General features: G+C 42.2%; 3 protein-coding genes and 1 long non-coding RNA gene across 17 annotated transcripts; 2 read left to right on the top strand and 2 right to left on the bottom strand.

Moving 5' to 3' along the window:
• Positions 1–16168: 16168 nt before the first annotated feature.
• LOC144683028 (ras-related protein Rap-2a) lies at positions 16169–20074 on the bottom strand. Its single transcript, XM_078546025.1, has 2 exons — positions 19516–20074; positions 16169–17086 (listed from the first exon to the last, which is right to left on the bottom strand). The coding sequence occupies exons 1-2, from the start codon at positions 19648–19650 to the stop codon at positions 16670–16672; spliced, it is 552 nt and encodes a 183-aa protein (XP_078402151.1). The 5' UTR covers positions 19651–20074; the 3' UTR covers positions 16169–16669.
• Positions 20075–33863: 13789 nt separating this feature from the next.
• mbnl2 (muscleblind-like splicing regulator 2) lies at positions 33864–143473 on the bottom strand. 13 transcript variants are annotated; one of them, XR_013577157.1, is made up of 11 exons: positions 142149–143473; positions 111758–112603; positions 81601–81765; positions 79373–79576; positions 75529–75792; positions 62585–62638; positions 61752–61902; positions 59223–59261; positions 57992–58086; positions 37697–37771; positions 33864–35118 (listed from the first exon to the last, which is right to left on the bottom strand). XR_013577157.1 is itself a non-coding variant. In XM_078546017.1 (10 exons), exons 2-10 carry the CDS (start codon positions 111929–111931, stop codon positions 37757–37759), a joined length of 1161 nt encoding a protein of 386 aa, XP_078402143.1. In that variant the 5' UTR covers positions 111932–112603; positions 142149–142465; the 3' UTR covers positions 33864–37756. The 13 variants fall into 13 exon arrangements, 12 of the variants coding, with proteins under 12 accessions (XP_078402143.1, XP_078402144.1, XP_078402140.1 ...); XM_078546017.1 differs by having other exon boundaries at positions 33864–37771; positions 142149–142465; XM_078546018.1 differs by lacking the exon at positions 57992–58086 and having other exon boundaries at positions 142149–142465.
• Positions 112903–187878, top strand: LOC144683027 (uncharacterized). 2 transcript variants are annotated; one of them, XR_013577159.1, is made up of 4 exons: positions 112911–112981; positions 113067–113227; positions 164952–165384; positions 185917–187878. It is a non-coding gene; the product is annotated as an uncharacterized LOC144683027 (long non-coding RNA). The 2 variants fall into 2 exon arrangements; XR_013577158.1 differs by having other exon boundaries at positions 112903–113227.
• A 13286-nt stretch (positions 187879–201164) lies between these two features.
• mettl18 (methyltransferase 18, RPL3 N3-histidine) lies at positions 201165–202869 on the top strand. The gene has a single exon (XM_078544899.1). The coding sequence runs from the start codon at positions 201246–201248 to the stop codon at positions 202218–202220; it is 975 nt and encodes a 324-aa protein (XP_078401025.1). The 5' UTR covers positions 201165–201245; the 3' UTR covers positions 202221–202869.
• The last annotated feature ends 54632 nt before the right edge of the window (positions 202870–257501 follow it).

Below are 257501 nucleotides of genomic sequence, written 5' to 3'. Positions count from 1 at the left end.
CCCTCTTTGCTCTCCTAATTGCTTTCTTAATCTCCACCCTGCACTGTCTGTACTCCACTAATGCCTCTGATTTGCTTCCTTTGTACCTGCTAAAAGCCTCTCTTTTCCTTCTCATTGTAACCTGAATATCTCTGGTCATCCATGGTTCTCTGGGCTTGTTGCTCCTTCCTATCACCCCAGAGGGAACATGTTGAGCCTGTACCCTCCCCATTTCCTTTTTGAACACCCCCGACTGTTCCTCTGTAGATTTCCCCACAAGTAACTGTTCCCAGTTTACCTTGGCCAGATCCTGCCTTATTTTACTAAAATCCACTCTCCCCCTTTGGCAGGAAGAATAGAGGAGCTGAATATTATTTAAATGGTGAAAGACTGCAGAAGGCTACATGAATTCATGAGCATAAATCCCAAAAAGCTAACATACAAGTTCAACAGATAATAGGGAAGGCAAATGGAATGCTGCCTTTATTTCAAAAGGAAATGGAGTATAAAAATAGGGAAGTCTTGCTAAAACTATACAAGGTCTTAGTTAGACCACACCTAGAATATGTGAACAGTTTTGGTCTCTTTATCTAAGGAAAGATATACTGGCATTGGAGGCAGTCCAGAGAAGGTTCACCAGGTTGATCCCAGGTATGGAGGGATTTTCTTATGAGGAGAGGTTGAGTAGGTTGGGCCTGTACTCATTGGAGTTTAGAAGAATGAGAGGTGACCTTACTGAAACATAAAAGATTCTTAGGGGGCTTGACAGCATAGATGCTGAGAGGTTGTTTCCCCTTGTGGGAGAGTCTAGGACCAGAGGGCATAATCACAAAGTAAGGGGACGCCCATTTAAGACAGATGAGGAGGAATTTCTTCTCTCAGAGGGTAGTGAATCTGTGGAATTCTTTACTGCAGAGGGCTGTAGAGGCTGGGTCGTTAAGTATATTCAAAGCTGAGATAGGCAGGTTTTTAATCAGTAAGGGAATCAAGGGTTACGGGGTAAAGGCAGGAAAGTGGAGCTGAAGATTATCAGATCAGCCATGATCTCATTGAATGGCGGAGCAGACTCAATGGGCCGAATGGACAACTTCTGCTCCTATGCCTTATGGTCTTGAGTGATGACAATGAAAACTCTCTACCACATGGAGTGGTTGAGGCAGATAGTATAGATACACTTAAGGGGAAGCTAGATAAACACATGAGGGAGAAAGGAGTAGAAGGATATGTTGATAGGGTGAAATGAAGAGGGGTGGGATGAGATTCCTGTAAAGCATAAACACCAGTTGGACTGAATGGCCTGTGTGTGCATAAATACCATGTAAAGAATGGTAACTGACCCGTTGCCAACAGCAGAAACACACAGAGTGAAATACCTTGCTTTAGAGTACAGGGGAGTGTCACCCATGCCCAAAACTCTAAAAAGTTGGTGAAACAAAATAAAGTCCATATTGATTTAATGTAGGAAATTTTGTGGAAGTGCTCCGAAGCGAGCCTTTGGCACATTTTCCAGACCCAAGTTAATTCCAGAAGTAATGAATAAAGTGTACTTTTTTTCCTCCCAATATTTTCTATCAGAGCAAAAGAGGTTTTTCCCAACCTGAATCTACCACGAGCTGTTCAATTAAAAATCGAGCCATTTGTTTATTAAAAAAACTCGTCTGCAGAAAAAAAAATATGGTATTTTACACCAGCAGCTTAATGAATGACTTTGAAAGAGGCAACACGAGGACAGAGGGGAAGTTAACGTCTAGTCCTTTGGAATGAAGCGAAGTGCAAAAATCATTTTAAAAGGATTTACAATTTGTTCAACCGCTAAATTAATCCAACAGTTTACAGAATTACAATTCAATCCAATCAAACTGAGCCCACACTCAATTAGGTGGCTAAATTACACATCAGCACATGAAACCATTCAATTAGGACTTCCAATGCCATATTTGAAATGAATATATGCATGTCTCCAGGACAAAGAAGCCCGCCTGATTGGAACCCCATCCAAAAACATTCACTCCCTCACGGTGCACAGTGGCAGCAGTGTGTACCATCTACAAGATGCACTGCAGGTACTCACCAAGTCTCCTTAGACAGCACCTTCCAAACCCACGACCACTGCCATCCAGGAAGACAAGGGCAGCAAACACATGGGAACACCACCAGCTCCAAGCCACTCATCATCCTGACTTGGAAATATATCAGCCGTTCCTTCAGTCAAAATCCTGGAACTCCCTCCCTAACAGCACTGTGGGTGTACCTACACCACATGGACTGCAGCGGTTCAAGAAGGCAACTCACCACCACCTTTCTAGGGGCAATTAGGGATGGGCAATAAATGCTAGCCTAGCCAGCGATGCCTACAACCAATGAATGAATTGAGAAGTTTTGGTGGTGATTTCAAGTTACTTGACATCTTCCAAAACTCTGCTTCCCTTAACTCCCACAAAGTTCTGTTAGCCCATCATCCCCACTGTGCTCATTGACCTACAAAGGTTCCCAGTCGAGCGACACCTTGATTTTTTTCAAATCCCATCATGGCCTCGCCCCTCCCGATCTTTGTAACCTCCTCCAGTCCAACAACCCTCAGAGATATCAACACACGTCCAATTCTGGTCTCTTGAGCATCTCTGATTTAATCATTCCACCATTGGCAACCGTGCCTTCAGCTACCCAGGCCCTACACCCTGGAATTCCCTCCCTAAAACTCTTTGACATTCTACCCCTCTCTCCCCCTTTCAGATGCTCCTCAAAACCTACCTGTTCGACCAAACTTTTGGCCATCTGCCCTAACATTGCCTCAGTGTCAATGTTTGCTTTATAATACCTGCTCAAAATGCCTTGGAACAGTTTATGTTATACTTGGGTATGTAAATACAAACTGCTATTATCGCATGCTCTAGTTACTGACCTTCCTGCTAGTAGAAACAGTTTCTCTCCATTTATTCAATCAAAACCCCTCCATTTTGAACATCTTTATTAAATCCCCCTTAATCTGTATTCCAAGAACAACCCCCGCTTCTCCAGTCTTCCCACAGAATAGAGTTCCTTATCCCCGGTACTGTTCTGGGGCACTCCTCAATACCCTCTCCACGGCCTTGACATCCTTCTTAAAATGTGTTGCCCAGAATTGAATGCAATCCTCTCATGGAGGTCAAAACTGCTTTATAAAACATTTATCACAACCACCTCACTTGAATGCATGAAATGGGAAAACTTGCAGGACCTGGGGAAGGGGGCAAATGGAGTGGGGCTAATTGGATTGTACTACCCAAGAGCTAGCAAAGGCACGATGGGCTGAATAGCCTCCTTCTGTGCTGTACCACTTATTTTGATTCTCCAAAGTTTTAAAATGGTTGAGGTTAGAAAATGCATGTCATGAATCTGCACTGTCCCACATCTTACCAAAACGGTTCACGATTTAATGCACTTTAAAATAGGTGTTTGCAGTTTGTTTCAATTAATTTGAAAGTTGACTGCATTTTTTCAGCTCAGTGGCTGCCTATTTAGAAAATGTCGGAGAACATCACGAGGTAGATGTAACTAATAAAGGCATAATAAATACAGAATAGTGGCCAGTTTTAATAAACTTCTGAAACTAACAGATTAAGGCATCTAAACAGGCATTTATAATTTTTCTTGAGGGTTAGAATGGTTGATATATATAATCAAAAGGCCATTTAGCATCTCAAAAATACAAAACAGAAGATTGCTTTCATCAACAGCAACCTGCATTCTTTAACATAGTAGAGCATCACAAGGTTTTTCCACAAGGAGGTGCTCAGGCAAAATCTGACACTGAACCACCTAAGATGATGTTAGGGAGAGGAGACCAAAAGCTTGATCAGAGGTAGGAATTGAAGGTCCTTCTTAGAGACAGGGCGCCCACGAGAGCCAGAGCGAGAGAGTGTGACAGATTGAGAAAGACACAGAGTTGGAAAGATTGAGGGAGGGAATTCCAGAAGTTAGGGCCTAGCTCACAGCCAGATGAATGAAAGAAATTGGGGAAGTACAGAGACCGGAGTTGGAGAAGTGTAGATCTTAGGGGTTAGAGATGACATAGCTCTATGCAGGGTGGTGGTCAGCCACTGCATTTGGGAAGGCAAAACAATAAACATGAGTATCAGATTTTTAAAGACAGTATATAAAGAATAGTGCCTCTCCTCCATAGATTCTTTATGAAAAATGAAATGCATTTTAAAGTAGAATTTTAAACCGATCCCAGAATCGGCACATCACCCTGCTTTTCACAGAAACGTAACAGTAAATTGAACCAAATAAACGGAAAGCCACAAGCCATTTCTAATTCCTCCACAAAAAAGTGTTTATTCTTTTCAGAATATATTGTATAATATCTAGGTTGATATAAATATAAAAGGCCCATGTCAAGTGTATGAAGTTATCGAACACGTTTTACAATACTTTGCAAACCATTTTGATGTTAGGCTCATGAGGAAAATTCAACACTGGGTAAGCTTCAGGAACATACCATCTTTTACAGCAGCTGCAGCAAACCTCAATTCCAGTGAAACATTCAAAAGGGAAATGGATGGATTCATAATTTAACAGGAAGTGGGTGGATCCAATCCTTATTTGGAAGATGAATGAGCTGTCAGATTAGGTCCTAAAAGTGTTGAGTCAATCAAGTGAACTGGGGCCAAAATGAGTTCTCTCAAACTTTCTGTACGTACTACTCTATTTAGCAACAAAATAAGAAAAACACTAAATGCTCTTACATGGCTCAGATTTTATGCAAATGTCCATCATCTAAACTTTGAACAAGCGAAAATGCAGTAGCCATTTAAGGATGAGGTGAGGAGAAATTTCTTCTCTCGGAGGGTCGTTAATCTTGGAATTCTCTCCCCCAGAGCAGTGGAGGCTGGATCATTGAATATATTCAAGGCCGAGTTAAGCAGATTTTTGATCGACAAGGTTTATGCGAGGCAGGCAGGAAAGTGGAGTTGAGACCATAATCAGATCAGCCATGATCTTTTGAATGGCAGAGCAGACTTGAGGGGCTGAATGGCCTACTCGTGCTCCTATTTCTAATGTTCCAAGTACATTTAACTGTCTTATAGCCCTGCCCAAATGTATGTTTGCTGGCATGCATGTTGAAAGTTTATCTAAGACTACTTTGTCCTTTGTAACCTTTTATCACTTCTTCCTACTACCTCGGTTTCCACACCCCCTCCACCACACCCCATTTCAGAATGTCACTCTCACTGACAGAAGGTGGTATTGACAGTAAAATTTTCAGTTCAATACTGAGGAAGTTTCACTGGAATTCAATCGAGCATCACTATCTGGAAGCAGTGCTGTATCTCAGCGTTGGAGCAACAATCGTTGTTTTCTTCCCTCCTTTCTGTGGTCCAATAAGCGTGACTGTTTACTGGGCGAGATGCCTATACACCTTTTGGCGTCACATGCAGGCTTAGCACGAATGTTCACAATCCCATTTGATGCCTCATAACAAAGTGTGCAATCTTTTTAAAAACAATACTGAAAAGAGGCTCATCCAAGCTTTTCGTCTTGCACCCATCAGGACACTCGAGAATACCAGTATAAGGGGAAAACAACAATTTATACCGTATGTGAGGAGAGTGCTGATTGGTTGGCAACACCACTTGGCAAGATGAAAAGTTTAGACACGTCTTTTTTTCAGCAATACTCAAGTTCTGTACTACCAAACAACTAAAACGATATTCCTTAAACTATTTCAGCAACAGTTTGCACCTTGAAATTTCTACACAAGATGGCTCCATTGTATCAGGTGACCTGGGAATCATTTGAACAATTTTAACTGAAGGGAGGGGGAAACAAAATTTTTTAAAAAATCATTGTCCCTCTCACGGAGAACCATGTCCATGGTTCTACCTTCACTCCATCCGAAAGCATGCTCCTTATTTCTGTCAAGTTTCAGCCATTGTCAGCAAAGCTTTATGAAATAGATGTCAAAGAATCTTGGCAAATGGATGCACTCTGAATTGGGAATTGAGTTGATCAAGTTATATTCCTGACCAACAAAAAAATGGCTTAAATCTTCGGAGCTACCCAACAACCCCCATCACAAGACCATCCACATAACCATAAATACTGTGGCTAAGAGAGATGAGAAGTGCAGTATTCTGCAATGGGTGACTCAGCTTCCGACTTTCCACCATCTACAAGGCATGTGTCAGGGAGTGACGTGTCAGGGAGTGTTTTTTTAATTCGTTCATGGGATGTCATGTCACTGGCTAAGCCAGCATTTATTGCCCATTCCTAACTGCCCTCTGAACAAGGACAGCTAAGAGTCAACCACATTGCTGTGGGTCTGGAGACACATGTAGGCTAGGCCAGATAATGAAGTCAGGTTTCCTTCGCTAAAAAAGGACCAGTTTGGTTTTTACAACAATCAGCAATGGCTTCATGGTCATCAGACTTTTCATCCCAGATTTTTATTGAATTCAAATTTCACCATCTGCCTTGGTGGGATTCAAACCCATTACCCTGGGTCTCTGGAATACTAGTCCAGTGATAATACCACTACGCCACCGCCTCCCCGTGTGTGATGGAATTCCCTCCACTAGCCCAGATGAGTGCAGCTCCAACAACACTCAAGAAGCTCGATAACATCGAGGTTAAAGCGACCCGCTTGATTAGCATCTGACCACCTTTAAACAGTTACTCCTTCCACCACAGGCACATTGTGAATGGTGTACACTGCAGTCACGAGATGCACTCACTAAAGCTTCTTTGACAGCACATTCCAAACCTGCAGCCTCTATCACCATGAAAGAAAAGGGCACCGGACCCATGGGAACAAACCACATTCAAATTCCCACTAAGTCACACTTCATTTGGACTTGGAAATATAATCACCATTTTTTTTCTGTTGCTGGGTCAAAATCCTGGAACTCCCTCCCTCCACACAAGACCACAGCAGCTCAAGGCAGCGGCTCACCACCATCTTCTCAAGGGCAACAAGGGATGGGGGAAAACAAATAAATGTTTCTGCCATTTTCCAATGCTTACATGCCTTGCAATGCCCAGAAATCCCCAGCCACAAGGCTGAAATTCTTAAAGAATTGTTCATCATGAAGGCACAAAAACAAGTTGGGTTTCATTAAATAAAATTTAATTTTGTTAAAATAATTTAAATCCAAATACAGTTGACATGTCTGCATCGAATTATATTTACACTTCTTGCTCGATTCAGAAACAGCAAGGCTACACCACAGTCAACACCTGGTAAAAACGGTGCTATTAAGTATTCAGTTGCGTTAGTGCTCGACAGCTAACTGCCAAAAGATTATGTTTTAATTCACCTCTGGGAAGCGCTGAAAATATACTGATGTTAAAACAAAGTTAACAAAAATAAAAATACAGTAAAACAGCATCTGAAAACCATTAAAGCCAAATACAATATAAAATAGGTTTTTTAAAAACACAATGTCCAAAGAATGGCGGTTCAGTCAACGAATCCTTGGTTTCAACGGGAATGCAAACAATTTTCCAACACATTACAGCTAAAACCAACAGAACTCAAACTAGTATGTGTTAAAGGCAACATTCTTTACTGAAGGGAAGTAAACAGGATTAACATTGCAGAGAAGCTTTGGTAGCCATTCGGGGTAGTTGGGAGATGTCGAGGAAATAGCTCAAACCGTTTTCAGCAGGGTCAATTCTTTGCAACGTTAAAAAACACAAATGCATTTGGTGAGCCAGCAACATCATCAGTACTCAAATGGGGTCACTTTGGGACAGTTCACAGGATATTTGCTTTTTCTTTGCACCAGGCAACATGTGGCATAGTGAAGTTTCAGATGAATAACTTCCCTCCCTGAACCCCAGGCTCTTACAGTGAGGCACTGCTGGAATGGATCAACATTAAAGTTTCAGAAGCCCAAGTGTAATTAAATACTGTCACGATACAGTCACATTCCCTTTGCCACGACATTTTGATGCATTAAACACATTTATAAACAGATTTTTACATCACCCCAGTACACCAATACATCAAAATTGACACTTACAATAGATCACCGACTGCTTTATATGTAGAAGTAGGCTAATGCCACTCCATTGCTTCTCTGCAGCAACATCACATTAAATGCCATATTACTTTACACTAGGTCTTAAGTGAGCACATTTCTCCATTACTGTCACAAGTTACATAACTCCAGAATACAGGCTGCACATTACAAAACTAATGCGGGGGTTGCTCCATCAACTTACTCTAGAAAGCTGGGATGCAATGTGAAAGCGACGTGGCATTTTCACATCGATAGCACGCAGTTACCAACAAGTGTGTACGGTGCAGAGTAAGCAGGCTGACTCCTGGTGATCCCAACTCAGGAACAAGAGGGGTTGAGAGCGTGTGTGTATCCTTTCCCCCCAGATATCCAAAAGGATCCGATATCACCACCCCACCACCCACCCCCACCAAAAAAAAAAGGTTGAGAAGTCACAGGTCTTCACCAGATCTAAAAACAAAGTGCTGGAAAAACTCAGCAGGCCTGACAGCATCTGTGGAGAGTGATAACGTTGAGTCCAATATAACTCTTCTTTGGATCACCTGCTTTGTGCTTTAAGTACCTTTAAAGCTGGGCTGCCACCGCTTCTGCACTTGTGGAAAATGCCAAAATTAAACATCCACAGCTTTTCTTGGTGGTTTTCAAAACTTTCACAAACACCATGCTAGCTATTAAAACAAACACCATTGGCAAAGTTGGAATGGTGTGTCAAAACCACAAAGCAAATGTTTAAAAAAAAATATGCAGCTACGCCTGTACGTTGGCAGTGATAGCACAAGAAAATATTGGACAGGATGTGAATGGTTTTCTACATTAGACTACTGAGGTCAGCAGATCTGAATAGACCTCACTTTCATTAGAAAATTCCTTCAGGTTTTGGCCAGGTGACTCATGTAATGGTTTAGATATCCACTCCCTATCTGAACACTGTTAACATACAAATGGCAAATTACCCACCTAAACCACAGGCTACAATTTTCCCCATATAGCACAAAATGGCTCAGGATTGAACTCCAGTCATTTAGAGCAAAAAGCATTACAACATTGATTTGCAGCTAGTTTTAGTGCTGGATGCAAGGCTTTTTTTTTTTTACTTTCAATTCTGGATTGGTGCAGTTAACTCAAATTATTTCCACTGCTCATATACAAAACAATGAAATTATTTCATGTGAAATTAGATGAGGGGGAGATATATTACATGCCAAAAAATGTTACATTGCACAATATCAATTACTGCCCTACATCTGGGAACTTCCAGACATCAATGTTTCGATGTTACTAAGGAACAGTACCAGCCTTACGGTCTGTTGTAAAGAATTGAACCAGCAATTTTTTTTGCTGTGAAATATCCAATGCTAAAATTGGTCATCCAATTTAAAAAAAAACTATTGTGGGGAGTCAAATCAAGATATTTACATTAATTCTTTCCGCACACCTGAAAATTGCCGCGCACACCTTTTTTTTAATGATGATGGAGGGAAGAAGATTAACCAATAATGTGAAGCTGATGAAATACACCCTTCACTCTTGCTAATAACCCAGTGTCAATAAAACACATTTTATTGTTTATAGAATTATTCCTGCTCAAGGTGCCAGCCACAGTTCCAGGCGTAACACACTCTCTTCAGATGATCATCAGTTCAAGTGCCATTCCAAAGACATGAGCATAAAAACTTTGGCTCACAGATCAGCGCATTACTGTGGGAATGCTGCATTGTCGGAGGTGCTGTTGCCCACACCCCCTGCGTCTTCCCTGAGGTGTATGTTAAAAAAAAAAAAATCCCTTGGCACTATCGGAAGAGCATGGGAGTTTTCCTGGTCAACATTTCTCCCTCAAATAACAGGCTTGTTTGGTCATTTGCTGGTTACAACTGCAAACACAATTTAAATACCTTCATTTGACTGAAGTGCTCTGGGACAGGGGTCATGAGAGGAATGACATATATGAAATGCTTTTGATCTGCAAACAGCATACAAGGAGGAAAACATCTTGAAAGCTTGTACCTGGGAGGGGTCTAGTTCCTTCTTGCAATGATGTGCATTCCACCAAGTCCCCATTACTTGGCTCTTGCTGCACCACAAATCCATTGTCAACCACAACAATTATAAATTTATCGCTATTCTGGTTGGCGGGGGGTGGTTTGAAGAATAAAATTGGACATTTTCTAAATGATCCTCACTGTGCTAAAAATTACACTGACAATCTATTCAAGATCGTCAGTCGGGGCTCGCAGTGTGGGGCATCTGCATGTACTGAAGATACATATATTGATACACAGGACCCAGTTCTTTGCACACAGAAAGAACATTAACACACATAGCACCTATTTCAGCTAAACAAAATAAGTGATAGCCATTCACTGGTTCATTCCTCAGGGCAATGCCTTGACCAGAGTCAAGCTGCCTGGTTTAAATTTCAAACAATGCTTGGCAGTTAACTATCAGTCACCATTAACTGGTGCATTCCCCATGGCAACACCTCTACCAGAGTCCACTTGCCAAACAATCAGCAGTGTCTTCTCATATAGTATGAAGTTGTCGCTTCCCCTGACAGTTATCCTTGAGACTGTCCTGATGAGTACAAGATGAAAAGCTCCGACAAATGTCTTATATCAGCAATACTCCAGTTCTGTAATACCAAACGACTATTCATAATAAAATGTAAAATATCTTGTTGGATCACATCCTTTCACTTCCATTTTCTCCTCATGGTTTCTCAAGCCAGGCATTTCACTGAAGGATAAGACCTTGCAGTCAATTCCTTTTAAGAGATAGCATGTTTCTTTCCTTTCCACTCTCCCATCAAACTAAATCCAAAATCCACCAAAACCCCCTATCCAAATTTCACCTTTCTGCCACTGCAAACTCATCCTAACTGTACATTTTGGGATGTTGGAGCCCGCTAGATAAACAAAGGTCAGGGGGGGGGCTTGGAAAATGGAGTGGTCTACATTTTGCAGCTTTAATTTAAAGGATTGCATTTCAATCTCTCATGACTTCATGCTAAGAGGGGACAATTGTAGCCTGTGGTAATTTGCTACTCAAAACTTTTAACGACACGGGGGAGTGGATACCCAAGTCTATTTATTGAACACTTTCTAATGGAAGCAGGGGCTAGTCAGTTCAGTAGATTCTGGTAGTTTAGCACAAGTTAGACATTCGCATTCTGTCCAATATTTTCATATAGGAACACTGCCAATATATAGGTGCCACTACACAAGTCCCTATTCAAATCCACTCTTGGCGGTTTTGACAGATGTCTAGCTTTGCCCTTAATGTTTATTCGCTAACTAAAGCAGCGTTTAAATATAGCAGTAGGCTGTATTGAAACTTGTGGGTTTCCAAACGCCTCACTTCATAAAACAAACAAAATAAAAAGAGAAAAAAAAATGAAATTAAACGTGCCTATGAATAGTTCCTTTTATGCAATCATAGAAGTTACACTGTCAAAACAGCATTTAAGCGTATACGTCACATAATGAACTAGTATATCAAACCGTACTTGTATACCAGCTGCACGCAAGAGAGCTTCTAGATCCAGGACAGAAGATTTTTGAGTACTCTATCGGAGAAGTAGATTGTTCTAAAGGTAGCTCTGCTTTGGAGCAATCAACTTCTCCGATACACCGCAAAAATACACAGGAAATATACTAGTAGTGCGGGCGACAGGAGTATAATTACTTCCATACATCCAGCATGACATTGGAAAAGCAGGTTTAAGGATTTGCAAACACAAATGAATTCTTAATTACTGTAACATCTACTTGCAGAACAATTACAAGAATATTGGTTCCATATTAGAGAATATGTGACAAAACCAGCCAGATTTCACCAGGAATAAAGAGATGGGAGCAATTTGATTTTGTAAGATGCCTCAAATATTTTGTTCCACATTTTACTTTAAAAATACAATGTTAAAAATTGCACACTATGCCAAAACAAACTTGGGGATACCAACTCGAGTGTGAATTCAGTTAAAATACTTGTGTAAAACTAGACAACTGATGTGTCAGCAAAGTGAACCAGAGTGCAGCAACAGCAAACATAATTCATATTACAAGACTTCTTTTGGGATATTGGAAATACATGATTAGGTGCTATATAAAAGTCAAGTTTCTTCTTTCACCAGAAAAAGAAAGACTTACTAGGGAAACACCTAGCTCTCCCAATCAGATTCTGAAAACTGAAAGTGCCTATTGTGCCAAGGTGTCTTTGTTTCTGCGGTTGTTAAGAATTAATAGATTAAGCTGTTTAATACTGTTAAAGCAATCAGTCTAAGGGCTTTTAAAAATATTAACCACTTAGCATAAACAATGCATGGCAAATGTTTCCAACTTTGAAGAGCCTCCTTTGGCTTAAAGGGCAGTTAGGCTCACTCACAGGCAGCAAGTGAATCAAATTCAAGAGGATTTGCGTGAGGTAATTTGCTATGTTAACCCTCCCAGTCAATGCAATGGGTGCATTGCAGATCAAACCAAAAGTAAAAGGAAATTCATTAGCTAGCCATTTTACTTGTGCAAACTGATTTAGCACCAGATAGGAGGAGATCCTCATTAGGAAACTCACATCTAAACAAGAGAGTTAACTCAAATTACCTTGCTGCAATTATCTAGAGTGAATACAAATCAATCAGTCCCTTTCCCCACACCCCCCACCCACATCTTCCACTAAACATATGTCATCGGAATGAAATCAACATCATTTCCTGGAACCAATCCCATGTAAAGAACAACTAGTTTTAAAAAAGGAAAATTTGTCTGCGTTCACAACAGCAATAAGGCAAGACTATGTAACTAAGTCTACTGTCCTGAAACACGTACTACTTCAGGTGAACATACATAGTACCTGTCTGCAAATCAACTTACATCATCAGAAGCTACAGCCCAGAACTTTGATTTATAGTTTAAAGAAAAACAGCAGCACCGAACGATTAAAAAAAAAAATCAGTCTAACTAGATTAACTTTTAATATCTAGTTAGTTTGCAAAGAATGTTGCCCACACATACAGATCAGTTTTTAAAGGGGTTGTTAAATATGAAATGAGGCATTGCTGTAAATATATCTGAATGTTCAGGTAAATAATAAAACAATGCAAGACACTGTTTGGAAATGTAAACTTAAGCTGAGATATAACAAGACAATAAAATACATCTTTGAATGCTTCAAAAAAAAAGTCTGCACATTATAAGCGAGGCTAAGGCTCCCATCATCCTGTACAAAAAAAAATCACACAAAGTGGATCCCATTTACTGCATCTTCAGTTTATTGTACTGTATTGGAAATGGAAAATAAACTAATCACAATTTGCAGAGGTGTCTTTTCGCCTTCTTGGTCTATAAAAAGAAACCTGCACCCGTAACTTGCAGTTTTGTTTTAAAATCTTTTTTTGCAACAGTTAAAAGTCACACAATCCACCACATACCATTGAAGATGCAGGATTTCATCTTGCGAAGGAATTGAACAGCTTGAGTGGAGGCAAACCTCGATCTGAAGAATCAAGTTGTTTTGCTTGCGTTGGGTACGTCCAGCGACACGTTCAGGTTTTCACTTGCACACACCATACTCAAAACCCAACATGTGATTTACTCCATTGGGAATCTAGCAGTTAGAAAAAAATCTGAATACGAGATACATCAGTTTTACCACACCAGGGCTCGCCTCCTCCAAGTGTGTGACAACTTTTACGGATCTGACAAGGTTCCCTCAGTAGGGATGAACTTTGGAGAAAACTGTCTCATTTCCACAATTCCAACTGCTGGTTCTACGCAGTGGCATTTAAAAAATAAACAAAAATGTTCCTGTAACACAATTGTCAGATATTCAAAAGCAAGCAAAATAAGACCGCAAGTGACTAAAACACTTTGCTACTGCGCTCATTTATTAAACCACTACAGAATGCTCCAATGTAAGACTTTAGTAATTATCTGGTGTTCAGCCATGCATTCATTATATTCTTAGTTCAAAGATATAAAATGAAAAAAAAAACCCACAATAAAGTATTTGAGCACCATTCATAAAATAAAATATATTTTTGCCACTTCTGCATCAGGAAAGAAGGAAATTGGAGGGATAATATCTACTAGTTTGTAAAATTTGATCAATTCAAAGGGTTTCCATTTTTTATAGACTCAAGCGATAAATGCAATAAACTTTTTTTCAACGTGCAATACAAGAATCTGAATCACATTTGTCCGGATTGACTGCAATGTGTGATTTGGTTTTCCTTTTTGAATGTGAAATTTTGAAAAATTTCCCAACGTGTTACAGGTGATCTTCGGGCATTCGCTTCCTTCGATCTCCGTGTACCATCATACCTGTTGAAAAACCTGCCCATTAGCAGACTGAGACACTCGTGGGAATGGGAGACGATATGCTCTTCCCCTCAGTAGAGTCTACGACAAGGACTTTTATGCAAAAAGTCTCTAAACTTGACTGAAGATTTTTCTCAACCTCACAGAGGCAACTTTCCCCAACTAATCCTCGTCCTCACCTGCAAGAATCAAGACTGGACAAGGAGTTTTCTTCCCCCTCTTCCCACTGAAGAAGCACTCAGCATCTTGGGTCAATTAAAATCACAACGGTGGAGTAAGCAGACATATAGTACGGGATTGCTTGTCCCTCCTTACGCTCTGTAGGCTTGTGATGGCTGCTGTGTTGATATTTCACAAATGCATCATGGCAGCAGAAGATCTGCCGTTTCCACCTTGATCACAGAGTGATTCTCAATTTCTTCATCTTGCAGGAATGGTAACATCTTTTCTTTCTCTGCACAGCAAGCAGTTTTTCTTTTAAAAATCGTGTCTCCCTTTCCAAATTAGCCTCAATTTTCTACACAAAAGAGCCTCACATTCCTCTTGATCCTCCCTAGGAAGTATTAAAAAAAAGAGAGAAAACTGGTGCCATTTTCTCTTACTAAATGCCAAAAGGAAAATGATTAAAATAATCACTTTGCAAAAGCGGAAAGGAGGAAAGAATTAGCCAAATCTTGTAGCTTTGTAAAGCTGCTTGCTTTTTGCAAGAGTTGAACAGCGTCGATCTTTCAATAAATTGTAGTTTGATAGTTTTAATGTTCTCCACTGCAAGTCAGAAAATAAAAGTCCTTTTGCTTTCTTCCTCCCCACCACATCTTGCTGCAAAGCAAGAAAACAGCACCACGAATGGCTTGTACCAAACGACAGAGCAGGGTAATGTCCCACCCAAGTTAGTCAATTCTCTTTTCTGTATGATACAAGGAACATCTTGGTCAGTCAACTGTATTACAGTTGATTTATTCACTGCCCTTTCCTTTAGAGACTAACAGAGGAATCATCAGCTTAAGCTTACCATCACTTTTGCACCATTCACAAAAGGATAGCACTGATCATTAACATTTACCATACCGCACTGAAAATAAACCCGATGGAATCCTGAAGAAAGGCCCTTGGTGTCACTACTCCTGGTTATACTCTGCACTAAAGGACTTAAAAGGTCCACTGCTTTTCCCTCCTGGTCTCTGAAGAACGGCACAGACTCTCCTGTTGTAATGTGTTGCCCATATACCCTGTAGACACAAACAGCTAAAGAATTTAGGCTCAGTTTCCCATTCACTACAGGAGACCATGAACTGAGAACTCTCTCCTCTCCCATTTTGGTTGCTTGCTCTCCCCTTTACAAGAAGCGTTTAAACTCCTCAATGACATCATGCAGGAAGAGTGCAGTCAGATTTATTAAGTGTGGACATCCTTCCTGTATCATATCAATTGCTTCTTTAAAAAAATTATTATTTTTTATAAAATCAGTGCATTTACACAGAGAGAACAGCCCTGGTCCTCAATCTTAAATCTTGGCTGTGCAGCTCGATTAAATAACCTGGCTCTTGTCTGTCGATGCTGCAATTCTCCCTTTTCACAACCAATTCGAGTCTCATCTTGCATTTAAAAAAATCATTACTTTTTACGGTTTGAAACAGGAAGAGCAGCACTGGTCATCAGTTATAAAGCTCCTCCTTTTAGGTATCACCCTCCCCCTTTATAACAGTAATATGAAACAATCTAGTTTCACTGGATTGGAAGAGGTGGAGATCTCCCAGATCGGAACTAACTCAAATTCCTGCCTTAACCCAACTTATTAGCTTTGTCTATAGGACCCTGGTCATCGATTTCACCTAGGTTATAAAGCTTTTGTTGCTCCCTCTTTTCTTTCTAAAAAAAAAACACTACAGCAACAATCTGGCAGGTCTCCTGGGTTGGAAGAGGCAGAGATCTTGCAGACAGGAAATAATTCAAGTCTTTGTTAACCCAAAGAGTTTGTTTCTTCTCCTTACTATAGAGCACAGGAAGAACAGCACTGGTCATCAATTATAAAGCTTCTCAGCGATACCCTCTGCTTTTTATAAAACAATGTGAAAGAATCTGGCGGGTCTCCTGGTTTAGAAGAGGTGGCGATCTCCCAGGTAGGAACCGACTGAATATCTCGTCTTAACCCAAAGCGTTTTTGTTTTGCTTTTTTTTTTGTGTGTTTATTCTAGGACACAGGATGAGCAGCACTGAGCATCAGTTATAAAGCTCCTCATCGATACTCTCTGCCTTTATACACAGCAATAAGGAATAATCTAGTTGCCTCCTGGGTCGGAAGAGGTGGAGATCTCCCCCAGATAGGAACTGACGCAAAGTCTTTCAGTGTTCTTTTGCTGTTCCGGGTGTGTTTTACTGCAGGACACAGGAAGAGCAGCACTGATCATCCTTGTCAGGTTGTGCAGCGTAGTTCATCTGCCTGACGATTTCAGCAAACAGCTCATCCACCATGGTCTTGCTCTTAGCCGAGGTCTCCATGAAGGGGCAGCCCCACTCCTCAGCTAGGGCCCGGCCCTCAGCGGCTGACACCTCCCGCTCGCTCTCCAGGTCCACCTTGTTGCCCACCAGGATGACGGGCACCTTCTCGTAGCGCTTCACGCGGATGATCTGGTCGCGCATGGGCCTGATGTCCTGGAAGGACTGCTGATTGACCAGGCTGTAGACCAGGATAAAACCCTGGCCATTCTTAATGTACAAATCCCGCATGGAGGCGAACTGCTCGGTGCCCGCTGTGTCCAGGATCTCCAGCACTGATGGTGATGAGTCCACCTGTAACAGAACCATAGAGTGGTTACAGCACACACAGAGGCTATTCAGCTCTTGCTGGCTTTCCCCAAGAGTAACCCCACTTGTCCCGCTCTCCCGCCTTTTCCCCATAACACTGCAAATTTTTCTCTTCAGATAATGATCCAATTCCCTTTTGAAAGCCTTGATTCTTGATTCAATCAAGAATCTGCCTCCACGACATCCAGTAAATGCATTCCAGATCTTAACCACTCGGTGCGTATAAAATGTTTTTTCCTCATGTCGCCATTACTTCTTTTACCAACTACCTTAAACCTGTGTCCTCTGATCCTTGACCTTTTCACCAATGGAAACAGTTTCTCTCCATCCACTCTGTCTAGACCATTCTATCAAATCTCCTCCTAGCTCTCTCTTGCATAAGGTTAACCCCAGCTTCTCCAATCTAACTACATAACTGTAGTCTCTCGTCCCTGGAACCATTCTTGTGAATCTTGTCTGCACTCTCTCTAATGCCTTTGTGTCCCTCCTAAAGCGCAGTGCCCAGAAATGGACACGGTCCTCCGGTTGAGGCTGAATCAAGTGTCTTCTCAAGTTTCACCATAAATTCCTTGTTTTTGTACTTTACGCTTCTGTTTATACCACATAACCTGACAGCCATGGCTCAGTGGCTTGCACTCACATCTCCAAGTCAGAACGTTGTGGGTTCAGGTTCCACTTGAGCATACAAATCAAGGCTGGCACTCGCAATGCAGTACTGATGGAGGGCTGCATTGCTGGAGGCGTCATCTTTCAGGTGAGACGTTCAACTGAGGCCCTAACTCTCCTCTCAGGTGGCACTATTTCGAAGAGCAGCATTGGTAGTTGTGACCAATGTTTATTCCTCAACCGATATCATTAAAAAAATCTAGTCATTATCACATTACTGTTTGTGGGAGCTTGCTGTACATAAATTGGTTGTCCTGTTTAGTGACTACACATAAGAGTTAGGAGTGGATCATTTGGCCCATTGACCCTGCTGCGTTGTTCAATAAAATCATGATTGATCTGACTGTGGCCTCCACTTTCCTATCTGCCCCCCATAACCCTGGACTCCCTTGTGGATCAAAAGTCTTTCAAATTCAGCCTTGAGTGTATTCAATAATCCAGCCCCCACTGCTCTCTGGGGGGGAGAATTCCACAGACCCTCAGAAGAAATTCCTCCTCAACTTAGTTTTAAATGGAAGAGCCCTCATTCTGAAACCATCCCCCCTAAATTCTAGATTCCCTCAAGGGGAAACATGCTCTCAGCATCTACCCTTCAAGTCCCCTCAGCATCTTACACATTTCAATCTGATCACCTCTCATTCTTCTAAACTCCAATGAGTCTAGACCCAACCTACTCAACCTTTCCTCATAAGACAACCAGGGTCACCAACCCTCCAGGAATGAAAAGTTAATCTCCTGGACACAAGCTGTGAGCAAAAACCCAAGAAGGAAAAAACAATTAAAGCAAATGGTGCACTTTCCTGTATTGGGTGTAAAACTATTGCAGATGGGGGTGGGGGAAGATGAGGAGGTAGGTGGTGAGAAGACATGTGATAAAACCTCCAGGAAAAAAATCCAATTAGTCCTGAAGAAGAATCACAATGGACTCAAAATTTAACTCTGTTTCTCTCACTGCATATACTGAGCTTTTCCATCTGTACTTATTTCAGATCTCCAGCAGCTGCAGTACGTTGTTTTCATATACATCCTAAAAAAGTGTGAAGCAGGGCATGAAATGGGTCGGGGGTGGTGGTGTTTGAAAGAGAGTACAACGAAAACAGAAAATGCTGGAAAAACTCAGCAGGCCTGGCAGCATCTGTGGAGCGAGGTATAGAGTTAACGTTTCGGGTCCAATATGACTTCTCCAAAACTCCTGTGAAAGCGAGTTTTGATAAATGCCTTATCAAACACCGGAAGGGAAATGGAAAGCAGCGAAGGGGGGGGGTAAGGTGAAAGAGACAAAGGGGAATCCCATCGGGGGAGGAGAGCAGTACTTCTTCAAGGTAGGCATTCCAGGAAGAGAAGCAGCAGTGAATTAAACATTGAAATGAAGGCGAAATACTGCAGGTCTGAAATAAAAACAGTAAGCGCTGGGAATACTCAGCCGGTCTGCGGAGAGGGAAACAGAGTTAACGCTTCGAGTCCAATACGACTGTCCTTAAAATGGAAAAGGCTGGAAAAACTCAACCTTAAAATGGAAAAGGCTGGAAAAACTCAACCGGTCTGGCAGCATCTATGGAGAGAGAAGCAGAGTTAATCTTGGGGAACTATGGGAATACTGGATTTGGGATTGGGATTGATTTCCAGACCCTACCCCCACCTCCATTGGCCGAAGCACTTTCTTGAACCTGTCCCACACCCAACACCCCCAAAAAAAATTACAATGTGAATAATAAGGGGAGGGGGTAGATATAAAATAAAAATACTACCTCTATCTCCTTGCGGTAAAAGTCCTCGATGGTCGGGTCATATTTCTCGATGAAGGTGCCAGTGACAAACTGCACGGTGAGGGCTGACTTGCCCACTCCCCCACTGCCCAGCACCACCACCTTGTACTCCCGCATGGCCGCTTCTGGCCACTGCCCCTTTAAGGGAGGAATAAGAGTCGGAGGGCAAAAAAAAAATAAAATCCGAGGGGGGGTGGGAATTAAAGGGGAAGTCAAACTTTCCCAAATGCCTTTAATTTTTTTTCCCCCCCCCTCTCTTGGAGGGGATAAATATATAAAAAATATCCACCCCCACCCCCCCCCGGCCGCCCCCTTAAGGGAGACAAAAGGCCGCTCCCGCCTCACAGGAAGGTAACGGCGCCTCCTTCCCGCCCCATCTTCTTTTTCCTCATCGAATGTAACGCGGGTCTCTTCTCATTTTTAAAAAATTTTATTTTATTATTCCCCTAAAGCCCGACTCCTCGGTCGTCGGCGCCGCCATACTCTATCGGGCGGGGACTCTCTCTCTCTCGCTGCTCGACTGCTCTCCGCTCGTTCGCCCGCCCGCGCCGCCTTCTCACGTGACGCCGCCCGGCCACCGTAGCCGGATGTCCCGCCCCCTTCCTCACTTGCTTGCTTGCTCTCTCACTCTCACCCCTCCTTGTCCATCAAGCGGCGCCCACCCAATCGCGGCGCCGGGAGGCCAGGAGGACCCGCCCATTTCCCCCCCCGCCTCCCGGCGCCGTCCCATTGTCCCAGCCGCTGTCGGTCAAACACCCTCCGCCCAATGTCGGCCGCCGTCATTTACATAGACTCCGCCCTCCCATCCATCTGCCGGCACTCGAGACGTCGTCCCCGCCCCGGCGGCTGCCCTTCTTTCCGAGCCGATCAATCGCCGCCTAGAACGCTTTGAGTGAGTCACGCCCACCCTCGCTCCGAGCCCACTGACCCCCTCCCACCCCACCCCCGGAGGCTGCCCATCAAGAACGAGTGACCAATCCCGGCGCCACGATTTACATAGACGCGCCCACAAACAACCCCGCCTCCTCGCGCCGCTCCCTGCCCGCCCACATTGTGCCGGGCCAGTTGCCCATCATTCCGAGCTAGCCAATCGCTGCTCACAACGCTGCCGGTCACGCCCACCCCCTACCGCCCCCGCTCCAGCCCCATTGTCCCCGGAGGCCGTCTCTCAAGAGCGAGACCGTCCAATCGCCGCGCCGGAGCCAGCCGCGCCCCGCCACCTCCGCGCGCGAGGCCTGCGGGCCAATCAGCGGCGCCTCCAGACCGGAAGGGGATGGCGGGTTCAGGGATATTCTGATTGGACAACGTGCTTCCAGGAGCCTGCCGGCCTCAGCCAATGGGCAGAGGGCGCCGGGGGAGCTGTCTCCAGGTGCGGAGATGTTGCGGATGCGGTTACCACGGGAACGCAGTGACAGCCCAAGGGGAATCCGGGAAAACTCACTCCTGCAACTTTATACATGGGAAAAACCGGCACCAAACTGGTCTTGTGGCTGGAAAAAGCAAAGCCAATGAATAATTGCATTGCTTAACTTCAATATCTGCCAATTACACGCAGTTAACAGCACAGAAACAGGCCATTCAGCCCATCTGCTCCATGCTGGTGTTTATGCTCCGCAGAGGAACATAGGAGCAAGCAAAGGCCATTTAGTCCCTCAAGCCTGCTCCAACATTCAACTAGATCATGGCTGATCTTCTACCTCAGTGCCATTTTCCACGCTCTATCCCATTTCCCTTGATATCTTTAATATCTATAATCTATTGACCTGTCTTGAACATACCCAATGACTGAGCCTCCACTGCCCTCTGGGGTAGAGAATTCCAAAGATTCACCACCCTCCGAGTGAAGAAATTCCTCCTCATCTCAGTCCTAAATGGCCTGCCTCTTACTCTGAGACTGTCTCCCCTGGATCTAGACCACACAGCCAGAGGAAGCTTTCTTCCTGCATCTTCCCTGTTTGGGCCCTGTAAGATTACTTCTCATTCTTCTAGACTTTGGAGAATAAAGGCCCAATTTCCTGAATCTCTCCTCATAGGACAATCCCATCAGAATTATTGAATCAGAATCACAGAACTGTTGCGGTGCAGAAGGTGGCCATTCAGCCGATTGTGTCAGCACCAGCTCTGAGCATTTTAACTTAGTGCCAATCTCCTGCCTTTTCCCCGTAACCCTGCACACTGTTTCTATTTAAATAATCATCAAATGCCCTCTTGAAAGCCTCAATTGAAACTGCCTCCACCACACTTCCAGGCAGTGCATTCCAAACCCTAACCACTCGCTGTGTGAAAAAGTTTTTTTCTCACCTTGCATTTGCTCCTTTTGCAAAACACTTTAAAACTGTGCCCTCTGGTTCTCGATCTGTTTATGAGCGGGAACAGTTTCTCCATCCCAGGGGTCAGTCTAGTGAACCTTCATTACACTCCCTCTATGGCAAGTATATCCTTCCTTAGGTAAGGAGACCCAAACTGTACACAACTGTGCACTTGAGTCTCCTCACACCCTACTTCGTCTCATCCTATCAACATATCCTTCTATTTATTTCTCTCTCATATGCTTGGCCTACTCCTTCTTAAATAGGTCCCTGTAATTCACCCAAACTGCTCCTTATTAGGGTTCCTGACTTTCCACGAATTGTTTTAATCTTGTTTGGTGGACCACTTGCATTTATTAATTATTAAAGCAAAAGCAAAATACTGGAAAACCTGAGCAGGTCTGTCAGCATCTGTGGAGAAAAAAAAGAGTCAAGTATTTACTATTCCCTGGCTGGGGGCTGGGGTCTAGAACCAGGGGTTACAGTCCCATGCTCTCTGCTGGTTGGAGTCATACTTAGCACAAAGGAAGATGGTTGTGGTTGTTGGAGGTCAATCATCTCAATTCCAGGACATCACTGCAGGAGTTCTTCAGGGTAGTGTCTTAGACCCAACCATCTTCAGCTGCTTCATCAATGACCCTCCTTCCATCATAAGGTCAAAAGTGGGGATATTTGCTGATGATTGCACAATGTTCAGCACCATTCTCGAATCCTCGGATACTGAAGCTGTCCATGTCCAAATGCAGCAAGACTTGAACAATATCCAGGCTTGGGCTGACAAGTGGCAAGTAACATTCGCACCACACAAGTGTCAGGCAATGACCATCTCCAACAAGAGAGAATCCAACCATCACCCCTTGATGTTCGATGGCACTACCATCACTGAATCCCCCACTATCAACATCCTGCGGGTTACCATTGACCAGAAACTGAACTGGACTAGCCATATAAATACTGTGGCTACAAGAGCATGTCAGAGGCTAGGAATCCTGCGGTGAGTAACTCTCCTCCTGACTCCCCAAAGCCTGTCCAACATCTACAAGGCACAAGTCAGGAGTGTGATGGAATAATCTCCACTTGCCTGGATGAGCGCAGCTCCAACAACACTCAAGAAGCTTGACACCATCCAGGACAAAGCAGCCCCGCTTGATTGGCACCCCATCCACAAACATTCACTTCCTCCACCACCGACGCACAGTAGCAGCAGTGTGTACCATCTACAAGATGCACTGCAGGAACTCACCAAGGCTCCTTAGATAGCACCTTCCAAACTCACGACCACTACCACCTAGGACAAGGGCAGCAGACACATGGGGGGAACAGCGCCACCTGGCTTGTAGAGTCCATATCGATGATGGCTTGTGAATTGAGCCTATATCTGTAAGGAGAATAATGAGACCTGGGCACTGTAAATCTTTCACCAAGCAGAATTTTTTTTGGATATGTTATGATCTGGATACACTGCCTAAAGGACAGTGGAACGGATTTGATGATAACTTTCAAAAGGAAATTAGATAAATACCTGAAGGAGAAAGATCCGCAGAGCTGTGGGGAAAGGAGAGGGCGAGTGGGTCTAATTGGATGGCTTTCAAAGAATCAGTATAGGCATGGTGGAGTGAATGGCTTCCTGTGTTGCAGCATTCTGTAGTTGTGTAACACCCTGTGTCCGACTCTGCAGAACTGAGTCCCTGGAGGAACAAGACCCACTTGCAACCCGTTATGATTGATTGAAGAAATGTAAAAAAAAAGGAAGATTTATGACACAGAAGAAGGCCTTTTGGCCCATCTTGTCCTTGTCAGCCATAAAAAAAGTCATCCAACCTAATCCCATCTTCCAACTCTTGGTCTGTAACCCTGTAGGTTACAGCAACTCAAGTACAAGTAATTTTTTTCGAATGTGATGAGGGTTTCTCTCTTTAATATCCTTTCAGGCAGTGATCTCCAGGCTCTCACCACCCTCTGGGTGAAAATATTACTCAACCTCCCTCTAATCCTTCTACCAATTACTTTTAATCTATGCCCCCTGGTTATTGACCTCTGTGCTAAAGGAAATAGATCCTTCTCCATTCTAACTGGGCTCCTCATAATTTTATACATCACAATTAAATCTCCCCTCACTCCCAATCACTGAAAAGCATGAATTGCAGCAGAATTGGGTTACAATGATCAAGTGATCACTCTAATCAACTGGTTGTCCCAGCCAGAAGACAGGAAGGAAAATATATATCTACATCAACCTGGCTACTTTAATAAAATTATTATTTTAAAAAATGGACAAGGCTTTACCCTGACTAGCTATGACTCATACCAGAGGAATTTCTAACCTCCAGAAACCAGCAGGGACCTCATTATCTTTAAAGAGATGCTTATGCCCTCTGTGACTGCCAATAATCAAATTCCAAAGAAATGCACCCACCCCTTGACATTTCTAAGGCAGAGCTTGGACCAATGGAGCTGGTATGTCTGCAAAGGACAAAAGGGACCTAACTCCTCTATTAAAACCTCAAGATTCCAGACCTGAGAAAATACATCCTTTGACTAAGACCTGGGAGAAGGAGTTGGAGGTATGCCACATGACCTCCCTGAAGCTGATAGAGGCTGTAATATTGCTGTGTGGAACTGAACCCAGTCAGTCTATTGTTTTATCATCCAACAGGCAGTAGCATGAAGAGCTCTGTCCAGGTGAAGCGCCTGGCCCTCATCTACACTGTGAACTACTGGAACATTGGAATGTCTGTATCTGTGCCTATAAGACTCATTCATCACTACGTTCCTTCTCCCATCGTGGAAGTCGGTTGACCCTGCACCAGTTTCAGCCTGCTAACCTCTGAAGGAATACGCCACTGGACTTTTGATTCTGGACTCTGGGCTCACGGGAAACCATCACTCTTATTTTTATCGTGGTCTTGCCCTGTACCCCTTTCTTTCCCTTATCCCTCTTTTATTGTACGAGTGCGAAAAGGGGCAGATGTTGTGAAACTCCTTTCCCATGTTTTGCCTGTGTGTAAAATAAACCAACCCTCTCATTTTACCTTATCTCAAGTTTGCTGTGGGGTTATCAATAGAGGATTGGATCACTTCAAACTGAAGGGTTGGGGAAAACACGCCATCACTTGTAAAGGGGGCAACTCAGGAATCAAAAACACCTTTCTGTTTACGGATGGGTGGTGAGAGGAGAAATCAGGGCTGTTTAAATTAATCTCCCCTCTGGTCCATAACATGGAGATTGGATAGGTTGGGGTTATTTTTCTTAGATCAAAGAAGGCTGAGAAGTGACTTGATTGAGGTGTTCAAAATTATGAGGGGAATAGATAGAGTGGACAGGATAAAATTGTTTCCCTTGGTGGAGAATTCTAGAACCAGGGGACATAGATTCAAGATAAGTAGCAGAAGGTGTAGGGGGGACATGGGGAAGAACTTTTTTACGCAGAGGGTAGCGGGTGTCTGGAATTCGCTGCCCAAGTTGGTGGTAGAGGCAGAAACTCTAAACTCTTTTAAAAAGTACCTGGATCTGCACCTTAAGTGCTGTAAGCTGCAGGGCTATGGGCCGGGTGCAGGAAGGTGGGATTAGAAAGGGCAGCTGGGTGTCCTCGGGCTAGCATGGCCATGATGGGCTGAATGGCCTCCTCCTGTGTTGTAACTTTTCTATGGCTCTATGGGTCATTACATACAACTCATTCCCCATATCTATCATTGCTCAGTGATGAGATAGGTTCAGCTGCTGGCAAATCAGCTGCTCACCTCCTCCTCCTCTCCTGTTAACATCAGCGCTTCAAGTACCTGTTGTCAGTGTCAGGTTAAAGCACAAAAACCTGTAAAATTCTCGATTTAGTTGTTATCCCAATCCCTGCATATTATCTCCAGAACAAAATGAACATGTCGGTGTAACTTTCTGGGCTGTGCCCACCGGCGATCAGTTTAGTACCCGGGCCAACCCAAGATGTGAAAATGTGTGCTTGTCTCTAGCAAAGCCCCATGACAGGAGCACAACCTGACAATGTCGCCCCCTGTATCCTATCAGCGTCTGAGCAGGGCTGTGCTCAATTTTGATTTATTTCAAGGGGCTGGGTATGATTGACAGATATTGGGAATCCACTGAGCAGTGCTGTTCCCTTGCATTAACCCTGATGCAGTGCTGCTCGTTGATATTGCAGCCAGCGCTCTGGGTTTGACATTCACCCCAGTTACCTTCAGAAATCGTCCTTTTTGGTTATCCTCTAGGTAAAACGATATGCCTGACTTGTCCTGTGCATGCAGGATCACTTTCAGAGTCGTACAGTAGAAGAGGAGCTCATGGAAGAGGTTAGCAGTGGCATTTACTTGGATATTTCCCATTGCGGTTGATACTACAGAAACTTCACGGACGTAGCTTTGATTTAAACATTACTTACCCATAAATCTACCTATTGTTTTGTTTTTTTTTTGATTTATAAATCACATTATTCATCTCGCTACAAAATAAAGTCAGATATTTTATTCAGGGCTCGATGATTCCGAGACACTGAACCGAATAAATGTATTAACCTTTGCAAACAGTGGGGAAATTCCTCATGATCAAAATTTTTCTTTATTTTTTTCAAGGGTTGTGTTGACATCGTTGGCAAGGCCAGCATTTGTTACCCAGCCATGATTGTCCTTGAACTGAGTAGCCTGTGGCACCATTTCAGGGGGCAGTTAAGAGTCAACCACATTGTTGTGGGTCTGGAGTCACATGTAGGCCAGACCAGGTGAGGACGGCAGATTTCCTTCCCTGAAGTGTTGTAAAGGTTGTTTGGTGTTTCACCAAGCGGTCTGGAGGCTTGTATGGTTAAACATAAACCGTTTACTGGTAATCCTTAACTATGTACATATCCAAGGTACTGCCATGCATGGGTGCTGCCTCCATTCCCAATCCTACCAGACTTTACTCTACAGTCTATCACGTGACTCTACGTCATACAGTTTGTACTGTTCTCTAGTCCCACATCAACCCTTACTCTGCCGAACACCCTCATCCTACATAAAGGACATTAGTGAACCAGATGAGCTTTTATGACAATCGCTGATAGTTGCCATGGACACCATTACTGAGGCTAGCTTTATATTCCAAGTTTATTAATTTAACTTAAACTCCAGCAGCTGCCGTGGTGAACCCGTGCTCCCAGGGCATTAACCTAGGCCTCTGGATTACTAGTCCAGTGACATCACCGCTACGCCAACATCTCCCTCGAATGTCAGTGATGAAACATTACATGAGCGACGTCAAGTGATCGGTTCACCAGGAATACATCAAACCAGTACTGACGCTTCAGCGATTCTGGGCTAAGACCTGAGTCACTGGATAATACCATGACACGACACCAGAGGGTGCAATTGGAGCTCTTCAGAAGCTGCAGTAATAGCTCTTGAAGCCACTTGCTGTTATTTTCACAGCTCCCACATGCCTTGGGGAATCTCTTGTTAAAATGTGTTCTTTCCCTCCTCTCTAATGAAGTATTTTTGATGTGTAGTCACCATTGTAATGTTGGAAACACAGCTGCCATCTTAAAAACACAAGTTGATTGTTATAGCATCTGGTCACACTTCAGTGTTTCTATAGCAATGCTGTATTCCACCCTACCCCCCACCTTTTATTTATTTATTTAACCTTCCAGTTTAATCTTTTGCAGATGTAACCACGCACCTCAGAAGAGGTGCACATGGTAAAAAAAACGAGCGATTCCTTTCTGCGGTAAAAGTAATTGAATTATAACTAGCTATGAAACAAATATTTTCCAGAAAAGCGCACCATGCCATTTCTTGAGGAGAGGTTTCAAAGCCTTGGACGGGGTGCGGAAGCGATTGACAAGAATGGTTCCTGGTATGAGGGACTTCAGTCAGAAGGGAGAGACGGGATGGCCTGGGGTTGTTCCCCTTAGGGCAGAGGAGGTTAGGAGGAGATTTGACTGAGGTGTTCAAAACCATGAAACCTCCCCCCCTCCCCCTCCAATAACCCTCGATCCCCTCGTCAATCAAAGATCTGTCTAACTCAGCCTTGAATATATTCACTGACCCGGCCTCCACCGCTCTCTGGCAGGGGGCGGGGGGGGGAGAGAATTCCACAGACTGACCACCCTCTGGGGGAAGAAATTCCTCCTCATCTCTGTCTTCAATGACACAGGTTTAAGGTGATCGGCAAAAAAAAAAGAAACATTTACAGGGCTTCGGGGAAGGATGGAGGAGATGGAATTAAATGGGATAGCTCTTGTACAGAGATAAAAACAAAAAACTACTGCGGATGCTGGAAATCCAAAACAAAAACAGAATTACCTGGGAAAAACTCAGCAGGTCTGGCAGCCTCGGCGGAGAAGAAAAGAGTCGACGTTTCGAGTCCTCACGACCCTTCAACAGTGAAGGGTCGTGAGGACTCGAAACGTCGACTCTTTTCTTCTCCGCCGAGGCTGCCAGACCTGCTGAGTTTTTCCCAGGTAATTCTGTTCTTGTTTTAGCTCTTGTACAGGGTTGGCACAGGGCTGAGTGGCCTCCCCGCGCTGTATCATTCATTTCAATGATTCTGGCACATTTTGTTGTAAAAAGGATGCGGTTGATGGTTTGGTTAATAGGCAGCAGTTGAAAATTCGTTATCTATAACCTATTTAGCTGGAAAACTTAAATAATTAAGACAAGGAGGAGGGGGGCGGGGGCAGCTATAGAAACACCGGCTGGGGATCTTGTCAGGCTGACAGGGAGGGATCTGGCCGCCCGCATCAGATCCGTGGGGCCTGGGCCTGGAGGAATCAGGTGCCCCCCTTCCTCCTCCTCCTCAGGTAACTTCAGTGGTGACCGTCGTCGTCGTCGTCGGGCCTTCCCAGCAACTGAGGACCCCGAAGCCCCGCCCCCCAGGTCAAAGGTGAGTGCGGCCCCCGTTGTAACCCCTGGGCCAGCCCTAACTTGCTGGGGTGGGGGGGGGGGGGGGAAGGGGGCGGGGTCACGGGCGTCAACAAAAATCCGCTCATCCGTCGATGAGGCCTAATCAGCATCTGGGGCATCGGCGGTCGGGGTCAGCCCCGGGTCAGCCCCGCCCCTCCACGCCCCGCCCTCTGACCTTTGCACCCGGCTGGGTGACTGACGCAGGGACTCATCCGCGAGTGAAAATGGGCCCACGGAGCGCGGCCCAGATCCGATAGTCACCCGGCTGATTGTTTTTTTTAAACATTGGGCAGCAGGGGCGACACATCAAAGGCACTTTTCCCTGGTTGCGAAGTGTGTATAAGGGGCGGGGGGAGAGGGAGGGGGGATGATGCTCTGAGGTGGTGGAAGGCGCTATACCAACGCAAGCCTTTCTTTCACTCGATGCTCGGCCTCCAAGGGATGGCTGGCGGGGCACACGGGTCACACCGCCGCCTTTGTGCGCCCTGCAGCTTCCATCAGCGGCCCGGGCCCCAAGCGCCCTGAGATCGCCTCCCCCTTAAACCGTCCAACCCGGCCTGACCCTCCTGTAGGTGGCACATGACGCCCCCCCCCCCCCCCCCGGGGAGCCCCTGTGGCCCGAGAGCCGCTTTATAACTGTCGGTGCAGAATGGGCCGAGTGTGCGGCAGCCTCCCCGCTGCTCCTCCTCCGTTGCCAGCACTGGCAGCTCAAGAGGGTATAAGGCCTCACTCTGTAACACCCACCTTGACTATTTTAAACATCCAGTAACGCACAGGTTGGTATACTTGTATTTTTTGGTTCCCTTTTTCAGGCTGCCAATGCTAAAACTAGGCAGCTGCTTCTTCCCTGGTGTCTTATTTGGGAATTAGTCCCACTTCACATTATTGGCATTTCTGCCCTTACAAACCCCAATAGGTGACACCACCATAATTCGCTGCTGATTTCCTAACAGCCAGGCTGACAGGCGTGGAATCTCTCTCTCAGCAATGTGAAAAAGGAGCCAAAATACAAGTATACAGATCTATGCATTACTGATGTTAAGACAGTTAAGGTGGGTGTTAGATAATATTAATTTACCAGCACAGGAACAGACCATTCAGCCCAACTGATCTGTGCTGGCTTTTATGCTTTACGTGAGCCTCCTCACACCTTAATTCATCTCGCCTGATCAACATATTCTTTCTCCCTCATACTCTTGTCCCGCTTCCCCTTTCAACTACTCCACAAGGCAGCAAGTTCCACATTCTCAACATTCTCTGGGTGAAGAAATTATAAATATTGGCCAAGCCACCAGGTACCGTAATCCTCTGCTCTTCAAAGAGTGGCCTTGGGATCTTTTACACCCACCCGAGGGGGGCAGGACAGGCCTCGGTTTAAAGTCTCACCCGAAAGACAGCACCTCTGACAGTGCAACATTCCCCAGGTACTGCACTGGGAGTGTCAGCTTGGATTATGTGCTCAAACGTTAGGAGTGGGACTTGGAACCATAATTATAGTCCAAGGCAAGCGAGTTACCTATCAATATGTCTGTAGAACAGTAATCCTTTGAGAAGACTGCGTATCACCTAGAAATCGTTTTAACTCACTTGGTGTATTGGTGCCAACTGATATAAAATGGCTTTAGCCAATGTGCAGTTAATAGCTGGATAATCAAGGAGCCAGTGCAGGTCCAGTAACGCTTATTCACTTCTCTGGGAGTTGTTACAATCATGATGCGTCTCCCTTACAGATCCTGATGTTTGGATTTTTGCTTAGTCCTTATGCAAAGGAGGGGAAAAAAGATAATCCTGTGAGGACTTGAGATGTACGCACGTACTCCAAAATCTTACAGCAAACAAAACTGTTTGCTCATGATGCAGCCTCCTCTACACTGGCAAGACCAGATGCCGATTGGGTGCCTTTGTGGAACACCTCCGTTCAGTCCGCAAGCATGGCCCCCGGCTTCTGGTCACTTGTCATTTTAATTCTCTGCTTTACTTCCACTCTTGTCCTCCTACACTGTTCGATTGAAGCTCAACGTAAGCTTGAGGAACAGCATCTCACCTTTCTACGATGCACTTTGCAGTCCTTCCAGACTCAAACATACAGATCGTAAGTGCCTCCTGTCATTTTTCACTGGGCAGCAGCTGGTGACGATTCCGCTTTTTCCTTGCAAACTCCGGTAGGCCAAACTTTTGTTTCGTGACCAGCCCGTTTTGTCTTTCGCCATCATCATTTTGTCACTTAATCTTGCCTGTCCCTCACTATCGCAAATCTGCCCTTATGATCTCCCCGTCCCCTCCCCCACCTCTGTAACTGTTCAAAACCTATCACATCTCCTAATTTTTCCCGTTCCGATGAAAGGTCACCCACCTCGGCTTCTCTCTCCCTAGTTGCTGTCTGACCCAGAGAGTATTTCCAGCATTTTCTGTTTTTATTACTGCTTGAAATGTTTCTTTATTAATCAAAGTGGGTAGGCCTGAGCAATCAGAGACACAAACTCAAAAGAACCTCTAACAAGCGTAATGTTTTTAAGGAAGTAGTAAACAATACAAGGCTACTTTAAAAAAGACAGCCGCTGCCATTTACGCCTAGTCTGGAGCTATCCCGATACAATGCTGCATAACAGACTTGTGAGCAAAGTTATAGCACATGGAATAAAAGGGATAGCAGCAACATGGACATGAAATTGGCTGAATGACAAAGTAGTGGTGAATAGATGTTTTTCAGGCTGGAAGGAGGTCAGTTGTGGAGTTCCCCAGAGGTTAGTCCTGGGATTGTTGCTTTTCCTGATATAAATTAATGACCTAGACTTTGCTGTGCAGGGCACAGTTTCAAAATTTGCAGGCAATACGAAATTTGGAAGCATTGTGAACTGAGAGGAGGATAGTGTAGAGCTTCAAAAAGACATACAAGTTGGTGAAATGGGCAGACAGGTGGCAGATGAAGCTCAATGCGGAGAAATGAGAAGTAATTCATTTTGGTCGGAAGAACATGGAGACAGAATATAAAGGGGTACAACTCTAAAGGGGACGGGGAACAGAGGGACCTGGGTGTGTATGTGCATAAGTCACTGAAGTTGGCAGGACAGGTTGAGAAAGTATACAGTATCCTAAAGCTTTACTAATAGCGGCATAGAGTACAAGAGCAAGGAGGTTACGTTCAACTTGTATAGGACACTAGTTCAGCCTTAGCTGCAGTATTACGTCCAGTTCTAGGCACACTTGAGGAATGTTGTGAAGGCATTAGCGAGAATGCAGAAAAGATCAACAAGAATTGTTCCAGGGAAGGGGAACTTCAGTTCTGAAAACAGGTTGGAGAAGTTAGGACTATTCTCCTTGGAGAAAACAAGGTGGAGAGGAGATTTGATAGAGGTATTCAAAATCGTGGGGGGTCTGGACAGAGTAGGTAGGGGGAAACTGTTCCCATTCGTGAAAGGATTGAAAACTAGAGGGCACAGATTGAAAGTAATTAGCAAAAGTGATATGAGAAAGAACATTTCCATGCAGTGAGTGGTTAAGGTCTGGAAATGCACTGAGTGTGTGGTGGAGGCAGGTTCAATCGAGACATTCGAAAGGGAATTAGACTGTTATCTGAAAAGGAAGAACGTGCAGAGTTATGGGGAGGAGGTGGGAGAATGAGACTAAGTGAATTGCTCATTGGGAGAGTTGGTGCAGACAGATGGACTGAATGGCCTCCTTCTGCACTGTAGCAATTCTGTGATTCACTTCCTTTACTTATCCCATTATCACGTTTTTACCATGCACCATCATCTCTTTCATCACTGAAACTTTCTTACCTTCTGCCCTATCACAGTCCTTTCCCTGGCTCTGTACTTGTTTAAAAAGCTGTTAAGTCTCTAAATTCCCCTTGTTCTGGTAAAAGGCCACCGTGAAATTTTAAAAGGCCCAACGTTTTTTAAAAATTTATTTATGGGATGTGGGCATCGCTGGCTGGGCCAGCATTTATTGCCCATCCCTAATTACCCTTGAGAAAGTGGTGGTGAGCTGCCTTCTTGAACCGCTGCGGCCCATGTGGTGTAGGTACACCCACAGTGCTGTTAGGGAGCGAGTTCCAGGATTTCGACCCAGCGACAGTGAAGGAACGGCGATATATTTCCAAGTCAGGATGGAGTGGTTTGGAGGGGAACTTCCAGATGGTGGTGTTCCCATGTGTCTGCTGCCCTTGTCCTTCTAGATGGTAGTGGTCGTGAGTTTGGAAGGTGCTGTTGAAGGAGCCTTGGTGAGTTCCTGCAGTGCATCTTGTAGATGGTACACACTGCTGCTCCTGTTCGTTGGTGGTGGAGGGAGTGAATGTTTGTGGATGTGGTGCCAATCAAGCGGGATGCTTTATTCTGGATGGTGTCAAGCTTCTTGAGTATTATTGGAGCTGCACTCATCCAGGCAAGTGGGGAGTATTCCATCACACTCCTGACCTGTGCCTTGTAGTGGTGGACAGGCTTTGGGTGTCAGGTGGTGAGTTACTTGCTGCAGAATTCCTAGCCTCTGACCTGCTCTTATAGACACAGTATTTATATGGCTAGTCCAGTTTCAGGTCAATGCTAATCCCCAGGATGTTGATAGTGTGGGATTCAGCAATGGTAATGCCATTGAATGTCAAGGGACGATGGTTAGATTCTCTTGTTGGAGATGGTCATTGCCTGGCACTTGTGTGGCACAGATGTTACTTACAACTTGTCAGCCGAAGCCTGGATATTGTCCAGGTCTTGCTGCATTTGGACATGGGCTGCTTCAGTATGAGGAGCCATGAATGGTGCTGAACATTGTGCAATCATCAGCGAACATCCCCACACCTGACCTTATGATGGAAGGAAGGTCATTGATGAAGCAGTTGAAGATGGTTGAGCCTAGGACTCTAATCCTATCTCTGTAATTGAGTTTAAGGATTTAAATTTGAGTCCTTTAACTGTTTCTTCCTTTCCACACCTGCTGTCTGACCCCGAGTATTTCCAGCATTTTCTGCTTTTAGTTTTTCCAAAGTTACCAGCTTGGAAAGTCTTTGGATTTCTTGTGCTAAATTCTATAGTTGGCTCGTGAAGCATGATGAAAAGTCTGATGTGTATTATTCTAGGATATGCGCAAGGATCGACATGTGTACAATTTGAATACCAACAAATCCGAAATAATACAACATTTTTTCCCAAATATTTCTTTATTTTCCCCTCAATGGTCATAAAACAAATAGTTGTATTTTCAGAAACATAAGTGAATCTCATTCATCATATGACATAACTGAAGCATAAACGGTATAATCTGGCAGTATTACAGAGAAATATCAGTCAGTACAGTATACCTGGGAAGTGGAGAAGCTGTATACAGACAAATCATTTCATTGCAAAGTGACGTATTACTAAGCCTATGGCACAAGAATCACTAACTGTGCTCCGTATATATGTGTGTGCGTGCCTGTATGTGTTTGTGGAGCTATTACATTCTTCAACTGCTAAAGATTCACCAAAATATCACGGCTAGAAAACTTATTTGGCTGCTGTCACTAGTAAAGTTCAAACCAGTTTTGTGAAATATCGATCTGAACACTTTCCAGGCGTATGTACGTTTGCCAAAACAGCTCGAGTAATTATTTCCAACCTAACGCACTAAATGTATCATTTTCTGACCAGAGAAATGAATATCAGACATCACATTAAAATTGACTATAAGCATTCCGTGACTCTTTAGTGTGGTGTTAGACAATTCTTGTTGTTACAATCCAGTAAATTGTAAATAAGGGAACACAAATTACTTTCAGTTTGGTTAAAATGTTCCGTTCTAGGGAGGGATGCTGTTTGACTGTCAGGCTTTTATGATATGGTTTGAATATTTCATCTTTGCTCAAAGCCAGAAGCATGAGAGATTAAGTATGGTTAGTACACCCCAATAGAGGCTTGAATGTTCATTTCTGAACAAAAAAATTGCAGCATACAATTTTCATATATAGCTTTTAAAAATACAGTTTAAGTGTTAACTGCTAAGTATTCCAATAGGAAATATATTATATTTCAGTAAACAGTTACAATTCACACACAACTGCCTCTCTCATGAGAACGCTTTGAACGGAGTATTTCGTTTTTATTTAAAAACCTCTGCTGCTCATTTTACAATATAAAGGCAGCTTTATTACATATTTACTATGTACATAAGTGCAACAAGATATGTTATCCATATTTGTACATCACCAGGATCAAATATTTCAGCGGCATGCCAACTCGAGACAGTCGTAACATTTCCGAAACAACAAACCCTTTTGTTTTTAAAGAGAACACAAAAACCAAAATGTTCCTTGGGTGCACCTTTTGAAAATATTCAAACAGTATCAATATTTTACCATCTGACAGTACACAAATGGCTAGAAGTCAATACCTGCAGGTCAAATGGCCCACGTTGTCAGCTAGAAAATGAATGTAAAAACATAAAAGTTCATCTATTCTTAAAACAAAAAAAAAAATCTATAATGTTACACATGTATCATGCTATTATTATGACATATAATCGTTTCACATTGAAGTTCTAATTCTTAGTAAAATTCTAATTAGGCAATAAAGATTGTTACGAGGTGGAGTATGAAGCCTTAAAAAAAAAACCTAAGTGCGCTGGATAAGTGCTGTGGTCACAAAGTGAGGCGTTTTTACTATAGTGCAAAAAGCTTTTAAGCTAAGTACACTATTTCATAGCAGAAATTATTGCTATTACATCATAAAATTGATGAAGAGTACTGTGCTGCTACACAAAAGAAAAAAAAACATAACTTTGCTGGATAATGAGTATACTTGGAATTTGGAAACAGAGCTTTAGAAAAGAAACACACACCCAAGAATTTATTATGACGTAATAGCTGTTAAACTAATCACAACGGGTAACTTGCATTGACATCTGAAAGTCACATTGTGATATAATTTCCGATATGTTAATGGTGTATCTTATATGTATAACCATTGGTTCAGTCGACTTGTAATTAATTGAGCCCCATATGTGTAGCATAACTGTAAGATTAAAAAAACATGACTACTAAACCCTCAATAAGAAAAAAAGTTTAAGAAAAAAAAATCAATATTACACATTATCTTTAGGATCAATTCTACTATAAAACCATAAACATTTCATATCAGAAAACCAATCTTATAAAAAGATAAACCTATTACGAAAATGGGATATACTTTCAACACAATAAAGATCTTAAACTACTAACTAATTTCTAATCATTACACTGGATGGATCTAGCTAAAATCTTTGCTAAGTCTTGAAACAATCAATCATTCTTTAAATACAGGCTATAATTAAAAAAAAACAAAAATAAAAGTTTTTTTTTATGTCTGCTGCATTCTGATTTTTTTTGTGGTTACTGATTGCTTTACTGGCACTAAAATCAAATGATGGTAGGGTTCAAAGGTAATACTACAGTACTGAGCCCGCCTTTGTGTATTTTCTGTATTTAATTTTTAGATTGAACACTGTTCAACAAAGTTATGTTGTAATATTATCTTCAAAGCCTCTTCTAAACCTTACATTAGAGTCACTATTGGATTATGTGACTTGCAAAATGGAGCAATAAATTTGGTACGGGTTTACAGTCTTAGGATATAATTTGGTTTAAAGAAAAATAAAAATCACCAGCCCCCATCTTTGCACTGTCGCTGGTAAAAAGGTCATTAGTGAAATTAGGGTGCAATTTTATTTGGGAAGAGCCTTTTTGTTAGAAAAAGAATAATCTTTTTTTTAAAAAGTTAATTTTTTCTCTCGTCATATACTTAACTAGGTTTTCGTCAAATTGCGCCAGTTAAATTCGTCTGCTTTGCTAACATGAGAAACCACACAAAATACAATTTTGGTACAACTTACGCTTTGCACATACTTGTGAATAATTGTCCCCCCCTCCCCTTTTTTTTTAGGCACTGTTACATATATCATGTTCTACATTATAAATGAATTTATAATATGGTACGCCTTTCAGAGTTGGAAGAATCTTTGATAACATAGTAAATATGTTGGGCAAACTGAACTGTAGCTGCAGTAAGACTGGCCAAATTTGGTCTTCCGCCAACTTTGTAGCCAGCCCTATCCTCTGCAGCCCCACATTGCTCACCCATTTTGCAATTATACGGACTGGTGCTGAGAACCTGATTTAAGATTTAGACACGATTCAATCAAACTTTGAAATAAGTTGCCTCAGAAAACTAAACCATCCTCCAACATCTGATGCCAATGTAGGATTACAGCTACCCAAAACTGACTGCACTGCATTGGAAAGGAAGATATCCTTTCATGCTTTGCTCACATTAGCTAACGGAGGCATCAAGAGCATCAAAAAATACAAAAAAGAAACTTTGAGAAGGCAAATTATTTCTGTGCAATATTTCAGATTAATATCAACTTTATACCCATTGTGTTTACTTAAAATATTATTGCAAGTTTCTTAAAGTCACTGCTCGTGTTTGTTTTTTTAAAAACTGATGATCAATGTTGATCGAACGCTTTTTCCACAGTGATTGATTGAGAAAGTATTGAAGATTTAAAAAACCCATTTTATTTTACACTGTAATTTTCAAAATGGGTGTTTGTTGTCTATGGAGTATAGTTTTGTCTATAAATGCCTGTAGGGATTCTTCCAACCCTGTGGGTGCTGCTTTTTCTTTTGTACACAATGATCTCATAACAGATTAACAATATAACCACATCACACTCTTTACAGAATGTAATGGTGAAACATCTCCACAAAATGAGACATCAGAAAGTAGATATACCAATTCTTTGATTGTAACATTTGTCATAGCGCTAGGGTTATTTACAGGATATATGAATATTAAATATGTGTCTGAACTCATCTATATCCTTAAATTTTATGATGTATTTCCCATCACGATTTTGTATTCTTGCTTAATCTAAATAGAATTTCTCTTAATTTGGTTAGCATGCTGGCTGTGGTAAGCCTAATATAGATGCAGGTGGGGAGGGAAGAGGATAGTATTTACAGTAAGCCTGTTCATGAGTTTCCATAGAGATGTCTTGGGGATTCATCTGCTTCTGGTTCATTATTTCAGTATGACCTGAGAGATATTTAAAAGAAAAAGGATTTAGCAAGGTTTAACATAACGCAGCTATGCAAATATTTGCAATGATGTGAAATGCCCTAAAAAAAAAATTTGTCCTGATCACTTCAAACAAAACATGCAGGTTGCTATGGAGACCATACAAGCAAGTATTGCATGGAAATATCTTCTGACCATTACCCTCACTAGAAATTTAGAAACTACAACTGAATATTAATTTTGCATGGAACTGCAATCTCTAACTCTCAAACTGGAGGACTGCAATAGCACCAATTCAGGTGTTCAACTGGGGACTGAACAACTTTGACAGGTCCACAAAGGAAGAGGTGTTGTGTTAAATCATAACACGGACTAATCTATTTATGCAGATTTAGCACAATACCAAGAAAACAAGGAACATTGTATGCCTTCACACCGTTTCAGCTAACTGATTCAAACTTGCAGTAATTGGATGCTGAAAAATTACTGCACTTGGCTTTGGTCAGGTGGTCTTAGTTGACGTGCATGGAAACCCATCAAGATGATTAGGACTCTTAAAATTAATGAGAAATTCACAAAAGCAGAGATTCTGCATGCCTGGCTAGAGCACGCTAACTTCCCTCTACTTCAGCTTGGAGAAAACAGCTGCCAATTGGGAGTGGCCAAGATTCACAAAGCCTCGAGTCCACTCAGGTACTGCAAGGGAAGCGATGGCGTAGTGGTATTGTCGGTGGGTTAATAATCCAGATACCCAGGGTAATGCTCTGGGGGCCTGTGTTCATTCCCACCACGGTAGATGGTGGAATTTGAATTTAATAAAAATCTGGAATTAAAAGATGACCATGAAACCATTGTCGATTGTTGTAAAAACCCATCTGGTTCACTAATGTCCTTTAGGGATGGAAATCTGCCGTCCTTACCTGGTCTGTGGCCGGCCTGGCCTACATGTGACTCCAGACCCACAGCAATGTGGTTGGCTCTTAAATGCCCCCTAAACAAGGGCAATTAGGGATGGGCAATAAATGCTGGCTTAGCCAGTGATGCCCACATCCCATGAATGACTTATATAAAAAAAGGAACTTAACCATCAAATACCATACAGCTCAGTGGGATTTGGTTAATTGTTTGTTCAGTTAGGACTACACTACTTGGGGACTGGTCTGTAGAGGCTTCTGCCTGTAAAGAATCCCATTATTGCAGTGATGGGTCTACCCCTGCAGGTTTTATTATTGAGCCAGACTGGCTAGTCAATAATTAACAATAGTGTAACTTGGTAAAAATCTCACCCAGCTCAAATATTGGATTGCCGAGTAACAGGCATGCTTACCTCCTTCCAAGTAGATAGTCATCAAATAAATAACTGGAAAACACAGGTTTGAGCCCTAGTTAGGTGGGCAGAGAGGGCAGGGATCAAACAGTTAAATTGAGAGGACAGGTTGAATAGTCCAGGTGAGAGTGAATGCCTTTGACATCAAGGCGTTTGACTGAGTGTGGCATAAAGGAGCTCTCGCAAAACTGGAGCCAATGGGAATCAGAGACAAAACTCTCCACTGGTTGGAGTCATACCTAGCACAAAGGAAGATGGTTGTGAAATCATTCATGTCTCTTCGGATACTGAATCAGTCCGTGCCCATATACAGCAAGGCCTGGACAACATTCAGGCTTGGGCTGCTGAGTGACAAGTAACATATGTGCCACATAAGTACCATCTCCAACAAGAGAGAGAATCTAACCATCCGTCCTTGACATTCAATGACATTACCATTGTTGAATCCCCTATCAATATTCTTGGGGGGGGGGGTTGGGGAGTTTTGAAGGTGGGAAACTGAACTGGGCCAGCAATATAAATACTGTGGCTACAAGTACAGGTCAAAGACCGGGAATTTTGCAGACAGTGACTCACCTCCTGACTCTCCAAAGCCTGTCCACCATCTACAAGGCATAAGTCGGGAGTGTGATGGAATACTCTTCACTTGCCTGAATGAGTGCAGCTCCTACAACACTAAAGAAGTCTGACACCATCCAGGACAAATCAGCCCACTTAATTGGCACCCCATCCACCCCCTCCACCACTGACGCACAATGGCAGCAGCATGTACCATCTACAAGATGCACTGCAGCAACTCACCAATGCTTCTTCGACTGACCTTCCAAGTCCACGATGCCTACCACCTAGAAGGACAAGGGCAGCAGATGCATGGGAACGCCACCTGTAAATTCCTCTCCAAGCCATACACCATCCTGACTTAAAACTATAGCACAGTTTCTTCACTGTCACTGGGTCAAAATCCTGGAACTCCCTCCCTAACAGCACTGTGGGTGTACCTACACCACATGGACTGCAGCGGTTCGACAAGGCAGCTCACCACCACCTTCTCAAGGACAATGAGCAATGAGGGGTGGGCAATAAATGCTGGCCTAGCCAGCGATCCCCACATTCCCGAATGAATAAAAAAGGTATCTGATTGAGGTTTCTGAGACTATGAGAAGATTTGACAGGGTTGATAGAGAGAAACTATTTCCTCAGGTGGAGGAAGTCCAAAGCAAAGTGTATGTGTGTGTGTGTGTGTGTGGGGGGCGGTGCTGGGGAGGACCTTAAAATGAGAGCGAGGCTGGTTCAGGGGTGATGTCAGGGAGCACTTCTTCACAGAGTTGAAATCTGGAACTTTCTCCCCCATAAAACTGTTGAGGCTGGGGTCAACTGAAAATCTTAAAGCTGTAACTGATAGAATTTTGTGGGTAAGGGTATTAATAGAATTTTGTTGGGTAAGGGTATTAAGGTGGGTAAATGGACTAGAGATACAGATCAGCCGCAATCTAACTGAATGGGGCTGAACAGCCTTCTACTGTTCCTATGTTGCTGTATTTCTTATTGTAATTTGTACTGCATTAAATTGTTGAGGTATATTTTCTGGTCAGTGCTGTTCCTGTGTGAATTCTTAATGACCTCGCACCATAGCACTTCATGGCACGTCTTTTGAACTTTGGGATTAACTTATTCAGTTACCTGTTGCACATGTGCTTTCAGCCTGGTGGAAGGACCCACACTGGAGAGTTTGCAAAAAGTCCAAAGTCATACATCCAAATTATTCATTACAAGCTGTTTAGTTCAGGCCACAATGAAAGCAAAAAGTTACGGTCACCATAAGGTTGATCATTTACCACAAATTCAGTCAGTTCTGAAACTTGCACACTGGCCAAAGACAATCCTGCTAGTGCATTCTTAACAGGTTTTAACCACAAATGGTGAAATGTTTAAGTTCACACCACAAGCGTACCAGGCACAGGACTTTGTTGCTGCTGCAGAGAAAGGTTAGTCCAATCTGTTCTTTGCCCTTGGATCAGCATGGTCCCAAAGAATTGTATATACACTAAAGGTGGGATGCAGGTGAACCCCGAGATATGGATTTGAATTAACAAATGGACAAGATGCTGCTTAATGGGCACAGTAGTGGTTATGCTACTGGACTAGTAACCCAGAAGCACAAGTTCAAAACCCACAAAGGCAGTTGAGGGGATTTCAATTCAGTTAATTAAATAAATCTGGAATAGAAAGCTGGCATCAGTAATGGAGACTACAAAAACGCTGGACAGTCATAAAAACCCAAATGGTTCACTTTAGGGAAGGATAATTGCTGTGCTTACCCTTACTCCAGGGCAATGCAGTTGACTCTTAACTGCCCTCCAAAATGGCTTAGCGAGCCACTCAGTTGTATCAAAACTTCTACGACAGACTTACAATCCAAACAGACTGCAATGGCTGAAGGGGGCAGCTCACCATCAAGGGCAAATAGGGAAGTGCAGTAAGTGACAGCAACATCCCATGAATAAATAAAACAAATCTTTCAAAGAATAGTTTTAAGATTGTCTCAGAGCTTGCAGAACCATACTACCATATATTCTGGGCATCCATCATCAATTTACTGTTCAAGATGGCAAATTAAAATCTAATTTTTCAGGTCAGTTTGGCACTGTAGTACAGATAGGATACCCCAGTTCTTCCAGAAATGTCCAGAGCAGATAATCAAACTTGGTTATGCTGCTAACATCTTATTAAAGGTTACAATGAATACAATGGGCTGCAGTGATCCTTTTAACTTTGAGAGAAATGCAAAACCCCAAATCCAGAGCGCACATTCCTGGGAAATTCTTTCCCTCTCTAGATCTGGCCATGCCTCTCATGATTCTAGCTTCTTCCTGATTTCCATATTATGTACCATATGAAAATCCCCATGAAAACTGATGAAAGCAACGTGTTATTGTCTACAATACTGGACAACCCCTAGCCTATACATTTCCTGGTTTGCATAAGGACGAGATCCAGTCCGCTTTTCATTACACCGTGGGCTTCCACCACAGTTGAGTTATGTGACATGAAAAGCTAAACAATCACTTAAAAAGCTGTTCAATTTTGTGAAACTGCGCAGTGCTTCTTGATCTCACAAGGATCGTCCTTGTAGATAGGACCCATTGTTATGCTCAGGAGCACCATGTACATGACCACCAACAAGATCCTATTCTTCACCCCAAACAGGGCATTGTGATGCCTGAAACAATTCTCCAAGGCTTGCTCTGAAGCAGCTTTTGAAAATGTAGCATGACCACTATCCAAGTTCCAAGTCACTGCCGTAGCCAGCTAGCAGATGTTACCTCCTCCAAGCAAACTGGCTCATCAGGTCCTTCTTTTCTATTAACTTTTATTTCTCTACAGAGGGACTGCACTCTAACCTGTTGGGTTGGACAGCAACTCAACATAAAAGAATTTGCACTGATGGAGTGCTGTTCCTGTCCTCAAAAAGTACTTTGTTGGCTATGGAACTTCTATGCTTAGTTACTGTTGTTAACTAGGCAAACATGGCAGCCAGTTTACACACAGCAAAGTAGCATAAACAACAATAAGATCAATGATCAGATAATTGGTTTCTCTTCGCGGTGTTGGTTAAGGGATATATTTAGGCCAGGATATTAGGAAAACACCACTGCTCTTTCCAGATTCTATGAATGCCCTTGTGGACCCATTGAAGAGAGTCAGAGTTTGTCTTTCATTGGCCCTGGCCTGCCTGGCCTGGAGGAACCCCTTCGATGACGACTGATGTCAACTCTTTTGACCATGATGGATGAGATGACAAAGCTAAAACCATTTTGGATAATTTCCAGGTACTTTGTAAGCCCTCACAAAGGAATGCACCCTTTGTTTGCTTCAACACAGACACCACATCCTTTTAACGTTAGGGATTTCAGGCTAGTGAAATCAGGCCTCCAGAGAGACTGTGAGCAAGGTGTATGTTTATTTCATAATTCTGATTTAATGTTTTCATTTTTGTCTCAATACAATTTCAGGCTAAATATCATCATGCTGCTTTTTGGGGGGAGATGGTGGCATAATGGTAATGCCACTGGACTAGTAATCCAGAGACCCAGGCGACTGTTCTGGGGGCATGGGTTCAAATCTCATCATGGCAGTTGGTGGAATTTAAATTCAATTAATCTGGAATATAAAGCTAGTCTCAGTAATGGTGACCATGACAACTATTATCAATTGTTGTAAACACCCATCTGGTTCACTAATGTCCTTTAACATCTGCCATCCTTATCCACTCTGGCTTACATGTGACTCCAGGCCCATTGCAATGTGGGTGACGCTTAACTGCCCTCTGAAATGGCCCAGCAAGCCAATCTGTCCAAGGGCAATTAGAGATGGGTAACATATGCTGGCCTTACCAGCGACACCCACATCCCATGAAAGAATAAAGAAAAAAATTGCACAATGTACATTTTTATGCAGAGAAAAACAAATGATATACCAATGCACAAAGCAACATTATCAAGATTTTTCATTCTTTTCTTTTTTTTTAACATAAGTATCAATTTCTGTGTCAGATAGTCACTGCACGCTAGAGCACTTTTACAACTGCATGTTTGTTAGTAGGTGGCAGTGGTACTGAAATGTGCAAATATAATTTCTATAATTAATTCTACAGCACTACATTAGGCTTTGTGCCAATAACTGAAGTTTTCACAGCATAAAATGTGCTTACTGAGAGCGCGAAGAGCTGATAAAATCTAGTTTGGACGTTAAATAGATTGTACCAGAGCCATGTGTACATGCAATTTCAATAGTTAAAAAGCACAATGCTACTGAATTGCAAGGGGAATGGAATATAAAAGTAGGAAAGTTTTGCTACAGTTGTACAGGGCATCGGTGAGACCATATCTGGGGTACTGTGTACAGTTTTAGTCTCCTTACTTGAGAAAAGATAGAATTGCATTAGCAGTTCAGAGAAGGTTCACTCGACTGATTCCTGGGATGAAAGGGTTATCTTATGAGGAAAGGTTGAACAGGTTGGGCTTATACCCGTTGGAATTTAGAAGAATGAGAGGTGATCTTACTGAAACATACAAGATCCTGAGGGGACTTGACAGGGTGGATGCTGAGAGGATGCTTCTCCTTGTGGGAGAGACTAGGACTAGGGGAACAGAGTTTAAAAATAAAGGATTTCCCATTTAAGACCGAGATGAGGACAAATTTCTTCTCTCAGAGGGTCGGTGATCTGTGCGATTCTCTTCCCAAGAGAGATGGAGGGAAGGCCATTGAATAATTATAAGGCCGAGTTAGATAGATCCTTGACTGACAAGGGAGTCAAAGGGTATGGGGGTAGACAGGAAAGTGGAGTCGAGACCACAATCAGATCAATCTTCTTCGGAATGTTCCAAAGAGGAGTCATATTGGAGTCGAAATGTTAACTGTTTCTCTTTCCACTGATGCTGTCAGGCCTGCTGAGTTTTTCCAGCACTTTCTGAAGCTATTAGGGATGTCAGGACAAATGATCAGAAGCATGGTCAAAGCACTAGATTAAGTAATCTATCCTAACCCTCTAACTATTAAATTGTGGAATTGCTCATCTTTGAATTTGGTCCATTCATCAAAATCTATTCCTCTCATTCTCAATATCAAATCTAAATATTAAATTAAAATGAATTTGTTGACCATCACCATGAACCTACTAACCAATGAAATAATTCTTCTTGTTACATATCAATTTATTTAACTTTCAACGTTCAATTCATCGTCTCACTCCATTGCTTCCCTCACTATTTCTCAATCTGCAAATCTACAATTAGGTTAAGTTCAAACACATTAACTGGTTGCTGGTAGTTTGTGTAGGTACAATAACTCTAAAAGAAGCTTTCTTGGTTTCCATCATAAATGTGGACACAAGAATTTATAATGGAAATATATAAACAAGGACAGAACGTCAGAGATGTCAACTGAGTTACACCTGTGCATCCTGGTCCAACTGCTCCCCTCTTTCTAACACTGTTTCATCTGAAGACTATCTTTGACCATGACTCCCTGTGGCTCAGGCATTGCCTAAACTCCTGCAGCCTGGCCGCCCTCTGAGATCTCTGCACTGTTCTAATTATGGAGTCCTGTGCATCCCCGATTTTAATCGCTCTCCCTGGGTGACCGTGCCTTCAGATGCTTTGGCCCTGAGTTCTGGGATTCGCTTCCTAAATCTCTCGTCACTCTCCGCCTTTAAAGTGCTCCTTAAAGCCTCTCTTGGACCAAGCATGTGGTCACCTTACTAATATCCCCTTAAATGGCTCAGTGTCAAAATTTAACTCATAACACTCCTGGGGAGTGTCTTGGGCTGTTTTACTACTTCAAAAAGGTGCTATATAAATGTAACTTAATGTTATATACTCAAGGTCCCATCCTTTCAAAGGACAGGTCCGTATTTTGCACGACCTCTCTTACAATCACTTTTGTTCCTGCAGGTCGGTAGGCCTCTTGACTCATCAAACCTGTTCCTTGCACAGGCCCACCCCAGAGATTCTGTCTCATCCATTTAATTGAATAGGGTTCTATGCAAATATTATCGATCTCCAAAGACAATTGGGTAAAATTGCAGAATACTTGCGCATGCTCACATTGCTATTACAGAACTCTTGCCTGCGTCCTTCTGCAGACACCGACTCTTGCCCTTTCACACTCCTTATCCTCACCCAACATTATAAAAACAAAAAATGCAAGAAAAACTCAGCAGGTCTGTTTCTCTCTCACAGATGCTGCCAGACCTGAGTTTTTCCAGCATTTTTTGTTTTTATTTCAGATTTCCAACATCTGCAGTATTTTGTTTTCACCCCAGTAACCAACATGTTCTGCAGAATATCAGATTCCTTTTAACCTTCAATTGCATCACCAACCAGATATTTATCCCGTTCCTTTTAAAGCCATTCATTGGCAAAGCATCTGATTTTGATGACAGTCTTTTAAGGAAACAAAGTACTATGTGATTATCGCAATTCGAAGTTGCTTAATTTAAGTTACATGATAATTAATTTATTTTAAGCACTGAATACCCACTTTGCTATTACTTACATAAACATCAGATAATTCAATCATTTTAAATGCAACAAGTGACTGTGGGTTACTAGGCCCATTTATTTAAGCCTGAAGAAAGTTGTTTTCAGTTCCAAGGAGGTTTTCCAGTTGGCGAAGTCATGGAGGATAAACACTCTAGAAATACAATCCAGAAATAGTCTGACATTGTAACATCGGAGACCCAGTTTCTGGGTATGGAAACCAAGGCAAATGCCACACAGTGTCGAGTTAAATAGGTATGTTTATTGCAATAGGGCACCAAAAAACATCAGATAGTTATGGATAAATAGTTGATTCTGGGGTTATTCAGTCAGTCTGCAACATTATATTCTCAGCATGTGGTAAAGCCAACCTTAACAATATTTATTCCATGACAATACACCAAGGTAATCACACTTATACTCTTGTTTTAATTACCAGTTAAAACTACTCTTAATTTATTTGGGTTTTCTAACCTACTACCAATACAACAACCCAACTTTTAACTGAAACCACTGGCAAAATAGATTAAAAACCATTGTTAAATTACTTTACTATTCTATGCCAATTACTGAATGATAACAAAGGATAACAAGTAAAGCACTTTATTACACAGGGGTAGGGGGGAGGAGAGGAGGGAGAGAGAGAGAGAGAGAGGAGGGGTACAGAGAGGGAGAGAAATACTATTCTGAAAAGGTAGTTAAGCATCCTCCAATTGTTCAGTGAACAAAATGTGCCAACTATTGATGGCCATAGTGACAAGAATGGTAACACTGAGTAAGGCACTGCAATGGACTTCTCTCCCAGGTAAGTAACAAAGGAAGAAACAAAAACAAAAATAAAAATACCTGGAAAAACTCAGCAGGTCTGATAGCATCTGCGGAGAGGAACACAGTTAACGTTTCGAGTCCGTATGACTCTTCAACAGAACTAAGGAAAAGTAGAAGAGAGGTGAAATATAAGCTAGTTTAAGGGGGGGTGGGACAAGTAGAGCTGGATAGAGGGCCAGTGATAGGTGGAGATTGCCAAAAGATGTCATAGACAAAAGGACAAAGAGGTGTTGACGATGGTGATATTAACCAAGGAATGTGCTAATGGTGACATTAAGGGCAGAAAGCAGGACGAGCAAGGTACAGATAGCCCTAGTGGGGGTGGGGTGGGGGAAGGGATCGAAATAGGCTAAAAGGTAGAGATAAAACAATGGATGGAAATACATTTAAAAATAATGGAAATAGGTGGGAAAAGAAAAATCTATATAAATTATTGGAAAAAAGGGGGATCAGAAAGGGGGTGGGGATGGAGGAGAGAGTTCATGATCTAAAGTTGTTGAACTCAATATTCAGTCCGGAAGGCTGTAAAGTGCCTAGCCTATTTCGATCCCTTCCCCCCACCCCACCCCCACTACGGCTATCTGTACCTTGCTCGTCCTGCTTTCTACCCTTAATGTCACCTATTAGTACATTTCTTAGCTAATAGCACCACCGTCAACACCTCTTTGTCCTTTTGTCTATGACATCTTTTGGTTATCTCCACCTATCACTGGCCCTCTATCCAGCTCTACTTGTCCCACCCCGCCCCCCCCTTAAACCAGCTTATATTTCACCTCTCTTCTATTTTTCCTTAGTTCTGTTGAAGAGTCATACGGACTCGAAACGTTAACTGTGTTCCTCTCCACAGATGCTGTCAGACCTGCTGAGTTTTTCCAGTTATTTTTATTCTTGTTTTTGTTTTGGATTTCCAGCATCCGCAGTTTTATGCTTTTAACAAAGGAAGAAACCCCATTCTCCCTGAACTGGGACCACCACATAGTATTCGGACAATACGCATAATAAGCTGAAACAGAATGTTTAAGACTCTCTCTCTGAATCCAGCTCTCCTACTGCACTGAAGCTGGTGCAGGAAAGATCATGTTGGCATGCTGTTACTAATCAGTGCCAGCTGCATGATCATATTTATGAAGTGCCTGGCATGCATATTGACTATGACAGTTTAACTGTCAATTATTTTTTATACATTTTGCCAGAAATGTTCAGAGTTAATGAAACACCAATGTGTACATTTCCATTTTACATTTGAAGAGTTTAAGTGTTTGCATATTAATGGGGAAAAACGTACATTATTTTGCTCATGTAATCAACATAATTAGACAAGAATATTCTTAGGTTACCTATTTAGCAGCAATATTGGAGTAAATTTATTCTCAAATTCCAGATGCTGATTGCCTAATTAAAAACATTTTGTCATATTACAAAGAATGTTAGGGTTCTACATCAAAACTTTGGCAGCTGTAACTTTTTTTTTGCTTTTAATCTCTCTATTATTTTCTCTAACCTAACTTTAACGTTAGTAATTTTGCTCTTTTGCGACTTCAGCTTCTACAGTACTTGATGCTGCCAAAGCACTTAGTTAACACACAAGGCAAACTTTACAATTTGATGCCCAGTTATCTGCAATATAAGATTTTGATGCACATAGAGAAGAGATCGGAACTTCTTTATATCAGTAGAATGCAGAGTAAGTTGAAGAAGCTGCAAAATGAGTTATGAATGGTGTAAGTATTACTGTGACCTTCTCAATTCATTATAAACCATGAATTATCTTCAGTGGAAATTTAGGGAGCAGGCACAAATACCTCTTGCTTGAAAAGAAACAGCCTGAACTAAGAATGAGTGCTGTATCAGGAGAATCACATCAGAGAGTCACAAAAGAAAAAAACATTATCACGGCTAAAAATGGAGTATTGTAAAAGCTGAAGTTACAAAGAGCAGAATTACTAACAATTTGCGCAACATTAAAATTAGATTAAAGAGAATAGTAGAGATAAATTTAAAGCATAAAAAGTTGCGGCTGCCAAAGTTGTGTAGGTCCTAACATTTTTTGTAATATGACAAAAGGTTTTCAATTAGGCAATCAGCACCTGGAATTTGAGAATAAATTTACTCCAATATTGCCGTTAAATAGGTAACCTCAGAATATTCTTGCCGAATTATGTTCATTACATGGGCAAAACAATTTACGTTTTTCTCCATTTTATTAACATTCAAATACTTGAAGACTCTTCAAATGTAAAATAGAAATGCACACATTTGGGTTTGCTTAATTCTGAACACTTCTAGCAAAATGTATAAAGAATAATTGACAGTTAAACTGTCAGTCAATATGCATGTCAGGCACTTCATAAACATGATGAACTTTGGATTTTTCCAGAGTTTTCTGTCTCTGGTACTTGGAAAACATTCCAGTGTTATGTGAAACTATAATAGCTGTTCGGTAGTACATAACTTGAGTATTGCTGAAAAAAGATACATGCTGTTGAAGCTTTTTGTCTTGTACTCATCAGGACAATTCGCAAGAATACCAAATGTAAAGGGAACAACAATTTATGCTGCATGAGAAGAGAGTGTTGATTGGTTGGCAAGTGGGCTCTGATTTTTTTTATTCGTTCAAGGGATATGGCCTTCGCTGGCTAGGTCAGTATTTATTGCTCATCCCTATTTGCCCTTGAGAAGGTCATGGTGAGCTGTTAGAACAACATTTAAAATGGTGTTCAAAAGAGTGTAGGAAAAATATATTCTGCTAAAAGGAAAGAACAAACTAAACAGACTCCATGAATGAATAAAGACATGAGAGAACAGCTGAGGGTAAGGAAAGGGGCATATGTTAAGTACATAGACAGCAGAGGACTGCAGGAGAAGAGAGAATACAAAGAGATTAGAAGAGAAGTTAAAAAAAAATTAGGAAGGAAAAGAGGAACTATGAAATTAAATTATCAAAGAACATAAAACAAAAGAGTAAAATATTTTACAGCACGGCAATAAAAAGAGGCAGACAGTGTTGGGAATAGGACCATTAAGGGACAGACAGAATAATGAAGACTAATATTAAACAATTATTTCATTGTGGTATTTATCAGGGAAATGGAACAGGGAGGCATGATGTTGAATGATGAGATGAGCATTGAGGTAATAGCATTTAAAATATAAAAAGGATGTATTGATTAAACTAAAGAAACACTGTAGAGGTGTTGCCATGGAGAATGCACCAGTTAACTGATAACTGACTGTTAATGGCCAAGCCATATTTAAGCAAATTTAAACAGCAATACTCAAGAAACTAAAATTATTCAATAATCATTTAAAGTAACAGCAAATGAAATATTATTCTCATAACCAGATTGCAAATACATACAGCTGTTGAAAGCTTTAAGTTCATGCAGGCAGTTATTAGGGATATGATGATTTGATTACATTGATCACTTCTTACTAGTTTCATTTTACAGCCAGCTACACTCAACATAATTACAGAATAAAATATTATGAACATGGCAAGCATAATAGCAGCAGCTCTCTCCCTTGTTTGAAAGTGAAAAAAAACACACATCTAGCCGAATCACTATAGCATACCTTTCCCATGTTTCAGAAAGCAGCAGTTTAGGCAAGAACAGTGGCCCGAATTGAAGTCACGACAGATGGGCAAAGCTTCCACTCACTTCGATAAAGGATAGGGTATTAGCAGGTTGAACAAAAGTTAGTTGAAAGACATACCACAGGGGAAGAGGGTAGGTCAGTATAACAAGCCAACAAACAGTGCTAGCATTAGTTTTGCATTGCAATGACAGAAACAGGCAGTCTTAAACACAAAACAAAGGAGACACTGAATATGTAGACAAGATTTTCATAGCTTTCAACTTAATCAGTATTGACCTTACATGATTACAATAGGTTAACTTTATGGTGGTTAAAGCACACCATTAAGCTTCTGGATTCAAGACTGAGTATTTATGCAAGTAAATTTAAATTATGCATATCTGTGAAAGTGTTCTGCATCAGAAACCCAGACTAATAACTTAGTCAGGAACTTTTTGCAATCCATGTGATGCATTTGATAAATATAAACACTAATTTTGTCCTTTTTTATAATTTAGAGTATCAAATTTATCAGGGAAATGGAACAGGGAGGCATGATGTGGAATGATGAGATGAGCAATGAGATAAGAGCATTTAAAATATAAAAAGGATGTATTGATTAAACTAAAGAAACACTGTAGAGGCGTTGCCATGGAGAATGCACCAGTTAACTGATAACTGACTGTTAACGGCCAAGCTTTATTTAAGCAAATTTAAACAGCAATACTCAAGAAACTGAAAGGTAAGCATAATGGGGGCATGGGTGGGATGGGAAGAGAGCTGTTTATAATGATGTACTTCGAGAAATAACTTTTGCAAATTTTGACAGGTACCCTGAGCAAATTTAAATGCTGGTGTCCCTAGTGAATCAAGAACAAGATCTGCAAACACTACACAGGTGCAAAAGCGATATAAAAGCTTTGATGAAAGCAGTAGAAAACAATGATCATTATGACTAAACGGTGGACACTGATGTGCATGGAACTGCTGAGCAAGTTCATCTCCACGTTTTTGAAACAGGTTACTGTGGCAATTCACGAAAAAGTGTCGAAATTTAAAATTAATTCTTTGGATATCTTTCAGTTCTTCCCCTATGGGGGACCTTTGAAATGTTGTTCTACTTCCATTACTGGACATTAATATAAGAGTAGCTTGTGATTAACGCAGCTTTCAAGATAAAAAAAATAATCCAGCAACAAGGGATATGATCTACTGTATTAGTATGCAACAAACAGGAACACTTTTTTGAAGAAAATACAAGTTGACTCTACTTATGATGCAACTGTTCAGTACCTGCTTTGTTGTATGTCTATAGTTCTGCTTTCAGATGCAGCAATAAAGCTACAGTGCATTCTATTAATATCCACTGAAACTTGCAGAGATCCAAGCAAATACAAATTTAAGAAATCTTATTGATAACCAATCACACATGATAAACAATGGTTTATGAAGAATGCACATTTGAGAAATGCTCTGGAACACCCTGTAGCTCAACATGGTCGATATTTTTTTGAGGACAGATTGTTCAATATCTCCTTACAGGTGGAATAGAACATCTTTTCCTTCCAGTGTACGGTTCTGAAAATGTCATTAGAATGGAATAGCGCTAGGAGTAACAAGTATGTTTAACCTTTCACATTGACAACATGATGTTCCAGTATAACTGCTCTGCCAGAATTGTAGGGGTATTTCCGAAAGCATAAATACACATTCGGCAATATTTTTAAAGAGATTTTTTAAAAAATTCCACGCTAGTGTAGCTATGGGAGAAAGGTTTTGCCTGACATAATTCAAATATTTCCACTCAATACAGGGAGTTTTATACCAGATATGGCAAACTCTGAATTTTATGCATCTAATTTCTGAGTAACTCCACTGGAAGTTAAATTCTGGTAATATGTAATCATTTCACAAATTTGAACTTTCAGTAAGGACGCCATCATGTTATCAACTAAACATCTGGAGATGGATGTTATCTGTTATGCTCAAACAATCTGAAGTACAATTTTGAAATTTGTGGATGACACAAAATTTGGAGACAAGGTCGGAGTGAGGAGGGGAGAGGCGGCATAGTTAATACTGAGGAAGCTTATGACAAAATACGACAATGCTAAAATTACAGAATGGGTATGTATTTGACAAATTAATTTCTATTAATATATAGTAAAAAGTGTGAGGCTGTGTGAGAGAAGGTCTGTTTTGACAGGAAGAATAAGGAAACCATATACACCTTGGAAAACGAGTGTCTAAACAAGGTAGTGAAGTGGAAGAATCTTGGGTACAGATATACAAAATCACGAAAAGTCAGGATACACGCTAATAAAGAACACAACAAAGCACAGAGGTTCATTTCCAGGGAGACAGAACTAAAAAGCAGAGACATTATGTACAATTTGTATTGAACATGGGTTAGACCACACTTGGGGCACTGTGTTACTGTCTAGTTCCCATATTTTGAAAAGAAGATAGAGGCACTAGAGGAGCTGCAAAAAAAAAAAAGATTTAAAAGGATGATATCAGAATTGAGAAGTTATAATCATCAGGAAAGATTGAACAGGCTGGAGCTCTTTTCTCTAGAAAAGAGAAGGCTGAGGAGTGACACGATAGATGTCTTTAAAGATTTTGAAAGGGGTTGATAGGGTAGATGAAGACGTGTATCTACATTGAGGAGGTCAAAATGAGGGGGCCATAAACACAAGATAGTCACTAATAAATCCAATATGGAATTCCGTAGAAATTCTGGTAATGCGCAATTATGTTATACATTTAAACTTTCAGTAAGGATGCCATCACGCTATCAACTAAATGACTGGAGATGGATGTTATCCATTATGCTCAAATGATTTTGACTTGTGAAATTGAAGAATAATTTCAAAATTTGTGGATGACACAAAATTTGGAGACAGTGAGGAGGGAGAGCCAAGAGAGTGATCAGAATGCGGAATTCACTACCACATGGAGTAGTTGAGGTGAATGACGGATTCATTTAAAGGGAAGCTAGATAAACGCATGAAGCAGAAAGGAATGGAACAGGATATGTTGGTAGGGTGAGATGAAGTAGGTGGAGAATGCTCATGTGGGACATAAACACTGACAGGGGCCAGTTGGGCCTGCTTCTGCAAATTCCATCTAATTGTTGGGAATTAAAATACTTTCTACAGCTATGCTTGTTACCTGCGGTTAAAAATAATGCTACTATAAAGGATATTTATATAGAAGAAAACCAGGAGCCCATAAGACAAGAAATTGCTAAGCTTTGCTTAAAATTGCGATCTGACCCTTTAAGATTATTTTCATTGTAGATTACCATGGGAAAGAAACTACATCCTATCACTATAGTGAGCAGCACATCACTGCATTAACGCATACTATTATCAGCAATGCATCTTGACCTTAGGGTTGAAATTAAAAACTAAATATGTCAATAATGAGGAATCAATTATCAGCTGCTTGGTCTCCAGAAAATGCATCAAAGGACACGGAGTGTCCTACAAAACGTGCAGGTCAGGAGTAGTGCTGCTAAACTCCACTCAAAAGACATAAGCAACGTTCCCAAAAATCACGAACGACATCCGATGTGACTGCGACCAAGATAAACCATTCCTTTATGACCTGCCTGCATCCTTGACATGGTTGACCGACCATGCATCTTTCTCTGATGTCTCTCCACTATGGGCTAGACAGGTGGGACTGCACTCGCCTGGTTTAATTCTTATTCACCCAGTCACAGCCAGAGAATCACCTGCACTCGCCTCTCTTCCTGCCCCATTTCTCTTGCAGGGATCTACCCTTGGCCCCCATATTTCTCATCTAATTTCTTCCCCTCAGCACAAGTTCTGGGTTACCAAACCACCACTACTCTCTTCTACTTTGGTAGCACTCACTACCATGCGACTTGGGCCTTCACATGGCTTCCGAAACAAACCAAAAATATGCAGAAACAAAACGAAAATCATTGCAATAATCTCAAACCAAGAGAGATACAAAAAGAAACACCACTAAAAAATGAAAATCAAACAGAATCACTTCAGTATCCAAAACAATGTGGGTGCAGTGAAACCAAGATCAAATCTTCATCCACGGAGACAGGGAGGCTTTGAAGATCTGTCTTGCCATGAGCCCCACAGGGAGCGCAAAATTGAGGCCAGGGGAAACAGCCATTCAATGTGATCATGGCTGATCCTCTATCTCAACGCCATACTCCCGCTCTCTCCCCAGACCCCTTTACTTCTTTAGTGTCTAGAAATCTATTTCCTTCTTAAATATATTCAGTGACTTGGCCTCCACAGCTTTCTGTGGTAAAGAATTAAACAGGTTCACCATCCTGAGTGAAGAAATTTCTCCTCATCTCAGTCCTAAGTGGCCTACCCCGTATCCTGAGATTGTGACCCCTTGTTCTAGGCTCCCCAGATGGGGGAACATCATCCCTGCATCCAGTCTGTCCAGCCTGGTAAGAACTTTATACGTTTTAATGAGACCCCCTCTCATTCTTCTAAACTCCAGTGAACAGATGCCCAGTCGACCCAATCTCTCCGCACACAACAATCCTGCCACCAGGAATCAGTCTGGTGAACCCCTGCTGCACTCCCTCTATGGCAAGTATATCCTTCCTTAGATAAGGAAACCAAAACTGCACCAAGGCCCTGTACAGCTGCAGCAAGACATCCTCGCGCCTGCACTCAAATCCTCTTGCAATGAAGGCCAACATACTATTTGCCTTCCTAACTGCTTGCTTCACCTGCATGCTTGCTTTCAGTGACTGGTGTACAAGGACACCCAGGTTCCATTGTACATCAACATTTCCCAATCTATCACCATTTAAATAATACTCTGTCATTCTGTATTTCCTTCCAAAGTGCATAACTTCACACTTATCCATGTTATACTGCATCTGCCATTGTACTACTTGCCCACTCACTCAACTTGTCTAAATCACCTTGAAGCCTCTTTACATTCTCCTCACCTCCCCACATTCCCAGCTAGTTTGGTGTCCTTAGCAAACATGTAAATATTACATTTGGTTCCCTCATCCAAATCACTGATATACATTGTAACTAGCCGGTGCCCAAGCACTGAACCCTGCGGTACCCCACTAGTCACCACCTGTCACTCTGAAAAAGACTCATTTATTCATAGTCTCCTTTTCCTGTCTGCTAACCAATTCTCAATCCATGCCAACATATTACACCCAATCCCATGTGCTTTAATTTTGCACACTAACCTCTTATGTGGGACTTTAGCAAAAGCTTTCTGAAAATCCAAATAAACCACATCCACTGGTTCTCCCTTATCTATTCTACTAGTTACGTCCTCAAAAAGGTCCAATAGGTTTGTCAAACATGATTTTCCTTTCATAAATCCATGTTGACTTGGTCTAATCCCGTTGATATTTTCTAAGTGTCCTGTTATGACATCCTTTATAACAGACTCTAGCATTTTCCCTACTCCTGATATTAGGCTAACCGGTCTGTAATTCCCTGTTTTCTCTCTCCATCCTTTTTTTAAATAGTGGGGTTACAATTGCCACCCTCCAACATGCCTGAACTATTCCAGAATCTATAGAATTTTGGAAAGTGACAACCAATGCATCCACTATTTCCATGGCCACCTCCTTTAGTACCCTGGAAAATCAGACTTGGACTGGAAAGATGAAATCTAAAAGTCTAAGTTGGGGAGGGGGGGAATGATGAGCACGAAGGGCTAGGCCAGTGAATTTAATGCAGCTTTGAAACCTACTGTACAGTCCTCAAGGCTTCACCTTTTGAAAAACTTACATGGTGCATGGAATATTGGCACAAGCAGCTTTGTATAATTGGGCAACCTAAAATAAATCTAAATCAACCCATCAACTATGATGACAAAAATGATTTTGTAGCAATATAAAAAGGGTTAATCTATTATCTATCTCTATTAAGAGAAAACAATAAATGTTTTGATATCATGCGCCATTTCTACTTTTCCAGCTGTTACTTGAAAGTTGGAAAGGTACAAAAGTCCTTATTCAAGATTTAGTTTTTCCTTCTTCCACTGAGCTGTAGGAATCAAACACCTGTGAGAGCATATGAGCCACTGTTTAAAATTAAGAATACTTTGCTCATCTTTCACTTTAAAAACTTAAGAATATTTTGGATATAAAGTCAACATTCTGCAAGACAGTTCTGCTGTGATCAAAACAGGTCTTTCGTCTACCTATTGGTGCAAATTAAAAGTTGGTAATAACCAGGGCTGTTTGACAATACAAGAATTGAAACAGAAGTACTTATAGGAAAACAAATGTGGTCCGAGGGTGGTGGGGTACAGGAAGAAAAAGTGTACACTAGACGCTATTGAGAGCATGTTTCTTTATAATGATGCACTGTCATTTTTAATAAAGGCCAAAGTTAAAGAAAAGCATTAATTCCAAATTTTAGTTCTTTTGGTAGGACTTATTTGAGGCTACAGCTACCAATTTTTATATTTAAAAAAAAAAATCTTTGTGTATACTCTGTAACATGTTGAGGGTAAATATAGTTATAAAGACAATAGAAAGACTTGGGGGGGGGGGGAATTGTGTTGCAAGGAGTACCAACGGACCCCAGAAATTAGCCATAACTGCCCTTTCTTCACCAGCAGAGAAAGTGTGACCAACATGGCAGTGGAATTCTTGCTGACTGCTAACAAGAGTTCTGCAAATATCCAGCAGGTTTGGTGAAAGCAATCTTCCATCTTTCCCCCTGGAGAAGGGTGCACATATTACATTTCTACACTCCATTCAAAAAGCCGTTTTAAGAATCGATGGAACCCATCCAATGGAGCCTGTGGACTTGAGATACAGCGAGCAAGCAACTTACAAACTATCCTTTTGACCAAGTAAACACTGCTCCTGCTTCCACTGAATAACCAATTTCTGCATTTCTAAAAGAAATTCTTGCAAAAAGACAAGGTTTTTGTCTGTACATATATCAATATAAACCAGTAATGACTCATCATGCTATTTGATTTAGCTACAAAAAATGTGAAAAAAGTTACGTTGAAAATTAAGAACACGGTACTTTAAAGGAAAAAAAAAGATTTTTTTTAAAATAGATGGCATGTTTAGGAATAAAGGAACTTATCCAGAAGTACTGAAGCATTTTCCAATGTTTGTGCTCACATCAAAATATTTACTTAATAAATTATGTTTTGCTGCATGGCGCAACAACATTGCAACTTTGTTTTAATGAACTTTAAACAAAAATGTGATTAGTACAGCGAGGTTGAAATTAATGAAAAATAATGCAGCACAGAACACACAAAAAACATACTGTTGTCTGGGATAAATGACAACTCTAAACAAGTGCCTGCTGCATCTATTCAATTTGGTTTTCCAACAATTAGGTGATTTATAATTTCGACAAGATTTCAGAAATGAACACTCGTTTAGAGTTGTGGGGTGGTGGTGGGGGGGGGGGGTGGGGTTTATGAAAGAAAGCTGTAAAAGGAGCAAACCTGATTGGCTGTAGCTGCTGCGGCGAAGGGAACGCTTGTGGCAGGTGTTGTTGCTGCAGAGACAGTGGCGGGCGTAGCACTGTGCATCAAGGGTACTTTCAGGAAGGGAACCATGGAAGCAATGAACAGAAGGGTGCGGCACATGGCAACCATGACATGTGTTGTATTTTTTGGGCATGGCAGATATCACATAGCAGAAAGCCATCGTGGAGGGAGGAGGAGGTTACACCAGCGGGTGACATGCAATCATAATGCAAAGCAAGGAAGCATGGGAGAAAATTAAAAAAAAGAGAAAGGAAAAAGCTTATTACAATCACAATTAAAAAGGACCAATGCCAACATAATCAGCGTTTCCCAGAGAACATACAATAGGAAGCTTGGGGCATGGGGAAAAAGTAACTGCAAATATTCCTCGACTCTCCTCCCTTCTTATAGCATTACTTTAAATGTTATGGGCATAAAATCTTTCAACAAAAGATGGGTCAAATAAAGTCAATGATGCCGGTGTTAGATTTTGTTTTTAAATGTTCATTAGTAAGAGAAGCTTTTAAAGTATGTACCTTCCTGAACTTCTCTGGGAGACTCTGATACATAATATATTAAGACTTGATTCTCTAACTTACTTAGAATAGATTTAATGGTATCAAGTAAAACCAAGATGCTTAATGAAGTATTTACATATCGAAGAATTTTACAACGGAAAATCAGATGTCACACTAATTTTACTATAAGTTTTCCATTTCCAACCACGGCCTCACAGACTATAGATTATGGGTGCAGATTATAAGCACCGTATGGGCTGCGAGAACAAAAAGTAAATTTCTCAGCCAGTCTTTGTTCCAAAAGGTCAGTCATAATAAATTCAAAGTTATTCAAGACAATAGGTAAATACATGCCGTGATTTGATACAGCAACTTGTGTTACTCAGGGTTGTAATTTGCTACCTTACCCTAACTCTTAACCATTGTATCAAAAATGCATCAAAAGGTGATTAAAATCTTAGTTCAAAATTGAGGTGTGAAACAGATAAACAAATTCTATTGTGTTCCAAATCAAAATTAACTTCTTCAGATTCAGGTTAACCCAAGATATAGCTTGAAGATTTAATTCTATATTTCATGGCATATATTTATTTTCATGGCAAATTAAAGCGTTTAGAATGAATAAAAAAAAAGAACTTCTCATTAAATATGATTACATTCAAGGTTAGGAAACAAAAGGTGAAACCTACCAACAGTTGTAGCTGGAGGAGTCATGCAAAACACCGACCCTGCCATCATGCAGTGGAACATTTAGAAAGGTGAATTTGGGAGGAAAAAAGTATTAAAAATGCATGGTTAGTGTTAGATCACAAAGCCAAGACCTTGAAAAACAAATACAAAAAAAACTTCCATGTCTCAGTTAGTTTTAACACTGCTAGGTTCAGTTCAAACCTCAAAATGCTCCTCTTTCCATTTCGAAATTCATTGTTTAATAAGGTACAAGAATTTATTTTTACACCAGGAGTTCTTCATCAGTAAGATGCTTTTTCTTTTTAAAAAAAATGTAAGTTCTTGTGATAATCCAGGGGACATACAGAACACTGATCTGATACACTATTGGAATAGAGCGTAGAACATGTGAAGTACAGTGAAAGTAGAGATGGAACTAGGGCCATTTTGAGTTTTGGTGTCCTTTGAGGCACCAGCAACTGGAAGCAAAAACTTGAGAGACTGAGCTGAAAAGCAGAAACCGCTGGGTGGTGATTTCACCCCAAGCATGTTTGGTTCCACGTTACTCTGAACTATGTTCGAGGACAAAGGAGCAAAATAGTAGCATCTCTTGAAATATTAAAGGGAATGGCACTGGCAATTAGCCATAGTCCATGAAGGACCATAGGCATCTCTCAATTGATTGTGTAGCTTGAGGGGCAGCAAGCCACACCAGGTGTGGAGCAAGACAAGGAGGGAGGCATCCATGAACTACCACAGCCAGAACAGGGATTGAACTTGTGCTGTTGGCATCATTCTGCAACACACTCTGGCTAACTGAGCTAACCGACACACACAAATATTAAAGGGTCTATTTTCAACATTATATAACAATAAATTTTATTAAATGAAGTATGAACAGATTCATAACAAAAGGATCTTATTGGATTTGGACGCTGCTGAGAGTGACTAATTGTTTACACAAATAACAAACCAAGGTTCATTTCTATGCAGTTTATCAGCAATATTATTTACTTTTAATTTACAGGCTAATTTGCTGTACAGTTTTTAAAAAGCATATACCAAATATAATTAGCAATTCTGAATGAATCATATTTAATAAATTTGCAGCACTGATGTTGACAGTGAAACACTCTGTGCATCTAATTCCATGTCAATGAAGTACTGATTGCCATTTAATCAACAGGTCAATATTTCTCAAGTTTTTAAATAAAAAGTTTACCTCCCATTAACATTTAGATGGTTCAAATGCTGCACGCAAAATACATATTTTTTTCATTGCAGCTGGGCATTCAAGGCAAATCACATTAATTAAATAATTTTGCCAGCCTAGTTTGAGTGTATATTTTTGCATTTTTCTCAAGAATAATAATGGTTAGAGAAAGGAGGTTCAAACATTAAAATGCAGATATCACGTATTCAGCTTTTGCTTCTATGATAGCATAGGTTTACAGAAAATTTTTCAACTTATTGCCGTGGCTTTTCTTTTTCCGATAAGAATTTATCACGGATCGACAGTTTAGCAGCAGAAGTGACTGATTACTTTTAAAGGTATTAAAAATGAGGAAAGAGCATTGTGGTGGGATTAATTGGATAGTTCTTTCAAAGAGCTGGCACAGGCACCATGGGCTGAATGGTTGTCTTCTGTGGGGTAGGATTCTAAAAGGCAATTAAGATGAAAAAAAAAACAGACTAATCCACCATTTAAAAATAGAAAAACCGTCAAAACTGAAAGTTGGTTTTATTCCTACATCTCTGTATATTATTTAAATAGATCCGGCTCAGAATATCACATTTGAATACTTTTAATTGATATTTAATAGCAGAAGCGATAGTTAGGGAGGTTCACCAGTGGAGGTAACCAGTTACTAGCAACAAAAAGGAGGCTTAAAAGCTGTACATCATCAACACTATGCACAGAAAAAAAAGCAAGAAAAACAGAAGCTTTAAAGATGCTGAAAGATAGCATATCTAAGGATTTACTACTAAACAATCCTTTGATGTCATGTGTTACTGGTTAACATGGTGTGATCTTTTACATCAAATATACAGGGATTTTGCATTCACTGCAAGTACTAATCTCATTAAAATTATTTGTTTTTAAACAGCGTCAGGTAAGTCTATCACAAAAGTAATAATTTGCAAAAATTCTTTTTGATGAAAAACACAGTGAAGCTGTCCCTAAAGACCATCTGCATAGAAATACAACCTGCCTCCAAGTCATTTAATGCAATTTCAAACAAATGAATGATTCACATAATTTGAACCGAGTTCAATGGAACCATTCAAAGGAAGGACAGGTTTCAATGTACATCAAAGGTGTTTTCTGTTGAGTCTTGCCCTTTCAGAATAAATTAAGCACAACATTTTAAAGCCATTTTTACTTCATGTAACACGCAGTTACAAGTGCTAGCAAGAAGCAAAATAAGGCAACCAAGCAGAAATATATTTTTGAACATTTAACTTGTGCGATAATGGCTACATTATCTTATTTGATCAAGTCAACAGTTCAATCTTATAATACTCTCAGTAAGGGGGAAAGGACGTACCTGTTGGAAAAAATGTTGGCTGCTGCATTTGTGCATTGGCTAGAGCCTGTTGGTAGTGCAAAACACTAGGATTAAAGATTGTGCTGGTGCCATTGCTTTTTTCAAGGGCTGGTCTCTTTGGTAAGTGGTGAAGGACACCAGGTGGGAAGGCCTGTGAATGAGGGATTTAGTAAGACAAGTGTGATAAATAGAGAAGACAGTATGAAATTCCTGTCATGCACTGCAAGTATTCGTATTAGTCAAAGTAGTACAAAAAAACAATTTTGTCTGAAGACAGATTTTCTGTAAAAGGTACAAGCGTAGTTTTTTTTTAAAAAACTAAACCCAAGTAATTAATGCTGTGATACCTGACATTATTACACTACAGAATAAAGATCTGCATTATTTTAAAGCAACACTTGTCCTTAACCAAAAAAATAATTAATTTAATGAAAATACTCTCACTATGTTGGAATTTGGAAATGCAGTTAAAGAATTTAATTAGAGCAGATCGGTACAAGATCCACACATTATAAGGCTATCAAAACACATCACATTAATTATCATGAATTTAAACTATAATATGTACACTCAATAGTGTGCAGTGAAGGCTATTTGCTGCTATACCTGAAATGCAAAAAGCAAACATCTGATATTCCAAAAAATAACTTTTACATTTAATATTGACTTTTTAAATGACCAGTACACTTAGTTAGTATGAACATAATATCCTTCCAACAAACATCTAATTAGAAGCATTTATAATAAAATTAAAAATAAAATCTATTAAGTTATCATACTATCTTACTATCACTACAGTGCATGCAAAGCAAGAAGGTGAAAGGTCAAAGTACCAGGTCAAAGGTTGCCTCGAGGGGTCGTTTCACAGATTTGGCAGCCGACTGAGTCTTAAATAGCAGGCAGCGAGCATATGATGGCAATGGACCAATGGGGTTCAAGCGTATTAACATACAGGTAAACAGCAAGCAGAAGTGCGTCATGGGAACAGCAGTACATTGCAGGTAGGTGAGGAGAAAAAAAAAACAAAAAAAACCCTGAATGCAGTATACAACATACATCACAGAGCATGCATAAAATGAGTTGTCAAAAGGTTGCAGTTACAAATACTGAATTAGTACTGTACAGCAAAATAAGCATTTACTGTACCTTTGTTAAAAACATAAAAGAGCAAAACACAAATATCCTTTAATTATTTTTAACACCAACTTGTGTAAAATGAGTGCGCACAATAATTATATAAGTTTATAATTATGTTATTGTACCTTTCAGGCTATAGTGAAATATGGAACCACACAAAGATGGCTAGATTCTGCATTGCTCATTTGTCAGTACCTTTAGGAGACAGTATAACATTAAAAGCTAACCCTCCCTAAACTGGCACAAAAGCAAACCACCCCACAGTTCTTGGAAGTTATCCACATTACCATACTTCCAATTAAAGTAACTGCCATATTAGTGATTTAATTTTTGAAAAAAATTGGTTATAGGGATCCCCAATGGATTGTCCTGGAGGAATCCAGAAATAAAGTTTACTCTCTGACCCACGAGAAAATCAGAAGAGGCATTCTGTTATTTCACTTTGTTATGGCAAGATTCTCAACAGCAGGGCTACAATGCACCCAAGGTACAATGTGACCCCAGCTTACATGCACTTATGGCAAAAGCACGTGAAAGATACAATGGTTTCTGGGACGTAGAATATTGTGGGCATTGCAGCTGCCATTAATGGCTGACTGGTGCGACCACGACCATTGACATGCTGGGAAACCAATGGCAGGGCTGTGGGGTGTTGGGTGGTCACATGACGAACCCTCCCAGGTTTAGCAATCCTTGGGTCTCAGCGGCGATGGGTGTTATATCACAGCTTGTTGGGTTGACGAGATGGCCTTAAATCCACACTGGACTGATGGTTATGAAAGTATCACCTTCGCACTGGCTGCGAGAGCTCCATGCAAAATTATCAAACTAAACCCTCGTCAGTGCGAGCCCACAGCAATTAATAAAAGACAATATAATTTGCAAATAAACTGACAGATTTTAACACGAGCCAGAAGACCCACCAATATGAAAAGCACATTTCATAGTAGGGGTGTTCATTTGAGGTTGAAATTAAAGGGTTGTTGGGGTAGGAAACTTTTATCTGCAACTGTTAACGCTAAATTTGTATGGCAGCATTCATTTCCCACACAGATGCTGAAAGTGAAGAAACATTCTGTTCCTAGCACCTACAAATCTCACCTTTGATGCTCACAAAAACCATGACTTATAAAACATGAGTCATATTCGTGTTGACATCAGGCAGCATGTTATGCCTTCAGCGACTGCCACAGCAAAAAAAAAAATGCATTTGAACCGCATTTCACGTTGTGAACAAACTCTGATGTGATGCAAATTAAACAAGTTAATTCTGCGCCTTTTATTCTGGTGTGGTACAATTCAAGAGACACGCGCAATTAGAGCACTATCCAGCTACCCAATAATTCTGCTGAAATCAAGGTAGCTGATTTGCGGGAGGGCTGATAGTGAAGTTCTGAAAAATATATATGACAGATAAAATAGATTTCACATTACCTCCCAAATCACATTTTCCCTATTCTCCCTTGTGGGGAGAAAACAGCCACCTGGAGAATCTATTTCCTTCTCCACAGCATTGTAGGATTCTAGTGCATTAGTTTCTTCTTCCTTTGACTCAATTCGAGACGCACACTAAATGACACCAATCAGTACAATAACACTAATAGGCAAGTCACTTAATTTTAAGGCAATCATTGACCAGAAATGCCAAAATGCTAATCATTTTGAGCAGATCAATAAAGTGCTATTTTTATGTCACTGCTTCATCTTGCTTTCTTGTAGAGAAAGACTCTTTCTATATTAACCCAAACAGCTGGATAGGGAAAGCAGAATGAGGCCCAGCCATATAAACCGTTAAGGTAAGGCAAATCATAATCTATGCCTTAATTAATTATACACTGCTTAGCAATCTGTCCTAGGCAGATGAATATCCTTGGTTCTTTTATTATCTTTTCTGTGTAAAGGATATTTGCCTTTAGAAAGGCCACATGCACTGCAGATAGATCTGACACATCTCTATCCTTTTAAAATTCCAATGTAAATTTAAGGCAACAATCTTGCTTTACACATGAAGACAGATAATTGCAAATGTCTTCAAAGAACAGAAGGTTATTATCACTAAAAATGTGAAGGTCAGACATGAACTGACCCCAAGAAATTTAGCTTGGATACCATATGTAACCTAATTTTCCATTAGGAACATAGAAACAGGCATAGGGAATTCAGCCTACTCGGGTTCCTTTTCAGGGTAGATGTTGATAGGCCGTTTCAACTGGCTGCTTAAGTAGCATAACCTCAGGATAAGGAATTGGCTTTTTCTGACTTAGGTGAGGAGAAATTTGTTCGCTTCAAGGGTTTTGAACCTACCCTAGGGGGCTGTGGATGGTCAGTCTTTTGAGTATAAATACACATGACTGAGATTGAAGTTTTGGACACCAAGGAAATCAACGGATATGGGGATGGGACAGGACGAGAAAATGTTGAGGCTGAAGATCAGCCATGATCTTATTGAATGGTGGAGCAGACTCCAGGGGCCTTATGATCTACTTCTGCTCCTATTTCTTACAACTTATACATCCCTTTAGCCTGTACTGCCATTCAATTAGATCACAGCTGTCTTGTACATTGACATAATTTACCCAACTTGGTTCTGCAACCTTGGGAAGGATATTCTGATGGATGGGTCAAAGCTCAGTAATCCCTCTGGACAGCTCTGGGCTAATCTTCACTTTGGGCATGGGTGGAATATCTGAGGGAGCCTACACCAGATCTAGAGTAAAGCACGAATGTGCCCCGGTCTCTAACTATGTTTTATCATGCAAGGAACTGGATCCTCAGCCACATTTCTGCAAATATTGGCATCACTCCCATTCAGGCATCAATTCTGATTATGAAGAGTGAGTGTGTGTGTGTGTCCATGATTAATTAATCTGGGGGAAGGTTAATAAGGGCAGCCTGACTGTGGGAACTGAGAAATGAAAGATAAGATAAAGGTGCTAGATGCATTCATTTGTAATACATGCATTTGTAATGAGGGGCTACGGTGAACTTGGAATTACAGGTAAATAAGTTGTGTTTTAAAATTTGCATTAGGTGATGATAGGTAAGGGCTTGACTTTTCAGCTGCTAAATTTCAAAGGGAGTTTAAGGGACTTTTACAACTTAAGAGGTTTCATAAGTAAACATGGGAAGGTTATTAAATTTTATTTGACCCGAAAGTGGAGGTAATGGAAGACATGAAAGATTTTTATATTTTGGAAAAGTTGAGTTGAAAGAGGTGCCTAGGATAATGGAGTCTAGGATGAAAGGGGAAAAAAATATATTTAAGGGAGATGTTTTGTTGAGTTGAGGTGACTATGTGGGGAAGATGTCCTGAGACCAGATCTGTATTGAGAAAAGTTGTGAATTTGAATCAGTCATCCAGTTTCAAGCCATAAAAGTCTGTTTTCAGAAAGCAGTCTGTTTCTGAACTTCCTACGGATTTCCAGAGCAGAGTGGAAGAGAGTGAGAAGTTGTGTGGTATACTTTATTAAGGTAGCAGTTTTTGCCTTGGGTAATATTACTGGATTTTTATGGTTAAAAATCTATAAGGGAGCTGTTGCCAAGTAGTTTACTTGTGTGTTCTGACTAAGAGGGTTTTTTTTGTGGAATGCTTTGCAAGGCTGTTTCAACTGTGCAATTTTAATCTTGTGCGCTTAAGCTTTTTGTTTCTTCTTGTCAATAAATCTTTTAATTTTAAAATCTTAAAAGTGTTACTGGGATTATGCACTTCTGGGATCAGTAGTTTTCCCCTCATTTTCAAAATGCAAAAATAGAGGTTATGATCAGTAAGACGAGCTTCCCTTTGAAATTTGGCTTGCTCAGCAAGTAACATCAGCTGCAGCCATAACAGTAGGGAGTTGGACATACACAGAATAACAACACAGGAACAAACCATTCAGCCCAACGGATCTATTTTGCTATTTATGCATTACATGAGCCTACCCCCGTCCTATTTCATTGTAGCCCATCTGCATAATACTAAATTTCTTTCTCCCTCGTGTGTTTATCTAGCTTCCCCTGAAGTGCATCTGTGCGATTCACCCTAGCCACATCTTGTGGGTAATGAGTTACAAATTCACTCCATGGGTGAAGAAGTTTCTCCTAAGTTCCTTATTGAATTTATTAGTGACTCTTATACTTATGACCTTGAGTTTTGGATTCCCCACCAAGCCTGTTCATAATTTTAAAGACCTCTACAGGGTCACCCCTAACATATAATAAAAAAACCAAGCGGCATAGAGTTAGCAGCTTCTGGATAGGGCCTGGAGTAAAAAGGTGAAAATCCTCATCAAATCATGGATTTATCAGAACTGTGCTTGTTCAATACCTTTGTTTTGATCTGAAACATCGAGGCTGGTTACTGGAACCACACGTGCTGTCTGTAATACAAGCTTGAGGGGCTGAATGGCCTAACCCTGTTCCTATGACTGCTGGGAATTGTATGCGTTGACTTTGTTGGGTCTATGCTGCAGGCAACAGGAACTGGACTGCAGAAGCTCAAAGTTATCATATCCATTGCCACTGGATACACTTTAGGTAGATGGGAATGTGGAATTCAAAAGAAAAACAGGTCACCCATGATCTTATTGAATGGCACAGCAGGCTCGAGGGGCCAAATGGCCTACTTCTGCTCCTATTTCATATATTTGGATGCACAGCCCTGTCTTGGAGATAAAGTTCATGTAAACCAGGTCAGGAAGAGACATTGACCTGATCCAGATTGGAAGCGCCATCAGGTCAGTGCACACTTGAAATTAAGATATACTATTCTCTAAGCAAACTTACCTGCTTGCTTGATGGCAAGGTTTCCTATGTGACACTTTATCAAACAACTTTTGAAAACCCACTACAACATTTCTTGCATTTCCTTTGTCAATACACTTTGTTATTATAGAATCATAGAATAGTTACAGTACAGGAGGCCATTTGACCCATGTCTATGCCAGCTCTCTGCAAGAACTCAGCTAGTCCCATTCCCCACCTTTTCCCCATAGCCTAGCAATTTATTTCCCTTCAGATGCTTCTCCAATTCCTGCTTGAAAGCCACGATTGAATCTCCCTCCACTGCACTCTCAGGCAGTGCATTCTGGTTCTAATCACCCAATGCAGAAAAACCATTTTGTCATCTCGCTGTTGGCTCTTATGCCAATTCTCTTAAATCAGTGTCTCTTCTCGACCCTTCCTTGAGAGGCATAACTCGCCTTTTAAAAATCTATGCTGGCTGACCTTAGTTAACATAAATCTTTAAATGGATATTCATTTTGTGTATTATGGTCTCTGGGAACCTACCCATTACCAACATTAGGTTGAAAGGTCTATAATTATTGGTTTAGCCCTTGCTCGTTTTTTTTTTTAAACAGAACTGTTACACTGATAACCCTCCAGTCCTCTGGGATAGCTTCCATATTTGATTATGTTTGAAGGCCTTCACAACTTTCTGTTCTCCGAATGCCTTCAAAGAAGGCGGAATGCCCAAAAGACATTCTATACTCTTTCCTCTTGCCTCAAGCATATGAAGCAGTTTGCCTATTGCAATTTGTCCTTCTGTCACCCAGTTCAACATCCAGGAATATAGTTCCCATGTACCCTCAATAAGATTCAAAATTTCTGACAGTTTCCAATTCCTTTTCAATAGCTCTAGGCTAGGCAATAGCTCTCAAAAAGCTTTGCAGAATTTGGTGATAAAACTGGGAGGAATTGGAAAAGTTAGAAGTATTTTTTTTTTAGATGCCTGGGGTGGGTGTCCAACAAGTTCTCTGACATGCAGAAATCCATCATCTTCTTTACATCTCAATTTCAAGATAGAGAAAATCTACAATCACTTGCAGGGTTTTTGCTTGCCTAACAGTGTGTGCACATGCACACACACAATAGAGATGCATCACATTTACTCAAGTCAGGTGCAGATCGGTAGAGTCAAGATTAAAGGACCTCCCAAGTGTCTGGCATGAAACTGCTGGAAGTTAAGAAGCTATAATATGGCGCAGTTTGACAGTGCAGAGCACTGGAAAGTGTTCCATAGTTTATCTAACTTGGATCACGCAACCAATTAGGGCTTTGATCTGCAGGGAGCCAAGTGAGATAAATTTTAAACAGTATCTGTGTGAAATGCTTGGCATGCAGTTCCATTTAACTGTTCCTCCCTCCTTTATTCACCGATCTCTTCCTCTCCTGAAGGTGTTGACTCCTTGGAATGCTGTTCCATAGGAAAGGTGCCTTGCCTGAATAATGGTTCTTTAAGTGTGAGCCAGCAAGTTATCTATACATATATTGTATCCCAGGCAAACCCATTCCTGCCCTCATTCAACATACACCCAAGCTGACTACCAGCAAGATCCACTGGGCCTTGAGAACGGAGACCAACTGCACTGAGCTGCATGCCTGCAATCAGCTAACTCAACACCCTAACAAGGAGTTAAAACAAGGACCTGAATTCTGAAGAGCTATACTGAGTGTTCATCGTCTTTATGCCTCTGAAAATTACAGTAATTTATGGAGTCCGCACGCCCTCAGTTAAATGTGGAAAACCAGAAATTGCTGTTGGTGAATCTATGCTTCTGCAGAAGGTGTTAACACCCTCCTGACTGTAATTAGAAATCACTGATCTGATGGGAACTTTGACTCTTATGCTGTTAGTCTTGTTGTTAAAAACCTTTGAAAATGTTACACCTTGCTGAATGAGGTGTAACTAGTTTTTAAACGGCGTACTAAACTCATGGTTGCTGCTAAACAGCCTTACTGGCCCGGAAAGAATTTTATATTTGTTGAAGGTCAAGTTTTTTCATTATGATAAAAAATTCCACTTATTTTATATTAATTTCTTCATTAACTTTATGAAAGCTTAGCTTCTACCTTAATCCCAATTGTGTACCCCAATCACTTGCTATCTTTAAAAGTTACAAATAAAAATGAAGGGATTTAGGGGTTTTTAAACTTTCTGGTTTGCTCTCAGAGAATACTTGTGTGTGATTGGCTGCTTATCCTGTTGCTGACCACTGCTGCTAGACACCTGGAGATCCCCTTGACTTAGCGCTAGATTCAAACTGACATTAGGAAAGGGAAAGTCGGTGTCACAGAGCTTGCTAGATCTTTATGGACAGCTTTCTTCGAGGTCAGCAGAGAGTGCTTTTATGGCTGATCAAAATATCCAGCCTTATAAGTCTGCCAGTCTGTGTATGCCATCTACTCATTATCTTAACTGGCTTAGTCAGCTGGGTGTCCATGAAAAATGGGCTATTTTCAACACAGATGACACCACTTCACTATAGGTTGCATTCAGGCAAGGTAGATAGGCATACTCTACAAAGGACCATAGACATTTCTCTTCATTAGAGAGCAAGACAATTGATTTTTTATATATATATATATATGTATATATATACAGCTTGTGGAGCAAGGTGAGGAGACAGGCCTCCATGAACTACCACAGCTGGTATGGGGGGTTTGAAACTGCGGCATTGGTATCATTCTGCATCACACTCTAGCTATCCAGCCAAATGAACTAACTGACCCCCTTAGGTTACATTCAACACCAGCATTAAGTCAGTGGAAATTACTAGCCAATAATAACTTGGCTTTTTAAGTTTGATGTGTCCCACCAATTCTTTTGCAAAATATATATCTTGAATTTATCTCTTTACTCAGAAAAATATTTACCTTCATTTTGACTGGCATGCCATGAATTTTCTGTAATAAAAAATTCAACACACTGTTGAAACCTATCTTGCTGCATGTGTTTTGATTGAGCCCTGGTGGATAGTTTGCAAGACGACAGATTATCCATCTGGTGGAGTCTTCATTTCATCCTCCACACACTGTGGGAGTATAACCTAGCTTGATAGGCTCTGGGAAACCACTTGCAGAGTATGCACCTGGAAATGCCTTCATGTTGTTGTTGAGAGGCGGTGCTTCAGGACATCTGACTCTTACATTGTAAATAACTCCAGAATTTGCATAATTGTCTCAGCCCTGTTGCCAGCTCGAGCTAATCTTTAACTAACTGCAAATTGTGACCAACCCACTTAACCGCCACCCGCCCCCCCGGCCTCAAAATATATGCCTGCAGGGCCTGGTGACGTTTGTAGGTTTCTGATCAAGGAATGAGGATGACATTACCAGATGGGTAATCGCCTTTTCTCATTTCACATCGTCCACATGCACTGTAGGAACACAGCAAGTAGTACGAGTGGAGGAAAGACACCTGCAGAAGAGCTACAACACCAACTGTCAGGGCTGATCTGCCAAAAGCATCATATGTCCCAGTTAAACCTTGAAAATATTTAGTAAATATATGGTGATAGTTACAATATATGGAAATCTGCTGGATAGAACAATCAGGGTTCTCTATGTTTTTAAATTTATTCGTTCATGGGGTGTGGGTGTCACTGGCAAGGCCAGCATTTGTTGCCCATCCCTAACTGCACTTGAGCTGAGCAGCTTGCTAGGCCATTTCAGAGGGCAGTTAAGCCAGCCACATTACTGTGGGTCTGAAGTCACATGTAGGTCAGACCAGGTAAGGATGGCAGATTTCCTTCCCTAAAGGGCATTACTGAACCAGACTACTTTTGACAACAATCGATGATAGTTTCATGGTCATCATTACTGAGATTGACTTTCAGTACCAGATTTTATTAATTGAATTTAAATTCCACCAGCTGCCCTGGTGGGATATGAACCCAACGCCCCAGGGTATTAGCCTGGGCCTCTGGATTACTAGTCCAGTGACATTACCACTATGCCACTGCCACCCTCTAAATTGCTCTATGGAAGTGAGCCTGGGAGTCGGGGGGAAGCGCGTGGAAAAACATTCCAGTTTTGACTTCTGTAGCAGTGAGGGGCTAATGGGGTAATTTCCTACCCAAATAAAGCTCGAGAACCAGCCTGTCAAATGCCAAATGAGATTTTTGGTTCAGTCAAATATTTAACAAAACAATTTTCCATTCAAGAAAATTAAACTCACATGTTTGAAAAAGTTCAAAACACAATTGTGAAAAAGGAAATTACCCATCCCATTTGGGAGCCAGAGAGACACGAACTGGGCACAATTTCTAAACTGTACACTAATGGGTGATGACTCAATGATAACAAGTAGTCATACAGGACTTAAACAGCCAGAATGTGAACCCGAATGGAAACATGGCTTAAACCAGTGTTGAAACGCTGGAAATAAATTCAAAGCATGCGCAGCATCACATGAAACTGGACTCACGTTTATGTGGTACTCCATATGAGCAAGCTGACGTCCCGAGTGTTTCAGAACAGGAAACAAAGATACTGTGAACAGTGAGCATCAGGAAATGCAAGTGGAGTGGGGAGGTTGGAATGGAAAACTGAAGGCCCAGTCAAACAATCGGTCAGAAACTGGATGAAGAACTTGAGAGGGTAGTGTCAGAGTGGCTGAATAAGCCATCATCAACAGTGGAGCAGAGCAAGAATTGAGTGAGAAGCGGTCGTCTGGAGTTAAACAAATGAAAGGCGTACGCAAGAGAAAATTAATAAGATAGGTTGGCGCAAAGCCATCCAGAGATTTGAAAACATTTTGAGCTTGAAAACTCAAGTGAAAAATTTGGGGATCTCCAATGATAACCATTTAAAGAATAAATGCAAGGGCATGGGGAAGAGGAGCCAGCTGTAATAAATCTGCACAGTTCAAATGCTGTAGGTTCAAACTTCATAAACAATAGAGTAAAGCATCATAAAATCTTCATCTGTGATAAAAGAGAAGTTAACCAATGTCTCGTTTTGAAATTATAGGATTTCAGGGATATCAGAGCTCTACGATAAAAGCAAATCACTGCGGATGCTGGAAATCTAAAATGAAAACAGAAAATGCTGGAAAAACTCAGCAGGTCTGACAGCAATCTTTGGAGAGAAAAACAGAGGCCAGAATTTTTACCTTGATGGGCAGGCGGACCCCACCGGCTCGGCGGCGGGCGGGCAGCTGAACTCCGCTGCCGAAATGGGGCCCGCCGCCATTTTGAGTGAACGGGCCAATTAAGGCCCGCCCAGCGGCCTGTCCGAGGGGAAGCGCTGTGCGCTTTCTGTGCAAGGGGGGGGGGGGGGGGGGAGAGTGGTGGAGGGATTCCCCATCTGTCAAAGAGCACACATCTCCCTGAGACTAAGTGCTGTCTCAGGGAGATTAATGACAGTATAAAAATCTTAAATAGAAAAATATTAAAATTATTAACATGTCCCCCTCATGTGACAATGTCACACGAGATGGGACATGTTAATAAGAAGCACAAACTTTATTGAAGTTTTTAAAAACGGACATGAAACTTCATCCCGCCAGTGGATGAGGTTTCATGTTTATCAGGAGCCCGCTGGGGCTCCTGGCCTGCCCGCCAACCTTAAGCTTGGACGGGCAGGGCATTCAACAAGCTTAATTATCCTGTCAAAACAAAAACAGAATTACCTGGAAAAACTCAGCAGGTCTGGCAGCATTGGCGGAGAAGAAAAGAGTTGACGTTTCGAGTCCTCATGACCCTTCAACAGAACTCAAATTCAGTTCTGTTGAAGGGTCACGAGGACTCGAAACGTCAACTCTTTTCTTCTCCGCCGATGCTGCCAGACCTGCTGAATTTTTCCAGGTAATTCTGTTTTTGTTTTGTTTTGGATTTCCAGCAGCCGCAGTAGTTTTTTGTTTTTATCTTTGTTGTTAATTATCCAGTCAATGGCCTTAATTGACTATTGACAGGTCAGCGGGCGGACAGCTGATTTCGCTGTCCACCCGCCTTCCTCAATATTTAAATGGACCGGGATGACGTCGGGGATTCCTCCCGACATCATTCCTCGTCATTTCCCCGTCAGTGAGCGGGCCCCACCCCCAAATCGCAGATGGGAAAATTCTGCCCAGAGTTAATGTTTCACGTCTGAAGAAGGGTCACATAGACTTGAAATGTTAACTCTGTTTCCTTCTCCACAGATGCTGTCAGACCTGAGTTTTTCCAGCATTTTCTGTTTTTATATCAGAGCTCTACACTGATTTGGACTATTCCCAATTTACTTCTATCACTTTAAATGCAGTAATATAGCACTCTCAATGGTTTAATTGATCTAGAGCCTACAAGAGTTTGATCCAGTGCTGCTCAAGACAAAAACTCAGGACATCAAAACTGAGGACTTGATTATTCAAAGACCCCTCAAAGTCCTGTCCACCATCTACAAGGCACAAGTCAGGAGTGTGATAGAATACTCCAAAAACACTCAAGAAGCTCGATACCATCCAGGACAAAGCAGCCAACTTGATTGGCACCCCATCCACAAACATTCCCTCCATTCACCACCGATGCACAGGAGCAGCCGCGTGTACCATCTAAAAGATGCACTGCAGGAACTCACCATGGCTCCTGAGGCAGCACCTTCCAAACCCACAACTGCTATCATCTAGAAGGACAAGGGCAGCAGGCACATGGGAACTGGCAGTTCCCCTCCAAACCACTCACCATCCTGACTTGGAAATATCTCGCCATTCCTTCACTGTCGCTGGGTCAAAATCCCGGAACACCCTCCCTAACAGCACTGTGGGTGTGCCTCACACCACATGCCTGCGGCGGTTCAAGAAGGCAGCTCACCCCCACCTTCTCAAGGGCAATGAGGGATGGGCAATAAATGCTGGCCTAGTCAGCGACGCCCAATACCGTGAACGAATAAAAAAAGACAATGTAACAAGACAGATAGGTATCACTCCCACCTCCAAAGCTGATTTTAAAATGAATGACAGGAAAAGCCAGCTAACATTTGCTTTGCCTTGCAGGAAGCAGAATCCTATAACATTGTGTTAAAATTCATTGTTTGTTCTCATCTTGGTCACATTACAGCCAGAAGCATATTCTAACTTTGTCTATGTGCACTGCTAACAGAAGATAAACTCTGCTCAGAGAAAAAAAAATGCATATATTGCAATAAAACAGAGTTTATAAGCAGAAACTGTAACTTCAAACCTGAAACAAAGCAGAAAAGAGGACCTTTAGGCATTGTGGAAAACACATTTTTCTTCATTACTCTAAATTGTAGTGCAACTACAAGAAATTAGCCCTAATGATGGTATCTTGTCTCAAAAGCTATGTCTTTTTTCTAAATTTCATGCTTACTGTCCTTTTTTTTAATTGGTTTCCATAACAAATCTGCATCAGAATCCAGCCATACAATGGTATATAAAATTATAGAAAAATACTGACTTATTTAAATAGAAATTTGATATTGGCTTGATTGAATTATCATGTTGCTGCCTCAAAGTTAACTGTGCCAAATAATCTTGCTTAAAGCAACTGTAAGCCAACAGTTCTGATCACTGTTAGTTTAACACCAGTAAGATTTATCACCCAACAGATGCCAAACAACAATTAATTGCTTTTCCCATCCAGTTGCTTCATTTCCCAAGAAAAATAAATTACTTTCTCCTCTACACTGCAAGGTTAGAAATTAAGGCTTAAATGTATCGCAGTATGATGCCGGTGGTACTCAATGGCAAACACCAATATGCTGTTTATTAACCCTAATATTTCTAATGTTCTGCTACAAACAAAAATACTACTAGGACAATTGCATCAGATGCAGCACATCGGTGGGTGACTTTCATCTAAAACATAATCTGACTTAACCATTTTATGAGTTGCAAAATAAATTGATTTGTGGTGTGTTACCTCGTTAAGTAACTTACCATTGCTGTCGCTGCTGCAGCAGCTGCCTGAGCTACTGCCACAGCCTGGTTGGCCTGGTGCTGCGCTGCTTTTATTTTGGCCTGTAAGTGAGCAGGAGGGTGGAAGTATTTGCACTTCTCTCTTGAGCATCGACCTTTGATATAATCCATACAGACAGTCACAGTGTTATCATTGGTGTCCACCATTGTGCTGTCCGCAGGGTGAGCAAAACGGCAGTCGGTCTCACCCCGTGTGCAGTTCCCTCGCTGAAACTCCCTGCACACCTGCCAAAAGAGACAGTGCTGTACTTAGATTTGGTGAAGCTGTTTAATTTGTAACCATTCTAAGGCTTAAAGCAAAGTTAAATGCAAACCTAAAAGTTAGTCCAGGACAACAATCATTCATCAGTAAAGGGTGCAATGATATCTCACCTAAATGAGCAAAATTTAAATTTGGTATGAGAAAATTTTGACTCTGTGAACATCACCCTCTTGAAGTATACATTGCTGAGTGATAACAACTCCAGGAAATCTAGGGGCACCTTTTATTACTGGGGCAAAATTAGAAGGTTCATGAGGATGTTAACTTGTCAATTTCACATTTGAAGACAGCAGTTTAGAGCAATTGTACAAGACACAAATAGAATTAAGCACAATCAACGTGATTCGTCCATTTCTGTATTCTGCTGATCTTACTGTGCTCTAAGAACATTCTAAACTTGTTTTTATTTCACCAGACCTGACAACAATGGGCTTTATTATGAAACAAAAAAGAAAATCAGGAATAATAATTGTATGAACAGTTTTAAAAGCATGGCAAAAAATAAAAGCAAAATATTTTAAGCCATTTTTTTTGTCCATAGTGTACAGAAATCATTTGCCAAGTTAACTGCTTACCGAACTGATCAAAAGTATGTTTCTCAATTAGTCCAAGATATGGAAATCAAATTACATTCAATTAAACACCGGTTTCTAAGCTCCTAATGGTTCAGTCAATAAATGTACTGCATATTATATAACTGAGCCATATAGGCCAGGGAGGCCTCAGATTTGTTTCTTGACCAGTGTCAAAGGTTGTACATCTCAGCCGGGACTGGCAGTGAGTGGATACAACCCGCCACAGCATTCTGGAGCCAAACAAATAATTATCAGCCAGAGTTTACTACCCTCGGCCTCTATGAAGTAACTGCTGTTGGAAGGTACATGTTTGTTCTGGGGAGGACAGAATTGGCTTTGACAACAGTGCACTCACCATCCTCATGGTCAAATTGTCCTCTGAGATTTACTGTTCCAACATTAAGAACTATCAGCCACTGCAGGGGTTTGAGTAGAGGCAGCTACCATTCAGCCAACTGTGCCAGCTCCTCTCTGAAATAGTGCCAACTTAGCCCCATTCTCTTACCCTTTCCAGATACCCTCTAAAATATTTCCAAATATCTAATTCTTTTTGAAAAGTTATTACTTCAGCTTCCACCAATGCATCTTGAAGAACCTTCCATGCCCTAATGATCCTGCGCAGAAAAAAATTCTCTTAATTCTTTCATCTTTTGCTCTCTAGTTACTTATTCACTGACTAATGAAAATATTTTTTTCATTTCTACCTCATCAAATCTAATCATAATTTTGAAGGACTCTATTAGATCTGCTCTTAACCATTTGTGTTCTATTGAGAAAATATAGTTTCCCTCATCTCTCTTCCCTGACAAACTAGTAAATCACCTCTGCATCCTGTCCATGACCTTGAGATCCTCTATAAAGTAGGTGCCCACAAGTGCACATAATATTCCAACTGTGGCATAACTTCTGAGCTTGTGTACTCTTAGGCTCATAGTTATAAAACTTAGGATCCTATTTTTTTTTATATAAAGCTTAGAGATCTCGTTCTCCTACTTTTCTTATGTTCTTATGTTTTCAAGTTTTATCTGGCTGAACTCCAAAAGTCTCTCAGCTTCTCTATTCCTTTTAATATTTTATCATTTGTCACCATTTTCATCTCGCTTTCTGCCAAAATATATTAACTCATTTCTCTGCATCAGCCTCCATCTGATAGCCAGCTATCCAATTTGTGGATGTCCTCCTGAAATCACTCATCGCCCTCTTCACAGTTAGCCACACCCCCTATTTCTGTGCTGCCTGCAAATGTTTGATATTGTATATAATCCAAATAATTTATTTATAGTTAAGAACAGTAGTCCTGATACGGATCCCTGGAGACACCACCGTTTAAATCCTCCAGTCCAAAAGACATCAATTAACAATATTCTGTTTCTTTTCTTTAATCAATTTTCAATCCAAATACTCTCCAAGTGGGACAGCATTTTACATGCACCTTCTTCAGTCTACTGCATGATGTAGTCTCCTATGTGCTTAGGAGTCCAAAAAGTAAGAATACTCTGAAATAATAAGTTGGAATGTCAAGTCATGTGTTACTTTACATTAGTTATTGCTGTATTAGTTTTTAATAAATCTGCATCTCCTGATCTTTTGAACCATATTGAGGAGACCAAATGCAGGTTAAGGCTATGTTTCATCTGACCCACGCACACCTGCTCATTTCAATTTCTGAGATTTCCATCTTTGGTCTCCTGAACTACTCCAACTGAGTTCCAAATAGCCTGGAATTTGTGGCAGCAACGTCGGCGAAACTGTCAGCATTCACCATCATTGGCTCTCTGAGATTGACAGCAACTTCTGCAGTTCACACATGCACGCAGATAAATGTGAAACTCCAGAGGTTGCGATCAGTGGTTCAGTGTATACTGAAGTTCCCCCCAGACAGCAATTAGAAATCACTGAGCTTACAAGAACTTGTCCTTTTACACAATTAGTGTCACTGCAAAAACCCTTAAAGTTACACCTTGTTGAATGAGGTGTTAATGGGTTTTTAATGCCCGAGTTCACAATTAATGCTGAAAAACCTCTTAGGCCCTGGAAAACTAATTTTATATTTGTGTGATGTCAAATTTCATGATGATTTAAAAAAACCACAATTTTGAAATGTAAGTTATGATATTTCAGCTTCGTCCTAACCCCAAGTGCATGTCCAAATCATTTATTTTGCTTTCTGTAAGATTTAATTGAAAGTGAAGGATAATTGGTGCATTTTATTTCTGGGTTTACGGTGTGAGAATACTTCAATATGATTGGCCGTTTATCCTGTTTGCTGACATCAATGCCGTTGGACACCTTTGACTTGTCGCCAGGTTCAAACTAACATTAGGAAAAAGGAAATCCATGTCATAAGGATTGCTAGGTCTTTGTGGTCAACTTTCTTCAAGATCAGTGGTGAGCAACGTTGCTTCACCGTTGATGGCGAAACTCAGCCAACAACTTAAACAGTTCCGCATCCTTCACCTGGGTGCTCTTCACTTCTCTGATTCAAGCATTAAATTCAACAAGTTTAGGCCTCACCTGTCTTCTTCAACTTCTCCTTAGATTCTCCCATCATTTGGTTGCTTTTCCTTTCATTTCGAAACCATGTTTAATTCACCTTTTTAGATTTTCAGCTTATTGCACACGCCTAACTGAGGTGACATCTGTTAAAACTCCCTTTTGAAAAAAAGTCTCTTTACAGCCTAGCTATTAAATGCATCATTTGCTCCCTTGTGCAATGAGTTTAGCAAATCTGAACTCTCGGCCTGTTGTTCTCTCCTCAAATCTGTAAAGTGACTCTCCTCCCGACCATGCCAGTTCCGATGAAGAGCCAATATAAATGTTAACATATCTTTCAGATGCTGGCCGACTTTAAATTTCCAACATGTGCTATAGTGTTATAAAGCCCAGTGTCAATGAACATGGATACAAGAACAAAATCAAGATGCACCAAAATCACACAACATTTATACTACTGATGCAATGTTTTTACCTCTAACCGGTCTGTCCTCATGTGCTTCTGCATATTTCCTGATCCAGCAACTGAAATGGGTGGGCTTCCAGGGACAAGGACAGGGCCACTAGAGAGAACTTCCGTTGGAACTAACCCAACACTGTGAGGCATGGGTGCCAGAAAAGGACTAAAACTAAAAGCATGATGATTTACTCCTGTGCCAGGATTCATTGGAAACGTGGCCTGGGGAGAAAAACAAAAATATGTCTTTTTTTAAAAAAAAGTTACAAGGCTGAAGTAGCACAGAAAATTATTACATTTTCCCCAACCAAACCAAGTAGAATCAGCATTTATTCTTGAAAATTCTTTAGCCATTGAGAAATTCCATTTCCAAAAGGAAAACAGATTTTGTTTCTACACGGGACTTTGTCAATTGAGAAAAGAAACAAAAGAACTTTACAAAAGGTATCCAGAAAAATATAAACCAGGCAATAATGGCATTGTCTTTTCAGTATTATCAGCAGAAAGAACTAAACGCGAGAATGAGAACAATTAAATGTAATTGAAAATTCAGCAGGGCATCTCTTAGGTCAAGCCATAGAACTTCTACTGATTCCAAGGAGATGCTAATGGGGAATGGAGAAATGTACGGGCAGTATTAACAATTCAGGACAGACCGCTCTGAAAAATATAGATTTCCCCAAACATAAAAGCACAGATAATATTCTGATGGTAAGAGGATCCATAGAGAATGAAAGAAGTCAACTTCTACAGGCTCTGAATGTGGCAAAAAGTAATAGAGGGGTCCGTACACTGTACACATCTACCAGTACAAAAACAGCAATGTGAATACAAATTGAATATAATCATAAACGTATTTTCAAAACTGCATACAAAAGAACATGATGTGCAGCTGTCACCATAGCAAAATCATGGTTGTAGTGTGAAGGTATTCATTCAAATGTGAATCTCTTTGGTGGTTCTCACTTTTCAAAGAAAATGCATTTAAAAGCACTTTTAGCTTCTGTTGATCAAATGTTCTAACTCCGTGATTGGTACCCCATCCATCACCTTAAACATCCACTCCCTTCATTGATGCACAGTGGCAGCACTATGTACCATCTACAAGATGCACTGCAGCAGCTCATCAAACTCATGACCTTTATTACCATGAAGGGCAAGGACAGCAAATGCATGGAAGTTCCCCTTCAAGCCACTCGCCATCCTGACTTGGAAATGTACCGCCGTTCCTTCACGGTCGCTGGGTCAAATCCTGGAACTCCCTTCCTAACTGCACTATGGGTGTACCAACACCACATGGACTGCAGCGGTTCAAGAAGGAGCTCACCCCCAGCTTCTCAAGGGCAATTAGGGATGGGTAATAAATCCTGATCTAGCCAGTGGTGTCCACATTCCGTAAATGAATAAAAAGAAAAGTCCTGTCAAGTAACTGACATTAAAGGCAGGTTAACATAATACAATAGGGGGAGGCAGTGGTGTTGTGGTAATGTCACTGGACTAGTAATCCAGAAACCCAGGCTAATGTTCTGGGGACAAGGGTTCAATCCCACCACGGCACCTGGTGGAATTTGAATTCAAATTCAAGCAATAATCTGGAATTGAAACACGAGTCTCTGTAATGGTGACCATGAAACCATTGTCAATTATCGTAAAAACCCACCTGGTTCACTAAATGTCCTTTAGGGAAGGAAATCTGCCATCTTTACCTGGTCTGGCCTACATGTGAATCCAGATGCACAGCAATGTGTTTGGCTCTCAACTGCTCTCTGCAATGGTATGGCAAGCCCTCAGTTCAAGGGCAATTAGGAATGGGCAACAAATGCTATTCTTGCCAACAACGTCCATATCCCATGAACAAATAAAGAAATAGCGATCTTAGGAAAAAACAGAAGTTTCTTGAAAGCCCTTTCTTTTGGTAGGGGAGGGGGGATACAAGGTTAAAAAGATAAAAGAATCCCTCTTTTTTCCCTTCGTAATGTCCTCTCTCAACTGTGAGTGGGAGTGAGAGGCAAAGCTGCTTCTAGACCTTCACCAATACTGCGCTTAGCAGTCTTGGGATAACTCTCTTTCTATTTTTACCCTCTACCTTGAGAAGCCACTTTGTCTTCGCTTAGTGCATGTGAAGATGAGGAACTAAGCAAGGATTTTTCTGGCGAAGTTGTGGGGGGGGGGGGGGGGGGGGGGGGGTTGTGGGGAAGAGAGGAAAGAGCTTTTCTTTTAAGTCTTTTAAGTGAATATATACTTACAACTGGCTGAATTTGAGCACCTGGCATCATAAACTGCATCTGCTGTGCCAACATAGCTGCAGTTGTTTTCTGTTGTATAAGATTGTTGCGTCCATTAATTTCTAACTGCGTTTTTAAATGCATTGGTGGATGAAGATATTTGCAGTTTTCTCTTGTGCAACGACCCTGTGATATGGGAGATATTTTAGAGGTGGTTTAGGAACATTTATAATATTACAATTTAGCAGATGTATAATAACAGATGTACAGATTTCATAATTGTAATTCCACTACCCCCAACCCAAACTCCCCTCCCCGAAATTCACTCAGGCTTTACTTATAAAGTGGGTACAAATATTCATCTAATAATTTAAAACAATACTGCCAATAAGAAGAAGTGTGACCACCAACTGAAGCAAAGCACTAGACCAGATTTAATTCATTTAAACTTGGTGTTATCCTTTCTGTGATTTGAGTTGACATTTGATTCATAGTAAACCAGGCAAGGGCTCAGTAGCCAATTTCAATTGGGAGAAACTTTACCTAACATGGCCTGTGCAAAATAGTTCATAATACATAATATTCAAAGATGAACTGTATGGGGTTAGTAGCCCTACTGAAATATTTGCTGCAGAAAATAAACTGACAGCTGTCTTAAGCATAAAAAAATGTAGATTTCTGCACTCGGCTTTGACAACATAAATTGCATCTCAACACAGTTCTCTCCATTTATTATTTTCTCGTGTAAGGAAGATCCACGTCCTTGCAAGTAGTCTAGCGATTTTACATGTTGTTTTATAAACCATTGTTTAGGCACGTTTGCCGTGAGCTACCTGTCTTACTGAAGCTCCAATTTATTGACCCTTAGATATTAACATTTGTTAAACAATGTCTTAATGTTACAATGGGGGATTGTTTCTAATTTGACCTATGAGGCATATGAAAACAGATTTAAGGTTTTTAAGGGTTCATTCTCAAGTGTCCAGTTCACAGGAGGAGGTAGACAATTCTGCAATTGGTATGTTAATGAACTCAACTGACAGATAATAAGACAATCAAAACTGGTATGCCCACCAGAGCAGGGCATATGTCAATGCTGCTGGTGCATCAGCTATGTTAATCCAATGGCACTGGTCCAGAAACCCGGAGGTTGAGAGTTCAATTCCTACGAAACTGAACTCAACAATTTGTGAGCTGGCATTAGAAACGTGAGCGCAAAAGTTTCAGAAACAAAAACAAAAATACCTGGAAAAACTCAGCAGGCCTGACCCAGCATCTGCGGAGAGGAACGCAGTTAACGTTTCGAGTCCGTATGACTCTTCAACAGATGCTGCTGAGTTTTTCCAGCTATTTTTGTTTTTGTTTTGGATTTCCAGCATCCGCAGTTTTTTGCTTTTACAAAAGTTTCTGAACCGTTTTGAAGATATGCCAGTGGCTCACCTTCATGGAATGGAACCTGCAACCGTTACATGTACCCACAGTCCCACAACCCTTACTGTCCTTAGGGCACTAGGGATGGGCAATAAATATTGCCTTGCCAAGAATAAATTAAAAAGGAAATCTTCCAGTAATCATTCACACTTTAAGGATTGGCTCATCATAACTTCTGTCCTCTGCAGAACTAAGTTCATTTAATTGGCAGATATACTGGCCAACTCCTGGGCCCACATAAGAACATAAGGAATTGGTTATTTGGTCCCTTAAGCCTACTCTGCAATTCAATAGGATCATGGCTGATTTTTCACCTGAGCTCCACCTCCTGCACTATTCCCATATCCCTAGATTTCCTTAGTATCCAAAAACCTGTTGACTTCTGCCTTGAACATACTCAATGACTGAGTTGGGGCAGAGAACTTCAAAGGATCATAACCCTTCGAGGCAGGATAATTCTCCTCATCTCAGTCCTAATAGGCCGACCCCTTATTCAGAGACAGTGGCCACCTTCCCATCAACCACCCACCCTATCCCCACCCCAGTTCCAGAATCCCCAGGCAAAAGAAAATATCTACCTAGCATTCACCATGTCAGACCACCTAATAATTTTAGATGCTTCAATGGAAGCTCAATGCTTCATAGGATAATACCCTTATCCCAGGAATTTGTCTGGCAAACCTTCATTGCACTCCTTTGAGGCAAGTATGTTCTTCCTTAGGCAGAAAGACCAAAACAGTAATCCAAGTATAGTCTCACCAAGGCCCTTTGCAATTAAGTAGGACATCTTTATTCTTGTGCTCCAATGCCTTTGTCATAAAGGCTAATACACTATTTGATTTTCTGAATTGCTTGCTCTACCTGCATGTTAACTTTCTGGGAACTGTGGTATACAAGGACACCTCAGATCCCTCTGGATAGCAACATTTTCCAGTCTCAACTTTAGAAAATATTGTGCTTTGCTATTTTTCCTACCAGAGTGTACAACTTCACATTTCCCCACATTATATTCAATCTGCCACATTCTTGTCCACACACTTAATATGTCCAAGTCCTTTTCTAGCCTCTGCGTCCTCCTCACAGCTTACTGTCTCACCCAACGTTCAATGAACACCTGTTCAAAGTTAGTTGGTAATGTCTGTTGAGAGAGGCAGGTAAAGCTTAGATCAGTTACTAAAGAGCTAACCAGTGCAGTATGGTGTGCTTTTACTCTTGTTTTTAAATCACAAGGAGGAACTGAGTTAATTTAAAATATGGTGATATCTGCGATTGTTGTAACTGTTACCCTGTATGTACACTTACTGACATCAAAATAAAGCAGCTCAATGAATTGTCTCCGGCCTCATCTCACTAAAGTGTTAATCAATCCACCCTTCAGGAAATTAGGAAGCGCGTGCGGGCGAAGATCATGATACATGTATTTAATTCATATAACAAACAGGTCCCACTATTATACTCTTCTGTGGCTCAGTTCATAGCACCCTCGTCTTTGAATCAGAGGGTTGTGGATTCATATCCCACTCCCGGAAACCAAGAACTGTGATTGTACTCGAATGAGTGGCAATCTGTGACTGTTGATAACTCGAAAGAGTTGAACTGGCTATTACACTCTTCTGGATTACTCTGTGGTATTGATTTGGATATTAGTTTACATATTTTGTAGCCAAAATTATTTCTTGAATTCAAAGAACATGGGCCCAATTAGGGAGAGGAATATGGTGCCAACTTGCACAAATGTCTAAGACAGGCCTGATAATTGTAACATTGGCATTAATATTTCAGACAAATCATGAAGATTTTCCTCAAGCCCTCCTTGTTCTAAAACTGCAAGTATATTATTTATAAAGCTTACAAAGAGGGGTAGGATGGTGGTGCAGTGGTAATGTCACTGGACTAGTAATCCAGAGGCCCAGGCTAATGCTCTGGGGACACGGGTTCAAATCCTAGCAGCTGGTGGAATTTAAATTTAATAAATAAAATCTGAAATCTGAAAGCTAGTTTCAATAATGGTGAGCATGAATCCATCATCGGTTGTTGTAAAAACTCATCTTGTTCACTAATGTCCTTTAGGGAAAGAAATCTGCCGTCCTTACCTGGTCTGGCCAACAATGTGGTTGACTCTTAAGTGCCCTCTGCAATGACCTAGCAAGCCACTCAGTTCAAGGGCAATTGAGGATGGGCAATAAGTGCTGGCCTCGCCAGTGATGCTCACATCCCATGAAAGATTAAATAGGAAAAAAAGATTTCCAACACTAATAAATGTTACTCAGTTACAGCACAGATGCAAGGTAAGTGCACGTTGACATGGATTTTAATTCTCTGATTATAGTGTGCAAGTCAAGGATAGATAGAATATATTGAAGATGATCAACTGCGCATGCATTTTTACATTTTCAGTAAACCAGCCATCTCAAAATGTCTCTGAATTCATTAGGGAGTGATGTCAGAACTTGCTGCAGTTATCAATCATGAACCCTTCTATGTCAGTTGGTGGTTCATGGTAAGGGAAAAAAAGTCACAGCCAAAGACTGCATGTCTGCACAATTGAAGACTTGTCTGGGAACTGTCTGAGACTGAAAATTAATAACAAAAGACAGACAACTTTGCCCTTTAAGTGAGCTAGACCAAGAATTCTAAACCTCCTGCAGCAATAATCAAGTTTTGTTACACATTGACTTTTAAAGCCTTGATATTTAATCAACTACATCATACTGCAGTTTGGAGTAATGAAGCTAAATGAATTAAGCGGTTCAGATCGCAACAAGAGTTACAACTTATTACTTGCTGTCAATCACCCATAACAGGTTATTGGTTCAATAAAATGAAAACCAAAATTATAATTAAAATTAATACCATATCACATTGAAAGTAAAATAGAAAGATTTGCATTTATATAGTATTTTTCATGACCACCAAAAGTGCTTTACAGTCAATGAAATGCTTTAGAACTGTAGTCACTGTTTTAAAATAGGAAATGTGGCAGCTAATATGTGCATAGCAAGCTCCCACAAACAGCAATGTGTTAATAGCCAGGTAATCTGTTTTTGTGATGCTGATTGAGGGATAAATATTGGCCAGGACACTAGGACCAACTTCCCTGCTCTTTTTCAAAATAGTGCCACGGGATCTTTTACAACCACCTGAGCAAACAGATGAAGCCTTGGTTTAACGCCGCATCTGAAAGATGGCACATCCAACAAAGCAGTGTTCCCTCAGTACTGCACTGGTGTGTCAGCCCCTATTTTTGTACTTGTTCCCTGGAGTGAGACGTGAACCCAGAACCTTGTGACTCAGAGGTGAGATTGCCACCAACTGAGCCAAAGATGTTTGGAAGGAAAATGCCGCAGAATCATTCCATCATATGGTACACAAAGTGGTATTAAACTGCAGAAGTCTCAATCAGGTACTAAGTAGATAATGGGAAATACATAAGGGTATCTTCATTGATTTTCATTTTCTCCTTCCTGTGATTGTACCCACACACCAGCTGACATCAGAAGATGTTAATGTGTGAATTTCAGATGCAAACTTGCATCTTACCTCTCTATGGCTGGAGCCCCACAGCTCTAAGCAAGCATGAGGGACAGTTCGAACTGAATTCACTCTGAAGTCTGCTTAGATTAGATTTGGAAATCCAAAGCTGTCCCCATTTTCTTGATTTCCACATATTTGTTTTGTTTCCAACCTATTAATAAACCATAATTTATTACAGAATTATTGCTAATAATATTATGGCTGGAGGGCAAAAACCAGGCTGGAGTTGAACAGTGAAGAGCAGCAGTGAACTAAAGGTTTTTCTTAAAGTATTTAAATCACCTTTTACATTTTCTAATTGGCAAAACCTAATTTGATAAATGCATTCTTTCAGCTAGAAGCGCAGAGTTATCATCATTCATAATGAAGTTCAGTGTGCTGATGACAAATGTTTAGATCTTTCCGATAATATGCGGCAAACGTTCGTTACTGCAGAAAGTGCTATGGAGGCTACATTTGTTATGCTGCCATCCACGCCAATGAATGGATAATGCAATCTTAACAGTATTTAGTACACAAGCTCATTCACAAACTACCACATTTGGTTTGGTTTTCAGTTAAGGAGCACAGTTGCATCACTGCAGTTTTAGATTAGTATGCTCTTACATGCTATGGTGTGTGGTGCTGACGCCCACTACTTGACTAAAGAAATCTGCTTGTACTTGTCAAACATCTACCACACTACATTTGTATAGCTGCAGTGTCCTCCTAGCACCATACTGACCTGACTCTTCGTGGTTTCATCAGCAGACGTTGACAACATTTAATTCTTTTAACAGTACATAACTGAGTTACCGGCACAGCACACTGCAACACTTTAAAACGTGCTTCACCGGCTGCGAAGTTCCTCAAGCTGAGGGTGTAATTTGATTTGAGCTTTATTTGGTTAAGTGGTGGGTGGCAGCAAAACAATGAATTCTCATGGAATCCAATCCATTTGGGTCCTAAATGGAATGAATTTAGGGAACTTGCTTTTATGCTCATTTATTAGGCAAAGAATGAATAATTTGCTGCATCTATTGTAGCAATCCAATCATTAGTTACAATAACGCATGGTATCTAAATAATGATCTGTCCACATATACTAAAATAGCAACATGGGGAACTCAAGCTGCCCTATTAAGCTCTAATAAACCTGCAAAATCCACATTAAATATTTTTTTAATTCATTCACAGGATATGGGCTTCAAGGTATTTCACAAACAGATGTAAGAAAATTGGACATAAATCACAAATATAGAGGTTAGGAATGATTCCATAATGTAGTTAGAGAGAGAGAGATGATAGGGATTATAAAGGTGGAAAGAAAGGTAATGTGATTTAGGGAGGGAATTCCAAAGAGTGGGACCAAAGCAGTGAAAGCTCTGCCACTAGTGCTGGTCATCATCAAAGGAATGGAATATTTGGGAGGAGATTAGAGATGGGGATGGGGCAAGTTTAAATTTAACACATTGAAGGGTAAGGAGCCAGTGTGTAGGCCAAGGAGACTGGGTTGTGGTTGAGCAAATAGGATTTAGTGTGGGACAAGATATTTTTTTTTCCCTCGTACAGCTTTTTCCATCCAATCTGCAGTAATTCACCAAGGCTCCTTCGACAGCACTTTCTAAACCCACGACCACTACCATCTAGAAGGACAAGGGCAGGAGATAGATGGGAACACCACCGCCTAGAAGTTCCCCTTCAAGTCACTCACCATCCTGACTTGGAAATATATTGCTGTTCTTTCATTGTTGCTGGGTCAAAATCCTGGAACTTCCTCCCTAACAGCACTGTGGGTGTACCTACACCACATGGATTGCAGCAGCTCAAGAAGGCGGTTCACCACCACCTTCTCAAAGGCAAATAGGGATGGGCAATAAGTAATGTGTTAAATGTGTTAAATTTAAACTTGCCCCATCCCCATCTCTAATCTCCTCCCAAATATTCCATTCCTTTGATGATGACCTTTCTTGCAGTCCAGCACTAGTGGCAGAGCTTTCACTGCTTTGGTCCCACTCTTTGGAATTCCCTCCCTAAATCACATTACCTTTCTTTCCACCTTTATAATCCCTATCATCTCTCTCTCTTAACTACATTATGGAATCACTCCTAACCTCTATATTTGTGTCCAATTTTCTTACATCTGTTTGTGAAATACCTTGGGCTGTTTCATGTTCAATGCAATATACAAATGCAAATTGGTGATTTATCAGGTTATCTAGAATAAATGCATCAAGTTACAGGAGAGTGAACTTGGGCTTGATAGTCCCCAGCGATAAGGAGGTTAAGGAATTATCTGATCATGGCATGAAAATAATGAAGGAATCAATAGGGAATGGCACTTGCCTCCAGTGGAAGAAAAAGTGGTGACTAGAATTAAATTCAGGACAATTATCACAGAGCAAAGAGCATGGAGCGCATTGCCCTAGAAGCCACATTTTAAGTTGACTGAGGTGCTTCAAAGGACAATCAATACTTATTGGAGTAAAACATGAACATGCTTTGGGCATATTGGAAGTTTCTGTTAATCAGTGGGTTTTTTAATGGTAGGCATTCATTATCATAGAATTATAGAATTTGAGTATTGCTGAAAAAAGAGACATGCTGTCAAAACTTTTTGTCTTGCACTCATCTGGATAGACAAAAGAATATCAAATTTTAAAGAAAGAGGCAATTCATTCTGCATGAAACAAAGGGTGCTGATTGGTTGGCAAGTCGACTCCGATTGGTCGAGGTGTTGCCATGGAGAATGCAGCAGGGAACTAATACCCCCATGCTTTTCTTTAGTTAAAAAAAGGCGCAATGCCTGGACATGTTCCTTCTGCTTGTAGAGGACAGGTCCCTGCATATGAACATATTAGCATCTAGCAAGCTTAAGTGAGCCACGTTGCGAGCCCGACTGAATCTTAAATTGGTTGTTAGAATTCTTAGCACACTTGGGATTGTTCAGCAAGTGCTGCCCAATTGCAGAGTCATGGTTACGGCACAGGAGGCCAATCGACCCGTCGTGTCTGTGTGGACTCTCTGCAAGAGCAACGCAGCTAGTCCCGCTCGCCTACTCTGCTAATTTCTTTTCTTCAGATAATTATCCAAATTCTCTTTTGAAAGCCTCGATTGAATCGGTCTCCAACACACTCTCAGGCAGCGCATTCCAGGTCCTAACCAAAGTCTAATTTTGTGCAACAAGTGATTAGATTGAATGTTCTTGGGAAGTGCAGGGTCAGAAAATTGGAAGACCTGCCCAACCCTGAAAAGTACAGTTCAAAGAATACCACAGACAATGGCCGTGGCCAAATTGGCGACACCATTCCTCCAGCCTCTGTCTGCAGCTTATACAGTGATGAGGTTGAGCACAGAGCGCAAAAGGAAAGTTAGTTTAAAAAGTTCCAGAACAAAGCTCTGAAACATTGACTCGAAGTCTGAAGCTAATCGAAGATAAATTCCCTTAGCTTGCATTTCAAATGGGCTAAAATGCTGCAGCTAGTAACGTTACTTTTTTCCTTTATCGCACATTGTTGTAGCTAAACACATGAATCATTGATAATATTGTGTAACTCATTACTGACAGTTATGAAAAGCAGCTGAAGCATCTTCAAGTGGAAGTAACATTTTTTTTGCAGCTGTTGTCAACACAAGCTCATTGTTTAGAACTCAGTACAGCTGCCTGCATATAAAAAAAATTAAGCAGGCATTTTCCAGTCACATTTTCCACCCATTAGCCTTGTTTCAAATCATTAACCAAAGCAAACTGGAATAAGTAAAACAGGAATGTAGCCTTGTTGCTCCTTAAGTAATTTTTGTCACCATCAAGTCTCCATCTTAGAAAAAAGGGCATAACATTCCTATGCTTACAAATCTTAGCAAAAAGGTAGATGTGAATAAAAAGTGGCGCAGCTTATAATCGTTACCAAAATGGCTGCCACAATAAATTCAAAATGGCTGACCCAATGTTGCAAGAATTGCTAACTTTCACCTGTTAAAAGTATTTTTAAAACATCAGTAACAGGGCATGGCACTCAATGATCTAGTCCTAGACTGGGACCTTGATCTGCTGAGCAGAGAGCAGGGGGCAACCGAGTCCGTGACAGAAGGATGGACACTGAATGAGGGAGGAAAGCAGTGAGGCTTAAAAACAGTGTTGCACAAGCGACAGAAACTGGAACACAATGTGCAAGATGGCCACAGGGATCTCTGAGCTATGATTCTGCTAAGCACAAATTGAGTAGTACCAAAATAGGTTCGTTCCCAGATTGGAATGTTGTACTTGGGAATGTGAGCCTTCTGGTTTTCCAAATGCAAAATGCACTCATTTGAACCATTCCCTGATGAATATTCAGATTATTGTGGATTCCAGATAAGGGTAACTCTGAATCAACCATGTTAACTGTAATGTCAGGAAAAAGCACAAATGGCCAAATTTGTCCATGTTCACTGCTCCTCTAAACATTTGCAATCCTGCAAAGTCCAACAGAACATGAGCAAAGAAAAAAAAGATTTTTACTTGCTAAAGCTGGATCAATTTGTGCACTAGTTCACAACAAGAGAATTTATAAATTACTATTCTGCACCTTGCCAGCAAGCTTAGTAAACAGGAAGATTAAAGCCAAGTCACTCTTATTTTAATATTGATTAATTCAAGTTTTCCCAAATTGCTGTCTTATTTATGCTGTTTAATTCAAATCATTGGAAAATTCATTTTTGAGTGCGTGACACCATTTCGAATTATTCGTAGCAGACTAATCAAAGATGTGAAAAGTATTTGAGAGGTTTTTTTGGCTGGAAAGCATGGGTGTAGCAGACACTGGCAAATTTCTCACAGTATAGGAGGAGACCACACCCTGGGGAAGCAGGAGACACAGGTGGAGTACAACCTGCAGACAGACAATCTAAAAGAGTCAGCTACTGGGCATGATCAATGAGTCAATCAGAGGCATAGGTTCATTAAGGCATGCTCCTGACCAAAGGCTTATACAGACAGGCAGTCATTTGCAAAGTGCAACCTGTGACCGTGAGATGATCACTGCCCTCAACTGTTGCACCACAAAGGCTTTCCTTGCATCCCCAGGAGACAACTCAGGTATTAGGCACATCTGCTTTTGGGCAACTGATCATTTTCTGCATAATAAAAAAGTGCAAGACACATCAAAAATAAATTTAATTTTAAAAGCACTACAGTGCATGTTTGCTATGATTCACTGCCATTTTTGCCCTCTATGCTGTTTGAACATGTTGGTTGTGGATGTATCCAATTCTGTACATCCCTAATTAAGCAGTGTGTGACCACCATTGTCAAGTGGGCAACAGAACACTGCCTATACATGAACCAAGTGTAATGGACAATCAGAGCCAGATGTAGGTTCAGTGTTATCAGAGACAGTATCTGCAGTCATCTGTACAGGGCCAACTGATGGGCACAGAAATGCTGCTCTAATAAGTGACAACCCCTTGAGCTGGTGTTAGTCTATGCATATCCTTACTGGAGGACAGCTCAGTATATTCATTGACTTCACAGAATCACACAGTGCAGAAAAGGCCCTTCGGCTCATTGAGTCTGCATCGACATGTGAGAAACACCTGGCCTACCTACCTAATCCCATTTACCAGCACTTGGCCTAGAGCCTTGAATGTTATGACGTGTCAAGTGCTCATCCAGGTACTTTTTAAAGGATGTGAGGCAACCCGCCTCCACCACCCTCCCAGGCAGCGCATTCCAGACCGTCACCACCCTCTGGGTAAAAAAGTTTTTCCTCACATCCCCCCTAAATCTCCTGCCCCTCACCTTGAGCTTGTGTCCCCTTGTGACTGACCCTTCAACTAAGGGGAACAGCTGCTCCCTATCCATGCCCCTCATAATCTTGTACACCTCGATCAGGTCGCCCCTCAAGTCTTCTCTGCTCCAACGACTTGAGAGAATAAAACTGTGGGAATGTCTGAGATTTCAATATTCCTCACTCATGGGTGCCCGTAAACATTCGCTAAGCAAACTCTAAATAGTTTACTAAACAGAACTGAATGGACTTCAAAGTAATATACTGCATGCAAATTTTTTTTGAAGATGACAGAACAAGTTAGTCAGGTTATTTTATATAAGGAGCAATGAAATAGGGGCATAGTGAGCACACAAAGTTTTGCTAAACCTTTATAAATCACTGGTTAGGCCTCAGTTGGAGTATTGTGTCCTACTCTGGGTGCCAAATTTAAAGGAAACCTGTTTCATTAGCTGCTATATAAATGCAAGCCTTTCTTCGGTCATGACTGGAATCTTGGGAGTTTGGATAACAAATTGTACGTGACTAATTCCATATTCTCTATTCTAACGCTGTCTAAATTGTAGTTTCCTTGTGTGGAGTGGGGCTCCACAGCTACATACAATGATTTGCCTATAAACACACCATGGCGACTGAGACAGTCTCACAGGGATCATAGACATGGCTTCTTGCAGAATATCATCTCCCGCCATAGCTTGAATGTAATTTGCATAACTGTTATTTTCAGTTACAATAGGTTTCTGTCTGTATCCTCGTTAAATTTTTTTTTTGCTGTTTTTATCAACAGTCTATTTCCTTTGGGTGCAAACATTTCCTGTTCAGCTACTTTAGTGATATTAAGATTTACCTTTGTGGTCTTTTAAGTAGAATCGCAGACAGTGCCATTCAGATATCGTGCCTGCGCCTGCTCTTTGAAAGAGCATATCCAATTATCCCCACTTCCCTGCTCATCTACCTTGCAAATGTTTCCTTTTCAATATTTATCCAATTCTCTTTTGAAAGTTATTATTGAATCTAGCTGCTTCCACTGCCCTTTCAGGCAGTGCATTCCAGATCATAAGTTTTCTTTTACTCTGCAAGTTGTCTCCCTTTTGATTCTTTTTCTAGGAATGTTAAATCTGTCTCTATTGTTTCCAACCTACCAGATCTAGCCAAATCCTCCCAAATTTTGAATACCTCGATAATCTTCTCTACTCCAAGGAGATCAACCCCAGCTTCTGCAGTCCCTCCACATAACTGAAGTCCCTCATCCCTGGCGTCATTCTAGCAAATCTCCTCCAGACCCTCTCCAAGGCCTTTACATCATCCCTTAAATCTAGCACCCTGAATTGGACACAATACTCCAGCTGAGGCCTAGCCAGTGATTTATAAATTAAGGTTTTAGCAAAACTTCCTAAGTGTACTCTCTGCCTCTATTTCAAAGCCAGGTCCCTGTATGCTTTCAAAAAAAACGGAAAACCTGACAAACTGGTCCTGTCCTCTTCAAAGATTTTGTATGTGAACCCCCGGTCTCCTTGTCCCTGTCTTCCCTTTAAAGGTATACCATTTTGTTTATATTGCCTCTCATTCTTCCTTGCAAAATGCATCATTTCACACTTCTCTGCATTAAATTTCATCTGCCATGTAGCAAAGCCATAACCTATTTGTTGCAGCCAGGTCTTCCAAGTCACCAAGACAGTATCCACTATGTCAGCACTTTACTGGCACCCAAAGCATCTGCTTTTGGGGGCCGTAGTCTCCCAAATAAAAACATATTACCATCACTTACCGGTGGCTCATTAAATTGGTTTTGTTCTCAGTTGCTGTTTTCAATGTTTCGATTTTTAAAAAAAATCCTGATTTAAGAAACATGCATTTCCCCCATTTTCGCTAATGCAGAAATATCAGGGTCATAATTATCCGCTTCAAAAACTGATCTTTACTTTGTTGTTGCTGTTCTTTTATTATATTTAAAAGAAATAAAGCCTACTGATATCACTGGAGCTACTTTGATAGGACGATTTGTTGATTACACACTGGTGTAAAAGGAACTGAAACTATATCAATATTACCTTGGGATACTTATAACCCTGGCTGTTAATTTAGCTCCCTCACATTGCTGGTTGCATTATGAGGTTTCCAAGTTATTCTTTTCAACAGTGTCAGTCAAAACCAAAAGGAAAGCAATCCTAAGAACAATTTTTCTGATGAGAATTATTTCATGCACATGACTCAGTTTTCTCACGTATGACAATCAGAAGCAACAGGCTATTTTCAATGATGAGAAGCATGCTGTGTCTAGATGAAGCAGACGACTCAATAATTAGGGTCTTAGTAATGAGATTAGATCACTCCATGATGGGAAAGAGCCACAATTTAAGGCCAGTCACGTTATTAGCGCCAGCAGTGTTCTGCATTCTCATTTCCTTGCAATTTGGGAATGAAAATGAATTGGAGGAAAACACAAGGCCATGCTTCCTCCCAGATCAACAATTCAGTATTGACGCTTCCTTATGCTTGGGTCTCAAGCAACACAATGAGAAAGTATAATTTGACTGTTGTTGTAAATCAGTCTTATTCCTGAATACCCTCAAATCTCAAAATACATCTTAAACGCTTATGCATATAGGTAGAATAAAGCCCGTTTTAGATATCTGCTGCATTGCCCACATCAGCCAAGTGTTGAGCTTAGTATCTCAATCACTGATCAGCCTCTAACAGTGAGTTGGTGATCAAGCAGATGTCTGATTACTCATTGAATGGGGTCTCGAAATATGATAGTCCCAGGTCCAGCATTTACAAGATGGACAGGAGAACTCTCATTCATAGATGTCATCTGTGACCCAAAAGGCAGCTGCAACTCAGAGCTCCTGTTTTCATCTTTTCTGATGTTTTCCTGCCACCCTTCACCCTCAGCAACCCCAGCACATAACTTTCTACTCAACACTTCCTTCCTGCTCTTACCCTACTCCTCCCACGGCAGAATTCTTCCTTAACCAATGCCTAGCATTTATTAGCAGAAAATATATCTTGCCAACTCCTCCTGCACCTGAAACACAAAAAGGTGCCTGCCACAACAGCCAGGTGCCTTCCCAAGCACAAAACATTAAAGGGCAGGCAATAAAGTGGGGGGAGTTGGGCAGAGTGGGGGAGATGGGGGGAACAGGGGAGATGGGCAGAGGGGGAGCAGTGGAGATGGGCAGGGAAGGGAGCAGTGGAGATGGGCAGTGAGGGGAGCAGTGAGATGGAGGTGGGGGGGGAGAGGTCGGGAAAGAGGGGGAGACAACAGAGTGCGCGAGAGCAAGGAGAACAAAAAAGAGTTAAGAAAAACAGGAAAAGCACTCAGATGAGAAAGCAAAAGGATATTCCTAAGTGGAGAAAACACAAGAAGCACAAAAGAAAAGCAAGATCAGAGATAGTAACAGAGAGAAAACATATCCCTGGTCTTAGCATGAACACCACAGGAGATGATATTTTAAAAAAAAACTTGCAGCACATGTGTTGCTGAGGATAAAGTTATAATATTCTCTCTCAATGAACTGTTTAAGCTAATCCAGTAGGGGGAGATACAGCACTGTTTCAACATACTCCTGAAAAGTCCTACCTGACTAACCTTCGGTCACCACTACCAATATCTCTTGTGGTCCCGTGTCAAATTTGGTCTAACATTCCTGTGAAACACCATGGGATGTTTTACTAAAGGTGCAGCATAACAATTAGTTGAATTTAAGTTTCATTTAACTTCGCTTAGTCTCACCATTATTTACTAAACTACCCCAGAAACAGCATAGTCAAGTATAAGCTATGACTCTGAAATCCCTTTATCTCTTCTCAAGTAAAAGATCTATAAACCCCTATATATATTATATACACACACACACACACACACACACACGCATATACATACCTGGAAAAATTGGCAGGAATATCTCTTGGCAGGAAAGGAAGAGTTTAAATAGTTAGACCTACATAATCTGGGTATAGCATATATGTGTGTGTATATGTGTGTATGTGCCAGGAGACATAAAAGGGCTAAAATGAGCTCAATGGCCCTTTTTCATTGTATAGTGCCTTCTTCTGTAAAGTTTCAGTACAGTGTAATCATTCAAAACAAAGAATTGAATGTTCCCACAATTATTTGAAAATCTCCATATGTTACAAACGCTCTTTGTATCGCACCACAATTGCTTTTGGTGTGCTGAAACAGTATCAGTTTCATCATCCTGCTACTTTAACCCTGAAAAAAATCAGACCCTAACCTTTGCATTGTAACTTTTATAACACACTAACAGTGTAATGATTACAATTCAAAAATTAAAGACACATTCTAACAAAAGATACAAAAGATTGGCTGTGGTATGTCCTGCTCTTCAGACCATGATATTTTAGTTCCAAGCATTTCACTCATACAACAGTTTTTCCTCCTTGCAGATGTCACCTCTATAGTAACTACATTGTTCGTATCCATAATCTTGATTGCTACATTTGCAATGAGTGAACCAATTGTCGAATTTCAGTTGATCCAATTGCTATCAATAAAGCTGAGCAGTAAAACTGTTTTCCCTCAAGTTCCTCTGCCAGAAACAATATATTCCAATATTTAGAATTTGTAGCAATCACTTGTTTATTGAGGGGAAATTCTATTGTGATGACTACTCAGTACTTTGGCTTAGGTATGTACTGTAAATAAAACATTCTTCGCTGTTCCATAGAAAAGACCTTGAACATTTCTCTGTTGCTTTCTCCTTCCTCTTTCTGTGTCATATACACAGTATGCTATACCCAGATTATGTAGGTCTATTTAAACTCTTCCTTTCCTGTCAATTTTTCCAGGTGACAGCAGTCTTGGCCTGGGTTAAGTTTCCTTCTGAATCCAGCCAAATCAGTTTTAACTAAGATAAAAGCAAAATACTGCACATGCTGGAAATCTGAAATAAAAACCGAGTGCTGCAAGAATTCAGCAAGTCTGGCAACACCAGTGGAGACAGAAACAGAGTTAACATTTCGAGTCCAATAGGAATGTGAATATTCCTCCAATATTTACATTTCAGCTTCTCTTCCGTTCTGAAGACGACATATTGGACAGTTAACCCTGTTCCTCTCTCCACTGATGCTGCCAGACCTGCTGATTTTTTCCAGCACTTTTCTGTTTTTATTTCAGCTTTAACTAAGGAAGTGCTCTGAAATTGATTTATATATATATATTCCTTAAAAAATGTAGATACATGTCAGATAAGTTACGCAGTATTGAAAATTTTTGTACTTTTCCACCCCATGTAATTTAACCTTCCATATAGTTTATACATTTTCGATAGAGCAACATGGAATCAATCAAAACGGTTACTGTTCTCATAATAGAGGGAGGCAAAGAGGAACAGTATGAATACTGTCAGCAGCTTCAGTCAGGTCAGCATTAACAGAACGGAGATGTATTTTGCTGTTTTAATATTAAAACACAATCAATTTTTATATGACAGGAGCAAAAGGAAGAACAGGTTACACTAAATTGTGTGCGCAGTACTTTGTAAGTGGGAACACCATCCTCGCAAATATATAGATTTTTTAAAAATTGAACTTTGAAGCTTGGAAGAGTTTTCAACAATAATTCCAAGGACAGCTCAACATCTTTAGCAAAAAAAAAACTCTGCGAAACGTGTACCAAGTCTGAACATCAAGTCTGGACAATAAATTCACTGGATGGATAAGCTCTGCTGTAACGTCATTTAATAAATGAGCCATGTTCTGCAGGCAAACTTTACAATTCAGGGACTCAAAAGTTGGGTTTTTTTCTTGCCTGCTGCTGGTGAGGTGACCATTTTATTATCCATTGCTCAAGGTGGTGGGCTTTTTTCCCCCCTGAAACGTAGCAGCAGTTTGATATAACCGAGTGGTTTGTTTGGTGACTTTGAGCAGTTAAGAGTCAATCACGTTCGTGTAGGACTGGAGCCATATATAGGCCAAACCAATTATAAGAATGGCAGGCAGGAAGGAATCACAGAACTGTAAGGTAATTAATTTAGAGCCCACAAACCAGCTATCCATACAATTCTCCAAGTTTGTCATAACCTCAAGTTTTTGTTATTTTGCATCACATACAAACGGTGTAGTTTTGTCTTTCCTTAAAGTGTCATTGATTTATGCATGCACATTTAAATTCACAGATTCCTAGTATTTCAGGAGGTATAATGTGAGCAATCTGAAGTGTGCATGACAAAATTTGGAGTAGGTAAAAGATTACAACATTTACACAGGAAATTATTTAACATTTTGTATATACTGTGCTTTGCATTATCTTCCAAAACTGTTCTACAGATTTGGATCAATTAATGTAAAATTATGGCTTATTACAAAATATAACACTTGAAGGTAATCTTCTAAGTAAATTGCTAGTTATTCTGCAGAGTTTAATATCAATGTTTAATTTAGTATGCAAAACCAACAGGAAGATAGCCATCTTGTCAAGTGGACATCCATTAATGGTCTTCGTGCACATCAGTAGGGTTTTGGTGCTTTGTCTGCTCCTTATGCCAGGGTCACAACATTCATTTTAAAATACTAGATTAAAGCAAACCACTACAGAGGCTCCTTCCAGCATCCATGTAATTTAAAACGCTACAGCAATCCCTGACGGTTTCTGAATACAAGGGAGTTGCAGTAATAGTCATGTAATAGTAACATGCAGATCTATAATAACTCAAATCAAGTGCACTTACAATAGTGAACTCTATTACGTTCTAGTGCTGTGATAAACTTCCACCAGGATTTAAACAAAGCCTAATTGTGGACAGGTGAAAAAACATCCAGCAGTATAATTGCAGACTTTCTCCTTTTAAATTTGGACTGTGCTTAAAGAGAACACTTTGAGTTGTAGAACACAATAGTTAAGTACAAGTGGCTACATGTTGCTCTCTGCAAGATAGCAATTTGAGATGATGAATCAAGAGCTTCACACAAGATGCATACTGGCACAACACTAAAGGGCATTCACTTAAAAGTAACTTTCCAATAATGTGTTACTATGAACATTCTAAAAATGCATTGGAGGAGAGGAGTAGCCTTCCCTCCAGCAATCTACAGGAGCTGCTCTACTAGCACCACAGGTCTTCATGTGGCTGGAGGAGTCCTCATTGATTGACCAGAGACTGCATGTGCTCCAGCCTGGTTTTAGTGCTGAGTGAAGGGCATCTAGTATCATAGTGAGGGGTCACTACTTTGTTTTTGGGGGGGACTTTGCTGTGTTAAGGACTAATTTTTTGGGAGATTTAGTGTTGTGGTCAGGGGTTTATTTGGGGAGGGGTTTTATTGCTTGGGTGGGCTTCATTTGGAGGTGATTTATTGCTGTGGTGCGGTGAGGATCTTTTTGGGGGACTTAGGGCTGTGGTCAGAGGCTTATTGGGAGATTTTGTCCTGTGGCAAAGGGGTTTAATGGGGAAATTTAGCACTAAATCCCCCACACAACTAAAACCGACCAAATAAACCCTTCACCACAGCAGTCAAACCCCAAAAACCCTCATGCACAGCACTAAATCTCCTAAGAATAATGACCCCTCACTATGAAACATGATCTGCTCCATATACCAGCTACAAGGGAAGAGTTGGAAACATGGTATACCTCTTTACCTCATTTTCATAGAGCTCATTAAAGCACTCAACACCGTCAGCAGAGCAGGACTCTGCTAGATTTTGCCAAAATTAGCTGTCTGCCAAAGTTCCTCAGCCTCATCTGTTCCTTCCATGACAACAAACACTGCACTGTACAATTTCAGAGTCAAGGGTGGAGTGAAACTGTGTCCTAGGCCGCACTGTTCGGTGGCATCTTCTCTACACCCTCGACTTCTGCCTTCCCTAATGGAGTTTACCTGCACACGAGGTCAGATAGCAAGCTCTACAATCTATCAAGACTGAAAGGGAAGATGAAAACACATTGTGCCCTGATCAGAGAACTCCTCTACACTGACGTTGTTGGTTCTAGACGCCCAAATGGAAACTCAACTACAAAGACTTATGAACTGTCTCCCATGCCTGTAACTTGCTCTCCTTGACTATAAGCGTCAAGAAAACCATGGCCTGGGGGCAAGGTTTTACATCTCCGTCCCCAATTACACTAAATAATACCCTGCTGGAAATGGTTAGCAAGCTCTGCGATCTTAGGTCCATAGCAACAGACAATCTGTCCTTAATGCAGAACTTGATACACACATAAGGAAAGCAGCTACCACCTTTGGCCTGACACATGAAACTCGCATGGGATAACACCAAGCTCACCCTTAGGACCAAGCTGATGGTTTATAAGACCTGTGTTCTCAGCACCTTGTGTGACTGTGAAACATTCACAACTTACAGCTACTAAGAGGGGAAGCTTAACAATTTCTATCATTGCTGTCTGCTGCAAATTATGGGTATGTCCTGGCAAGACAACATCACAAATGTGGCAATCCTCTCAAAGGCAGAACTCCTTTGTTTGTTATCACTCATCAGAGAGAGATGGTTTCAGTGGATTGGACAAACTGCAGTATGTCACATACCCAAGGACTCTGTGTGGTGAGGTAGCTGGAAGCAGACAACTAGTAGGACGCCCAAGCTTCCACTTCAAGGATAGCTGCAAGCATGATGTGAAGGCCCTAGGCATTGATTATTGTAGTCGAGAGTCACTAGCTGATAGCAGAGGAAAGAGGCAACAGCTCCTGTGGGCCGGTGTGCACCACCACAATGGCCAGTGGATACAGGAACTTGGTAAAAGACGCCAACGGTAGCTTTCACGTGCAGCATTTGTGGCAGAACCTGCCTCTCAAGGATTAGTCTCTTTAGCCATCAGCAAAGGTGCTCCATAGGAAGCCCAACTGAAATGGATTGTTTGCTGACTGGCCATCGTTCACAAATGGAAAGATGCCGTCGACGACAACAATTGCATGAACTTGGATGTCTTATTAAAGATTAAAATTATGCATTATAATTTCCATTCTGCTACACTGCAAGCACTGGGATATTGTACGCCATCCAGGGAACCAGACTTTGTGACTGATGGCAAATACAGAAACCTGCCAATGTCAGTCTACACTGATTAGCATCAAGTACTTTCAAGTGCACCAGGTTTATCTATTTATTTTAGAACACAAAACATTCTACACCCTGCAAGCTTTCAAAACTCACACAAAAACAATTTCCAGGGAGCTACGAGGATAGAGTGGAGGAATGGAATTGACTGGATTGCTCTACAGATAGCCTTCTCCTGTGCTGTAAATGACTAAATTAAAAGACTGAACAGGCTGGAGCTCTCTTCGAGAGAAAAAAGATGAGGTGATCTGATAGGTGTCTTTTCAAATTATGAAGGGGGTTTGATAGGGTAGGTGTAGAGAGGACATTTCCATTTGTGGGGAAAACCGTAATCAGGGGTCATAAATGGTTGTTAATAAATCCAATAAGGAATTCAGGGGAACCTTTCTTACTGAGAGTGATGAGGATGTGGAACTCTCTATCAGAGCGATTGAGGCAAATAGCACAGATGCATTTAAAGAGAACACAAGAGCGAAATGAATAGAAGGATATGCTGATAAGGAGAGATGAAGAGAGGTGGGAGATGGAACATGAACTCTGGAATGGCCTGTTGTTTTTGTGCTGTAAAATTCCATAATCACCTACTTCAAACAAAAATAGGTCAGTGTTAATTTCTTTAAAAAAAGGTTTACCCTGTTCCCTTCAGTGTACATAGAAGATTTTGTGTGCATTATTATTAGAAACAATTCCTAATATTTATGTGGCAGCCTTCCATCTCGATGGCTTGCACCATGGTGGTCAAACGTACATCAAGCATTGCTTGATGTGGCGCAGGAGCCCCACTCTGGCATGCCAGTCTCTGCCACATTTGCTGCAGAGGAAGGCAGTGGCTCATCGACACATTTTACTTTATTTTTGTAAAAGCAGGAATCTTCAGCCCTCAATAAATCAGACGAGCTGTGAATTAATAGTACATCAAATCATCACAAAAATACCATGGTGATTTTTAATGCAAAAGTGAAACAGAATAACTCTCATGAAAAAAGTGGATGCTGTTCCTACACGTATCAAATTGTGAACCATAAACATGTATTTCACAAGAAAGGACTCAAAAGATAATGAAGAACACTGGTCTGGGGGGGGGAGAAAAAAGTAGCTGCAGGCAAACATTCCTAACATTCTTTTAAAACATCCGAAAGGCGTACAAAGAATTCCATATATTTTTGTCCTATTTGAACATTTATTAACCATTAGATTACATGCTACCAATTCCAGATTTTATTTCCTTGGTGAGCTGCTGCCATGAAAACCTTGTAATGTCCCTTAAACTTCTAGGACAGTGAGCGAGAATCAGAATGCTACTCAGGATGAGGCCAGCCCCACTGAGAAGTTGCTCTCACTACTCAACTACTATTGAGGCATTTTATTTATTAAATGGGGCTATATGTGTGATCTTTTTGTCATATTTAAAATAGAAGAAACTGAGAGTAATGTCTGAAATGATTGGATTTTTGCTTCAATTCTTTTAACTGAAATAGACAATGCGCTGTTGGATACATCCTGCTGTTGACAGACAACAGATTTTCTTTCAAGCCTCTGTCTAACAAGCTGCATTCATATGGAAACTTTAATATAGCAAAATGTCTCAAGGTGCTTTACAGGGCATTCTCAAACAAAATTTGACGCCAAGCCTATTAGGTGATATGACAGCTATGACCAAAAACTTGGTCAAAGAGGTAAGTTTTAAGGAACATCTCAAAAAGAACTGGAAAGGTTGAGAGGAGGAATTCCAGAACTTAGAGCCAAGGCAGCTGAAGGCACAGCCGCCAACGGTACAGTAATTAAAACTGGGCTGAGCAAGAGGTTAGAATATGGGGCAGTGCAGATATCTTGGAGGGTTGTAGTGCTGGAGGAGATTACAGAGATAGGGAGGGGTGGGTCCATAGGGAAATTTGAGAACAAGGATGAGAAATTTAAATAAAAGCAAAATGCTGCGGATGCTGGAAATCTGAAACAAAAACAGAAAATGTTGGAACAACTCAGCAGGTCTAACAGCATCTGCGGAGAGAAAAACAGAATTAACGCTTCGAGTCCGTATGACACTTCTTCAGAGCATGAGAATTTTAAAATTGAGATGCTGCCAGACTTGGAAGCCCATGTGGTTACCAAGAACCAAGGGTGATGGGTAAATGAGACTTGGTGCAAATTAGGATAAACAGAAGGCTGTGGTTTTGGGGAGCTTAACCAACTATGCAGGGGAAAGATCCACATCAGCTAATTCTTAGTGTTGAAGGGCTGAACTATGAAGAAAGATTGGATAGTGTTTTGGCTCCTCAGCAAGACATCTGAAAAGTGATCTTTTAGAGGTGTAGTCGATAATATATGATTATAGAAAATATTAATCCAGAATATTAATGTTTTTAATGAAAGATCATCAAACTGAAACATAAATTTTAATCTCTCTCTCTCTACAAATGTTGCATGACCTGCTGAATATTTCCAGCATTTTCAGTATTTAATCCAGAACATTCTTTAAATGAAATAGTAAGATTAGGACAAAGGGATACAGAGTCAATGAAAAGAGGTAAAATTACACTTGATACCTGACAATCTATCACACAAAGAATTATCAATGAAAAGATACATTTCCAAGAAGAGTAGTGCAAGATCTGAAGCTGGAATCTTACAAGAAATAGATGGCCACTGAAATGGGGTGGGGGAGGGTGGAAAGAGGAGGAGGGGAGGAAGTGGATTTGAATCTTTGGATAGTTTAACATATGCCAACTGGATTTTCTCATCCGCTCCATAATCTGCCTCCCTTGCGTTCCTTCCTCCTTTCAGACACTGCTTGAAACCTACCTCTGACCAAGCTTTGGGTCGTCTGACCTAATATCTCCTCATATGGCTCGGTGTCAAATTCTGTCGACAACACTCCTGTGAAGCGCCAGGTGGGATATTTTTTACTAAGTTAAAGGCGCCATATAGATATAAGTTGCTGTTGACCTTACCAATCTGCAATATCCTAATATTGAAAATAAAACATTAGATTTGGTTCTATTTTCAACATCGCAGAATCTTTTATTTACCTTTGCATAAGTAGAAGGTAGAAGTAGACAGGGACAAAACTTTCAACTTCTACTCATAAATCCCAGTGCCCAAACTCAGATAAGGAGAATTCTAACAGGCATGCAGAGAACCATGCTTGCTTTGTGAGTAACATTTAAAACTGTGTCAAAAAAATAATGAAATACCTTTAGTATTTAGTCTCCAGGGTTTAACCCTCCAGACACTCTTATCTCCTGGTTTTTGGAATGGCTAGATCAGTCATCTCAGACATAGTACCTTGTTTAAACCGGTTAATAAAATAGTCTCATCTCGATGAAAGCATGCCAGCAAGTGCTGGGTCAGATTTCAGTAAACAGAAGTTAAAATCAACCCAATGACAAATCTTTGTACAACAGCCCACTTAGAGCAGTGAGCCAACTTAAACAGAAATAGAAAACGCCTAAAAGTGTTTTGCACAAAAGCTGCTCCAATTTCAAACATGACCTCAACGACAGCAGGTTGTGGTGGCCCTTTCACCTCTAGGAGCTGAGCTTGAGTTCAAAGAACAAATAAACTTGCATTCGTATAGCAACTTTCACACCCCCAGAACATCCTGAAGTGCTCTAAAATCAATGATGTATTTCTGACATGCAATCCCTATTTCAGGAACTGCAGCATCCAACTTGCATAAATCCTGTACAAACAACAATGAGTTAAGTCTTCTCCTTACTGATTAGAAGGTGTAACGGTCCCAAGGAAATGAATTATTTCAGTCTGAATCTAGTTCCTACTCCATAGCACAAACTGCCCTAGTTCACCATAGGGAAAAGAAACTGCGAGTTTAAATAAGGACAATAATTGTGAAAAATATCACAGATGCACATATTAAAGACAATGGTTGAGATTCACTGCAATTTACTGGCTGGGGGCTGGTTCGTGCTGGTACTGAGTGCAAGAGCTGGAAAAGTATTCTATTCTTCATTCCTGACGTTTCTCACTTAGAGTGCACTCATTAAATCACACTTTGGTAAAGCTTCCAGTTGTAGGCACTGAGTCACAAGGCAACCATTCAAGTCTTGGAGGCTGTGCATAAAAGTCCCAGGAGACAGATCACAGTACCAAAGAAAAAAGGAGTTTTAAGAGGGACAAAAAGGAAATTATGTCCACATAGTACCTCAACACCAATGAGCTAGACAGCGATGCGCAGGGCATGATTTCAAAATTTGCAGTTCATACGAAGATTGGAAATGTTGTCAACTGTGCTGGGGATAGTCTTGAACTTCAAAAGGACATAGACATGTTGGTGGATTGGCAGACAAGTGGCAAATGAAGTTCAATGCAGAGAAGTGTGAGGTAATTTGTTTTGGCAGGAAAGATATGGTGGGACAATATAGAATAAAGGGAGAGCTTCTAAAGGAAATGCAGGAACAGAGGGACCTTGGTGTATATGTACATAGGTCACTGAAGATGGCAGGGCCTGTTGAGATAGCAGTTAATAAAGTATATAGTAGCTTAGGCTTTATTAATAGGGGCATTGAGTACAAGAGCAAGGAGGTCATGATGAATTTGTAGTTCACTAGTTAGGCCTCATCTGGAATTGTGTGTCCAGTTCTGGGCGCCATACTTGAGGAAGGATGTGAAGACATTGGAGAGTACGGAGGAGATTCACAAGAATGATTCCAGGGATAAAAAACTGTGGCTATGAGGATAGATTGGAGAGGTTGGGACTGTTTTCCTTGGAGAAAAGAAGGCTGAGAGGAGACTTGATAGAGGTAGTCGAGATCCTGAAGGGTATGGACAGGGTAAATAGTGAGAAACCGTTCCCAGTCAAGAGAACATCAAGAACTAGAGGGCACAGGTTCAAAATAATTGACAAAAGGAGTAAACGTGATGTGAGGAAACATTTTTTCACCCAGTGGGTGGTTGGAGTCTGGAACAAACTTCCTGAAAGGGTGGTGGAGGCAGGTTCAATCGAGGTGTTCAAAAGGGAATTGGATTGCTATCTGAAAAGCGAGAATGTGCAAGGTTATGGGGATAAAGCAAGGGAGTGGGACTAGGTGGAATGCTTTTTCAAAGAGCCAATGCAGACTCGATGGGGCGAATGGCCTCCTTCTACACTATAAAGATACTGTGAACACATCAGGGAAACATTCAAATGCATTCTGTATACAATTATATACTTTGAATTCAACAACTTGTATTCATATAGCACTTTTAACATCGTAAAGCATCCCAAGGCACTTCCCGGGAGTATTATTAGAAAAACACTGACACCAAGCCACATAAGGAGATATTAGGACAACTAACCAAAAGCTGGGTCAAAAAGATAGCTTTTGAAGGAGGTCTTTAAAAGCAGGATGGAGGTGTGGCAGAGAGATTTAAGGAGCAAACTCCAGAGTTCAGGGCCTTACTAGTTGAAGGCATGGCTGCTAATGGTGGAGTGACTAAAATCGAGGAAATGCAAGGGGCCAGAATTGGAGGAACGCAGAGGTCTTGGGAGAGTTTTAGGGCTGGAAGAGATAACAGAGATACAGAGGAGCGAGGCCCTGGAGGGATCTGGAAACAAGGAGAATTTTAAAATCAATGCATTGCTTAACTAGGAGCCAATGCAGTTCAGTGAACACAGGGATGATAGGGGAACAGGACTTGGTCTGAGATAGAACATGGGGTTTGGGTGCTCTCAAGTTTACAAAGGGTAGAAAATGGCTTTGGTCTTCCCAATAATTACTTGGATAAAATTTCTGTTCACCCAGTATTAGGTGCTGGATAAGCAGTGTGTCAACATAGATACAATGGTGGAATGAGAGAGTTGAGGTAGAATTGGGTATCATCATACACATGGAAGCTGATGCTGTTTTTGGATGGTGTCACTGAGGGGCAGCACATAGATGTGAAATAGGGCTCTTAATGTGGGCAAATACGACAGCAATTTGCACGCAGTGTCCAGCAAACAGTAACTGTGTGAATGAACAGTTAACTGGTTTTTAATGGTGCTAGGTGTGGGAGAAATTGTGGCTGGGACTGTAGGAGAGCTCACCATGAGGAAAAATAGGAAAGTTTGAGATTTTCATCCTTAAAAGGAAATAGCACAAGGATAGAAGTTAAATGGTTAAAATCAAATCAAACAGTAACAGTAACAGCAACAGTACAGGCCCAAACGACTGGATAGATAACCTTGGAAGGATATCAAAATTTCTTCACATAATTAGCGAATGGACTTCTGGGTAAAGTAATGGAAGAAATCCTCCTGGAATTATTTAAGAGATCTTTGGTTGCTGTGAAGGAGAGGACAGGGAGCAGGTTTCTTCTGAATGGATAAGTGGGCTGAATGACGATTTCGTGATCTTGTAATTAGCATTATAAAAGGTGTAGGTTTCTGAATACACTATGGTGTCCTTTCAGATAACTGTCTTCTAACAACTTCAGCAAACAGATTATTAAAAACAAGCTAATCTGTGAAATATCTTTTGGCTGGGTCAGGAATTCATGGCATCAATAAATAAATTTTGTTTGCTACATAAAGGTTTTTGCCCAGATTAAATGCAAACAGTTTTACTGAACTGGAGAAAATTTCTGCTGTTCAAGAGATGGACAATTTAGGACTTAAAATAATGCATTTCAATCACAATCACTTAAAGAAAATGGGCAAAAAGCAATCAAATGTCTGTTATAGGGCTATTCTTACACCACAGCCAGCAATGTTATCACCATTCTTTTTTAGAAAGCCTATTATGCAATTTAGGGGCACCAAAGACTTAAGAAATTTTACAGTAGTGAAAGAATATTAGCAACGCACTGTGATTGGAGAGTCTCAATTTCACCACCAAAGCAAAAAGTTCTGCTTCCTTGAACTGAGCAGAATGGTCTGGTCCCTTCGACATCAATACGATTCTTATCAAAACTGTTCTGTGATCAGCCAGAAACTGCATTAGGTTATTATTTTCTCATCACCTTCATGTCTCAATCGCCCCATCCAAAAGGCTTGCAAACCCGGCCCAGTCAGTTCCCCCCATGCACCCGCACTACCCCGCCAGAGCAGTCTGTTAACATGCAGTATCAACACATATTAATGGACAACTCTAATCTAAAGTTACCCAAATGAGAGAAGTGGCTTTGAGTGCCAGTTGCTGATGGGATCAAAATTTGCACCCCATCATTCCAGATCAGTGTACATTTTCACAAACAACAACTCACTGGTCAAGTTAAATATATGAACATTGTTAAGGCACCTTCATAAAGACCACAGAATGAGATGTAAAGCACTTCAGTTATAGTTGGCACTCGTGCTACAAGGCAAAGAACCTTCATTTGTATAGAGAGTCATATGGATGTGAAACGTTAACACTGTTTCTCTCTCTCAGGTGCTGCCAGGCCCGCTGAGTTTTTCCACCATTTTCTGCTTTTATTTCATCTGTACAGTGTCTTCAATGTACAAAACAACCCAAGACACTTCATGGAACAGTAGGAGTATCTAGGGCTGGGCTGGGAAGAGTTTAGGAATTAGGAAAGTTTGTCTGAGAACATGACTTTGAGAAGGTTTCTTGAAAAGATGAAAAGCAAAGTAGAGGGATCTTGGGAGGAAGTTCCAAATACGATGCAGTTAAACACTCTGCCACCAACAGCGTGGGACAGAAGGAAAGTGGTATGGAAGCCAGAAGGCTGTGAGAGATCCATGTCTGGAGAAAGTTGTACAAGTGGAGTACAGCAGGACATGGATAGATTGGAAGATAAGTATGACAGTTTTAAATTTTTAAGTATTGGGAGACATTGAAACTGTGCAAGTTTGCAAGGATGGACAAGGGTGTATAAGTGCCTAGTTCATTCAGGAGCACACCTGCTCTAAGCACATCTTTTGTTCCTCTTCTTGCCCCATTGCCATTCCCTTTGGCCCTCGAAGACTAACTCTTCTGTCATTCAATCTCTCCTGTCTTCCTCCTGTCACAGACCTTCCTATTTTGTCCTTGTACCACCCATCCCCTTGCTCAAAGCCTATTGCATCTCTAATCATTCCCAATGCTGATGACATGTGATCCACCTGAAATGTTAACTGTTTCTCTCTCCGCAGATGCTGTCAGACCCAAGTATTTCCATTAATTTCTGTTTTTATTTCAGATTTCCAGCATCCACAGTACTGATTTTCGACAGGCATAGTGCAACATAGTTGCTGATGGGATCAAAATGCGCACTACTGCATTTTGGATAAATATGGAGGTTATGGAGTGTGAATAAAGAAAGGTCAGTAGGGAGAGCTTTAGAACAATCAAATCCAAAGGTAATAAAAACTTTGAGGGGGATTTCAGCATGGGAAGAGATATGGTGGGGAAAGAGAGACAAATAATGCTGCAGAAGTAGAAATAGCCAGTTTCAGAGATAATGTGGGATTTCAAGCCCATCTCAAGATCAAGCAGAATGATTTGTTAACTCAAAGGAAGAGGCTAGGGAAGAAGATAGTGTCAGCATTAAAGACAGAGTATGTGGTGAGCATCAAAAACAATGGTTTGGGTTTTCCTGGCATTCAATTAAAGATACCTGTAACTTTTCCAAAACTAAGTTAGATGAGCAGTCTGACAGTACAGAAGTGTTGACAGGATGAAGAGAACTGGTACAAAGGTACAGATTGAGGTCATTAGCATGCAAGTGGAAGCTGACTTAATGCCAACAAATTTCACCACCAAGGGACAGAGTTGGAATCAGGAAAAGGTGGAGGAGGGCAAAGATAGATCTTCAAAAGACTCCTACGATAAGAGGGAAGGAAAGACAAGCCATTGCTAAAGGCACGCTGGCTGTGTCCAGATAGACAGGAGTAGAACCACACAAGGGCAGAACCATAAGAATATATGATCAACCAGTATTGAATGCTACAAAAAAGACAGAGACAGTGAAGAAAGGACAGAGCGGCATGGTCAGTATTACAAAGTCTGACACGGGATGGTGAAACAATGATATATTCTGGTAATTTGAAGAGGAAGAGTGGGTTAAAGGTGAACTTTTTGTGTAAAAGCAGTATTGAAGGGGAAAGGCAGTGCTAGCAGTATCAGCTAGCAGGCGAAGCCAGGATTGGTAGTAAATTAGAATGGAAACACAAGGAGCAAGTGCTTTTTATTCTTTCACAGGATGTGGGTGTCACTGGCTAGGTCAGCATTGCCCATCCCTAACTGCCCTTGAGAAGGTGGTGGTGAGCCAACTTCTGACAGTGGTGGATCCTATGGGAGAGTGAGTTTGAAGAGGACAATGGGGGTGATGGGGGAAAACGGTTCAGTGACGAAGGGCTGGAAAACCTGGGAGGCTGAGATGGAAGGGGACAGGAAGCAGACAAGGCAAGCTACTTGGATGGTTTTAATCTTGAGATTAAAAAGTACTACATTATCTTGGGTAATGGAAGCAAAGATGGAGAAGGCAGAAATAGTTTGAGGAAGCGGTTAGCTGTGGAGAGGAGAAGCCTTTGCTCTCTGGACCAGCTTCGAATAGTAACTTCAGCAGTGGAGACTATTGTATGGCACACCAGATCTAGAGGTTGATGAGTTAGTTATTCACCAGAAGCACAAACTTGTGCTGTCCTGTTTTAATGAGTGATGGGTGTGTGTGCTTGCACATATATGCATGTAAACGTGAATAGAGAATGGTTGTTTTGATGGAAAAAAGGTGTCAAAGAGTTAGAGAAGAATAAATAGTTTAATAAGCCTACAATAGTTGAGGGATCATGGTAGGTGGAGAGAGTTGGGAGTTAAGAGAAATCTTGAAGGAATTTCTCACTAGCACATGGCGAGGGCATTGGGATTAGGGGGGAGAACCTAGGTGGCAAGGGTGACAAAATAGTTGGTCAAAGCTAGCCTCAAATGTGACTGAGGCCTTGAGTGCAGAGGAGCCATGAGTGGCAACGAAGCTGAGGGGCCGAGTCAACTTTAAGAAAAGGTCAAGACTGAGCAAGCATAACAGGACAGAGAAATCAGGGGAGAGGGGCAGTGGGACAGAGGGATTTTGGTCTAGGTGGATACGGAAGATAAGGAGGACAGTGAAAAGACTGAAAGGAAGTAAAGAAAAGAGGATATTCTGCTAAATAAAAAAGTCTAAATGGGACTCTGATGAACAATATTTTTAGTACACATTTTCTCAGAGAGGAATAAAAGTGTCTGGATTCTTGAAGATTAACTAATAGAAATAGAATACACAGGAGGGTTTTAAAATAATAGTAATGAGTGCTAGGTAAAACCTTTATTTTCAAAGGCGCTATCAGATAAATATGAAAAAATCATCTGAACCTTCTCATTGTGGCCCCGAAAGACATTAAAGTATTCCTACTAGTAAGTGCTTACTTCAACAAAGAATAAAATTCTCAATACAGTTAAAACCTGTTACAATCGCCAAAGTTTACAAAAACGGATCAATGGATTTTGAGCCACAAAATTAGAAACGACACTATTGAAAAGCTTGACATTAAAATTCCTTACCTTAAGGGAATCAAAGCATGCAATAACTCGCCCATTTTCAACCTGGCAGCTTTTTGGTGGATGTGCAAACTTGCATTCCTGGTCTGAACGTGAACATGTCCCTCTCTGAAACTGTCTGCACACTTCTAATGTCAGCCATTTTGTATCACGTACTGGAGTAACGTTTACAGCCATAATAAATCGTCAAAGTGAAACGTGGTTCAGAACAGCTTAATATCAGGATTCTTGGGGAAAGAATGCAGCAGTCAACAGAATTAAAATCAAAAATATAGCTCTCCTTTCTTAAAATATAAAAATGCCTCTTAATGGTCATAAAAGCAGAAAATTACTTCATAAAATGCTGCTGGAGAATTATTTTGCGGCCTGCTAGTCAACATTAAAACAGACAACTAGTCAACAAGCGATCGGTTACCAGTTGGGAGTTGTGGGGTTTTAACCCCTTCTTGTTGGTGGCACGTCTGGTCTGTTTTATAATGTACTTCTGCTGACACAGCTCTTTGTTGCTTTTAATAAAAAGTTATTTCGATGCAATCACACCCGTTGATTGAATACTAATCGCATTCAAGTCACTTCCAGTTATTGATTTTACTGCATTCGGCACACTCAGCTCTCTGTATGTTGGTTTAGTTTCTCTCGCAGCAGATTGTTGTTCCAATTTTTTTGATGTTACGGCCAGTTTAAGATGAGGCAGCAGCTACAGATGCAGCAGAGACGTTTTCTGTTTTCAGTTGCACGTTAGGTCAGACATTTGTCTAATTGGCAACAAACAAGTCTCAAAAGAGCAGATTGACCTAAAAGCAGCTCCAAGTAACACAGACTTCCGAAAAGGCACTTTTTATCACTGGCCTGTTGATAAAAACAAAAAAAAAGCAAAATTAACGTTTTAGCACAGTAACTTTCACTCTACTTGAACCAGCCCTGCTATATTGTACGAAGCTGTTGATCACTTTCAATGTACTCGAGATGAGAACGGAAGCAGTACTAACAAGGCAGCATACTGCAGTCAGCCATGCTATTGCAGATTAAAAAAAAGGAGTTGGCTTTCCTCGTGAAACTATGCTTGATGAAGGGAACAGCCAATCGCAACAAGTATTGCGGCAATATTCTGGGCAGCAGTCCAATAGTCTGATGTATCTCATAAATGGCTGAGTGTGCCAGATGACACTATGCTCTCTATATTGAAAATGCCTCAACCCAATGAGACCAGCCTACTGCTATATAGAGGTACTGTACGCCTGGCTTCAAACTGATCGGAAACTCATCTCTACAGGCTGCACTTCTATTAACTCCATTCCCTTTATTCATTCAGGATTAGTTTTATTTTCCATCTAAAATAAAGAAAAGGCACTCACAACCTTCAGCTCCCTTATCTGGAAGAAAATGGACATACAGTAATTCAGTCAATGTTTCACTAACATCTGCGAACACTTACATCTACAGACGCCGAGCAGTGAAAGGGAACCACAGAAGGTAATGACGGAATGGGGGTGGGGAAAGTAAACAGCGCAGATTCTGTCAAACAGGCAGCAGCTATATTCTACTTCCTTCATGATTTAACCCTGTGAATGCTAACTAAGAATGAGTGCATCTAAATATGAAATTTTGATCAAGACAATTGCAGGATGTTGAATTACTCATAACAACTGTAGCACGTCTGATTTGAAAATAAACACAAATTGCAATTTAGTTTTAAAATGCTATGTTCTGACTGCTAGCTGAAAGGTATTCTTACAAACATAACTGAGATGATCCCTATAAGAGAAGCTAATTAGCTATAGTCCACAAAAGGCCATAGGCATCTCTCTCCATTAGGGAGTGACACAATTGTTTATACATAGCTTGAGGGGCACTACTCTGCAGGTGAGGAGGCAGCCCTCCATGAACTACCAGAGCTAGTATGGGGATTGAACCTGCACCATTGGCATCATTCTGCATTACACTCTAGCTAATTAGCCAAATGAGTTAACCGACCTCCCCCACCGCACCCCCACAGATAAGTTTTATACAACTGTTGTGACAGTAATATGACACACTCAGTGCGGTGACAATGAAGCACAACAGAATTAAACTGATTTCTAGACAATACACCAGTCAAAATACTATTCAATAGGACTTTAAAAGCATAATGTACAAATTAATAATCCAATTTCCTGATTAAGCAATAAATAATAGTGCTCTATCATAACAGAATTGCTAACATATTTCAGGGGCATGTGCTCCAGCAATGTCCATCCATAACTTTAGTGGCTTATTTAAAATTTTTATTTGTACCAAACCAAATCCAATAGCCAAAATCTGAATAATGTAGAACAGTGCAGGAGGAGGCAATTGTGTTCATTTCAATAGCTTTGGGCAGCAACAGCAGACATTTTTATAGTCCATGTATATTTATATTATCAGTCTTCAAAATTCAATAATTTTACCTCATGCGGCTGATCTTTAAACAAGTTGTGTGTAGTGGCTGCACATAGTGTACACAACCTGTGCCCAGCAGCTAAATTCCTTCATCAGGGCCAACCACCAGGTTTTGAGAAAGCAGCTAGAGACAGTTATCCAGGCTAATCCTGAGCCCTCTTAATGAGATTAGTAAAGGTTACCCTTCCCATCCTCTCAGCTTGGGAGTAGCACACAAGAGTGTGATGATAGAGAGGGGGTTCAGGGGCAGCTGAGGGTTCTTGCATCCGACAAGCTCAATTTGAGAGTTTACCAGCAGCACACGTGGCTTAGCGTCTGCAGGCATCGACTTATAAAAGGAGGCAGCCAGACTTATTAGAAACTGAAAACCGAAGAGAGAAGTGAAAGAACCACCAGATTTTAATAAAATTTTTATGTTATGCTAATCAAAGTCAATATATATGTCAATATGTTCCTTAAAGTGCTACAGGGGAAAAAATAAATCAAACATAGGTAATAGTAAATAATAATACAGGTCTTACAAACCAACCATGGGGTGTCAATCTGCGTCAGCTCTAAGTGCAAAGCAAATATAATTTACAGCTGAAATGCAAGTGAGCTGATGCTACAGTCCAATTGATAAAGTGTTACTAAAGAATATTCAGTACTAGTCTTTGTTTAAATGTTATAGTTAAATATTTATGACAGTAATACGACCATAATATTTAAGTAAAATACAATGTAAGAATTTCACAAAACACTATGGCAAAAAAATCAATCGTACATACATGCATTAAAATTCAAGAATCAGAATTACAAGAGAAACATCCATCGGGCTAAATATGGAAATGGTGACATATGCAAGTTGGCAAAGTTGTGGTTTCTAGGGAAGAGCGAGTGAGAATGTAAATTTGAAGATACTGCTAATCTATTCATGGACTGTGGTCTCTCTCTGTGCTGCAACATTTTATTAAGTCTATGCTGCTGTTTTTCTCTACAAACCACGTGGTCAATTCTCATTCTCCTGCTTATTTCCTTTGCCCCTTAAATATTCCTCCTTCTCAAGAGACATTCTAACTCATATTTAAAGAAATTATGAACTCTGCTTCAGAGATAACTCTTAGCAGACAATTTTGCATTACAGCCATTGCCCATTTTTTAAAAGATTGTTTTAAATTTATGTCCATCTCAATGTGGTATTTGCCGTATAAACTTTCACAGCCTTGGAAGGCCTGCATCAGGTCACTCTTGACCTTATCAGCTCTAGTAAGAAAAAGCCAATGCTACTACAATTACCACCACCAACTTCCTTGTTCTCAATTCCAAAACTGTACATTATTTTTCTATCCATAAACTTACTTTCTTCCGTTGGTTTGGCTAAGGCATGCATGAAATATCTTTATTATTAGGGAAAAATGTGCATTTGAATTAGGTAATAGGGTAGTAAATGATTACATGACTTTTTAAAATTCATTCATGGGATGTAGGCGTCGCTGTGTTGCCCAGCCCTACTTGCTCTTGAGAAGGTCGTAGTGAGCCACCTTCTCGAATGCAACTGAGTGGCTTGTTAGACCATTTCAGAAGGCAGTTAAGAGTCAAAAACGCTGACTGCAGGACCTATATTCCAAGAGTTGGTCACTGCTGTCACTTATATTAAAGAAAGCATCAAAAAAAATGCAACATGATTTAAGCCAAGTTATATTTTAGTGCTTCAGCATCATCCACTGGTTAAATATTAACAAGTTTTATCTGGAGTCAACTTTGGCATGCTCATAAATGCAAACATCTCTGCAAATGCATAAAGGTTTATTTGTGTCTCCACAAGTACAGAAATGATTCTTCTCTTACATCCAGTATTGTGAAGGGTTTTGGCATCTACTCTTCAAAAAGGTACATTGGCAATAAAGTAATAAACACAGTATATTGTTTTTACAGTAAGATCACACTTGGATCAAGGTGAAAGTTCTTACTTAAATAAGTTATTTTTAAAAATCTTTTAATTTTTTTAATTGCACTCAATATTTGGTTAATCTACAGCCAGGAGTGGAAAAATCTGCTTTTACATTGCTGGTCCAAGGCCATTAAAATAAGGATTCATGGCCTGTTCCACATTGCATCTAGTGAGATCAAAAGCCACAAAGAACTAGGGAAAATATTGCACGTTAGGAACGGTGATGGCAGTTTCAAATATTAAATTCTCCACTGCCTCCCTAATATCTTTTCTTCTCGAATTAATCTCCAGGTAGCCAGATAATTCTCACTGGCACACTCCCTATTACCATGCGCAATGGGTAATTCTGCCAGGAAATGGTCTAGACAATTCCACCAAAACTGGCAATCAGGAAAAGTTCAGATCCAAAATGTTAGTTCCAACTGGGAGTGCAATGCTCCAATGTTGCAACTCCTGGCTTAAACCCCAGATTAGCTAACTTAAAAAAAAACTTTTGCAATGGCCTACTCAAATTCACGCAGCCAATTCCCTTTCTATATTCTCAAAATGAAGATCCAAACCAAAGAAAATGTGCACATTTAGGACCGAAATGTGACTCAAGATAACTATTCTCCAATTTTAATCTTTGTTATTCAGTATGAAACTTCTGTGCATTGATAATAAGAGAATATATTTTTATAGGTATCTTTAGGAGCCATGTGGACAAGCATGGTCCACCTGGTTTTCTATTCTTCAATGGTGAGAAGCCAAAAAATAAACCCCAAGAATAGCCATACAATATCTAATATTGTGATACAGAAATCTTGCAAAGGAAATCTACTGTGTCCCCTGCTACTTATTTTATCCCCACTTTTAAAGGCAAGACTCTTTCTGGATGCTACTTAACTCAACACAGTATAAAAAACATATAGGTATGCCATCATTTGTAACGTCATGATTACCCTCTATTTCCTCAGTTCTTTACATGATCTTACCAGTTTAACTCCATAAGCTATATTAATATATTGCTTTTAACATAAGGTGAAGGGGGGGGGGGGGGGGGGGGCTTGGTATAGCGATATTAACATTCCAGTTTAAATGTTATGGTTAAATATTTATGACAGGGAATTTTGAATTTTGAAATTGAAGTGTTGCTTAACCAGGAACCACTGGGTTGTAGTCAAGAGGTGACCCTCTTAATAGGAAGCTAAAATACAAACCTGCTGGAAACGCTTGGTTGGCATGTGCACTCAGTTGACGTGCAGATAAAACAATGCAGGTGTCAACCCTTCCTCAGAGCTAGATATTGAAAATGAACAGCATTTAAAAGGAATAGAAGAAAAATGAGAGAAAACAGCCACAAGCACTTCCCTGTACACATGAAAGGAGAAACAGGCTTGTTAAATTCTTAGATAGAAAACAAAAGACAGAAATGATAACAGCATGAGGCACAAATAATGACAAATTTGAGAGATGTTGATGAGTGAGGCACAAAATACTAGCTCCATGGAGCAGGCTATAGCAGCCTAGGGATCTAAGAGAAGGAAAAAAAAGTAGGTAACAAGGATGTGGACTGTCCTGCCAGAAGTCATCCAAAACCAAGCATCAACATGACTACAAGGTGATGGGTGCATAGAGCTTGGTATGACTTAGGGCAAGGGCAGAGTTTTGGATGATGTTAAGTTGACAGAAGACAGAACATGGGAGGCCAGCCAGGGGTGCACTGGAACAATCAAGCCTGGGGATAAGTCTAGGGGGAGAATTTTTCCTACGGCAGGTGGGCTGGGCGGGAGCAGAACAGATTGCTTCCCGCGAACAGCTGCGCGCTGCCATTTTATGCACGCGGGCTAATTAAGGCCCGTCCAGCGTAACACACGGCCAGTAGCGCTCAGCGATACCTGTGCGGGTGGGGGGTGGGGGGGGGGGGTGGAGGAGGGAGAGTCGGAGCCTGCGCTCTTTCGCACATGTGCATGAAAGAGCGCAGCGATCTTCCTGAGGCACAGAGCTGCCTCAGTGAGATTGTATGGATTACAATACTTTTTAAGAAATGAAGTAAAAATTTATTTAAACATGTCTCCTCATGTGGCAGTGTCACATGAGCTGGGACATGTTTGTGAAGTTAGTAATATTTATTTATTTTTTTATAAATGCTTCAGGGAACCTCATCCAGCCTGTGGATGAAGTTTCCTGAAAAATGCGAAGGCTGCTTGGGTTCTTTGCCTGCCCATCAACCTTAAGGTTGGACAGGCAGCATTCTTAACAAATGTAATTACTTTTTTAATGGCCTTAATAGGCTGTTGACAGTTTGGCACGCGCCTGCTAAACGAAATATTGAAATGACGCACGATATCATTGCGTGTCATTTTACACGTCGGTTTGTCGGGTCCACCACTGCACGCCGACCGGAAGATTCGGCCCTAGAAGTCCTGATTGATGGTTTTAGCAGATGAGCTGAGGTAGGAATGGACTTGGGTGAAGTTGCTCCAGGGTTTGGATGACAGGGGAAGACAAGAACAGAAAACACAAGCTGGGTTTTTCACATGTCTAGCTTTTACTTTTTAAAAAAAAGTATCTGTTGCTGGTCGATTCACTCCATTTAGTTTTTTTTGGTAATAAGACTGTTGGGGCCTTAGCCTTCATCTGTAATTCTCTCAGTTACTTCAATGGCTGAAGTGGAGGGGGTTGTGGGAGGAGTGCTGGGAACATAAGAGGGGGACATGTTGATGCTTGGTTTTGGATGACTTCTGGCAGGACAGTCCACACGCTTGTTACCTACTTTTTTTCCTTCTCTTAGATCCCTAGGCTGCTATAGCCTGCTCCACGGAGCTAGTATTTTGTGCCTCATGCTGTTATCATTTCTGTCTTTTGTTTTCTATCTAAGAACTTAACAAGCCTGTTTCTCCTTTCATGTGTACAGGGAAGTGCTTGCGGCTGTTTTCTCTCATTTTTCTTCTATCCTTTTAAATGCTGTTCATTTTCAATATCTAGCTCTGACGAAGGGTTGACACCTGCATTGTTCTATCTGCACGTCAACTGAGTGCACATGTCAACCAAGTGTTTCCAGCAGGTTTGTATTTTAGCTTCCTATAAAGAGGATCACCTGCCCCACCTTTTCAGAACTGACAAAAGATATCTGCCTCAAATAAATCCATTTTCTCAGGTGATAACCAATCTGTTGTGCAACAGTTTGTTTAACAAATACTACTGCTGATACAACCTCCGCTTTCTGACTAATTTGAAGAAGCAACCTGTGTTTGCTAATACCATCTTTGTTAATATTTAAATGCTGTAATTAGAGAACAGTGTGGCAATGACCAATGTTAGCTGCCCAGCTAAACCTACTTATGATAGAAGCTCCCCCTCATTACCATGAAAACTTTCTTCACCTAATAAACTTTACAACATATAAAAGCGGTATGCTTTTTTTAAGTTGATAGCAAAAACATTGAGGGTTCGTTTAATGTTTCTGTTTTTGCAAAAAAGCTAAAATTGCAGCATTATAGAGTCTCACAACCCAACTAGATTGCGGAGGGGTGCAGTGATACTCACTGAAAGAACCAGTCCAATCACTTAGGTTTGACACCAATTCCAATAGAACTCCAGCAAAGGTGGCAAAGAATGCCAATGAAAAAGTCCCTTACTCCAGCCGTGCATTTTTTCCAACATATCCAAGGCTTTTTAAAAAAAAAACTCATTCATGGGGTGTGGGTGTCGCTGGCTAGGCCAGCATTTATTGCCCATTCCGAATTGCCCTCGAGAAGTTGGTAGTAAGCGGCCTTCTTGGACCGCTGCAGTCCAAGGTGTTTCTACAGTATGGATGCTCCCACTCTTGCTTTGTAAACACATGCTTTTCTGTGAAAAGCTGTGAAGAAAAAGATGGCTAACAGTGGCCTGGGTTTTCATTACTCGGGGTGTATGCTGCTGAAGCAATACACTTATTTGCAGTCCATTAAAACACGTGGTGCTTAGTTGTTTGGGGGTGGGGGGAGAGAGCGGGTGGCCAATTTACAATAATGTACTGGTTCCAATGAATCTTCTCTTTTCCAATTAAAATCAACAAAATGTGCAGAATTTTTAGTACATCCTCCTCCGCCCTCATCCAGATTTAAGATTAGCAGGAGATGGCCATTTGTATTTAGGTACAAGCCAATTTGAACAAAGGGGATGCAAAAAGCCCAGTCTATTTCAGGATAAACGATATAGGCCCAGCACAGTGCTATTTGAAGTAATATCCAACATAGATTTCCTCCATCAATACTGTGACCGGCAAACAGCACTACATAATCAAGTGGTTACGTGAGGAATTGAAATGAAAGACCACACCCTTGCTTACTGGATTTGTGGCAGGATGACTTGGGACATTGTCAGATTTTCCTTCCACACCTTCCAGTGGAACTACTGCCTTAATAAAGTACTCCACCCACACAGCCTGGCCGAGAATTGATGAACTCTTTCCAAAATGGACACAATGACAGACACTTCGGGAACTCACCACCTTTACTAAAAAACCTGCAATGTGGCACCGAGGCTTCTCACTTGCCTGATTGACAAAGTTAGCAAAACTAAATGCAACCATGGTGTAGATTGAGAAAAACAAACAGCCGTTGGGTTTATTGTCTGGGTAATTTGTGTAGTGTGCAAATTAGGTTCATTTGAAATTTAATGAGCTCGCTTTCATTCTGCACTAGAACTGGAGTAACCAACATTCAGTGCAACACCTCCCTGACACAAGGAAGGACTAGGAGTAAAGCAGCTCTCTTCAGCAGCTTACCCCATGAAACGGGCCGTGTAGTAGAAGTACTTTTTTCTGAAGTTGCAAGGTTTTCAGGCTTGTGCATTGTGTAATATGAATTGACAAGGAGCTGTGTTTTTTTTTCTTGAGTGCTTGGAGCTATAATGCTCATGATTAAAACTGAGCCTCAGAAAAAAAACACCTCTACTTCAAGGCTACACAACCTGGACAAGTCCAAAATAATTTCCAGGGGTTGCTTCAATTAATACTGTAACAGTGACAATTCCAGGAACTGCAGATGATAAGGCAGATTAGGGTTCCTTTCTTCCTGTGATAGCCCAACTTAAAATAATACAAACTTTAGCAAACGCATACATTAAATTCCATAAACATTTTCTTTTTGGTGAAGGTACAAGTACTGTATATTCTCATGTAAACATTTTCCAAACAGGATGGCTTTGAGAGAGCAGATCCTGCAATGACTGCACTTTAAATCACAGCCAAGGGTGGGGCATCCTGTCTTTCTGTTGTTTGCCAGTGTCAACAATGTTACTGGACAACAATCCAGGCTCTAACATAGAAGTTCAGAGTTAACACTGAAAATAAAGATATCAGCAAGCCTTAAAGCTTTAAATTCCTATGGTCTACATTCATTGGAAGGGCATTATCATTAAAGGGAAAGGAAAGTCTGGTTGGTTGTTGGGGCAGGGGGGCATATAGGAGACAGGGCTCCTTCTTCAATGATAATGTAAAAAAGACCTTGTTTCAAGAAAATGGGAGAGCGTCAAATTTCCTAAGCAAATGCCCACCATTGACAGGGTCACTCCAGAAGCTTTGAAGTGAATTAATTTTAATGCTACTTTAAAATCAGCCCAAGAGGTAAACACCAGCATCCAATCTTGAAGGAAACATGTGCAACTGGCTGGGTAAGCTGTGTGGTGCTGCCTCTCAGGCATTTCCTCAGGGTTAGTTGCCTCCCAAGCTGCTCTGAAATTCTGAATCCCCAAAAAATCAAATGAAGTCAATTGCTGGCAGTTTTTCTCCTCCTGTATCACTGGACTGATCCTTTGGGGAAGGAGACCCAAAATAATGGGCACTCAATAGGGCAGGAAATAGAACATTCTTTTTAAAAAGGTAATAAATACTTTTATAACTCTTTTCCCCATGAACAGTTTGGGGGCAGGGGTTACTTTCAAGAGTGTGTGCTCTCCAAGATACTCCTCCTTTAACTGCAAATTTATTCCACATTCCTGCATTAAATATTTTGTGCCAATGGTACTGTTGATGAATATTTTGCCATCTTGACCGAGTTACACTCACCATTAAAACAAAACGGCATGCTTTTCATTACAACGTGCAAGTTAGTGAGTGGCAAGAAAAAGCACAATAACTAAAGTGCTTGCTACAGTAGATTAAGCGTTGGAAATTCAGAAAATAACCTGCACTGTTTAATATAAGGCAAAATGCAGATTTCAAATGAGAATTTTTGGGGGATTTCCATCGCATCTGACCCAAGATGCTGTTTGTTTCACCACTGTCAGAACCAATGCTGTATATGAGTCATTCTAAGATTTGAGCTGCACAGATTGAGTCAGCATTTGGGCTCATTAGAAGAAAAACCAGCTGAATAGCAAAAAAAACTGCAACACATTTTTTCCTCCAGACAGATTAATATTGCAAATAACATATTAATGTTTAACCTAGCAGTTAATGCTACTGCTTTGCTCCCTTGTTCATATTGTGAATGGGAATATAAATTACAAAATGCAAAATCATATCGCAAAATTATCTGCATTATGTATCTTCAAAAATTCTGCAAAGTTTCCATGGGCTTGGGGGGGAGAGAGAGAGAGAGAGAGAGGGGCAGGAAGTGAACAATAAGTTGTATAAACGGTAGTTAGGTGCTTAAAGCATCTAGTCAGCTCAGACTAAAGATACTTTTACACTACCCAAGTGCCATGCTGGTACTGCTGGCTCCAAGTGTATGGATCTCCCACAGACAGAAGCAACATCAAAGTAAGCTTGCCAGATCTGCTAAAGTTGGCAGCAACAAAGAGCCATTTTTAAATTCCAGGCATCAGAAGCTTGCAATACTCATGTAGCACCAAACAGAAATAAAAACAATTATTACCGTTATTATTCTGAAAGACTGTCTTGTTCACCAGCAGCATAACTGTGACAACTGGGGAAGGCACCAGACAAAAGCTGCTTTCATAACACATGAAACTTGTGCTGGAGTCATTGCTTCCCAAGGCATAGGTCAGGTTCAAGCCAGTGGCAACCCTGAAGTGAACTCTCGAGATTTTCTGTCCAAAAAAAAAACAGCCTTCTAGGCCACCTGCACATTTACTTCGATGCTGCCTGGCCTGCTGAGCATTTCCAGCATTTTCCCTTAATATTTCAGGCTTCTAGCGTCTGCAGTATTTTACCTTCTGTGTTAGGTTCATTTCAAGGCAGTTGGTTGCTGGTCCACACCCATGGATTGGGCAGCATTAGCACAGCAATTAATCAACCGAAAAACAGCTAAGTATATGCTTCCTCTGTCTTTTCAGGATTATTTTTACCCTTATACCGTCAAATCCTCTTTACCTCCTTTGATAAGCATAACAATTCATTACCAAGGGAAAGAGAAATGTACGAGTTTGTCCTGCAAATGGTCCAACACACACAAAGCTTGTTCTGATTAGTTCACAGTTACTTTGAGACTGAGGTTTCCTGTATGACCATTTCCATTCTGAATCAAAACACAGTAGTTATCAAAGTTAGTATTTACTGCAGTTGAAAAAGAGTTCACTTAGACACACCATTTTAACTTGTATATTTCTGACATTCTTCAAGTTATTCTCCAAGGCCTTGTGCATAATGAACCTTCCTAAAGACTAAATGAGCGATATAGTTCCTTCTGACACACATTTTGAAAGTCTTTCCCTTCTGATCAAGTTGAGACACAGGCCTGTAAACATTGGAGCAGATACAAGCACATCTATATAATAAATCCTGCATAGTTTGGCAGCTTCATTCAAACCTGCAATGTAAGCATTTCCGATAGGAATACCAATGTTAAAAAATCAACACTTACTGGTTATCTTACTAGGGGTGCTCTATTGGGACTTCAATCGTTAATATTTCCACTGGTCTGTAACAGCTCCCTGTCACATCACCAGATGGTGCGCTGTACAACTTGATCATCCTCTGGTGCTGTTTATACTTGACAATACTATTTTCAAGAGTTGATACGCAATACATTTCATTTTATATTCTGGAAAACTTTCATTAGAGAAAACAAGTTTGAAAGGAGGTCCAAGAAAACTATTAAAACCTCAATTTTGAAGTAACAAAAATTAGCAAAAACTATTTGCACTAGTGACTAAGGAGTAGGAATTTAAGATAAGGGACCAACACTAAGGTTACGAGATGTTTTGATGCAGAGGTTCATAATACATGCAACTATCAGAAAAAAATAGTAGAAGCAGAATCCAAAATGGCTTTAAAAAAAGTCACTAGCTCTTTGAAAAAGAAAACTTTAGAAGAACTTGGGGAAAAGACGGTGACTTTCTACACCGTCAGGGGGAATTCAAAGATTCCATGGCCACTATTTTGGGGAATTCTTCTCAGCGAGCGAGCGTGTGGCCGAATGAGTGTGAGAGTGTGACTTTCTTTCCACATCCATCACCAAAAAATACAGTCTGTGCCTGACATCATACACCCCCGCCCGTTAGCCCCTATCTGAGGTCTCAAAGGCACACAGAACCTACTGGTCTGTAGCCCAAGTGAGGGTTCTTCTTTGCGACTAGCACCCATAGGGAAATGCAATGGAGACCCTCCGCAGCTCTTCATTGCCTCAAAAACTTTTAGTTACATTCTTCAGCATTTCTTCTCCCTTCAAAGCTGGACATAATAACAGAAGTTAACAAAAGAGGAGAAAATGGAGTAGGGGTTACAAAGTAAAACAAAGACAAAAAGAGAATGATCAAAATGATCAAAGAGAGAGGGAAAAGAGGGGAAAGGGGAGGCCAAAGAAAAAGTGGAAAAAAAAATAGAAGAGCAAGAAGATAGAAGCAAGGAACACAAGAAATAGGAGGAATAGACCATTTGGCCCATCGAGTCTGCTCTACCGTTCAATAAAATCAGGGGTGATCACAGGATGCAACTCCACTTTCCCACCTGCTCTCCATATCCCTTAATTCCAAGACACCAAAAATCTGCCTACCCCAACCTTGAATGTATTCAACGATGGAGCATCCACAACCCTCTGGGGTAGAGAATTCCTAAAATTCTCAACCCTTTGAATTAAGCAATTTCTCCTCAACTCAGCCATTAATAATTAACCTCTTACTCCGAGACTGTGCCCCCTTGTTTTAGATTCCCCAACCAGTGGAAACAGCCTCAGTATCATTACTATCAAGCCCCTTCAGAATTTTGTATGTTTCAATGAGATCGCCTCTCATTCTTCTAAACTCTAGAGAATACAGGCCCAACTTACTCAGCCTCTCAGAACACAGAAAGCAACACTAAGAAAATGTAGTTAACAGACTGGGCATCTACTCATTTACCATGGGCAATGCCACAGAATATCCACCATCAACTGAACAGGGGAGGAGAAATGCTGAAGAACGTAACTAAAAGTTTTTGAGGCAATGAAGGGAGCTGCGGAGGGTCTCCATTGCATTTCCCTATGGGTGCTGGTCGCAAAGAAGAATCTTCACTTGGGCTACAGACCAATAAACAGTTTCTCTAGTTTCATTCCAATGTAGTATGATAGTGATAATTCAAGAGTAACAATCACTCATCAGTTTTTTGCTGCTTCAATTTAGATTTCCCAACAATAACATTTTTATACAGTGCCTTCAACAAACATTCCGAGGCACTTCACAGAGCATTATAAAGCAACATTGACACCAAACCACAAGGAGATATTCAGGACAGATGGTAAAAATCATGGTCAAAAAGATGGGTTTTAAGGGATGTCTTAAAAAAAGAGACAGAAGAGAGGGGGGAGAGGTTCATGGAGGAAATTCCAGGGCTTAGGACCCAAGCAGCTGTAGTTAATGGTGGAACAATTAAAATTGGGAATGCTTAAGAGGCAAGAACTAGACGAACGCAGATAGGCAAGCACATAAATGCAAAACAGTACGGGCTGAAGAACAAACCAGATGGTGTGTCCAAGCTCATAATCCTTGTTCATTAGCTCCTCAAAGTCAATGCACGCAGGGGCATCTGCAATTAACCTTCTCCTAATAGCATCATTATCAGTGAGCAATAAGCCTGTAATTTTCTTCTAACTAGCTAAAGTTCTAGGCTTAGTCAAAGATTCTCTCCACAACTTTAAAGAAAAGTTTCACCAAAATATCCGAGCCCGGTGAGAAAATCATCAAACCTTTCAAGCCACCCAACTGGTGAGTGCCAAAGACCTTGTCTTGTATTATTGGCAGTTATAAATACAAGTAGTAGTTGTGTATATCTTTGCATGTTTAATGTAACAGAACATCCCAAGGCACTGCACAAGAGTTTTACTAAACAAAATTTGACAACTAGTTATACAAGGTATTAGGCCAGATGGCCAAAAGGTTTGTCAAAGAGGTAGGTCTTAATGAGCATCTTAAAGGAGGAGAAAGAGGCAGAGTGCTTTAGAGAGGCAATTCCAGAATTTACAGCCTTGGCAGCTGAAAGCACAGCCACCTATGGTGACAAAATTAAAACCATCGGTGCGCAAGAGGTCTGAATTAGACGAGCTTGGTTGTGGGACCACAGGATGTTAGAGATAGGGAGGGGCAAGGCCATGGAAGGACGTAAAACACAAGGATGATAATTTCAAAATCAAAACACTGCTTAACTGGGAGCCAGTGTAAGTCAGTAAGCATAGGGGTGATGGGATACGAGAGGAAGGACACGGGCAGAGTTTTGGATGACCTCAAATTTACAAATAGAAGCATGTGGGAGGTGGCCAGGAGAGCACTGGAATAGTCAATATTTAACAGAATATCCATGGAGAAAGAAGTCAATCCTGAAGAACAGTCAAAGCTAGGATTCAAACACTTGACCATCTTTGGTGGGCGAAGGGGGAATCTGATGCCATAACAAATTATCAAGGTATTCAGTATTTTACTTCAGTAACTGATCACACTTTCTAACTAGACAAGTGTACAATAATAGTGCACTGCAGATACAGCAAAACCTTTACTATTTTATTTAGGAAACATAATGATAGCATTATCTGTAGCACAGTATCTGTAAGTGGCCAGCAAGGATGGGCACCCTAGACCTCAGTAAAGGTGTGAAAAATAATTATAAAGGTTAACTGAATATTCATCTTTATCTCAAAGGAGATAGGATACACATGGGTTGATGTTCTTTAGATAAAACTCAGATTGGAGGCTATGTGATAGGACATTTACTTGTGTCAAATGTTGCTGTGAAATGGCCAGTTTTAAAATGAAACACTGCAAGTTCAAAATGGTGAAACGTGAAAATATCCTGGAACATCAATAAGAGCGTAAGAAACAGAAATTACAAGAAGATAAAAGATCTGGTTTGCCTTCCACCATGCTGGCAGTTGCATGAAATGATAAGAGTTGTTGACTAATCATGGCAATCAATCTCCATCAGTGTGCAACAGACACAGACATGAGTCAAGGACAATCCCCAGTGGTGAAGGGCTTTGAGAACCACCATGTCCCAAGTCACTTGTTCCTCTCCATGCATGTTACACTTACCATATGTCATGCCTCAAATCACTCCTACACTGTATCCAAAATATTATATTCTGAAATAAACCTTATGTCCAATTGAATGAGTCAACCCTCTATGCTCCCTAGGGAGCCGGGTCCACAGATGAGCCATTTGCTCACTGCAACAGTGTTCCCACAGATTTGTTTCAACTTTGACCTCACCCTCCCCAAACTTCAAACACAGGTCCAACTTTAAAATAAGATTGACTTTGCTTTAGTTTAAGCTTCTAATGTAAAGAGAATAAAAAGTACAACTAGTCATTACTGTGAATAGAAGCTTCAGTAAGAAAATCCAACTGAAAGTCACTGCTCTTCAATATCATTACTTCTGATAGAACCTTAAACTAAATTTCTAGGGAATAGAACAGAGGAAAATTCATCTGAAGGAAAAAGGTGATGAGTGTTATCCTCAATTCTCTAGATTAGGAGACCCATGGTCCATTACTGTTATCCTATTTCAGCTCTAGTGCTGTTGGGAGGCACCATCTTGTTTTTATAGTGGTTTGCTTTGTTACAGCTTTCACAAATCACTGCCTAAACATAATTTGCAGCATGCAAGATTCCAACAGCAACATACTTGCTAGAATATCAAACACAAGAAACCGCCAAACTGGTTGTGTTGTTTATCACAGTTGAGCATGCATTAATCTGATTAGAATGTATATTTACAAAAACTGATTGAAATACTTATCACTTAATTGTTACTCAAGGTTAAGGTATATTTGTTCAGCATTAGGGAGGGATATTCTTCTAATCAATACTTTATGTGAGGGAAGCTTTCTGAAGCTGTGCAAATAATCACCATGGCTATACAGTATTGTATTTACATGCTGTGATTTACTGTAGTGATCTGCAATTAATAAAAACTACATCAATTGAATTTGAAAGCCAACTTTGAATTTGAAAGCTCTCTCTCCAAATTGTTACACCATTTGGTACAAGATCAGTCCCCAAAGAATGTGACCTAACTGTTACGATCCCCGTGGAGACAAATAATGTGAATATCCTAAATGACCCCAACAGAAAAAAAACCGATGGACAAGATTTCACTTTTTAAAACTTTTACTATAACAATCAGACCAACATCAACACTAAACAGGAAATAACAGGCAAATTGTATTCAGTAGAAACTATAAATTACACTGTAAGTAACTGAGACAAAGATGTATCTTATAATTTCTCAGATAGTCCATTCCATGCACCTCAGCCCCAAAGTGCTTCAAAACTCGGTCTTCCTCATGAAGAATTTCAGGTTTTCTTCCAGGACTGAGCCTGATCCTCAGCTGACAGCAGCACACAAGCAACCAGAGTTCCACGAACACTGTCTTCACAAAAAAGGCACAAGTCTGCAGAACCTCCTCAACTCTGCTTACGATGGTTTTGATGGCAACGCTCCAAAGTTACCTTCAAGTAAAAGAAACAGTTGCAGCAACTGTGAATTTGCCTATTCCCAGTTCCTGGATTCAGCCTCCATCTTGGCTCAGTTCATAGCACCCTTGCCTTTGAATCAGAGGGTTGTGGGTTCATATCCCACTCCTGGAAAAACCAAGAACTGTGATTGTACTCGAAAGAGTTGCAATCTGTGACTGTTGATAACTCGAAAGAGTTTCATCAACCTGCCCGTGCTGCACCACTTGGCCAACTGAGCTCAGAGAGGTCTGTGTCTTTTACATGCTTTCAACAAGTTGCAGTTTCTCCTGAAACATGAAGTTTCCATTTCCGTTTTAGTTTTCCTAAAAACCTGAAGGGTCAGTTTCCTTTCCAGGTAGGGTCAGAGCCCAAAAAAGTTTTGAAACCACTGATTGCATCACAAAACCCATACACAAATGTGGCAAATCTTGATGCAGTCAGTACAAAACTGCTTTCACAAATACTTTATTGAAAGGATTAGTCCTATTCAGCTGCCATGGAATCATTATTTTTACATTTTATTTTGCTCATACCCTCCCCCGAATGTAAATTTAATGCTGGTAGACAACTATTCTTCAGAGCTAGCTAAATATCACACCTTTAGCTTTCAAATGGAACTGTACAGCTCTAGGACTGCCTGGAAGTACATCTGGCTGTACACCCAGTCCTATTATGGCTTTGCTACTCAGCTGCATATTGTTGATCTGATTCAATTGATGTTGGATATGAGACAGGCTGCTGGAGTTTTAGATACTGTTACACAATATTGGGAGGATACATTCTGACAGCATAAGTCACCTCCCAGTATTAGAGTCAGCAAAATAATAAACTTTAATGAGATTTATTAAATCAGCTTACTTACGTCCCACTCTCCTTTAATGTAAGCCATTCTTTGTTCTAAGACCGCAGATAAAAGCACTGGCCCTGTATGCTTCAACTAAACGGTCTTCTTTTCAGACTATGTTCCTGGATAAAAAGCCTATTTTCAAATTTGCACCACTCCCACCTCCAGGCAAGGAAAAGGAGCACATCAGCTTAAAAACCGTACAATATTTGAGATACATAAAAGATACACTTCAACCATATTGTACATTCTACAAATACCACAGACTTTTTATTTCACTAAAATATTTTAAAAAGGGTGATTAGGCAGAAAATGGGCAACTATACGTCTATGAGCTAGATTTCAGCAATAAGTAAGATGCTCAAGAGGAATCTTTAGACATGCCCTATACGACCCCAATATATATCCCTCATCAGGGACAGTCAACACAGCTTCTGAAAAAGATTATGAATTTGATGAGTTTTTGAAGATGTCACCAGGTTAATGGATCAACGTAACCTGGTGGACATACCTGAAGTTCAAAAAAAAGCTTTTGATAAAGCACCTCGCCAGAGGCTTCTCTGCCTCCTGTGCAATTAGAGGTGATCTGCTGCAGTGGTTTGAGAATTGGCTGAATGTCTAGACACAGAAAGCTGCAGTCAATGAATTTGGATCTGTTTGGAGGCAGATTACCAATAGTATCCTGCTAGGGTTGGTGCCAGGATCTTTGTTATTCACTATTCTCATTAATGATTTAGATGTAGCTGCTGGGGAACGATCTGCAAGTTTGCACGATCGAAGGTTTGTGTGAGTGTTAAGGCTGTACAGGATGCTCCACTACTGCAAAATGTATTGGAAGAATGGCCTATATTTGACAAAGGATGCTTAATTTAGAAACACATAGTATTATTCATGAAGATAAGTGACTTACTATGTGCTTCTACCCTTCAGGTAACAAAATTTGAAGCCGGTAGCGAAAGAGAGATCTCTGGATATCTCAGTGCATCATTCTTGAAAGGTCATGGCCAATGCTATGAAGCTATAGTTAAAGCAAATACAATTTTAAATGGCAGGACAACTCCCTATAAAACAAAGCACACCATTTTTGTTTTGTTCAAGATCCTGGTTAGGCCCCAGCTAAAATACTGTGTGCAGTTTCTATCATCTCACACAATAGGGATATCGAAGCTCTGAAAAAGATGCAAAGAAGGACGAGCTACCCCCGTTGCTCCCGATGTGTTCAGTGCCTTCCCAAATGAACATTCTCCATTTTGGTCAATCACAGGCCATGAGTCATACAGCTCTACAGCACAGAAAAAGGCTCTTCGGTCCATCAAGTCTGCACCGGTCAAAAAAATTCCTAATTATTCTAATCCCATTTTCCAGCAGTAGGCCCATAGCTTTGTATGCCATGGGATCGCAAGTGCACATCCAAATACTTCTTAAATGTTATGAGGATTTCTGCTTCTACCACCCTCTCAGGCAGTGAGTTCAAGATTCCCACCACTCTCTGGGTGAAAAAATTCTTCCTCACACCCCTCTAAACCTCCTACCCTTACCTTAAATCTATGTCCCCTGGTTATTGATCCCTCCACCAAGGAGAAAAGTTCCTTCCTGTCTACCCTATCTATGCCCCTCATAATTTTATACACCTCAATCATGTCCCCCCTCAATTTCCTCTGCTCCAAGGAAAATAACCCCAGTCTATCCAATCTCTCCTCATAACTAAAATGCTCCAGCCCAGGCAACATCCTGGTAAATCTCCTCTGCACTCTCTCTCTAATGCAATCATATCCTTCCTATAATGCGGATTCCAGAACTGCACGCAATACTCTAGCTGTGGCTTGACCAGCGTTTTATACAGTTCCAGCATAACCTCCCTGCTCTTATATTCTATGCTTCGGCTCATAAAGGCAAGTATCCCATATGCCTTCTTAACCACCTTATCTACCTGACCTGCTATCCTCGGTATTTCCCGAAGTCCTACCATTCATCGTGTATTCCTGTGCCTTGTTTGTCCTGCCCAAGTGCATCACCTCACAATTATCCAGATTAAATTCCATTTGCCACTGATCAGCCCATATGACCAGCCCGTCTATATCCTCCTGCAATCTAAGGCTATCCTCCTCACTGTTTACCACCCCATCAATTTTTGTGTCATCCGCGAACTTACTGATCAACCCTCCTACATTCAAGTTCAAATCGTTTATAAATACCACAAACAGCAAAAAGTCCCAACACTGATCCCTGTGGAACCCCACTGAACACAGGCATCTAGTCACAAAAACTCGACCATCACCTTCTGCTTCCTGCCACTCAGCCAATTCTGGATCCAATTTGCCATGGGTCCCATGGGCTCTTACCTTCGTCATCAGTCTCCCATACGGGACATTATCAAGAGCCTTGCTGAAGTCCAAGTAGACTATGTCAAATGCATTGCCCTCATCTACACACCTGGTCACCTCTTCGAAAAATTCAATCAAATTGGTCAGACATGACCTCCCCTTAATAAAACCATGCTGACTGTCCTTGATTAATCCCTGCCTCTCCAAGTGTAGATTAATTCTGCCCTCAGAATTGTTTCCAATAGTTTCCCCACCACTGAGGTTAGACTGACCAGCCTGAAGTTCCCTGGTTTATCCCTTCTTGAATAACGGTACCACATTGACTGTCCTCCAGTCCTCTGGCACCTCTCCTGTGGTCAGAGAGGTACTGAAAATTATTGCCAGCGCCCCTGCTATCTCCTCCCTTACCTCACTCAACAGCCTGGGATACATTTCATCCAGGCCTGGAGATTTATCTACTTTTAAGCCTGCCAGACCACTTGGAACCTCCTCCCTTTTTATGCTAATTTCTTCAATTATATCACAGTCCTTCTGCCTGATTTCCATACCCACGTGGTCCCTCTCACTTGTGAGCACTGACACAAAGTATTCATTTAGAACCTTATCTACATCTTCCGGCTCCACACACAAATTACCATTATGGTCCTTAATGGGCCCTACTCTTTCCCTAGTTATCCTCTTACTCTTAATGTACTTGTAAAATAACTTTGGGTTTTCCTTTATTTTACCTACTAATGTTTTTCCATGCCCCCTTTTTGCTCTCCTAATTTCCTTTTTACGTTCCCCCCTACACATTCTATACTCCTCTAGGGCTGTCACTGTTTTGAGCCCTTGGTATCTGCCATAAGCCCCCCTTTTTCTCTTTATCCAATCCTGTATATCCCTCGACATCCAGGGTTCCCTGGATTTGTTGGTCCCACCCTTTACCTTTACTGGAATATGTTGGCCCTGTACTCTCCCTTTTTCCTTCTTGAATGAGTCCCACTGCTCTGGCGCAGATTTACCTAAAAGTAGCTGCTCCCAGTCCACTCTGGCCAAGTCATATCTGATCTTATTAAATTCAGCCTTCCCCCAGTTTAGAACTCTGATCTCTGGCCCATCCTTGTCCTTTTCCATAAGAACCTTGAAACTAACGGAGTTATGATCACTATCTGCAAAATGCTCCCCCACTGATAACGCTACCACTTGCTCGGCTTCATTCCCTAAAATTAAGTCCAGGACCTTCTACGTGCTGGCTTAAAAAGCTCTCCTGGATGCATTTTAAGAAGTCCGCTCCCTCTAAACCTATCACACTATGACTAACCCAGTTAATGTTGGAGAAGTTGAAATCCCCCACTATTACTACCCTATTATTTTTCCACTTCTCAGCGACTCCAAGGACGACAGTGGAAATGCTTTAGGGATGTCCTCAAAGCATCCATGAAGAGGTTAAACATAACCGCTGGCTCATGGCTTTCTGACTGACCAAAACGGAGCAGGTTCATTCGGGCAGGCATTGAACACATCAAGAGACTTCATCAGGAACACACAGAGGTGAAGTCAAGGTGGAGAAAGCGCACAAACCTCCAAACAACCCATCTACCCAATCCTTCAAGCACCACCTGTCCCACATGTGGCAAAGTCTGGAGATCACGCATAGGACTTATCTGCCATCTCAGAACCCACTGAACCGGAGTGGAAGCAAGTTATCCTTGATCCCTGGGGACTGCTTAAGAGGAGAGACTAGGTTTCACAACTATACAGAACAGGCTCAATGGGCCACAGGGTGGCTTGTCCTGTCTGCCATTTTAATTCTTTCATTTGGAAAAGAAAAGCTTTTTGAAACAATATTAATACAGAACCTTTTATATGGCGAATCCATGTTAATGTGTGCACTATTCTGGTTAAACAAATTCAGAACAGCTGCTGGAGAGCTCACATCTCCACTGGTAATTAACTGCAGAAATAGCTCATCTTAAAAGGAAAACACAGACAATTAAATATACACATAGCACCCTGCATTTTCTGAAAATTAAATTATTGGATGATGGGTAAATGTAATAGTTTTGTTTCTCCTGCAATGATCAGCAATTACTACGATGCAGGAAAGAACCTAAATTGTACCTCAAAGTAATACAGATCTGATTAACTATTTGGGCAGCAAAAGGGCACAGGTATAGGTTAGGGCACAAATTAGTGAACTTACAGTGTAACTGTCACTTTTCTGCTCACTTCTCATTCCATTTATAAAATTGCTCATCTCGCAAGGTTTGGAGTAGAAGGGAAGTGGGAGTGTGGGCGGGAGGGAGCGAGGGCGAAAAAGGCGGTGGGGGGAGAGAGAGGAGAGAACGGAGAAGAGAGATAAAACCACTATGTTTTAACATTGCTTTTCACCACTGAATTATTCTATCCCTACTTGCACAATGTACATAAATTTAACAAATCGTGGCATCTAAGGCAACCCCATTTTACAGGCCCCAAAAATCACATTTTTGCACATACTCCATGTATAAGTCAACACCACTTTTCAGCCACGACATGCTATACTCGCATTAGTCAGCCTCAATTTTTCACCCCACAATGCAGAGTTTACTTACCATTACGTGATAACTGGGCACAAGGGGTCAAACAGATATTGTGGGTTGTGCTGCAAAGATGCTTGGGAGTTTAAGACATGCCCACTCTTTGCTTCAGAAACCCATAACATTCAAAATGGCGACCACCTGGACCCATACCAGCAGTTCGCTTTCATAGTCGAGCCCCATTTTTGGAGGGGTGTTCTGAGGCTTTAAAGGTTGACTTATACTCTGATCTCTACGGTAGTGCTATTCACATTCCCAAGGTGCTCCAAGCAACTAACCAATTTGTTTTCTGAAATACACTCACTACTGCGTTATGGGCAAATACAACAGACCATTTGCACACAGCAAGATCCCACAAACGACAAGGTGGATGATCAGTTAATCTGTTCTGATGGTGTTGGCTGAGGAAGTGTTGGCCAGGTCACCAGGAGGAAACTTGCTCTTTTCTTTGGAAAAAGCACAATGGGATCTTTTGCATCTACCTGAACACATAAGTGACCTGGGCCTTGGCTTATTGAATATAAAATATCCCATGTGTCATGGCATCTGTACAATCAGAGTCCGTAGCAATAAACTGTTCTTATCAATGAATTTAAGAATTGTTCTCATCAAACTTTTGCTGTTCAAAGTCTTGCCGAAGAATTAGAGAAATATGGTGTGATACGTTACTCTGGCTGTTCTGCGATCCTCTTTAAATTTATTGTTGAGATTCTTAAAAATCCATTCACGGGTTGTGGGCTTCACTGGCTGGGCCAGCATTTAATGCCCATCCCTAGCTGCCCTTGAAAAGGTGGTGGTGAGCTGCCTTCTTGAACCGCTGCAGTCCATGTGGTGTAAGTACACCCACAGTGCTGTTAGGGAGTTCCAGGATTTTGACCCAGCAACAGTGAAGGAACACCAATGTATTTCCAAGTCAGGTTGTGTGACTTGGAAGGGAACCTCCAGGTGGTGGCGTCCCCATCTATCTGCTGCCCTTGTCCTTCTAGGTGGTAGTGGTTGTGGGTTTGGAAGGTGCTGTCAAAGGAGCCTTGGTGAATTCCTGCAGTGCGTCTTGTTGATGGTACACACTGCTGCTACTGTACGTTGGTGGTGGAGGGAGTGAATGTTTGTGGATGTGGTGCCAATCAAGTGGGCTGCTTTGTTCTGGATGGCATCCAGCTTCTTCAGTGCTGTGGGAGCTGCACTCATCCAGGCAAGTGGGGAGTATTCCATCACACTCTTGGCTTGTGCCTTATAGATGGTGGACAGGCTTTGGGGAGTTAGGAGGGGAGTTACTCGTCGCACAATTCCTACCCTCTGACCTGATCTTGTAGCCATAGTATTTATATGGCTAGTCCGGTTCAGTTTCTGGTCAATGGTAATCCCCGGGATGATGATAGTGGGGTATTCGGTGATGGTAATGCCATTGAACATCAAGGGGCGATGGTTGTATTCTCTCTTGTTGGAGATGGTCATTGCCTGACACTTGTGTGGCGCAAATGTTACTTGCCACTTGTCAGCCCGAGCCTGGATATTGTCCATGTCTTGCTGCATTTGGACATGGACTGCTTCAGTATCTGAGGTGTCGCGAATGGTGAACATTGTGCAATCATCAGCAAACATCCCCACTTCTGACCTTATGATGGAAGGAAGGTCACTGATGAAGCAGCTGAAGATGGTTGGGCCTAAGACACTGCCCTGAAGAACTCTACATGTCCTGGAGCTGAGATGACTGACCTCCAACAACCACAACCATCTTCCTTTGTGCTAGGTATGACTCCAACCAGCAGAGAGTTATCCCCGATTCCCACTGACTCCAGTTTTGCTAGGGCTCCTTGATGCCGCACTCGGTCAAATGCTGCCTTGATGTCAAGGGCAGTCACTCTCACCTTGGAAGTTCAGCTCTTTTGTCCATGTTTGAACCAAGGTTGTAATAAGATCAGGAGCGGAGCAGCCCTGGTGAAACCCAAACTGGGCATCAGTGAGCAGGTTATTGCTAAGCAAGTGTTGGTTGATAGCACTGTTGATGATGCCCTCCATTACTTTAATGATGATTGAGAGTAGACTGATGGGGCGGTAATTGGCCAGGTTGGATTTGTCCTGCTTTTCACGTACAGGATATACCTAGGCAATTTTCTACATAGCCGGGTAGATACCAACATTGTAAGCTGGAACAGCTTAGCTAGGGGCGTGGCAAGTTCTGGAGCACAAGTTTTCAGTGCTATTGTGGGAATATTGTCAGGGCCCACGGCCACTGCAGTATCCAGTGCCCTCAGCCATTTCTTGATATCACGTGGAGTGAATCGAATTGGCTGAAGACTGGCATCTGTGGTGCTGGGGACACCCAGAGGAGGCCGAGATGGATCATCCACTTGGCACTTCTGGCTAAAGATTGTTGTGAATGCTTCAGCCTTATCTTTTGCACTGCTGTGCTGGGCTCCTCCATCATTGAGGGTGGGGATATTTGTGGAGCCTCCTCCTTCAGCTAGTTGTTTAATTGTCCACCACCATTCACGACTGGATGTGGCAGAGCTTAGATCTGATCCGTTGGTTGTGGGATCACTTAGCTCTGTCTATCACTTGCTGCTTATGCTGTTTGGCACACAAGTAGTCCTGTGTTATAGCTTCACCAGATTGACACCTCATTTTTAGGTATGCCTGGTGCTGCTCCTGGCATGCCCTCGTGCACTCTTCATTGAACCAGGGTTGATCCCCTGGCCTGATGGTAATGGTAGACCAGGCCATGAAGTTGTGTTCGGGTACAATTCTGCTGCTGCTGATGGCCCACAGCGCCTCATGGATGCCCAGTCTTGAGTTGCTAGATCTGTTTGAAATCTATCCCATTTAGCATGGTGATAGTGCCACACACACAACGGAGGGTATCCTCAATGTGAAGGTGGGACTTTGTCATTCCTACCGAAACTGTCATGGACAGATGCATTTGCAGCAGGTAGATTGGTGAGGATGAGGTCAAGTATGTTTTTCCTCTTGTTGGTTCCCTCACCATCTCACTCAGCCACAGACCCAGTTTAGCAGCTATGTAATTTAGGACTCGGTCAGCTCGGTTAGTAGTGCTACTGAGCCACTCTTGGTGATGGACATTGAAGTCCCCCATCCAGAGTACATTCTGCACCCGTACCACCCTCAGTGCTTCCTCCAAGTGGTGTTCAACATGGAGGAGCACTGATTCATCAGCTGAGGGAGGGCGGTAAGTGGTAATCAGCAGGAGGTTTCCTTGCCCATGTTTCACCTGATGCCATGACCCCTGATCCCTTCATGGGGTCCAGAGTTAATATTGAGGATATTGATATTGGTTTCATTTGTAGCGGTTTGTTACGACTGAGTGGCTTGCTAGGCCATTTCAGAGGGCATTTAAGAGTCAACCACATTGCTGTGGGTCTGGAGTCAGATGTAGCAGGTAAGCATGACAGATTTCCTTCCCTAAAGAACATTAATGAACCAGATGGGCTTTTACAACAATCAACAATGGTTTCATGGTCATTAGACTTTTAATTCCAGATTTTTATTGAGTTCAAATTCCACCATCTGCATTACCCTGGATTACTAGTCCAGTGATAATACCACTAGGCCATCGCCTCCCTCCCAGACTGATGATCTTCATAAAACAGAAGATATAAACTGCACTAATAACGGACCAGGTAATAACATGCCCAAAGCTAATCTAAATTGATAAAACACTGCTGTAAAACCTCATTTTAAACAGGCTACAGATATCCCATTTAAACAAACGTCAAGAAGCTATCTCAATGCATGCGCAACTAAATTAAATTTGTCGATTGTCTTTTAAAGAGTCACCATTGACTGGGCCATACAACTGCACATCTTTTCCCTCAATATTGGGAATCCACTGCAAGACAAGTTTCCTTCAGAATTTCCACATTCCAATTAGTATAACATCTACAAGATTGAGATTTTAGATTCTCCAGAGTAATAGTGGGGTTTGTGTCTATGTCTGTGTGTGTGTGTGGGGAGGCGGTGGGGTGGGGGGGGGACTTAATTGAATTAAATGCAGCTGGTCTGAAGGCTTTGATAAGCTAGGTTTGAAATGTTAAGTGGGTAAACATGGGTGAAGTTATACAATGTGAGGTGTAAAGGGAACATTTACATTTTTAAATAAACCAGATGAGCTTGAATTCAAAAAAGAGGGGGTGAAGTGTTACACCTAGCCTGGAAAAGTTAAGAAACAGTGTCTTTATTTTTCCTAAAAATCACTAGTAACATTGGTACCATAACAGATTTTTATTATTACAGAGGCAAAGTCCAAAGACACAGTGAAACAATGGGAATTGGCATTCAAAGGGGAAAATATGTATAAAGGAAAGAAGACTGTGTGTAAGGAAAGACATTTTAAGATCTAACGCAAATGTGCTGTCTACAAGGAACCGAACCTGAGAAAACTCACTTTGAATTTGACTGTCCAAGGCGTGAGCTTTGCCTGGGTCTGCTTAAATCTGTGTGTTTTACTGTTGCCTTAATGGAGGTGTAACTCGGAGTTAGATTCATTAGGGGGAAGCTATGAGTTATCATTGTAGTAATTTGTAAATCTACATACTTAAAACCAATGTTTTTTATTCAAATAAGGTTTAGTTTTATAAGAAACCTATAAGACTCAGTGGTCTTATTACTACTGAATTCAAGGCACGCATCTCGAAATACATACAAATTGCAAGACAGTTGTGGCAGTTGTTTCAAGTTTCCCTTTGCGATTTGAGCAGCTCAGCATTCACCATCGGCTGTGCCATAACAAGCATTTTAAACATCATACCTCTTCTTAGTTCTACCATAGCACTCTCATGCTGCAGATTTAAGATTGAAGTTCTCTTGAACAAAACTCAACTTAAAAAATTAAACTAACCTTTAAAAATATTTGACTAATCAGTCATTTTTGCATGTTTTCATCCTTTTAACTTACGTCTTGTAATAATGATCTAAATCTAATCAGAGAATATAAATGATATTACGCAGTTTGCAAAAAACTTAACTGACCCCTGCTAGAAAAAGGAAATAAGTCTCATTTTCTTCATACAATCATAAATGAACATCCTATAAAAATCCTTATGGCATCTATTAAGGTATTATTTTATAGAAATTGATAAAACATATACATTTATGGCATTGTTCTCTGCTCTTTCCCATAACTGTCTGCCCGTCATACAGTTGCAATCCCAAAAGAACTAGTCAACAACTTAAACTTGTCATCGGCTGCCCCTCGATTAGAGGATGACGTCTACTCAGGGTCGCGAGTTTCTGCCACAGGTCTTCTTGTGACTGAACAGGCCAATTCTCAACCTGCAGATCTTTGGGCACATGGGGAAGGACGTCCCACAAGGTAGTGGGATCAGGAATGCAGAAGTTGTTTCCTTTTCTTTCCTTCTCTGTCGCAACCCTGCTTCATCATTAAGATGTTGTGACTCAGAGTGTGATGCAGCTTGATGGATACGTTATCTGAACAATTGCTAGCGCACTCCTCCCAGTCATTCAGGTCAATGCTGCCATGCTTCAAGGTGCGCTTCAGAGTGTCTTTGAAGCATTTTTTTTCTGTCCTCCCCTGGAACACTGGCCATTTGAGAGTTGGGAAAACAGGAGCAGACGGGGAGGCAGTTTTTGGCCATTCAGTGTATAATCCATCGATGTTGATTTTTCAGGAGTTTATCCCGAATGCTTGCAGAGCTTGCCTCCGTGCCAACACTAATCTGACCACTATGGATAGGCATGATCTACAGTTTGCGAATGACTAAGGTGTCATTGCCCACTCTAACTTGCAAAGCTGGTACACTCTCGATGTCTTCAATTCTGCATACAAGAGACCTGGCCTGTCTTTAAATATTGCCAAATCAAAATCGTATCATCCCAGGCCTGGTCAGTCAAATATTCCACCTTCTTCATATGCTGAAGATGACACTCTGGAATATGTTGAGTACTTCCCATATCTTGGCAGTCACCTCTCTCAAAAGGCCGCCATTGATGAGGAGATCCAACACCGGATCAGCTGTGCCAGTTCAGCTTTTAGAAAGTACTGCAGTGACTGTTTGGCAACAAAGACTTCTGCAAGTCAACAAACATCCTAGTGTACAAAGCAGTTGTCGTCACCACGTACTGCATCGAGACCTGAACTGTGCGCCAGCGACACACAAGAACGCTCGGGAAATTCCATCAGCAATGCCTCTGCTGTATTCTCCGGTTTCAATGGGAGGAACAAACAAATAGCCCTTAAACTAAATCATTCTCTATGTTGAAAAATAAAATATTTTGCCAAAATAAGCTTAAAACATGCTGATTTTAGGTTATATCTTTAATTGGAGCACTTGAATTAAGATCAATTTTATGTAACTTAAAGTTAAACACTGGTTGTTCGAATGGAACAATGCAAATTTGTACATTGTTTTATCCTGTTCAGTTCAACCTACTCTTTTGTCTGTGGTAACCTGACATGCTGGATCTTGCAAAATATTTTAAATTTCATGTTCCAAATACTTTTGAGTGTTCTCATCCTGGTTTGCAAAGTCTCCCTTATTTTTAAACTTCATTTCAGGATTGGACAATCCAGCTGGGTTTGTGTTCTGATGAGAGGTCACAGCCTGAAATGATAACCATTTCTTTCTCTCCACAGATGCTGCCTGATCTGGTGTGCGTTTCCAGCATTTTGTTTTTATTTCAGATTTCCAGCAGCATTCTGCTATTGCATTTGGACTACAGCATTTCACATTCTCACTCTTTTGGGGATAAACACTTTTTTTCCAAAAAAGCACCTAGTTGCTATGTGGCCATCATTTTCCCCCAGGTGTCAGAAAGAGCACACCAAGGGAGTGTGAAGATGATTAATGGCCCTTGTCCTTTAAGTTTTACAAGACACACTTTGCAATGAACTGGTGAGGAGACCAAGCATAGTTAGTATAAAAGCAAAATACTGCAGATGCTGTGAATCTGAAATAAAAACAGAAAATGTTGGGATAACTCATCAAGTCTGGCAGAATCTGTGCAGAGAGAAACAGAGTCAATATTTTGAGTGCATATGACTCTTTTTCAGAGCAGAGTAGCAGCAAGGAATAGTTAACAAACTTGTCTAAGTTTGCCATTATTGGTTAACCTGTAATGAACAGTCTGATTAGCTTTAGGCTTTCTTTTAAAAACTAAAAGAGGCAGTTGCTGAATTTCGCCATAAAACAGATGACATATTGGAGCAATTTTCCCTTTGTGCCATTGCAGATGGGTAAAAACTTGTCAATGCAAGAGAGTCCAATTTTGTCTTCACTCTCTCTCTGTTTTGGCATTGACCTGGAGAGGGATCAACACACAATTGTTAAGACTTTATAACACAGGGGAACGATAAACGAGACCTTTTAGTGTGCATTCCTGTTCATAAAACGTGAGCCTTAAATTAGATAAGAGAGAAATGAAGAATAGCTAAGCAAGTCAGTCAAGTCAAGGGGGTGCTGGGGGTGAGGGCATCAAAAGAAGCTCAACTTACCGGGTCATCGCTCCCACAGATGAACTCTCCAGTTGATTATGGATATTTATTATTTTTGCAAAAAGAGAAAATAACTCCCCAGTCCTGGAAACTCAATTAAGTGGTAGTGGGGGGATGGTGGGGGGGAATAAACTTTAAGCTAAGGTGGAAGATCAAGTCGCCAATATTCTTTAATATATGGATATAAAATGAAGGTGGGCCGAGAGAGAGAGGGGGTGGAGGATGAGGGAAAGAAAAGGATTGGCGATGTTTATCTTTAAACGGTAAACATTGAGGTGGCGGCGGCGGCAGGGACGCTTCAGATGAGATGTGGAGGCGTCGGCGTCAGACGCCCGACTGCAACCAAGTCGCTCCCGCCCTCAGAGTGATTGACAGCTCGGCGGAGCACACCAACCCGCTGCCGGGACGGGACGGGAGGGGTGGCCTGACTGCTGACGAGCGACAAAAACTCACCCAGCTCACGTCCGCCCTCATATCTCCCATCGCTACCTATATTTTAACATAACCACTGTGTCGTTGCTCCTGTTTCAATGGGGCGTTAGCCGCTTTAAATTTGACGCCGATGTGATGATTTCCTCTCCCCCCCCCCCCTTACTTACGGCGCGGCAGCGGGGACTTGGTGCGCTCCGATGGGCAGGGCGAAGAGCGTAGGCGGGAGGCCCCGTCACCATGGCAACGAGGCCTAGTCCACTGTGTCATCTCAGCCGGAGCCTGTAAACTACAAATTCTAATTCTTACCCATAAGTTTTTTTTTCAATGTTGATTTAATTTACAGAACGGCAAAGGGGAAAAAAACGTTGATTTTGTACACGCAGCCTGTCAATTTCTTGTGGGAAGTTCACAGAGCCACAGAATTGTTGCAGCGCAGATGGAGACCATTCGGCCCATTGTGTCAGTGCCGGCTCTCTGAAGGAGCAACTCACCTGGTGCCATTCTCCTGCCTTCTCCCCATAACACCGCAGATTCGTTCCTTTCGAATAATCGTCCAATTCCCTCTTGAATGCCTCAGTGGAACCTGGCTCCCGCCACACACTCAGGCAGTGCATTCCAGATCCATGACCGCTCCGCTGTTTGAAAAAGATTTTTCTCATGTTGCTTTTGCCTCTTTTGCCAATTACTTTAAATCTGCCCCCTCCTGTTCTCGACCTCTTCACAAGTTGGAATAATTTCTCCCAATCGTCTTATCTACTTGACGCAAAGATGGTCGGAAAGTTAGATGTGAACAGGACAGAAGGAGGCTACGAAGAGATATAGATAGGATAAGTGAGCGGGCAAAGATCTGGCAAATGGAGCATAATGTGGGAAAATGTGAAATTGTCCATTTTGGCAGGAAAAATAAAAAAGAAGCATATTATCTAAATGGTGAGAGATTGCAGAGTTCTGAGATGCAGAGGGATCTGGGTGCCCTACCGCATGAATTGCAAAATGTTAGTATGCAGGTGCAGCAAGTAATTAGGGAAGCTAAAAGAATGTTATCATTTATTGCAAGGGGAAATTGAGTAAAAAAAAAAAGTAGGGAGGTTATGCTTCAATTATATAGGCCATTGGTGAGACCATATCTGGAGTACTGTGTACAGTATTGGTTGGAAGCAGTTCGGAGAAGATTTACTAGACTAATACCAGGAACGAGCAGGTTGTCTTATGAGGAAAGGTTAGACAAGCTAGGCTTGTATCCACTGGACTATAGAAGAGTAAGAGGTGACTTGATTGAAACATATAAGGTCCTGAGGGGCCTTGACAAGGTAGATGTGAAGAAGATGTTTCCTTTTGTGGGAGAATCTAAAACTAGGGGTCACTGTTGAAAAATAAAAGGTCGCCCATTTAAGCCAGATAAGGAGCATTTTTTTTTATCTCTTGAGGGTCATGAGTCTTTGGAACTCTCTTCCTCAAAAGGCAGTGGAAGCAGAATCTTTGAATATTTTTAAGTCAGAGGTAGATAGATTCTTGATAAGCAAGAGGGTGAAAGGTTACAGGGGGTAGGTGGGAATGTGCAGTTGAGGTTACAATCAGATCAGCCATGATCTTATTAAATGGTGGATCAGGCATGAGAGGCCGAGTGGCCTACTCCTGCTCCTAATTCGTATGTTCATATGTACTCTGTCCAGACCCCTCATGATTTTGAATAGTTTATCAAAACTCCTCTCAGCCGTCTTTTCTCCAAGGAAATCTTTCTTCATAACCGAAATTCCTCATCCCTGGAACCATTCTCGTAAACTGCTTCTACTTACTTGCAGGTCTCCCATTTTCTTTATTCTTTCACAGGGTGTGGGAGTCACTGGCAAGGTCAGCATTTGTTGCCCTTGAACTGAGAGGCCATTTCAGAGAGCAGTTAAGAATCAAACACATTACTGTGGGTCTGGAGTCACATGTAGGCCAAACCAGGTAAGGATGGCAGATTTCCTTCTCTAAAGGGTATTAGCGAACCAGATAGGTTTTTGCAACAATCGACAATGGTTTCATGGTCACCATTACTGAGAATGGCTTTATATTCCAAATTTATTAATTTAATTTAAATTCAACCAGCTGCTGTGGTGGGATTTGAACCCATGTCCCCAGAGCATTAGCCTGGGCCTCTCGATTACTAGTACAGTGACATTACCACCACGCCCCATCTCCCCATGAATAAAATATTGCTAAAAATATATTATAATTCTAAATATTGATAAAATATTTAAATGAAAATTCCTCCCAAATATGTTGGTTCTTCTCAATTTTTGTTTGCTGCAAAAAGTTGTATAAATAATTAAATGTATTGGTCCTTCCAAGTAGATTTTCATCAGTTCGGATGAAAGGTCACGGAAACGTTAACTCTCTGTTTTTCTCTCAACATATGCTCGCTGACCTGCTAAGTATTTCCGGCACCTTCAGTTTTTATTTCAGATTTCCAGCGGTGGCAGTATTTTGCTTTTAGATTTTCTGTTAGTCCTCCTATTTTTTTTGGCTGCAAATAATTAAATGCCTTAGAATAGGATGGCTGTTGCAACCTTGGCTTGCTTTCTGCCTCTAAAATCTCAACCAATTTTGGTTGAAGCTCATGAAATTCTACTTCTAGTCTTCTAAACAGAAACATGAGAAGCACTACAGTTTCCTGGGGAGAGGAATAAAAATCAACCTTTTCACATTAGAGGCCAACCCTCCAGGAATAAAAGATTAATCACCTGGACAATGCTGGGAGCAAAGTAGGAGAAAAATAATAGGGGAATGCTTTCATTAATCAGTTATATAAAAAGAATGGGAGATTCGGAAAAAAAAAGATTTTTTGACCAAACAGTTGCACTTAGAAGTCACGCAACGAAACCTTCAGGAATGCATTCAACTGGAGTTGGCTTCCTGCACCATATTCAGGTGCCTGCCTGCTGTGGTGCAACGACTGCCTGGATTAGTCCCCACTGTGATTTGTCCACCACTAGTCCCCTAACAGCTCCTGAACTTTCCTCGTCATTGTTATATGCCTTCCACCAGCTCCCCCAATTTCAAACTGCATTAGCCTGATAAACTGCAGCTTGAAGATATTTCAGCTGCAGCTTGCAGGGGCAGGGGTCATTAAGCTCAAGAGCAAATCTCTAGCTGCATCTGGAAATCAGCATTCCACCTGATCCTGTAGGTTTCTAACCAAACGAGCTAGGTTAAAATTTCTCCATACAGTTCTCCCTATTAATGTTGCGCTAGGTTAATGAAGGATTAGTTAAACCAGGAGGAAGCTGCGCTAGATTTTCTGTCCATTAATCCAAATGGGTGGGGAATTAATCTATTGTGAGCTACTGCAGACACACCTATGGGCAATGCTAAAGGGGCAAGATCAAATATGGAAATCAAAAGAGTTTGACTTGTGAGAACAGGTTGCATAAACTTATTTGTATTCCCTTGAGGAATGTTTAAAGTGGCAAATAGATTTGATAGGGTAGATGCAGAGAAACTATTTCCTATAGTGGGGGAATCCAGAACAAGAGGGCATAAAATTACAACTATTTGGAAGCGAAATCAGGAAAGACTTTTTCACACAAAGGATAATGGAAACCTGGAACCTGCTCCCTCAAAAGGTTCTGGATGCTGGGGGTCAATTAAATTTTCAAAACTGAGATCAATAGATTTTAGCTAAGTATCAATAAATATGGAACAAATGTGGGTCAATGGAGTTGTGGTACAATTCAGCCATGATCTAATTGAATGGCAGAAAAGGCTTGATTGGCCTGCTCATGTTCTGATGTTCTAATTTGTGCATGAACATCTATACAGTATATAAGTAGGCCTGGTTAAGATCCTAATTTACCTGCAGAGAAGGTTGTTTTCCATCAGACAAGTTATGTGATATGGATTCATGATTAAAAGTGTTTTAAAAATCATAAATTCTATCCATTGTAGATGATTGCTGCAAGATTGTAGATGCTGTTCAGAGATTGTTTCAGAGAGACACTGTCCAGTAGGCCCGCATTTTCAGGTAGAGTTTTAGCTGTGAATGTCCGAACAATACCTCAGTCACTTCTGGTGATCAATGTTAAGCTGTCTTGTTATCTATTGTATGGCGTTCTGTCTTTATTTCTTGTGCCCGTCAGAATAATTGAGGTGAATAGCATAAATTAATTTACAGGGAAGCTAGGCAAAAATGGATAAAAGATTAAGCTGGGAGGGTGAGATAAAGAGGGTAGGAGGCTCATATGGACCATAAACACTGGCATGGATCAGATGGGCCAAATGGCCTGTTCCTGTGCTGTAAATTCAGTATAATAGGACAGCTATCCTTAATCCTCCACCTACCCCCCAGGCCCTAATAACTCTGATATGAGGAACTCTGTTGGATCTTGTGCATAATGTTGCAGATTCCTAGGTTATTTTACCCCAGACCTAGAAAAATATGAATCAAATGCTTTTAAAATGTAGTTCTGCATAATGTTGGCTTGTTCCCATGTCTTCTTCCAGAGAAGTGCTCATTGCTAACATGTAAGCTGCTGAATTGCATTGTTGAAGCAGCTACCTTAGACACTAAACAGAGCCCTTGAACAGAGCCATCTGATGTACAGGCTGAACCATTACTCCTACTTCTGTATCTGTCTGTGTGACATTAGCCATTGTGGACCTGGAAACAGTGAGTGAATTAGCAAACAGTGATTTCATAAACAATATGTTCATGCTTCACAATACAGATTAAACCTTTTTCCTTTGCACTGATTTTAAAAGTGAGGGTGGATCTTATCAGCTCTGATCAACTGTGCTTTTAAAATTTTAATTTTTGCCCTGAAAGGTTTTCAAAAAGTGTTTCAGTCCCATGTTCCTAAAACAAGAAGCTGAAAAGAATTCTCCCAGAATCAATCAGCGCGCCACTGATCCATACAATGGGCATATAATGGCTAAGTAGAGAAGAAAATGGTTTAATGTGTATTTAATGATTATTTTTTCTGGCATGCTTTGTGTGAATTTACAGGAGGTCAGCTGTCTATTATAAAAACAAGCGGAGAGTCTACAGTGACTGGTGTTTGCTAGCGCCCCTTTACCAGTGGGCTAAAATCTAACTGTTTTACCACAAATGGTCTTTAAATTATCGTGTCAGAAAAATAAGAGCCCAATTGCTTATGACCACTTTTAAGTCATAATTTTTGGAATTGAAAATAACCCCATTATTTCATGTAATGGAAATTTGTTCAAATGGGAAATAAATTACCTTAAACAGGTTTTTTTAAAAGGTTAAGGGCACCATGTTGAAAAGCATTATGGATCAGTACAGTGGGTGTCAACTTCAGCAAGTTACTGCTGTCTTTCTAGATACCGATCAAATGCTCAGTCATCGTAAATATTCTATTCAGTCACTTCCATTTAATTGATTAGAATTAGAATGATGTTTTTATCCACTAGATCAATAATATTTTAAAATAAGTTCTATGAAAGCTTCTTATCTATAAGTCATATTGACATAGAGAAAGACTTGCTATCCTTGTGCATTGGGAGATTTATTTGCCAATAACTACTATTAGCAACATTCCTCACTAAGCAGCCATCTGACAACTCACTGCTCACATTAGTGTTCAATTTGGCATATGCCTCTCTAATGAATCTGCAGCTCCAGGTACGAGGCATATTAAATAGTTAGCCACCCTTATTCCATTTTATCGTTCAGACGCATCAATTAAATGGTTTAAGCAATGTTTTAATTTATAAACTCAATGGATTGATATCAGCAGGTGCTGTACAAGGTGAATGTTCCACTCTAACAGCTTACTATCCAGCATTGAAGACTGATATCTAATCCACTGTGTTCTACAGGCAAAAGTGACAGCCAATTTGCAGACAATGAGATGCCACAAACAGCAATGTGATAAATGATCAGTTAATGTGTTTTTGATAATGTTGTTTGACAGATAAATGTTGTACAGGGCACCAGAGACCTTTCCCCTGGTTATCTTCAAATAGTGTCATGCGATCCATTCAAACAGGCAAATGGGGCCTGTATTCAAATGGATCTGCTGTTGTGGGCTGTGAACATCACATCACAAATTTCATAATTCCCCTGTACTATGCAAATTGTGTGCTGGTTAAACCCAGTACGGAATGATTTTCTGCCCATTTACGATGAATGAAGTGGGAAATATGCTCCAATAATAATTATACCGTAAGGAATAGTCCAACACTAGACAATATAGTCAATGTGTCAGGCTCCAATTTCTTCTGGCAGATTAAGTTGGGTAGGTAGAAGATGCAAAGTAGTAAATATTCCTCTGTCAGGATGCATAAAGTCTCATCACACATCAATAACTAACTTTGCTGGCAATTCCGGATTTACAAATCACTAAACGGAATGGTGGAAGTTAGCAATGCCATAAAAAAAGCAAACAAGGCACTGGAATTCATTTCTAGAGGAATAGAATTGAAAAGTATAAAAGTTTTTTTAAACATGTATTGAAACCTTGGTTAGAACTCACTTGGAGTACTGTGTAAAGCTCTGATTCACATATTATACAAAAGATATAAGGGCACCAGAGAAGATACAAAAAAAGATTTACAAGGATGAAACCAGAACTGAGAAGTTATGCCTATCAAGAAAGATTAAAACAGGCTGGGATTCCTCTCTGTAGAAAAGAGGTCATAAATATGAGCTAGTCCCTAATACATCCAATAGGGAACTCAGGAATAACTTCTTCATGGAGAGATTAGTAAATTAGTGCAGAGGTCTTGTGGCTCGTTGGGGCCGCCCCTGCCTCTAAGCCAGAAGCTCTGGGTTCAAGTCCCACTCCAGGACCTGTTGGCCATGGAAGGAGTGCTCACAATTTGGCCAAACAGGTTAATAATCAAATATAAAAACAAAAAGCTAAAAGCTACTGCGGATGCTGGAAATCCAAAACAAAAACAGAATTACCTGGAAAAACTCAGCAGGTCTGGCAGCATCGGCGGAGAAGAAATCAGTTAACGTTTCGAGCCTTCATGGCCCTTCGGCAGAACTGAAGCATAGTTAGGAGAAAGGAGAAATATAAACTGGTTTAAGGTGGGGGGGGGGGGGGGGGGAGAGAGAAGTTGAGGGTGTGGTGATTGTGGAGATAAGCAAGCCGTGATAGGAGCAGATATCTTTTGATTATCCGCTCCTATCACGGCTTGCTTATCTCCACAATCACCACACCCTCAACTTCTCTCTCCCCCCCCCCGCCCCCCCCCACCTTAAACCAGTTTATATTTCTCCTTTCTCCTAACTATGCTTCAGTTCTGCCGAAGGGCCATGAAGGCTCGAAACGTTAACTGATTTCTTCTCCGCCGATGCTGCCAGACCTGCTGAGTTTTTCCAGGTAATTCTGTTTTTGTTTTAGGTTAATAATCAAACCTGTTAATCCTTCCAATATGTATGCCTATGGCAGGTGATAAAAGCAGGGCAGATTCCTGGTCAGCCATGGTTGATGTGGAGTGGTGCCACTCAAGCTATAACTACTTGTCTCCACTAAATGCCTACGATCCCTTGCATTTAATGGGAATCTAGATAAGCACATGAGGGAGAAAGAAATAGAAGTTTATCCTGATTGGATTAGATGAAGTAGGTTAGGAGAAGGCTCGTGTGCAGTACTAACACAGAATGGACTGTTTCTGTGCTGTAAATTCTATGTAATTCCACCTGTCAGTGGAATTCATCATTCAACCTTCCCAGTAGAAATAAATATAACTACTGCTAACAGTCTGTGGTTGTGGAATATTTCAGATCAGGTATTCATTCAAGGTTCAGTCATTCTTACCTGCGCAAGGCAAGTATGGAGGGGGGAGGGCGGTGGGGGGAGGTGTAGAGTGTTGTATCAGTGCTGACTCTGATTTTAATCAACAAGGAAAATAATTATTTTCTTGATTCTGATATTATCCGCATCATCCTTAACCATGTCTTGAAAACAGAATACTGCAGCTGCTTGAAATCTGAAATAAAAATGGAAGACACTGGAAATACTCAGCAGGCTAGGCAGCATCTGTGGAGAGAGAAACAGAGTTAACATTTCAGGTCCACAACCTGAAACATTGGGCTTTAGTTTTAAGCTGTGCCAGGGATGGGATCAGAGGTGATGGAAATGAAAAATAGCTCTGCCAGCTGGCAGGCCAGTTGCCCTGCTCCATTTGCCCCCTCCCCACCCCCCAGGCCATTTTTGTGGAGGCTACCCCTGCACATGTGGTGCATGGCTGACCTGGCTTGCTAAGGGACACCTAAGGCGGCAGGGACCCGTTTAGATGCCTGGAGCTGGCCTCCTGGTAGCAGACTGAGGATGGGGAGGGGCGATTGGGTATTGAGACCAGCATTCCGCAGGCCTACAGACCATCCCTGCCTGCCTGCAGCAGAGGAGTTCCCCAACCCTCCACAAAGGACGGCGTGGTTGCAAAACCCATTTTTAGTTTGAATTCAAAAAATTGGAGACGGGGTGCCTCCATTTTGAAGCCCTCCAACCAACTGACCCTCCAACTTTGAGAGCCAGCCTGCTGCTGCTCCAGGGAAAATCATGTTGAATGACTGTTTCCCACGTAACCTGTCAGTGGGGTTCAGAAGCCTCCAGGAAAAATCCAGCCTATTAACCCTGTTTCTCTCTGCACAGATTATGTCAGACCTGCTGAGTATTTCCAGCATCATCTGTTTTAATCTCCGATGATTTGTCACAATTATCTTTACCCAGTCCCTTGGAGATAGATAACAGCTTGCAGGTTGGCTGGCACACTGTGTAACTTGTTCCAATACAAGCGCATGAGAAAGAGATTTAGATTTCCTTTTTGCACAATGATTACAGACTGAAATACTGTTCGATAATTCTGTTGTGCCATCTGTAAACTATTACGGGTGCAAATTTAAATGACACAGAAGTTGACATGAGAAGCATTATTTCATAATTTTGACCTTTTCAAAAAAGATGATTCAGTGTCTTCATGGACTAAGCGGTGCTCTGCAATTTATTACTCAAAGCATAACATTTTTTTTACAACATGTGTCCGAGCCATCTTCATGTTGTTTTTATATGTGGTATTCCTTTACATTATTGTTTCACTATGACTTTAGCAATGTCAGGATAAATTAAACACCAAGTTTCACTATAACATTATAGATCGAGTGTGCTAAATTGCAGCACATTCTAAGGCCGGAACTTTCCAACCCCATTGGCGTCGGACATCTTGGCGGGCGGGGGGTGGGGGGGGAGAATATGGTAAGGAGGCCAAAAATCAGTTTCACACTGTTGTGAAACCAGTTTGTGATTGTCCGCTCCACCCGTCAAAGGAGGGCCGCATTTCCCTCTGCCGCGTGTCGGGAAACTAATTTCAATACTTTAGCATCTCATTATCAGCCCTGCTCACCGGAATCATCCCCCCACGTCAAATTTACCGCCCACATCGGTGTGACTTCAGAACGGCGTGCTTCACAACTGCCTTTAAAAGGCGTGTACCTGGCAGCCTGAACTTGGAGGGGAACTCGGAGGTGAGTGCACGTACCCTTGTGCAGTGATCGGAAGCATTGCTCGTAGGATATCAAGGAAGAGGTACCACACTTTTGGGGGTGGGGGTGGGGCACAGGGAAGGCGCATCTTCCCAGCTGCCTTTCAGTGCACTGCCGGGGCAAGGGCTCCAGTGCGGGTCAGGTTGGTGGATAGGGAAGCTGGCGGGGGGGGGACAAGGCAACACAGAGTGAAGAAAGTATTCAAGCACATGCCTGTGGGGTGGGAGGGCTAGGCAGCACAAACTGAAGGAAGTACACAAGGACATGCTGGGGTGAAGGGGGAGGTGGTGAGGGAAGCGGCCACGCACTTGGAAAAGCTTGTCAAAAGTGAGCAATTCTTCCACAGCTGAGACCGTTCAGCTGCAGCTCCATTGACCTGCAGGGAGTTGGGCCTCTGAAACTTTCTACCCACTCAAGCAACACAGAAGAATCAAAGTGCCACCAAATGCTCCAGAACCTTTCACCCCTCATGCCAGACTGCAAATTAATGTGCGCCTTAGGGGGCAGCAGAACAATTGGCCGACTGGGCAAGTTGTAGAATCCCCTTGTGAAAGGGGCCATGGTGCAGTCACTGGTGGAGATGCTCACATCCCCTTGCAATGTCTTTATTAAGGTTTGGACCAGTGTCCCTCATGGTTCAAGCTAACAGCGCAGCCTTGCAGTGTGGGTTAGGAGAATGTCTGCGCCTGAGCTGAGATCACAGCGTGCAGCCCAGTGGCCAAAGCTGCTGCCAATTGGTCAAGTGGAGTGGGGCGGAGGTGGGTGGGGTTTCAGACGGCCATGAAGCGCACTACACACTGGCCATCCTAGTGATATCCAGCACTCTCCAGCATGCATGAAGGGGCCTTCGGACTTAACCAAGAGAGGTTCTTAGGACACATATGCTAACCCACCCGTTTATCTTTTTGATCCTGCAGGAGGAGAACATCAGGATCATGGAGCCTGGTGATTTAGTGGTATGCCTCATGGCTTACAAGGAGCAGCGAAGAAGAAGAGTGTGGCGGAGGCGCATGGCTCGGCAAAGGGAGGAGCATCTCCCTCAAGGGCAGGGCCTGCTGCACACGCTGCTGAAGATCCACAGAGAGCCGTCGCTCGTAGGCACCTCACTAGACCCAGGGTCTATAGATGGCGCTTGTCATTCCTGCAGATGACTGAGAACCAGTGTCGCCAAAAATTGCACATGTCTAGGGAACTGGTTGGTCACATATGCCACCTGCTGCAGGATTTGGCACCATGGGAACATGGAGAGCATCCACTGCCAGTGACTGTGAAAGTGACCATGGCGCTCAATTTTGAAGCCAGTGGCTCCTTCCAGGGCTCCACAGGTGACCTGTGCAGGATCTCACATGCCTCCATGCACATGTGCATCCAGGAGGTCACGAGCACCATCTCCCCGAAGGCACAGAACTTTGTGCATTTCATCCGGCATCAGGAAAGCCAGGAAGCAAGAGGCGCTAGGATTTGCACAGATCTCAGGTTTTCCACAGGTCCAGGATGCCATCGACTCAACTCGCGTGGTGCTTAGATCTTGTGGCAACAAGCAGTCAACTATGTCAACCGTAAGGGCTTTCACTCAGCTGGTGTGCGACTACCACAAACACATTGTACAGGTCTGCGCACGATTACCAGGGAGTGTCCACGACTCCTACATCCTTAACAAGTCTCAGATGCCTGACATCTTCCAGGGTCCACAGAGGCCGCAGGGTTGGCTCCTCAGGGACAATGACTACCCACAAAGGACATGGCTGATGACGCCCTTGCAGCGGCCTCAGACTGCAGCAGAGCGAACGAGGCTGATGCTGCAACCTGGATCTTGGTGGAGCAAACAATAAGCATATTGAAAATGAGGTTCCAGTGCCTTGATAGTTCCAGTGGAGCACTGCAATACAGTCCACAGAGGGTGTTGCACATCACCGTAGCTTGCTGCATGCTCCATAACCTGGCGCTGCAATGGATGGAGACCTGGCTAAGCAAGAGATGGAAGAGCTGCATGTCTCCTCTGATAAGGAGGATGTCGAAGGGGATGACGACGATGATGGTCCTCGAAGGCGAGGATGCTGGTGATGAGGCCATTGCACTGGCCAGACAAGGTAGGCGTGCTCGGGAGGCCCTCATAGCTGCAAGATTCATGGAGGATGGTGCGAGATGCAGTGAGGACAGTCCTGACATCCTCACCTTGCATCTGTGATCATTTAACTCCTGTGTGGCTGATGGCAGCACACATACCCTCATTGCTCAGGCTCATGTCATGGAGACATGGCTGAGGCCCTAATAGTCACTTGGTTCCAGGAGGATGATGACAGCATGAAGTGAGGACGCTCCATAGAACTTCACATTGCCTCTGTGAATGTCTGACCCCTGTCTGGCTGAGGGCAGCTTGCTTGCACTCTGTGATTAGCGTCATATCAAGGAGACACAGCCATGAAGCTTTAAATGCACCTTATCCTTTGTCAGCCTTCAGCACCTTTCCCCTTCAGGAGCACACTGTCACCAGTCACAGATGTTGAAGAGATGGAGGGCTAGCCCCATCTCAGAGGTTCAGAGGCGCTGAGAGCACACAGAGAGGATGACAGAACTCTGTGACCTCTGCCCACGACATTTTGGCAGCAATGACAAGCAACATCTTTTCTTGTGTCCCAGACATCTTTGTCAATCTCTCCTTAGCTGTCACCTATCCCAGATCTTCTACCTTGATCCAACTGCTCCACCCCCTCTTAAACAGTATAAAATCCATCACATCGCAATTCTACTTCTCTTTAGCCCTGAAGAAGAGTCATACGGACTCGAAATTTTAACTCTGTTTCTCTCTCCACAGATGCTGCCAGACCTGCTGAGTTTTACCAGCATTTTCTGTTTTTATTTCAGAATCCTAGCATCTGCACTATTTTGCTTTTATCTTAGTGATACATTCTTGGGAGTTAATTTACAATACTGAACATTATATACAAGTGATTAACATCCATGCCCAAGCTGTGCAACCTGGAAAAGAGTTACATCTTCTTAACCTTCCTAACCCTGCCGCTACATCTTGGTGCTCACCCAACATCCACAGCGGAGGTGGAGGCAGCCTGCTGACTGTTACACCTGGTCTGTGACGACTTTGGCAGACGTCTTCTGGAGGGCCGAGACCTGGAGGGCCCCAGCTTGCTTTCGGGGTCCTGGTGTGTGGCAGTGGCACCCTCCTCAGCCTGTGTAACTGGAGGCTGCTGAGGTCACAGGAAGAGGGGATTCAGATGGACCAGACACTACCGGAGACACCTAGGTGAATGACCCCGGGGTATCCACCTGCTGATTTTCCTCCCTATGGGTGCCTGAGGGCCCCTGGCTGACTACTTGAGGAGAAGGGGAAGATAGAATGAGATTGAGCTGCCCCACACCTCTCTCATGTTGACATTGTTGGGAGCCAACTATGGGATCAGTCTGCACAACAGTGCAGGACCGATGTCCTGGACCAAGGTCTCCATGGCGGTTGCCATCCCTACCTGTGTTGACCTCGGTGCATTGCCAGCGCTAACACGTCAGACTGAAGGCAGATGGGCTCCTCCATCATGCCTTGCAATCTGAGGAGTGCAGCGGACACCCCTTCCTGAAATTCCTGAGCTTGGCTTTGCAGCTCCAGCAAATGAGGTATGACTGAGTCCAGAGGCTCATCATGTGACTCGGACTCAGTAGATTTCTGGCCTCCAGTAGTCCTCCGAGTACCGGAAACCTAGGAAGCCCCTGCCTCCGCCTGCTGTGGATCAGACAGTGTGATGTGCTCAGCAGATTGTGACCCGAAGCTACTCTAGAACAAGGTGCCACCGAGGCATATGCTTCTGTGCTGGTAGAGGATGTGGGTGAGCGCTGTGATGGGTCTTCAATTAGGGTGTTATCAGATTCTTCTTCTGAGGTGTCTTCGGGGCTTGAGTGGAGGAACCGGCTCGTGAAGCCTCTCTGCTGCTTCCCAGAATTGCCTGCCGAAGCAAGGAGAGATAATTGGTGCATGGCAGGGGACTGCAGAACAGGGGAGCTCACTCACAGCATGGTTGTCTGATGGATGTTGCATTGCTGGATCCTCACTTGGTTGAGCACCGCCAACCTCACCGTCAGCACAGGAACAGTCCAGATAATTGCTGGCCAGCTGGATGACTGTATTCTCAAAGTCTGTGAGGACCTTGATGTTGGGCATTCCTCCACCAGTCTCCCTATTATTGTGTGCCAGCTTGTCCTGCATGAATACAGATGGAGAGAGTGTAAGCAGGATGCCTGCCAGGCCAGATGAGAAGGATGCCTGGCATGTATGGGTGGTGAGTGGTGCCTTGGAAGGGATGAGGACACGATTCACAGGGCAGATGAACAAGTGTGTGAGAGAATGAATAGTGATGTCCCTTGAACTGGCAGTGTGAGATCCCTGTGGATGTCTGATGGGTTTTGTGAGTGTGTGAGTTGAGAGTGATAAGAAGAGTGACTTACCTTGGCGGAACGGAGGAGATCATTCATCCTCTTTTGGTACTGGGTGGCTGTTCTCTTTTGCAGGGCGTTGGCGCTGACCACCGCCTCCCATGCTACATTGGTGACCTTGCTTCCTGGCAAGGAAGAGCAGGAGTCCCAGAGCAGGAGTAGAGGATTTCGTAGTGGGCCTCCACTGCATCCGCCCAAGGGAGGCTAAATTTGAGGGCAGCATGTTTCCTCCCTTTGGCAGCCATGACTTTACAGCAGCTTTCAATCCCTTACAAAGTTCTAGCTTTGTGCAGGGGCGCCCTTTAAATATGGCACCCGGATTACTGAAGGCCTGAGGTGACAGCGGGGCGGGCAGGTGTTTCCTGGGAGTGCATTATTAATGAGGCTGGAAATTTTGGACCATATCGTGTGAAAACCACCATTGCGGCTGGAGGGTGAAATGACTGTTTTCCCGCCCAGTACTGCACTTTGTGCAAATGTGGGACGATTCTGCCCTAGGTAGATGAGATAAAACTGCAATAGTGCTGCATTAACTCCAATGTAACAGATGCATTTTGTGTCATGACATATGCTAAGTCTGATCCGTCTACATGACAGCACGAAGCTTGATGCCACAGACTGGTAGACTGTGTGTCTGGGTTAAGAGAACACATAGAGTGAACTTTCCAACTTATAGCAGGGTCCAATTGCCATGGGAAAGTTATACCCGCTGGGGGCAATTCAAGCACCATTGTTACTGGCCCATGTCCATAACCTAACAACAATAGTAAAGAAGAAGAATGAGAATTTTGCACCAAAGACAGGGCAGCTACTAGTCCTTTGTGAGGTTAGGTACACTAAGACCTGTCTAAGGATTGGTTGATTCAGAACAGCTTAAAATGGCTCACTTTAGTTTCCTATTTGAATATTTATTTTCATATTTTTGAGGATTATTTTAATCTGGACATCACCAGATGGAAGAAGACGACGGGGCTGGCCAAAGAAGACCTGGCAAAGTCTATTTAAGGAGGACCTTCAAGAGTGGGACACCACCTGGGCTGGAGTGAAAGAGATTATTGCGATGGACCAGTGGCAGAGTCTTGCTGCCTATTGGCCCACATGGGACCTGCGAAACTAAGTTTAAATAAGTCATTCTTTAAGGTAGATGTGGCTTTAACTCACTTTAAATTCCTTTCAGAGGTAAATTTTAACAATTGGAAGATTCAATACTGATGTATAGTTATTGCTTATTTTTTTCCCGTTACATCTCTAAGCACAGTTCTACAGTTTTATGTCATTCCACCAAGGTAATTAAGAGAAGTATGATGCAGCATGTTTAAATATTATCCTTATTTAGTAAAAACTGTTGTTTTATTTGCATACTTGCTTATTTATCGTTTGAAGCAACATAACAAATAATTTCAAATATGACAAATTGTTTCCTATTATTATAAATATGAGAATCTTGTTATCGTCACTTCACAGATGAGACTTTTGTTATGTTTTCCCAAACTGGAAAATATCTGTTGCTATCAAAAGTACTATCACCAGATTGTTTAAAAATGGAATAAATATTTTTTGCTTTTGCCCGTGTTCACAGTTCCAGTCTTGTTATTTACCCTTTGGATGGAATTCGAAGTTGGAGAATAACTAGTCTTGCAGCTCAGATTAGAATTTGAGGGAGCAATGTTGGTTAGGACCACTTTTCTTTGAAAGATCTACAATGTGCCCCTGATCAGATCCTCAGTCCTGTACTAGAGAGTCAGCCTAGTTTAGCTCAAGCCCTTATATGAGTATTGAACGCACATCTTCCATCTCAGTTGAGATTGCTACCAACCAAGCCAAGCTTATATTTATTGTTAAACAAAGAAGAATCGAACTTGCATTTGTACAGCACCTTTTACTGGTCATCCTGAACTGCTTTACAGCCAATAAAGTACCTTTGAAGTGCAATCACTGTTGTAATAAAGGAAACACGCCAGCTAATTTGTGCACAGCAAGCTCCCACAAACAGCAATTTTTTTCTCACTGATATTGGTTCTAGGGATAAATATTAGCTAAGACAACGGGGAGAACTCCCCTACTGTTTGTCGAATGCCATGGATCTTTTAGGTCCACCTTAGAGGGCACATGGGGCATCAGCCTAGATTTTGTGCCTAAGTCTCTACAATAGGACTCAAACCCATAACCTTCTGACTTAAAGGTAAGGATGCTACCCACTGAGTCCCTGTTGGTACTTCAGAATTTTGGTAACTTTAAGACCTGAATTTTTAGCTTGGTGGGCGGGCGCGATTGGTGGGCCTGGGATCAGCCGGGAAATGGACCGCCGTCCGCGATTGGCTCCCGACCGTGCTTTCACGCTGGCTGGCCAATTAACGGCCAGCCAATGTGAATCGCGCACTGAAAAGCTCAGTGCTGCTGGGGTGGGTGGAAGAGGGTGGGCGATGATGTCAGCGTGGGCGCAGGCAAGCGCTGAGAGAAAGCTCCCTGAAGGCAGAGAGCTGCCTCGGGGAGCTGCAGACCCAAAAACCATCAAATAAAGTTTCAAAAAGCCGGAAAAAATTGTCCAAGCATCAGAATCCAAGCGCCTGAAAATATAGATGATAAAAATGCTGCCCACAGATTTTTGTTTTTATTTTATTTCATAACTAAAACCTCATCCCACCCTCGGATGAAGCTTCATGTAGAATGTCAAGGTCGCCTGGCTGATTCGTCCAACCATAAGGTTGGACGGACTATGAAAAATCGGAGTCAGTTGCTCCATTAATGGGCATAATTACCATCTTAATTGTTGGCGAGCGCGCTTCCGATTTTTGCACGCGCCCACTGACTGAAATATTGCGCGAGCGCGGGATGACGTTGGGATGCTTGCCCGATGTCAACTTGCCCGATTTCACGTACAATCGGGTTGGGCGCATGCCTGCCCTATCAGCGTAAAATTCTGCCCTAATATTTTCATCATGATACATCAAATATGGTGGAGCTGGTAAATATTCTAAATAACAGTGTTTTATGTTCACATTAAATTCACTGCCTCCTCATACATTCCCTAATCTAAAACTGTCGAATTTCAAAACACACCCCTATATACATTCAATTTTTTCAAAAGCTTTGCTCATGAAAGCCTCTAGCTATTGAAGTAAAAGCCTCAGTGTTTCTGCTTGGAGGATGATGAATTATTAAAGCTACTTAGGCTTATGTGTGAGGGCATGCTGAATGCACTCAGCATTAGGGCCAACGCCCTACAGAAGAACTCAGTCAGTTAGCCCTCAAGGGAATAAAAGTTTTTTTTTCCCAGCTGCATACAGTGACACCACTATTCCTGGCCAGCAAGGAGATGCTTGGGCAATCGCCCTTCTGTCACACCTGAGACTTTTGCAAGAGACTTTTTACGTGTATAATTTATATTATGTAATTATCATGCACTCACTGTATTTTGTTGGAGAGGTAATAAATTTGTATTGTGTAACTACCCTCAACTCTGCATTTTTGCAGAAATTACGCTTGTTCGATCAGGAGACTTTGCTGTAGTTTAGGCCATGAGATCCGTTAGCTGTAGTCCATAGAGGCTCTTTTAAGTAGACTCTGTAAACTGTTTGCTGTGCCACTCTGTTTAAATAAGATGCTGTTTGCTGAGAAAATAGACTTTGACATAAGTGTCACTTTGTTTCTTTCCATACCTAGTCTTGTTGGTTTAGAGTATTTAGAGCATAGAATAGATTATCTGATCATTGTCTCACTGCTGCCTGTTGGACCTTGTTATGCTCACACACAACACCATGTTTCCTATTTTACAACAGTCACTATACTTCAAAAAGTACTTCATTGACTGCAAAGCAAGTTGGGATGCCCTGACATTGAGAAGTTATGCTATTCTTCTTTCTTGCAAGACCACAAGACATGGGAGCAGAAGTAGGCCATTCGGCCCATCGAGTCTGTCCCACCATTCAATGAGATCATGGCTGATCTGATAGTCCTCAACTCCACTTTCCTGCCTTTTCCCCATAAACCTTGATTCCCTTACTGATTAAAAATCTGTCTATCTCAGCCATGAATATACTTAACGACCCAGCCCCAACAGCCCTCTGCAGTAAAGAATTCCACAGATTCACTACCTTCTGAGAGAAGAAATTCCTCCTCATCTCTGTCTTAAATGGGTGACCCCTTACTCTGAGATTATGTCCTCTGGTTCTAGACTGCCCCACATGAGAAAACAACCTCTCAGCATCTACCCTGTCAAGCCACCTAAGGTCGCCTCTCATTCTTCTAAACTCCAATGAGTACAGGCCCAACCTACTCAACCTCTCCTCATAAGAAAGTCCCTCCATACCCGGGATCAACCTAGTGAACCTTCCCTGGACTGCCTCCAATGGCAGTATATCTTTCCTTGGATAAGGGGACCAAAACTGTTCACAGTATTTTAGGTGTGGTCTAACTAGTGCCTTCTATAGTTTTAGCAAGACTTCCCTATTTTTATACTCTATTCCCTTTGAAATAAAGGCCAACATTCCATTTGCCTTCCCTATTACCTGCTGAACTAGTATGCTAGCTTTTTGTGATTCATGCATGAGGACACCCAAATCTCTCTGTGCTGCAGATTTCTGTAGTCTTTCTCCATTTAAATAACATTCAACTCCTCTATTCTTCCTGCCTCACATTTTCCCACATTATATTCCATCTGCCAAGTTTTTTCCCACTCACTTAATGTGTCTATATCCCTCTGTAGACTCTTTGTGTCATCCTCACCCCTGCCTTCCCACCTATTTTTGTGTCATCCGCAAACCTGGCGATAGTATATTCACTTCCCTCATCCAAGTCATTAATATATATTGTAAATAATTGTGGCTCCAGCACTGATCCCTGTGGCACTCCACTAGTTACAGGTTGCCATCTCGAAAATACCCCCCTTATCCCAACTCTCTGTCTTCTATTAGTTAGCCAATCCTCTATCCATACTACCCACAACACCATGGGCTCTTATCTTATTAAGTAGTCTTATGTGTGGTACCTTATCGAACGCCTTTTGGAAATCCAAATATATTACATCTACTGGTTCCCCATTATCTATCCTGCTTGTTACCTCCTCAAATAATTCTAATAAATTTGTCAGGCATGATTTCCCCTTCATTGTTAATGTTAAGTTGTTAGTTCAATGCAGAATTTCTTCATGTTGATGTTTGAAATAGGAAAATCTCTTATCTCTAAACCTTTAATTTGGGTGAACATGCATGAGGATGAGCCTCAGGGAGAGAATACCAGCTGATCCCAGTGGGACCAGATTGTGGTCTCTTCCTTTGCATCTCTCAGAACTTCCAGTGACCGCTGACTATATCCATGTTCCATACTGTGTCCCTGTGACTAACAGCACATGCCATCTGCTGCCGCCTGGCCAGGCTGCAACGCTGATCTGAAACCTTGCAATAGATGTTAAAAATATCTTCAACTGCCGTCAAGAATTGCTCTTTTTTTTTTTAAACATATCGAATAGTAACCTTACATTAATAGCCCAGAATTTGCTATTTACCCGGATGAAGATTTTGGCAGCTGGTGAACTGAGGCAGGGTCGGAGATAAGTGATGTTATGGAAATGTAAGTCCGATGTGATCGGACCATTTAGCTGGTGTTGTGGATTAAAGCACTGTTCTTTTGCTTCTCATTGCAGCATTCTATGTGAAATGCGTTTGGATAATCTGCAGCGATGCAACTCCACAGCAAAACATTTTATAAACATGCTGCTCTATCATCCTGAATACTCCCATTACTGCTGTGCACTGCTGCTGCATGAGCTCTGCTAGTACTGGTGCCATTTAAGTGGCTCAACACCTGATTGACTGGGGAGAAAATGCTTCCAGATTGGCTGTGAATTGGATTATTTCCCTCATCTTTCAGCTCCAATTATCTTTACGCTGAATTGTTGGAAGTACAAGCTACTAACGGGGTAATGCTATGTTAGCTTTTATTGCATGGGCATTAGAGTGTAGCAGAAATGAAGTCTTGCTGCAATTATATAGGGCTTTGGTGAAACCACACCTTGAGCACTGTGTATAGTCTTGGTCGCCTTACCTAGTGAAGGATGTACTTGTATTGGAGAGTGTGTACAAAAGTTCACTAGATTGATTCGTGGGGTGAGAGGAGTCCCTTTGAGGTGACGTTAAGTAGAATGGGCTTATATTCTTTGAAGTTTAGAAGAATAAGCAATGCTCCCATTGAAATACACAAAATTCTGAGACAGCTTGACAGTGTAGATGCTGAGAGGCTGCTTCCTTTCGGAGAGGCTAGAATAGGGGCTGTAGCTTCAGGAAAAGGAATTGACTATTTAGGACTGAGATGAGGAGAAATCTTCGGAAGTTGCTACCCTAGAAGATTGCGGATGCTCAATCGATGAACATGTTCAGGACTGAGATCAATAGATTTTTGGGCAGTAATGGAATAGAGGGCAATGGGGATTGTGGGGGTTGGTGGAGAAGAGGTAGATCAGCCATTATCTTATTGAATGACCCAGCAGGCTCGAGAGGCTGTATGGCTGATTCCTGCTCCTATGTTCTAATGTTCTTATGTGGGAATGAGACTCCACAGTTCAGTTGTTCCCTTTCTGAACCTCCAAGGTTGAATGGCAATGTAGGAACATTAATCATGTCATCAGTAGGGTCCTTATGCCATGAAATAGTAGTCCCAAGTTTGCTCAGTGACTTTAATTTATACTTTTGGCATAAATGTATTTATTTTGGCCAGAAAAATGGCCAATCTGGAAGTAGCTACAATAATCTCAATTTCACCCCACTCTTTTGGCTGATGAACTACTTAAATTGTGCCAGTACCAGCAGAGTTTATACAAGAAGCTGTGCACAGTAATAATGGGAATATTCATGACGATGGAACAGCATGTTTATAAAGTGTACTTGTGTCACCACAGACTATTCAAACTCATTTCTGATAGGGTGCTGAAAGAACAGGGCTCTAACCCACTGCACTAATAGGGTTCCAATCGCATATCCACTCCATCAACAAAATTACCTACTTCCACTTCTGTAACACTGCCCATCTCCGACCCTGCATTAGCTCATCAGCTGCTGAAACCCTCATTCATGCCTTTTTTCACCTTGTCTATTCCAGTGCTGTCCCGGCCAGCCTCCCATTTTCCACTTGAGTCCATCTAAAACCCGACCGCTGTATTCGTACCCACGTCAAGTCCTATCATACCGAACTCACTGACCTGCCTTTGCTCCCAACCCAGCAACATTTCTATTTTATAATTCATGTCCTTGTTTTAAAATCAGTCCATGGCATTGTCCTATCCAATCTCCGTAATCTCCCCCAGCCCTACAAACCTCTGTACTCCTGTACTCCTCCAATTCTGGCTGTTGATTTTCAACACTCCGCCATTGGTATTTGTGCCTTCAGCTGCCTAGGCCCTAGATTCCAGAATTCCTTCTCTAAACCTCTCCTCCTCTCTTGGCATCTCCACCTCTGTCTCCTCCTTTAAGATGCTCTTGGAAACCTTCTTCTGGCCAAGTTTTTGGTGAGCTGTCCTACAATCTCCTTATGTGGCTTGGTGTCAGATTTTGTCTGATAACGCTCTTGTGAAGCACCTTGCGATGTCTTAATACTTTAAAGATTCTATATATATATATATATATGCGAGTTATTATTATGGGTTTAAAAATCTAGTAGATCTTTTGTGGTATTGTCATAGGTACTCTGGAACCTGGAGTGCAGTCCTTGATACTCTGGTTCTCCAGGAGCAGTAACAACAACAAGCATTTATGTAACACCTTTAGCCAGGCAAAACAATGCAAAGTCTCAAAGGCATAATCAAAAGAAAATTATATTAAGCCAGGTGAGGCAGCGTAATTGGTCAGTCATTAACTGTGCCCTGAAGTGAATAGACTTTTGTGGTCTATTTGAACAGCAGCTCTTGGGAGACTGTCTGCAGTTTATCTGAAACTTTATTCAGTGGAAGAATCTTTAACAGTAGCTGAAATCTGTCTTTATAGTCTGTTCTGAGCTCGAATTGTGATACTGTGGGGATAGATGCAGAACACCGAGATACACTCTGGCACATATATTAACTTAGAAAACTACTAAAAGCTGAGCAACAGCTTCAGAAAACCGACAATTCAAACCTCCTTGAATATAAGACTATGATATGAAAGCAAGTAATTACACTGAAAGTGCAGTGGGACACCAGATACCTAATATTCCTTCAGTTCCATTGGAACAAGAAAAACATAAATACATGCATGACTTCCCAGTTCCAAATTTTGTCTTTAATTATAAATACTTTAATACATCATAATTAAATTTTTAAACCAAATAAAAAAAGTTGTGTTTTTAGCAGATGAACCAGACTTGGTTTTCTCAATGGTCACTGTTTCCTTTCAATATGCCCTAGCTTCCAGAGACATTATTTCATCCAACGCCTTACCTAGTTTACAGAAATACCTTCTCATCTCCAGGCCTTCCAGTTTATGTTCCAGAACAAAGTGGTCTGCTTAATTCTTGACTCTGCAACCGAACTCAACATCCACCACTGTGAGTGCAGCATGCACTATCAATGGGAGCAACTCACCGAGCTTACTGTGACAGCATCTTGCAGACCCACAATCTCAATCAGCAGGAAGGATAAATGCAGTCAATGTGATGGGGAAACACCATCATCTGAAAATTCCCTTACCCAGTAACACACCATTCCAACTTGGACATCGAACACTACTTTGGGAGCAGGATCACCACAAAGCCTGCAGTGTTGTCAAGGAAAAGCCCCAGTACCAGTTTATCAGGGCAATCAAGGATGTCCAAGGTTCGAAAAGGCTGACAATAAAGATATACAACATGCCACTGAACATTAGTCCTGAATGAAAGCCTTTTTGCCAATGCTTCTTTTTCAAGGTAACTGAATCATTAAATCCATTCTTGTTACCTTAGATTTCAAGGCCTTTATTAACCTTTTGCAACCATGTCCTGCAGAAATTGTAATATCAACACTTGACATAAAAAGAGACTAGTTATGACAGGAATGCAATGGAATACAAACTTGCCACGACTTAATATGCAGCTCTTATCAAATTTTCCATTCGTTGTATTATAGAAAAAGATGAAAGAACACTAATCGCAATTTTTGCAATAATCTGTTTAGAAATGTTCAAGGGAGAAGAAAATTCTAATGGTGCATAATTTATCTCCTAGTGGAAATTTAGATTTTTGACACACTTTTGGTCCATTTCACACACAAAATGCTACAGCATAAAAACAGGTCATTTAGCCCAACTGGTCCATGTCAGCATTGTAATACATCAGCATATCGTTATAAGGCCAGCCCGCCGGACTCATTCCCCCCCCCCCCCCCCCCCCCCGCTGGATCATCCACCTATATCACAACAGCATATATAAGGCATGCACTTGGCGGGCTGCACTTCACTTGGGACTTCAAGGTTTGTTTGCCTACCTTGCTTCGGGCAGTGCTCGTAGTCATCAGCACCAGGCTTCAGGCTTCACAGACAGCGCCACATCACTTTTAAGGGGGCTCACGGGTAGGTCTCTTCCTACCAGATCAGCCAAATGTGGGTGGCTTTTCAATGGCTTCAGGGCTAGGGCTTACTTGGGGAAGGGGGAGAAGTGGCCTCAGGCAAGGGAAGAGGCTGCAGAGCAAGGGCTGTACTGGGGAAGGATGGTCTCCCAGGGTGTGTATGGGGGTACATGTTGATCTGTGCAAGTGGCCTCAAGATGGTGATGGCTGATGAGGCAGTCTTCAAAGAAAATGAGGCCAGATGAACATGTGAGGGTATGTGTGTGAGAATGGGTGGCGATTTCCTTTGAGCTAGCCATGAGTGAGATGTCAGTGAATGTCTGATGGACTTGAGTGTGTGAGCTTAGAGTGATGAGATGGTTGCCATACCCTGGCTGCATGGATGAGATCATTCATCCTCTAACTACATTGGATGGCCAACCTCTTCTGTGCAGCATTAGCACTGATCACCACTGCCATTGCCTACTAAGCTGGAGTGGTAATGTTGCTGCCCCTCCTGGGGCCAGAGCGGGGGTAGAGGACATCGTAGTGGGCTTCCACAGCATCCAAAAGATGCTCAAGGGCTGCAGTATTCTTGCCTTCTGGGGGCCATGTCTTCTTTACAGTAGTCCTGGGATGGAAGCACTGAGCGCGGCTGTACTTTCTATCTAGCTTCCCCCTAAAATGCACCTATGCTATTTGCCTCAACTGCTCCATGTGTTAATGACTTCTCCATTCTCAACACTCGGAGTACAGAAGTTTCTCCTGAATCCCTTACTGAATTTATTGGTGACTATCTTAAAGATATGGCACCCAGCTTTTGACTCCCCCACTCCCCCTTTCATTTTGAAGTAGTTATTTATGCTGCTTTGACTCTGCTCTCTGGAACTTCCTTCCTAAACTACTATGTCTCTCCGCCTCTCTTTCCTGAAAGACCATCTCTTCAACCAAGCCAAGGTCATGTATCAATCTCTCCCTTTGTGAATTGGCATCGGTTCTTCCAGCATTTGGCTGTGAAGTGAATCATATGTGGAAGTGCAATATAAATACAAATTGTTAGATTCATTTCTTATATGTGTGTGGCTTGGTAAGCTTCATCTCTGAAATTATAGAAATAGGTACAGGTATTTTAAAGTTAGTTTTGAATTACAATAAGACATTTCAGGAACACACACCAGCAGTATAAGAGTTAAAGATGAGAAACAATTCTGTTTCATGAGTTTAGGCGCCAAGGACCCTTGTCTATGCGATACTTAGCTCATAAAAGATAAGCTGTCAGTTACATCATTTTATGGTAACAAAGGCCAAGTCTTTGAATTGCACCAATAGAATTGCAGTTAAAAAGGACAATTTTTTAATAATTCAAAGACTCCATTACCTCTTAGGGAGGTGACATGAAGGGAGACTTATACCTTCTAAAATGAACAAAGCAAAGCTTTCTAAAATCATGAAAACAAAAGAAATTTGCAATCATTACTGCAGCTGAAGTATAGACCAGGGCTGGGATTTTTCCGTGCCCGCTGGAATTGGGCATGTTTGGTGGCGTGAGCGGACTATACAGTGAGAAGGCATGAAGCCAGTTCGCGATCGTCTGCTCAGCCCGTCGATGGCGGGACGTGTGGTGCCTGGTGTGATGAAGTGGCGAGGTGATGGCGTGGGCAGGGGAATCGGAGCCTGCCCGCCATGGCGTGTATCCTGGGAATGCATAATTAATGCGGTGGGTTTGGAACGATACGACATGAAAAGCCACCATTGCGGCCCTGGGTAAAGCATGTTTTTTCCACCCGCTACTACACTTAGTGCAAATCTGGGACGATTCCGCCCTAGAACTTCAAGGATACAAGCCTAGGAAATTCCTAAGGGTAGGTCAGGGGTTGAACAAAATTTCCACCCCGGAGTCAGGTTTGAGCAGGTTTTTGCCGCAGCGGAGGAGGTTATCACTACCAGCGACAGTGTAAGTAAAGTAATTGTGCCAGATGAACAGCTTTCAAATCTTTTTACAGGTCTAAGAGAGCCAACTCTTAAATAACTTTTTTCTACACTTAAATACAAACACAAGAATTAGGAGCAGGAGGAGGCCATTTGACCCCCTGAGCCTGCTCTGCCATTCAATAAGATCATGGCTGATCTGATTGTGGCCTCAACTCCACTTTCCTGCCAGTCCCCTGTAACCTTTGACCCTCTTGCTGATCAAAAATCTAACTCGGGCTTGAATATATTCAATGACCCAGCCTCCACTGCTGCCTGGGGAAGAGAATTCCACAGACTAATGACCCTCTTGGGAGAAAAAAATTTCACCTCACCTCAGTCTTAAATGAGAGACCCCTTACTTTTAACCTGTGTCCCCTAGTTCTAGACTCCTCCACAAGGGGAAAGATCCTCTCAGTGTCCACCCTGTTAAATCCCCTCAGGATTTTATATGTTTCTGTCAGGTCACCCCTCGTTCTTCTAAACTCCGATGAGTATAGGCTAAACCTGCTCAATCTTTCCTCAAAAGACCATGCCTTCATCCCAGGAAATGGCAGACTATGCGATATATTCCAAGCAACATCACTTTCTTTAAATGAACAAATGGCTTGGAGAAGGAAATCCGCCTAATCAGGGTCAAAGCTGATCATGACTGCTTGTTGGAATTTGGAGCGGAAATAATTTATACCAGCAGCATCACCAATCATAAGCCATTCTCCTACTGATGCGCCCCTGGCCTGATAAACTTTTGACAACTTGCTGTTGCGTCGAATAAGCATTTGACATATCCCCGGCAGTGCGAATAAATGAATGAATTTTGATCTGTGCTGGAGCTGCCAATGAGCAGAAAGTGTCACTGGTGGAAACTGCAGTGGCAGCCAGAGTTACACCAGATTAAGAAGAGTAAATGTTGGGAATAATCAGCAGGCCAGGCAGCGTCTGTGGAGAAAGAAATAGAGTTCACATTTCAGGTCAATGATCTTCTTTAGAACAGGAAGAAGTTAGAGATTTAACAGTTTATAAACAAGTGCTGAGCCAGAAAGAAGTGGGGAGGGAGGGGAATGATTAAATGACAAAAGGGGTGATGGTGCGAAGGAAAAGGTGTGGTAATTGAACAAGAAGGATTAGATTGGTATAGACGAGCTGTAAAGAGCAGAACCATTACCTGCACCTGTGGCTGAAAAATGGGAACAGTGGTTATGATCTGAAGTTACTGAATTTAATGTTATGTTTAAGGTGTGTTGTATTCAGCATGTTCCTCTCAACAGCCTTTCTTTCGTCCGCTCTCCCTACATCACCTGTAACCCGTACACGCAATCTCCTCATCCATCACTAAATAACAGCATAAATTGTCAACTTTTTTCCCTCAACACTTGCATTTCTGTAGCACCTCTACTGTGGTAACATGTCCCAAGGTGCTTTACTGGAGCATTATCAGACGGCTGGCCAAAAGGTTGGACAATGAGGGAGGTTTTTCGTGAAGCATATCAGAGGAGGAGAGAGGTTGAAAGACAAAGAGGTCCAGAGCTTAGGGCCCAGGCAGCCGAAGGCATTGCCACCACTCGTGGACCGATAAAACCTGGGGATGCACGAGGCCAGAACTGGAGGAGAGCAGGGCCCTCGAGAGGGTAGTAGGGCTAGTGGAAATTACAGAGATAGGGAGGGACGAGTCCATGGAGGGATTTGGAAACAAAGATGAGGATTTTAAAATTGAGGCAGAGATGCAGGCAGGTGAACAGAGGTGTGATAGGTGAATAGGACATGGTGCAAGTTAGGATATAGGCAGCAAAGTTTTGAATTAGTTGGAGTTTATGGAGGGTGGAAGGTGGGACGCTGGCCAGAAGAACAGTAGAATAGTTAAGTCAAGAGGTAACAAAGGCATGTGTGAGATGAGAAAAATATATTAACTGGTCGTTCATCTCATTTCCTGTTTGTGGGACCTTAGTGTGTGCAATTGTCTGCTTTGTTTGCCTTATATAACAACAGTAAATATCCTCTAAAAATAATGTATTGTTTCTGGTGGGGGTGGTAAAGGGGTCGTTGCATTGGGGAGAGTGGCGTTTACTGGCCGTGATCAAGAGATCCAAGGGCAAGGGAGGCCTCAGGCCCCCTTGTGAGGCCTGAAAGAGCGCACAAGAGTACCTATTTCTATTTGTAAAGCTGTTAATCATGTTTATATCAGACTTTTTAGGATCTTTAGGATCGCTGATAATTTTTCATACACAGTTCTGCATGACTGTTTGTAGACTCAGTCTCCTCTGAATAAACGATAGCCAACGACTTCAGTTAAGGATAATTATCTAGGTCACACTCAAAAGGAAATGTGATTGCATTTAATACTAGATTACTGGGAGGATTAGGGGTGGTTTAAATTAATCAGATTATTGCCAGTGGGTGTTCAGGGGAAGGGGAAAATGAAACTGCATGTAAACATTTTTTATGTTCCTATCAGTTTGTAGGCTACAATAATGAGTAATATAAACACTGAAAATTGCGTCTTACTGACCAAATTTGTTGAATTAAAAAAAAATTGAAGGATCACTTCATTGGTTTGCTCTCCATAAAAAATGGACGCAGAAGCAGTGGCCTAAGTGCAAAGTAGATTTACAAGGATGATGCCAGACCGAGAGGTTATGCCTATCCAAAAAGGCGAAACAGGTTGGGCTCCTTTCTCTAGAAAAGAGAAGGCTGAGGGATGACCTGACAGAGGTCTTAAAAATTATGAAGCGGTTCAACAGGGCAGGTGGCAAGAAGATGTGTCCACTTGTCAGAGAAACCAAAACTATAAGATGTTCATTAGTGAATTCAAAGGAAAGTCGGGAGAAACATTTTTACACGGAGAGTGGTGAGAACGTAGAACTCACTGCCACATAGAGTAGTTAAGACATAATACAGATGCATTTAAGGGGAAGCTAGATAAACATGAGAGAGAATGGAACAGAAGGATATGCTGATAGGGTGAGATGAAGTAAATTGGGACGAGGCTCTTGTGGAGCACAAACACCAACATAGACCAGTTGAGGTGAATGGCCCGATTCTGTGCAGTAAAATTCTCTGTAATTCTATGTAATTACAAGGTAATCAGAAGCAGGTAATTCAAGTGCACGCATCCCTGAAACTGTATACCATAATTAGTGCTACAAGCTGCAAATTGAGCTCAAACATCTGCCTCATTGCGATCACTTTAAACAATGGTTGTTGTACATGGCAGATTCCCAAGAGCAGGGAGTCTCAGGAACAAAGTATAGAAGCAAAATCTACATGGCCCTGGCAGCCAGAAAGACCTAAAATGTATTTAGGACCCCGATGGAGTTTTAACTAATGCTATGAGGGTTTTATGAAGATTGTCAACATTACTAGGTGGGAGCCCTGGCGGGATTGGAATGAGATTGCTCGGTGTGCCCATTGTAAAAGGATTACCATGTCAATAAAGCTGCAACGTTCACAGGTGTTCTTTCATAGTGGGCTGTGATTCTTTAACCATTGTTGGGTTTTGCTAGCATTTTGGAGAACCTTTATCAAAATAAATAGAGAAGCTGGGTATGAGTGCTGTTTTAGCTGCAGTTTGTTGGAGTGGAGCAGGACTTGCACGAAGCCTGGGCTTTGACGAAGAGTTTGCTGCAGGAGGTCCACTGAGAAGGCAGCAGAGGAATGCTCACAGAAGGTCCTGCCCACCTCACTGTCTACAGACAGAGGCTGAAACTTCCTTGACCTGTCAAAGGAGCAGTGCTTCAGGAGGCTCAGATTGTCAAGGCAGGCGGTCGCAGAACCCTGCAGCCTGCTGGAGTGGACAGCCGTGTTAAGCCAGTGACAGTGACCACCGCCCTCGATCTTGACACCTCTGGATCCTTCCTGGCTGCTATGCAGGAACAGCTTGAAGTGTTACAGCCAGCCACCTACAAATGCATCGGGCAAAACAGATATTTAACATTTGACGGGGCCAGCCAGTGTAATTCACTCGCAACTGATGACAGCAGTCAGACCGAGAGAGCAATGATTCTGCATCTCTTGCTGCCTTTCAGCAAGTGCAGGGTGTGACTTGGCTGAACTGATGTTGCTACATAACCTTCAAACCAGCTAGGAGCCTTTGTTAACTGCAGGTGCTTTCACTGTATCAACGTACAAGTTGTAAGCACCCACAAGAAGAGATTCATGCAAATATGTGCCTGCTAGCCAGGGAACTGCCAAGATGCCCTCATTTTAAGGAATCTATTATGACCACACTTTCTATTTGGCACCAATCTTACAGGATGGCTGCTCGGGGACATGGGTAATCTTTTCTACCATGGCTAATGGCATTCCTTCAAAATTTCACCACTTCACAATAGGACTGGTGCAATAGCATCACCACAAGGCGCATCACAGAGCAGGCCATCACAATGCTTAATTTGAAGTTCAGGTGCCTTTCTAGGTCTGGAACCTCCCAACTATATTGGCCAGCCAGAGTCTACAGGATAATTTTGGCCTGCTGCATCCTGCATAACATTGCTTAATAGAGAGGACTGGGGGTGGGCGAGGAAGGCAGGACTCATCATCCAATGAGGAAGAGGCTGGTAAAGAGAATGTTGGAGGATATGATAGTTGGCATGGGGAACATCTTGCAGCCTGAGATGCAAGAGATACACTCATAGCCCAATGCTTCAATCACAGGGCCACCTCTTTCAACCTCTCCTGTGACGAGACCCTCTTGTGTTAAAACTCCCGCAATTTCCATTCCATTGTTTTTGAATCCTCCAATCTGTTGCCTTTAACTCATTCCACCGACTTCCAGATCACCATAACACGACAGACACTGAACCTGCTTTGAAAGCACAGTTTTCAAACTAAAGTGACCAAGTGAAAAAGATTTAATGCAGCCAAGGAAACAAATAGTAATGAAGTAACCAAGTGTCAACCTTAAATGCTCTTTTTAACCAAGGCCTTCCTCGATCTCAGAAGTGAAAAATTTTCCAATGGACACAAGGGAATTGGGAACATTCTAAGAAACGTAATCGAAAAGTAGCTCAAACTTTGCTACATCAGTATATGAGAAGCTTAATCATAATTGGCAGAGAAATTGATTTGTATTTGTAATTTTCTTGTACTGTAACTGGTTTAGAAAAGGGAAGTACTGACCTGTGCTGGTGTTTCACAAGCTTGCTCACCCCTGGTAAAATGGCCTAATGTAGAAATGGAGCCAGCATCTTTTGACAGACCCCAGAGCGTGCAATGCACTAATATTAAGAGTTCATTTTGTTCAACAGGAAAACCTGCAATTAACATGCCCTCTGCTGATCCAGAACTAATATAAGAAACACTTCTGAGGAGATTGATTCAGCAAGTAGCAAGTTATTGATCAGATAGCAGGTGACAAGGCTGATCAATAACCTGCCAATATTTTTAGCAGGAGACCACTAAGTTTCAGATTGATGGATGGATTAAAGTTTGTTTTTTTCTCCCACTTTTTGCTTTATTACCACGGGAAAGTTCAACAGCCTTGCATTCGTTATAAAGGGCAGATATTCTAGCCATTGGCTATTTTAATCTGCTGTAAAAAAAATTATATGAAGGATATGTTTTGTTAAATCAGAACTTTTCTTCATCATGCTACATGTATTTTTAAATTGTTTTACTTCTTTCAGTTATTTGCAAGCCATGCCCATTTGCAGGCATCATCTTTTAGCTGGAAATGAGATACAGCTAGCAATCAGAACTATTACATGATGTACTGACCAGAAGCATGATTCCAGATGTGTGAGATAGAGTCATAGAGTTTTACAGCATGGAAAGAGGCCCTTTGGCCCATTGTGTCTGCGCCAGTCATCAAGCCCCTATCTACTCAAATCCCATTTTCCAGCACTTGGCCCATAGCCTTGTATGCTATGGCATTTCAAGCGTTCATCTAAATACTTCTTAAATGTTACGAAGGTTCCCGCCTCTACTACCCTTTCAGGCCGTGCGTTCCAGATACCCCCCACCCTATGGGTGAAAAAAGTTTTCCTCAAATCCCCTCTAAACCTCCTGCCCCTTACTTTAAATCTATGCCCCCTGGTTTTTGACCCCTCCACTAAGGGGAGATGTTTATCGGCATGAAATCCCTGTTTCCCTTTCTGAAACACATCACTCCATCTACTGGTTTGTCTGAAAACAGTTTTGATAGCATAAATAAGTCCTGCTGCGTCTTAACCAAGAACCCCTTCTCCTTTCCTGTACATCAAACCCAAAATGTTAGTAAGACCTATGCCCCAAGAGGGTGACTGCATAAATCTGAAGGAGACAATTTCAGAATAACCGTGAGATGTTCGTGAATTGTGCAACGTAATCTCGATATAACTGAAACACAGGCAGGAAAATAAGCGACTGTCCAGATTCACTTAAGATTAATACAGATTTTAACTGAAAAGTCAAGTGTAGGGAAAAGGAGTGTGTTTCAGAAATGTGCACAGTGAGTGGAACTCAGGCTGTGTGCGCGCACAGGTGGCAGGACCATGATTTCCATACTTTTAACCTGCTGGCTGTTTGCTTTACCAGTAGCTATGCTGTGACAACAAATGTTTATGTTAGTGTCCTGATCAAGGTCTTTGTTGGTGTTTCAGGTAAATGCATGTTGCAGGCCACCTGATCGCAGGATCATTGAGCACAGAAGGAGGCCACTCATCCCATCATGCCTGTGCCGGCCCTTTGAAAGAGCTATCCAATTAGCCCTACTCTCCTGCCTCTTCCTTTATGTACAGAGCCATTGTTGTTATAATACAGCAGTTATATTGTTGTGAAGTGATTCATCTGTCAGAAACGGATTTAAAAACATTTTTATATTATATTTTCCTTTTCGTTGAAAAGGGGGCTAAATCCTACTTTAAAATTCTCCCATTGTTTTTACAAAACGGATGCAGCATTTACATTTGAAATGTGTAACTTCATTGAGTACACTTGTTAGCAGCCAAAGAAAAAACTTCAGGGCAGTACAACAAATTAAATAAATACACTTCAGGCGTTACTGGCGTAATCTGGGTGCAGGGAGTGTGCAGGTCGAGGTACATCCCATATTGGGCCTTGGGCCTCACACACGACTAGCGAGCTACAGACACCAACTGGGCACCCGCAAGCCAGGTTGTCTGCAATTTCAGGTCACTGTGCACCAGCCAGCAGCATCCAAGTAGCTATTGGGAGGGAGGAGGGCAACTTGTGGGGGAAGGAGCAGTGAGGGGGACAGTTGGGGGTCGACCATAGTCGTCAGCAGTTTGGTGAGGTTTCTTCCGGCTTCACATCAGCAAGAACTACTTTTTAAAAATTGTATTTTTTTTGTGTGGAGGCCTCCAGGGGTCTCTTTAAAACCAGCTGTTAGGCGACATACAGATCACACTTGATACCAGCTGCGTTCTGGGCAGGATGTATTGGCCTTGGAATGAGTGCAGTGTAGGTTTACCAGAATGATACCTGGTTTGCAAGAGCTAAATTATGAGGTAAGATTGCACAAACTAGGGATGTGTTCCCTGGTGATTTGATCGAAATTTTCATGATATTAAGGGTAATGGATATATGGTAGCTAGAGAGAAGCTATTTCTGCTGTTTGGGGAGTTGAGCACTAGGGGACATAATCTAAACATTAGAGCCAGATCTTTCATGACTAAAATTAGGAAACATTTCTTCATCAAAGGGCAGTAGAAGTTTGGACCTATGTTCCTCAAACAGCAATTGATGCTCAATCAATTATTCATTTTAAATCTGAGATTGATTTTGTTAACTAAAGGTATTAAAGGTGAATGGTGGAACAGTCTGGAGGGGCTAAATGACCTACTGCTGTTCTGATGTTCCAAGTTTTATAAGGGTGGGGGGGGGGTGTGGGCCTTGGAAGGTATTATTGGCCCTCCTATTTGCATATGGTGGGCAGCGTCGTTTCGGTGTGGAATGGGCTTCTCAGTGCCTGGTGTGGGGCTCAAGCCCACAATCTTTTACTCAGACACAGGACTGTCACGTACAGGGCCAATCTGATGCATGTCTGGAATTGCGAGTGCAAATTGTTCCATCACGTATGGCAGTGGCATAGTAAGGTGTCCTACCACTGTACAAAGAAACAATTACAGAAGCAACCTGATTTTCATTGCAGTTGGACTTCTGGCAGGGGAGTGAGTTGAAAATCCACTTCATTGTTTTGAATGACATCAAAAAAGCCACACTTTTCTCAGCCTTTGTTCGCTACATGACTAACTTATAGAAAGTAGAATCAGAAGCATCAATATTTCTTGTGCAACCTGGTAACTTATTCCATCAGCTATTGACTCTATTATCCTGAGCTGATATTTCTATTACTGCAGCCAAGTGAGATCAACGCTAATTACTTCTAAATCCGGTTGGTGAAAAAAGGAATTCAGAAGTTGGATCTACCTATTTAGAAGTTGAAGCAATTGAGCATTGCTTGAAAGAAAATTATAAACTTGAAGGAATGTATCTTTTTAAATTTAATTTGTATGTTTTTGAGGCAGACACTACCTCAAAACAAACTGAACCAAAAATGAAACTGAAAGGGAAGCAGAAAAGGAAACCTAGAAATGAAACTGAACTTCCAGTTCCCAGTAAGGAAACCAAAAAACAAGCTGAGGTTGGGAAATCAAAACTAAACCTTGGTGAAAGATATAAAAGGACAAAGATAAGTCCAAGCTGAGCAGTTGCAGTTGTTGAGTCTACTGGGGTAGAACAGGCAAGCTGGATAAGACTCAAATATAACAGGCTAGATCCAGAAGCTGAGGCTAAGCAAAGTGATTAAGTTGCTACAGGTGTTCCTGTTACTTGAAGATAACAGTAGTGGATCTATGCCATCCGGACTGAGTTGAGCAGGTTCCTCAGATGTGTGCCATTTATGATGAAGACTGTGCCCGTTGAACTCGGGTTGGTTGTGTGCTGCTGTCGGCTGGGGGTCAGACTAGCTCCTAGAAAGATCGAAGCAGAAATTCCTCATAAGGAAGACAGAATTTGAAGGACACTGTGGCTGAGTGTGATCACTATAATCTGAGTGATCTGCTAAGCCAATTCATAAGATCTGTCTAAGATGCACCTGCCATTTAAGGTGCAATTTATAGTTTATATTCACTCTCAGTTTACCTGTTAATTCTTGTTTAGCTTGTGTTAATTCTGGATGTTAGAGTATAGGATAGATAGTATTTAGTGTTTGCTTTGTTGACTCTTGTGTAGTAAAAATTCTTCTGTTTTACACCGTGGAATCTCGTGGCTTCATTCCCTAAGTAAATAACCGGGATTTCAAATTTCATTTACTTTAAAAATAAGTTACTGGTCTCTACCAAGATCGTAACGCAACTTATAAAGAAACAAATAGAATAGTAGTTTAAAAATAATAATAATAAAGCAACTTGGAAGGAAAGGGGGTTTTAATTCACTTTAGTCATTGAAAACCATCCTACTCCCCTCGCCTTTCCTGCCCCCTCCCCTGCCCCCCACTGCAGCAGGGCCGGCGGGCCATTGAAATCTCCGTTCACATCGGCAGAACCCGCCAGCTGGAAAACTCCGGCCATGGGCTTGGAAATTCCTCAAACCTGATGACAGTGTATGGGTAAAATGGGCTAAGTAATGCAGGAAGTTCCCAGCTAATTTATCCAAAGCATCCGTACAAATATGACACATTGAGTGTGCCATTAACCACCCACCATGCACCACCCCGCCCCCCTCCCCCAACCTCACCACCTTTCAAAAAATGATCTAAGCCTAACCTTGTTGCCTTTTTTTATTAATTCACGGCGTTTTATTTTTATTTGGTCATGAGATAGGGGCGTCGTTGGTAAGCCCAGCATTTGTTGCCCATCCCAAATTGCCCTTGGGAAGGTGGTGGTGAGCTACCCTCTTGAACCGCTGCAGTCCATATGGTGTAGGTACGTCCACCGTGCTGTTAGGGAGGGAGCTCGAGGATTTTGACCCAGTGACAGTGAAGGAAAGGGCGATATATTTCCAAGTCAGGATGGTTTGGGTAATTTGGAGAGAACTTGGAAGTGCTGGTGTACCAAGCAACCAGATTTTTCTAGCGTGGCAAAAATATAAAGTCGTATAAACTGCAGTTTTGCCACAAGGCACTGCTAGCAAACTTTATTTTGCTACTTTATAATTTATGAAGCTTTATTGTGACCTCAGGTGTGGTAAAGTAATACTAAGAATATTTAAGTTTGCAACTTCATTTGGTATTATGGAATTGTCTATCAGAAGCCACATGGAGCTGCTCAGCATGTGTTGAATGCTATTGTTGCTGAATGCATACATTTTTATCTTCCCTTTCCACCTCTTAAAAAAAAAATTGCTTTATCTTCTTTGTTTGAAAGATTTTAAAGATTTCTTTTAGCTGCCTTATTTGAAGTAGCTGGTTTAGCTGAACATCAGCAATTTCGTTCAACATACACTGCTGGTTGTTACTAGCTTCAGAAGGCATTTTTGCACATAAGGATAGATCTCAGTTGTGCTAAGTACTGGGAAACAGATTAGCTGCAGAACTGAACAGGTCGGTTTTGGACTTGCCAAACTTAGGCTGGAAGTAGCTCTGAGCCCTACACGGATTGGACATTGGGCAGATAATTAGACAATGCAGCAACACTTGTGGCATCAAGATTGGTGTTGCGGCGCTAAGGCTGGCTATCATCAGTTTATACAAACAAAAGCTGACCCAGTGTTTGTGGATAATGTCACTAGAGAGGTAACAAACGGATATGGAAAAGAAGGGGCCCAAAATGGAATCTTTGGACATAGCAGAGGCGGCCATCTTACAATTTCCCAGATGTCTCTCAACACCCTCCACATCTCTCTTCACCCTTGCTTTCTCCATGGGCAGAATCTTTTGGTCGGTGTGCGAGGCCCGCCCCCGCACACCAACGCGTAAAATGACGCACAATGATGTCGGGTGTGCATCCCAACGTCACCGTGCGTCGTTCCGATCTTTCATTTGGTGGGCGCGCACCGGAGTCGGCTGCGCGCCTGCCGAACTGTCAAAGGCCTGTTAAGTCCAGTAATAAACTAATTAAGCAATTTGACAGGGCTGCCCATCCAACCTTAAGGCTGGGGGGCAGGTGAAGAACCAAGGCGGTTTTCGCATTTTTCATGAAACCCCATCCACGGGCAGGATGAGGTTTCATGAGGGTTTATTGAATTAATAAATATTTATTAAACATTTGATAAACATGTCCCAGCTCATGTGTCAATGATTTTTTAACTTTTTTTATTTGGAGGTTGGAACTTGAACTTAATCTCCCTGAGGCAGCTCCGTGCCTCAGGGAGATTCCTGCGCTCTTGAGCGCAGGCCCCGACTCTGCCTCCTCCCCCCACCTACGCAGGTAGCGCTGAGCATTACCGGGCGCGCGCCACGCTGGGTGGGCCTTACTTGGCCCGCCCACGTAAAATGGCGGCAAGCAGCCGATAGCGGGCGGTGATCGGCTCTGCACCCTCCCGCGCCAGCTCTTAACTAGCCCGCCTGACGGGGAAGAAATTCTCCTCCACGTTTCTGAACTCCCCTGCGGCCTTGTTCTCCAAGATCCCTTTCCAACTATATCCATTGATTACCCACCTCCGGTTTTTGAGATCCTCTTGTATTCTGAACATCTCCAGTAGGTCCTGTTCTTTTTATGTTTGATACTAATCCCCTGTCTTCCCCATGTATCTGAGATGCTTGTTGTCTTTCTCCAATCAGGGAGTAGGGGGTGTTTCTGAATTCCCTTTGCTTCTGCTACCCTCTCTGTTGCTGAAATCCAATATCTCCAGCCCTTCCCAGAAATCCTCCTCTGCCACTTCTGTGGCTGAGACTCTCTTGTCCTCTCTCTGTCTCAGAAATCAGCCCATATTTTCCCTCTCTCCCACTTTTTATTCAGATTTAAATTATAAGCCTTCAGGTTTGTATCTACTATTCTTGGAAGAGGATTATCCGGAAATTAACATGACTTTATTTTACCCACTGTGAATGTATTATAGCAAAACGTTTAAGTAATTTTTACTTAATTGGATATTCATATGATTATTAAAGCAAATAGAAATTATTAATGTGAAAATTGCTTCCGAATCACGTTAATTATTCCTGTTGTTTTGTTTTGACAATGTCATTATTTCAGCAAAAGTTAGTGATGTTTTAACGCAAATCATAATACGCGAGTTTTCTCCTTTAAACAGGACACTCTGGTGCAGTCCCACCAAAATCTTTTTACGAGATTCCAAGCCTTGTACTTCTAAATGGAGAGAGAGCTCTGCATTGTAAACCTAGGCTGGGCTGTCACTGTTCCAGCCAGGCAGGAACCAGGCAATGTAAACAGGGTTCTGCTTGACTGGAACCCAGACTGCAGTGAAAAAATCCAATCTGACAATCCATTATGTCAGGCAATGATATACAACCTGTACTTCTAACCAAAAGATAATTGAGCTGATGAATATGACTTAATGACTACGAATAGGTTGAGAATGGGGACAGGACAGTAACCAATGGCTTGTTTTCTACAGCATGTTCTTGAAGCAACAGACTGCAGTGTAAAATCACCTTGAAATGCTATCCTTCAAAGCTACAAGCCAATGTTTTCTGACCGGTGTTGTTCTAACACTGGCAATCACACATAGTTATTGCCTTATATTCATCAGCTCAATTCTTCTTTGATTCAAAATACATATTCTATATCATGCACTCTCTTAATGAATTGTCAGATTGGAATGCACTAACTGTGTTCTCTTGAGTGGGTGACTTAACTGAGGTCTTTAAAATTATGAAAGGTTTTGATAGAGTAGACACAGAGTCTTTCATGGGTATTGCTGGCAAGGCCAGCATTTGTTGGCCATCCCTAATTGCCCTTGAACTGAGTGGCCTGCAAGGCCATTTCTGAGGGCAGTTAAGAGTCAACTTTGTTGCTGTGCATCTGGAGTCACATTTGGCTAGACCAGGTAAGGATGGTAGATTTCCTGGCATTAGTGAACCAGATGGGCTTTTACAACAATCATTCCACAGTCATTATTAGATTTTTATTTATTGAACTCAAATTCCACCATCTGCTGTGGCAGGATTTGAACCCAGGTCCAGGTCCTCAGAGCATTACCCTGAGTGTCTGGATTACTACTCTAGCAACAATACCACTACGCCATTACCTCCCCCCAGTAATAAACATTAGTATGGACTGGTTGGACTGAATGGCCTGTTTCGGCGCTGTATATTCTAAGTAATCTATGTAATTACATGGATATATATGACATCTTGCTAAACAATATAGCCATTGTACTGTAAATTGCCCAGTTAACCCTTTCTCTATATGTTCCTGAATTATCAAATCTCTTATTTTAACCCGTGCAAAGCAACAGCTAAATACAAAAAACAAAACTGCAGGTGCTGGAGATGCAGATCCTGGGTTCTGACAAAGGATCATCATCAACCTGAAACGTTAACTCTATTTCTCTCCATAAATGCTGCCTGGCCTGCGGAGTGTTTCCAGCATTTTCTGTCTTTATTAGCAAAATATCCAAATGTTATCAGCTAGGACAGCACCCCCAAAAGTTGAAGATTCTGCTATTTCACTATTCAATACAGTATTGCTAAAATGTGCAGATAGAAAATGCAAATCTCATTCCTATTCCTGAAACCCTCTACTCTGATGATCTGGTAATAATTTACCCAGCTAGCAACAGCAGGTACGCATGGGGAAAGGCAATGGCTTAGTGGTACTTCCACTGGACTAGTACTCCAGAGATCCAGGGTAATTCTCTGGGGACCTGAGTTTGAATCCCAGCATGGCAGATGATGAAATTTAAATGACCATGAAACCATTGTCAATTGTGGTAAAAAACCATCTTGTTCACTAATGCCCTTTAGGGAAGAAAATCTGTCATCCTTACCTAGTCTGGCCTGCATGAGACTCCAGACCCACAGCAATGTGGTTGACTCTGAAATGGCCTAGCAAGCTATGCAGTTCTCAAGGGCAACTGGGGATGTCAAATAAAAAAAACACAAATATGAACGATACAATTCCAATGCCCAGAACAGCTTAATCAGCAGAAATGTCTATAAGAAAATCATGCAATATTCAGCTCATCTTTAATTAATCTTTTCGGGTAGAAACCTACCTATTGCAGGATCCAATTGTTTCTTAAATGATTCCACGATTTTTATCTGCAGTACTCTATCTGGAAACCATGTATCAGTCACTGTTTGACTGAAGAATCATTTCTTGTTAAGAGTTTCAAATTTACCTTTAGTAGTGTGAACCAGTGACTCTTGTCCTTTCCTTGCAATTAACATTTCTGTAATATTCTGGATTAACCATTTCTGTAACTGCCTTATTTATATACCTAGAGGAGATGACCTCTCAGACATCTTTCCAGGCTGACATTGGTTTTCATTACTTTAAAATACAATTGTGATTAGCTTCGACTGATAAGGAGAAATATTTGTCTGCAGTTATATCATCCCTATGCACACGTATTGGAACAAGAAGTAAAGGCTGCAAAGGTATGTGTCGAAAATGACATAGCTTTGGATTTCTCAGTCACCTTGAAATTCAACATAGCACGTACTGAACAGATCTGTGAATGTGGGTAAGCTTTGCCTGTGAAAATGGTGAATCACTAGGAGCATTTACTACGCTAGCTATCTGAGGGGATCAATTTATTACCATTCACGCAACTTTTAAAAAATTTAATAATTCCCAAAGTGATGCAAAAAGATGCTTACCCTCCTCCTCGTAATGGAAGTCACAGAGCTTGCAATGTTGCTGAAGCACTGCACAGAAGTAGCTTGGCACACTACCAACTCTGAAATCCCCAGTGATATTTGCTATGCTTGCCACCCAGTGTAAAACAAAATAACTATGCAGGTCACAAATTCAGATTCATTCCTGCTCCTGCTCTTTGGGAAGTGTTACCCATCCTTTAACATCCTTGGATGCCATTCGAAAAAGGCCTAGAATTAAGGTTGCATGCGTGACCTGAAAATGCAAAGATGCAGAAACTGATGGGGGAAGCAAGCTGCTGCTTTGAGAAAGTTGCAGCAGACTATTAAGATCCACAGCTTGAAAAACCGAAGACTCACCCAGATGGAATGTGGACTGATCCTACTAATTTGCTTCAGTTCCGGAGTGTATCCGTAAACATTTCTAAGCATTTGGCCGATGTGGTATTTGAGTTAACAAATATATAATGCCACTTAGGGGTATGAGGTCTTCATACGCGTTGCTTATCTCTTGTATTTAACCTATGCACAAAGTGCAGATTTTTCTTAATTATAAGGAAAGCACAGGATCTGCTGCCCCCTCCCCCACAAAAAAAAACAACCTGCCGCTCTGCTTTTTCCACTGAGGGGGCAATTTCATTTATTCAATTAACGGGGGCCAAAGTTTCTCTGGTGTCAATCCCGGTGATGTTGTGGGGATTGTGTACTAACCGGCTGGAGCTTGCAGGGCTGAGGGCACATTGTTTTTCAACAAAATAAATAATTATTAATTCATCCACAGGATGTGAGCTTCACTGGCAAGGCTGGCATTTATTGCCCAATCCCTTGTTGCCTTTGAGAAGGTGGTTGTGAGCTGTTACTATGAACTGCTCCAGGCCATGTGAAGTGCTGTTAAGGTAGGAAATTCCAGGATTTTGACCCAAAGACGATGAAAGGGCAGCGATGTGTGTACAAGTCAGGAAGGACTTGAAGGTGGTAAGTCTGCTGTCTATGTGCTTCTAGATGGTAAGTTGGTGGGCACAACCTCCAGCCTTTGCCTGCAGCATGTGGCTGAAGAGTCTGGTCTTCATCTGTTACATTGCTGGTTCTGGATAAGTCTTGGACAAACAGTCTCCCATCATGTAATGAGGTTTAAAAAAAAAACACAATTCCTATGAAGCAACCCAGACCAATTCCTTGACCTGGATGCCATTGGTGGGATCCATGTTTTCCCTTAAAGTTGGTACTTTTGAACTCACTTGGAATATTGACCTTTACACATACACTAGGTCCTGATTGAGCCCAGCTCATGGGTACACCTGGAGCAGGGAGTCCCCATCAGGTTCGACTCCTCCCCCCGACAATTCCTCCCCAGTGACATTTGCCTAGTGAGAGGTGGGCTGAGGTTCCACCTCTTTCAGGCCAAAACTGAAATTCCCAGTAAGGAAAGGACTCTAGGCTTGGAATCCGGACGAACATATCTGTTGAAGTACCAGGCTAACCTGTAATCATAACCGGGCTAGTCGTGATTCTTCACTAAGCAACCATCTGGGATTTAACACCCAGCTTGTATCTAGGAGTGAATGATGTCTAACTTGCTCACCAAGCTTTATTACATCATCCATTTCAGACTTAATTTGAGTTTCTATATCAATTCTAATTAAGATACTCGCGAGTTACTGAGTGAAGGAATTAGTTCCTCCTTGTCAAATCATCAAAGAAGTCAGACAAGTTTCCCCCAACAGCTATCAAAATCATGATCCTCACTACTTAAACAATGGTTGGGATTTTGCGGTCCCCCTCGCAGCGGGCGTCAGGAGCAGAAAATAGCGGGAGATCGCAAAAATTGCTTTTGTGTCGTCATAGTCCAGTTTGTGATCATCCGCTCCACCTGTCAATGGCAGGCCCTGATTCCCGCCGCTGCACGTTGGGAACCTAATTTCAATGCATTAGCATCTGCTCACCAGAATCATCCCCCTCCCACCATGCTAGATCATGAGGCCACACCGACATGCAATCACGCCAACATGTTTCACAATGGTACATAACCGACACGCTCCTGGCGACCTGCACTCCACTCATGACTTCGAAGTTCGTTTGCCTACCTTGCTTCAGGCAGTACTCACAGTCTTAGTGCCAGGCTTCGCAGGCAGCACTACATCACTTTTGGGGAGGCCCATGGGCAAGTCTCTACCTACCAGACCAGCAGGAAGGCGGTGGTGGCTTCTCAACGGCTGCAGGACTGGAGCTTGCTTGGGGGAGGGAGGGAAGTGGCCTCAGGCAAGGGAAGAGGCTGCAGGGCTAAGGACGTGCTGGGGAAGGGGGTATCCCAGGGTGTGTGTGGAGATGCATGTTGAACTGTGCAAGTGGCCTCAAGATGAGGAAGGCTGAGGTGCACATGGGGCACAGGTACCTCCACCTCAGAATGACCATGGGCTAACAAATGGATATCCACCACAAACACAATGGGATCAAAGGATACAGGGGGAGGACTGATGTTAGCTTCCTCGGCGATGATGATGGGGTGTTCCATACTCACACAGAGAGGGTCCAAGCAGATCTGGCAGTGAGAGGTCAGCACCGCCATATTCAAACCTGCAGGACTGCGCAGTACAAAATGTAAATGAGAACATACCCTGCTGGTGAGGGCTATTGGGCAGCTTGTTAGCCAACTGGGTGCGCTGGGGTTGGGGGGGTGGTGAGATTAAAGGGAAAGCCAACTGAACTGTGCATTCCCACATGAGACATGTTAGTAGTCTCTCAATGACATTGCAGGGAATCACCAAAATGAAGCAATGATGTGCATCCATGTGAGACTAATCGTGCAAAAAATCTCCTTGGTTTAACCCCTTGCTCACAGTGTGGAAATTCCCAGTGTGTTAAAGAATTTCAGAACAGTTGGGCGACCAGATAAGTTTCAGGAGTATCTTTCAGTGGTGACGCTGGACGGTCCACAGAGCAGAAGCCTCAGGCCCCCCCGAAAAATATCTCACAGCCTGACTAAACATGGACACTCATGTGTATTCCAAAGACTCGAGTATTACAGTGCTGTGAATGAGGATGCCAGCGCCTGGGCTGAAAATGGCACATTCAGGCGCCTGGCCAAAGCGATCTCACAGCAGTTGCTCATGTGAAGTGGGGGGGGAATATGACCTTGGTACACACCCCGCACTGCCCATCCTTTCAGAGGCGAGTACTTGCCGGCATGGGAACAAAGCCCGTGAGCCCACATTCGCTGATGAGTCATTGACTGAAAGAGGACTTTTGCAGATTAATCTTGACTCTTGTCTGTTTCTCGTTGATACTGCAGAGAGGAGGCCGTCAGGAAGTTGAAGCTTGGATTCATTGCTGCCTGTATACAAGCATGAGAGAAGAAGGAGAAGAGTGCGACAGAGGAGGCTGGCTCATCAAAGGGAGAAGCAAAACCCTCAAGACCAAGGGGCAGCAGACAGAGGATGAGGCGAACAGAAACGCTGTGCGTAGGCACCTCACTAGACCCAGCGTGCACAGACGTCGCATGTCTTATCTGCAGATGAGCGAGAACCAGTGTTGCTGATGCCTCCGCATGTCCAGGGATCTGGTGACTCACCTTTGCCACATTCTCCAGGAATTGGCGCCACGGGGACTGGGAGGACATCCATTGTCAGTAGCTCTGAAAGTGACAGCCACACTCAACTTCTATGCCAGTGACTCCTTCCAGGGCTCGACTGCAGACCTCTGCAGGATCTCTTAAGTGTCCATGCACAAATGCATACATGAGGTCACAGACGCCCTTTTAACCAAGGCCCACAATTACATCAACTTCGACAGAGATCAAGCAAGCCAGGACGCCAGAACATTGGGCTTTGCAGAGATTTCTGGGTTTCCACAGATGCAGGGAATCATCGCCGACACTCGTGGCTATCAAAGCTCCCTGGCAACAGGCACTTCAATACATGAACAGGAAAGGCTTCCACTCGCTCAATGTACAGCTGGTGTGCAACCATAACAAATCCTGCAGGTTTGCGCCAGGTACCCAGGAGGCATCCACAGCACATACATCTTGAGTATTTTGCAGATCTTGGACACCTTCAAGGGACCACACAGGATCCAGGGCTGGCTCCTCAGTGATAAAGGGCTACCTGCAAAGGATGTGGCTGATGACGCCCGTTCGGCAGCCTCAGACTCCTGCAGAGACAAGGTACAACGAGGCCCATGCTGCTACCTGGACATTGGTGGAGCACACCATAAGGATCCTAAAGATGTGATTTTGATGCCTGGACAGATCTGGAGGAGCATTCCAGTACATTCCCCAGGGGGTCTCATGGATCATCGTGGCTTGCTGCGTGCTGCATAATCTTGCGCTGCAAAGGCCGGGAGGGTAGGGACTTGCCAGATGCTGACATGGTGGAGCTACATGTCTCCTCCAATAAGGAGGGCCTTGAAGGAGTGGAGGGTGATGAGGTCAAGGAAGCCAAGGGTGCAGATGAAGAGGCCACAGCATTGGCCAGACAAGGCAGGCATGCACGTGAGTGTTTCAGCACCACCAGATTCCAGGAGGAGGATGACTAGTTGCAGTCAGTGTCCTCCTGGACAAGTGCCCTCCATCATGGGCCAACATGAACAGCAGCTTTGCTGTTCCTCTCTTTTCAACTATGCACTTCAATATGAGAGTGAGTAGCTCCACAACAGGCTCACGATGCCCTGATCCTTTGAAAGATGGTGAAGCCTTGGGAATATGTGTCCTTGCTGAGATGAGGTGGTGACTGGAGGAGGGCGTCCTGCAATCAGACGTCAGGAGATGCTGACTCTTCAAGCATCTCTCCAGTATCCCAGTCGCGATGGCAGCCTTCGAGAGGCAGGCGCTGTTCCACTATCCTGTGTGGGCTCCTAGGTGGTAGCCTTCAATGGGACAACACTCCTCAAGGAGATCAGTCTCCAGCAATGGGACAGCGATTTCTGTGTGACCTCGATGTGAAACTGAAAGGTGACACTGGGCCAAGGCAGCTGAAGGTGTTCCGCAGGTCTCAATCCATTCAGAGATCAGTCAGTCCTCTGTATCACCTTCTTCTCAATCCCATTGACACCCGGTACTCTCCATCAGGGATGGTTGCCTGCACTTATCCTCACCTTACTATGGGTGTGGACCACCTGAGGATGACACTGTTCCACCAGTTGTCTGCCAAACATTAAAATGCCTCCTCGTGAACACAGACGTTGTGCCCTCATGGTCTGCGAACTGAAAAATGCTCAGAGACCATGGAGTTCTTAAGGTCATGCGTAATTTCTAATAAAGAGCACACTTCCGCTTCATTACATCTTCGCTGCTATCCCATTGCTCCCCTCAGCATTGTGTGAAGCAACAGCGTGCACGTCCAGAGCGTGCTCAAAGACTCCACTGCCTGCCAAATATGGCCATTTGGAATTTGCATTAGTGTTCTCGGCCAGTGTTCATGTGAGGGGAGGCAGAGCGCGGCATCTGTACATTGATTCGAGAGCCTTGTGGCCACTACACAGGCAACTACATGAGAGTCACTCATGGCTGTTCGAGGTTCGAGTAACACTGAGAGGGCCAGAGTTTCGTCTACTTGAGGTGGCAATGAGCTCGCACTTATTGCTCAGCTTATTAGGTGTACAGTTTGAAAGTCGCAAATGCAGTTGCCATACAGGAGCGCAAGCTTTGCGTATGGGCTCATAGCATGAAAGCCCTGGCAGATGACAGAGCACACTGAGTCCCTTCTCCATGCGTTAACACATCTGTCCTTCAATACTACACCTTCACCTTTCAATCATGCAGATGAGATGGGAGAACACCTCTGCCTCTATGTTACACAGCCAAGAATGAACATGACATGACCTTGCAAAGCATATGAAGGACGTGCCTTGCACAAGACACATAGAATTAAGCTCGAGGCACCACTGATATCGGAAATGATCTGAAAACGGTCAGACACTTATTCTGACACAGCCGATGGTAAATACTGAGCTGTTCACATCCCAGAGGGAAAATTGAAACAACTGTCGTAACCCATTTTGCAATTTGTATGTTTCAAGATGCAGGCTTTGATTTCAGTAGTAATAAGACCACCAAATCTCAAAGGTGTTTTTATAAAACTAAATTAAACATTTATTAACATAAGAAAGATTGTAAGTGCAGTAGTATGTCTACAAAATTACTACTATAATAACTACAAAATTCCCCTAATTAATCTGACTTCTAGTTACACCTCCATTAAGGCAATAGTAAAACACATAGATTTAAACAGACCCCTGGCAAAGCACACTCTGGACAGTCAAATTCAAAATTAGTTTCTTTCAGCTCTGGGTAGTTGCAGACAGCGGCTTGAGGCTTACAGGCTGGAGGCTTTAGATCTTAGAACCCCTCCCTTTTACCAGCAGCCTTCTCTTCTTTATTCATACTTTCCTCTTTGAATGCAAATTCTCATTGTATCACTAGGTTTTTTGAACTTTACCTCTTTTAACAATGAAACCCTTTCATAACAATTTTATTAGTAAGCTTTGGAAAAAAGTAAACACATTGTTTGACTTCTTCTGGCTAGGAGTAATATTTCACCCATTCTTTTGAATAGTTTATTTAAAAATGCATCTTGCCCCCTTTACACTTCACCTTGTAACTTCCCTATGTTTACTTAATTACCATTTCAAACCTACTTCTCTTCTATACATCAAAGCCTCTAGACCAGCTGGCTTTAATCCAGTTAACACACACACATACACACACATAGACAAATACACAGCTAGAACTCTATTTTAAAATAATTTCCAATAACATTATAGACATTATTATATTTTCTTGACACACTGTGATGAAATGGAAGCAGACTACGTAGATGAGATGCCCATGACAGCAACAGCTGAGTTAAGCGGGGGGAGGGACCATGGTGTGTCACCTGATTGACTGCAACACATCTCATAATGAAAGGGAGGCATACACAAAAGGAGACGTGGAATGGGTGATATTGTATTTATGTTGTGCACATTATATGCATGTTGTGAACACCTGTGCCACTGTTGTGTTCCTAATGGTATTTGGCATCCCTAAGTCTTACGCTACACCTGGGTGCATCCCCGACATCCACAGCGGAGGTGGAGGTAGCCTGCTGACTGCGACGCCCTGTTGTCTGTGATGACCTTGGCGGGCGTCCTCTGGAGGCTGAGACCTGGAGGGCCCTGGCTTTGGTGTTGTGCTGGGGAGAAGGTGCACCCTCCTCGGTCTGTGGAGCTGGAGGTGATGGGGTCACAGGAAGAGGGGATTCGGATGGACCGGACACTCCTGGATTCACCTGGGTGAATGGTTCCTGAGTGTGCAACTGCTGATCCTCCACCCTAGGGGTGTCCGAGGGCCCCTGGGTGACTCCTTGAGGAGAAGGGGAAGCTGGAGTGAGATTGAACTGCCCCACACCCCCCTCATGTTGACACTGCTGGAGGCCACCAATGGCTACTGCGATAGAGTTCAGCCCGTGCAGCAGTGCAGGACCAATGTCCTGGACCAAGGTCTCAATGGCGGCCGCCATGCTACCAGTGTTGACCTTGGTGCATTAGCATGGCGGCGCTATCACCTTGGACTGAAGGCGGACGGACTCCTCAGTCGTCCCGTGCAATCTGAAGGGTGCAGCTGACATCCCTCCCTGATGTTTCTGTGATTGTCGCTGCAGTTCCACCAACTGATTTAGGACCGACTCCAGACACTCGTCATCTGACCCGGACTCCGCAGATTCCTTGCCTCCATCAATCTTCCAAGTGCTGGCGACCCCAGATATTCCTGCCTCCGCCTGCTGTGGACCTGACTGTGTGCTGTGGCTCACCGGATTGCAACCCCGATCCTGCTCTAGGTCTAGGTCCCACCGAGGTGTGTGCCTCTATGCTGGTGGAGGGTGTGGGTGAGCGCCGTGACGGGTCTTCAAGGCTGCTCACTTCTAACTCTTCATCCGAGGTGTCCTCTTGGCTGGAGCTGAGGGCATCGGGCGCTTGACAGAGCTGCCTATGAAAGAAAGTAGAGATAATTAGTGCATGGCAGCTGAGTTAAAAACAGCAAGAGAGCACTCACAGTAGCGTTGAGTGAGGGATGATCTGGTGCAGGTTCATTGTGTGGGTGTTTGCAGCCGACCTCTCCATTGCCGCAGGAACACTCCACGTCCTGTCTGGACAGCTCAGTAGTGTGATTTTCAAAGGCATTGAGGACCTTGATGTCCGGCACTCCACCCCTGTCTGGGACTTCTCTTTTTCACTCTGCATGATCTTGTCCTGCATAAGGACAGATGGAGAAAGTGGGAGCATGGCGCATACCAGGGCAGATGAGAAGGATGCCAGACATGTGTATGTGCTGAGTAGAGCCATGGACAGGATGAGGAGGCGACCTCCAGAGGAGATGAGGCAAGATGGAGATATGAGGGTGTGGTTGAGAGAGTGAGAGGTGATGCCCCTTGAGCTGGCAGTGAATGAGATGCCAGTGAATGTGTGATGGGCTGGTGAGTGTGTGAGTTGACAGTGATGAGATAGTTAACTTACCCTGACGGTACAGATGAGATCATTAATTTCTTTCTGCACTGGATGGCCGACCTCTTCTGTGCAGTGTTGGCACTGACCACTGCTGCCACCACCTCCCAAACCAGAGTGGTGGGATTGATAGACCTCCTGTGGCAAGAGCAGGGATAGAGGACATCGTGGTGGGCCTCCACGGCATCCTAAAGCCGTTCCAGGGATGTGTACCTGAATCTGGGGGTTGCACTGTTCTTGATTTTCAGGGCCATGTCTTCACTGGAGCAGTCCTGGGCTGCAAGCATTGAGAACTGTGCGCACAGCTGCAGTTTAAACATGGCGTCTAAAGTGAGGGAGCTGTAGGATCAAAATCCGCTCCAAATGGAAAATTTATGGAAGATAATTTCAAACCCATGGCCATGTTTTGACCTCATGATTGAAACTATAAATTTCAAAAAGATAAGCTGCAGCCAGTAGTACAGGGCTGGGCAGCAAGGGGTTAATTCGGACATTTAGTGAAAACACAGTGATTCATCAAAAGGGTTTGGACATTGACTAACACGATCAAGAAGTCTGATTACCCAATACAATGGCACAAAGGACATATCATCAATACAATACACTCAAGGAATTATTCAACCTCCACAGGCACAAGTACTGTAAATGAAGGCCCAGCCTCAAAACAAAACACACCGAGGCAGTGCTACATTGTGGGGCGGGGGTTAATCTCAGACATTCCAACATCGCAACAGAACTGAAACTATTAAAACAACTGGAATTTAAGACATCATCGCAGCAGTGAACACAGGATAACCACCATCATGCAATTAATTAAGAAATGAAGGCGGCCATTGTCACAACCAAATGGCCCCAGACAACACCCATTCATTCCTGTCACGGAAGAAGAGACACCTTTCACATAAAGATCAGCTTTGGAAATAGGGATAGCTCACCTTGGTGGGATTCATTGATTTCAGTTGTGGAAACAACGTCAGCACTGAGTAGGTGAGTCTGGAACAGACTTGAAAGATCAAAAAAGGTGCTAAGCACTAACCATCCAGCAGGACGGCCTCAGGAAATGTGTTCATGATATTTCGATAAGGATCATCATAAAAAGGACAAAAGCGAAGGGTTTTGGGCTGCAGTTGGAAGAAGGGTTGAGTTTGGTCACCTTGACTTAGGCCTACAGCCAACACCAGACAGACCAGCTGTGTTGGGGATTGTAAGTGTTTTCAGCCATATAGTGGTGATACTGGCCTGAAGGTTTTGGCTTGCAGTCAGAAGAAGGGTCGAGTTTGATCATCTTGGCTTAGGCCTACAGCCAACACCGGACACACCAGCCATGTTGGGGATTGTAAGTTTCATCCAAATTGTAGTGATATTGGTCAGAGGGTTTTGTGAAGGTTTGGGGGAAAAACTTGGTGTTTTTTTTGCCAGTACCTTGCAACTTGTTTCAGCCATATCTTGGTGAGATTGATCTGAGGGTTTCTTCCTCAAGGTTTCAGCATAGGACCTGGTGTTTTGCCTGTACGTTTGTAAGTTTTAACCGAGTCGTGGTGACTTTGTGTCGGGTACCGGGGATAGGTTGTTTTAAACTTTGGATTTTATACTGTGGGGTTGTGGGTGATTCAATAAAGCAATGGTGGATTATCAGGAGAAACTTGTCTCGCTGGTCATCCTGTTCAGGCCTTACACTTGTGAATCCGGTGTCACGAACTTGAGTGTGGGGAGGGTCTCTGAGGGAAAAGGGGAACTCCTACAAAGCGGCGAGGTAATGGCGTGCTGGGCGAATCAGAGACCGGCCACCAGCGTATTTCTCGTGCCTGCATAATTAATGAGACAGGAAGTGGATGTTACGGCGGGAAAACCCACCATTGTGGCTGGCGGGTAAAAGGCCGATTTTCACACCCGCTACCGCCCTTAGTGCAATTCAGGGAAAATTCCGCTTGTTGAGTACACAAACAATGACTGGATATTGGTGGCGGGGGTGGGGGTGGGAGGGGGCAGCTGTCACTTAGTGATCTGAATAACAAAACATAGAATTAATTAACAAAAATAATAAATTATTAAGGCAGTTCTGTGTTTGACTCTAATTTAGCATTAGCTGCATTCTTGATTATTAGGTTGCAGTTAGGATCAATGTTTCAGATCAATATGAATGGGAAGCAACGGCAACTTATATTTATATAGCACTTTATATAGCACCGCATAGTACTAATATGCCCCAAGGCACCCCACAGGAGCATTATAAAACAAAGTATAGCACTGAGCCACATGAGGAGATATTAGGCCAGATCACCAAAGGCATGCCTTAAAGGAGGAAAGCGAAGTAGAGAGGCGGAGGGAGGGAGTTCCAGAGCTTGGGGCCTAGGCAGCTGACGGCACAGCCACCAGTGGTGGAGCAATGTTACTTGGGAATGCATAAGTGGCCAGAATTAGAGGAGTGTGGGGTTAGAGGAAATTACAGAGGTAGGGAGGGGCAAGGCCATGGAGAGATTTGAAAACAGTGATTAGCCATAGTCCACAAAGGACCATTGGCTTCTCTCTCCATTATAGAGAGGCAATTGGCAATTGTAACTGGAGAACTTGTAACTTCATATCAAAGTGTGGGGCAAATTGGAGACAGCTCTCCACAAGCTACCACAGCTAGTACAGGGATTGAACCCACACTGTTGACATTATTCTACAACAAACTCTAGCCATCTAGCCAAATGAGCTAGCCAACCTCCCAATGAGGGTTTTAAAATCAAAGACTTTGCTCAAGGAGCCAATGTAGGTCAGCGAGCACAGGGGCGATAGGGGAATGGGACTTGCTGTAAGTTAAGACACAAACAGCAGAGCTTTGGATGAGCTGAAGTTTATGCAGGGGAGAATGTGGGAGACCAGTGAGGAATACATTGGAACGGTTGAGTCTCGCGGAAAACAAAAACATGAATGAGGGTTTCAACAACAGATGAGCTGAGAAGGGTGAAGTCAAGCAATGTTACAGAGGTAGAAATAGGCGGTCTTAGTGATGGTACGAGGTATGAAGTCGAAAACTCATCTTGGGATCAAATGTGACACGAGGTTAGCAACATACTGACTTAATTTCAGATTATTGCCAGGGAGAGGGATGGAGTCGGTAGTTAGGGAACAGAGTTTGGAATGGGGACCGAAAATAATGGCTTCAGTCTTCCCAATATTTAATTGGATGAAATGTATGCTCATCCAGTACTGGGTGTCAGGTAAACAGTCTGATAATTTAGTTACGGTGGAGGAATTGAGAAAGGTGGTGGTGAGGTAGAGCTGGGTGTCATCAGTGTACATGTGATGACATTGCCAAGGGGCAGCATGTAGATGAGAAATAGGAGGGGGTCAAGTCAGATTCTTGGGGGGACACCAAAGCTAACAGCGCGGGAGTAGGAAGAGAAGCCATTGCAAGTGATTCTCAGGGAATGATTAGATAAGAATGGTATCATGTGAGAGCAGTTCCACCCAGCTGGACGACAGTGGAGAGGCTTTGGAGGAGAATAGCGTGGTCAACTGTGTCAAAGACTGCAGGCTGATTGAGAAGGATGAGGAGAGAACATTTTCTTTTGTTGCAGTCACAAAGGATGTCACTTGCGACTTTAACGAGGGCCGGGATTTTCTGGCCCCGACGCTGGCGGCATCATCGTGGGCGGGATGGGAAAATGGGGAGAGTCTTTAATGGTTCTCCAAGTCTTCTCGTCCCACCTGTGATGATGCCTGCCGGTGCTGCGGCCGGAAAATCCCGCCCACGAGTTGTTTCGATACTGTGGCGGGGGGCAAAAATCCAATTGGAGGGATTCAAATATGGAGTTCTGGGAAAGAAGGGAATGGATTTGGGAGGCAAGATTAATTTAGAATTAAACTCCTTAAATAATTGATAAATTAACAGTATTGGATAGCCAGTCTATTGGATAAAACCATGTGGCGGTTGACAATGGTTCCAGAGCTTATACAACCATGTCCTTATCAGCTGAACTGGTTGTAAGCCTTTTCTTGGGACAGTGGTGTTTGGATCTGGAATACTGAGAAGATGAAATCTGTTAGATGCAGAAAATAGAGATAGGGAGAGGCATGGGTGCAGCCATAGACAAAAAGTTGAACAAGGTACCGGATGTGCTACCCAACTACACTTCTTTCATCTCATTATTGTCAAGTAATTATTACAATGGTTGTGTGCAGGAGTAGGCTTGTGTTTGAATGTGAAGTTCATTGTCAACTCTTAAGAAAAAAAACATTGGAAAGACCTGTTTTGCCAAGCAACAGTATTTTGATCCCCTTTCCGAAGGCTGCTACATCATCCGGTGTTCGTGAAAAGCGCGATATAAATATAAGACTTATTTATTCTTTAATGGTCTGGTAAGTCTAACAAGCCTGAGGCATTTGTGTCTCATTGACATAAGTTCGACTAAATTAAAATTGGCCCTGAGTGATCAGAATAGAAATGTTGAGAAAGAACTGCATTTTGAAAACAAAGCAACACAGAATATTGGACTTTTAAGAAATCAAATTACAAGGAGTCATAGGAAGAATTGAAAAAATGTGAATTGGAGCACTATATTGATAGTGAGCATCTAATGAACATTTTTTAAGCCTGTGATAAAAATTCTGGTCGGATCAAAACAGGTTTAAGAGCAATATGGCTGCTAAGGTTGAGGAGGAATGTCAGGGATGATTCTGCAATCTGGCACTCCCAAAGGAAGCCTCAAAAAATCGCCATCTGCCAATTTTCCAAGATGTGTCTCTACAAGTATTTCTTCCCACTGGGAGCTCTGAATCATGGAATCACTCAAATGAAAGATCAGCAATAGGGATTTGAAGTAGACTTATAAAAAATATACATGTTTCACAGGAGGATGGGGTGAATTTGTTTTATTCATTGGATGTGGGCGTCGCTAGCTAGGCCAGCATTTATTGCCCACCCCTAATTGCCCTTGTTGAGAGGGCATTTAGCATTGCTATGGGTCTGGAGTCACATGTAGGCCAGAACAACAGATTTCCTTCCCTGAAGGACATTAGTGAACCAGATGGGTTTTTAATGACAATAAGCAATGGTTTTGTGGTCATCATCAGACTTTTAATTCCAGATTTTCTTATTGAATTCAAATTTCACTATCTGCCTTGGTGGGATTTGGACCCCAGTTCCCACAGCATTACCTGAGTCTCTACTGATCCAGTGACAATACCACTATGCCACCATGAATTTAAAAAAGACAAGCAAAAGTGGGGAACCCAAGGGAAACAAAATGCTGAGAACATCTTTTGTGACCAGAGTTTTGTGGGGGGGGGGGCTGTTGGGGAACATGTTGAAATACCTGTACAGTGGAACAAGAACTTTAAGGTAGTGCTCCATTTAAAATGGTAGCTCATATTAAGAATTTCATAGAAATGCACACACCTAGGGTCAAGCATGATACATTATGGTTAGAAGCAAAGCAGAACTTCCTCTATTCTGCTCCCAAAAATATGGCTCAAATATGATCTTAGAAGAGGCACCCGATACTGCCACAGTGTATGCATTTTGACATTCTGTGCTTCCTGAGCGTGAGATTGCTATGTTAAGAATTGGCAACTGGGAGCAGTTTTGCAACGTAGGCTTATGTCCTTTGGGAACTGCACTGGTTCTGCCCAAACTCATTTCACATACAATCTCGGTATGATTTCACATTTACCGCACGTACCTTCTCAGGTTCAATGGTGTCAGTTAGACTACTTATCAGACTAAGTGCCTCACTTTCACGGGAGTTGCCTTGTCCTTCCCTCTATCTACATGTGCCATCTCCCATTTTAAATCTGTTCAAATCCACTTTGATTTTAACATGTAAAAGTATCTTAGGATTTCAAAAGCATTCTGTGGGGAAAAACGGTCAAAAATTGTTGAATCTTGACAGAAATTTACAGCTTGCAGGTGGAAGAGACTCATACATATTCAGTTAAGCTGGGTAAAGACTTTGAATCCAGGCTGCCGAGATAAAAGGCTATAGTGCTGAATTTGCTGTATCATCCAATATCACATTTGTAACTTGAATGGCTGGAAATGTAATGATTTAATGTTACAGCTGGAAATATTGTGCCTCTTCGTGCATACTTCTGTGTAAGTTAAAGTTTGTAGTTTCTCAGTAATTTTATGCTATCAGTGTACAGCTGGTTATTCGCATCTTCAGCTGGACTCCTAAGAACATAAGAGGACTCTTGAGCCTGCTCCAGAACAGCCCCCATTCAACAAAATCAAGGCTTATCGTCCGTCAGTTACATTACTTGTGCTTATTTTTCTCTTTTCATTGCCAGAATAACACATTTGACTTTTTTACTCCAATTCTGTTAATTTAGTTCATCCTGAAAAGTGGAATAATAACCTGGAAATTTGGGAGCCCCCCTCGATGCAGGGTACCATGTGCATGAATGGCTGGGTTCAAAGAGTGTTGGATATTGGACCTTGGATCCATTCACGTATCAACAGTGCTGTGGGAGGAAGGCCAATTACAGCCCTCAAGGGGGCTATCCTCAGCCAGCAGTAGCCCATGGGATCAGGGCCTGGAGTTTGGGGATCATGGAAGGGAGGGGGGGTGAGATGGGTGGTGCGGGGTTGGTGGTGAGGAAGGTCAGGGGCTTGAGTTGGACCAAGGTAGGTTATGGGGGATGCTGAAGGGGAGTGGCAAATTAGGGGTGATGGGAGTTGGAGATCTTGGGAGGCTTGCAAGGGAGGTCAGAGGGCTGAGGAAGGTTAAGGATCTTGGAAGACCCAAGGAAGGTTATAAGGTGAGAGAGGTAGGGACGTTGAGGTAGGACAGGGGCAAAAGCCTTGAGTTCAGGGTTTTTAGGTAGATGAGTGAGGTCGAGGATCTTGGGCCCTAGGAATGGCTGCGTTTGGGAGGATAGTTTACAGATAACTAACTTACCTTTTTTTAAAAAAAAATATATATCTAATCAAATAAATTGTATGTTGGCTTAATTAATTTAATTTACACAGAGGCAAAACATAACTTTTCAATTTTTTTTGGAAATTGTATGTTTTTGTTCACAGATTTAAATTAATAAAAAAATCCAATAGCAAGAATATAAATTTTGTACTAACTCAAAAGGTCATTGTGACTTTTGATCTGTTACTTTAAATCCAGATAGATAGAGGGATGGTATATTTTGTACTGAACCTTTACTGACAAGGAATCCTGAATGTTCTGTACTCATGGAAAAACATTCTTCCCTCTCTTTCACAGTGAAAGGACATATTTGTTACTTGAAAGCCCCCAAATGCCTTGTATATTATTTCCCCTTCGATCAGATCCATGTTGGCATTGATGGGGCAGAACAAATTCAAGTGGGTGGTTGACTGAGCCTCCTGCTATATGCTGTTATGTATTCACTCTTCAAAACTTAAGGTCATGGGCAAGTGGGGGACAAGTAGAGCTGGATAGAGGGCCAGTGATAGGTGGAGATAACCAAAAGATGTCACAGACAAAAGGACAAATAGAGGTATTGAAGGTGGTGATATTATCTAAGGAATGTGCTAAGTAATGGTAGAAAGCAGGACGAGCAAGGTACAGATAGCCCTAGTGGGGGTGGGGTGGGGTGAAGGAATCGAAAAAGGCTAAAAGTTAGAGATAAAACAATGGATGGAAATACATTTAAAAATAATGGAAATAGGTGGGAAAAGAAAAATCTATATAAATTATTGGAAAAAAGGGGGGGATCGGAAAGGGGGTGGGGATGGAGGAGAGAGTTCATGATCTAAAATTGTTAAACTCAATATTCAGTCCGGAAGGCTGTAAAGTGACTAGTCGGAATATGAGGTGCTGTTCCTCCAGTTTGCGTTGAGCTTCACTGGAACATTGCAGCAGGCCAAGGACGGACATGTGGGCATGACAGCAGGGTAGAGTGTTGAAATGGCCAGCAACAGGGAGGTCTGGGTCATGCTTGCGGACAGACCGAAGGTGTTCTGTAAAGTGGTCACCCAGTCTGCGTTTGGTCTCTCCAATGTAGAGGAAACCGCATTGGGAGCAGCGAATGCAGTAGACTAAATTGAGGGAAGTGCAAGTGAAATGCTGTTTCACTTGAAAGGAGTGTTTGGGCCCTTGGACCGTGAGGAGGGGGGAAGTAAAGGTGTTGCACCTTCTGTGGTTGCATGGGAAGGTGCCGTGGGAGAGGGTTGAGGTGTAGGACACCTGCCCCTTTACTTCCCCTCTCCTCAGCGAGTGAGTGAGTAAGTGAGTGAGTGAGCAAGCACGGCATCTTCCCATGCAACCGCAGAAGGTGCAACATCTGCCCCTTTACTTCCCCTCTCCTCACTGTCCAAGGGCCCAAACACTCCTTTCAAGTGAAGCAGCATTTCACTTGCACTTCCCTCAATTTAGTCTACTGTATTCGTTGCTCCCAACGCTGTTTCCTCTACATTGGAGAGACCAAACGCAGACTGGGTGACCGCTTTGCAGAACACCTTCGGTCTGTCCGCAAGCATTACCCAGACCTCCCTGTCGCTGGCCATTTTAACACTCCACCCTGTTCTCTTGCCCACATGTCTGTCCTTGGCTTGCTGCATTGTTCCAGTGAAGCTCAACGCAAACTGGAGGAACAGCACCTCATCTTCCGACTAGGCACTTTACAGCCTTCCGGACTGAATATTGAGTTCAACAATTTTAGATCATGAACTCTCTCCTCCATCCTCACCCCCTTTCCGATCCCCCCCTTTTTTTCCCCCCAATAATTTATATAGATTTTCCTTTTCCCACCTATTTCCATTATTTTTAAATGTATTTCCATCCATTGTTTTATCTCTACCTTTTAGCCTATTTCGATTCCATCACCCCACCCCACCCCCACTAGGGCTAACTGTACCTTGCTCGTCCTGCTTTCTACCCTTAATTGGCACATTCCTTAGATAATATCACCACCTTCAACAACTCTTTGTCCTTTTGTCTATGACATCTTTTGGTTATCTCCACCTATCACTGGCCCTCTATCCAGCTCTACCTGTCCCACCCCCCCTTAAACTAGCTTATATTTCACCTCTTTTCTATTTTTCCTTAGTTCTGTTGAAGAGTCATACGGACTCGAAACGTTAACTGTGTTCCTCTCCGCAAATGCTGCCAGACCTGCTGAGTTTTTCCAGGTATTTTTGTTTTTGTTCCACATGTGCTCATGGTCATTTTGGTGGATTACTGGAGCCCAGGAAAAGGCCAAGCATTGATTTGATTTTAGGGTTATGCACTGTGGAAGAGTTGCAACTGCCTGATCCATTGTAGGAACAGGAAGAGGCCATTCAGCCCCTCAAATCTATCCCACCATTCAGGGATTAGGGCAGATATATCCCAACTTTTTATTACTCAGTGCACCCTTCATCTTGGGAAGGTTTAATATATTTAAGTGAAGCGAGCAGTCAACCACTTTAACCTCCAATCAGTGAAGCCTCTTGCTGTGACCTCTTGGCACAGGAAGATCCCACTGAGCTCAGCCCGGAAGCCAGACTCCCACGAGCGACGCCCACCGCCAAAGCCGGGACTGCAGTGGGTGGCCAATGACGTAATCGGGGAGCGCGGCTATCTGCCGATTGGCTGAGGGTGAAGGGGGCGGAGAGGTGGAAGAGGGGGTGGGGTGGTTTCGTATTCAAAACGTCACGCGCTGACCGGCCAACTGATTGGGCGGTTGTGTTGTCTGCATGGCGAGAAGAGCGGCCGGCGCGCGCGCGGTCACACCCATCTGTTGATGATTGGCCGGAGGGGGGGGGGTGGGGCTGGATAGGGAAGAGGAGAGGCGTATCGTGCGCCGATTGGCTGAAAGGAAGGGAGTGGCGAACGCTGATTGGTCCAAAATAAGGGAACGCCGATTGGCTGAAACGAGGAGGGTGGGCGGGGACTAGATGAAAGGGAGCGATGAGTGAGCGCTGATTGGCTGAAAGGAAGAGTGTTGGTGGTGATTAGATGACAGAGAGAGAAGATTGGCTGAAACGGAAAGAGGTGTACGCGCCGATTGGCCGAAAAGAAGAGAGGAGTGAGCGGTGATTAGCTGAAAGGGAGAAGAGTTAGCGTAGATTGGCTGAAAGGGAAGGGAGCAAGTACTGATTGGCTGAAAGCAGAGAGGGGCGGGGTGGGGTGGGCGCTGAGCTTTGACGTCATGAGCGGCGCGACGGCTGTGAAGTGACAGTTATTGGGCGGCTCGAGCATGGAATTCAAATTCAACTTCAACTTCGGGCTGGAGGTGCCGCCCGGGGCTGAAGGGGCCGAACGGCCGCTCCCCGAAGCGGGGCGGGGGCCTGGGGCTCTGAGGGAACACAGGCTGTCCTGGGGGGAGCTGGAGAAGGTCCTGGAGGATGGGATAGTGGAGGAGGTGGAGGTGGGGGAGCCGGAGCCTGTCCGCATCAAACACCTGAATGCCTGGATGGTGGAGAAGGCACTAGACCAGGGGGCTGAGACTGGGGTCTCCAGCGCCATCGCCTCCCACTCCGACCTGGTGCCCGGCGTCTACGAGGGGGGCCTGAAGATCTGGCAGTGCACCTTCGACCTCGCCGGCCACCTGTCCGCCGTCGAGCTGGGGGGCCGGCGGGTCCTGGACCTGGGCTGCGGGGCCGGGCTGCTGGGCATCGTCGCCCTGAGGAAGCGGGCGGCCGAGGTTCACTTCCAGGACTACAACGGGGCGGTGATCGAAGGGGTCACCCTCCCCAACGTGGCGCTGGTTGAGGACGGGGAGGACGAGCCGCCCCCGGGTGGAGGGGAGCGTCCAGCCGACGGAGACGGAGACGGAGGGCCGCCCGGGAAGCGGAGGAAAGCCCAGGGGCTGCCCCTGCTCCCTGAACCCGAGGTGCTCTCCCGCTGCCGCTTCTTCTCGGGAGACTGGTCCCAGTTCGGCCAAGTCCACGGCGGCTCTCTCAAGTACGACGTTATCCTAACGTCCGAGACCCTCTATAACCCAGACTGCTATGGCGACTTGCATGACGTCCTGTCCAGCTTGCTTTCCCAGGATGGGACGGTCTACCTGGCCACTAAAACCCATTACTTTGGGGTGGGTGGTGGTATCCACCTGTTTGAGAGCTTTGTGAGACAGAAGAAAGTCTTTGAGATCCAGACGGTAAAAGTGATCGACGACGGACTCCAGAGATGTATTGCAACAATGTCGTTCAGGAAGGCCAAGCTTTCCTGACAGTTTTTTTTTGCACAACTGAAGTGCTGGTTACAGAACATTTAAATCTGGGTATTCTTAACACTCAACTTTTGAAAAATGAGCATTGAGGTTTCTTTTCTACTCAATGAGCTGGAATTCATGGGAAAATGGTTGAATGCTCACTAAAGGTGTAAAGGATCAAAGGGTTGAATCATTTCAGAATGTCTGAGCCATATGCACTGAAAGAGTGTTTGTACAGACTCACATTGTAATAAGACCTTCACATTGACCTGCTTTAGTTAAAAGTCATCAAAATTTCAACAGCAAAGGGCTGTGGAATGAAACTGTTCCAAAAAAAGTACTTTGAAAAGCATTTAGAAGTTGTCCTTTGAAGAATTTGTGTTGAATAGGCCAATTGTCTTCACAATTCTAAAAATAATTTAATGTGGGCACTGACAAGCCAGGAAAGCAAGCTTGGGCCTATTTGGAGTTGCATTGAAGTTTTGAAATTCTTCAAATGGAACAATACTGTTCAAGAGCTGCTAATGTGTTGGATTTCAGTGCTGAAAATTGTGCCAAAAATGCAAATTGTTTATTTTAAAGGTCTTACCAGTATAGGCATAAACCCTGAGGAAAAATGTATACTATTTGTGCCTTTGGTTGTGTGCAATAAAACACCATCTAGTGATTTTTTTTCAAGAACTGTTATTTTAGTATCTTTTTCAACCACTTTTGAAGAAGCTGAACTAAACTATCCCAAATGTTATGGCTTGAACTTGGAACAGGTGGCTTATCAATGAACTAAGAAAAGTTTTTTTTTGTGCCTGTAACATGATGCTGTGACAAGTTGTGAAGCTTAACATTGATTTGTCAAAGCAGCCCTTTATGTTAAGTAACACTTGTGTTCAGATAGGGGATGTGCGTGTCACTGACATTTATTGCCCTCCCTAAGTAGCCTTGAGAAAGGTGGTGGTGAGCCACCTTGAATACAATTGAGTGGCTTGCTAGGCCATTGAGGGGAGATGGTGGCGTAGTGGTAATGTCACTGGACTAGTAATCCAAAGGCCCAGGCTCATGGTCTGGGGCCATGGGTTCAAATTAATAAATCCAGAATTGAAAGCTAGTCTCAGTAATAGTGACCATGACGATTATTATCCACTGTTGTAAAACCCATCGGTTCACTAATGTCCTTTAGAGAAAGACATCTGCTGTCCTTATCTGGTCTGGCCTACACGTGACTCCAAACCCAGACTTTTAACTGCCCCCTGAAATAGCAGTTCAAGGGCAACAAATGCTGGCTTTATCAGCGATGTCCACATCCCATGAAAGAATAAAGCATTTCAGGGGGCAGTTAAGAGTCAGCCACATTGCTGTGGGTCTGGAGTCACATGTAGGCCAGACCAGGTAAGGACGGCAGATTTCCTTCCCTAAAGGACATAGTGAACCAGATGGGTTTTTGTAAAAGTCTGATCATTTCCTGGTCACCATTACTGAGACTTTTTGTTTCAAATTGATTTAATTAGTTGAATTCTAATTCCCTAGCTGTGTTACTGGGCCATTAGTTCAGGTCTCTAGTCCAGTGACACAATGCTACAACAGCCCAGACTGACTGGCTATGGTGCTGGACTAATAAGACACAAGTTGAGTTCAAATCACGCTGGCTACTTGTGAAATTGAATTTAATAAATCTGGCATTAAATAAAATGACCTTGGAAGCTGCTGTTCTGCCATTTTAAAAACCTGACTGGTTCACTAATGTTCTGTAGGGAGGGACCATGCCACCTCAACCTGGTCTTCACTACGTGTGGTCAGTCATATCTGCGGGGCCACACCTTTGGTCCCTCTACTGAAGGAAGGACATGACTTGAGTTAGAGGGAGTGCAACAAAGGTTCATTAGACTTGTTCCTTGGATGAGAAGATTGTCCTATGAGGAGAGATTGAGTAGACTAGGCCTACCTTTCCTGGAGTTTAGAAGAGGTGACCTAATTGAAACATGTAGATTTCTTGAGGAGCTTGACAGGATAGATGTGAAGAAAATCTACAACACGGGGCCACAGTCTCAGAATAAGAAATCAGCCATTTAGGATTGAGATGAGAAATTTCTTCACTGAAAGGGTTGCAAATATTTGGAAGTTTCTGCCCCAGAGAGCTGTGGATGGTCAGTTGTTGAGTATATTCAAGACAGGTTGATAGAATTCTGGATACTAAGGGAGTTATGGGATTTGGGGATAGTGCAGGAAGGTAGAGTTGAATTCGAAGATCAGCTGTGATGAATGGTGGTGCAGGTTTGAAGGGCTGAATGGCCTGCTCCAGTTCCTACTTATTATGCTCTTAATATAAAGTGGCAAACTCTTAATGCCTTGTGGACAACTAGATATGGACAATAAGTGTACTGTCTTGCACTTTATAGCAAGGCAACTTAATTTGAGTTACACAGAAACATATCAATATGTTTCAGAATCTCCAAAACCAGGCTACCAAGAAAGTCACAGGAGTGTTTGCACTCTCCCTGAGACCACACTGGTTTAGGTAAGTCAAAAATCTTGGAGCTGAGATTTAGAGATTCCAAGCATTCTCAGGAATACCTGCTGGATTTCAGCTTCTACATCAGCTCTGTTAGCAATGAAAAGTCCTTACTGCTGCTTGCCTGGTCTAGATCAATATACCTGTTAGAGTATTGGGGCATTATTTGGAAGAATTCTGTTCTTAGTAGGCTTTCAGGTTCCATGATTATCAGACCAGCTGACAGAACCATCAACAGTGCTCTGGATTACGTTGGACCTGCATGCTTTTGGGTATTGGATTATAGAGTTTACTGTGGCCAGTTGATTAGCATACAAACTTTCATCAACAGGAGTGTAATCTTGAGGCCACTCAGTTGAAAAAGACACAACGTATATCTTGCATAGTGGGAGCACATAAGGTCCATTGGTTGCAGGAACACAAGAGTGCACCTAATTTGACCTGCTGTGATCTATACACTGCTCCTCCGACATGTGTCAAAGCCAGTCCTCATAACTTGCTGCGTTTTGTCATCTAAGGCTCCCGTTAGCGGCAGTGTGTCTGTGTCTTTGGTGTTACTAATTGAGGTGGCTATGTCGGGTGGTATTTACTGACATTCAGGTTGGTTGGAGCTTCATCAATTGTCTTGCCCATGTTGCTTGAGCCTCCTTCTAGCAGCCAAAGCGCACATGCTGCATTTGAAGTCGAGTCAACCATGAAGCCTACTTCGGCTATGTCTGGAACATCTCCCATCAGCATCTCTCAAAACTCTGCTGGTGACACGCCCTTGCCAGTCTGGTGTTAGCCCAATTGAGTGATTAAGTGCTGTTTTTTTAAAAAAAAAAGTATTTTCTGTTCCCTCTTCTTGCTAGTAGATCTTGTGGTGCAGTGAATAGTGTCCTTGTCCCTGAGCCAGAAGCTCTGGGTTTGAGTCCCACTCCAGAACTTGATGGTCACGGAAGGTGTGTTCATAGCGCATCCAACTGAATAGATTACGAACCTACAAATCCCTCCAACACACGCCAATGGCAAGCGATAAGAGGGGGAGAAACTGCTGGTTAGCTTGATATGGAGTGGTGCCCTTCAAGCTAAAGGCTCTAGCTTCAGGGAGGTGAACTGTTCCAGGAAAAACAAGCTACGGAAACATAGGCATGTGCTTCATCTGTGTCATGTCTCTAGATGTGGGAAACCAGCCTTTAAGCCCCTGAGAGTTATCAGGAGTCAGACATCATTCCAGATATGCTTCATTTCAGATATGGAGCAATAAAGAACACACTAATACTGTACTGCAGTCATGCTGTATGAATGTCCTTACTTTCTAGATACTGATGTACTTGCTCCAGCTATACGCAAGGCACTCATACAGACAAGCATACAATGTTGTGGAGGAAAAAATGCTACTGGTGCATCTTGCTAATTTTGACTGGCACTGACTCACCTTTGGACTCAGTAAGATACAACAAAGTTCATTAAAAGGCATGAACAAATGATGTACCCCACTAAATTGTGACATCCTAATGTAAAGGGAGATGTGTGTATTAGACCTGGTGCAGAACACGGATACCATACTTTGCTTGATGATATCCAGATATATTGAAGCATATATATATATATATATATATATATATATATATATATCTGCTTCTTTGTCTTGGCATCAGTTTTGTCCGATTACGACTCTGAAGTGACCTGGGGCCCTTTTCTGCATTAAAGGTGCTACATGAATGCAAGTTGTTTTAATCAGTCTGTGCCTATCTCCCTCTGTCTTCCAGTCATCGTTTAATTTGATAATTTAATTCTTGGTATCGCTAATAGCTCTATAAGATTTCTCCTCACAATCGTTGTCTTTTATCATAACCTGTTCTCGTAACTCGATCTTCACTTATTTTGGATGAGCTTTGTGGCTCTTTGCAAGCCCACTAGTAAATAAATATTCTATGTTCCTTAATGACCACACTTAAATGCAGCTCTAAGTATGTGACCCGACCAGATTATTATAGTAGCTTCACCATTGGCAGCCTCAGACCTCCGCTGCACTCATGTGAAAGCACCTTCCAAACACACGACCTCTACCGCCAAGAAGGACAAAGGCAGCAGATGCAGGGAACACCACCAACTGCAAGCTCCCCTCCAAGCCACACACCATCCTGTCTTGGAACTATATCACTGTTACTTCACTGTCGCTGGGTCAAAACCCTGGAACTCTCTCCCTAACAGCACTGTGAGTGTACCTACACTACATGGACTGCAGCGGTTCAAGAAGACAGCTCACCACCACCTTCTCAAGGGCAATTTGGGATGGGCAATAAAAATACTGGCCAAGACAATGACACCATGTTCCGTTCATAAAAAAAACAATGTAACTCAGAATTGTGTTTGCTTTTATAATTTTTCTTCCCTGCAATGACTGGACATTTCAAGCATTGCATTGTATCAATCCAGGATCATCCTCACAGCTGCTTTAACTCTCGTTCATCAAGTAAATGTCTCACTTTTTTTTTTCCCTTCCCATCTGGAAGTCCATCGATCATAGCTCTTCTCACTTGAAAACTTTGTCAAAGTCATTCTGTAGTTCTTTGGCTATTTTGTTGGACTAGACTGTTGCTTCCCTAGGCCCCAGTTTTGTTTCACCTGCAAATTTGACAGCAGCCATTATTTGAGTCAAATCCAGATAATTTATATAGATTAGAAACAGTTGGAACCCTGGTACCAATTATGCTGTCAGTGCTCTCAGTACAGCTCCCCAAGATGACATCATGAAATAGGAGCTGCTGTAAATGGGTCAATTTGCTGTAATTTATAGGTCCAGCCAAGTAGGGTTAACAGCGAAACATTCTACACTGCACCTTCTAATTAATGTTGTTTCTTGCTGAGATGTGAAGAACTGGTCGTATTCAAGGACTTTATTCAGGAAATGTAATGTTTTTTGAATTTGCACTTAATGTCAATTCAACTGGTCAATGGGTTGCAATTACCACACCCAATCATCAGAGTACTCTGGTGGCAATCCACACCAGCCACTGGATGCCCTTGGTCCCACCCGCAAAGGAGTCCAAGTTGCTGTGGTAACACGCACATTCACATGCATTTGTAGCCTGGACAGTGATGGTAGAGGGTCCAATTTTCTTTCCATTATGCGGCTGACCAGGAATCTCACCCCATTCTTCCCATCTGCCATTTGTGTGTGTTGGAAGGATTTACAAATTGATACTCAACCTGTCTGGTCATGCTGTGAACACATCTTCCTTGGCCATCAAGTCCAGGAGTGGGACTCAAACCCAGAGCTTCAGGCTCAGTGGCAGTGTCACTGTCTACTGCACCATAAGACCACCAGGCAGCGCCTAACAACAGATTATCTGGCCATTGTCAAACTGCTGTTTGTGGATTTTGCTGTGTACAAATTGGTTGCTGCATTTCTCTACATTACAACAGTAACTACACTTGGAAGGTACCTCATTGGCTGTGAAGTTAACGTCCTTAGGCGTTATATAAATGCCAGTCTTTTTTTGATCTAAGCTTTGTACACTATCTAAGATGACGCGTCATTTGATTGAATAGTCACTCCAGTACTACCCATAGGCAGAAGTTAACAATAGGAAAGAGGCTATTTTTAGAAGTTGGTACCCATGACATTCAATTAGGAAATCAAAATGATTGTATAAGTTGTTTCAGGATTGCATATTTCTGAAAGATTTGAATTGTGAAAAAAATTGATTATCCTAAATAGAAATTAACTGTGGAGTTTTATTTCACTGTGGAGTTGCAGCACTAACGTTTGAAACGTAGTAAGTTATATTTTAGCACTCATCAAATTTTTTCCCATCCGTTATAGAAATAGCTAATGAAGACTTACATGTAGCTCTGGAATGCATTCTGCTATGTTTAATGCCATAGAAATTTACAAACATTACACAGGAAACAATTTTTTAAAAATTGGGAGTCGTCAATTTACAGCAACTTTTGTTTTTTAATAGTTCACTCAAAGGCTCCAGAATGAGCTTGAAATGTTTACATAGAAATTTGTTGAACACAGAGGGAAGTACATTGAAAGTCTGCGGAGGTGCAGAGAGATGAATTGATTAATTTGAATTTAAATGTCCAAGTGTTTTGAGAATTTCTAACCTGAAAGTGGCAGCTAGTATCTGGTCAGATGCTTTGCAATCCCTCATCAGCAGAATCCCCATCACTCCAGATTTTAAAACCTCATTCTAGCTCTTAAGAGATAAACTAGTTCATTGCACTGACTGCCATGTTTGTGCCATATTATTTTAAAATTGCTTGTTACCATTAGATGAGCTTCATTTACTGCATGTTCAGCTCTGCATCACTAAATTCACTTGCATCAGGTATACAATCTGCTCATTGTCAATAGCTACTTTTACATTGATAGATACTCAAGCCAGTAAAGTAAGACTGTTGATGCACACTATAAAGGGCGACCAGAAACCAAGATGCAATTGGGTTATGATAATGTCCTGGTTATGGCAGTGGATAAACAGCCAAATCCCACCTTCACAAGTTGGGAAATTGAAGCTATTTCCAATGTTTGGGAAACCCAAGACTAGGGGCCTTAGTCTAAAAGTTAGAGCCAGACCTTTCAGGAGTGTAATTACAGTAGTAAATACTTCTATTGGTCATACAGAACTTGAATATTGCTGATAAGAGAGGCATGTTGCTGAAGCTTTTTGCCTTGGACTCATCGGGACAAATCCAAGAATGCCAAATTTCAAATGATCAAAATAATTTATACAACAGGAGGAAAGGGTGCTGATTGGTTGGCAAGTCAACTCCAATTGGCTGAGGCATTGCCATGATGTATTTGTCCTGATGAGTGCAAGACGAAAAGCTTCAGCAACATGTCCCTTTTTTCAGCGATGTTCAAATATTTCTATAGGCAAAGAGTGATAGAAGTTTGGAACTGTCTTCCGCAAATGGTATTTGATGCTAGATCAATTGTTAATTTTAAATCTGAGATTGATAGATTTTTGTTAACCAGAGCCATTTGTGGATATGGGGCAAAAGTGGGTATATGGAGTTACGTAGCAGATCATCCAAAATCTCATTGAATAGCAGAATAGACTCTTGGAACTCAAAGGCCTTGGCGAGTTCCTGTGAAGTAGGAAAAAATGACCCATAAATGCTGCTGCACTGTTGCAAAAGCCCAACCCATTCACCAATGCCCTTGAGCAAAAGAATCCAATGGTGTGAGAACAGGGATAAATGGGAGGAGGCCATTCAGCCCCTTGAACCTGTTCCTCCATTCAATTAGATCTGTACTCTAGCTCCACCTCCATTGTCTTACTTTTCAGTCTTACTTTAGAAATTTTCAATTGACCGCCACCTCAAGAGCATTTTGTATGAAGAAGTGCTCCCTGACATCACCCATGAACGACCTAGCCCTAATCTTAAACTCATGCCCCCTTATTCTGGATTCCCCCACCAGATGAAATAAGATAGAGAGAAACTATTACATTCATTAATTATCTTAAATATCTGAATTAGCTCACCCTTTAATCTTCTACACTCAAGGGAATACAAGCCTAATCAATGCTACCTGTCCTCATAATTTAACTAAAATAATTAATTTCGGTTAAATTGTGCTTCCTCTACTTGAGAGTGCAAACTATGTATAGAGGAGCACTGATCCTTGGGGTAATACTATTCCCAAGCCTTTTCCAATCTGATCAGCGCTTACTACCTTAATTCTATCTTGCTGTCTGTCGCCCAGCTTTCTATCCATGTAACTACATTCTTTTTTATACCACATGCCAGTCTTCTGCTGAAGGGTCATGAGGACTCGAAACGTCAACTCTTCTCTTCTCCGCCGATGCTGCCAGACCTGCTGAGTTTTTCCAGGTAATTCTGTTTTTGTTCTAGTGAGACATGTCTGCCCGATCCAAATATCTTCTGAACATTCACATACACTAAATATTCTGCCTTTCCTCCACGTAGCCAATCAGCCACCTCTTTAAAGAAAAACTGTATCAAATGTGGCAAAGCATTGGCCACTTCCTTTCAGAAACCCCTGCTGCTTCCTCCAGATCTCAAATTAGGCTTCTAAACGTTTGCGACAACTCAGATTAGACTAAAGTGGTTTATTCTTCTCTCTCTCTCGATATCGAACAAGGACACCAGTCCAACAACACAATTTACATACTTACAACGGGTTGAGAAACTGTGGTCAGATATTCTGTTATCTGCTCTTTCACAAGAGTGACGTAGGTTCATGTCATAAGGGTTTCTGGCAGTAGGTGGCAGTCTTGAGCTTTATAAAGATGTAGGGATCATTTACATGGTGAACATCTCCATCTGGTGGTGGAGATGTGCTACGATGCACTCAAAACCAAATAGTATAAAAACAGAATCATGAAAGGCCATTCAACTGAAATGTTGACTCTTGCTTCTCTCTCTCTGCAGATGCTGCCTGACCTGCTGAGTATGTCCAGCATGTTCTGTTAATTTTTTTTTTTCATATTTTCAGCATCTGCAGCATTTTGTTTTTGCAGTCGTGCTGTCAGAACCTGTAAGAGAATAAGGCAGGTTAACATTTTAAATCCAGATCCTTCATCAGAATACAATCGGCAGCTGAGGAATGAGCAGGAAGTGGGTTTAATTGGAAAGCTCTTTCAAAGACCAAGCACAGGCACGATGAACTGAATGACCTTTTATTGTGCTGTTAAGATTCTATGAACTAATCAAGATGCTTTCACAGAGCAATTTTCATAAAATATGCAAAATGTTGCTGGAAATCCGAAATAAAAACAGAAAATGCTGGAAAAACTCAAGCAGCATCTGTGAAGAGAGAAACGCATAACATATCAGGTTGATGACCTTTTGTCAGAACCAGAATTAGGGACTGGACAGTTCTTAAGCATGTACAGAGCTTGGGAACTGTGACGGAGTGGAGCACAGGAGTGATTAAGTGATAAGATGGGTGATACACGGCAAAAAGGAGCTGATAATCTGAACAATAGGAATACATGAGATGGGCCTAGAGGAGGTGTAAACGGTTCTAGAGTGTCCGAGACAAAATGGGTCGTTAAAGTCTAAAGGTGTTGAGTTCGATGTCGAAGTTTGAAGACTGTAAGTGGCTGATCGAAAGCTGAAGTATAGCTTGAGTTAAGCAGCAATGGAACGATGTAGGAGGCCAAAGCCTGTGGGAATAGAACAGAGAAATAAAGGGCTAAGCGACCAGAATAGGAGGGTTCGGCTGGCCCTCAGGTTCCAGTTTATCGCCAACTTCACGGAATCGCAGAATTGACAGGCTTGACCTGTCACGTCTGTGCTGGTTCTCTGAAGGAGCAATTCACCTAGTGCCACTGCCCCGCCTTCTCCCCGGAGCCTTGCACATCCTTCCTTTTCAGATAAGAATCCAATTGTCTCTTGAATGCTTCGATTGAACCTGCACCACATTCTCAGGCAGTGCATTCCTGACCACTCGCTGAGTGAAAAAAGTTTTTTTTCTCATGTTTCTCCTGTTTCTTTTGCCAATTATCTTAATTCTGTGCCGTCTGGTTCTCGATCCTTCCACCAATGGGCACAGTTTCTCCCTATCCACTCTGCCCAGACCCTTCATGATTTTGAATGCCTCGAACAAATCTCCTCTCAACCTTCCCTTCTCCAAGGAAAACAGTCCCAGCTTCTCCAATCTGTCCACTTAGATTACCAAAACTCCCAGAGAGAATTTTGCTCTTTGACGTTGAGCAGAAATTTGCCTATTGATTGGTTAGTGCCATGTGGATTGTATTTGAAGACAACTGGCAATTTGTTTTGCTGTGTGAAGAGTGCACATTCTACATTGGTTACTTATCTTCCCTCCCGGCAATCCCTTGATTGTAAACACCATAGAGCCCACGCAGGGTGCACCATCTGCTACTGAGCTGCTTTCCATTCGACATTCTGAGGTTCTGCATCACCTGCCCGTTGCCGAATGTCTAACTGAATTTCTGTCTTCAATTATTGCCTGGAATGGCTGACTACCTGCTGTGATTCTTAATGCTGTTGGCAAAATAGTTGAGGGAAATAAAAATTTCCTTCATTAGGCCAGAATATAAAATATTAGGATGAAAGAGTAACTGTTTTCAATTGCTGATATGTTATTTAAAAGTGCACATAATTTATTAGAGGCTCATTAAAATAAAAACCAGCAAAAGGAAGTTTTTTTGCTCAGTGAAATCTGCTGTTGGTTTGGATGTCCCTGAATTTACATGCAAGTTTAGGAAGGTAAAAGGAAGAGAAATCCTAATTGGGTGATGCTTGGTAGGTATTTAACTTACATAGAACGTAAAGCACAGAAACAGATTATTTGGCCCAAATGGTCCACGCTGGTATTTATGCTCCACACCAACCTCCGCCCACTCCTATTAACCTCACCGTATCAACATATGCGTCTATTCCTTTCTCCTTCATGTGTTTATCCAGCTTCCCTTTAAATGCATCTATACCATTCACCTTATCACTCCCTGTGAGAGTGAGTTCCAAATTCTCGCCACTCTCTGGATGAAGAAGTTTCTCCTGAATTTCCAATTGGATTTATTAGTGACTTTTATAATTATGACCCCTAGTTCTGGTCTCACCCACAAGTGGGAACATCTTATCTACACCTACCCTATCAAGCATTTTCATATTCTTAAAGAACACATCCAGGCATTGCATCTTTATTGAATTAAACAAAAGCACGGGGGACAATTGTTCCCTGATGCATTCCCCATGGCAACACCTCGACTAATCAGAGTCGATTTGCCAACCAATCGGCACCCTTTTCTCATGCAGTGTAAATTGTTGCTCCCTTTGAAATTTGGTATTCTTGTATCTGTCCTGGTGAGTACAAGACAAAAAGCTTTGACAGCATGTCCCGTCTTTCAGCAACACTCAAGTTCTGTACTACCAAGTGACTATTCTTAAAGACTTATATCTGGTCACTCATCAGCTTTCTCTTATCTAGAGAACGGAGTCCCAGTCTATTCAATCTTCCCTGACAGTTATTTCCTTTCAGCTGTAGTATGATTCCAATAAATGTTTTCTTGCACCTTCTGCATTGCCTCTATATTCCCTTTATAATACGCAGACCAGAACAATGCATAGCGCTTCATAAGGGTCCAGCCAAGCCCTTTACTATATGTATTTTTTATTCATCAGTTCAATTTAAATCATTGTACCTGGTCTGTGATTTAATGGACTTCATTGGCAGTATCCTCAGATGTTGATATGCCTGTTTAAAACAATTAGTTGGTCTAATCTCATTCTTGCTGAACCTTGATTAACATCTTAATTGTGGCAGCTCTTATAAACCACCTTAAACATTAGGAAGTACAAGGCTCTTTTAATAAAACAAATAAAATCTTGTTTCTCCCTGATTAAAACAAAGGGAAGTGATAAGCTGACTTCAAATGATACTGCTACTGGAAAAAATATTCTTTGAAACTGGAACAATTAATATTCCCACCCAGACCTGTAGTTTGAAAGGAATAGTGGGACAGTCAGTTCCATGTGGACAACTTTGGGAGGAGACCTCATAAGATATGGCTGGCAAAAGAAATTTAAGATGGGCAATGCAGTACATAGAAAGACATGTCTCTAGCCTTTCCCAGCGTCTCAAAACACTTTACAGCCAATGAAGTGCTCTCTTTGAAGTTTAGTCAATGTTGTAATTTAGAAGGAATAACAGCCAATTAGCTTACAGCAAGCTCTTACAACCAGTAATATTACAATGAGCAGATCATCTGTTTTTTGTGACGTTTATTGAAGGATAAACATTGGCCAGGACAGCAGGGAGAATTCCTTGACTCTTCTTTGAAATAATGCCACAGAATCTTTTACATCCACCTGAGAAGGGAGGCAGGGCCTCAGGTTAATATCTCAACCGAAAAACTGTATCTCTGACAATGCAGCACTCCCTCAGTACTGCACGGTGAGGGTCAGCTGAGAGTTTTGTGCTGAAGTCCTGCAGTAGGACTTGAACCCCATAACCTGCTGGTGTCAGAGGTCAGAGCCATGTTAGTAATGGATAAATGAAATACCATAGGCTCTGAGAAGGTCAGAACAGCTCTGTGGTGCCACGATCCATCAATGTGAATGTGCTTGTGGTGATTTCTAGGCTTTTCAAGTGATTTCTACTCCATGAACTAGAATTATCCATGATTATGTCTCTAATGCGGTAAACACAGGGAAGATAATGGGATGGCTCGTTTCTTGGAATGAACCTGGCTTGTGAGAAGACTTTTAGACATAAAGCAGATGAAAAGGGTAATTGAGAATATTGTATTGAGTAATTATTATAGAATAATGTAGATGTACTGCATGAGTCAACAACATGGGAGAAAATCAAGGTGCCAGATTGTTGAGTTTGCTGAGTTCCGTGAGTATCTGTAGTCCTTTACATAGAAATACATTGAATTAATATGCTGGCTCATGTCAGTGTTTATACTCCTCCACCCTCTACTTCATTTCACCCCCTGACAGCATGCCCTTCCACTCCTTTTTCCTTCATATGTTCATCTAGACTTTCCATAAATACAGGTAACCTCTTCACCTCAACCACTCCATGTGGTAGTGAGTTCCTCGTTTTAACCACTCTCCGGGTGAAGAATTCCTCATCCAGTTCATTCATGACTTTCTTATATTTATGGTCCCAGTTTTGGACCCCCCCCCACTGCCCCCCCTTCACCCTCCCCGCATCCCCCCCCTCCACACCCTCCCCGCCCCCCCCACCATCAGTTCTTTAGCCAAAGCGACCATCCTTCATGAGTAAGCCTAAAATATGCATTATTTTATCGAAGAGTGAATTTGATCATTATTTGACATCAACGCATGCATTTTGCAGCGAGTGTCACTGGATAGCAACCAGGGATAACAACCATATTTTTTCTCATCTGTTTAGCCAAGGGATGCAGAGGGCAAGTGTACCATCCTCATAATTATAATCATCTCAGTTGACACAGACTAGGAATTGAATTTGGAACCTTCCATGCGATGCACTTGAGCACAAAACCATTGGATAACTGATACATTAATTTCGATGCATGAGTCATTGATACCTTCAAGGTTAATCCTTCGTAACTCATGGGCAAGAGCACATCTCGGAGAGTGTGACATATTATTTCAGTTAGAGCATTACAATTGACAACTTCTGTGTGTTTAATTATAGCCACAGCCATTTAAATGAAATTAAGGCTACGCAAGTGCAAAGCGCACATATAAATTATTGAAATAAACAACCACAGTCAAATTTATGTCTATAAAATGTCACTGAGCAGCATTAGAACTTACCTTGCTTGGTTATAAATTTGCTTCCTCTGCACCCTGACATGAATTTAGAAGCTGAGCTAAAGTAACGGAGTAAATTGATATCACAGTAAAGCTAGCTCTTATGTTATTCACTAATGTTTTTGCCGACATAAAGTTGATTTTGCAGTGATTAATTTTAACAAGGAATTCTGCAGTAATTGGCAGATAATTGAGAACCTGGACATTTTGACAAGATAAATGCAAAAACGAACACGAATTTAATTTATTGTTTCTCGGTCAGTGAGATTGATTTATGTCAGATGAAATTGGTGTTAGGGGGCTAAACAAGGAGGCATGTCTTCCCTAAGGCCTTGTCCCATCAACAGCTGGAACATTGATCATTGATATATTCCATTATAAAGAGAAGGTAAGAAAGAATTGCATTTCTACAACACTGTTCCTGATGTCCCACTTTACAGCCAATGAAGTATTTTCTAAGTGTGGTGATGTAGGAAATGCAGCAGCCATTTTGTGCACAGCAAGCTCCCACATCCAGCAATGTGATGGTGAGCTGTTCATCCGTTTGAATGATTGTGCTTGAGGGATAAATGTTGTGGAGGGTACCTGCTCTTCTTGATAGTGCCAAAGAATCTTTTACATTTACCTGAGAGGGTAGGCGGAATCTCTGCTCACTGGCTTATCTGAAAGAAAAGCACCTCCAACAGTGCATCACCCTCTCGCACTGCTCTGCAATTTTGTGCTCAAGCCTTTGGGTGGGACTTGAACCCAAAACCTTTTGACTTAGAGTTACGAGTGCTACCACCTGAGCCACAGCAGAAGACTGCTCCTGATCTCCCTGTTACCTCCTCTGTAACTCTGAGATCCTTCTCTTGACCATTCTTTCTCACAAGATTCCACCTCCCTGATCTAACCCTCCTGAGGTGTTCCCCACTTGTTCTCACATCTTTCGACGGACTTGTCTCTCCACATGTCCTCCAGCCCTACAACCCTCCAAGGTCCCTGTGCTCCTCTAATTCCGGCCTCTTGTACAACCCTGACTTTAATCACTCCACCATCAGTGGCTGTGCCTTCAGCTTTCTAGGCTTGAAGGTCTGAAATTCCCTCCCTAAACCTCTTGACCTCTCTTTCCTCCTTTCAGACAATCCTTAAACCTACTTCTATGTCTGGGTTATTGGTCATCTACCCTAATATCTTCTTATGTGGCACGGTGCCAAATTTTTGATAATGCTTCTGTAAAGAACCTTTTACTATGGGAACACTGATAGTTACTATGATAGAAGTGTTATATAAATACAAGCTGCTGTTGTCGCTCTCTCTCTCGCTCTCTCTTTCTCTCTCTCTCTCCATGACTCTACAATCCTCTGTCCATCTGTATCTTTGGAATCCCTTCTCACCTTTACCAGGCCTCCCAAGATTCACTGGCCTGTTCTGGACACAAGTTTCTGTCTCTTAGTACCTGTAAATTCTTCTTGTTTATCTCTAAGCTATGTCCCTCACTCAGTAATAAATGTTAAAATATAAGACCACAAGAGTTAGGAGCAGGAGTAAGCCATTTGACTCCTTGAGCCTGCTCCACTATTCAGTAAGGTGGCTGATCTGACTGTGGCCTTAACTCCACTTCCCTGCTTGCTCCCCACAACCCTTGTCAATCAAAAATCTGTCTAACTCAGCCTTGAATATATCCAATGGTCCAACCTCCACTGCTCTCTGGGGAAGAGAATTCCTCTGAGAGAAGAAATTCCTCCTCATCTCCGTCTTAAATAGGAGACCCCCTTATTTTGAAATTGCCGCCCCAATTCTAGATTTCCCGTGAGGGGAACCATCCTCTCAGCATCTGGCCTGTCAAGCTCCCTCAGAATCTTATATGTTTTAGTAAGATCACCTCTCATTCTTATAAACTCCGGTAAGCACAGACCCAATCTTTCCTCTTAAGACAACCTTTTCATCCCAGGAGTCAGCCTAGTGAACTATCTCTGAACTGCTTCCAATGCAAGTATGTCCCTCCTTAAGTAAGGAGATCAGAACCGTGCGCATTGTTCCAGGTGTTCTCGATCTTCTGCTAATATTTGTTTAATAGCTGTACTGTTAACTGAGGACTTTGGTGTAAATTATTTTTAAATGTTACAAATAATAGTTTGTCACTTTAATCATGACCTGAATTGTGGAGAAAATGATATTTATATACTATATATATATTTATGTTTATTTTTACATGTCCTGTGGGAGGGCAGAAAGGACCTCAATCTAGTTAATCATCGGTGAAATGTATAATGTGAGACCACTAAATAAATCACTATAGATCATACTACTTCTAAAATTGATTGTCCATATGTATATACATTTATGTTATATATAGGCTCATAGACGTTCTGCTTGTTTCCACATTACTCCTTGGATTTGTTGAAGGTTGTGTGTGGCTCCCCCACAGGGACATGTAAAAATCCAACCTGTCTTTGGCCTAGTTTCTCCCGCAATCTCAAAAATATCTGCTGTTGTTGATAATATCTTGACCGCAAGTTAGTGACCTGACCTTTTCTCAAAGCATCGAGTTTGCATTTTCTGTCGTAATAGCTGCAATTTGCGTTTGTATAGCGCAGTGCAGATTCACCAGAAAGGTACTGGTGTTAAAAGGGTTAACCTATGAGGACAGGTCCCATTGACTAAGGCTTGTTTTCCCTTGAGAATGAGGGTTAAGGGGTGGATCTAATCGAGATGCTTAAGACGGCTAAAAGAAGTTGATAGGGTTGATAGGGAGAACCTCTTCCCTCTGGCGGGAGCAGTTCAGAGCAAGGGGACATAACCCTAAAATTCGGGTCAGGCCGGTTGATGCCAGGAAGCACTTCTTCACACCAAGGGGGGTGGAAATCTGGAACTCTCTCCCCCAAAAAACTGTTGAGACTCAGTGTCAATTGAAAACGCAAAACCGAGATTGATAATGTTTTGTTACACAAGGAGATTAAGTTACGATACAGATCAGATACATGGTCTGACAGAACTGCAGAAGAGGCTTGATGGGCTGAGTGACCTCCTCCTGGTCCTAAGGAAACTACAGGCTCCAATGCTTCCATTAGAGAAATTAATTTCATAGAATCATAGAAACCTACAGCACAGAAAGAGGCCATTAGGCCCGACTTGCTTGTGCTGGCTCTTTAAAGGAGCAGTTGCCCCTAGTCCCTTACCCTCTGCTTTTTGAGTGCCAACATTTCTTACGAGGTGAATCAGGGTCCCACCTATTTGCACTTCATGTTGTGATGAATTAATTTGTTCTTTTAATTTTGGAAAAAGTGGGCAGTCCTTTTTTCTATGCTTGGCTTTGGGTCTGGCCAAGTTGCTACTGGATCCAATGGAAGGTAACCAGGAGCTTAACTTGTTTTATTCTGGCTTTTCATAATTCAGTCAGGATGGTAGTAGAGATCCTATCAAAAACACAGGCAGCATTAAAATATAGAGTTGGCTTTAAGCGCTGAATATCACACAAGACAGCACATTTAGTCATTGACCAAAGAGTAGGGTTGCTAAACAATCAGAACTAATTTAATTACTTGAGCTCTAATCTTTCACTGACTAAGATTTGAGCTTGATTTGCGAGAGCTGGTTCTCATGGAATTAATTCCAAAGATACAAAGTGACGTTGGATCACTTGTGTCAATGTCTTATTAATCATATTGTTAAGCTTTAATTACATTGTTAAAACGATGATGGGTATTTGTACATCTCTATATAGAGATTGGGCGGGGGGGGTTATTCCCTTTATTAGTTCTTTTGATATTTTGCTACTTTGTTCATTTGACCCCTTTTTGTTAATTGATATATTCAAGGGGTATAAATAGGGACTCCCTTTAAGGGACCAAACCCCTTAAATTTGTTAATTTGTTCCTTGTGTTAATTGGCTGTTTTTTTTTGTTATACTAGTACAGTCTAAATAGAAGCAGCTTGGACACTGGTGGGCTGGAGTAGTGAATTAAGTCAATAAACTCTCTCCAGCAAAGAAAGTAGATTTGTCTCTGTTTTAACTTCACCAATGGGCATGGGTCTGATTAACAACTTGGTGCTGCAACTATTCTTTGGGAATGCTGGTTTAAGGGAAAAAAAAAACCATGGCAGCTTTCTTTGCACTCAAACCTCATCTCCATTTTGATAATCGCACTTGGTGCAATTCCATCCGATGCCACTCTCTTCTGAATGCCATGATGCCCTTTAATAAAACTGACCTTCCTCTCATGCCCTGCTTCAAGGCAGAGCCTTGGGAAAATATAAATTCATTTCCTCTGACATTGTGTTTCTTCGTTATGGGTTAAGCAGCCCTGCTGTTTGGAGGACCGAGCAGAGTCTGAATGCACTGTCAGCAACAGTGGATATTTCTGAGATAAAGTGTGAAACCAAGTGTGGATTTTTACTTGTCACACTCAACCTGCGGCTCTCATTTTAAACACGGAGTTTGGTCAGAAAACCACGGGGAATGCAGGCCTGAATTTCTTTCAGCGATCAAAAGTCCTTGCAGCATGCACGGACTGGAAATGTATCCCCCACTCTGATCCCCATTCGTCCACTGTAAGATATTGTTTGACCAGCAGGCACGTCACTTACCAAAGTAAAATTGACCATTCAGCACACTCACTGTGAAATTTGCAGGGCTATGGGACATGAAGAGGAGGAATGCAGCTAATTGGACAACGACCCAGCGCAGGCAGGATGGGCCGAATGGCTTCCTCCTGTGCTGTATTATTCTACCTGATACCGTAATGGGTGTTGGAGGGGAATAGCACCGATGCACTTAAATGTATTGAGATTCATAATTTCACGAACATCTCCCCACACAATGAATTTTTTCCCGATATGAACTCTTAAGCCCGGTGTGATATGAACACGCAACTTTCTGATTAAGGGAGAAACGAGACAAGCACTTGAGGGAGAAAGGAATTGAAGGATAGCGATAGGTTGAGGTGAAGTAGGGTGGGAGCACAACCACCAGCATGGGCTGAATGGCCTGTTTCTGTGCTGTACATGCTTTGTAGTCCATTGCCTCGCGAACAGCACAATCAGTAGTTGTTTGTGGAATATTAAATTATCAAGCTTTATAGGTAAGGCACCAGCTGCAAAATAAAGTAATAACTTTAGGGATTAGAATTTTCTTTTTCTTGGCAAATCGCTGCTTCCCTTTTGAATCTTTGGAGGCGACTGTTATTCTGGAAGATTATCCAGTGACAGTCCTTTCCCATTTGATGTTCACTTATGTTGTAACTGTTCTGCACTGCCGTGTGTTTACACTGTACCACACTAACTGTGGAGGTTTGGGGGGCTCAAGTGAAAATGCCAAAACTGAGATTGTTAGATTTTTGTTGGGACAAGATATTGAGGGATATGGAACCAAGGTGGGCAAATGGAGTTAAGATACAGATGAGCCATGATTTAATTAAAGGGTCGAGTGGGTGAATGGCCTCCTCCAAGTTCCTGTGATGCTGGACTAATAATTCAGAGACATGAGTTCAAAATCCAAGGCAGCAGCCGGTGTGTTGAAATTCAGTTCATTAAATAAATCTGGAATATTAAGCTGGTATTTGCAATGGTGATTGTCGTTAAAAACCTATCTGGTTCACTCATATGTGTGTTTTTGGAAGGAAATCTGCCGTCCTTACCCGGTCTGGCCTGTATGTAACTCCAGGCTCACAGCAATGTGTTGGTGACTCTTCACTGCCCTCTGAGATAGTCTAGAAGGCCACTCGTTTGTGTTCAAGAAAGAAGCCCACCACTACCTTTTCAGGATGGGCAATAAATGCTGCCCTTGCCAGTGGTGCCCACATCCCATGAACGAATTAAAAAAAACCTCCCCGGTTACCTTGGCCATTGTGCAGCTGTGTACAGTGTCCAATATATTGGGAATGTTGACTGACAAATGTTCTGGGGACACTGTGTCCTGTCTGGCCGTTGGATTGACAGTCTGTGTGCTTTGCTCAAATACCTCTCAGCCAAGAAATGGTTAAGATCATTGGTGCAGGGAGGGCAAAGCTCCTCTTCTGTCCTGACAGCACAAATCCTGCTGTCTCTCACTGGTGGAAACTCACTGAGTGTTAGGCCAATGGAGGCCCTGAGAACCTTTCTGAGCCCAGCATTATGGCAAGGAATGGCCCAGGCAGAAATGCACATCCACTGTCCTTCTGCCAATGGAGAGAAATAGGAAAGGGAAATAAATAGAGGCCAATTTCCCCCGGCAGCTATACTGTTCAAAAATGCAGCTGCATTATTGCTGGATACTTCATGCATTTCCAGTAGATGGAGCTCTTGCACTGCGCTGGAGCCAGTGATGCTGCTGGCATCTGCCAACCAGCTCTTTTGAGTCATTCTCCTTTTATTCACTTGAAGCCCCAACCAGCTTGAAAAACAGGATTTCAGCTCCAGTATTCTGTTGCAGAGCCATTTGCTTAGTAACCAACTGTACAGAACTTCAGTTGCTGCGTTCATTAACTTTTGGGCATCTGTTTTATTACAAAAATACATCTTACCCTAACTTTTAGTGGTAAATGGGGGAATCGCAAGGAATCAAAGTTAAATGATTAATGAACAACCAGATGTTTGAATTAATTTTACTTCCCTCCTTTCCAATGGTACAGATATTATTGAATCATAACTGGGTGTAGTACATCTGTGCTGTGCTTTATTAAAGCAGTGAGTACTTTAACCGGTTATGGCACCATCCTACATGACAATGCCGATCTGCTAAGTATAATAACTACCTGACTCTATCAGCGAACTTGGTTCCCAGGCAGATGAACTGAAGTTCCATGGTGAAGGTTTCTGCCTGTTAATTACCTGTTGCTTATATAACAAAACACAGGTGAAAGGAAGAACTGTGAGTGCTGTAAACCTGAAATAAAAAGTGAAGCTGGAAATGGTTTGCTCGGTTGTGGGTTCAAGTCCCACTCTAGAGACTTGAGCAAACAGTCTACGCGAGCGCTCCCAATGCATTTATATAGCACCTTTCACGACCACAGGATGTCTCACAAGCGCTTTACAGCCAATGAAGTACTTTTGGAGTGTGGTGACTGTCGTAATGTAGGAATCACGGCCGCAGGTTTGTGCACAGCAAGCTCCCACAAACAGCAGTGTGATCATTACCAGGTAATCTGTTTTGAATGATGTTGACGGAGAGATAAATATTGACCGGGACACCAGGGATAACTCCCCTGCTCTTCTTTGAAATAGTGCCATGGGATCTTTAACATCCACCTGAGAGAGCAGACAGGGGGCCACGTTGTGGGTGGGACCCGCTGTGGGTGAGGCGGCGCCCCAGCCAGAAGTCCATTGACTTGCGGAGGGACCAGAAGATCCCAGCGGGCGGGCGGGCGGGCGTGGAAAATCCCACCCGAGGTTTAATATCTCATCTCAAAGACGGCACCTCCAACAGTGCAGCACAGGCTCAGGATTGACCTGGAGCGTCAGCCAAGATTTTCGCGCTTACATCCTGGAGTGGGGTTATAAACCCACAACCTTCTGCTACCAAAACAAAAACAGAAACAAAAATACCTGGAAAAACTCAGCAGGTCTGGCAGCATCGGTGGAGAAGAGCACAGTTGACGTTTTGAGTCCTCATGACCCTTCAACAGAACTAAGTAAAAATAGGAAAGGGGTGAAATATAAGCTGGTTTAAGGTGATTGGGCGGGTGGGGGTGGGGGGGAGTTGTTGGGACAAGAAGCCAGTGATAGATGGAGATAACCAAAAAATGTCACAGACAAAAGGACAAAGAGGTGTTGAAGGTGGTGATTTTATCTAAAGGAATGTGCTAATTAAGGGTAGACAGCAGGACAAGCAAGGTACAGATAGCCCTAGTGGGGATGGGGTGGGGTGAAAGAATACTAAATAGGCTAAAAGGTAGAGATAAAACAATGGGTGGAAATACATTTAAAAATAATGGAAATAGGTGGGAAAAGAAAAATCTACATAAATTATTGGAAAAAACAAAAAGGAGGGGGAAGAAACGGAAAGGGGGTGGGGATGGAGGAGAGAGTTCATGATCTAAAATTGTTGAACTCCTTCTGCTACCAACTGAGCCAAAGTGGACACCAGTGAGGGAGGGCTGTAGGGTTGAGCATGCTATCTACTGCATGAGTCATTAAACTGAGTCTGCTCCCTCAGGTGGATGTAAAAGATCACATGGCATCAGCTGAAGATTTGTTTTCTTTGGTGTGCTGACCCTATTTATCCGTCACTAAAATAGAGCGTCTGGCCATTCGTAAAAGAGCTGCCTACATTACAACAGTGACTAGACTTTCAAAAGTGCTTCATTGACTGTTAAGCGCTTTGGGACATCCCCAGGTGGTGAAAGATGTGATATAAAGGCAAGTTCATTCCACTTACATTTCACAAGTGTTAATCATAGGAAACATTATAGCTGTTAAGTTAGTTTAATGTAGATGTGTGATCAAAGAGAGCCTCTGTAACTCATGTGATGCAGTGATGAGCTGCATAATGGATGATCCTTCTCATCTCTCCAGCTTTTATGGTCTCCGAGAAATACTAAGACGTTTAGTGGGGTGAAAGAGCCATCAGGATACTACAGGATAATTGCTGGCTGGAGAACGCATCCTTATCAATGAGCAGCCTCTGTACCCATTGGGAGCAATGTTCACTTGCCCGTCACCTCATTTGCGCAATAGGCAGCTGAAAATAACATAAAAACATACTGCCCACAGCAACATCAGCTTGCATTTATGTAAAATCCCAAGGTGCTTCATAGGTAATCAGCCAACGTGTGACGCCAGGTCATATAAAGAGATAATAGGACCACCAAACAACATTTTTTGGAGCATCTTAAAGCAGAAGAAAGAAATGCAGAGGCTCCCTTAACAAAAGATGTCAATATTTATGTCTGTGCATTAATATCTGTATTCTGCTCATTCACAAAGCAACCTTAATAACTCTTCTCCTACAGTAATAACAAAATCTATTACTGCCCTGTACCTCTGCACAAATAGATCACTAGCTCTAATTCTTAATGTAAAAAAAACCACCCATTTTGGTTGCAATGTTTGTAGTAATGTTTTATTTAATTTCAAAAATGCATTCTGTAAATATTTTAATAATTGACATTTAGAATGTATGTTTCTGTATGCAGTTGAACTGAATGACTTTGCTCGGTCATTTCAGAGAGTAGTTAAGAATCAACCACCTTACTGTGGCTCTGGAATCACATGTAGGCCAGACCAGGTAAGGACAGCAGATTTCCTTCCCTAAAGGGCATTAGTGAACCAGATGGTTTTTTTTTTTAACACAATCAATAATAGCTTCATGGTCACCATGGGTGAAACTAGATTTTATATTCTGAATTTATTAATTGAATTTAAATTCCACCAGCTGCTTTAGTGGGGTTTGTACACACATTGCCAGAGCATGAACCTGGGCCTCTAGATTACTCATTCAACATTACCACTATGCTACCATCTTCCCACTAAATGTGACATGGATTAAGATAAAATTTCATTGGCCAATGTTATTCTTTGCTTTTTTTTTGGAAAGCATATGATCATTAAAACTGGTGTTTTGACATTAGTAGATCCTGTGAGAGGGGTCTCAGAGGGAGCATTGTACTGTCAGAGGGGTCTCAGAGGGAGCATTGCGCTGTCAGAGGGGTCTCAGAGGGAGCATTGCACTGTCAGAGGGGTCTCAGAGGGAGCATTGCACTGTCAGAGGGGTCTCAGAGGGAGCATTGCACTGTCAGAGGGGTCTCAGAGGGAGCACTGTACTGTCAGAGGGGTCTGAGAGGGAGCATTGTACTGTCAGAGGGGTCTCAGAGGGAGCATTGCGCTGTCAGAGGGGTCTCAGAGGGAGCATTGTACTGTCAGAGGGGTCTCAGAGGGAGCATTGCGCTGTCAGAGGGGTCTCAGAGGGAGCATTGCACTGTCAGAGGGGTCTGAGAGGGAGCATTGTACTGTCAGAGGGGTCTCAGAGGGAGCATTGTACTGTCAGATGGGTCTCAGAGGGGGCATTGCAATGTCAGAGGGGTCTCAGAGGGAGCATTGCACTGTCAGAGGTGCCGCATTTCAGGTAAGCTGCTAAACTGAGACCCCGCCTGCTCTCTCAGGTGGACTTAAAGATCCCATGACACTATTCTAAAGAAGAGTAGCAGAGTTTACCCCAGTGTCCTGGACAATATTTATCCTTCAGATAACAACATTAAAACAGAACATTAGGTCATCATCACATTGCTGTTTGTGGGAATTTACTGAGTGCAAATTGGCTGCTGCATTCCCTACATTCCAACAGTGACTTTTTATTTAATTCGTGGTACTTGTGCATTGCTGGTGAGGCCAACATTTATTGCCCAATCCTAGTTGCCCTTGAGAAGGTGGTGGTGAGCTGCTTTCTCGAACCGTTGCAGTCCATGTGGTGTAGGTACACCCACAGTGCTGTTAGGGAGGGAGTTCTCAGATTTGGACCCAGCGACAGTGAAGGAACGGCCGATATATTTCCAAGCCAGGATGGTGAGTGGCTTGGAGGGGAATCTCCAGGTGGTGAAGGTGTTCTCATCCACATTTCAGGAAGACCTTCGGCGGCAACGACTCAGTGAGTTTGTCCTCTCACCTCCGAGATAGAAGGTTCTAGGTTTAAGTCCCTCTTCAGGACTTGAGAACAAAATTCACAGCTGATGCTGCCAGTACTGAGGGTGTGCTGCACTGTAGCTGATGTTAAACCAAGGTCCCATCTGCTCTCTCCAGAACATGTAGAGATCCCACAGCAGTATTTTGAAGAGGAACAGGGAGTGGTCCCCTGTGTTCTGTACAATATTTATTCCTCAATCAACATCACTAAGAGAGCTGACTATCTGGTCATTGTCACCTTGTTGCTTGTGCGAACTTGCTGTGTGGAAATTGGCTGCTGTGTTTCCGACACTACATAGTGACTACACTTCTAAAGCATTTAATTGGCTGTAAAGTGCCTTGGGACGTCTTGAGGTTGCGAAAGGTGCTTCAGCTCTTGCTTATTCACTAACTTGTAAAGAAAGGTTAAGGTCTCTGTGCCGACAATAGGTGAATGAAGCCAACATAGCGACTGACCTTGCCTGAATTTCGGCTTGGCAAAGTAAAAATCTCTCTGCAGCAATCCTTTCATGGCATCTCGAATGGAACCGAAGCCTTCCGCCCAACACGCAGATTAATAAGGCAGCTGCCAACAGTTGAATTTATGTTATTCATGTTCCAAATTATTGTTTAAATGCAACATATTCATTGATCGGATTTGTTATCCCTGTTTGATTGAAAATCAGCATTTGCTTTTACTGGGGGTAAGAGTCGCTCGGACTGACTGATAGACGGTGCTGTCAAAACATTAAATTCGATGATAAAGTAGCAGAACTCAAACAGTTTGTTTTACTGTTCTGGCAGCTTTAACATTTTTTATGGTCTATTAAATTAAATCTTAAAAAAAATCACTAATTTGATTTTTTTCCACTCTAGATTTGCGGCTCCTAATTTTAATAGGTCATAGAGCCCACAACTTTATTACCAGAGACTTCCCTGTATGATTTCTATTAATCCTGGGTGGAAGGAGGGAGGGGGGGTGGCGGGGGGAGGGTGGGGGGGGTGGGGTTGGGGGCAGGGAGGGGTTGGGTGGCTACGGTCCATTAAAATATATCGGAGCAATAAAGGAAGACATGCTCAGTGGAGGTTGTCCTGCAGGGCAGGTTAAACTGGTGTTGGTTTCCCATATCAAACAGGGGTTGAATATCATTTAGAAATCAATATTTCGCTTTCTCCACTCACTTGCAATGAATCAGGGAAATAAATCAGAGAGTTACAGCAATGTGCCTGACCACAGATTAAAGCAGTGATTGAAGCTTCTGAAGCATTGAAGTTCTGACAATCCTTTTCTTTCCTCTCTTTTCTCAATGGCCAGGCTGTTCAGCTGACCTGCTCTCCACCATACAGCAATGGGTCATGCCTATTATTACTATTCAAACACAATTTCTGCTCAGAAATCACTGACGGTGGTTTCCAGTGGCAGTGAGAGCCCTCCACTCTTGCTGATAATCTACAAGGAAGGGGGAGGGGAATTGGGGGTGGTGATTTGGTTAATCACTGATCCTGATTTGAGCACCTCGTACGTGTAACTTCATCAGACTCGATTGAGCTCAATGGAGCTCAAACACAGAGGTAATCAAATGTGCTTTTCTCCAGCACTCTGAAACCTGTACCCTGGAAATGAGGTGCAGTTATTATTGTATGAAAGCTTAATGCATTCACAATGATATTCCTCTTTTAGAGATGTTAATTCATGTAAAAGGAATGTAAACAACACTTGTATCGAAATATAAGACAAAGTCGCTCAGTGGAAAGATGCTGGAGGTACACAGAATAGGCAAGTTGGGCCAAGGGACCTGTTTCTGTGCTGTAAATTTGGTGTCATCTTATGATGTGGCTGTCTCCTCCTTAACACTGGGAGTGATTGCGCAAACTAGGATTGTATTTCCTGGAACTTAGAAGGTGATGTGACTGAAGTTTTCAATATAATAAGGGGAACTGCTGGGTTATTAGGGAGAAACTATTTACACTGGTTGGAGAGCCTAGGGCTAGGGGGCATAGCCTAAAAATTAGGGTCTGATCTTTTTAGGAGTGAAATTAGGAAACATTTCTACACTATAAGGGTGGTAGAAGTTGGAACTCTCATCTGCAAAGGAGAGTTCCAGTTAAGGTCAGATCTGAGACTGACAGGTTTTTGTTAACCAAAAGTATTCAGGGATATGGGGCAAAGACCTAACTAAGTTAGGTCAATGATCTTATTGAGGGGCTGAATGGTCTACTCCTATTCCTAAGTTCCTATATTGTGGTAAACATTACAGCAGTGGCTACACTTCATTGGCTATAAAGCATTTGAGACCAAAAGAGAAAATGCTGGAAATACTCAGCAGGGCAAGCAGCATCTGTGGGGAGAGAAACAGAGTTAAGGCCTTTCATCAGAACTGAAGAAAGATAAAAATGTAAAAGGTTTTGAGCCAGTAGAAGGGGGAAGCAGGCAGAAAAAAACAAAAGGGAACATCTGTGATAGGGTGGAGAGAGATTAAATGACGAATGATTTCATGGTGCAAAAGCCAAAGGGAGTGATAATGTGACCAGATGAGGTCTGAATGGCTGCAACCATCTGAATGCAACATTAAAGGAGAAAGAAAGAAACAAAATAAAACCAAATCAGCAAAAAAAAACGATCAAGATGGAGGCAGAGGTTATAATCTAAAACTGTTGAACTCGAGGTTGAATCCAGAAGATGAGGTACTGTTCCTCGAGCTTGTGTTGAGCTTCATTGGAACACGAAGCAGGCCAAGGACAGAAAGGTCAGATCGGGAGCAAGGTGGAGAATGCTAATGACAAGTGACAGAGAGCTCAAGATCTTGTTCCACAAAGTGATCACCCAGTCTCTGTTTGGTCTCCCCGGTGTAGAGCAGACCACATTGTAAGCAGTGAATATGCTATATTAACTTGACAGAAGTACATGGAAATCGCTATTTCACTTGGAAGGAGTGTCTAGGGCCTTAGATGATGAAAAGGAAGGAGGTAAAAGGTCAAGCGTTACATCTCCTGCACGTACATGGAAAGCTGCAGGAAGATGGGGCTGGTGTGTTGGGGTTGACTGAGGAGTGCACCAGGGTGTCACGGAGAGAACAGTCCCTTTTGGAATGCTGAAAGGGGAGGGCAGGGGAAGATTTGTTTGGTGGTGGCGTCACATTGGGGGTGGTGGAAATGGTGGGGGATGACCTGTTGAGTATGGAGGCTGATGGAGTGGGAGGTGAGGACAAGGGGAACCCTATCAAGATTTTGGAAGGGCGGGAGAGGGGTAGAGCAGGTGTGTGAAATAGATCAAACACGGTGGAGGTCCCTTTCAAACATGTTGGGGGATCCTCAGTTAAAGAAAAGGGAAGACATATCTGACGTGCTAGTACGAAAACAGCATTTTCTGCTTTTGTTTTGGATTTCCAGCATCTGCTTTTGTATATTTTGCTTTTGTGTGAGCACTTTGAGCTGTCCAGTGGTTGTGAAAAGCACAATATGACGGCAACCCTTTCTTTTTTTTAAAGTGACTGAAAGGAAGGCAGCTTTTTATGGGATTTTACTTATACAAAACCCACTTGAAGACAACTTCACGATCATAAATTAGGTTGTAAGGAGTTGATTTTTCTTTGATGCAATGCTGCATGGAGTAGTTCAACTGAGAAGTTATTTCTACATGAATATACAAACATATGAATTAGGAGCAGGAGTAGGCCACTCAGCCCCTCGAGCCTGCTCTGCCATAAGATCATGGCTGATCTGATTGTACCCTCCCGCCTACCCCTGGTAACCTTTCACCCCATTGTTTATCCAGAGTATAAAGCTTTCACACAAGCTTTGCATGCAACAGCTGTCTCCATAAAAGGAAGATCAAAATCAATAAGTTGCGATCATCACATAAATTCAGATGCGACCTTGAGAAAAGTACCCTGGTTAATGATCATATCTCGCTTTATAACACTACTGGCCCTATATTTCTCCAAGTTAATGCTTTTAATGATGTCATTAGCTGTCGTTAAGAGGTCTTGTGATGCAGTGGGTAGCGCCCCTGCATCTCAGCCTGACCATCTGGGCTTGAGACCCACTCCAGGACTTGATGGCCATAGAAGGTGCATTCATAATGCAGCCAGATATGTTGATTATCAACCTTTTTTTTTTCAATCATTCACGGGATGTGGGCTTCGCTGGCTGGGCCAGCATTTATTGCCCTTCCCTAGTTGCCCTTGAGAAGGTGGTGGTGAGCTGCCTTCTTGAACCACTGCAGTCCATGTAAGTTCTTACAACACACGCCAATAGCAGGTGGTAAGAGTGGGAGAGATTCCTGGTCAGCCATGTGATGGAAAGAGATTGGAACCTCTACCATACTATCCATAGCTCCAGCCTACAACTTGCATGGAAAAGTGTTTGTTGCCACAGAAACTCAGAGTCCTTGGGGTGTTTGGACGGCCGGTGTGGATCAATTGGTGCCAACAACATGGGGTTCACTCCCGGTTTCTGCGGGGGTGGATTTGGGACTTACCCCCTTGTTCCATTTGTGGTGGGGCTTGTGACGCTGTGGGGCACTTGAGATGAAGAAATCAATGTTGACTCATTTCTATTGTCTGTTTTTATTTAAAATACATTAAAAGTTAAAAGCAAATTGCTGTAATATGCCTTTAAGGGATATCAGCATGACACCAGGAGAAGGGAAACATATCACGTGATCCAGTCTTAGTTTCACTTTTGCTTTGAGCAGAGCACACACACACAGCTTTTAACGTCTCCAAGCTATCAAACAATGTAAGACTGTTCTCATGTGCCTGTCTTAATAAATGAATCCACAATGTGTTTACCCAATCCCTTATGAGTGATTGTTACCTTGTGTCTTATACAACAAATAAGCTCAAGGACTTAACATCATTATAAGAACACGATACGGTGACCAGCAGTGGTAAGGCAGGTGGCAGCAAGATTAAGTACAGGTTTGACATGGTGAACAAACTTAGATGGTGCTACATGGTGTGAGAAGACCCTTGATGTTTTGGTCAGACCTTAACGAAGTTACAGCGTCGGAGAGTGTTGAAAATGCAGCGTGAGACTGCGAAGAAAAGCTGTGAAGATACAGCACTGAGCTAGTGCTCAAGTAAAGAGTAGGTAAGTAGGTGGATCACTCGTGGTGCAATTGCAGTACATAGCCTGTCAGTTCTGTGAATGGGACAGCATGTCGAGAGGACCAGCACTGGGATAGGGGAGAGACCAGGGTGTGGGCTGGATCGATCGTGAGCGAGGGAGAGTCAAACAAGTGACTGTCACAAAAATCGGACCAGAGAAGCTTGCGATTATAACGGGTGGCTTCGGTTGTTTGCTGAACAATAAATTGAGTAAAAAACAAAGATGCCATTGCTCCGGGTTGCGTTTCTACCACAACTTGTCTTTGTGGGCGGAGCTTCAGAAAAGCGTGCATTAGTGATGACAGTGACACTCATCCCAGGTACTACAGAAGAAGGAAGATCAAAGGGGTAACATCAGAATGTCCAGAAAATTCCCCAGTTTGAACTGGGATGCAGCTGACCTCCTATTCAAATTTAAACAGTTTAAACAGCGTACAGAGCTTTGGCTTCTTGATTCAGGTGAGTCTGAACCAGGTAAACAAGCCATAAAGATTTGCATAGCAATTGGGAATGGAGGTCGACACAGGCTGAACATGTCAGGATTGACAGAATAAGAGCTAAAGGATCCTCAGAAAATACGGACTAAATTGGAAGACCGGTTCAGACACAAGTTGAACTTCCGTATTCATCGACTAGAGTTCATGTCATTTCAACAACAGCCTACAGAATTTATAGACCATGTCATCAGCAGATGCAGAGAAAAGGGTACATATTGTGATTTTTTCAAATGCCGAGCTAGCAGACAGAATTGTTGAGTTGGGAGCATCCACTCCCTTGGAAGCATTCAAGAAAGATCTGCTTGACAAACCCAAACGTATAGCATCGAAGAGTTACTCAAGGATGGTGTAATGACACGGCAGAAGATATGTGTCAGGCGTATCAAATCCATGAAGGAAACTTAATCAGAAAGAAGGAAACAACGGCTTTGCAATTTGTATTTATTTCGAGATGCGTGCACTGAATTCAGAAGTAATAAGTCCACCAAGACTTTAGAGATTCTTTAAAAAGCTAAAATTAAAATATTTATTAACAAAAGAAGGATTTCAAGCACATACATAGGTCTACAAATTACTACTATAACACTTCTAAATCCCTGATTAAGCTGGCTCCCAGTTACACCCTGTTTCAGACAACAGTCCAAAAACAGATCTTAGATTTTAAACAGATCCAGCAAATTAACATAATACCCCGGACAGTGGAATTCAAAATGGCTCTATCTAGCTTTGGTTTCTGTAGACAGCAGGCAAATGCACAAACACTGGAGGCTTCATACACTTCTGATAGGTCTTACAATGCCTTCTCCTGACACATAGCTTCATTCTCCTTTATATATGTTTCTCCCTTTTTAATTTGTAAATTCCATTGTTTCCAAATGTCTTTGAAACTTTACCTTTCTTATAATATAAATCTTTTATGTTGCCAATATTCTCATTAACCTCTTTGAAATTCAAATCCCCCTTCATTTATCTAAAAATGCAAATTCCCTTTACACCATACATGCTAAGACCCCAACCATGTTTACTCATTAGCATATTAAAGACACTTCTACACCTAACATCTTTTGATAACTTCAACTTGCATTCTGCTTAGCTACAAAATGTAATTCAATCACACACACAGACAGAACAACACAACCTCCTATAAACCTATTTTACAATAAACCAGAAAAATATTATGAAAATTATTATACTCTCATGATAGATGGATGTAAGTACAAAGCGAACCTCACAGGTCGACAGAAATGACAGGTCCTAAGTACAATCCCAATTGTTGACGCACTCACTGGAACACCCAAACCTAGCGAGACGTGGAAGGTGTGGCCTCCTGCATCCACCAAGCTTTTCATCAATTCTGCAAAGCATGTGGCAGAAAGGGGCATTAGCAGTGACAATGCACTAGAGCAAAGGCTGATGCAGCTACAGTGAGCCGTGCACTGATCCACACAGACCGTACACAATGGGTACCTTCAAGCAATAAGAGTGACCATCTGGTATCATGTCTTAAACATGTACACGTGGTGAATGACAAACCAGAAAATAACGATGATGTGCACAATGAGATGAAGGGCAGTGAACAAGTTTCACACCGTCAATCTCGTGGAAAACAGATGCTGTCACACCATCTGATGTTTGCCAAGACCCAAATTATCTGCCCTAATAAAGTTGGTACCTATTTGCTATTGGCCAAGATTGACACGGGGGCAAGTGCCAACATACTACCACTGCGAGTTCTAAAAGACATGTATCCACAGACATGGAAGGCCATTGTGAAACCTACTGATGCAAAACTTTCAGTGTAAAATTGTTCACTAATTCCATTTCCAAGTTCCATAGTCCTGGAGTGCAAGTACAATCAGTCCTCTTGGGTGTCACGGATGTTCTACATCATGGAGTCTAAGGGCCCAGTGATTGCAGTGTACTGGCATGTCATGACCTCACACTAGTAACAGTCCATGGAATCAGTCTGACCTCAAATTACTCCTATCCACTCAGCTCATGACCTAACATTGAAATATCCAGAATGTTTTGACAAAATTGGCAGTTTCAAGGCAGCTGCAATATTACACTTGCAGGAGAATGCAAGTGTGTCAATTGATCTGGTACATTTTGCACAATGCAAATGCCAGCAGCTACAAGAAAAAACAGTAAAAGATTCTACACTACCAAAGCTATGGACAGCCATTACCGAAGGACGACCTGATTCTATTAAATTCTCACACGTGAGACCATTTGGGCCTTAATGTGATGTGCTAGGCATCTCCTGGGGAGTCATTTTTAAAGTCAGGCAGGTCACTGTACCAGAATCTTTGCGATCTGATGTTCTTCAACAACTTCATCACTCACACATGGGCATAGATCGGATGCGAAGACTTGTTAGAGAAAGAGTCTGTTAGCCAGGTATGAATAATGACATTGAAGTCATCATCAAGACATGCGAGGCATGTCAAAAGCATATGCCAAGTCAGCACAAAGCACCATTTATTCTACCTGAAGTTCCTACCCATCTTCAGTCCAAAATTACATCCGACCTCTTTCATATCCATGGCATTGAACTTCATGGCCATCGTCAACTACTTTACTAAGTACCCCATTATTCGACAATTGCTCAATACGTCAAGCACAACTGTCGTACACACTCTAAGTGCTATTTGGAGTGCCTAGAGAGAACATTACAGGTAACAGTCTGCAAATTATTGGTAAGCCATTTCAGGATATGTGTGAGAAGTGGGATATTGATCACATTACTTCTTCTCCTCATTACTCTTTTTCTATCAGTCTAGCCGAACGAATGTTTTGCATGGTGAAATCTCGAATTCTCAAAAGTAGAGAGACCAAACAACGTCTACACATAACAATGTTAGTTCTGAGAGTGACACCTTTAAGCGCAACTATTCCATCAATGGCAGAGCTCATGTTTGACAGACCAGTGTCTGCCACTTTATCATTACTTACTCATTCTACTCTCTCAGAAGCTAGAGAGCAACTTTAAAAATGCAAGAGCAGATGACCAACGTGCACAATAAAAATGCAGGTACAGAATTGCCAAGTTTACAGTTGGAACAAGTTCACATTCAGGATCCCACAGAAAGTACGTGGCAACCAGTCGAGGTGACATGGATTTGTTCAGAATCAAGGTCCTATGAAGTCATTACACACACAAGTGCAATGGTGAGGCATAGCCGAGGACAAATCAGATCCATCCCAGCTCCTCAACCACCATATAGCCTGACTGCATCTAGGACATGATCCCAGATCCAACCAGGAACAACATCCAAGAATGTCAATCACACAGATCATTGTGAACAATTAAAGAAGCCTCCAGACAAGGTTACCCCTACGAGGTCTGGGCATACCAGTAGATTACCTTTCCGCTTTAGCAGTTTTCATAGATTCATCAGCTCTATGCGCTTATGTCTTGGTATTGTAAATAGTTCTGCTTCTTTGAAAGAGGAGAGAGTATCTTTAACAATGAAAGGTGGCGTTGTAACATGCCTTTTTGAGGGATATCAGCATGACATCACTAAATGTCATGTGATCCAGTCTTAGGGGGTGGGGTTTCCCAGCCCTGCCCGCCGCCAGGATCGTTTGGTCCTGCCGAAGCTCAATGGGCTTTTGGCTGGGACACAGCATCTCCCTCGGCAGGTCCCAGCACAACAGGGCTAGAAAATCCGAGCCTTAGTTTCACCTTTGCTTTATGCAGAGCACACACAAACAACCTTCAATGTCTCCAAGCTATTCAACAATGCAAGACTGTTCTCGTGTGCCTAGCCTTAATAAATGAATCCACAACGTGTTTACCCAATCCCTTACGAGTGATCGATGCCTTGTGTCTTATGCAACAAATAAGCTCGTTATAAGAACACAACACAAATGAGGGCCCAAAGTTTGCCTTTAATTGTTCATGTATGTCAAATGTATTTAAAGAGAAATAGATAGCCATTGATGCCATGCAAATTGAATATGAGCAAAACAGTGAATGAGATCACGGTTTAGGCCCACTCCAGGCCAGAAAATAGTTTGTGAAGAGCAGATTGATCAAGATGGTTAAATGGATTTGCTAATTAAAGTGTGTGTTGTACACCGATTATTATTACTAAGATTCACCTACATTCACATTTGAGCCTGAAGTCACTACAGCTCGATTATCTGTTGCCTGAAATGCTTGGGGCTGATTGCATTTTGGATTTCAGATCATTTTAAAAGTGAATTTTTAAAGTGAAACTAAAATGCAATTTGACCTTTTCCTAACACACAAATACAGAAATACAAATCAAACTTAAACTTTAAAGCTAAAACTCATTCCTAACGCCCACAAATGCCAATATAAATTACTTAAACTGTCTCTATTTCCTAACAGGGGCTCCATGCGCTAAAGGTTGAGTGTGGTCAGTGAGGTTCATGTCGACTCGAGTCAGGGACTTCCTGCGTTATAGGCTTGGTGGCTCTAGGCAAGGTTTATGTCGGCTTGGGTCGTGTCTGGTTAGGAACTCGCTGTGCTAAAGGGCGATGAGGTTCAAAAGAAGTGTGGTTTTTGGATGTGTTCGCTTTTCAGGTTTATGGATAAAGGATATTCGACCTGTAATAATAAATATGAATTCTTAGAATTTTGAATTTCAAAAATTCTACTTGGTTTTGCTATTTTCCCCCCACAGGCTGCTGCGATCAATAAAATGATACCACTGAACTCCTGGCCCTGGTTCATTCTAATCAATTTATCCATTTGAAATAACACAGATGCTAAGGAGCTTCAGTCCAGAGTCTATTTAATTACTAGTGAACGACTAATAATCATTTTGTTTAAGTCTGACACTTCCCCAGACAATATGAACAACACTGTCTACCTCCTACGCAAATATCTATTAAAGATCAACTGTATATCCCTGCAATTAACATCTGATGTAGAGCACTTCAGGTAACTAGAGTTTTAAAAACTATTATTCATTCATGGGATGTGGGCGTTGCTGGCTAGGCCAGCATTTATTGCCCACCACTAATTGCCCTTGAGAATTTGGTGGTGAGCTGCCTTCTTGAACCACTGCAGCCCATGTGGTGTAGGTACACCCACAGTGCTTTTAGGGAGGGAGTCCCTGGATTTTGATCCAGCGACAGCGAAGGAACGGCGATATATTTCCAAGTCAGGATGGTGAGCGGCCTGGAGGGGGATTTCCGGGTAGCGGTGTTCCCATGTGTCTGCTGCCCTTTTTCTTCGAGATGGCAGTGGTCATGGGTTTGGAAGGTGCTGGCTAAGGAGGCTTGGTGAGTTTCTGCAGTGCATCTTGTAGATGGTACACACTGCTGCTACTCTGTGTCGGTGGAGGGAGTGAATGTTTGTGGATGGGGTGCCAATCAAACAGGCTGCTTTGTCCTGGATGGTGTCAAGCTTCTTGAGTATAGAGGCACACTTTCTCTACAAAGTTCTTTGTTAAATAGAGTTGGACCATTTTATGGAAGCTAGTCATAAGAGTCATACAGCACATAAGGAGCCCATTCGGCCCTTCGCACCAGTACTGGCCGTTTGAAAGAGCTATCCAAACTTGCAACGTCATTGGCTTAGAGATGTCCTGAAAAGTTCACTCAAAATTGTTCTACAGATGAATCAAAAATCTCAGCTGACAAGTTAACCTTAGTGCATAGTGCAATGGAAAGTGCCGATGCATTCATCATTTTCTTCCCTGCTTTGACATTCTTCGTGGATGAGGAACGCTCCGCCACATTGTGTGATTTGAGCCAAGTCGCATTGTCTTTTTTAACAGGAAGCTAGATAAGTACATGAGGGAGGAGGTTGGTTCGATAGAGTGGATTGTTGGGAGGAGGCTCATGTGGATCATAAACACCAGCATAAACCAGTTGGGCTGAATGGCCTGTTTCTGTGCTGTATGTTCTATGTGATTCTGTATAATTTGTTTTCAAAATCACACAGTCCCCCAAGGTTTACAACTTTTACCACAGGCCATATGGTCCCTTAGTCTCTTTGCACATCTGACAGAATGCCTGCTTGTGAACATTAAAGTGGCAACAGTATTATGAAAAAGAATTGCATACTATTGAGGGCTTTATACGCACCTGGAGATTGTGCTCATAAAAACTGCCTCATTATTTACCTTCCCTCTACATTACATATGTTGTTGGTCTATGCATATTAAGCTAATTTGTTTAGAGTTTTCTATTTTAATCATGAGAATAAAAGCTGTGCAATGAACGTGCGCAGCAAATGCCAGCAAGAGGATTGGAATGAGGGTTTCCAACCCTCCAGGAATTGCCCTGGAGCCTCCAGGAATTGAAGATTCATCTCCTGCATGCCGCTGCCAGCAATCACTCAGGGGAACAATCACAGGGGCAATTAAAAACCAATTTGCTCTCTGTCTTTGAACGCTTTTGTTCAGTGGTTGTTAGAACATGTGGGGGAGAGATGGGGATAAAAAGGCTGTTTGACTGGACAGGGAGGAGGGAGGTCACACGATGAAATCTCCGGGAATGCGTTTGACCAGAGTTGGCGACCTGAATCAGAATCCAATTTTTTTTTCCATTCTGATTCAGGCCCTTTGGCAGATGAAATTACAGATCATTATTGTGACCTGCAGAGTCACATTCAAATGAAGAGACAGTAGTCAGGTAGATTCCACATTGGGCAGGCAGACTGCTTTGCCAGATTAACATATATTGCCCAGATGAAAATTTAACCCCATGTCTTAAAGAATGCATTTTTCAGAAGTAGATATTGAAACAGGTGTAGGTCATCCGGTCCCTTGATCTTGTACCACCATTCAATTAGAACACGCCTGACCTGTATCTTAACTCCATTTACTCACCTTGGTTCTGTAATCCTTAATATCCTTGTGCAAGAAAAAGGTATCAATCTCAGCCTTAAAATTTCCAGCTGGCCCCCAGACTCAACAGTTTTTTGAGGGGAAGCGAGTCCCAGATTTCCACTCCCCTTTGTGTGAGGAAGTGCTTTCTGACATCACCCCTGAACCAACCTTGGTCTCATTTTAAGGTTCTGCCCCCTTGTCCTGGGCTCCCCCCACCAGGGGATATAGTTTCTCTCTCTCCCTCTCTCTCTCTCCCCTATTGATCCTTTTAATCATCTTAAACACCTCAGTTAGATCAACCCTTAATATTCTATACTGTAGGAAATAGAAGCCTATTCTATGCAAACCTGTCCTCGTAATTTAAACCCTTTTAGTCCCTGTGTTGGTTTGGTGAATCTGTACTGCACCCCCTAGGAGGCCAATACTTCCCCCTGAAGTGAAATATGTTTTACTCAGAGAGACACAGTTCATTGATAGAAATGCAGTTCATTGTAAATACTTGTCACGATCAGCACGCCTTTCAACTTGCACTAATATCATCCCCTTAGGCAGTCTCTCGGGATCGAGGATGACTTGCTTCCACTCCGGTTCGATGGGTTCTGAGATGGCTGATGTCCAATGCACAATCTGCAGAGGCTCTGCCGCATGTGGGGCAGATGGTGCTTGAAGGGTCGAGTAGGTGGGTTGTTTGGAGGTTTGTGCGGAGCCCCCCGATGCCTCTGTGTGTTCCCAATAAAGTCTCTTGTTGTGCCCAGTGCCTTCCTGAGTAAACCTTCTCCATTTTGGTCAGTCACAAGCCAGGGTCTCCCATGAGCCGGAGGGGATGTTTAACCTCTTTGGGGATGCATTGAGGACATCCCTAGGGTGTTTCCGCTGTCCTCCTGCCAGTCTCCGACTGAGACCAAGTTTGGGTATCTGGTGTCAGGCATACGAACGACATGTCCCACCCAGCAATGTACAACTGCCTGATCTAGGTGCCACCTGCCCAGGATTAAATCCCAGCGAAATCTCACTGCAAGAGAGAAAAATACAATGTGATTAAATGTAACTCAGTGACAGCTTTGTGACAGACTTTCACAGCTTCATATGCTAATAAATTCAATCTTGACTGGTTCAAATTTTGAAACTCCCAGAGACTCAAAACCACAGGACTGCCAAAGTTTTTATGCTATCAATACAGTGTAGCATTTGTAGATATATCCCTTAACAATTTAATCAGAAGAGGAATTTCAAAACAGTAAGTGACCAGTGGAGAGGTTTAGTGTGTTATTTTGAACATTAATAATACATGATGGGAGCTGAGGATACAAAATTTAACTGTGCAAAACTTCATTGGATTAATTTCATGTGACAGCACAAATACCCATATGCGGCTCTGCCTCAAAATTTGTTTGATAATGCTCCTGTGAAGCGCCCTGGGTTGTTTTACAATGTTAAAGGCGCTATATAATTATAAGTTATTGTTGGTTTTCTGAACTTTGCATCGAGTACAAACAGCAAAAAAAAATGAAGATGGTTGTTGCACCAGCCTCCTCGAGGGCCTCACTGGTATCTTTGGCACTGATGGCCATTTCATTTCGCTGACCTTGGTGCAAGAACATCACAAAACTCTCTCGGAAGCTGTCAGACCATCCCCTCCCACCACACCCCCTTCCCGCATCCCCTTCATCCCACCCCACTAACACATCCCTGTTGCTGCCTCATACTCATCTCTTCCTGAAGATGTGAAGGCCAATTTATCGACATCACAATTAATGCATTCACCCAATTTTTAAGCTTTCCTTTCCCTGTGATCGAGTGTATTTCTAACTGCGTCATGCTCTTTCTAATTTTGCACCCAGAGGGCGGTGAGAATGTGGAATTTGCTACCATATGGAGTGGTTGAAATGAATAGCGTTGATGCATTTGAGGGAAAGCTAAATAAACACTGGCAGGAGAAAGGGATAGAAGGATATGCAGATAGGGTTAAATGAAGCAGGGTGGGAGGAAGCTTATTTGGAGCATTAACACCAGCACAGCTGTAAATTCTATACAATGGCCCAGTTAACCCTAACAATAGCAGACAAAGCTTGAAGATCAGCCAAGAGAAAGGACTCCATTCTCTTGCTGGATGGGGGTGGGGGAGGGGGTTGGCTACTCCTCTATCAGTAGAATCACTGGACCACCCAGTTTACATTTTTTATTGTGTGAAACGCTATTAAATATTGAAGTGGAAGATTTACTACTGTGCCCAGGCCCTATTTACTCCTGTCAATGTACTACTGTAAAATTATTGGAGTGTCTCTGCCGCTGTTAAAATGTCACAAAATGATAAAATGAAGTCCTGAGATGAAATCACTTATCCTCTTATAAGTTGAAGATTTTGTACCACAGAAATTTTGCATAATGGTTTCCACAGACATTGGGTTCATGGTTCTTTTAAGATGGAAATGAAGTCACCATCATTGTGGAATGAAAATATTTAGTGCAGTTCAAGCATTTGAATTATTGATGTCTTTATAGCTGATCAAACCCAAGCTTTGTGGCAGCCTGCCATCGGACACACTTTTCTAACTGAGAGGCTGCATCAATAACATTTTGAAGAAGTGCTTGAATCTGCTAAAGAACATCTAAAGACAGTTTAATAAAAGTGACTTATCGGTGTTTTATATAATGCAGTTACAATGCCAAAGGCACTGCAACCAAAATGTTAAATTTGTACATGTGGCTTTAAATCAAAGTGTGAAGTGTAGTTTGGAATTGAATTTTCTCTCTAGTGTGCCAGCCATGGTTGAGTGGGTAGCACTGTTGCCTCAGAGACAGAAGGTTGTGGGTTCTAAGCTTCACTTCAGGGACTTGAGCATAAAAATCTAGGCTGATGCTCCCAGTGCAACACTGAGGGAGAGTTGCTCTGTCACAGGTGCTGTCTTTTGGAAGAAAAATGTCCAACTAAGACCCCTGCTGCGTTTGACATGAAAGAGATTATGGCACCATTTTTCAGGAGAGCAGGGGAGTTATCCCCAGAGTCCTGGAGCCAATGTTAGCCCCTCAATCAACATCTCTTAAAAAAAAACAAAACACCTGCTTGTTATCATGTTGCTGTTTGTGGGAGCTTGCTATGTGTAAATTGGTTGCCTGCTTCCTATGTTACAGCAGGGTTGAAGCCTCACAAATGCTTCATTGGCCGTGAAAGCACTTTGGGATATTTGGAGGTCGTGGAAGGTGCTATAGAAATGCAAGTTCTTTAAGTCTTTCACCTTTAAAATTCCAAGTTCACATGTCCCTTCCAGATACTCCTTTCAAGCTCATCAAGTAAATGTGAAAATGGTCCAAGCTCTTCTCGCGATGAACTTTTATTGTCTCTCTCTCTCCTCACCCAGTAGCATGAGCTTCTTTCATCCACATCCCCATTAAAAGTTTATGTTCAGCAGATTAAAATGATAAATTGTAAACGCTTCTGCACGGCAACCTTCAAGGTACAAAAGGTTTGAAGGCAGGAACTTTCATAATACTGTCCATTTTAAACAGATCATTAACAATCATATGGGGCCTTTAATGCTAAGCACCTACCCTACCTGCTAGATGTTTTGCTAACTGACAATTAGGTTGATGATTAATGCTTTTAACAGCATATGGGATGGTTTGGTGGGCAAAAGTAATGCTGCCTTTTACAATCATGTAATCTGCTCAGCTGCATCAGAATCTATTCATTCCTTAACATTGGAATGAAGGAGTAACCCTCACATATGCGGTCGCCAGTTCTATCCAAAATCTTGAACGTGATTTGAAAGAAGGTAGTGTCAGCCCGAAAGGTCACACTCCATTCCACTAACGACCGGACGCTGATGCAATCTACCTGAAGTTAAAAGCACTCGGCCTTCTTTAGTGACTTGACTTTAAAGAATTGCATTAGGAAAATCGACGCAGGGCATGAAGGACACATTCAGATCTCTTAAAAGGTTATTCAAAAAGAAAAAACCCCGTGCCCAACAGTCTAAGCTGAGTTGGTTGGGAGCAGAATGTGATTTCAAAGAGCAGAGCTGTTCCAGGTGGAAGCTATTCAGCGACGCAGAGGCTAAAATGTAACTGGGGGGCATCTTCTACACTGAAATGACTTAGTATGCTTTCTTGGTGACTCTGGCAGCTTCTAATGGTTCAATCTAGCTGGAGCCAAAAATAGGCTAACGGCGATTGTACATCCTTGTTCATAGCGCAGCTGCTAAATGTATCTGTGCTGTGTATCACATCAGAATGGTTATTTAATGGTATGTTCCATCACTGTTGCATCGAACAATTGGTATCTTTCCAATGTAGTTTTCCCTGCAAGGTCTTCCATTTACCTTGTATTGAATGATCCCATTGTGTATCTGTAAAGCACAGTTTGATATTGTGCATTTTAGTTTTGAGAGCTTCATGCATTAAATGCTTAGAATTACCTCCTGAAACTTAAGTGTTCAAATTGTGCTGTGCTATAAATAATGGGAACAGTTCTATCAAATTCCTCTGTATACTATTTCAGCTAGCATGTCAATATATTTATTTCACATTGTTTTAGTTGAGAGAGGAATTAAAGTGTGCTCCACATATTACAAAATGATTATATATTTAAATGCTGCAAAAACAAAATTAATTGCCATCTATTTATAAACCACAACAGTGTTTTCTTAAACGCTAGAGATTCAGTAAGGATTTGGAGGTACTAATGAAGATGCAAAAATTATTGAGAAGGTTGATGTCAGAACTGAGAGGTTGTATACTGTCAAGAAAGACTGCACAGGCTGGGGCTCCTATCACCAGTAAAGAGAGACTGAGGGTGACCTGATCGAGGCCTTTAAAATCAGAAAGGCGTTCTGATAGGGTAGGCGTGGCGAGGATACTTCCACTTGTAAGGGAGACATTAAACTGAGGACTGCTCAGGTGAATGTAAAAGATCTCATGGCATTATTTGAGGAAGAGCAAGGGAGTTCTTCCCAGTGTGCTGCCCAATATCTATCCCTCAATCACCATCACCAAAAACAGATTATCTGGTCATTACCACGTTGCTGTTTTTGGGAGCTTGCTGTGCGCAAATTGGCTACAGCATTTTCTACATTACAACTGTGACTACACTTCAAAACTGCTTAATTGGCTACAAAGCACTTTTGAGATGTCCAATAGTTGTGAAAGATGCCACATAAATGCAAGTCTTTCCTTTCATAAATTTAAGATGGTCACTAATAAGTTCATAAGGGAATTCAGGAGAGTGGTGAGAATGTGGAACTCAGCACCACACGGTGTGGCTGAGGGGCTGAATAGCATCAATGCATTTAAGGAGAAGCTAGATAAACGAGGGAGAAAGGGTAGAAGGATATGTTGATAGGGTGAGATGAAATAAGTTGAGAGAAGGCTTATGTGCAGCATAAATATCAGCGCAGACCTGTTGGGCTGAATGGCCTGTGTGTGTGCAGTAAGTACAATATGAGCTTTGCCAGTTCATGGATACATTGCAGTGAAAATAAGTTGCTCATTGCTGCCAAAGTTGTTGAGAAGAACAGTTTGTTGTGGAAATCAGAATGCAACTGCAGGAAAATAAGGAAGATTATGTTGTACAGGTGTGCCTGCGTGGGTACGCCAGTGGCTGCATGTTTGGCAGGAAGCCAGATTTACCAGAGCGTGTCAATCATTTCCCCCTTCCTGAACCAAGTCTAGCAATCAGAAGGCTGTGATGTGTATTAGTGAAATAACAGTGATATAGTTCCAAGTCAGGATGGCTTGGAGGGGAATTGCAGATGGTGGTGTTCCCATGCATCTGCTGCCTAACCCTTCTAAGTGGGAGACACTGCAGATTTGGAAGATGCTGTTGAAGGAGCCTTGGTGATTTGCTGCAGTGCCTCGTGTAGATGGAACACACTGCTGCTACTGTGCTTTGGTGGTGGAGGGAGTGAATGTGTAAGGTAGTAGATGGGGTGCCACTCAAATGAGCTACTTTGTTCTGGGTGGTGTCAAGCTTCTTGAGTGTTGTTGGAGCTGCAAGGCAAGGCAAGGGACTTGCATTTAGGCAAGTGGGGAGTTTTCCATCACACTCCTGAGTTGTGCCTTGTAGATGGTGGACAGGCTTTGGGGAGTCAGGAGGTGAGTTACTCTTGGCAGAATTCTCAGTCTCTGACCTGCTCTTGTAGCCACAGTATTTATCTGGCTAGTCCAGTTCAATTTCTGGTCAATGGTAACCCCCAGGATGCTGATAGTGGGGGATTCAGCGATGGTAATGCCATTGAATATCAAGCGGTGATGGTTAGGTTCTCTCTTGTTGGAGATGATCATTGCCTGGCACTTGTGTGGCGCGAATGTTCAAGACTGAATGTTGTCCAGGTCTTGCTGCATGTGGGCACAGATTGCTTCAGTAACAGAGGAGTCGCAAATGGTGCTGAACATTGTGCAAGCATCAGCGAAAACCCGACTTCTGACCTTATGATGGAGGGAAGGTCTTTGAAGAAGCAGCTGAAGACGGTTAGGCCTAGGACACTACCCTGAGGAACTCTTGCAGTGAAGTCCTGGAACTGAGATGATTGACCTCCAACAACCACAACCATTTTCCTTTGCGCTAAGTATGACTCCAACCAATGGAGAGTTTTCCCCTGATTTTCACTGACTTGAGTTTGCTAGGGATCCTTGATGCCACACTTGGTCAAATGCTGCCTTGATGTAAAGGGCAGTCACTCTCACCTCTTGAGTTCAGCTCTTTTGGCCATATTTGGATCAAGACGCAATGAGATCAGAAGCCAAGTGGCTTTATCTGCCCTATCTTCCTCCCCTCAATATTCCGAAAGTTCCATCAAATCACTCCTCAACATTTTAAATTCCAGGGAATGGAACACTTTTTTTGTAATCACTCCTCATTATTGGTAAACCTACACAGTACTCTCTCCAAGGTCAATATACCCTTCCTAAGGAGTAGCCCCAGAACTGCTCAGAATAATACATCAAGAAGGATAGGTTCCCAGGTTTCCCTAGTGAAAATTGTCATGATCTATACAGAGACCAATAACTTTTAAAAAGTGATGAATTTCCCAAACAACTAACAGAAATAACCAAAGAACAAGATTTCACATTTTAAGACTTTTACTGAAAAAAATAAACTAAAATCAACATAAATCAAACATTACCTAACAGGTAACTAAAAGGAAGGGTACTTTTGCTTAACCAACTCATGAAATTGAGGTATGTCAAGGAGTTGCTGAGATACATTGTTGGTGGAAGTCGGATCTGGGAAACTCGGGCTGAGTGGACTGACTTTCGAAGGACAAAAGTCCTTTGTCCTTTTTGCTGTGCACCTAACTTCTGGCAGATATATAGAATTACAAGAACAAGACCCAATCTACTCCCAGCTTCCCGGCAGGCTCACTTCTCCCCGTCACGGTAATTTGCAACGTACAGTGTCCTTCGAAAGTTGGTCCACTCAGCCCGAGTTTCCCAGATCCGACTTCCACCAACAATGTATCTCAGCAACTCCTTATTCCTTAAATCTCCAAGGGCGGAATTTCCCGCTCGTGGGGTGGGCGCGCGCTTGACCCAGACGAGTGTAAAATGATGTGCAATGAGGTTGGGTGAGCGTCCCGATGACATCCCGCACTTGCGCGACATTTCGGTCAGCGGGCGCATGTGGGAGTCGGCAGTGTGGCTGCTGACAATTAACAGGCCTATTAAGGACATTAAAGTAATAATTAAATGACATTTTTCGCTGCCCGTCCAACGTTACGGTTGGCGGGCAGACGTGAAGACCGAGCGGCCTTTGGATTTTTTAGGAAGCTTCATCCAAGGGCGGGATGAGGTTTCCAACAGCAAATAAAAATGAAATAAAAATTTTTAAACTTCATTCATAAGATGTCCATGCTCATGTGAGGGGATATGTTTTTAACATTGCTTAAGGTTTTAATTTTTATAAACATTCAGCTCCCTGAGGCAGCTCTGTGCCTCAGGGAGCTTTTACTGCATGCACTCGTGCGCATGCGCGAACATCAGCGCTCGTGCTCCTCCCGCCCCCAGCCCAGCAGCGCTGAGCTCTGCATCATGTGTTTCACGCTGGCTGGCCATTAGAACCAGATCACCAGAAAATCCTGGCCCAAAAGTTCTGTCTCTTCTGTTCCCTTCCTTTGAACAAAAAATGGTTTCTGACTAACATCTTGCTTCCACACACCAGGATCTGCCTTGTTTCTCTCTGCCTGAGTCTCACAAAATCCCCTTTACCTTGTCAAAGTGTGCAAACTGTCGCTTGATTTTCAATAGGTTTGAGTTTGGCTTTCTTTCCTAAGACAACCAGATCACATGGGCCTGTCTCCAGACAGAAGTTTAGTATGACCAGCATTCCCCGCCCCCCATCCAAAGCGTTCTGTTTCACCTTAAGATAAAGGACACATTTTAAAACATAACTGTTTTATAAAGTCCCCTATTCATAATAAAAATAACATCAAAGAAAGCCCTCAATACTGGTGCACTGTTTCAGACCTATCCAATCAAATGATTTATCTGGGGAATTATTTTTTGTAACCATGTTATTGCACTGTTCCTTCCTGATTGTGAATGCTAATACTAGTAGAACAGTTGCATAAGTAATTGTAACACTGTTCTGGGTTTGTGTTAGGACCTTTTTAGAAGTATTGGCTTTTAGATGAAGCCGGTCTGCCCTCTCAGGCGGATGTCAAAAATCCCACGGCCACTATTTCGAAGTAGAGGGGGGTGGAGTTCTCCCTGGTGTCCTGGCCAATATTCATCCCTCAGTCAATATCAAAAGCTTATCCAGTCACTGTCACATTACTGCTTGTGGGAACTTATGATGTTAAAATTGGCTGCCGCAATTTTTATACTACAACAGGGTCTATACTTCAAAAGTACTTCATTGGCTATAAAGTGTTTTGGGTCGTCCTTTAGTCATGAAAGGTGCTATGGCATTACAGTTTATCTTTCTTAATTGCTTCAGCCAGGACTGGGAAGGATACCGGTCCCAGTGCTGCTTAACGATAGTTTACTGAAGTTGAACCTTTGGATATATATAATCCAAATTTCTTTCCAAAGACTGAGGGGAAAGACAAACCATCCAAAGAGCTATTTTTAATTGGCAAATTGGGTAAATGTCCTCTTTGACACAAGATATTTTGATCTTTTTTATGTCTTTTTTTAAGAAAAGTTTTGTTCAAAAACATCTTGCACAATTCTTTATGTAATATAATACTGATTGCTTAAAATAGAGCTAAATGGCTTCCATAGGTACCTTTTATTAAAATTACATGCCCAAGCCTATTTAACATTCTACTTGTATAACCACATGCTTCAAATGAAAAAAAAAGGGTTGGCATTTTGGATAGAAAGCCCTCTCTGGCTTTCCTTTCCCATTAATGTTGTTTCCTGCAGTTAGAATGATCCAGTTGAGAATTCTACACACATTTGAATAAAATGAAAGCTTTACATAGAAGGTAAATGAGCTGCTATATTATGCGATAGTGAACAGTCTATATTTATTACACATTAATAACACGGTACATCATTTGATTAAACATGCTCACGATTTTCTGTTTCCCAATTCACAGGAGCATTACTGATTAAATATATTAGTGATATAATAGGATCTTAGTTAAATGCCTGTTAATTATTTACAGGAACCTTATTAAAGTTTTGTTAGGCAACTATTCAAACTTCTGTAGTTAGCTTTCTGTTTATCATTAAGTATCAGCTTATAGCAGAGACTTAAAGTGAAGCTGTTTGTCTTTCTAAACAAATGTACTGAGCCAAACCAATCATGTTAATCATCTAAGGCTCTACAAATGGTATTTTATAAAATTTATGGGATGTGGATAAATCAGCTGCAGACCCTGTAGGTACATTCACATTGTTGTTAGGGAAGGAGTTCCAGGATTTTGACCCAGTGGGAACAGCAGTATAGTTCCAAGTCAGGATGGTGAGTGGCTTGGAGGGGAACTTGCAGGTTGTGGTGTTCCCATGCGTCTGCTGCCCTTGTTCTTCTAGGTGGTAGGGGTTGCAGGTTTGGAAGGTACTGTTAATGGAGCCTTGGTGAGTTCCTGCAGTGCATCTTGTGGATGATACACACTGCTGCTACTGCGTGCTGGTGGTGGGAGGAGTGAATGTTTAAGATGGTGGATGGGGTACCAATCAAGCGGGCTGCTCTGTCCTTGATGGTGTTGAGCTTCTTGAGTGTTGTTGGAGCTGAACCCATCCAGGCAAATGGAGAGTATTCCATCAGACTCCTGACTTGTGCCTGGTAGATGGTGGACAGGCTTTGGGGAGTCAGGAAGTGAGTTACTTGCCACAGAATTCCCAGCCTTTGACCTGCTCTTGGAGCCACAGTAATTTTATGGTTTAGTTTCTGAGCAATGGTGATGGTGATTTGGCACCTGGATTGCAATTGTTCTCAAAGTGGAAACTTGTGACCTACTTCTTAAAGCAGCATCAGCAAAATTAAATTGAACTGTCTGCATGTATTTCAGTACAGACACCAATCTTGTCCGTTTGGTCACTTGATAACTCCGCAATCCGGGCAGAAATGAATGAAATAGCGCTCAAGTTTGTGGAATTTTAAACATTAGTGATTTGTGCGTGTAATGACTTTTCACGGGAGTATCCACGATCTTTTATGCTGAGTTAAAAGTCGTTTGCTTGAAGCAGTCCCCACCCACAAAACTGGCAATGCCTCCAAGGTTGGCATGGCGCGTTGCCACTGATTGCACCCATTTGGGGGCGCACATCACATTTTACCCAGAATCACTGGCACACAGGCACCCACGATCACATGAATCGAGTGCTAGTCACTTCTACCTGCGGGGACCAACGAGTCAGCTGAAGGCTGACCCATGTCTGTTTCTCCTGCCGTTGCTTTATTCCTTTAAATTAGTCTGGATTGAGTCAGTTACTGCAGGGCGGGACATACCTGTCCAACTCCAAATAGTCACAGGTCTTATAGGCCAATGACAGATCGAAGCAGTCAGTTGAAGCCAATTACAAGGTAAGACCAGGAGCTTTAAATAAGTATGTTGAGGAACGGCTGATTCCCTGACAATCCTGCTCCTCTTGGTGACAATGGAGGAAACGCCTGTTCCAGTCTGAAATCTGTCACGATCGATTACGCTACTTGATTACGCTGATTCACGTGAGATCTTACGTTTGGGTTTATGCTAATAAGTTTGTGCAGGAACTGGAGGATGATTTCACCTCGGGAAAACTGTTGCAATATCCAACGTTGATGGCCACATTTCACCGATTGCTTCCTGAGCAGACACTCCACCTTTTGGAATCCATCTTGAAAACCTAGAGGCTCTTTTTTCTGCATAGGACTGTTTTTAAAGAATAATTTAAAAGCATCGAGCACTTTTACAAGCAGTTGTGATGAAAGCACTTATCTGCTGAAAACCAGAAAGTGAAATCTTTATCCACAAGATGGTACTACAAGACTGGGTAATAAATAAAAATTCATAGATTACTTACACTTGCAAATATAAATTTGGCAGCAGCAAATTAATTGAAATTAAATGATGAACAACTTCATTCACTTCAGTCCATGCCGATATTTTTTCTTCTCTCTCAACATAACGGGTATTAAAAGATCAGAATGGGTCTCTCTCTCTCTCTCTCGCTCTACATTCCCCATGACAGCTAGAATTTCACAGCCATTAACATAGTGTAGAAGACCTTTATTTTAATTCTGTGGCATGTAGAAATGTTGAGAGATTTTCCTTCCTATTTTTCAATGGAGGGAGCATTCTCAGCCCATTCTGCTCCTTAAGATCTGTAAGGGAAGGAACAGGGAAGATTTACTAGAATGGGAGATCTGGCTTTTTTCTTTAGGAAAGACCTCAGTAAGACCATAAGACGTAGGAGCAGAAGTAGGCCATTCAATCCATCGAGTCTGCCATTCAATGAGATCATGGCTGATCTGATAATCCTCAACTCCACTTTCCTGCCTTTTCCCCATAACCTTTGATTCCCTTCCTGATTAAAAATCTGTCTATCTCCTTATAGAAGTCTTCAAGATTATGAAAGGGCTCTACAGGGTAAATGTAGAGAAGGTGTTTCTACTTGCAGGTGAGACCAGAACTAAGGGTAATAATCCAAGATGGTGGTGGTAGTGTGTTATGGATTGAGTCCAGTTGCTGTGGCAACATGCACTTTTACATGCATGTTGTAGTCTGGAACTATGGATAGTAATGGTAGAGGTTCCAACTTTCTTTCCATCACACGGCTGACCAGGAAACTCTCCCACTCTTACCGCCATTGGCATGTGTTGGAAAGATTTGCAGGTTGATATTCAACCTGTTTGGTTACTTAATGAACACACCCTTCTTGGCCATCAGTTCTTGGGGTGGGACTCGAACCCAGAGCTTCTCACTCAGAGACACAACCCACTGCACTGCAAGACCTCCAAATATAAGGCAGTCACTAAGAAATCCAAGAAGGAATTCAGGAGAAAGTTCTTCAATGAGAGAGTGGGCATAATGTGAAACTCGCTACCAAGGGGAGTAGGGAGACGAATAGCTTAGGTGCATTCAAAGGGAAACTAGATAAACACATGAGCTGATAAAGGAGCAGAAGGATAGGGTGAAATGAAGAGGGTGGGAGGAGTCTGATATGGAAAATAAACACCAGTATAGTCCAGCTGGGCTGAATGGCCTGTTTCTGTGCTATTAATACTTGGTAGTATCTGATTTTCATACTGATCACTAAAAAACAAGGGTTGTACACCCTCTCACTCATTCCTGAAGATTATGGCCTATTGTTCTTATCACACTTTTCCTTCTAAATTGGACATCATGGAGAGCTGAGAAGTCTAGACCTAGGGGTCACAGTCTTAGGATAAGGGGCCGATTATTTAGGAGCAAAATGAAGAGGAATTTCTTCCATCAGAGGGTTGTGAATCTTCAGAATTCTCGACCCCAGAGACCTGTGAACGCTTAGTCATTGAGTACGCTGAAGTCTGAGATTGTGAGATCAATAGACTTTTTGAACTCTAAGGGAATTAAGGGATATGGGGATAGTGTGGGAGGGTGGAGTTGAGGTTAAAGATCAGCCATGATGGTATTGTATGGCAGAACAGGGTTGAGGGGCCAAATGGCCTACACCTGCTCCCATTATGCTCTTATGAAGATAAATGAAAGAAAAATATTATTGTTCTCTTCAGTATCTCATTATTCATCACTGTCTTCAGTTCATCAGGGTGGGATCACTTTTTAAGATCTGGAAAATTAGTTCTATTGAAATAAATGATCTAATTTTCATTAATTTGGTATTGAATTCTAGCGTTTACTGAATTCTTGCCCCAACTATCAGTTCAGACCCTCAGAAGTCCTTGAGGAATTTTTAATTTCCCTGACATCTGCGTTTTCTTTAATTCTAATCACATCGCTGAGTTCATTTCCTTAGTTTGTCTATTTATCAGATGGAGTAACTAAAAGCAGTTTTATCCTCTGTTAATTTCCTATTCAGTCATGGATCAGTGGGTCGCACTCTTGTCTCTGAATCACAAGGTCCTGGATTCAAATTCCACTCCAGGCCTCGAGCACAAAAATCTAGCTTGTCCCTCCAGTGCAGTACTGAAGGAGTGCTGCACTCTCCGAGGTGCCATCTTTCCAGAGAGATGTTAAACCGAGGCCCCACCTGCTTTCTTGGGTGGATGCAAAAGATCCCATGGCGCTGTCTCAAAGAAGAGCAGGAGAGTCCTCCCTGGCACCCTGTAACAATATTTCTCCCTCAATCAACATCACAAAAACAGATTACCTGGTCGCTATCACATTGCTGCTTGTGGGAGCTTGCTGTGCATAAATTGGCTGCTGTGTTTCCTACAAAAGTGACAAAGCTTCAAAAGTACTTCATTGGCTGTAAAGCACGTCGAGATGCCTAGTGGTCATGAAAGGCGCTATATAAATGCAATCTCTTCTTTTTCCCCCCCTTAAATTCCAGTATTGCTCTCACAGAAAAAGAAACGCACACTATGCCTTGTGTAAAGAGTTGTAGTTGTTTGTTTACATCTAGTTTGGCTCCATCAGTATGTACAGAATGGCATTTTATTTCCCTACATTTGTTCAGAAGTTTCTTAACAGCAGAGCCCTCATCAGTCACCATAGGACTGATTCCTTTAATTTTGCTTTCTGCACAAAGCAATCACAAATCGCTGAAGATGAAAGAGGGGTAGTATTTGTTTAACGGAGTGAATATTGACACTGTTGTGTCAGCCAGTGAGTTGGAGGCGGGTGGAACTTGTGGTTTGCATATATTCTGCTAGAGCAAACAACGCATATTTACTTTGCAAGCAGAGACTCCTGAGTACAGCAGGATTATTTCTTAAGCAAAATGCGGGAGGTGGTTTTTGCAAGATGCAAATTGTGTGTGTAAACTCAATGCCAGTCACTTATAGCAATGCGGTATGCAGGCTGTGTTTGACCAGAAAATTACCCAATCATTTTTATTCTGTCCAGGACTTGTGTCATTACATGCTGCCTTAGTTTAATGGGAACCTCTGTGTCTGATTGAAGGCAGATTGTCTGTCAGCCGTGTATTTATTCCTTCATCAGATTTTGCTGTTGTCATATTTTGCTGTGACAGAAGATGATTATGTGAGCTGCAAAACTCTCAGAGGAGTTAAAGCTGGATACTGCATTTGTCTTTTTTGCTGTGTGCAGAGTTCTATTGTTGGAAATGTGAGTTTATGCGCTGCTCTTGTAATGTTTGAAAGTTAATTTGCAATATCACGGGGAGGAGGTGGCTTAGTGGTATTGTCACTGGACTAGCAATCCAGAGACCCAGAGTAATGCTCTGGGGAGCTTGGGTTTGAATCCTGCCATGGCAGGTGGTGGAAGTTAAAATGAATAAAAATCTGGAATGGATGAGGTTTCCAAAGAAATGAAAAGGCCGCTTGGCCTTTTCGCCTTTCCGCCAACCATTAGGTTTAACGGGCAGTGAAAAATTAAGGTCAATCGATAACTTAATGGCCTTAATAGGCCTTTTAATCGTCAGCACGTGTGCTGCTAGCTCCAGCGTGTGCCCACCGACCAAACTATCGCGCGACCGCGCGTTGACGTTGGCACGCTCGGCTGACATCATCGTGCGTCATTTCACACTCGGTCAGGTCGGGTGCGCGCCCTCCCGCCGAGCTAAAAATTATGGCCTTGGAGTCTGGAATAGCGTTTCGGGTAAACCCCAAAACAATAGCAAGTGTAAATTCCACAGATAGTATTCGACTTTATACATCCACTTCAGGGAGGGGGGCGCCCCTCCCTCCGCCCCACCGAGTGATGCACTTCCCGGGAGCTTCAGATAGTTAGTCTGTGTTGAAGTTGCAAAGGTCACCTGACCCTTGGTGGCTATCTTAACAGTTCACCAGCGTCTATTAAATAAAAGACAGCTCCAGAAACCTTTATACGAAAACAGACCATATTTAAAGTTATGAATATAACATGCCTTTACTAGGTATAACAATAGTTATTTTTTAAAGTCATTTTTGGTGATTTTCAATCTGGTTACTCATAGGTGGAGGACTGGACACCGTGTCTAAACATGTTTTTAGCTGTATTAGTAGAACTGCACCAGGTTACCAATGTTAAGTATATTATGGAAAACTTTTTTAAGGGAAAAAAAAGCAGCAGATTGTATTTGTATAGCGTCTTTAACATAATAAAACATCCGTAGGTGCTTTACAGGAGTATTATCAAGCAAAACTTGACACCAAGGCACATGGAGAAATTAGGGCAGGTGATGAAAATCTTGGTCAAAGAGGTTGGTTTTTAGGAGTGTCATAAAGAAGAAAAGAGAGGTAGAGAGCTGGAGAGGATTAGTGAGGGAATCCCAGAGGTTAGGGCCCATCCAGCTGAAGGCAGGGCCACCAATGGTGAACTGATTAAAATCAGAGAGAACGTTCAATTGACTAGAAGTAGAAGTGTGCAGGTATCTTGGGAGGGTTGTGGAGTTAAAGGAGCTTACAGAGTTGGGCAGGGTGAGACCACAGAGGGATTTGAAAACAAGGATGAGAATTTTAAAATCAAGGCATTGCTTTTTGAAATTTATTTTTTCACAGGATGTGGGTGTCACTGGCAAGACCAGCATTTATTGCCCATCTCTAATTACCCTTGAGCTGAGTAGCTTGGTAAGCCACTTCAGAGGGCAGTTAAGAGTCAACTACATTGCTGTGTGTTGGTTACAGAACATGTCTGTCAGTGAAGTCTTCTGCATGTTACCAGCAAGTCTTTATTAACTACTTGTAACTATATATAGTAAAGACTACAGGCAAAGATTCATCTCCATGTCTAGATCTTAACATGTCTGCTCAACACCAGACTGACCCTAGGGCTGGGTCATGTGTCTTCTTACATCACTGTGTGGGCAGTGCTGTACTCAGTCCTACATAAACCCTGTATGTGCCAGACCCTTACATTACACTGTGGGTCTAGAGTCACATATAGGCCAGACCAGGTAAGAATGGCAAATTTCCTTCTCTGAAGCACATTGGTGAACCAGATGGGTTTTTATGGCAACCAATGATAGCTTCATGGTCACCTGAGATGAGCTTACAATTGCAGATTTTATTAATTGAATTTAAATTCCACCATTGACCTTGGTGAGATTTGAACTTGTGTCCCCTGAACATTAGCCTGGCCTCTGGATTACGAGGCCAAATTACCACAACACCACCATCTCCCCAGCCTGCTTGACTGGGAGCCAGTATTGGTCAGCGAGCACAGGACTGATCGGTGAACAGGACTTGGTATGAGTTATGACACGGGCAGCAGAGTCTTGGGTGAGCTCAGGTTTACATAGGGTAGAATGTGGGAGGACAGATAGGGAGTGTGTTGGATAAGTCAAGTCTAGAGGTAACAAAGCCGTGAATCAGGGTTTTATTAGCAGATGAACTGAGACGGGGGCAAAGCCAATGAAGTGCTTTTGAAGTGTGATCACTGCTGTAATGTAAAGGCATTCATTCAACCATTTTTAACAATCCCAGTTCCATGTGGATTTATAAAATACCAATATCTGTCAAATTAGGGGGAATTAGTTGAATATAGAACAGAACTGTAGTTGATAACATAATGGATGAAGTATAACCTGGCTTGGCTACTGAAATTCAATGCAGAGAAATGCAAACTGCTTCACACAGAGAGAGAAAATCTGGAAAGGGACAATACTTAGATGGAGAGAGTAGAATGTACCTGCAAAATGGAAGAGTTTTGGGAGCCTGATTAACAATAAATTGAGGCTATCGCAACAATGTTTGGTGACAGTGAGTGAAGCAAATCAGGTGTGGGAATCTAATAAAAGGTCAATGTTGAGCTGAAATAGTGAGGTAATCCTACCACTTTGTAAGTCATTGGCATGACTGCACTTTGAAAACAGGACAGTTACCATTATACGGAAAGGATATTACAGTTATTGAAAGCATACAAAAGAGAGCAGCTGGAATGACTGAGAGGATGGAGGGATTGAATTGTGAGGAGTGGTTATGGAAATTCCACATCTTCTCACTGGAAAAGAGAAGGTTGAAAGGTGCTATGAGTTTTAGGATTCGAAAGAGATAATATAACGTTGTTCATGACAAGCTATTTTACCTTGTTCAGAACAGTGGGACCAAAGGGCATGGCCTGTGCTTAAAGGCGGTACATTCAACAACAACCTGCATTTATAGGGCACCTTTAACATCGGAAAATAGCCCAGGCCTTTCACAGGAACAAGTTAGCAGAAAGAAATTGACATCGAGCCACCTGACGACAGGTGACAACAAGCTGGGTCAAAGAGGTGGGCAATCTCTTCTTTGCCTCCACCTATCACTGGCCCTCTATCCAGCTCTACCTGTCCCGCCCCCCTTCAACCAGCTTATATTTCACCTCATTTCTCTATTTCCTTAGTTCTGATGAAGTGTCATACGGACTCGAAACGTTAACTGTGTTCCTCTCCGCAGATGCGGTCAGACCTGCTGAGTTTTTCCAGCTATATTTGTTTTTGTTTTTGTGTCGAAGAGGTGGGTTTATCTTTGCATTTCAGGATGGTCCTGAGTGTTAGAAGCAGATCACCAAAGGTATCTTACCTATCAGACTAGATCTGCAATCCCCATCATGTGTTCCCATTGTAAATTTCTCCATGTGTTCACAGAGCTGTGTACAATATTATAGAATGAAGGGGTACAATTGCCTACTCGTTCCACTCAAAACTCATCTGAGGAAACAATATTTCATTGAGTGGTCAATCTATGGAACAGGCTGCCTAGGGACAGCTAGGACTGATCCATTCCAATGCAAATTGGATAGACTTCTTTCAGAAAACAACACTTTGGGACATTTGCTTTGCTCAATATTGATTCATAGTTGTTGAAATTGGATTCCAATATGGCAAGAAGAGGTCTTGTGTCCTCATTTCATTGTATTTTTGAGTTCTGTCCTAAGTTATCCAATCTGGCTTTATTTATCCCCACTGTTAATCCTTCTGTCTGAATGGTATCATGTAGTTTGTCATTCTAATTGGATTCTGTGATAACATTACCAGGATGCAGAAATGTGCATTGCTCGTGTGTTTTTTAAGCAGGGAGATCTATAGTAAAGCTCACTTTGCATACAGGCAAATGTTAACCTTCCTTAACT

The sequence above is a fragment of the Cetorhinus maximus genome, chromosome 7 (genome assembly GCF_964194155.1).
Source record: "Cetorhinus maximus chromosome 7, sCetMax3.hap1.1, whole genome shotgun sequence".
Taxonomy (NCBI): domain Eukaryota; kingdom Metazoa; phylum Chordata; class Chondrichthyes; order Lamniformes; family Cetorhinidae; genus Cetorhinus; species Cetorhinus maximus.
Note: the sequence above shows the minus strand (reverse complement) of the source record. Positions and strands in the feature narration are given on the sequence as shown.

Excerpts from the sequence above, each read along its gene's own strand:
- LOC144683028 (XM_078546025.1), bottom strand. The coding sequence starts at position 19,650 with ATGCGGGAGTACAAGGTGGTGGTGCTGGGCAGTGGGGGAGTGGGCAAG. Across the intron at positions 17,087-19,515 it reads TTTACCGCAAGGAGATAGAG|GTGGACTCATCACCATCAGT; the intron begins GTAGTATTTTTA and ends GTTCTGTTACAG.
- mbnl2 (XM_078546014.1), bottom strand. The coding sequence starts at position 111,931 with ATGGCTGTAAACGTTACTCCAGTACGTGATACAAAATGGCTGACATTA. Across the intron at positions 79,577-81,600 it reads GTGCTCAAATTCAGCCAGTT|GCCACGTTTCCAATGAATCC; the intron begins GTAAGTATATAT and ends TTTTCTCCCCAG. Across the intron at positions 59,262-61,751 it reads GCCAACATTTTTTCCAACAG|GGTCGGTGTTTTGCATGACT; the intron begins GTACGTCCTTTC and ends GCATGATGGCAG.
- mettl18 (XM_078544899.1), top strand. The coding sequence starts at position 201,246 with ATGGAATTCAAATTCAACTTCAACTTCGGGCTGGAGGTGCCGCCCGGG.